Source organism: Cyanistes caeruleus, chromosome 1 (assembly GCF_971803275.1).
Source record: "Cyanistes caeruleus chromosome 1, bCyaCae1.hap1.1, whole genome shotgun sequence".
Lineage (NCBI taxonomy): Eukaryota > Metazoa > Chordata > Aves > Passeriformes > Paridae > Cyanistes > Cyanistes caeruleus.
In genome coordinates this window covers 9,516,799-9,741,002 of record NC_141701.1, presented here as the reverse complement: position 1 = coordinate 9,741,002, position 224,204 = coordinate 9,516,799, and the positions used below count along the sequence as shown (strand labels likewise).

General features: G+C 38.9%; 1 protein-coding gene and 3 long non-coding RNA genes across 6 annotated transcripts; 3 read left to right on the top strand and 1 right to left on the bottom strand.

Moving 5' to 3' along the window:
- Nucleotides 1-1,215: 1,215 nt before the first annotated feature.
- On the bottom strand, nucleotides 1,216-119,428 carry ADCY8 (adenylate cyclase 8). Of its 2 annotated transcripts, XM_086879067.1 has the most exons (18): nucleotides 118,175-119,428; nucleotides 87,507-87,656; nucleotides 69,879-70,009; nucleotides 67,264-67,375; nucleotides 56,455-56,582; nucleotides 47,601-47,759; nucleotides 43,257-43,527; nucleotides 37,412-37,609; nucleotides 30,798-30,898; nucleotides 26,557-26,758; nucleotides 24,018-24,107; nucleotides 22,522-22,694; nucleotides 19,639-19,720; nucleotides 15,083-15,241; nucleotides 11,263-11,409; nucleotides 5,589-5,681; nucleotides 3,340-3,454; nucleotides 1,216-1,791 (listed from the first exon to the last, which is right to left on the bottom strand). In XM_086879067.1, exons 1-18 carry the CDS (start codon nucleotides 119,099-119,101, stop codon nucleotides 1,304-1,306), a joined length of 3,726 nt encoding a protein of 1,241 aa, XP_086735193.1. In that variant the 5' UTR covers nucleotides 119,102-119,428; the 3' UTR covers nucleotides 1,216-1,303. The 2 variants fall into 2 exon arrangements, with proteins under 2 accessions (XP_086735193.1, XP_086735199.1); XM_086879073.1 differs by lacking the exon at nucleotides 37,412-37,609 and having other exon boundaries at nucleotides 118,175-119,370.
- LOC147655293 (uncharacterized) lies at nucleotides 115,771-125,917 on the top strand. 2 transcript variants are annotated; one of them, XR_015283810.1, is made up of 7 exons: nucleotides 115,817-116,940; nucleotides 117,383-117,443; nucleotides 118,053-118,265; nucleotides 122,980-123,107; nucleotides 124,326-124,347; nucleotides 124,459-124,599; nucleotides 125,570-125,917. It is a non-coding gene; the product is annotated as an uncharacterized LOC147655293 (long non-coding RNA). The 2 variants fall into 2 exon arrangements; XR_015283811.1 differs by lacking the exons at nucleotides 124,326-124,347; nucleotides 124,459-124,599; nucleotides 125,570-125,917 and having other exon boundaries at nucleotides 115,771-116,940; nucleotides 120,879-124,212.
- Nucleotides 125,918-129,389: 3,472 nt separating this feature from the next.
- Nucleotides 129,390-130,634, top strand: LOC111925226 (uncharacterized). The gene is made up of 3 exons (XR_002862125.1): nucleotides 129,390-129,566; nucleotides 130,163-130,215; nucleotides 130,365-130,634. It is a non-coding gene; the product is annotated as an uncharacterized LOC111925226 (long non-coding RNA).
- A 32,536-nt stretch (nucleotides 130,635-163,170) lies between these two features.
- Nucleotides 163,171-167,379, top strand: LOC147655292 (uncharacterized). Its single transcript, XR_015283808.1, has 4 exons — nucleotides 163,171-163,258; nucleotides 164,852-164,899; nucleotides 167,125-167,224; nucleotides 167,312-167,379. It is a non-coding gene; the product is annotated as an uncharacterized LOC147655292 (long non-coding RNA).
- Nucleotides 167,380-224,204: the final 56,825 nt, after the last annotated feature.

Below are 224,204 nucleotides of genomic sequence, written 5' to 3'. Positions count from 1 at the left end.
TAGCCAAATTGGCCATGTTCTAAAAGTGAGGCTAATCCACTTTAAAGATAGTACTTACTGAAACAAGTCCAGCTCCTTTGAGAACACTTGATGAGAGGTTCATTCATGCAATTTACAGACCAGTGTGAATCATGGCACGAGTGTGTATACAGGCCTGGGCTATATATTTACTCTTTCCAAGGTGAAGTTGATAAGCCAGTCCCCAAAAAGTTAACCTCCTTTGGATGCAGGGTTGTAGCACTGAGATGTGCTCCTGTAGCATCTCACTAGGACTGTCAGTATTTAGGATATTCTCAGTCTTGGCTTTCCCTCATCTTGGGGCAACTGAGTGGGAGCTTCTCAGTGAGTTTTGTCTCCTGCTGTACTTCAACATGCACTCATTTTACAGCCTCACAAAACCCTTGTTTTGGTGACAGCTCTGACTGGTGACAGGGTTAGAAGCTCTGGAAAACAACACCAGAGAATCTGAATAGTTTAACTGTACAATTGATTCAGCTGTAGGCTCCAGACATGTCATTCAAGGTGTAACTCTGTTTTCTGTTTGTCTGTGGACCAGTCAAGACATCACAGTGTGTTTAAGCCCTCCAAACAGGATTGATGGAAGTGACAGAGTGCCCACAGGAGAGCCTTGACGTCCTGCCGTGGGTGCAAGAGGTCAGCTGGACACCAACATACAATTTATCTACAGTGCAGTCACCCACCTGTGAGGAGGACACCTTAGTCTATTTTAAGAGTGAGCTCAGTGGAATCACTGAGTTTAGGACAAGATTAATCTCTTCTGTCTTCCAGACCCTCATACCTGGGTGGGTGACACACCTTTAAACTCTTCAGCTGTATTTTTCATGTATTGGAGAAAAGGGGATGAGACAACCACCTTAGATTGTATAAATCTACTTGAAAGCAATTAAAGGTGAGAAGAACCTACTCAACCTCCTTTTGTTTTGCTTTCATCTGAAAAATGTGGACAGTAATTCCTCCTTTTGCCATCATTAGCTGCCTACACAAACCATGTTCTAAATCCCTCCAGTCAGTGGTTTATTCTTGCCCCTTTCTTCAGGTAGATAACCCAGCAGAGTGGTGGCCTACACCGACTGTATCTGGACATTCAGGGGTTAACCACAGCTGGTAAAGGAGAGATGCTGACACCTTTTGTTAAAATATAGGAATTTGAATCTCACCAAAATACCACACCAGTAAAAAATAAAAATCACACGCTTTCTAAAAAAAATTAAACCCTTTTTATTTGTATATTTATTTTTATATATAAAAGAAATACAAAAAACAACCCCACAAACAATGCTGATTATGGTAATTCAGTTTTGTCAGCCCCCTCTGCTTGGGCTGCTGCCTCAGATCCACCGGGAGTGAGCAAAGTCCTCCGGTTGTAATGTCCTTTTATGATTCCAGAGTTATTGTTCTCATTAAGAATTTGTTTCTGTTTTTGCCTGTTAAGAGACTGTACAAGTCCTAATACAACAGCTGCTAATGAATACTGTCCAGTCAGTTTTCTTGGTTGTAAGATTAGAGGATTTGGTTGAACTCTTCCTAGAAGAAAATATGTTTTGATTTTTCCTTCCTGTTCACTGATACCTTTGACATAAATTTCTCCTCGGTAGTCGAAGGCAAATCCCCGGTCCTTCAGGATCAGATACGTTTCTTCAGGCACTTGGATTCTGTCACTAACACCTGTGCTGTCCATTCGACTTGCTAAATTCACTGTTTTGCCCCAGATATCGTACTGGGGTTTCTTAGCACCGATAACTCCTGCTACGACAGAGCCATGGCTAATCCCTAATTAAAAAAAAAATAAAAAATAGAAAATCAAAAAGAAAAAGAGAAAAAAAAGAGAGGACAAACTACAATACAATAATGACTAAAACTCATATTTTCACTTAAGAACCAGATGAAGCCTGGTTCGGATACACTTATCTCCAGACTTAAAAAAGAGGTGCACATATAAAGAAATTAAGCAAACAAACAAACAAAAAAAATCTGGAAAAGCTAGAAAACTTGAAAAAGGATACCAACAGGGTTATTTTATGGGACTCCCATGTCAGTGGAATCACAATACTTCTATTTCATTTGTATTCTGCACATTATTGCCAAAGCTGATGAAAAATTATTATCAGATAGTAGGAAAGATTTCTGGAATTATACTTGTTGAGGGAGACCTTGTTAGTGCTATACGGTCAAGAAATTGCATTCTTATATTCTATGAAGTGAAAATATTAAAGCATTCTGTGAAGTTATTGAAAGACTGCATTTTGTAAAATTGTTGCCTAAAAAGACAAGCAATAGCTTTTTTTCTTTTTTTTCTATAACAGTGATTTAAGAATAATTTTAGTAGATATCTTTTAGTAAATCTTTTAGTAAGATATCTTTTGGAAAATTATTATAGTTTTTTAGGATTTTTTTCTTTTTTTAAAGATTTTTATTTTTAAAATAATGATAGAAATATTATCAAATACTCTTGCATTCATGCTCTATGAAATCTTTGTGTGTGATCCACACTTACTAAGCCTGTTCCTTGAGAAATCTTGGGAACCGTGTGTTTTGCCTTCAAAACTCTTGGGAAGTGCAGCTCAGACAGTGATGCTGTGACCCTCCATATTGTGACTGATGAATATATTTCAGTTTTTCTATGACAGGATAAAAGACATGTCCCTTCCAGGTGTTTTTTGGTTTGTTTTTTATGTTTGTTTTGGCCAGTGATCCAGTCAGCAGGAGAAGTCACAAAATTTACTCCTGCTCTGTGCCATATATTCTGGCCATTTTTTATGTCCCATCCCACTAGCCATGCAGGATATTCCATCCAGAGCAATAGCTTACCCATCACAAAAATTCAGAGCTGCTGCCACTGGTCATGTTAGAGATGGAATTCAACTCTTGTGAAAAATAGAAATACTGTTCCCAGGGTTTAGGAGAAACTACTTTTGTCCCTTTACTGAAGAAGAATATTATATGGGGAGATTAATTAGAGACTGTGTGAGTGTCAGTGTTGGATCTAGGGTTGTCCTGTTCACTTTCTGTGTTATATCCATGGCTACTTAGTACCAGACTTACTAAAGGCAGTAAATTAATTATGTTTCTGCATTCACAATTCACTGAAACTTTGAACTCCTACAATCCCCAAATAAGGGCCTATATTCTGCAAATGGAGTATTTCATATTTCTGACTTTCAAATTGACTTTGTTGAAGTCAATTTGAAAACAGAGGATACAGTATTTGGACTCTCCTAATCTGAGCATGTCCTTGCCATGTTCCTGGAGTGCCCTCAGTGGAGTTGCATCCTTGCAGACAAACCCCCATTTTAACTCTGGTGTTTGAACCACGCTTACCAATCCGGAGCTCAAAGTTGTTGAAGGAATGCTTGTTGATCTCCTGGATGCTTTCATTCAGAGCTATGGAGAAGTCAGCCAGGGCACACAAATGTCCCCATTTGTCTTCACATTGCTGAGGAAAATATTACACAACAATATGTTAATAAAGTTTTGCATTTTCCCAGCTGTCACCCATCCCTACAAGTACCAAGTTTTGGAATCTAGCCTCTGTTGAGAGAAGTACTAGAGAGAAGTACGCTGCTAATAATGATAATGCTTACCATTATGTTCTACTTGTATAACTGGATAGAGAACAGCTTAAAGGGCCAGAGAAAGTAACTTTCTGTCAACAATCTGACAGGCAATCACGGGAATTAACAAGGCATGTGAAGAATGTCTATGGCTGAGAAAGTATAGAGAGGATTGAGATTGCTCAGATTCAAGGGTCAAAATCTAGTGAGAACAAGGGATGACCCACATAAGCCAGAATTAGAGTGAAAGAAGTGAGGAATGTGTAATTGTCCTTTGCTGAAACTGTCACCAGGAAAAGCATCAATTCAAGTGCTCTCAGAGATGTAATGATGACAGGAACAACAGGGCAAACCAGGCAATCTGGGTTGGTTAAGGAAGAGAGAAAAGGCTCTTCTGTAGCTCATTAACTGCCTTTGCCTAGGGCAGGCAAGTCACTCCCTTGATATACAGTTGATATACAGATGGGGACCAGCAGTAGGTTTCAGTTCTCCCAGAACACCAACAGAACAGATGAAGGGGCAGGGACCCTCAAGGGAGGCAGCGTAGTAAAGAACACCTGTGGGTTTGCCCCAATGATTGTATGATGTCTTGTCATCTGTTCTGAAGCAAGGTAATTATTTCTTCAAATTTCCATTTTTTAGTACAAAGGATTGTAAGTCTCTCCCTTGGTCATGCAGTCGAGCCCTTTGCAGTTTTCATCATGCTATGTGTTTTATACTGAACATGAGCATCTCCTTGGCATCATCCTGTTCTCTTCACACCATGCTTGGTCCTTATCCTCACTCTGTTCACAGCATGCCAGCCTCCCTCAGCAGCCTGCACCTCTTAGGTGCTGACAAGGTGACAGACATGTACGTATGACAAGTATATTTAAAACATCCATTAAAATTCCATTAAGCTATTATAGTTCAAGAAAAGAGATGAGTTAATCATTCTTGGAAAGGCAGTGGAAGCTTTTCTTCCTTTGAATTTTTACCTCCATCAAGAGTCAAAGGAAGTGATTAGGAGATGTGTAGCTATAACCAACTATCTCCCTGGTGCTCTATCCTTCTTTGCTTGTGTCTATACAGAAGCATTTTGACAATCAAAAATCCCATGCTTATCTAGTTTTATGGATTTCTAACTGTCAGCATCACTACTTACTCTGTAGGTGGGAGATGCTCAGCTAGTTACACTCCATGTGTTTTATAATGTATTCTTAACAAACAGTGGAAATTTTCTGGTTTATAAAGCTCACGATAATCTGCTTTTCAGAAGTTGTGATCAATGTGGGCAAATCTGATTCCCACCCCTTTTGTGCTGCTCTTCCTGGGGACAGGCACCAGTTGCCAAAAAAACAGATTTCAGCAACAGATGACTTCTTGTTGGATGTATTTTAAAGTCTTATTTAATTTGTTTCCAGGCAAATTCTTGGGTGGAATTATGAATGGATTTCTCTCATCAGACTTATGTGAGGTTTATGGCTGTGACTGTGTGTCTGTCCTCTGTGACTGTTTATCCCCTCAGCTTGGCTTGCTTGTTCTTCAGTTGAACCAATGATCTGCTTTCTGCTTTCTTTTTGATGTATAGTTATCATGATGTCTGTAGAAGTGCTGTACCAAAAAAGAGTATAAATGCAGCATTACACTTGCTTAAGTATGCTTTCAGTTAATAGATCCTCTCTCATCATCAATTATTGGAGGTTGTCAGTCATGTTTCTGAGTTACTGAGGTGGCTTTAGAGTATGTCTGAAGATAGAGACTGATCTGGATTCACATTGGTGTGACTGAAAGGAAATTTTTTTCCTTCTATAAACCTAAATTTGAGGAAAGAATCCATATGGTTCTTGTTCCAAGCACAAGATGGCATTTCAATTCATCAAGAAGTGCAACTGCTGTCTGCCAGGAACCCCAAATGTCTCTTTTATTTTAGCAAAACAAGTTTTATGAACAACATAAAGATAACACTTTTATTTTTGAATATGAATGGTCAGAATAATCAAAAGCTTAGCTTCTTAAATAAAACTCTCCTCTTACCTGTTTTTCAGGTGATAATCCTGACACGGCCATGTACGTGCTGCCAATTGTTTTAATTTTTTCAATATCTTGAAATCTCTCTTCACCTAGTAACTAATACATAGGTAAAAAGAAAAATACTGTTACTTCTGTAATTCCTAACACAAAATGCTTCTAAAGATGTGAGAATGTGTCTTTATGCCTGTGGTATCTTCCAGTCAGTCATGGCACACAATTTATTCTGGGTTCTGGAGAACACTGATCTGGAACCCTGGAGCATCATCTGCTCACTGAGTGCATGCAAGAAAAATTGTGCTATTTGGTAAATTCCACAATGGATAATATAAGAAATGCATCTAAATTCTGCATTTCCTGAGGTATGATGACTGAATATTAGTGAAGACAAAATCACTGTGTATGTATGTGTGAATAGAAGACTTGATCACTTTAAATTGTTTCTAAAACTCTACTGGAGGAACTCAGTTTGCAAATTAAGTGCTTCTACAGCAACAATTAAAGTGATGAGACCAGTATTCAAGACTGGTCTGGTTGGGGCTCTGAACAAACTGTTCCAGTGGGAAGTGTTCCTGACCATGGCAGGGGGGTTGGAATGAGATGATCTTCCAACCCAAACCATTTAAAAATTCTATGAACTTACACTGTCAATGGATGGAGGTAGATGCCTCCACAGAAATCTTGTAAGAGACCAAGTCCTCTTATATCCCCTACTTCCCTCTACTTAGTGTCAGACTGGACACCAGCATGTCCATTGGATCATTGAGTCTATATGTTTATTATTTATATCCCCTTCTAACAAAAATTCCAAGAACCAATGGGAAATGATAAATCCCTGTATCTATTTGGAATTTGCTATAGCTATGGGTGTTAAGTAGGTATGAAGAACTTGTGAGATTGAGAATCTGGGAGAGGAAGAATAAATTTAGTCGAGTGACTAAAGCACTGAATTAAGTGGGAGTGAAATTTTGATCCCTATTCCAAGTCCATATTTATGGTTTAACTTAAGACTTTCCATGAAATTGAAACCAGACAGTTACATTCCTTGAAAGACCTTAGCAGAGTTCAGGATGTGGATTCTGTCAGTGACAACAGAGTGTGGGATATGGGCAGTAGTCACCTCATCACAGGAAAATGTTTTCTGTTGGTGTTAATGCCAAACACCCTGTGAAACTTTGTGATAAGCTGTATGGTATCTAATAAATTTAGAAATCAATATGGTTACAAAGTCATGGGAGAAAAAAAAGCGCTTCACTAAGAAAAGAAATTTCAAACTTTCAATTCTAAAGGCTCAGTTTAGTTGGGGTTTAAATGGAAAAAAGTCTTTTTGTGGTCAGGCAAAAATGTAAAAAAAATATTTTCCCCTTTCTTTTTCTACCCTGTGGTGCATTCTTTTTTCCATCTTGTGGGTTGGAATTTCCTGTCCACTGAAGGGATTATTTCATTCAAAGGGAGAAACATACCAAAGGCATAATATGAAATATCCCCTGGCACTGCAGCAGCCCCAGCGCCCGTCAGCCGGAGCGCCGGGGCCGTGGAAGCTTTGCTGTTGGTGTGCAGATATGGCACCATCTGTCTCTGATGGGAGGCTGCACAGCCCTGCACGTAGGGAATACTGAGCCATATGGCTACTGGCTCCTGTCCAAGCCAGGAAAGTCCAAAGATTTGACCTGCTTCTCATTTTTCTTCAAACTGCCAGAAGAGCCCATTGTGTACCTTTACCTCTTGCAGGGGCAGCTCTTCCAACTGCTCTCTTAAGGAAAAAAAAGATTGTTTCTTGTAGCTCTGCCTCTGTGAGCAGTCTGAGAGCACCATGTGTGTGGGCAAGGGGAGAAAATGGTCTTGCTTCAAAACAGCCCATATTTTCATTTCCAGATGGCTGCTGGAAGCAACAGCAAACGGCACACTAATTTAAAATTTATAATAAATATCTAAAATTACTCTTTTTAGGAAAGAAAAAAAACCAACATTGGCTGTGATGCAATTTAGAAAAAATGCTCCCAAGTTATGGGTATTTTCCTCATTCATTATTCCTTCCAAACCTCCTGTTTGTTTATTTTTTTTCCCCTACTTTATATGGCCTGTTCAATAGCTTCTTTCCTTCTTCAGCTAATGTCTATTTACTAATTACTTTCTTCATGGTATGATAGGATGATGGATTTTGATACTGGGGAAAAATATTCCAACTTAGTCCTAAATCAGCTGCCATTTGTTAAAACATTTTAAATAGGCTGCAAATTTAACATGATAGTCCAGGGACACATTTTCAAACACTAGAATGTGGTTTGTAGCCAAAAAGAAACTAATGGCTTGATGCTGCAATTCATGTACAGCCAAGGTTGTGTGGAGGTCAGATCCTGGGATCATATGTACAAAACTGTACAAAAAAGAATATTGCAAGACATGGCACACAACTGTAATGTAATCAAAGACTCTGAAAGCAGGATCCAGTGTTGAAACCTCTGCCTGTGGCAACAGAACAGATCAATATCTGTTGGGATATACACTATGTAAATTACTGCAGGATAAATAAAATGAAAAAAAAATAAAAGAATCTGTGAAGAAGAAAGCTCTTCTGAAAACACAAATCCCAACTGTAACATTAACATACAAAAATGACAGATAAAAAAGCCTAGAAAGAATATTACATTTAAAAAAAATTCCTTCAAGACTCATAATATCTGCTGAATTGTTATAATGTTAATTTTTTGGTCTAACATCTCTAAGAAAGGGAGTTTAGCCCTGTAAGTGTCTTAGAATTACAGTCATATAAAAAGCAGGTAATTGTAAAAGTAGGTTTTCAATGTTCATATATGTTTCTTTTTGCCAGTCCAGAAACTAGCACCTCCTGTTCAGCCTCAGCTCGCAGGGAGACTGGACAATTTGGAAATGAAAACATTTATGAACCATGAGGGAAAAAGAACAACTGAGTGAAGGCTGTATTTTGACAATAGTGAACACCCTATTCTTCAAAACTGACTTTTGGACCACATTCTCCCACTCCCTAAGAAAGACCCAGTCACAATCTGACTCCTCTGTGGGCACCTACCCCATGCAGGTGTCAGTGACAGGTTCTAACATTGGCTATTTATTTAGTATACTTTCATAACTGGCTTCGTCCCTCTAACATAGATTTATTACATGGAAAACAAAGTAGCAGATCCAGACTGTAACCTTGCTGTGTTGAATTAACAAGGAAAACCCCCTAAAAGCCGAAATAACCCAGATTTCCTTCTTGTGTACCTATCACATTTTCCAAACCAGGTCAATTTGTATTTTTACCACGGCTTCCATTCGGAAGCATAATTTTGGCCCTGTAGACAGATCATCTCTAATATTATTATCTCTGTAAGGAAAAGAGACAATTCACAGTTTAGAATCTGATCTGAGCTTAGGAACTCAATTCAGTTGTCTAAACATACATGTCCAGTGTGATCTGGAGTACTCTTGCCTAGGAAACCTGCGGTGGTTTGGTCCAGAGCATGAGTTTCCTGACAATGCAGTATGGGAGCTGACAATCCCATGTGGGTGTCCCAGACCACCTAGGACGTATCAAATGGCATCAGGTCCCTTTATCTTACACTCCTGTGCTAAGATTTCTACACTGGGGCATCTTTCCAGAGGTGTTCACTTGATGCTGAGAAGCAGAGTTTCCCTGTGGATAACAGAGCTGTTCTGCTCTCAAGCTGCACATCTGCATTTTCCTCCCGGGGCTCTGTTGGAACAGCAGGCAATCTTGTCAAGGAACACAGGGGAAAAAAAAGAAGGAATAGTGACATTGTATAGTGTCAGTCAATAGTTACACAGAAACATTGCACCTGGAATGATTTCTGGTTCCTTTTCCATGGATAAAGTTACTCCCTTCAGTTGTTCTGTCTGGCATATCACCTTTCAGGTTGCTTAGAGTAAACTAATGACACGACCATGCTGCAGATGGGTTAGCAGTCATCAGGGGATCCCATCATTTCATTTGCCACCTATACCCAGAACATACCTATTCTTCAACTAAACATGTCTGGGACATAATACAGTCTTTAATTAGGTCTTTTATTAATTACAGAGAAGGTGTTAGGGCCTTGAGAGTAATATTGTGTTAGGGTTTTGATTAAAACCTTGTCTTCAGTAATTGCCACGGCAGCAAAGGAATTTTGTTGTGAAGATTACATGAATGTGCATGACAAAATATCTTAATGCAAAGATTATTGCTATGAATTAATTTGAGTGGTAATCATTTTAATCAGATCTGGAAATAAAAACAAAACTATTAATCAAGAAGCATGCTGATAGCTGTGCTATATCTTAGAGGAAAGAAGTAGGCATTTATACCCATGGGGAATGCAGAGCAGGAACTTAGCAGGTGACAAGAGTTCTTCTCGTGAGGGAAAAATTTGTTCTCTGTTAAAATGCACAGGGAAGCATTCCCTGTGAATTATTCTATTTCCAAAATGTAGTTTTAGTATCTCACTAATTTTATGGATAAACTTAATTTTAGTGTCAGTAATCTTAGCCTTGTTACAATCTTTATGAGCGACCACTCATTCCCCACACAGGTGCCTAGGATGGAAGTCACAGACCAATGATACCATATTTTTTACTTCCCTTTTCTATCTGGACCATTGCAGTCTGGTGCATAGGTCCAATCTAGTTGATAAGTAGAAGTTGTTCCTATTCTATTTTTACCTCAGGGAGCTCAGGAGGGCTACACACTCCTGAAAACTGCCTGCAGCATAGAGGTTAAAATTCTCTCTGCTAGGTAATTTTGGCAGTGCTTTTTCATCCTTCCTGGTTTTGAAATTTTTTAAAGCTCTTTGTTGGCCCATGCTTTGTCTCCTTTCTTCATTCCTCTTGGGCTCATTTCAGGACATGATACCACCTGTCTAAGCTTCCTTACAAATTTCTTTGCAGAGTGTGCAAATTTCTCCTGACTTCCTCTTCATTTACCATATTTTCTTTGCTTCCGCTTATCAATATCTACATTGGGGATATATCTCCTCTTTTTTATCTTGCCCACTCCTCAGCTCATTTTCTGAAATTAACTGGACAGAATACCTATATAAATTATTTTTCCTTTCTGTGTCTTTTCCATTAAAAAATCAAAACAAAAAAACTCTTCACCTCTGAATTGGTCAGTGAAACAAGCAGCTGAACCTCATTTATGTCTCTATAAAATTCCTAACCAGAAAAGTCTCCTCAGTTAGTATATCACCACCACCTTTCATTCTCTACCTAATATTTGCTTCTGAGCTGTGTGCTTTGCTTTTAACTGGACACTGTTTTACCCTTTGGTGTTCATTGAGTTCATTCAACCAACACCTTTAAAGCAACATCTTTACCTGTTTGTATTTAGACCACTGTTTTCCAGAACAGTTGTAGATATGTTCATACTTCTTTCTTCTACAGAACTATTTTCTACTTTTAGATACTCTGGTTCAGATTTGTGATTTTATAGATGTTTATACTTGAATATTGCTTTCCATCTCGATCACATTAGATCATTCAGATCAATATTTGGCAGGAAGAAGGGCAAAAAAGCAAACCAGATAATTGTAATACGAGAAAAAAAAATCAGAGAACTATTGGAAACAAAATAATCACCAAATTTGATAATTTAGGATGACATATTTGCCATTTGGAAACTCATAGTTTAAATACTATCAGGTTTTAATACTGCTGGTATTACCTCATCAAAGTCCGCAATGATTTCATTCAGTAAGCGCAGACATTCTACTCCTTGGTTATTCATTTCAGTCTGGGAATAAAAGTCAGCAAATCCAGGAATAGAAGCAAACATCACACCAACAGCATCATAGGACTGAGAGTATAATTCCTAAAAAAACAGTGAGGAAAAATGAAGTGGTAACATGTAATTGGCAGCAATTAAAATAATTTTCTTTATTTTTCCATGCACAATACCTTAACATTTGATGTTGGCATTAGTATATTAAGGCTTAGCCAGGTCCAACAGGAGGAGGCTGATAGCTCTTAATGTTTTTATTGAAGATTATATGCAGGGTTTTACCTTTCTTTGAATGCCTGCTTGTTCACTTCTCAGGTCAAGGAGCTACACCAGCAAAAGTGAAATAGAAATGTTGCTTTTGATTTATATGGGGAATGTCTTGGAGACATGAAAGATTCATTGCCAAGTACAAATACCACATATCACATTTTCTGGTGAATAATTTCTACTTCACACTACTGCAGCTCTTTATAAGTTTGTTTATTCTCAAGTTCTCAGGAAAGCCTTACTCTCCAGTAAACTCTGGTTCCCCTAAGGTGTCTGTGGAGCTCTTTGGTTACCTGGCTCTGGGAGATGTTCCTGCTCTTAGGATTTGAAAGGAGGGAGAAACAGAAGTGGGAGTGATAATAGAGTTACTGTGGAGGACAGAAAGAAGCTTATGAGGGATCAGTCAGACAAGGCTACTAGGATAAAGTATGCCCTGAAATAAGCTCCCACTTACATTATTCATATAATTCACTCTGGTGTTGAATTACAGGTTTATTTATGGAGGGGCTGGTGCAATTATACATGTGAAAATGTGGACAGTTCTTGTCTCATCAAAATCTAATTTTCAAGAAAAAAAAAATAATTTCAACTGTAAGAATTCCAAGGAGTGCCATCACAACTCTTGGTATGCTTTTCTTTTGGCTAATATACCACCATCATATGTATTCTCCTTTGATTTCTTTTTCCTTTTTCTTTTTCAACTTCTGTAGTTTGGTGGACACTTCCATATCTGTTTATGAGCCTTTCTTGTGTCATTATGACCCGAAGTACTTTTTTCTCAAAGTGGCTTTTCTCTTGTTAGTGGTTTGAAGAAATTTAATGTTTCGGTTTCACGATGAAAAGATTTATTGCTGGTTGTGAGCCACTTGACACGAACAATTCAGGCCCTTCTTTCTTCATCCTGCTTCTTCCTAGAAAAACATCCTGAACCTCTGCTCTGCTCTTTGCTATGCTGATAATGCTTCTGCTTATCCAGGCTCTTTTACAATGCGTCTTAGAGTAAAAGTGGGAAATTCTAGTTCTCAAAGTCACTTCAAAGCTCTGACTGAGAAAACATGGTTGATTCCCTTCCTGCCCTCACCCTTTCTTTCACTGAAAAGCATCTTCAGGGTCATGGAAGCCATACTCTAAGAACACTCTTATTTCCTTTTGTGGGTATAGAAAAATTATGCACACATTAATTCGTGGACACTTACGAAAGATTTGACAATGTGTGCTAGAAGCATGAATAAACTCAGCCATATTCTTGACTTGGATCATGAAGATAGAAAACAACTGCCTGAGCCTTCAGTTGCTCCAGTTTTCTATTTTTGGTAAGAAGCATAAGAACAGAAGTAATACATCCATAAGAAAATTCTACAGTACACATTTGGGAATTGATTTTTTTGAGAGCAGAGAAATTAACTTAATGGCTAGACATGAACTGCAGGATTGATTGCACTGAAATCTGGTAGATCTTACTGTCTGCCAGCTCATGCATAAATCATCCCCAAGTATAGTTACTCTGGAAATTGCCTTACAAAAAGCAGGGGTGGTGGAATTTAATTCAGTGGCAAATTATTGAAGCATCAGCAGTGATCCATGGGGCATCTGCTTGCTTCTGCAGATTATTATGCATGTGACTGTACGTGAATGAAAGTGTAAGATGGGAAACTCATTCCCTGAAAATCCATAGCACAGACATGCCAGAGCACACTCTTGGTTGGTATCAAGGTCTGCTGCACTTGCAATGAAACATTTTAACCTGGTTACTTTCAGTCTCACATTTTCTCATGTGCATAGCAGGGCTTCTGTGGCACTTTCATACCCGCAGAGTGTAAAATTTCTCAAGAGTGATTTCTAAAGTGCCTCTTCTTATGGCTTCTCATTGTGTCATCCTTCCCCAGGTGATACTTGAAATCAGGACACAATGATTCCTCATTGTGCAGTCTAATTCGTCTGGCTACATCCATTTCCAAAATGAACAACAGAAAATTGTAGCCTTAATTCCTTTTTGCTGCACAATCAATAGATATATCAGTGCTGGCAAAGTGAATCTTGCAACATTTCTTCCCATAATAAAAGATAATTCCAACATTATGTGAAAAAATTCTAATTTCATCATACAGTACCTTAATATATATATAATATTATAATATGCATTTACTTTACTTCAAATAAGTGACTTACTGCTGCTTTCAGAAACAAATTCTGGACTTTCCTTTATCCATCTTCAAACTTAATTTTAGGGATATTCAGACACTCCATTATCATGCTTTTCTTTGTTACTGCAAACACTTTTTAGGAACACAGCCACAAACTATGTCTCTGAAATGGGTGTTTTGTTATTTGCCACAAACAGGCAATTCAGGGCCAATATGAAATGACAGAAATTTTCTCTTGTGTCTGAAGATATGAGAGCCACAGGTCTGCTGCAGCTTGTTCCTTCCATAGTCACTGTCAGGGCTCTAATAATACTTCTGCAACACTGGGCTATCATAAACTTGCACAGACATTCTGTTAAATTCACATTTTTTTTATGAATTTCATAGGTTTTCATAGACTTGAATACTAGATTTTCATAGACTCGTAAACAGGAACTGACTTCTGAATCTCATTTAATGCAGTTTGCTTTCATAGCAGGACCAATTAGATCAAGTCTTTCACAGACCTTTTGATTTGAGGGTTGAGCCCTGCTCTGCCTTCACAGAATCACAAACCATGGAATTGTGGAAATGCTGGGGTTGGAAGGGATTTATGGAGGTCATCCAGGCCACACTCCCTGCCCAGGCAGGGTCACCTAGAGCAGGTTGCACAGGAATGCATCCAGATGGGTTTGGAATGTCTCCAGAGAGGGAGACTCCATGACCTCTGTGAGCAGCCTCTTCCAGGGCTCTGCCATCCCCTGTGTAAAGCAGTTCTTCCTCATATTGAGGAATGAGCAACATTTTGTGTTTTAATTTATGGCCATTGGTCCTTGTCCTGTCCCTGGGCACCACTGAAAAGAGCCTGGCACCATCCTCTTGGTACCTGCCTTGGAGACATTCAAATGCATTAATGAGACACCTTCTCAGACTCCTCTTCCCAAGCCTCTCCTTATAATTGAGATGTTCCAGACCCCTAATAATGTTTTCTTTATTAACACTCATTTGGTACTTGAAGACAACAATGAGATGCTCTTTCAGTCTTTTCTTCTTAAAGATGTATGATCTCAGGTCTCTCAGCCTCTCCTCATGTGTTACCCAATCCCATAACCATCTTGGTGAATTATTGCTAAAATTTCTCTCTGTGTGCCCCACATATTTCCTGCTGCTGAGTCTGACCATGGAAACATCACTCCAGATGTGGTCCTAGAACCTTTACTACAAAACATGATTATTTTTCAGTGTTGATGAGACACCAAATATTGGCAGTGTTTGTGCAGTGAATCCTATCAAGAAATAAGTTTCAACAATTTCCTGCCAGATCTACTTTTCTTTTACTAATTAGACAAAAATATCAGAAACCTGACACATACTTCATTATCCCGATCCTTCTCCAGGAAGTGACGGGCAACATGACTGGGCAAAATGTTCCGTAGCATATTTTCATTGTGCTCCCTCAGCTCCTTCATTTCATTGATTTCTTCTTTTGCTTGAACACGCCACAGAAAATCCAGCCTTGCTGTGTATTCAAGCTGTAGTTTCAGAAAGAAAAAAGGCAAAAATAAAACCTGACAAGATAAGAGTTGGGATTGTATTGCCATCCTGGCAGGCTTCTCCTGCCTCATAACCACCTTAAGTGCTGCTGAAGATTTCTGAAACAATTTGATTTTCTTTTCAGAAAAAGAGATTATTTCTTTGCCTTATGTACAGTGAGACTCTCAGAGTAAATGAGCAAAATAATATTTGTCATATTACTACTATGGTCAGTGGATATTATCTGTCACCAAATTACTTTCCCTTTAAACATATCTTTATTATTTAGATAATGCAGTCAGACAGGAGATAAGGTATTGGTAGGTATTGATATGAAAAAATATGTTCCCCTTTTCACAAGTGTTTTCATATTAAATGAGAAAATTAGCACAAGACTAACTCTAAACTCTTGGCAAGGATGTCCTGTTCAAGAATGAACATCTTTCAGCAAAACTCTGTAAACCAGCCCAAAGTATTCCCAAAGAGAACGTCCAAATCTGTGGCACAAAAATTATATACTGTTAGGACATCCAGTTATTTGAAACTTTAATCTTATAAAAACTAATGGAAACCATGCTATTTGTCATCCCCTCCAACTCTCTGTGCCTGTATTTTGGGATCAGAGTCTACAATTGCAGCTGATGCATGCAAAGTCTCACTGCCTGATACCTGCAGCTAAAAACTGAAGTGATTTCCAGTGTGCATGTGCAGAACAAAATCTGTGCACAACAGAGCTTATATATGTATACATATATATGAATTGTTGATATATATGTATATATAAGTTCATATTCATCTGAATGAATGGCAATTGTCTGCTAGCTGAAGCAAGGAACATGTTGTGTGTCACTTGCCTGAGAGGCACAAGTGTGTCAGCACATGGGCAAGCTCAATACTGCCAGAGATTTTGTGTGCATTGCACTGAAGCAGAGTTTGAAGCAGATTTCAAGGCAGCTGATATTGTAGCTTGTACAAGAGGTGACTTATTAAGGTACAGCATTACTGAAAATCATGGAAATATATATATATAGTCAGTAAACTGAAAGAGAAAATATATTTGTGAGGTCTGAGATGCTCCAACCAGAGATGATAACACCCAGCAAAGAAATGTATTATGCCAGCAAATAGATGAATTTTACAATTTTGAGAGACATCAAAAGGTGCTGTGATAGAGGAATTTTTTTGAAATAGAATTCATATACTAAATTAAAATAAAGGAGCAGCCTGGAGTGGGTGGGAATGACTAAGAGGGGGTTCAGGCATTGTTTAGTGACTCATCTTGGTCACAGTTTTAGTCAGCAGCAGTCATGAATGGCAAACTCCTCAGGAGAAAAAAAGCACAGCACTTTGCAAGGGAACTTCAGTGTTGGCTGTACTCTAGGGAGCTTTCCTTCCTAAAAGCTAAAAGTGACCGTGGCTTGATATAAACTTCCAAAGCCTGTATGAAATTTGGCAGTGATTTACTTGCCCTCTGGGTGCTGTAGCCAGCTTTAAAAACAAACTTTTTTCTACTGATATGATGATCTTCTATCTTGTGATTGAATTAAAAAAAGGCCTGTCAGGAAAGAGTATTTTAAACAATATTTTCAACATTTTTCAGCTTCCTTTGCCCTTCTTTTATGCTAGAAGACAAAGCCCATACCAGATAACTGACTTTTATCCCTACCAACTAACTGAGAAGAAAAAATTAACTATAAATTTGCAAGGAGTTCTAAAGGTATTTCAAAGATTGACGTCAAACAGGAGCTGCTGCTGGATTTTGAGTTCTTTGATGCCTCAAGGTATTTAATGCTACTACAATAAGAGCTTGGCAAAAAACTGTGGTAGTTTTTCAGAGCTGATTTTTTATTCTGCTCTGCAGGGAAATGTCACATCTCTAAGCCTAGCTCAGAATAGCAGCAGCTAATCTTTATATTTTATATAACGTCATTCTGGTTATTTATGATCACATTTTAACATGAAATACTTTTATTTCATCATCAGTGGGCTACCAAAATGACACTGCCAGCTCAGAAAGAAAGGAGTGATATATATGAGATTTGAAAATAGAAAATATTAAGAAGTTGCTTTGCTAAGTTCTTATATTTGCAAAAACTGAAAGAATTGTAGGGTTGAGTTTAAGGTTTGTTGTTTGATTGTCTAAAGAAATATTCCTGGATTTAAATCCCAAAGTGTCCATGTTTTCCTGCCCTGATATGTAGCTTTAAGAAACACCATTAATTACAAATTACAATAGTTAGTGAAGAAAATAGAGGTGTATTACACAGAAAACCTAGCATTGTGTCCTCTACATGCTGCACAACCCAACCACTCTGCAGATGATTGCCACATGCAGTTACATTAAATCTAATAAGATGGTACCACACACCTTTTTCACAAATTTAATTATAAATTTTGGGTGCTAAATATGGCATTAACTTTAAATCGCAATGGATAAAAACCAATAGTTAATTATTCAAAAATTGAAGGTTCATAAATATTAGCTTACAAAAATAATCCTGTTCAGTAAACCCACCTAGAATAAGACAAGCTTTAAGCTATTCTACTTTAGAATACTTTTGCAGCTTGTGAGATGGGAAGATGTGCTGGAGGACAACTTTATTGGACTGAATGTGTTCCTTAATTCACACTTTTGAAGAGGTTATTTTCTTTTTTATTTAATGTGGTTTGAATAGAACTTTTATATATATATATATTAATTTGGCAGCTCTACAGAGATATTTAGGTTAACTCCATAATAAGAAATTAAATAATTCCATGAAATGTTCCTTGACTCTGCTGTTGGATGCTGTTAAATTGATAGACTGGCCTTATGGATCATCTGGGAGAACATGCAGGACTTAGCACATCTTAGGGACCATTTCCAAGGGCAGTTTTAGTGCAGTCATCCTGTTTTATAGAACAAGGAAGGTTAATAAAATGGAAAATAACTTGTGCTCTGCTTACAGGCCCCTGGATTGGAAAATACTCTTAAACAGCCCACAGACATTTACACTCAGGATTGGAACCCTGAAGAGCATTTCCTGGTTTCTGCCTGATTCTTACTCCACTTAAACATCCCTAGTGTTATTTTTCTTAGTACCTTGGCTGATTGCCAAGCCAGAGATTTTTATCTTGACAAATAATAATAATAATTGGGAATACTATAAGGCTTATCACAAATTTGAGTTGTTCATTTCTAATTTGTTCTGTATTTTTCCTAAATTGACTTTATGTCTTGAAAAAGACACATCACAGCTCATTGCTTTCCATTAAGTTTAAATCTGTGTGTTGTGAAAAACAATTTCATCCCTTGCTTCCCCTACTCACTCACTCCTCATTCCCTCAAAAAGAAGATAAACAGTAGGAAAATTAATAGAATATTTAGGTGTTGGCTTCTTTTTGCTTTCCTGTTGAAAGAATGGAGGTTCTAACTTCTGGGGCGGCTTAGAAAGTTATTGTAGTAAAGTGTATAATATTGTCTTATTCATCACAGCATCATTCCTTTCTTACTGCCTCAGTAAAAAAGGGGGATTGAGAAATGCTGGAGTTTATCAGCCCAGTGATTGGCCATTTATGCCAAATGGTCTCGAGGGGAAAATCTTTAGGCAAGTCAACAATGTCTAAATGTCTAACTGTGCCTGGTACTTTCTTTAATACAGCCTTGATTTTTGTGATCAGAAACTGCCTCAACTCAGCATGTTTGACATCCAGAGCCTGAGAGCCAGAAACACTGTGGACAAAACACTCTGCTTTAGCTGGTTTTTATTCAACACATTTGTTATTTTAAATCTAAATTTGCCATAGTTCTCTCTCCCTGTGCAATGTGTATGTATTCCTGAAATACCCAGTTTCTCAATTCCTTCTTGAGGATATCAGCCCCAAAGATCTGAGGCCCTAAATTCTGTTTAAGATCTAGGTCCATGTGAAAGGATTCTTGTAAGTGGTCCATGACCCAGGTGAGTAAGTACTGGTGCTTAACCCATATTTTCCTCATTTCCTAGAGTTGTTTTTTCTTTATAAACGTAATAACTTATTTCACCGTGGTTTCATCATTTACTGGTTTTTATTTCCTTTCTGTATTTTGGTTTTATGCCTACTCAAGTGCACTGAAGCTGCCAGGCGCCTCCAGATCTGCATATGTGTCTAAAATAATGGTGACCTGTTTGTTCCTTCAAATAGAAAATGCAATATAATTTGAGTATTGCTGAATAGAATATTGCACATGTTCTTTAAGAATGTTAGGCAGTGTCAGATGTGGGCTTTCTTTAATCAGATTCTGCATATGGTTTATTAAATTGCTAAAGGTCATATGCTCAAGAGGGTAAAAAGGCAGATGGTATTTTAAAAGTAATTGTTGTCACATCTTGTAATTGCAAGGGACAAAGGGAAAGGTTGAAGAAAATGTTTGAATTACCTGTTGACCATGATAAAATACAGCTAAAAGGAACATTGCCATCAGTAGCAAAGATGCCTCCTTTGTACCCAGGAAGTCTGTGCTGGAAAAAAAAAGACAACAAACAGCAAAGTAAAATACAGTTATTGATTTATTAGTGTTGTAGTTGTTCATAAGTTTCATTTCATAAGTGGAAATTTTTGTTGTTCTTTAAAAAAAAATTCCTTCCATTTGAAAATTTAATTTAGCAGTAATTAGTTCAAGAGAACAGGAGTGTAATTGGAGAGCTCCCTGTTTGGAGACACATCTTAAGTAAATTGTAGCCTACAGGAGGTACACAGGAGGTGATGAGCTTACACTTTCAAATGTGATATGCAAGCTGTGTGTCAGTCAGTCTCTTCCTGGGAGCTTGGTAAGCAGCCCCTGTGGAGTGCAGGAGGTGGCATCTTGGGGGGGAAGGTTGAGGTGGAGCTGACAAAGGGAAACTTCCAGGCTGTGAAGGCCCAGTGAATAATGCTAAAGGATGAACTCCAAGGCAGGAGCTGAAATTAAACATCCCCCATATTGTGATAAGCTTTTAGAGATGAAAGGAATACAGTGTGGGTTAAAAGAGAGAGGACCAAAAAAAAATAAAAAAATGGCAAACTAGCAAGGACTGGTTTTAATGAGCTACAAAGAGGAGACCAGAGAAGCCTGTTACAAGGGGGGTAAAGGAAACCCTTGCAGACCACAGGGAAGCAGAGAAGATGAGCCAAGCAGGTACTGGCTGTATGAAAACACTGAAATGCTGTGTATGGAGCACAAAAAATTCAAAATAAAGGGGTTAAAAGCAGTAACAGGGGGTTTCAAATATTGTGAGAAATTACAGTTATGTGTAAATATGAATAAAAACTGAAGAAAGTATCTCTGTATGCCAGGGTGCTTTTTAGAAAGCAGGCTTCCCAGGGAACAGGCAAAAGAGGTTGGGGAACTGGCAGAGCCAAAGTTATAGTAAAGTAAGTGAGAGAAAAAAAATATTTGGAGGTGAATTGAACAGGGATATTTGTCAATTATTTTGTTGAAGGGAGATGAGAAAAGGAAGTTTTTATGTGGTGATAAAACCTTGAAATTTTGAAAAAAATAATAAGTGAGTAAATGAAGACCAGAAATTGGAAGAGATTTTGGGACAACCTTAAGTCTGCCTTGAGATCTAAGAACAAAAAAAAGTCCAGATACTGGATCTGTTTTCCACAGCAATTTTTAAAGAAGTATTGGATGATATTTGTCAGAGAAGGACTCTTATGACAGAGAAATTAGAGAAAGAAAGAGTAGAAGTTGAGACTAAACTAAAAGGAAACTTTCTAGTGAGAGAGATAACTGAGCTGACTTTGTGGTCCTAATGAATTTACTGGAAATGTGCTGCTATGGGATGAGTCATCAATATAGAGCAAGAGCAAGTCATCTGCAAATATGCTGGAATTCAAATGTGTCCTATTTTGAAGTTGCCCAAAATACAACCTCCGAGTGAACCCATTCCAAAAGGACCCCTTGTACACTGGCTAAAGGCAAGAGCCTTACAGGTCTTGGCTATAAACTCACCAGTTATTGCATATTGTGGTGCTGGAGCTACACCCACCATAGCTGGATGATCTCTGTAAGGAGTTGCAAACTCTTGTATTCTAATGATTTATATAGCTAAAAAACCCAAATAATTTTCAGGGCACACAATCTTGAACTTCATTCTCCCTAATATATATTAGTTTAAGTTCATATCCTTGTTGTGAGAGTGGAGCATCTCAACTGATTTCCCTATGTCTTGGGCTGTTGGCTACTCCAGGGAATATTCCTGCTTCTTTCTCACCCTTCTCTGATAGCACTCACTAGAGAGTTTCGTTGGCACAGGGAATAGAAGCTACTCTGAATTCTTCAAGATTTTCACACAAAAGAGATTCTTTGCCATGCCTGTTTAGTGTCAATTATCATAATTTTTATTTCTAGTAACTTAGCCAAAGTATTGCTTACTGCCATTTGTTAGATTTGCTGGGGCCTGCTCTGATATATATGATATATATATATATGTACAATGTTAGCTAGCATTAGAAAAAGGAATTGCACTCCAAATCTTTGGTATCTTGCTACTGTAGGAAGCAAGTAAGGAAAAGTCTACATGCAGAGCCTCGCTATGTGTAAGGACATGGCTCTTGTGAGAATTAATTGTACTGCAAACCCATGCTTTTCTCTCACTCTGAGCATCTTCATCTGCACTTACAAGCACAAGCAACTGCAATGCTACACTGGTCAAGTATCAAAGACTGAAGTGTTTTCCTGAATGATTTTAATTACTGCTGCTCTGGGTTCAGTTATTGCAACACTAATTGTACCTCTGACTCTGCAAATCATTGTGGTTCTTCTGTTCTTCTCTTCAGTTTCTCTCACTGGGAAAGAAACCTGGGAGGAGGAGGAGGAGGAATGTGTCCTTCAAGCTCTCTCCTACAAAACAGGATCATCCCTGTGTTCTATATCTTTCACAACTGCACTTTGTTTGTTCAGATTTTATTCTAAAAAATCAATTGTACACTCCTGTTTTTTTAAACTGAGGGGAATTTTTCTGTTTTTCTGGAGCTTTCAAGAATAGAAATGACCAAGGTATGTGCATTGCAATGCATAATTTTTGTCAGCATTGATAGACTGTAAGAGATATGAAAGACAAATCCTGCTCAATATTTAAATGCCCTCATGAAATGAACATTTTAATAAAAAGACCTGAGAAAGAAGCAGATTATAAATAATTTTGAATTAGTCATTGCCTGTTGTAACCATCACTCCATATTTAACTATGGTGCTATCCAATGCACTCATACTCTGGCAAGACTTGGCCACCACCTTAAGAAAAAGCAGCTCCTGAAGGGGGCTGTGAACACTTACTCTCCATTGTGGTTAAAGTTGTCATATTGCAGAAAAAGGGAAGCATAAATGGTCTCAGTCAGCAGAGAGTAGATGGCAATCATGATGAGAAGAACTGCCAGCTTCAGGACAGAGTTGAGACGAAGAAAGACTGCACAAGTCACCATTGCCAGCACACCAGTGAAGACAAAATACTGAACAGAAAACAGCACTGGTTAATTTTGGTGATCAGAGATAAATATCTATGTAAATAATCAAGTAACCAGAAGTATGGAAAGATTTTGAATTTCAGTGCTCAGCTAAGCCCTCTTAGGGCCCAGGGCACTTTGGAAATAAGTGTTTTGCTAAAATAGAATGTGAAATTACAAATTCTCTGTTTTTCATGGTACCTCCATGTCAGCAGAGATTGTTTTCTAGGCCTTAATGGCATTTTCATTGCATTATAAAGGAAATGGCATACTCTATAATTAAAAGAGGAAAGGGAGAGATGCTGCATGCAGTAGATTGCTACTGAATAGGCAACCGGGAGAAAACAATTTATATTCCTTTAGAGTCTAAATTTCCACAAGACCCACAAAATACTCAGGATGGGAGAATCATATTTCTACTTTAATTTTTCCCATGCTACTGAAGAGAGCATAAAGTCACAGGTTTGGAATTTTTTTTGGCTTTTATTTTTTTTAAAAAAATTAATATTTTAGATCTAGCTTGGTTACATTTCTCTCTTAAAATGTGATGCCTGGAAATTTTATTCATCCCTTATTTTCTAATCTTTTCATTGTCTCATTTTTCTCAATGATTAGTCATCTGCCAAATGCAATCCATGCAGCTGATACTGGATAGAGAGAGGCAATCATGGTCATGAGCTATTCAGACTTAAAATAGCAACATCAACACCCACGATTCAAATGTAGTTTAAATTAACTCAAATCACACAGCTTTAGGATTCATTTTTCTGGGTACAGTTTTTCTTTAGAACAGTTTCTCTGTAGGAAAGTCTGCATCCCTGCTGTTTAGAGAATACTGCTGGCAGTATCATGACACTGCCATATGACTTTCTAGGCAACATACTTCTCTTATCTACACATGACCAACACATTGATTTTGTTGCCTGCTTGCTCAACTTAGAGGGAATTTAATTTTTTTTTTTCTCCAAAAATAATCTTAAAATAACCACAGCAGTCTAACTACTGTCTTTGTCATGTAAGAAGTTTTGCTCTCCATTACATTCATGCAAATTAGGTGCTTTATTGCACTAGATTTATTGAATTATTGCTGGGTGTGTTCCCAGCATAAAGGTGTTGTATAAAGTTCAAACATTAAATCCTATTTGTAATGCTCCATTAGGTCATAAGGTTAATTCCTTCTATAACCAGTCTCTGCTTTTTCTATCAACATATGCTTAGAGGGAAATGTTCCCTTCACATTCTTGAGCCCCTGATTCCACCACAAGGTAGTGGTTTCCATATAACCTTTGTGGATCCACACCTCAGATTCAAAAGTACCCCTAGAAATACCTCAGGACAGGAACAGATGTCTGTAAAAGAAGCAGAGGAATTGAAGGTCTGGTTCTTCAGGGCTATTGGTTTGTCAAAATCACACCATAGCTGTGAAGAAATAAAACAAAATCAGGGCTATATTGTGCACTGGTGACTAATTGCTTGTCTGGCTGGCTGGGTTCAGGGGTGGGACTGGGTGACCTGCTGCTCTCCATGGCAGCTCCCCAGCTGGCACCAAGGATGAATAAATGGACAGTAGGAAGACATACTGTGGAGATGAAATGGAAAAAGGGGAGCTATTTGTGCTGCAGACATTCAGCATCTGAACAGCTTCCCTATCCTCTCTTTCCAGAGTGGAAAGATGAGCTCTGGGATTTCCAGAGGACTGATGTTCGAGTCTTAAAATTTACCTCTCAAAGTGTTCAGATTTTGCTATAAACTAGAGAGAAAATTATTTAATCAGAAGCATAAAATCAGACTGAATGTGTGCCCTTTCTGCAAACTGTTTTCATCTGCTATGGATAGTGTTATTCTTTTGGATATGGGACATCCATCCTTCATTTTCATGATATCACACAGACCTGGTTGTACCAAAACATGATGTGGTCCCAGAACAGCAACTGTGATGCTTAGAATGGAAGGGAATAAAAATTCACTCATGAAACAATGGTTCTGATGATGTAATATTGTTTTTTGCTGTTATGACCTACATTAATTTTAATGGTATTTCCAACCAAGAACATTAGATACAAAGAAACCAGCAGTGTTGAGTTGGAATACATTATGGTCTTTGAAGGAAGGCAAACATCATTAATTGCTTCATGTTTTGACACTTAAAGCACATGGAGTTTCCTGTAATATGTATTTATTTACTCTGGATGATTATAGTAGGTCATGTCATCCACCTGGTGTGTACAAGCTAGTTAGAGATCTTTTTTCCCAACTGTTAGAGAATTCATTTAATGAGGTCCAGTTTCTTATCATTAATTTCAAATTAATTTTGAATTTGGGACTCTTCTGTTTGTTCTTTTAGGCACTCAGCCATCTCTGCAGTGCAGGAATATTACATGGCTGGCTGAGCACTCTTCCATGACACCAGACAATTAATTGTACCTTCTGAAAATTTATCAATTATACAGCACCTCTCTGCAGAGCAGAATGTCACAAGAAGTACAGGTGTTTTTTAAAAAGACTTTCAGGATCAGAAACTTAATTTTATAACAATAGAGTGGACTCAAGACTCATAAGACTCATTTGCTCCCCTGGTGAAGCCAAAGCTTTGTGGCTCTTCTTAGAAAGCATCTGAGTCTTAGTGCCCTTCAGCTGGCTGCATTTGAGCTCAGTGAACACATAAAGCTGCAAGGCTTTCTGAGATGCATTATCTGTTCTTAAATGCATGCAGGGCCCTCCTGAACAAAATAATATTATGGAAGAGTTTTGACATATAAATATGAAATTATATTGATGTTGTCATTTCCTGTAGAGGTCAGGAATCAGTGACTCAAGTCATTGTCCAGATAAATATGTGACAATACATATGACTGTTTACTGCTTTACATAAAACCACTGGTGTGACAGTAAAAAATAATTTTCTTTTGTCTGTCTTTGGATTAGCCAACCCAGAAAATTGCAGAGGACACAATCTTAAAAAATAATGCACAAGAACTCAGGGGAAGGAATAAATTTGGCATGGATAACATAATAGAAATCTTGATTAAAGATTAAGACTAATTCTACCAAAATCTTTCCTGAAAGGTATTTTTTAGACATGATTTAAAAACCTTTAAATTCTAAACCACTGCTTAGAGATTTATATTGTAATGCACCACTGTCTTTTCCTTCAGAAAGTTTTCAGCCCAATAAAACTTCCTGACATTTACTCTATTTATATTTTTTCTGTAATGGTAGAAATGAGTGGCTGCATTTTTCTTTCTCTGACTTACTCTCCTATCAGTGATACTTTTAATCTATCAGTGAGATATTTACCACATTCTTGGCTCAGACTTCAGCACCTGTCAGGTTGTCTGACATTATAATCTGCCTAACTTATGCAAAGCTCTCTCATGTTGCTGAATACATCAGGATAATCAGGGCTCTATTGGATTTTTTAAACTATTATTTTAGAAATTGTTTTATTTTTCTTAGTAATCTAAATAATAGCAGAACTGTAAGATGAGCTGAGAATTTATGAGAGGAAGAATTTAATATCCATAAGCATTTTTTGGATTGACAGTCTTTAAGAAAGTATTTCAACGTGTCAGAAAATTACAAATGGTCCTCAAAGAGTGGATATGTTGAACAGAAAGTTGACAAAAGATTTTAAAAATAGATGATAGTAATGAAGGAGAAATCATTATATTTCTGAAATATTATTATATTTCAGAAATACATAGATTAAGCAATGGATTGAATTTCCTGAAGCTGTGATGCTTTGCCTTTTCTATGCTATCTAAATCACAGCTGGCCTATAGACACAGTTAGCAAGTCCTGTGGCAAGCTTAATAATTCATAAATCATCTTTTCCTGTATAATATCCCTTGGTTCCCTATAAGCTTACAATATTGATGATGGCTCCAAGAAAATTAATCAGAATGGATGCAAATATAATGACATTCCTTGCCAAGTAGGTCTCATTAATCCAGCAGCAAGTTTTCCGAAGCATTAAGGGTAAACATTTGTAATCCTCTGCCGTAGTTATCAGCACAAGAGCGGAGTGCAGCATAATCAGGATAGAAAACTGAATGACCATTGGGATCACTCTGGGGAAAAAAAAGAGAGAATTCAGTGTCAAACCTCAATATAATCAGTCAGTAAATCAAGGGAAATGTTGGACAACATGTCCACGTAGAACTAGTCAAGGGAGTCAGGAGGGCTCATCGCCTGTGTGGTTTTGGATACAATTCATCTCACTGCACAATAGTCTCAGATTAATGCAGATGGAGAGCACCTTGAGATTCAGACTGACTTGTTCTCCAGTGGATATACTTTGATCCTGGGTTATGGACACTGACAGAGGGTCATGCAAGATTAATTCCTTGAGTTTCCCACAGTACAGCAGTACCCTGCAACAGCCTTCTTGCTTTGCAAAGCCAAGTGCCTGCATTCGGATTTGGAATTGATAGTTTCTAACTGTATCACAGATATATATGGACAGTCTATATATGCTGGTGTAGCCTACCAGTTCTGCTAACCTAGCCTGATCCAGCTCTGGACAAAATCAAATTCAGGCCTTCAGAAAGATTAGGATCAAGACTCAAGAAGTCCAGCCTGAGGACACTAAACATTAATTCTTATTTCGGACTGCCAAACTCTACATGTAAGACCCATGTTATTGAATTAAGGTAATATAAGGGAGCATCTTCACACCTAAGTCTGGGATATAAACCCAAGATTGCAGAATAACCTGCTTATGTGCCTGAGAAAGTGACACCTTGTATTTGTTCACAATAAATTTATAGGCAACAATTTTTTTTTCCGCTGTAGCTCTTCAACTGAAGATGGATGTGCTTGTCTCTTGCCTAAGCCTGCTTGACTTAATAACAAAAGTGAAGGTGGCACAGTGTAACCTCTCATATGAACAATCCAGTATCTGTGCTAAGATTTTGATGGGACTATGCTGATAGGATCAAGTACAATAAAATGAATAGACAAGGTTAAAGGAACCCAAACATAAAAACATGGTAATTTTCTGTCCATGAACTTCTCCCAGAAGTAGGACACCTGGCTTGGATCAGCCCTTCATTCAAGAAGAGGTTCAGGACAAATTGATTTTCCTTTTAGGGATTCTCCTACTGTTAAGATCAAGTGAAGTTTAAAAAGAACTTTTTTCTTTCCTCTTCCTTGTGTACAATCCTAAATCAACTGATTTGAGCCAAAAGGAAAACTTACATAAAACAGAAGAGGCAAGTGTTTAAATTAATAACAATTTGAAAATTTGCTTTTCTCCTTCACAAGAATAACCCAGTGAAAAATGGGCAGAAATGAGAGTATTTCAGCAGTCTATTCTAGTAAGACCTACTGTCCATGTGAGCATATAAATAGTTCATTACAGGAAATTAATGAAACTCCCAGGCCTCTCAGATGGAGAATATGAATCACTGCAAGGTTGGCAATGCAATATAATGGTTTCATAAAGGACAATTATGGTAAAAAATATGGCATTAATTTATCTTACTTAAAGTAATTTCCCCAACTCTATATTTCAAAGAATGAAAACTATTGCAAAGATTTTTAAATTCATGTATGTCTGCCCTGTCAGGGAAAAATGCATGAATGGATCAAATATCTATCCTTAGGGAGATAACCTGAGATAACAATATTTAACCTTAGGGAGATAAACTGAGATTCTGAAACTTCCATACACATTAGATTTTATATAAATTCCCTTCTTTAACTCACAGACTAAGGTAAATTCTCTGGGAAACTCCCTGAAGAGCATAATGTATGTTCTATGACAATCTAAACAACATTTTCATCAAATTTTCAGAAACCAAAAATTCAGCTACAAAAATATTCACACATCTACTTAAGCAAATGCCAAATTTCATCCTTGTTCAACAGAAATCGGAAGCATCCACTGAAAAACTCTTATATGTGTTTTTAGGAAATGGGTTAATTAGCATGAGGACTGAATTATACTTTGCTAGTAGTTTCATGGAAATTATTTCCATGGTTTTCCTAGGATTTTACCTCTCTGATATTTAGCAGAGGCGTAACAAATGAATATGCAGTTATTTCAAGGATTCTCTGAATCCAAATCCTGTCTAACTTTGTGGTAGTTTATTCAATTGCTCACGCCTTGAACTTCTTTTAGAACTGGAACTTAGGAAATTTGAACTTCCAGATTATTTTCTCACACAATATGTTTAAGCATATTGAAACCTTCTCAGTCAAAACCCCTATCCTGTTATTTTAGGGTTGCTCATCTGTTGACAGGCATGCTTTTTAAAAAACCGGAACACATTTTTTGAAGCAGAGTATCAGAACTTGAAAAAACAAGACCAAAATTTGTCTCCTTAAGCCTGCCTTGACAGTGATGTTCAGCTCCTGACAGAACACAGGAACTGCCATAAAACACCCATGTGTACCCAAAACTCCTCTCACAAAAAGGGTAGTGGTAAATATCCTTTCCCTAAATATCTTCCCAGATTCCAGCAATCAACCTTTCAGGGCATTCTTGAAGACAAGGTCATATTTTAAAAAAAATCTCTGCTCATCTTTGTGATGATGTCTCTTGATTTCTTTCATCATTTTTCTTGATTTCTTGTAGGAATTTATCTAATCTTCATTTCGACCGATTTGTATGTGCCGCCTCTTTAACATTCCATGACAAAAAGGTCCTCGGGGAAAAACACAAGACTACTGGCAAGATGAGAAACTAGGAGGTGAGACAGCTGCAGGCAATGTGTTTGCACTCCTTCCCCCTCATTCCAATGGCACTAGACAACCTCACAAGAATTAACAGAGGCGAATCTGTGCAGACAGAAAAAAAATCTTTTCTTTTTTTCCTTTTTTTTTTTTCCTGCTGGTATGGCAGTGATTGATATAGCAGCAGAAATCTTTTTGGAAAACAGGTTCTGTTAATAAGAGCCATAAATCTTCTTGTACATACTGAGGAAAAAATAACAAACAAACAAACACACAAACAAACAAAAACATCTACCAGAAGTGAAGAACTTTAAATGTGTGTTGCGAGAAGAGCTTTTAAAAAGCAAGCAAACTTACTAGGGGCAATATAGAACATAAGGAACAACAGAAGGTCATGTACTACTCTGGGTGTTTTCTCATCTGAGAATTACAAAACATATGAGACACCACTGCTTCATGATGTAGTTGCCTGCCTGCACCTAAGCACCACTTTAGTGTTTTCAGACATCAAGCTGGTAAACTCACATCTTCCAGAGATGATCCAAGAAATCCTACTGTACTACTGAAACACAGCAAATATCTTATTTCTTTTACAAATAATGTATTTTCAAAGTTACTCTACTGCCAGCCATAAATTATGGTTAATCTGAGTGCTAGAAACTACTGAAAAATATGTTAATCTGGGCATTTCTCTTCTAACCCTTTATCAAAGACCAAATGGGAGCAGAGGGTTTTTGTAGTGGCAGTCCTGTTCTAGAACACTGATCCCAGTCCTTGCACTTACTCTTGTGATCTCATTATTAAATTGTAGACAGAAATGCCAAATGATAGGTTTGAGTCTGTGAAATGAGGTCTCATCTATGTCACATTTTCATTACTTTGGTAGGAATATATTGCTTGGTCAGCCCCAAAGAGCAGAAGTGAAAACAGATCTACCAGATCACCTCCGTGCTTATTAATGGCCTGAGACTGCTTTTCCGAGCTGGGCAAATCCCACTGTCAGCAGCAAAGCAAGCAGTACAGTTCTCTTACAAAGCATTTATGAAACAAAACCAAGAGAGTCACTGATACCCAAGGTGATTATCAGTCACTCAGCAAAGAGGCACAGCTATTGCTCTGGATCATGTTTCACCAGGACACACTGCGGCAAATTTTTGTAACACAAATTTTCCACTTAACTTGATGGTAGTTCTACTTGAAAACATAGCAACATAACATCAGGATATGCTGCTGTCTCACTTGAGAACATGCAGCTGCCGATAATGTGGTAAAAAAGTAGTTAGTATCACAAAAAAAGTGAACAAATATTTCCAAACACATCTGGGGAGCAAGCAGATTTTATTGGTTCATTGCACATCAATCCTAAAAATGTTATTCCACTGTGTCCCTAAGAGTGCCTTCAGATATATCGAGATATATTTCTGTATTTACCTGGAGGAAGGGAGCAAGCTTTGGATAGCGGTGATAAATACAAGAACAATAAATGCACACACCAAGTTTGATTTGAATACTTCATCCCGCATTTGAGAATACTAGAATAAAAAAAAAACACACACAGGAAAGTAAATCAACTATTAGCACATGCAGTAGTTTCATTAAGGGTGATGTACATAGGAGACATGGAGAAAATTAGCACAATGCACCAATATATCAATAAACCTGAGTTTTTGCTTTGAAATAAAACCCACCAAATAAATTGTTAATAATCTGGTTAATAAATCTGGTATTTTAGCCAAGAGAGCAACAAATGTGTAATTTGCAATACAAAATTGTTCTGCTTAGTTCAAAATTATTTGCTTTAAAAATCCTGAGGTGAATACCTGGAGTTTGTGCTTCTGAGTAGAGTGTTAAACATTTAATTACTTAATAAAATGCTTAATAACCAGAAAACCCACAAATTTCTTCACATGAAGACAAGCACTGGAGTCATCTGTGACTCTGCATGCATGATGGCACAGAGGTGTCTCCATGATGGCCAAATTGAGGCCACAATGCTATTTTATCTAATTTTCTTTTTTTAAGAAAATTACGTAGTTATAATATTCTGTCACTATTTGGGACGCTGGGATGCTGGAAATCTGTATCCTAACTTACTCAAAGGCTGTGTCCACATTGGCAATATGGGCATTCTCCAAATGTAAAAGACTATTTGAGGTGTCTTGTTATAAAGATTTGTTGAAAAATATTTTTCTTCAGCATAACAAACAACTGAGAATGTTAATCAGGTTCCTTTTTTATGGGAATTACCAAGAAATGGACTAACAGACACATCGATAGACCACAGTGGATCAGTTAAAGTGGAAATATTAACTAAGTCCTCAGCTGTTATTTATCATTGCTAATTCAATTAAACAGCAGCTGTTTACAGCAGATGAAGATTAGTCCATAGGAATATTTTTTGCAATTCTCTATACCCTTTATGGATACCCCCAAGGTTTCTTTGTTTTATAAGAAATCCTGCAAAGGGTTGCCCCAGTCATTTTTCTTCCTCTGAACAATAACTTCATTTTGTTTAAACCTCTGCAGTTTAAAGGGGCTGAAAAAATGGTTATAAGAGTCAAAGCAATATCAGATACCAGAATCTTTCTTCAGAAATTTGGAAATAAGGAAAACTGCTGTTATAAATGCCTAGAAAGCATTATTACATTAAATAAAAAATAAATTATATTTATATATAAAATTAAGAAATGTGTCAAGAACATACACTGAGAGAGTCCAGCTATGAACTAGATTTCATAACTAATTTGCTCTTGAAGGGAGATCCTAGCTCGACATAGAGGATTTTTCCTACATGGAAAGGCATCACCATTGGTCAGGACATCATCTCAGCTATAAACATCTGGTCAAAACAGTCTCAAGTTCCCAGATGGAAAGAAGTTTTCTCACTTCCCTGCTCCCATTTGTCACGAGTAAGAGAGGGGGCTCATTTGTTGGTGTCCCTCCTCTCCTGTGATTATACCTTGTGTCTGCTGTTGGCAGTATCACTTGGGCACGAGTTTTGATAGTGCTCACAGGTAATTCCACTTCATTTTGCTGCTGGAACCCCAGAGGCACTGACCCTGATTTCATGTGCAAGGAAACAGAACTGCATCTGCATAAATAATGGACTAGGGCTTTTTTGAAATAGGGAAAAAGAAAGGTATGTTCCTTAAAATATAACACGAAATCCCAACTGTTCCATAGGGAAATTAAGGCAAACTAGATGAATGAAACACAAACATAGAATGGCCTGCTGTGTTGAGCATTATGTCAAAAGGATGGATGCTGTGCTCTAATCAGTAAAAACATTTTGATGAGGAATTGTTGACATCCCTAGGCAGCACTGACATAAATGATAAACGTAGCAGTTCTGTAGCGGTCTGCCCCTTAATGACTTGGAGAAGTAATTGAAGGACTGACTAAGCCTCAAGGCCCTTCAAAAAGCCTGGGGAGGCATGTAGCCAACAGAGCTGTGTAGAATGGTGGGAAGAATCATGATGTGACCTTGTCTGCAGTGAAAATCTTCACTGCAGCATCCCACAGAGCCACCTGTGCTGGTGTGACTTGCTCATGGTGCAGTGAAGGCTCCCATGGGGCTTGGGCCATTTGTCTCACTGCTGGGAGGGAGATGTTTATCCATGTGCTTGCCCAGCCTGCTGGCTGAAACTAAGGCAGGCAGGTTTCTTCTGTTGAGTAATGCTGCTTATTCCTCACCTCTCTCTTCCAAAGCCTCTTTGAAAGGGAAGTGCCAGTAAAAAGACAGGCTTCACATCTTCCCCTAAAGAAATATTTGTGCACTGGGGAGGAATGTTTTTGGTGTTATCCTCACTGCTGCTCTTTGACTCAGATAGGACCTTATAGATGAAAAGGTTTTTTTCTTCATCAGAGTTATGCTGGAAAAGTTTCTGCAATACAGAAGAAGGATGGAAGAATATGTTTCAAGAAGTCTAAGACAGGAGAGGAAGCAAACTCCTGAGAAGACCAAAGAGTAGACAGAAATCCAGTTGCTGACCAATGTGGAAAAGTTGTTGAAGAGGCAAAGAGTTTTCCCAGTGTCTCTTGCAGACCTCCTTGCAACTGGAGTTGAGGGAAGGAGGTGATGCCTGTGTCTGATGAAATACAGCAAGCAGGAAGAGCAAAATTGTTTTCCTACTCATGTAATTTCTATTTATCTTACCAGCCAGAAATTCTGAAACAGAAACTCAGATATTTAGATCTAATATTTGAACTAAGAAAACATGTACTTTGAAATTCAAAGCTCTTTTGATATTTCCAGTGTGCTCACCTCACAGAAAATACGTAAATGTTTCATGTCTAAGCCCAGTCTGTTTTCTAATCCAAGTACAAATATGCAGGAAGACTTTGAATATCCTTATACAAACTTTACATTGGAAACTTTCTTTAATAACTCCTTACCAGTATGTACAATTCCCTGCCCTGTGCTTCTGCTTTACCCTGTATGAAAGTACATGGTATGGATATTTTCACGTTGCTGATATTTAGGGAGATCATGATGATGATGATATATTTTAATTATTGGAATAATCTGAAGTAGTATCAGATTTTCCTATGAGCTATTATATATTTGGAAAGTTTAGTATCTTTTCATGCTACCATCAGAAGTATTTTCCTGTGATGTGAGGCTCTATCTGCCTAGATGCTATTTGTGGGAAAAAAACTCAAGCAAAACTGAGGGTGAATTGTCTCTAAATGACATATCAAGTGGTAATGAGTGAAATAGAGGTTAATAATGACTAGTCCATTTTGGTAAAGGATCTATAAAATATAACCAGGTGGGGTCCTGCACAAATCCTGTGAAAAACGAAGTATTGCAGAATTCATATGGAAATACACACGATGCCTCAGAGACATAACCCATTCTCTAATGTAACTGCTACTGCTTGCTGTGGAATGCAATTCTATCACATAGAAGGATAAAGAGCAATGAGAAAAGAGAGGAGTGACAAGATGTTCCAGTGGCCTAAACTGCAGTGACATAGCAGTTATCTCAACCAGTGTAAACCAGGATCTGTGCTAGCCCCATGGTGGTTTTGTTCATGTTGATTCCAGAATTGTTTTGGTTTGTTTTCCTAACCTTTTGAAGTCTTAAAGGAAGAAAACCAGAAATTTCATGGCTAGTGTAAACCTGATATCTGGAATTGCTTTATAGTGAAAAAATTCAAATGAACCCAGACTGTTTAAACAGAAGTCCAGTTTAACATTTCAGATCCATTCATGTCACCCCATGATCCCACATCATGCTAGTCCTGTTACAGGAGGAAGAAATACAGTTTACTGTCCATGTGGTTACTCACTTTTCTGTCATTTGAGGTACAGAACATGAACACAGCTCTCACTGAACAAGGTAAATGAACACTTCTTGGCCAGGATCTCAGCTATGGGGGCTGCTTTTTCTGCCTCCTGTAAAGTCTGACGTGAGAGGCACTAACAGATTATAGAAATGAGTATTTAGCAGATGCCAGTGCTAGCTGAAAGTGTGGTGGCTAAATGAGAGGGCACAAGATTTTACATGGGGGTGTTTACCAGTGACTGAGCTGGGCAGAAGGTGGGTGTCAGCCAAGGGGACAGCAGTGGGAGAGGGGAGGCACAGAGACAAGGCTGACTCAGACACACCATGGGGAGCAGCTCAAGGTGCTGCTGTAGAAAGTCATGTAAGCAGTACCAGGATGTTAATGGCTAGAAAAAAACCCCATAACTCCAGACTGAAAGGTTAGGGGTGGGGGGGAGCAGAGGAAAAAGGCTGCTGAAAGATCTTTGTGATACTCTAATTTAAACATGAGTTTGGTGTGTTTCCTAAATGGACTGGAAGAAGGGAGAAGTGGTAGTCACAAGATAGCATGAAGGAAATAGCTACTTTCTGCAGGAAAATGATTCAAATATTGCTTTTTCCATGACTTCCTGTGACCTATGGTTGAACACTAAAGTTATAAGGACAAACCTGTAATTATTGTACAGGCATGCAGGTGGGAAGGGATATTTCCCATGTTGTCTCACAAGACAATTGATCCTGTCTACAACAAAGAGGACACTGTGATTCCTCTTCCCTCAATCCACATAATTCCTTTGTATCCTGGTACATTCCCCATCACCATCTGAGCACACTCATGATGTCCCAGCACCCTGAACAGAAGCAGGGATGCTGCTGACCAGAAGCTGTCCAGCTGTTGGAGGTGCACGTGCCAGAACAAATAAAGCAGTGGTGATATTTTTTGAAACTTTACTCCTTCCTAATATGAGAAACCAGATTAATTTATGGAACAGAAGGAAGACTCAGTCAACTTTGCTGGATGGATTTTATGTTTCTATTGTCTGTGCCTACGGGTTGGGACTAACACCCAAGGAAATATCGAATGAAAGGATAATTCTCCGAACACTGCAGCCCGATTCTCCATTGGAAATGTTGTACTGGGAAGAAAATGTATCAAACTTCCCAAAATGTTGACTTTTAATAGACTTTTTTTCATTCAGATGCAATTAAAAACTTTATTAATATTTTAAATCTAACCTATATAATGTGATGGATTAGAGCATGGATCTTCTTTAAGTTCCTTAAATTGCATTTAAATTGAGTTCCCTTATAGTTTCTTTGTGGCTGACAATTCTGAAATCTAAAATAATAAGAAATTTTATATTCTGGGTATGGGATCTGATTCTGGGCTGTGCCTCATTACACCAGCCATGCTCAGGCCTTGTGTGATTAAATAGCATAGTGAGGCAAGGTGAACCACTGAAAAATTTGTTCATTCAGCAAGTTGTTTGTCACCAGATTGTTTCCTTCTTTGAGCAAAATATTTCATGTTCATTCACTATATTTTTTTAATCTTGAAAAGATTAAAGATTATTCATGACTTTTGGGACTTTATGTAGTAATTCACATGATATCTGAGATTTTGAATTTTGCTTCCTCTGGATCCCTGTCAGCTTTGCATGATGGCTGCACTGAAATATTCTCATATCTTCCTTTTCAGCAGATAATTGTTTGTGGATAAATTGGTTTTGGGGGTTCTACCTTGTGTCTCAGTGTAAATAGCCTCATTGTATTTTTGTTTTAATAAACATTTATTGTTTCTCCTGTAAGATTACTAGTGCAACAAGGGCTTACATATACTTCAAGCAGAATTTTTCTTTCCCAGTTGTCTTGATGAAACTCTCACCAATCAGCCTTCCTGGGGACTAGTCTCTCATGAAGCAAGTAAAACTGTCTGTTTTCCAGTGGAAGTTAGAGTGATGCTGGAGAAGTGAGCCTCCATGCTTCCAACTATTCCTGCTATTTTTATTTCCTTTCAGTCAAGTGCACATAGTATTGCAGACCTGCTGTTGCTGCACTGTCATAGCATATGAAATTATCAATGAAAGTCAATGAAATTATTTGAGATCTGTGCAACCTCACCCTGTGCCATCAGCTTTCAAGGAGTGTTCTCCCATTACCTTATCTTTTAAAACTGATGACTTACATCTGGATGTAGACTGAAAGAGAAGTTAATGAGATCATATTGCTGTTGAGAAGCAGCAAAGACACGAACAATATTTAGCTCTTAGAAACAGATTTTTTAAGAAAGATGTTTACAACAGTTGAAAAATTACTGTTGACTTGAAATAAATATTGCAGCTGCATAGAGGACATCAGAGGGATTCTATGATTAAATAGAAGGATATATATTTTTGGAATATAAATGTCAGTTTATTAATATGCTCAATCATCGTTAGTGCCAAAGTAACCTGTCATCTGACAGAAAACTGCTTGTACTCGATACAGCTTCAACCCGGCCACTGGTTGTTGTTTTCAGAAGCTGAGTTTGCTCAGTGTTCATACTTTCCAACAATGAAATGCAATCATTTCAGCATTGTAACTCCTACATCATGTCACTGTGTATTATGAACTGTAGATCAGCCCTGCCTTCTGAAAACTTAAACAAAATGAAATAGAAAAACAAAGCAAGAAAAAAAAAAAAAACAACACAAGCCAGAACCTAAATCTTCTCTACTTCAGTGAACATTTTTTACAATTGGAGTTGTGAATAATGCAGCTACCAAGCCCCAGCTACCTTATGCTCCAGGCTGGAGTCTTTAAACATCAGTGAAAAAGGCTTGATATGCTCTCTTCTCAATTTATCGCCACTCCGTAAGTCGATGGTGTGCTCTATTCGCTTGTTAATTTCCTCAGGCCCAGACTGGACATGCAAAGCTTGTGCAAGATGGTTTGGAAGCAGATTTATTGAATTTCTTGTTAGGGCAGCCAGAGTCTAGGGGAAAGCACATGCAAACAGAATAAACCTGCTGGTCCCCTTGGGTTAAAAATGCAATGTTTTAGTTCATGTTGCATTGCAAACCATTACAGCATTCCATGCAATTCATTCAATGAAATCTACAAAAGTTTAAAATAATAAGTCTGTTCCACTAAACACATACAGTAAATTAAGGGGAGCATTTCAATGCCTTCTTTTTTACAGGTAGGAGGTTTGTTGCTGCACTGAGCATTAGGACTTTATTCTGCTTTCCAAATCTGATATTTAATTATTAAAACATGCATGGGGGGAGTACACACACCAAAATCACAGCAGGATATCTGACTCAATGGTGTGTTTTAATAAATAAGAATGGGAGCCATATGAAACAAAACCCACAAAACAGGAGAAATTAAGTTTTTCTTATCTCAAAGTTACTGGATGTGTGTAGTTAAGGAACAGATCACTTAGTCAGGAGTGAAGAAGGTGACATTTCTGATTACTTCAGCATGGGCTTTCAGATAATCTTCTTCACTACTGGTATATTTCAGCCAATCTAGATTACAGTTAGGCTATATGACTTAATTTAACTGTAATTCATATCATCATTTAAAATATCATCTCAAATGCATTATTCCTTTGCTATTTCAATGACTAATCAAAGGAAAAAATGACAATACTTTTGCTTCACAAAGGAATTCTAGCAGATATAGTATGAAGGGTGTTTCATCTTCAGCAAAGAGTTAGAGTTTGCTTTCATAAAGAGAATAACTCATTCCCATTTCATTGTGCCATTTCATGACACAAACCAAAGTGAAGCAGCTCTTTCCCACTTGAATGGGAAAATAAACTCTACTACTGTAATATTCCCAAGGATTAAGAAATGTTAATGAATGGAAAGGATGTGAAACTTCATACATCATAGCATAAGACATGTCAGTGTTATTATGGGTGGGAAATAAAACTCTGCCTGTGAAAAGTTATTCCATAGTTCCTTCCTGAAAAGACTTTCAGCTCTGTCTCCTACTGGGCACTGTTGAAGCAGGAGTTTAGGGTGTTTTATCACCAGATGCCCCTGGAAAGCCAATTCTTTTGTACCACAGGATTACATAGGGCAAATGTCAGAGGGAGACTTCCCATGTTGATATTCAAACTGTAGTCAGCAAACATATTCTGATGCATCTTGGACAGCAGATTAAAACACAGGAAGGGTCTCAGGTACCCAATGCCAAAGCCCAGGTGACAGCTATCCTTAAATCATAAAATCAAGTCCATGGACTCTGTAGTCACAGATAGTGTTTCATATTCCATCTTGTTATCAGCAATTTAAGATCCCAAAATACAGACAGAAGAGTATGTCAGGATTGAAATATTTGTGTTTAAGTGAAAAACAGTTTTCCTGTTTGTTTAGTGGAAAAAGGACTTCAGTAGAGGAGGTTTGGGAAGACACTCTACTGGAATCCTCCCTTATTGTCTAGCAAATCAGTATCATCAACATTAGGAGAAAAAAACAGTATCAAAGAAACTTTTCTCATGCTTAGGGTTCAGATATGTCTGAATTCATATCTTGGCCTTGGAGAAAACAATCAAGGCAAGTGCATAATTGCTATATTAGTACATGCTGTGACACTACTTTGGTTTAAGTACTCCTATCTCTTTTTAAACTGAGATAGGAATAAAAGCTTTTATCAATTTTTGGTGGCTGAAAGGCCATGAGTGTGTCTGAAGTCCCTGTTAAAGGATAAGATCACATCAGATGGTGGTGTGTAAATTGATTCCTCAGAATTACTTTGTATTTCTGCTTCTACACTGGAAATGAGGGTGGAGAATGTCCCTAATGTTTTTGATGAGCATTTTGTTTTATTTATACAAGAAAAGAATCTCAGTTCATCCTAGTAAGTGACTATATTTTGGTTAAAATTTTATTTTAAGCTGTGATTGATATGAAAATTTCTCTCCTTGCTGAATGTATGAAGTGTTTTACAACTTATGATAGATGAACATGACATAATATCACCACTATGGCCATGGTGTCTGTAGTATTTGCAAAAATAGACTCTGAATTTGCATTTATATTCACAATATAACAACGAAATTCACATTTGTGTTTCATTGTTTTCTCTCCCTTGCATACATGCACATACTTAAGAAAATGGATTCCCTGTATTTAGAAATAAAAACAATGAAAAAACATCATGCAAACTATTGTCTCAAGAATAAGTTCTAACCACATTTTGTCTCTTATCCCCCTCTTTGTTCTGCATCTTTTAAGACTTCTTTATGCAAACACAAAGAAATATTGATTTTTCCTATTACCTCTCCTACACTTTTGTGAGCAGCTCTATAAAAGACAGAGTTGTGAATTCTACAATGGACTTTTGAAGTTTTCTGATGCTGACAATAATCATTTATTATGCAGGAACACATAGTTCTGTTAAAAAAAAATAAAATAAAAAAAGCCCAGCTAAACTTGCATCTGAAACTGAAAGATGAATTAAAACAAACAAATAATAAAACTCCAACTTTACACACATTTTATAGAGTCTTTAAAATGTAGTTTAAATTAGATTTTACTTCCTTCCTGGGGAGTTTTCCTGCAAAAAGTCCAAGCATCCTGCTCTCAACAAGAAGGGAAATTTTAAATCTGTGCTATTTAGAAAACCTTAGGAAGGTTTAAAATTATTTTTTTTTCATACTGTGAGGTTTTAGAAGGAAACAGGAAAATAAAAGGTTACATCTTTAAAAAGCCAGGATGCAGATAGGATTTAGTTCATGAGGAAGACACCTAAATGAAGGTGTCTACAAATTTGGTGTCTACATGCTCAGTGCCTAAACTTCTGTTTCTTCCAATACATATTCCAGATACTTTCAGTTGCCCAATCATGAGTAGCTGTGGTCAGAAGAGATGCCTTAGGGAACTTAGGAATAGTCAGGAGCCAGGAGATGTGGCACAGGACACAAGTGCCTCTGGTGAGGACCAGCCGGGGTGTGCTGGGGTATCTCAGCACAGAAATCACAACAATAACAACAGGGTAGCTGAAACACCCAGGTACCTTGGTTTTGATCTGAATTCCACCCTTTTGTTTAGATTTGTCTGTCATCTTGGCAGACTTTTAGTATAATTCCTGGGCTCACTGTTAACCTTCACTACTGAGGCACCCCTATAGAAGACAGAGATTTTAATATGTTGTTTTTCCTAAATCACATCCTGTCAGGCCCATCAGGTGTCTCCACCAGCACATACCATGGCCATGTCATGCTTTCAGCTACTCCTTTTGTAAGGTTATGGAACAAAGCCAGCTTAAACAAACATTAATTCATTCTAGAGGAGGAGCCCTCTACTCTCTTGAAATAAAATAACTTCTGTCCAATTGTCTTTGCTTTAAGAAAAAAGCCCAGACACTGGTTTCAATAACAGAAACCTCTATTTATGTTGGGCATGTCTGAATTTCAGACAAGAGCTCACACCTTTGGCTTACCTCATGACAAGAGCACATAGTGATAATTGGGCTGTAGACAGTAGTAGTTTTTTGCTAATATCTGTGACTGCCTACATAAAAAGTGGTTATTCGTTTCTTACATAAACACATTTACAATTCACTGATTCAGGCTGCTCATTGAACACAAGCTTGAGGTAATAAGTATGGCTTGGGATAAATTTGAGTTTGGCTTAAAAACACCCCAGAGATTTCACATGCTTCCTAACATAACTAGAGTTAAAAGTAAGGTACATGTGATCAGTTGCTCAAATTTTGTTGTAATTTAGATTGGGTAAAGAAATAATTTAAATTCTATTGGAAAATATTCAAACTTACAGAGTGATTCATTGCTGGGTTGCTGCTACTACAATTCTCAAAGACTGCTGCTGACAGTGACCTTTAAGGTGCTTAATTAGTGTTATTAAATGCTTATCCTGTCCAAGACTGACACACCTCTGGAAAAAGCTAATGCATCCTAGTATAATTTAAATCTATCATCAGAATTTTTAAACTGAAATACATTATTTATGAGCAATACTGCCTATTGTCTCAACTGTAAATTAAAAATTACATAATAATTGAATCATACATGGGACAGCAGATTTTTAAAATCTTGTCTCCACCAAAAGGCTTATTGTAAAACTGTTTAATATAAAATTATAGCTTTTCCCAACACCAAATTATTTAAAAAACAGTGAGAAACTGTTCTAAAAGTAGATTGTTGCCATAAGTAAGAAAAAAGTTTTAAAGAAACTAATAAGCTATGCCTATTTCAATTATTTCCAAGACCTTTTTACTAGTACTAGGCAGGAGTTGATCAATAATTGAATAAAATCACTAATTCTTTATTTTGTTCTTTGTCTTTGCTAGCATCAAGGTCAGGTTTAGCTGAGAAAATGACCAAAAAAATGAGAGCCTACTCTGCATCGATTTTTTTGGACTACAGAAAGTGGAATATCTTAAAGGGAAAGAAATAGAGAGAGATCAGAAGATATCCACAGCAGCATGCACCCATACCTCTACTCTAATGAAATGACAGTATGCAGACAGGTCAACAAAATACAGAGAATACTATAAGGCAGTGTACATGCAGATACACAGATGTACAGAACATATATAAAACAGGTGTTTTATATAATGGCAAACTGCGCCATGCTCAAATTCACTTTGAAAAGGTGAAGACACTGCTGTGGGCTGATTGATTGTGAAATTTTATCACTTCTGACCACATTAGTAGGAAGCAGAAGGTGGTTGACAAAAGCAAGACCTCCACACAACAATGCTTAAGGTTCAACAGACAGTTCAGACAAGCAGGAATAAGGATGTGCAGCAGAAGAAAGTATATATATTGTCCTTGCAGATCCCTCAAAGAAAATGAAAGAAAACTTCAGCTGACCTTGCTTCATAAAGACTCATCAATCTTTCAAGTGCACTGAGAAAAGTGGAGTCTGAGGGCATTTTAACCTTTCCAACTTTAATTTTTCTAAACAGACAGACTTCACAAAATGATTTTTTTTACCATACAAGAATTGTTGGTTCCCAGGTTGCTGGCAATCAGCCATGCAGTGCTTTTGGAAAACATCTGATCAGGAGAAGTTGCTATTATCTCATATTTCTATTGAGCTACAGATGTCTTTAGAATCTATATCTCATCTGCTAGTGAACTTTAATTATATCTTAGAGTCTGAGTTTTTAATATTTTTGATGAAGAACCTGGTTTCACAAGGTGTTTTTTTGTTCTCTTCCCTCAGATATCAATAAACTACTTTACACTTTTTCCTCTTGCAAAATATCCATTCTTTCATCCCTTTAATTTGATGGCTTTACATGAATCTATGCAATGAGATATACACTCTGACTAGAATGTTCCAGCTAATTTAGTAACACTAAATTTATTTCTAATTACTTCTTTGTGAAGTGGTTCAATTAAAACTAAGCCATGCAGTATTTAATTTCAGTTGGGAAAAAGAAAAAAACAATGAACCCAGAATCTCTGCTTCATTGGCATTTTCCCAGTATAGATACAAGATTTTTTTCTGCCTTGAAACAATTTGTTCAATCCTTTGCTGTTGCAGTACATGTTAGAATAAAGGTTAAAGATGAATTTGTCTCCTCTGAGGCCTCCATTATTGAAGTGCACTCAATCATGCATTCATCTCAATGACATTAAAGGAAGTTTGACTTACGTTTTGTTTTCCCACTATGTTATCAAATGGAAGTTCAGGGCTCCAGGATCCTTCAGTAAACGTAGCTCCACTGTTTCTCCTGTCAGAGGAGCTGACAGCCTCTTTCACAATATCTTCAGGTAAAGTCAACAGACTCTCCTCAGGCTGTTTAATTAAATAAGTCTCAATGTTATGTTTCCTCAGGAATTCATTGCGCTCTTTGCCATGCCCTTCTTCAACTTTATAATCCCCATTCAGGCAGTCCAGAGTGGCTTTGGAGATGTGAATCCTCCTGCATAAGTAAAATAAGTAGTAGCAAATACTGATTGGTCTCTACTAAATATAGGTTAGAAGGAGGTTTTTGAATTCTCTGTATTGTTTAACATCATGGATAAATACAAGGTTTTCTATTGTAAACAATGAAGATTAAATAATCATGACCTTTAAATTTAAAATCATGAGCTTTATTTGTGGCCAAATAATCTCAAGACACGTTTACATCAATAAGATGTCATTAATGCACCAAGTCCCATCACAGGAAAAACACTTTGACACTCCCACCTGATACCTTTGCTCATAGTTAATAGTTTAATGGGAGACTATCCCAAGTAACATGCTATTCTGAATGAAAGAAAATTGTGCTTCAGGGAAGTATGTTGAGAGAAAAATAAATGCTAAGCATTAGAACAGTTTATGTGAAGATCATAAATTTCCATCTGTTTTCTGAGTTAGTTTAAACATTTGAAATTATTGCACTGATTACTGGTCTGATTGCACCTGAAGTAAATTAGGGAAATAAGGGAACTATACAAAGGCAAGCAACATAATAATTTCTATTAAGACTAATCAGCGGGTGTAATAAGCTTTGGCCAAAGTGAAGTTGAATTTAAGAGGTTACATGCAAAAGAGCTCAACTTTTGCAATGGTATGATTGGAATTTGAGTGTCTTCCAGCTAAACTATTTTTAAGGAATCTTCAAGTTCCTGTATGCAGGGAAATTGCAGATACCTCTAGAATACATCAGCATGGTCAGCCGTGCTCTACTGTACAATGCAGCATCATGAATGCAGTAAGAGCTGTTCATTAGGCATTTATCTAACCCAAGAAAATAGTTGGAGTGGCTCTTTAAACCAGCTCATTTTTTGAACTTTGGGTGTATGACACTTTCTGAAAGACAGACTTGCATAAGGATTCCTAATATTCAGAGTGAGATAAAATTCTTGATCCTTTATTGATGACACATGCTAAGTTGCTTTTCTCAGGCACCACAGTTTGGCTTCCTCCTGTGAAGGAAATGTCCCAACATCCTCCTTGGGAACTTCCTTCTGCAACTCAAAGGATGCCAATACAGAATTAAATTTCTTAATAATTTGATGGAATAAAAAACTATAAGGGCAAATGTGATGTATATGCATTGCAAGAAAATAAAGTGCTAGTTGTATTTCAGCAGTTTGAAGTACCCAGGAGTAACAGAACTTGGCACAAATTGTCCATGTAAAGCATTAAATATTAAAATTTAATTAAAAAGATCAAAGAATTGTATCCCAGACATTTTTTAAGCTCTCTCAACTTCCCTGCTTCTTCCCAGGTTTTATACAACTTTTTCTTTCTAAAGTCGTGCTGTTATAATGATCACATGGATTAGTAGTATTTTGTAGTGAAAAAATCAGTAAAACTCATGATAAAACCCAGCAAAAATGTTTCTTATATAAAAAAATATAAGCAACTTTTGGCCTGGACTTAAAGAGCAAAGCATGTAACCTCTCAGAAAGATGATACGTTTCCTAGCACTAAGAAGTCCAAATAGGCTAAATTGATTTAAATTAAATACTAACTTAAAACTAAAACAAAAAAAAAAGAAAGAGAAAGTGATACACTAGTTGCCAAGGTGACCATCTCTCTCTTTAGATTCAACTATTATAATTTAGGAATGTTGAGTAACAAAGCCCTGAAATATGGATTTTATGATGGATATGATAACAGCTTTAAAGCAGAGTATGGAGAAAGATATTAATGTAATAGATATTAATATAATATCCTTAAATGGGCCAAATGGTAATAAATAGTTGGTAGATTATAAGTATTTTCTGGCTTTATCTTCTGTACTGCTTGCTTAAAAAAAAAAAATTTAAATGTGGAGGGATATATTTTAAGTTCATACAAATACAGTAGATTGGGAACCTGAGTATTGAAGTCAAAAAGCTTGACCTACTCTTGAAAGCATATCAGGCCCACAGTGTTAGATGATACCTGTCATTGAGACATCACTGAAAATTAAATATTACCTAGGATTTATGTAATTCAGTACTGGAGATTAATACCTACATACACTAAGTAAAAACTATTTGAAAATGGGATCCTGGCAGAAGAATGTCACTGAAATAACATGGTAGGATCTTACAAGGTTTCCTTCTGAGGTGTCATGAACACGTTTTTTACTCTCAGAAAAACAGAAATTGCAATTTTTTCTCAGTGTTCCTGACTGCCTTCTCCCACAGCAGCTGGGCTGTTGGCTTGTGCTCCTTCTGTCAGGTGCAACCTCTCCCTGCATCACCCACGCCGTGGGGCTCAGGGGGACATGCAGGGGCAGAGCTGAGCCCTTTCCTTCCTGCTCTCAGGCTGGGTGAAAGGATGTTTCCCATCCTCAGCTGCCTCTCTCCACTATGCCCTCAGGAAAATGCTGCAGTTCATCTTTGCTCTTGTTTTACACTGTGAGGTGAGAGCAGGACCACTCATAACCCCAGGGCAGCTTTCCTGGTGAGGCTGCTCCAGGAATGGCAATGTCCTCACTATTATAACAAGTGGGGGGATTTGAATGCTGGTGGCAGGGAGAAGTAAGGCGAGGCTGAAATGAACTTAACAGCTCTATTAAATCTGCTCTGCACACTGGGAGACTCTGATGTAAGTCTCTATTCTGAGGGACTTGGTTCACTGCTGTCACATACAGGCTTTGTTCTGCTGGCACACTGATATCCAGGAAATCACTCTGCTCTGACAGACTGAAAACCTGCCAGGCATTTTATCTGCAGCAAGGCTGTGCATTTTCTGGGTTATTCATTAATAGCCATATGACTTGCACATATTAACAGCAATAGACTCTGCTTTTTGCAGGTGTGGATGGTGAAACTTAAATGATCAATTTGTTCATTTGAACAAAGCATCCCCTTAGTCATCTGGGGCTATCACGTGGGATAAGCAGCAGGCAATTAAATTTTTTCTGAAATTCTGTACACGGGTGACATATGCAGAGTACAGAAGCTGTTCTCAGAGCATGCAGAATTACATTTTCTGTTAATTCCAAGAATATATATTAGAATAAAGGTTTACTATGTAGAACTGTAGAAGGGGCCTGCATTTGCAATATATGAAGCAAATTTCCTTCCAATTTCCTGGGAACATGACAGCTCTGACAGATCCTGATGTGTGTGTAGGGAGGACAGCACATGACTCAGTTTTGATGACTTAAAATCTCTGTCATTCAAGGTGACAGCGCCACTTAGACTTTTTTCCACATGAAGATGTCTGATGCTATTGCTTCTAAATTCGATGGCTAAAATTGGAATTGTCTAGGTGATCTTTTCCACATTTTTCATCAATGGCAGTTTGAACTGAAAGTTAACAGAAGATTCCTGCAATCACTACTGTTAGCTCAAATTTAGGATTTGTAGCTTCCAAACTAGCAGGATATGTAGGCCATGTCATGCAGAAATAACATTCAGCTTTCAGGTGAATCAGCCACATCAGCCACTCAGACACAGAAAAAAATAGGCTTTTTTTTAGTGGAAAACCACACATTTTCACATATAGACAGGTTAAGATAAATATCTCAAAGCATCTACTAAAGCATCAAATTATTTAAATACTTCCTAGAGAGCCTGTTGTTTACAACAATTTGTTATTAACATATTGACCTATGAACATATAATTCTTCCTACATTTTGTGCATTATGAAATAAAACAAATTATAGCTTTGTGCCTCATAGTATCATTTGAATGAAAAAGGTGGGAGAATGAAGCCTGGAAAATCTCATGAATGGTCAACACCTCACTGGGAAATTTGAGCTACTTCTGAGGACTATGCAGGCTAAAAACAAAAATTGATCTTTTCCAGAAAACCAAGGCTGACAAAGAAAACTAAAGATTTTTGTCTTGTCTTTTCAAACGGCTCTACAAGCTGATCATTTCTACCTTTTTTGGCTACACCCTCACTAATCCTTACCAACTGCAAAATACATTAAAAAAAGAAAAAAAAAGGTCATAGTTGATGAAATGATGTAAGAGAGATAATCTCTTGGCAAGGTTAGCAGTGTAATGTGCTGGCAATGTTTTCTGACTGTGGGAAATACAAAATACACTTTGCCTTACCCAGGAATTCCACCTGACTCGAGTTTGTTTGCAATATCCACGTCCCATGACCAGACATCAAACTGCCACTTTCTCAGGCCCAGCACTCCACACAGAACTGATCCAGAATGAATCCCTATTCTCATGTCAATGTCGTGCTTTGTTCTTGATCTGACATATCTGTTAAACAAAACACACAAAGAAAGAAAAAAAATAGACTTATGAAAATATATGCCACAATTTTCCATATCATTTTGAAAAGGATATGATGTAAAATACAACGTCAATTAGCTGTAAAGTGCAGTCTAGCCTGTAAAATGAAGAGAGAACTTTCCAAATAGAAAAGGTAGAGGTAGTGATAAAATTATTCTAAAAGCCAGGTTATCATTAAGCACATAATTGCATGCATGGCTCAGTGGCACACTTACTATTCCAATCAGATAGAAATGGGAAAATAGAGAGAGAAAAAGGTGTCTGAGTGAAAGCATTTCTTTGGACTTATTGAGTGCTTTAGCTTGGCATTGTAAAAGGTTCAGGAACAGTATGGAGCAGTTAGAACAGTATGGAACAGTCAGGAACAATAGGGACAGTCCAAGAAGAGGAATTTTTTTTCATAAAACCTGTTTATTCTTTTATATTCTTGTATATTTTTTACTAATTTTCAATTTTTATTTTATTGTTATATTATTGATTGGGATTTTCCAGAGTTCTTTTTGTCAAATGATTTTTTATTTTCATTACATTTGGCCATTTGCTCTTTCACGACAACCATGTGAGTTTAAAATCAGTTTTGTCCATTCTGTGGGGTGGTGAGGACCATTTCACCTCTCAAAAATAAATACATATGAGCATATTTCTTAGAAGGCTGCTTTTCCATTCCTGTTTGTGTGACAATAATTGTTTGCACCAGAAATGCTATTAGAGTTTGTGTTCATTAATCTTAAAGTTCTGAGCTCAGGATAGGAAAAACACATTGCTACTGCTTGTCTACAAACCTGCTGTGTCTCTAAAGGGCCTCATCTCTACAGTCACTGCAGTCAATAGAAACACAGCAAGATCACACCACAGAGCAGGCAAAGAATAAACAGCTCTATTTCACTGCTCTGAAGTTAAGTGCCTCAGATGCCTCAGTAATGACCTTGACAGATCCTCTGTAGAGGAGGAAAGAGTAAATTGCTTACTGCATTCAATTCTTTGGCTTTCATTGTTGCAAGGGAGCATCAGCTCAGTTTGTAAGGGAAAAAAAATCCCAAAAAAGTTATAAAATGGAGAGGAACTAGTTGCACAAAAATGTGAAAAAATGGAAATAAGAAATTATTCTTTATTTCCCTTTCCTTCGTACTATAAAATCTGGAGAAAGGCAGGCATATGATAAGTCTCAGTGCAGTAGTTAGCCTACAAGACCTGCTTATCATATTGGGAAACCAACATATTTCAGATATCTAAAAGAAAAAGGTTTTAAATAGTTAATCATAAAATAATAAAGAAGAAGCTTTGAGAAGGTATTTATCTGTGTTCTTATATTTACAGCTTATATCTTCATTTACAAATTTCTTCATTGCAAGCAAGCAAGAGGACTTGAAATATCAAAATTAAACAATTACCTGTCCCTGGAAGATGGGATATACAGCAGCTCCTCCACACTGAGCAGCTAATGAAAATGAGACCACTGAGATTGTAATCTATTTTGAAGAATTTTTATATGCTACAAAAATATCTAAACTGACATTCATAACTGTCAGAGGAATTATCACACAACTCCTCACATGATTGTTTCTCGAGTCTGCCTTTTCCTTTTGTTCAGACTAAGATAATAAAATTTCTAATTTTACATCTGATTTCCTTATCTTGAAATAAAAGATAGTTGTATCTAGAGGAAAAAAAAGAGCAAAAAGCTTTTCACTGAAAAATGCAGTTAATAGGAAGGGCTTAAGTTTAATAAAATATTTTAATAGCCTATATTTATGTAATCTTTCTCTATACTTATGTAGACACACATGCTGTTTTACCAATTTCATTTTTATTTTACCAACTGTCATGTCCTGTGATGAGCAGCTGAAGGCTCTATGGTATGTCTAGTTTAGAGAAGAAGAGGCTGAGGTGTGACCTCGTTGCTCTCTAACAGCTTCCTGAGGAGGGGAAGGGGAGAGGGAGATGCTGAGCTCTCCTCCCTGGGATCCAGTGACTGGACGAACAGGAATAACACAAAGCTACACCAGTGAAGGTTCAGCTTAGATTTTAGGGAACATTTCTTTACCAGAAGTGTGGCCAAACAGTGAAACAGGCTCTCTTCTGAGGTGATTGATGCACCAAGCCCATGATCAAGAGGCATTTGGACAATGCCCTTACCATGCTTTATCTTGAATTGGCAGGGAATTGGACTAGATGATCACTGCAGGCCCTTTCCAACTAACATGTCTTATTCTTCTATTCTATTCTAGTCTAGTCTGGTATAGTCAATTGCATTAATTTTAAATATGGTGAGCTGTGATCTTGTATTTATATTTTATGTGAGAACCAACACACGCAGGTATCACTGGAGAGACCAGGTACAAACAATGGTGCAAATGGGCAATGAACCCCTCTATTTCCAGAGTGTTCACTAAGGATTGCTGGATTTAACTTTTCCTTTGTCATAAATATGTGGTGATGGCCTGGAGGCTTTGGCCTCCTCCATCACACACACAGGACTTTTGAATTTGTCCAAAACCTCACACAGATGTGCTGTCCTCACCAGCTCCTGCCTGCAGACACTAATCAAGGTCCCCTCCCCCTTGCCTTATCTGCCTTTCACAGTCTCCCAGCAACTCTTTATGTGCAGCTCAGGTGATATTTGATCTCAGCTCTTCATCAGCAGACAGTGGATTTGGCTTCTTGCCTGCATCCTTTGGCTGAGGAACACTCTGTTTCTCTGTCTGCTGCAGTGCTGGTGCACATGCAGGGCTCTGTCTGCATCCTCCTCTTGTCATGCACAGCAATGTGCTCCTGTGTTGATAGGTGGGAAAATAATTGCAGGAGGGGACCTGACTGCATGAAGTCACAGGCAACCTGGAATATATTTAGACAGCCCTGTTCAGCACATGAATCAAAGCAGAAGAGTGATCTAGTCTCACTCAAATTATTACTTGCAATGCAGGACTGAAGCAGAACTGTTGAGAACCTGCTGTGGAAACAATGATCTTCATAAAAGTGTTTGTTGTAAGATAAATTCTTGAACAAAGAATAAATGGTTTACTTTATTTAAAAATTTCTCTGCAAAACTAAAAAGTTTAAAAATGAGGTCATTTGTTAGTATGTAAAAAGTAATGGAATTATAATTATTTCTTTTATTTAAAATTGGGAATGATGTGGATTGAAAAATATTTCTGTTATGTAAAGAAGGGGACTTAATCATGGTCAAATCCAAGTCCCTAGCAGTCAGGCTACCACATACTTTAGGAGGTCTTGTTTACATACAGATATAGGAAAAACAAACCCTGAAATAACAAAACCTGGATCACCTTCATCAGTAGTGGTAGTTCTAACTTATTCAGAAAAAATCTCAGAAATAATAGCATGTACTAGATAAAAAATGTAGAGATAAAGATTTAGAGTCCATTTTGCAAAAGTTCAGGTATTCCACATCTAGTTCTCTCAAATTTATTCAGCTGTCAATGAAGCTTCTAATTAAAAAAAATGTATTTTCTTCAACTACTTAACAGGCTCTCTGAGATATGTTGACGAAGTGCCTGCACAAAGATGCATTATTGATGATCTATAAAGAAGCCCTCTTTGCCTCACAAGTGCTTTGATATCTTATCCAGGATGAGGTAACTGTGGCTGTTGTTATTCTTGGCATTTATCTCATTTCAGTCTAGCCAGAGCTAAAAAAAAATCAATGATTTTAATTGGATCTTGGCATTTCCTTCTGGTCAGCATTCTTTGATGGGTATTTGATTTTTGAGTGTTAATTGAAACCTTTCTTATCTGCATGAACAAGGTGACCCAAAATTCAGAAATTTGTTTTTTCTGTAGCTGTCAAAAATCCGAATGCCCTGGAATTCAGGCCCTGCTGATAGAGAGTGACACACTGGCTGCTTCTGTGCCAACCAGTTCAACTGTGCAGGGTTATGTCTATGCTTTTAGATACTTAAAACAACCCCAGAATGCTTCCTCATTCTCAACATGGTCATTATCATCCTCTTGCAGGGGAAATAAGAAAGTCTGTGTATTCTGGTTGAAGTAAGTAAGGGTCTTAGCTGACTGCTGTGAGCAGAAGGATGGACAAGTGATCTCCTGTGTCTCCTGTTAACTGAACTCTTCTTTGATCATAAGGTTCAGTTATACAGGGAACATTTTGGTTGGACTTAACAGAATTATGGAATTTTCTTAAAGGAATGCAAATGCTTTTTGGTGCTGACACGACAGGATAGTAGATGAAGTAAGTGTTCTTTTCAGTGTGACTCTGGGAGGTGTGTCATGCCTGTGAAGGAGATATCTCTTATTTTAAAAAGGCTAGGTTAGAGGATACACTAAACTACTGAACACTTTGAATGTGACTTATGCGATATAGCACTTCGTAGATGAATTTTACACAAGTTTAATTCACAATTTAATGTAGGTATTTTCCCAAGGACCCAGTTTAAAATATCACCAGAATGAGTTTGCCTTGGATATAAAACTGGAATCTAATGAAGGCAGAAACAATTACCTGGAGAAGTTTCATATTGTTAGACCTGTCAGTAATATAACAGACTTGTTCTGAGTTCAGACAGAAACTGTAGCTACATGGGCAGAGTTAATACTGCTGCATTTCTCTTTCTTACATCAATCTGCTCTGAGAAGCAGGAAAAAAATACAGTACAAGGGACCACACACAATATTATTAGAAATTTGCTTTCTCATTTGGAAATTATGTTATAAAAATCTATATAATCTTATAAATGTATATATAAATATATATATGTATATATACACTTCTATACCATTTTTCCAATATGGCCTTGACTGTGTTTCATGGTGCATTCAGAGGAAAGAGGTTACAGAAGTACATGAACCTATTCATGTCTACTTGGTTTAGTTCATATCATCACCCAACAGCAAAAACAGGGGAAGAAAAACTATTCTGATATTCTCTCCATTCAGAGTCAGTGGCTGAAATGGACATGTGGAGGTGACAATATGTTCAAGTCTCAGTGAAAAACCTGTATTCAATCTTAGAACTGTCTAAAAGGTGCTGGCTGAACTTGTGAATATATCACAATATATATCCTTTTCCACCACCACACAGAAATGAAGTTAAGCTTTAGTTTTTGGGTTTGTGAATACATCCTCTCTTCTGTGACTCAGAGCTCATTGCATCATAGGCAGAGCCTTGTAGGTCATAGGAAAAATAATCTGTGGAAGGAATCCAGAACTGGATTAATTATAATGATATATAATCATGTAATTAAATAATTTATTAATAATGGAATATGAAAGCAATTCCTCTCTCCTTTACTGCCTGAATAACTTCTTAAACAAGAATTGATCACTTCATGGTTTTTGTTAGTACTCAACAGATTATAAAAGCAGTTTTTTCATGATAAAAGCAGGAAGCTTGTCAGGGCAGTCAGTCACCTGAAATAATTGAGGCATTTTTGGTTCTGGGCTTTGTTTGGGTTTTTTTAGTTTTCCTCTTTCTCCCTCTCTCATAAATTAGTCTTATTATTAGTACCTAATTACAGACTTTTAATGAAGACAAGCTGTTATCTAATTTCTGGAGTTTGGCCTATATTGCATGCTGGGACCATTTATTCTGTCATAATAATTACTCTTTCAGATGGTTTTTAGTGGGAAATAGTCCAACAAATGAAACAACTCAGGACTCCTTGATTTACCAAACAAATATACCAGCACAAATGTTTGTTTGAATTTCCACTGATATTCCACTGATATTCCACTGATACTGTGCCATTTCCATCATTACACTATGAAAGGGAGTCCCTGAGGAGCTGAGTCTCACATAATCTCCCTTCCCCTCTGCTCCCAGTCACAGAGATTTTAGGAATAAGGATATTTGAGAATGGGTGTTATCCCTGACAACCACTTAGCTAGGGTGATAATTGTTAAAATGAAACATTATCATCTGGTGACTAAAAATTCCACTGGAATCTCATTTCCATCAACAGTCAGTAGAGACAGGCATTGATACAATAAAATTAAACACAATGAGACTTATTGCTAGAGGTGAAAAGATGTGAAAACCAGCTGAGTAAAATAACTCCTTGTGAAGAGCTTGTCCTTTTCACTTTAATTCTCGTTTCCAGCTGCAGATAAACAGAATTTACAGATCCTTGGGTTTTTCAGCACATTTGGAATTTTTCTCCTGCCCAAAAGTGGTGGAGCAAAACTGCCTTACTTTAGAGTAAATATCAGCTTCCATGGAATCTTCCTGTGGTTAGAAGTTGCCCATCAATTGTTCTCAACAGTTAAAGGAGCAAAGAACAAGAACACAGATTAGAATAACACCGATAGTGCTTCTTTTATGAGATTTTTAACAAAGATTTTAACAAATTAAATGGTCATGCAAAAAAAAAAAATTACAGAGAAAATCATGGTCTTGAATTATTTTGTTGAGTGCTGAACAGTTCCTTTCATCTGCAAAAAGAGCAGTGGAGCTGCGAGACTCAAGATTAAAATCAAGTTGTAAAGTCTCAATTAACAATAAATTAACAATTTAGCTGTATGGATATGAGCAGTATGAAAACACTCCAAAGTCCCTTGTGAAACAACCTGCCCAGGTAGATTTATTTTACATGTTGTGCAGTGAATGGATCTGACATTCTTGCTCTATTCCTTTCGACCATGGAGCCATCAAGGACAACAGAAGGAGTGTTCAGCAAAGGTATCCTGAGATCACAGGGTTTTTGGTGCTGCCTCACCAGAAGGGTTGTACTGATCAGTACAACATTACCAACCTTCTGCTGTCAATGGAGAGAAATGTCTGTGTAACTTCAATGCTCTCAAATCTGAACGATTGCTTCTCATATCTTGGATCATCTCCCTATTATTTTAGACTTCAAGAATATTTATTTTCTGGAATCTTCTGATGAAGATGGAAAATTTTCTAATAATCAAAATTTAACTTCTGTTGCGTTTTAAATATGGCAAAATTCTGTGGGGACCAGTGTGATAAAGAAGCTCACATTTTAAAGAGGGTGTTTTTTCATCTTAATTCTGAGAGATATGTACTTCTTTAATTCTAATAGACTGTAGATAACTCCAGATTCTCTCAGAAATGTGGGCAGAAGTATTTATAATATTCAATAGCAGGATTGGCCCTCCCTGTGAACTGCATAAACACACATGAAGATAAGCAACATAAGGCTCCAACACTTTGAACAGAAAAGCCTGGGGGAAGAACCATCCTCATTGCATAAACAGAAAATCATATACTGAGGTTATCAAATAAATTGGAGATAATCTGAACTGAATTAGTCTGAGATGGATGAGCCAAGTCCTGATGGACTTTGGTGTCACAGCTCTGACCAACTGTTGCTGTCATTTCAGATACAAAAATAGAGCACCATTTCTACTGGATTACTGCCTTCAAGACCCTGTTCATTGAAGGGCATGGGGTGTCACAGACTTCCATGTGTGAAAGGAGATGGAGAGAAATTTACTGACTTAGAAGAAAAAGGGCTTACAATGTGTTGTCTGCGGTGGTGTTACCAAGGAAATGTAAAAGATTGGATGTTTGTATCAAAAAAAAATTAACAATGATGGTACATTTTTTTTCATCTCTGTGTTCTCTAATTCATGTTTCCCTTTCACTGTGGGGATTCCAGAAGCAAAGTATTGATTACTTTGCTCATCATTTAGCCCGTGATAATTGAATCCAGCCTTCTTAGATTTCACTGTTAAACAATCATTATTCAGTTACATTTTCCATTTATTAATTTTAGTCAAATTCTTTCTCTATTAAGAGCTCAGTAACGTGGCTGCAGTGTGCATTAACTGTCTGATGTATGTCATGAGACAGACCCAGATAAAAGGGGTAAAGAGATCTGGACAAGAAGCAGACAAAGAGATTGGACAGAAAAATATCCAGGGAAAGGGGAGAATGCTTTTGTTAGAAAACACTATTTTAAGGAAGATAGCAACAGAAAAAGTATTTGAATATGAGAAATTCAGTATTTTTTTATGGATATGTTATATCAGAATAAACCCTTAAGTTTCAAAAAGATGGACAAAACCTGTCTTGGAGTATTATATGTCAGCCAATGTCATGGCAACTCATTGGACAAGCTCTACCCACAGGCTGCTGAAACATGATTATTATTAATTCTAATTGCATCAAAATACAATAATGCAAGAGCAACATAATTATATTTACATGATGGGAACACATTCCTTCATTAAAACACTTCCAGTACTTGTGAATTTAAGCAAGAACCTAATTTAGCAGGTAAAATTTGTTCATCTGGAAAATCTCAGAATTTATGAGTTTGTCTATGAGCTAGTTTCCAAGCTAAAGGATAGCCAAAGCTGTCTATTTTGTGTTTATATTGTTATTTAATTTTATTAAAGGGACTGTAGGAAGAAATTCAGACTCCTCCTCTTCAGTCTCCTCTTAAAATTGACAACAGTACAAAGTGAGAACTGCCAAGAACTGTGAAACCTCTCAGTTGCACACACAGCTATTGTGTTACATCTCTGAAGTAACACAGGTTAATAAAATCATTTTAGTAACTGTTCTCATGCATTTCATGGATCAAAAAATCCTGCATTTTCACAGTGATAATTCTGAGGTTTTTGAACCAACAGAATAATTACTGGTGTAGCAATAGCATTCTCAGCTAAGAAGTGCAGAACTCTGCCAGAAACAAAGAATCAGGGGAGAAAAGGGCATTACCTGATAGTTTTGATCATGCTGAGCCCCATTTCAACACAGCAGTGTGCATGGTCCTGGCGAGGTTCTGGGAGCCCCGACACACAGTAGTAACAATCCCCCAGGATCTTTATTCTGAGACAATGATGTTCCTATGCACAAATGTATCAAAGAGAAAGAAAATATTTGCATATATATTCATCATTTTAAGGTGAAAGTAAAACTGGTTGAAGAATACTATTAAAAAACTAACCAACCCCCTGCCTTATTTCTGGATGTTTCCTGCTTGTCATTAATATAATTGTGATTTATATTACTAGTGAAATAAAGTACCTTTACATTTCCAGCAAAAAGGGGTATAGTGATTTTTCTTTTATGCTAATCAGAGACATCCTTGCTGATGGGGAAAAGGTTTTATCAGAGCTAGGTGGAACATAGGCCAAGGATTCAGAAATGCCAGCTGAGATAATGAGTAACCCAATTTAGGTTATGTTCCTCCAGGTCATGTTTTCCTGCCCACTTTTTACATTGGAAATAAATGAAAAACCTCTTTCCTCCCACTGAAATCCCTTCCCACCTAAAGTTTCCGTGGTCACACTCAAGTATTCCCAGCAGCTAAAGGAACTGATTAAGTATCTGCATGTCAAGGATCTCAAAGAAGCTGTCTTGAACCAGGCTCATGCTGTAGGGAAAAGATGATTCTTTGGCATCCAGCTAGAGACATCTTTTATCCTATGAGCAAATAGTGAATTTAATTTCTAAAATACATATTAACAGTATCATTGCATACTGAAACACAATATTTTGTGTGATTTGATCATTATTCTAGATCCTTTTCTAGTGAGCAGAAATACGTGAGTTGGTGAAATTTTGCAGTTCCCAGACCAGCACATGTGACCAAGATTACCTGTAAATTTGCCCAGTGTATTCTGCTGGTTGGGCCCTCACAGAAGGCAGTGCACAGGAACAGAGAACATGACAAGTTGTTTCAAAGAAGAGTTTTTATGATGGAGAGTCATTGAAATATTGAGTGTAGTATTAATAATCAATCAGTAAAGGCTGCAGTAAAAGGCCTTTAAAAATAAAAATTTAAGTAGGATCTAGGAGCAAATGTGAATGCTGGTTCTCTCAGGAATCAAGTACAGGCTCCATTCAAAGTTTGCTTATGAAGAACAAAGCTTTGAAGTCAAACTCAGTCAAGCTTTGAACCACCCTGGAGTGGAACAAGAAATCTACACACTTTTACCCAAAGATTTTTGTGAAGTCAGCTGAAGCCTTAAGCATGCCAGCAAGATCTTCTCTGGGCACATGGCCAAAGTAAGCTGATTCACCCTAAAATCTCCTTAAACCATCAGTAGAAACTGTGTTTGAAGTTTTGGTTAAGTCTCCAGCTAAAACCAGTGCTGCCTTTCAGAGTGCAGTGCTTTGCTATCCAAGTTTCACACAAAATTCCAGACTGAACTCAGGCTTCTAAAAGGTCAAAATTCATATGTGACTCTCCTTTTTCCTCAACTCCTTCTTTTCAGCTCCTCTGCAGAGCCACACAAGAACACTGGAATTTTTCATATGGTTTCAAATGAAATTGTGCATCCTAAACCCCTCCAAAACTATTTTTTTTTTTAAAACACTTCCCCCTCAATGGAAAGAATTAGGGATCTGATTTTACCACATTTTCTACCTACTTTTTTAAACTAAAGAGTGAAACTATGAAATAGAAAAGTTAATTGATGAGTAGGTAGGACTGAATGGCATAAATCAGTGCACGTCAAACAGTAAGCTCCTTAAGCTTCTCTCCGTGCTCCTCATTTAGACAAAATGCAAAGAGATGAAAATATAAACCACAGATTCTAGAGTTCTTTGGCTTTTCTAAAGGTCTCATTCAATTGATTTTTCCTATAAGTGATGTTTTCTTTTACATCTACAAAGTAAAAGGATTGTGTAAAATGTCATATTGGTTTGACTGAGGTGGAATAAATCAAAAGGCAGCACATTAACTCTATTCAGAGCCACTACAAAGACTTTACAAATAATAACCTCACAGTAGAATAGATAGGAAAAAAGGGAAAAATGGTCAGTTTTTAGAAAAGAAAGAAAGACTGGAAGAAAGAAGAAAGGTATATCTCAAGTATTATTTTATTTTAATTTTTTAATTACATTTTTAAACTTTTACATTATACCTATCTGATGCTATGGGAAACCCCTATTAAGTGAGAATTTATTTCAGCACAGTTAAAGACTGTAGTCTTCAATAGGATAAGACTGTTGTTTGATTCTTAATGCCTCACTTAAACTGGCTAAAGTACGGATTCCAGTAAATTCAGATGATGCTTATATCACCTTCCTGCATGTCTGAAATTCAGAATAAAGCAGACAACTTCAGAGGGATGTGCTTTCTGTAAGAATAAGACCTTAATTAGCAAGATCTGCTAATGAGGGTCTGATATAAGCAAGTGTGAGTGCATGTGTGTGACACAGGAAATGCATTCAGCTACTCACAAATGTTTTCTTTTTCTTGTCATGTGGTGGCACCTGACTCCTTTGCCAGAGCTCAGGAAGTGCTCCAGGAGTGCCATAGCCAAGAGGAGGTGACGGTGTTGGGTGTCCCCATGCCAGCTAGCAGTGGAGCTTGCCATTGCAGCCCAGGGAGAGCCAGGCAAGGCAGGCAGGGAAGCCTGGGGACAAATTCAGCTCACAGCTAAAGCAGTTGGCTGGGCTGCAGTTCAGCTGTCTGTACCTAAACTCACCATGTATCTGTAAGACCCTGGGTATGTGAAACACCCACACAGGATTAGCAAATATCACATAAGATTTATGTCCTGTGGAACATTGCAGGGGTCAGGCAAGGTGTCTCTACTGGCACACAAAACCACAGGGAGCTTTTAAATGACTCCTCGTCTTCCTATTTTTTTTTTCCCCTGTTAATCAAATTATTACGGCTGCTAAAGGTGATCTGTGTTTCAGCTTGACTACATAGCTTTTGCATTCTTTATTCTTCCCTAATTATTCCCATCATACTCATTTCAAAAGTAAATTATGGGCTTTTTATCACTGGAAATATTTCATCTAGAGGAAGATAATTCAACGACTCTCAGGAAGGATGGGGGCTAATGGTATCTGCTCTTGGCAAAGGTGAACTGCCTGGTCCTGAGAATCCCTCAGTTAACTCAGCAGCTTAATCACATCTACAGTTTAGACTCAAAGCCTTGTCAGAATGGTTGTGTGAGAACATTAAGGTTAGATTCATGGACAATGTGGGCAGCCATGCTCTAGTTTTAAATCAGAGACTGAGTTTTGCCATTTTATACCGCTTTATTTTATATAACTTTTCAGTGGTATAAAAGGATATTAGCAGCAATCAAGATTTTCCTCACACTGTAGAGCTCAAGCCCACTTCCCAAAATCACCTCACTGCAATGGATCTAAGAGTGAAAAGCTGATATTCAATGAAAATGAATGAAAAATTTAAATATGTATGAAACTGTACAATGAGTTAATTATTTAAATAAGAGAAAATTATCACACAGGAACTTTGATACAGGAAATATTTTTCACAACAGTTTTAAATCCTTACACTGTTGTGAAGCTATTAATTTATTCTATTCCTCTTCCCTTTTTCACAAGCAATTCTAGAAGTTGTCCTCGGGCATGTATTGTTGATATTATACAGCTATTCACATCAGAATCCATCAACCTCCTCCCTTCTAATACTCACTCATTAATAGCATTAATTGAAGGGATTAATTAAAATCTCAGCATGTCACAAATAGGGGCTCTTTTCTCCCCTTATTTGAAGCTTTTCATTTGCTACAAGTGGAAGATTAAGGGGCCTGATTCTGCCAAGACAATTTAAATCAGAGTTTTTGCCTGGGGAATTTGAACAGACTCAAACACCCAACTATTTTTAATAATAATTCTAGATTAATTCAGTGGCAACTGATAAGAAACCTTTTTCCAATTCCTAAATCCAGAGAAAAAGAAACTATACAGATTTTTCATAAATAATTACCTCGTATGTGGTGAATGATTTATGTTTCAGCTTATTAAATATACCCCTAGTGACTGGAAAGGAAACAAAGCAAATTGGCATAAGGTGGAGCTGCTGAAATGAGTTACTCAAATATCAAGTTACTGAAAGAGTCAGAGACTTCATCAATATTTCTTGTTTCCTTGGGCTAAATTTCTGACAAGGGAAAAGAAGTGATTTTGTTTTATAAGCTAAGCCATTTTTCAGTTCTGCCAGTGCTGAATTAATCATTTCACCTAATTTTGAAGGGAAACCCATAGGATAGCAAATAGACAACAGAAAGTCAAAATTTTTTGTGATATTTACAATTTCAAGCTAAAAGCTTAGAACATTGGGGAAGAAAAATTACTGCAACTGAACTACAGAACAAAGAGAAATCATTCACGTAAGTCTTCTTTTAAAAGGCAACCACAGGGGGAGGAGGCAGGGACTTGGCCTTTGTGTACAATAGCTCAGTTCCTGAAACATGTGCCAAAGGCAGAGGAAATCTGGATAAACCTCATTTGTCAGCAAGAATGGGGGCTAGGCCAAAGCTCTTAACCAGCAGTCTGTTTTAGGGTGGGTTGGTGAGACAGATCCATCCAAATTCCTTCTATTGCAGCTCTGTCATTCTGGAAAACAGAACTGGGACCTTGAGAGGTGGAGGGGGGCTCTCAAGCCAGGTCATGCAGGCAAAAAGGAGAATATGGTACATAGTTACAAAGATTGTTTTTGGTTTTTATACACATAAAGAGAAAAAGATGGCAGTCTTTCTTTTGCCTGAAGTAGGGAATACATAAGTATGGCACCTATATTAAAAACTTTTTACATATTTTAACATAGCTTATAAGGAAAGTGGTTTTTTTTCCTTTGGAATAACTTATAATGGGGTGGTTAAAATTTCTCTGTGTTGCCACAAAAAAGTAGGTTTGAGGTCTCTCATGCTGCAGAAGGAATTGAGGTACGTTGGTGAAAAAGTTTTTTAATATATTATATCAACAGCTTTGTTCTTTGACATACTGTAGAAGAAAACTGCTATGCCTGTTGTGTCTGGTGAGGAATTTGCCTCACCAGCTTGTGTTAATTATAAAACTGTGCTTTAAGTGATTTGAGGGACAGAAATCCCCATGAGAAAGATTCAGGCAGGAACAATACTGCATGGAAATTCTGACCCTTAGGAGTTTCTAGAACTTAATTGTTTCAGGTACATGGGACACTAGTCAACATTAGAACATGAGGCAGGGTGTGCCCAGGTGGCCAAGGAAGAGATTGTGGCCAGGTGAGGGTCAGCATCTTCTCCTAAGCAACAAGAGACAGGACAAGAGGAAACGGCCTCAAGCTGCAGCAGCAGAGATTTAGGTTGGATATTAGGTAAAATTTCTTCAGCTAAAGGGTTGCCAAGCATTGGAAAGGCTGCTCAGGAAAGCAATTGAATTGTCAGCCCTGAAGTTATTTAAAAGACACATGGATGTGCTGCTTAGGGACATGGTTTAGTAGCGGCCCTGGAAGTGTTAGGTAAATGGCTAATCTTAGAGCCCTTTCCCAACCTTAATTATTCTATGAGTCCATTAAGGGTGAATTGGAGAATTCCCAAGAATATACTTGGGAAGCCTAATTTAATTCAAATCCTAATTTAGTCACAAAGTGGAGCCTCTTTTCGGGGAAGGTTGAATAATTTGAGTAATTCTTAGTTTATAAATCACTGGGAAAATTTAAAACAAATTGTATTTAACCTGTTATTTTCATCAGACTTATTTATTTTTATTTTTTTTTCATAAAAAACCTATATACTATCACTTCTAAAAGGGTGTTGTGGGCTGGGGTTTATTTGACTGTTTCGGTCTTTTGATGGGCTTTTTACCACCTGGAAAACTGTAAATGTAGGTAGAACATTGTGAACAAGGTTGTTTATTCATTAGTATTACACAATTATTTATTGACACTGTTTGGGAGGAAAAAGCACTGCAGAATTAAGCACTGCAAAAAGAGCATTCACTCCACCCCTTTACTATAAGATCATACAATGTATTTATGATGAGCTAAATATTATATATGCACACTTGTAATCCAGAAACTCTGCTTCTTCCAGAACTCTGGTGTTTCTTTCTACAGCACCCCAAACATATACACATGAAAAAAATTCACACCTGGCATATATGTTTAAGCAGGGATTTTAGGAAGTCTCTGTAACCCTGTGGGATAAATGCTTGCAGATAATTTCACCACAGAGCAAAGCACTGCCAGCTCAGCGCTGAAATGTGGCCTGGGATAGTAAAGCACTACAATGGGAGTGTCTTTATCAAGGAAAGAGAAAAGCCTTCAAAACCCTCCAGTCTTTGCTTCCTGAGAACAGCAGGTGCAGGTATTTTACTGGGGCTATGGGGTGGTGTTTTCTTGTGGAGCCTGGTAGCCAGGTTGGTTTTCACCCCTGGAAACTGGTCATACACTGCTGAAGGAATTTTTGACGCCTTGTCTGCAACATCACAGGGGACAATTTAACCAAGGTTACAGAAAAAGATTTCCTCCTTAGAAAAAAATAAACAAAACTTCATCAGTCCTTTAATAAGCTCCTTTATTTTAGGATTTTACTCTTTCCTCTTTGTTGTGTCTGAAACTGAATCTACAAAGAATGTAAATGAATTTAAAAATATGATAATTTAAGTCATGGTATTGGCTGACATCTAGCAATGCAGAGAAGGCAGAGGGAAAACAAACCTCAAAAATAACTATTATTTCACCTAGATAGGACTTTTTTTTAGGTATCTTGCTGAATGTCATCTTATTTCCCTTCTCTTTCTCAAAATTTCTGCCTAAGGAAAGTATTAATATTAATTAAGCTTCTGTTTAGGCCTTTCAGTAGATGAAGTAGATACAAGGAAATGTTTTCTTCAGTTCTGTTTTATACCAACTTATTTTTCTTCTTTTTAAATGTCACTTTTCTCTTTAATAACTATAAATCTTTTACAAATATCACAGAGTATTAGAAATGGGAAGTAGATGTACATAACATATTGTTACATTTTTTCTTGGAAGAATATTGAACTGAGTTCTAATTTTTGTTCAGACTGTTCTGTGGTAATGATACAGATATTACAGATTTTTTTGTTGTTATTAATTATATGCATCAGTGTATGCCATAAAACTTGATGTAACTTAGGGAAGATTAAAAAAATCAGTTCTCATTACTTCTGTAATGCTTAATAAAGCTTAATAAGTGAAAGAAAAAAAAGCTTAGTCAAATTATATTTTTCAGTATGCTGTGAAAATGAATATTATATGATTTTTACAGGATGTTTGAGCAGATCCAACAATCCTTTATATGAGATTATAATTTAATACTTTTATTTAGAAGTGAATAAGGATTTATACATTTTTTCCTTAAAATATAAAGAAACTGCCTCAAGCTTTCTGCAATTGACCTCTTTGCTTTGATGGTAATTCTTAGCAAATCCCAGGAGTCTGAGTAACAGTGACTATTTTAAAGAGATATGATAACTCTAGTTAAGCTGATTAGGAACCAGTTAACTGATAGATCTGAAATCTAGATGTGATTGTATAATCCTCCTTAGTGGAAGATCCTTTTAGGGAGGCCATTAAAAGACCACATTCCAAAAGTCCTGTTGATGATTTACAGGTGAGTAGGAAGCTATTGCTAATAACATTTACAAAAAGAGTAAGTCTAGTAAAATAAACAATTACCATGCAGACATGGAAGTCACAACGTGACAGCAAGACCAGAAAACCCCAAAATGATATTTCTCAGTGCAATAGTGTTATCACTGAATGTTCAGAAACATGGACTTGGACAGCAATAGAGGAAAGAGAAATTAGGAGGAATGGTGATGATCTGCCTCCACCACACTCAGGGAGATTAGTCCAGGAACATTCCTTTCCATGCTTTAAAAGGGATTCTCAAAACCAGGAGGTGTTCCAGAGAAGTAGTCCCCAGAACTATTTGAAGGAATAAACTTTACAGAGTAAAAACCTAGCCATGAATTTGGTCTGTTTCTTTTATCAAAAGGGAACCTGACAAGCACCTTGATCAAATCATCCAGATGCATTCCCAGAGAAAGTCAGTGGCTGCAAGATGGTTCTTCTGTCTGGGAATAATAGCCCATAGCAAGAATCAATGGATTCAAATCAGTCAGAAAAAATCAAATGAGAAAAATCCATATGTGAATAAACAGTGAGAGTTAAGGCACTCTACCAAGTACATTCTAATACTACCAAGATGGACAGAGATTAATTAAGACAAGACCATCTTTTGGTGCATTCAGATGAAGGCAGGAATTTTTTCAAAAGATATGCCTTTACCAGGTGTGAAAGCTTTATGCAATATCAGATGGGTAGGTTGATAGGGCCCTGTAAATCACAAGTCCTTAAAATTCAGGACCACTCAGTATCCATTCCCAAATTTTTCCAAAGGAAAAGGTGAAGTTCAATGTAAGATTTAGAGCCTTTTATTTTATGCAGCTGTTCCATCCATAAGAGTCCAGTGAGGAGTCTTGGTTTCCTGCAAAGTGCAGAGGGAGAATTTGTCTCCTTGAGTTGGACAAAAACAGCAAACCCTTTCTAAGGAAGCAAGAGAGGTTCCTCTCTGTTAGGCATCTCTTTTGTCAGGTATCATCACATCCAGGTCACAGAACCCACAGATAAGGAACACACTCAAAATGTATTTCTTTTTACTAAATTTTAATTATTCATGATCATATCAGTCTAATCTTTGTAGGCAAATCTGTTCAATTTCTGCAGTGATTCTTCCCTGTCTTCCACCTTCAGAAGGTTGTTCTAGACCTGTGGATTAGTTTAATCAATGATGTGTTAAAAAGAGAAGTAAATTCCCAGACTAGGAAAGAAAACGCATGAAGGAGCCTAGGGTCTTGAATTCAGTGACTGGAACATTCACTTGAGAAGTGATTGTCCTGATAATGAAGTTTTGCAGACACAGATGTTTTTTCATCCCTAACCACAGATTTCTGGATAAGAAATTCTTGGCTATGTAAAACAGATTGATATATTTATTACTGTTTCTTTAAAATAAACTCACCTACATTTTTGGGATCCCTACTACTGCGTGGGACATTCAATGTTCTCCAGGAAGATTTATGAATTTAGAACTCCAACAGAAAGATTTATAGAAGGTTTAAGTAGGAGATGTGTGACAAGCCACAGAGAAGGGGAAAATGTCTAGGCATTTAAAGAAGCAAAATTTTCAGTTCTCATAAAATAAAAAAAACAAGCAAGACATTGACTCCAGCGTTAAGTAGTGAGTGAGGGAAGTTTCACTGGATTAGACTTTTAAATGTAAATGCCTTCCTTATTTCTAACTCCTTTATTGAATGTAGTCATTCTATACAAATTCACTATTGGTTAAATTTAGCTTATGGAATGATTATAAAATATGGTTAATGATCATGAATGCTAGCCAAAATTGAAATGTAAAGTAAGGCAATAAAGCATTTTATATACATAATCTTCCTAAAATATTTCTGTGACATACATAAATTCAATTTGGTGTAAAATATGTTTCTTCAGTTAAAGTAGCTATTTTTGTTAAGCCATCCAAAAGCAGACATTACTCCTATAAACTCTCTAAAAGACAGGACTGAGGTAGTTCTTTCACCTGTCTTGTTTTACTGTGTAGATCAGAGCTGATGAGGGCTTTTTGTTTGCAAAGCAAATACTGTAGGTTGCATTTACTAATTTACCACTGCCCAGGCCAAGGGTTATGGCATCACTCTGTACAAGAGAGAACACATTGCTATTTGAGATAAAAATAGCTGAATCAAAAAAAAAAAAAAAAAAATTATAGTTATGGAAATCTTGCCTTTCTTGACTTTAATGTGTAAGCTGAGAGAAAATCAAAAGGATCTTACTGATACTGTGTAATATGTGTACAAATACCCCATAACCTGATTCAGAAATGTATAAAAGCCAATAAGGGATGTAAATTTGTGCATCAGACCAAGATGCTTTATGTTCTCTTTATAGTAAATAGACAGCATGGTCTATGATCTTCAGAGTGAAATTAGCATTTTCCCATATTATATACCTGCACTTGACTGGATAAATGATAAGATAAACTCCATTAAATGTAATTCATTGCCTCCATTTATAAGCCTTATTACTCAGCTCAGATATTGACACCTAAAGATAGCCATATTAAATTAAATTTTGACCAAAGAAACATGAAAAAAAAAGAAATATACAAGCCAAGAAAAACCGAGCATGTGTTCTACTTGTATTTTTGTGCTTCATGTTTTTTTCTGATCAGCGTTAATTAAGTAGCAACTAATTTTCTTGGTGTAATAATTTCCTCTGCTGTGTTTAATTAATATCATTGTTGAGTTAGATAGAATCCAGTCTAAAGACTGTAAACCCTGCTTGTAACTAACCACTGCAAAGACTGTGGGAACTCATTAGATGACCTTAAATGAATACATCTTTTAATCTTCTTCAAGAAGATTAAAATTTGCAGAAGACAAAATAAAGTTATTGTCTTAAAAAAAAAAAATTGAAAAAAAAATCAGCAAAGATACAAAATATGAAGCTTCCTTAGAAGCTGTGGTAGATGGTCTGCTTTCACACCATTCTTTGTGTAATCCAGCACTGCAGAAGCCCAAAGTTCTGATGACAACCTCAGCTTTCACTTGCTATCAGAACTCATCCTCTTTCAGAGAACTTTGTCAGCATCTTCCAAACTCAACTACTGTATAAAATCCCAGTGGGGAGAATCTGGATATATATTGTACAGAGGGATCAGAGGGTATTTCCAAAAGCTCCCAAGCATGGAATTGATTTTGTCTTTTTGGAAATTGTGTTTAACTCACATGTGCTAGCCGATCAAATCTGGCAAAGAGTTCATTCAGCATTCGGACCAGCTCCTGGGCTGACAGAGTTGTGGAAAGGTTGGTGAATCCTTTAACATCTGCAAAAAGAATGCTAAAAAAAAAATAGAAAACACATAAATATTTCCATCTATTTCCTTTAATTACTGAATGTTTTAAGTTACCTTCTAGCATTTTACTAGTGGAAGGGTCATTTTACTACCTTTGAAGTCACACTACCTTTGCTCTAGACTTCTCTGCATTCTGGAATACTGAATATAAATATTGAAAGGACTAATAAAACACTGCTAAAAGTGAGAAAAAGTTCTGTCAAAAATAGGAGTCACGAAATTGTGGATTTTCAAATCACACAAGACTCAAATCCTAAGACTACAGACAGATTTGTGACAGTCTTGATATACACCAAGCTAAGGCCAGTTTTATTGCATCTAATTTTAGGCATTTAGTAGAAGTACCCAAGTTAGGACTGTAGTGCTCTTTGTAAAGTATGAATCTTAATTGGATAATTCCATTTTCATTCTATTGACTTTACAAGGATCATACTTTGAATTTAGGTGTATCAACTTGTATGCCTGAAGTTATGATAGGAACCCCATTAGCAAATTATTTGCAAACAGACTTCTAACCTGTGCTTCAACATCCAGTTATTTTTCTTGTCTTTTGGCTACTCACTGTGCCTAGAATGACCACATTATATATAGATTATATACAGAGAAACATTAGCACACACAAAGTCTGTGGTGTGCAGGACACCACCCAGAACAAAGCATTCAATAGCTCAGGACTTATTAGGCAAAGCAAGTATTGGCTACTTTATAAAGTAGTGATGTTCCAAAAGACACATATCATTGTGGCACAAACCTTGTTAGCACTTGAAAGTCAACTAATAACTGGTATTATGATCTGAGTAGCAGAAGATTTTGTTCCACTTTAGCTGATGATTGTGGTGAATAAGATCATAATTTGACAGCATCTGAGAATTACTAATGTAACCAATAAGAAATAAAGTAATGATAAGGTTGGCTACTGATAATATAGCACATCTTTAAATGTATGCACTTCTGAAGGTTTGGGTGAGGTTTAGACAAGATGCTTACAAACTTGGTAAGACTTTTACCAGTGTGAAGCAATAAAATTAAAAGGTAAAGTGCCAAGCTTCTTGAAAAGAAATTAATAGTAATAATAGACTACATTTATAAAAATAGGATTTTTGAACTACTAGTTTCTACACTTTTAATTTCCAAACCAACACAAATTTCTAACTGCATACTACTTTTACATCTAACATTGGTTTAGGTAGTGTTCAGTACTGAATATTTAGGGAAAAAATAAGGTGAATGAAATTTAGTTTTGAAAATTATCTTGTTTCTGACAGCATGCATAGAAGCCAACCAGTATCTATATTTTAAAGCATGCAGAATTTTAATTTCAAATCTCTTTCAAGCATAAAACATGTTTTGACTTCTCAACCTGTCTACAACCCTTTTCCATTAAAATAAAAGGGCCATCTTCTCCATATTTTGATTCTTCTACAGGAACACTTACTCTGAGTATGAAAAAGGTTAATGGAAGACATTTTCATTTAGTGCAACTCAAACCTTTATGAGGGTCCTTGATACTTTCAATCAGATTTAATAAAATAACATATCTGAGCTACTGAATGGCCACAGAAGCAGCAGATAATCAATTTATTCTTTTGAAGAAGTGCAAATTATTTTTATTGAACTTGTCCAGACAAAGTTATGTTTTGGTTTCATTGAAAGGCAAAGTACATGCTTCCCAAGCAAACTATCTGCCATCATATCTATGCTTATTTTTCACTTCCTTCAATGATAATTTTAAAGATGGTCACTCAATAGTTTACCCTTGTGATTTGGGAAAGGCTTATGGAAAATGCTGTTGTCTTAACAAAATATTCTGATTTTTGGGAAATAAAATAAAAACAGGATTATGTCATGTCATGGAGTGGAAGTTGATCATTCCAGTGTAAATTTACAATTAGGACAATTAGGACTCAACTACCTTGAGTAGCAGCTCATAGGATAATTATCACCCCTCTGATAACTAATTTTGGGAAAGAAAAAAATTAGAGAGAGGAATAAAGAAAGGAAATGGGATTAAGAAAATAACAATAATTAATAATAATTAAAATAATGAATAATAATAAATAAATGAAAATGTCTATAAATTAGAGGAACCATATACCAGGTCGCCATCTTTGAGAACATCTTACAAGTCTCCATCTCATTCTTCAGAGTATGGGGTGAACCATCAGCTCGTGGCAGAATATGCAGGCAGGGCTCCCCTTCCTGTGCAATCCTGACCACTTAAGTGGACTAAGTGTGAAAAAGTGAAAAAAAGGCACAAATGGTGCAGCCTCAGTGCTTAGTTCAAGTGAGTCTTGGCATTGCCTTGACATCCAGCCATCCTGATGAGTAAAGGAAGGCATCAAAATGCTTCTCTGCTCAAATATTAAACAAGGGTACACGAATTTTCTAATTTACAAATGAATAAAGCAACAGAAGGGAAACCCTCAGAAAAGAGTAATTTAACAACATCTGAAACCTTAAACGTTACAGAAAGGCTACTCCACCCACCTGACATTCTCATAACGATGAATGTAAATCTTATGGAACTGGTGCTGCAAATGTTCATCTTCGACGTTGGTCATGTCATTTATCATTTCCAGGACTACAAACCGTGGTAACACGGAGAGCACCAGCCGTTCCTAAAACAAAGAGGAAACCAAAGTGTCAGTATCAGTCTGAACTGGTATTTCACAATGCCCTCTTTAAAGATCTGGATAACTGGTTATTTAATACGTGACTTTCCTCTCTAAAAATTCTAGCTCAGGCCATTTGTGATAATTCACTTTATCAATCTGAGTCCAGAGTCCAGGACACCTCTGGATAACGTAAGGAAGAATAAAAGAAGCTGACATGCAGCCATTCAAACTGGTCCTCTCGACTAGGAAGACTAGAGAACGTATTCAACATTTCTAATTAGTCTTGTCTGTGTTTCAAGAACACTCAGGAAAAGAGTAAACATTTGAGACATATGGTTATATACATGCACATATTTATTTATAATGTATATCTTTAACATTTATTAGTAGAGTATCCATGTATATTAGTTTACTATTAGTGTACAAACTCAGTGTATCAGTGGCATATTGTATTACATAATACATATATTAATGAACATATACTTCTAGCATATGTACAAGTGTATAAGGAGATACATACATATACACAAAAGTGCTTTTTCCAGGTCTGTCATAATATAATTAATCCCAGAATTTTCACAGAATTTCACCAAATACTCTGAGTTGGAAGGGACCCACAAGGATCTGAAGTGACTGGCCCCTGTGGGGCTTGGACCTGCAACCATGATCATTAGCACTCTGCTCTAACTAACCACATCTTAGTACAGCCAGGCAAGCCCTCAAAAAGTAATAAAATTCTTTCATGAAAGCCCTAAATCATCCCCTGTGAGATTTTAGAATGTCCCTGCTTCAATGGCTCATCAGTTTAAAAGCTTTGACAGATTTTGCAAGTATCCAACCCAAATCTGTTTCTCTGCAAATTAAACTTCTTTTTTATCCTTTCAAATTGGGCATGGATAATTATTGATTGCTGCTTTCTCTGTAATAATCTTTCTGTACTAAAATACTGTTATTGTGCCCTCTTGCCCCCAGTCCCCTTTAAATTAGAAAGCTTTGTCCACTATTGGAATATATCACTCCTAATCACTCTGAAGCACAGCTACAGTTTTTCACTTTTCTTTTGCTTTACAGGATTGTAAACACTGAAATCTTATTGAACTAAAGAAGATAATGTTAGTTATGTAATCTGCTTATCATCAAATTTCAGACATTTTGGGGAATAGGATATATCTAGGGAAAACCAGATGTGAACTTACAAATAAGGCACCCTCTCCTCTCCTCTCCTCTCCTCTCCTCTCCTCTCCTCTCCTCTCCTCTCCTCTCCTCTCCTCTCCTCTCCTCTCCTCTCCTCTCCTCTCCTCTCCTCTCCTCTCCTCTCCTCTCCTCTCCTCTCCTCTCCTCTCCTCTCCTCTCCTCTCCTCTCCTCTCCTCTCCTCTCCTCTCCTCTCCTCTCCTCTCCTCTCCTCTCCTCTCCTCTCCTCTCCTCTCCTCTCCTCTCCTCTCCTCTCCTCTCCTCTCCTCTCCTCTCCTCTCCTCTCCTCTCCTCTCCTCTCCTCTCCTCTCCTCTCCTCTCCTCTCCTCTCCTCTCCTCTCCTCTCCTCTCCTCTCCTCTCCTCTCCTCTCCTCTCCTCTCCTCTCCTCTCCTCTCCTCTCCTCTCCTCTCCTCTCCTCTCCCTCTCCTCTCCTCTCCTCTCCCTCTCCTCTCCTCTCCTCTCCCTCTCCTCTCCTCTCCTCTCCCTCTCCTCTCCTCTCCTCTCCTCTCCTCTCCTCTCCTCTCCTCTCCTCTCCTCTCCTCTCCTCTCCTCTTTCCAAGAAGGCACTCCTTCCTACATAACATGCTGCCAGACTATGAGAGAACTGAGAATCTCCTAATATTTAATCCACTTACTGTACAAACTTTTGCAAAATCAAGAGCTGCCTTTGTGAGGAAGAAAGAAAAAATTATGAGAGTGATGGCTGATATAGAGCAGGCTGTGAACTATAATGCAGTGAGATCATCCTTTTTTCTGGGAAATAGCCAAGCTCAGACTTTTTGTTTCCCCATACAAGGTGGTTCTAATTTTAGCACATCTGTTTTGTCTTGGCTTTCTTTCACCTTTTCCACCTGGGATTTCTGATATCCTTCATTCTTCTGATGTGTAAACACTGGATGTGGTGGTTCTCATAGCAAGAAGCAATTCAGTCCCTCAGGAGGTCCTTCCTACTCCTGCAAACCCAGGTTTTACAGGAACATCTAGTCCTCAGGTAGCTTCAATCACATGCAAATGTCCTATGGTTTCTTAACATGGCTTGCAAAGAGCTGCTCATTGGTAGTCTAGGAACCAAAAATATTTTTAACATTTTGTGTCTTTAAGCCTCCTCAGAGGCACTAAGAAGGCACTTAGACTTTCTTATTCCTTCACTCTTAAGACACCTAGATCAATATGACCAAAAAATAAATCTACCTCCTGAACAAATCAGATCAGTATTTCAGGGAGTTGAATGAATAAAGTGTCCAGTGACTTCTTCTGAAGATACAGTCAGAATAATACTAATTTTTTTTCACTGTAAAAAGAAATATGTTATTTCCTAGCTTACCCATGTAAGATGACAAATTGGAATACAAATTAAAAAAAAAAAAAAAATTAAAAAAAACCAAACAGATATCCTGGTTGTTATTGAACTTTTTATGAAATCTATGATAAGAGAACATTAATAAAAAAGTCATTTCCTTCGTACACATATGGCTTAAATAGAGAATGTACTTTTTTTTCCCCTAAGGAAAATCTTACATTCCTTATTTGCATTCACTTAAGAGGGTATTGAGCAATGCTTCTAGAAAGTTTATTTAAAAGAAAATATAATTGGCCTGGCACACATTTACTAAGCCAAGAAAAATGTACCTAGCACATTGGATATCTTAACCTTCATGCTACTCATTAAGGTAAGTTAAATGTTCTTATCTGCACATAAGATCTGGTAATGACCCATAAAATTGAGGTTAATTAGTTTGCCTCTGTCACAGCCCTCCTCCATTAACACTGAAGCATCTGATGAGCCTTTGTTGGAATCACACCTGAAGGTTCATATACCACCTGTGTCACTACTCTGCATTATGTATGTTGTGCTAAGGAGGAGCACTGCAAGAAACACAGCATTTAAGTGTGTGTGTGTGTGTATCCACAGACATTTTTGAGGCACTTCAGTTGCCATCAATTGAAACATTCAAACGAGAGAAAAGTTTTCCCTCTATGGGCATCAGCTGTCCCTTGCTATGCCAAGCTGCTCTCACATCACACCACACTGACAAGATGGGAGGAATGCTGAACCAGGCCTCTTCTCCAAACTGGGAGCTGAGGTGGCCTCTAGTGTGGATCATTTCCATTCTTTCTTCTCCTATAGCTGATTCTAGTGTTCTCTGGACCAAGTTACATCCTTTTCCAGAGGTCTTTCACATCATTTTTCTTCAATCCCACAGTTAAGAAAGATTTTTAGATATTTAAGAATAAGTGCCAGGTCACTCTTCCTTTGATATAAAGATCTTTGCCACATAACTCCCCATCAAGCTACTTAAATACTATTGCTCCTATTTCACAGATTAAGAGACTGTGGCACAGAAGAGCAGCACAAACGAGTGGAGGTCAAGTACAAAAAAAGAGTAGTTAATCCCAGGGAAAAAAAGGTTGTTTTTTTTTTTATTGTCCTCTGTGCTTTGCTATTAACATGATGAAAGAATCCTCACATTTCTAGTCAGTCTCTCTTGGAAGGCATTTTCAGAGCTGGAGGGAAACACATGAGAAAAAATTCTTTCTCATCAGAGAAAGGCCAAAGAAAAAGTGTTATGAACTCTAGGGTGAAGGAAACTCCATTACCCAGCTCTTTTGAAAGATTACTAGTTGAGCAGTGGGTTAAGAGGAGACAATTCAAAGGAGTGGTAAGTGGTTTGAAAAGGAACTTAAATATATTTTTCAAAATAAAAGGCATAGAAAAAAGAAAACAACGGCAAAGGAATGCTAGAAAAGAACTGGTAAACTGTTCTTCTAATAACCATCCATGACAAGAATGAATCCTGGTCTTTAAGATGGAGCAGAGTTTAGAGTAAATAAGTAAAAGAAGTACATTTAACCCAAAAACTAACCATGGTAAAGGGCAAAAGACCAGTAGAAATCACTAAATGTAACAAATTGATGGTAGAATTAAGGTCTGCATTCAGGCACCTGAGCTTTGTGACTCCAAAGTATTTGTGCCCAAACTTCCATTTCATCCAATGAATCTGGAGAGATTCTCAACTGAGTAAATCACTCCTTCAGTGTCACTATGGGTGTCTTTGGGCTTTGTTGCCTGTTTTTACTAGATCCCAGTCGATGGTAGTAGGAGCTCATAGATGTAAAATGTGTGTAGTCACCTAGTTTAGGAGGCGTCAAATATGGAGCTGACTCCTACCCAGTCTACTCCTTCAGGAAAAGTTAGCTACAGTGGAACAAATCCTGCAATGATAAGTAAATTAATTTCATGAGTCACCCACATCTACTTAAAGTCCCAAGACTGTAGTTTAACACTTATGCTGCCTCTAAGGCCCATTTACTGTTTTTTGCATCTGCAGTAGTCATTCTTTGTTGGACAGCTTTGCTGTGCTCTGTATACACTGATCCCTTGGGCCACTTGTACTGAAATCAGGGGTACCAGTGCTTACAACTGCACAAACTTCATGTGTAGGCACATCCACAGAGAAGTGGGGCACATCCCTGATGAATAAATAATGAACTTTGCAGCAGTTTTTGAGAAGAGTCAATTAACCAGTGCACAAGGCCTCAGTCTTGTGAATAAAAACAGGAGACCTTTCCACTCGGGCTGATCAAAGACACCAAAACACCAACAAGCAAAAAACATTGACAAGCAATTTGGGACCTGGAGGAGAGTTCTTAGAGGAAGGTCAATCTCCCCAAGGTTTCTCTGCAGGTCATGTGAGGACATTACCCCTTCGAGGTCTGCTGTCTGCATAAGCTCTGCCTACCACCTCCACTCAGATTTTACAGATTTTTCTTTGTTTCACATAATTCTTATTTGGGATCTATTTGCCAAGGCAGAAAAAGCCCCTCTTGACTGACAGGTTAGTTCAGGTTTTTCTCTTCCTCCTCTACATGTACCATCAAAAGGGGGAACCTACAGAGATGCTGTGGGAGTAAGTCTGGGTTTGAAATCATGCTGCTTTATGGCTGTTCCCAAGACACTCGTGTAAAACTGCAGTGGGCGTACTCCAGAAGTGTTTAACGATAGATGCTTTAGAGAAAATGTTTCACATTTTTCATCTTGACTTTTAAGAATCATTTTTCCAGAACCATCAAGCTTGTCTTTAACAGCATTTACAATTAATATCAGAGACGTTTTATTGTATTAAATACTGAACTTAATAGCTGTGAAAAGGCCCATTCAGATCAAGAGTAGTTTTAGTCTTTCTGGAGCACGTGAACTTTTATTACATTTAAGCGAAATTGATACAAATTTTCTACTGAAAATCTGACAATGTTCAGAAAAGATGTAATAATTGTAGATGCCACTCTAGAAAAAGGAAATTAGCACCTCTCATTATGATGAACTGCTCTGAAGAGAAATTCCTTTGTGTTTACTTAATGTACAATGGACGGTCTATCTGCAGCTGTTCTTTCTTGTGGCTCATCACAACAATGGGAGTTAATTAAAAAATACTGAAGGAACTACAGTACCTAATTCATTCAGATGTCTGGGGTTGTGAGGCTGCCTTTTAGCTTTTACTACTTACTGCTGCAATCTGTGATATGAGCTATAGCAACTTTGTTTTATTTTAATTCCAGCAATTACTGTCCCAAATTATCCCATCCTTGGCTGCATGTTCCATTTAAGCATCTGCTGTCTTAAAAGAGAAGCAAGACCAGATCACACAGGAGGTCTTGGAATCTCCTTTTGTTTAGCTTTTGTCTATGAAACATAGCTAGAATCTCAACCAAACTGATAACCCAGTATTTCTGAGAGTCATGACCCTTTATAAAAGTGTCTAATCTCAATTAACTTGTTCCAAAGATTGTGGCAATGAAAGAAGGAAAAAGCTTTTCCCACACAATTTTTGTAGGAAGGACATGTTATTCAATTGTTTCCTCTGTTGTTGTCCAGAACAGCATAAAACAATACATGTAGCACAAGCTGAAGGGAGGAACTGCAAGGCACTGCTGTTCCTTTGTTTTGGCTGGATAGCAAATAGTTTGATGATTCAATACCTGAAGACACATTACAAAACCTTGGCAGGGCTTGATGACTAACAGTCTACTGCCAGGTGTAAAAGGAGATGCCTTTTCTATTATCCAGTTGTATCTGTGTAAGGAGATCTCAATCTTAGTCCCTGCTTATCCTGCAGTTCCTGAGATGTAGAAAGATGATTCCAGGGCTACCAGTTTGGGGTTTTATGCCTTCCCAGTATAATTTTGACTTCATAAATATTTAGCTCATCCTGTAGAATGCTGGGAATTGGTAGACAACCACTCCTTGTCTTTTTTTGGGGGGGGCATACTTGCTACTGCTGATGAATATATATTTTATAAAAAATAATTCCTCTTTAAAATATCTACAAAAATATTTACAAAATTAATTTTAAAAGTAACACAGTTGATCATGAAGCTGACTGCAGGCAGTGATTACACTGTGGCACAGGTACAATGAATCAGCTTGTCATAAGGCCACATGAGCACCACTAACTTGCATGGGAGTGGGTGGGAGCACATCATGAAACAATCTCCTAAGAGTGCTTTGTTTCTTGAGTTTTCTTTTAGCTTAGGCAGTAGGAACCACAGGTCTCAGATTAAGTGCTCTCAAATTAAATGTCTGTATTAATGCACACAATTTTTAATAATTCCAGATCCTTTGAATCCTTACATATGACTTTTTATCTCCTGAATGAAGAGCATGTTAGATTTACCTTTCATTGTGAAACCCAACCATGTTAGACAAATGGCTGGTGAAAAGCAGGAGTTACAAAACAATTTGTATTACCACCCTGACTTGTAGCCATGAACATTTACCACAGAATCATGCAATGGTTTGGGTTGGAAGGGATGTTCAAGATCAGTCAATACCCCCTCTTGGCCATGGGCAGGAAAACTTTCCACTAAACCAGGTTGCTCACAGTCCCATCCAATTTCCAGGCAAGAGGCAGTCATAATTTCTCTGGGTGACCTGTTCCTGTGTCTCACCACCCTCACAGTCAATAATTTCTTTCTAATATGTAATCTCAACCTACTCTCTTTCAGTTTGAAGCCATTCCCCCCTGTTCTACCGCTATATGTCCTCGTCAAAAGTCCCTCTCCATCTCTCTTGCAGCCCTTTTAAGTACTGGAAGGTTCTATGCTGTTTCCCCAGGGGCTTCTCTTCCCCAGACTGAACAATTCCAAATTTCTCAGACTTCACAGGAGAGGTGCTCCAGCTCTCTGATCATGTTTATGACTCTCCTCAAGACTTTCTCAAACAGGTCAATGTCCTATTTATGCTGAGGATCCCTTGAGCTGAACAAGTGATATTCTCCAGCCCCAGAGTATCCCATTTGACTCATTTAATAATGGAAAGGAATATTTTATAGTTTTGTAATTTTGTTTCTTCCAAATATCATGAAGATTTTTTTGTTACTTATTGTTTATTAGACAATAGTGGAGAAGACAAATATTCAGAAGAAAAATATTTATATGGAAATAAGACTCATATTATGACAAAAATCTTTGTACTGTCTTCTGGTGTATTGGCTTCCATAAATTTCAGTTAGTTTGCAAGCAAGGCCAGAGCCAGAGCCAAAGAACAGAAGGAAGATAGACACAACACTGGGGACTGATTTCATAATGGCATAATCTTGAGCTTTTTCCTTGTTTTACTGGAATAGAAAATGAGCACAAAACAGCTCCTACAATTCAAATTTGCTCTAAAATATCAGAATGGCACCATATGACTTTAATACTTATTGTGATATGTTTCTCTGGAAGATCTTTGACTTATCTGCTGTTAAATCTTCATTTAATTCTTCTGGACTATTTCTATTTTCTATTGATTTAGATGTCTCTTTTTCAATTCTGTTACTTTTTTTGGGCTGTTTTGAAAATTGCTAGACAACTTCAGTAAAATACACATTTCTCAGGAGTACTCATGACAGCTAATGGCATGGAAAATATCAGAAAGAGGGCTTTTATGCCTTTTATTATTTAGCTTTATTTGACAAAATTGCTGCAGAACACCAAGATGAATAAGAGCAACAAGGTCATATTTTCTGGTCAAAACAAGCGATGCACCTTGTCAGAGAATTAAGAGACTCTAGTACTAAACAGCACAAGCAGGATAAAACTTCTTTTCAGTAGTGGGGAGAAGTAGTCATCTCCTGAAACTGAAACCCCTTTGAATAGGCTTGTAGATGGGCAGTTGAATACTGATGCTATGGAAGACTCATTAGCCTATTTATAAATGTTAATCCAAGTATTCTATCCTACCTTAAATTATCTCAGTAACGGCATCAGTAACTTGACTCTGTCTCTTTTGTAATTGGTACTGGTCATGGTTATATGATTTAAAACCATTACCTGGACTACAGAGTCCTTCTATTAATTAAGGACATTAATTTTAGAGTCCTCCTACAGTCCTTTTAAGGCACTAAGGAAAGTTTCTTAGTGCACTAACAGTTCTGATCCTGAATGAGAAATTCAGAGCACAAATTTGATGAATTTGGAGCTTTGAGCTCTTTACTGAGAAGAGAGGAGTGTATGACAGCCCAGATGGTAGAACTCTCATCACTGTAGGGGGCAGAAACTATTTCATTTAAGGAAACTATTTCATTTACTCATTCCATCTCTGTCCACTTCCCTGACACGTCAGCAAGAGTCATTAGTCAGTGGCAGCTCTGAAAAGGGTTTGTTTTGTTTTTTTTAAGACACTTCTCTCTTTAACAAAGAGAAAGAACACAGGAGACATAGGCCACCAAAATCCAGTCAGTCTCATTTACTACTGACCAGCACAACATTTGAACTACCTGGTTTAGAGATCAAAGTACCACACAGGGGTTTTATCCTTAGTGAATCCAAAACCCATCTACAAGGAAAGAGATATCTTTCTCACTAATTTCCTCCAGGGAAAGCCCCAATGCCTGAAGATCTGACACTCTGAAATATTTCCCCTATATGAATTGAAGTCAGGGTCTGGCTCTTATCTCTCTGGCACTGGCTATAAATCTCATTATTCTGTTTGAGTCCATGTGATCACTCTGGATTTGCAAGGAATGAAAGAGAAGGCAGCAGATAATTTTTATCTTGATTTTTCCTTAGATTTCTACTTGAAATCAAAATGTGGAGGTTATGCTTTGATGACAAGAAACAAGCACCAGCAGTGAATGTGAAGGCACAACATCTAAAACCTGACTTTATAATATTTGGATTTCTACTGCAAATGGGCAGTAATGAGGTGTTTTGAGAGAAGGTGTAATAAATATACATACCACTATCTAAAAAATCCTAAGAGAATGTAGATATTTCTTCCCCCCAACAATGAGAAAGAGAAGTTTGTTATTTTATTTAGAAAACAGGTCACCTACTAAATCAGAGTATGGAAATGGATTGTGAAGAATATAAACTTTTCACATTCCTTTATTTGTTGGATTAACCAGTATGTTATACTTATATATATACATATATATATATATATACATATATATATATGTTATATATATGTTTGATCTTCTAAGTGCTGATGGAGCAACATGAAGAAAAAAGTTCTGTGGGGACCATGGTTTTTTAGAGAAAAAGTACCAAGATGAAAGAAAGTCTGGTTAAATGTGAAGCTTTACTTAGAATCTCATAGTCAAAAAATCAGCTTCTATCAAGAGGAAAAATTTAATATCTGGACAGAAGTTTAAATAGGTTTTCTATAAATTGTGAATTTATGGTTTGCCCTTTAAAAAAACCAAACCTTACTGTTGCTGTTGGACATGAAATGATTCACATAGATGCAGCTTGAGGTGTAGTGAAAAAGAAGAAATGTTTATTTGCTAAATATTTCAGTATTTATATGTTTTTAGACAATGACCAGGGTTTGGATAGTCAGGTTAACACTGTCCCAACCACACTGGCTGTGAGAGATGTCCATCAAAAGGGATATCTTTAATGGAATGTATAAACACCTATGTTTATAGTTACTTTCCTGGGAAAGTGGCTAGAAATTTGAAAATATCAAAAGGCCTGATTCTCAGGGTGACACCTTAATGTGATAATTTTTAAATATGAAGCACTTTAATCTGTTATAAAGACCATGTGCTCTCTAAAATTAAGATTATTCTTTTATTTTTAAACTAAATCTGAACTTTATCCTCATACCACTTTAGAGGTAGTTAAATATTTTTACCACCAGTGTACATATATATATGCATATTTGTACATACATGCATATGTGTATATATATATGTACACATACACAAGATTTCATGATGCTTAACCCTCTTAAGGAGTCCTTTCCAATCCCAGTCCAATCTGCTTTTATTTTAGAGGTTGCAAAGTAGTGACAGTTGATTAAATTCTAAATTTGTAAGAGCTTGATAAAACCTACATAACATGTAAGCTGCTTTAAAAAATATAAAAAACAAAATTAAAAAAACAAACCAGAGTTCAGAGTTTTTCATCAATCTGCAGAGAGCTTCTTAAAGCCATGGGAAATAGAGATTGTTGCAGGGTAAAGTGTGAAAAAAAATCCTCTGGAAGCAGAGGTAGAAGGAAACAAGTGGTAAAATGGAACAGGTTTTTTTAATGGAAAAAGAGATTAAGGCAGGATTACAGTTTTTCTAAAGATAACAGGCAGAAGAGACTAAACATGCCAACAGCAGATTGTTCTGAAGACTAAGGGCTGTCTCCTCATTTTTCAGCCGTGATATCCATGCTAGAAAGATAGAATGTGTGATTATACCTAGAAAACAAAGCTATCTTCTTCCCACCTGGACAAATGGTCCTTTCGAGTGGTGAGCTCTAATCATTTATGCAAATCAAATGAAATATCATCCAAACTGTTTTGACTTTCAAAATGAGCTTTAATTGGATTTGTGGAATCCCTGATGTGAAGGAGATTACGTGGAATGTAGGTGCTCAGTAGTGGCAGGACGTGCAGGGAGGAAATGTCTGTACAATTGTCTTCCCTTAGGGAAGTTTTCTCACTGCACCATTTAATGTAAAATCCTTTTTCTTCTTTCTCCCCAGTGATCTGACTCAACCCATAATTAAAACTTGCAGATGCCCATCTTTGTCCCACCTTGATGGGAAGCATTCCTGTGGGGGATCTGGTGGGTCAGGTTTGGTACCAGCCTGGACCTTCTGGCCTGGGGAGTCCTTGCAAGACTGGAAGGAGACAGTGCTTGCTCCCCACCTGCTCTCCTGCCTCCAGCCTTCAGCTCCATTTCCTCTGCCAGGGTGTGAGATGCCCAAGAACATTTTCATAAGGATTAAGGAAGATATTAAGAAGGGCCTTTATTTCCACATAAGAGGACGTTCTCTTTGTGGAATTTGAGATTATTTCTGCAGAGAAAGGGGCCTGCTTGCTGAGGAATGTATTGGAGAGGGATTTAAACAATACAGCTAAAAAGACTTACATGTTGTGGCTTTAGTAACTTCTAGAACTAGGTATCTGCACTGAAACTGCACAAATGTGGTGCTAAAATTAGAATTATTTTCTCCATATGGCTTGTAAAGACTTAAAACCTGGAGGATTTGTTTCTGATTTGAATTCACTCCATCCCAATAGTTTATCACAGCAGGGGCAGAGCAGCCTTTGCTGGTGAGCTCTGCACAAGAGGTTAAGAGTTTTCTCTTCATGAATGATGTATAACCTGCTACACTGAGAACAAAAATGAACGCCTCTCCAGAGGATGAATGTAAAAGTCAAACAGATATGGATTGTTTTCTCCTCTGATTTCAAATAACTTCTTTATAAATTGTTATTAGGTGCTAAAAATCAACTAGAAATAATGTAAACAAAATGTTTCAGAGAGGATATATATTGGGTTTTCTGAACATTAGTCCAGACGCCAAGTTATTAATGTTAGTAAGATACAGTTTAACAACTTAGTGTGCATGCAGCCTCCCATCCATATTTTCCTATTACTTTGTCCAAGATTAATTAGTCTCATTGGTCTAAGAGCAGTCTTGAATAGAGAGTTGAAGTACGGCCATGACATCAGAGAAGTTTCTAATCATGACTAAATACCTTTTCTATGAATAGCTGTCCTGTAATGTTGTGATCTTATCACAAGAAAAAGGGGTAAGGGCTGGACTGATTTTAACAGTCTTCTAGCTATAATAACTTTAGCTATTTAATTTTTGTGATTTTTCCCTGCCTAGTCCTTTTTAGGCTTCATTTGCAGCTTCAGTTAATCAAATATTCCTGCACAATTTTTATTGCACAACAATATTCTTGACTTCACTACACAATAATTGTTTTCAGATACATATAACTTGACATATTTATGTGTGGTGCAGGAAAAGGCAGCATGGCAAAGTTATCTGAGAGATTCTTTATAATTAAATTGTAGTCTTTCAGGATTTAAAATGTTAATCAAATTTCAAGCAAAGATTGGAGAAAGAGCAGGTTAGGACATCTGATATGTATTGAATGCAATTCTTCATAAAGACAAAATTTCAATATGAGTCTGGATTTAATATGTCATTCATTTAAAACTTAGGGATTTTACATCCTGAGAAATAGAAATGAAATAGAAATTTAGTGCAAGTTTCTGCAATTCATTAAGGAGATTTCACAGCATTTTCACAATGAGGGAAATTACAAACTCATTGCTTTTGAAGGGTTTTCAGTAGCTAATTAAGAAAGTAAGTTAGACTATCTATTTTCATTGCCCAGATATGATGAAAGCACAATTACCTGCTGTGTCCTTACAACAAAATCAAGCTAAAAACAAAGATAGTGTCTTTGAAGTGTTCATTAACAAAGTATAGCACAGGTTGTCAACGTTTTTGATACACGTAGATATCAAATGAAAGTATTAAACAAAAATTTCTAACAGAAAGTTATGTTGTTCTTGGAATAAAATGGATTTATGAAAGCTGAGAACCTCACATTCGTTTTTTATTCAAAATTGCAATGTTTTAAAAACAAAATCGGAGGACATTTTTTGGCAGCCATATTCATTTGCTTGATATAAATACATCTTTTAAGAACTGGCCTCTAACTACAATTCATTAGAAAATATATAAATTCATTATTTTATCAATAACTGTCAATCAGAGGCTATTTTTACAACACATTTTTCTGTTTGCTTTTCAGCTTGCTTGTCTGATATTTTCATCTTTTGATAAAGTCTTTCTGATACTCATCAGCTCCTTTAACTATGTCAAGCTCTGAAATGTTTTAGATTTTCACAAACATTCTAATTTTTAAATGAAAATTAAGAAATAAATAGACACAGATGTTCCCTCAGTTTCACAGTGTGCTGGGACTTCTAAATGCTATCACACAGATAATACCACACAGGTAAATGCATAAACATCATTAGCAATGACTGCTGGAGTAATTCTCCTTTGTAGCCACAACGTTGCTCATTTCCATAATCGAGTAATTAGAATTAGGAAATTCATTGCAATTTAAAATGCTAATATGTACTTTAAACTACCCCAGGTGCTTAAAAACAAAAGGATAACAATAGAAAATTAGATCCTTGATGATCTGAAAATACAACTGAAAGTCCTGACTTTCTGAAACTCTCCTGAAAATTTTGTCAACAAGTCTTGCTGAGAGTAAATGGGGATGGGGGAGGAAGAAAGAAAAAAGATGTAGGAGCTTTATTGTATATAGACTTTTGGAAAGATACACTGGAAACTGAGTCACTTCCAAACTGGAGTCAGGTTGCCCTGGATGAGCCAGGCTCCCTAAAGTCTTCTGCATCATCCAGGTCCACATTGCAGTCTCTTCCTTCCTGTGCAGTTACTGAATGAATTGCAATTGGTGTAAAAGCTGAATTTGCACCTGAAGATATTTTCAGTGGAAAATGAGCCTATGGAGCTAATTCAGATTTACAGAGACTACAGGCCCAGACATTTCTGAATAACAAAACGCCTTTGACTGTCAAACTGGAAAACTTCACAGAGAAAAAAAAAAAAAATTGTGCAAGGAATTCTGGAACCCTGAAAACCCCCAAAGGGAGACACTGTGGGAAAATAACGACATCTGGAAAACACATGACATTCAAATTTCAGGTCAGAGTAACATGAAGAACAACAAAAAAGCTTTTTCATCCCTAGTGGGGTCTTGGTGATTTCACCTCCTATTTTGATTGCTCTTTATGCAATTGTTGCAAGTGAATGAATGAAACTGCTTTCACTGAAGAAAAAAATCAGCTCAGATATATAAAATATATCTGGAAATGTAGAAAAATATCCTGTCTTTCGCCAGCAGCAGAAGCTGACACAGTAGAAAGTTTATGTTTGTATTCCAGAAAATCCACAAATACTCATTAGAGGGTCCTTAACAGCCTCTAACGATGTGAGATCCTTCCTTGTCAGTATTATTACTGTTTCCTTGTACTGCTCCACGTTTCTAATGCTACCTCTTGCTTTTCTCTAAAACACAGATTATAAAATGTTTGGCTCACAATTGGATGACTTTCCATGACTGGCTCCTTTATGCATTGCACAGTACTGCAAAATGACAGCAGTAGCATTCATTGTTATTAGAATGACAGAAGATTAGAGATTATGAATCCAAGGGATATTGAGAAATTGGAAGGGTCATTTTGGGAGAGCTGAAACTTAATTTCTTGGTTTTAACAATACACAGTAATGAATAGAAGTATATTTGAAGCATTTATATAATTTCCATGGTTATATAAAATTGGAGCCTGTAATTATTTATGGACAAGCATACCACCCCTTGTTGTAGTTTAAAAACTCATGTTGTTTTGTTCTTACTTTTACTGGTCTTCTGATTTAAACAAAGTAAAGAAAAAAAACAGACTTTAGAGGATCTTTCTGGCAAGCTGTCACACTTCATATGACGTGCCATACATATGACATGTCAATACATTTAAATTTTCTGTTACTTTCAGTTTAAGAAGCAGAAGATGTGTGGGGATGAAAGAAGCCTCGAGAGATTTAAATTAAGTCATCCACTACTCTAAAAAGTGACAGTACCACCACTGAAAGCAACAAAAAACCTGCCTTTGCTATAAGTACCCTTTAGTTTAAACAGTTTGTGGGAAGTGAAGTGGAAATAAATTGAAGTGGAATAAATTTGGAATTCCTGGAATTATTGTCTGGAAGAATTACACAAGTAATTATTCCTCTGTTTTCTATTGTTGAAGAGAAAAGTTTTGTTCCTCAACAATATTTCTAGAAATTTTCAGAAGTCACATCAAAAACTATCATCCTGCATGCTTTTTCCACCTTTTTCCACCCCCTTCATAGGAAATTAAAGTAATGGAATTAATTTAGTAAACTTGAATCCTTACTTTTAAAATGTGATATGCATTAACAGCAAATAAGTTTTTTTACATTCATCTGAACCACAGATTCATCTGAACCACAGATTCCATGTATATTTGTCCTCAAGGTAGAAAAATGCTGGCAGTTACTGAATTACTGCCTGTGTACTCATTAAGTGAGCATGAACAAGCTGCTAAAAAAATTGGTCACCTAAAATGTGACCTTGTCAGTCATATTAAAGCAGAGAGGTTTAAAAGTTGCTTAAATGAGATGCTACCTCAGAAACAAATGGAAAAAATAGAATGCTTAGGGAAGCAGGCTCTCCATTCCTCAAGATGTTCCAGTATTGGAATATTTTTTTGATGTTGCTGTGCCAAATACAAATGAAAAGCTGAAAAGTTTATAAAACATTTTTATATATAGTAGTGTGCATAATGATAAAACTACAAAGTTCGAAGAAAATGAATCAGAAACATTTCAAAATGTTTTGTTTTAAAATTTTGAGCTAATTTGTTATTAAATGAAGTTTTAGAAGAGATCTTTCATTTGGTGTCCTCTTGTCTGTATTTTTCTCCTGTGGGTATTTTCCTTGGCCCAAGGACGTTTCCCTTTATGCATTTCCAGTCATATGATGCCTGTGACACACTACTTTGTTTGGTTATAGGTGAATCTCAGCTGCAGTGAGGTAACACTCCAGGAAGTTCTGCCCTCAGGGAACAACACAGCCCTGAAACCTTGTAAAGCACAGGGCCAAGACAAAATTCACAGTTCAACTTGACTTAATAAAAACAAATATTTCAGATCCAACTACTACTTCTCCCCTCTCCAAAAAAAAAATTAAAAAAAATAAAATCTGCCCACCCAAATGGAAACAATCTGTTTTCATTTTCCTAATAGACAATACAAGTTCAGCAAAATTGGATTTCTCTAAATATTTGTCTTTGTACTAACTTCATTTTACATGAGAGGATAAAATAATTCTAATAGGAAAACATCAGAATAATATGGAACAAGGGAACAAGGGAATCTTTTGTTAGTGCTAGAAAGTTTTTTACAATGAGCTCTAGAAAACTTTGGTCAAAGTAAAGCTTATAAAATCATGGTTTATGAAAAATTAAGCTAGAAGAAAAAGGAAAAAAATTCCAAACACCCCAAAATCCCCAAAAGGCATGAAAATATGATCCTGCAGTGCTAGTTTCTAGAACTCTGTATAAGAGCATGACTTTCAGGGGGAAAATGAAATAAATTTGAGAAGTCACATACATATTTATACAGCAGGGTAAAATGAAAGGCTAAATTAATCTTAGAATGATACAGCAAAGTAACATATATAGTATGGATGCTGCTCCCTTGGTGCAAACTTCTTTTTATTCAGTACTTTTTTGGGATAAAAAAAGATGATTACCTAAGGTCAACCATAGCTGTTCAGATCAAAAGTGCACCTAACTCAGTATACACAGTGGCCAAAAGTTGATTTTTCAAAAAGAGTTTAAGAACAGAGAAACAGAATAGTGATACTTTGCTTCTGTGGTGTCACCAGCCACAATAATCTGTCTATGAGCTTGAAGGGATGCTTTAGTATTTTCTCTGCCTAGATAGAGTTCTAGATGAGCTTGCTCAGTTTTGACAGGCTCACAGGAGCAGTCAGGTTGGAAGGATCCACAGTGGATCATCTGTTCCAGCCTCCCTGCTCAGGCAGAGACATCCCAGAGCACGTGGCCCAGGATTGCAGCCAGATGGTTCTGGAATATCCTTCACTTGACTAATGCAAGTTTTAACATCTACAACACTCTGAAACATGAAGTTCCCCTGCTTAACCCCTCTTGCATAAAGAGGCATTTTTAAATCTCTGTCAGTTGCTGTTTCATTTGATGGCCTCGTCCATGGGAAATGATGATGAACAGCCACTCTATCCCATCCTGTTTCCCAGGGGAAATATTTTAGATGTCATATCAGCTCGATACACACCAGCACAGTAACTGCATAAAACTCACTTTACCTGCAGAAATCAGGTGGTATCACACTGGAACCAGCAAGACTAAAAAAGCCTGGTCTTATCCAAGTATCAATACCAGCTAACACAAAAATAGGAATGTTTTTCCTGGTGACCATACCTGTCGCTGGTTTTCTGTCTCTAGTCTCAGCCTGGCTTCCACACATCTTCTGGTCTCCAGGAAGGCTTGACGCTGTGCTCTGTCTGATAGGTAGCTAATGAAGATTCCTGCAGTGTTCATACACATAAATAACACTGCTTGAGCTGCAATCTGCAATGAACAACAAATAGGATTTGATTAGATAGCAGAACCAAAAATATCTTTTTAAAAAAATGAAAGAGAGACGAAGACGGCTTTGTAGGCTGCAAAAATAGCAGTTAGGAAAGTTTGCATAAAATAATATCTCAGATCTTAAGTAGAAACATCAACTTTGTAAATTGTCTGTGCCTTGAGGATGAGATCTGCGGTATTTGGGGGCATTAAACTCTGGTTGAACCACAAATTATATTTCCAAAAATTGCCTCACAGAGCTCTAGCCAGGAACAATTACAAATGTAATTAACAATTTTTTTTTTACACTGCTTCTTCTACAAGAGCAACTTTATGATTTGTTCCATGGCTTTAGTTTGGGAAGCAAGGCATTTTAAGGAAAACAAAGAATATCAGTTAGCTAAGAATATCAGTGATAATAGTTATTGTATTATTATTGACCAAATTAAATAAATTCTTTTCAGCTGATGGCAAAGAACAAATTTTCATAATCTGAATTCTGAACCACTCAACAGGGGAAGCTGAAAGGATAACCAAGTTCTTGCACAGCCAGTGCCTGTGTACACAGACTTTTGCTTTGCTGAAGTCTGTGTAAGAGCTGAACTGGTTTTCCTTGTAGAAGCTGCGTCATAGCTTCTTTGTTTTCCGTAAGAACACAAGAGAGCCAAATGGGAGTGTAAATTTCAGTGGATTATTTGTCTGTCATTGACCTGTCTTTGTGCTCTTCATGTTTGTAAGGAAGGGCACATCAACACCATTGAAGCGAGGATTGGCTGGGAAAGTGAGTAAGAAACTGGCAATATTTGACTGGCACTAGAGACAGGACTAAGTTCTGCAGCCTCAGTACCTTCATCCACTATCTCATCCTTGTAAATGGTTGGGGTTTCAAAGGCTCTGATACCTACAGGATGATAACAACACCAGAACAGCCTCAACAAGGCAGATCAAGTGTTCATGATTCAGGATACTCTCTCTGGTAGTGGAAAACAGAGAGTGTTGAGGCAGGAGCAGAAGGATAAAACAGTAAGAAATATGTACAAAAGTACAACAAACATTCAGTGATGCCTTGTCAAAATACTCTTGAACACTCCAGCAATCTGTGGTTGCAGAACATTTTGGAATAGACATTGTATTTTTTTACTATCATCTAAGAATCAGTTTTCCTAAAATCCAAGTGTTCTTTGTCCTAATAGAAGACTCCTTAATCTCATTGTGATGCTTTGACTCAGATCTGCAGGTCTCAATCCCCACAGTCATGGGGGTTTGCAAGTGAGATCTGATATCAGACCAAAAGTATCTGGCAGAAAATTCAGCTTTATATATTCTGGTATTTCTGAATCTGGAGTATTGTTCCACTATCGTACAGGGAATTAATTTGCAATTTATATGTCATGATTAAATAATAATAATGCATATCCTGGCTCCAGATGAAGTTTTGTTTAACCTTTTCCAGAAGCAGATGTCTAGACAAGGCTTGTGAGAAATAGGTCATGATTAGCATGATCCTTGCATCTCCCTGTCTTCCAGGATCCTCTAAGCTGGAAGTGGTATACTCAGTGCACCTGCACAACTTTTCCTGATGCCTTTCTCAAGTTAATAGTACTTTTAGCTCCTATGTCACTCAGTAATAAAGATTTTTACAATTTAATTAGGTCCTTTGTGATAAAAATGTTTTCTTTTGTTTCCTTTAATTCACAGTTTCATTATTTCTTTGAGTGCTGCATCATGTTTATAAACAGCGAGTAATCATTTCCAATTAATTTTCTCATCACTATTCTTGATTTTACTGACTTAAACCATAACCCCTTACTTTTACTTTTTAAAAGGGAAGAATTCAAGACCCTTCAGCTGCTCTGTATGTATCACTATTCTCCCTTTGTGCTCACTGTTTTTTTCCTGTTATCTACCATACCCTGTTTTACTGAAGGCATGTTGCCCTGGACCAGCCAGCTTCCCCCAGACACTCTCTGCCTTTGCTCCAAGATAAATCAGGGAAGGCAGTAATTTATCTATGAGATAACTCCTTTCTGATGCAAACTACTAAGAGGTGTATGATGAGCTGACATGAGACTGAGACTAGTTCAGAACTGAATTGTTCAGCAGGACAACTGAAACTGGCTGTGGGAGGTTGGAGTAATCCACTTTTCAAATCTTTTTGACTGACTTTTAACTTTCACCTGGGCTATATTTTCAAACATACTAAGAAAGTAAGATTAGAGAGTGAAAAAGAGAAAAATCCCTCCAAAACATTTAAAAAGTGCATTTCAGCAGTGAAAGCAGTGACAAGGTGGTCTCCTTTGCTTGCAAATTAATTTGCAATTTCCTCACAAGCCCAGTTCAGTCACCCATCTCGTCTAATGCTCAGGACTTGTTCCACTCACTTCAGCAGATCTTAGAGCAACTGCACTAGAATTTGGCTTTCAATTATATTTCATGAGTACATAATTTGATTTGGAGAAAGGGAATAATGGAAAACATGTTACAGGTAAAGCAGCTTATGCAGGGGCAGAATTGGCTTTTCTGACACATGGTAGTCTGATTGAAACCATTCCAAAGAGTAAAGCACTATGACTTGCAAGGCATACTGATCTGGGGCTCTTGTTAAAAAAAGAATAAAAAAGACTTATAAAACTTGCTGCTCCTTTTTTCTAGAGCTTACTGGGGCCAATTCCAGAAGTCTTGGAGGATTTTCTTAAACCTATCAAGGCTACAAGCTGGGACAGACTGTTTTCAAGGATGTACAAAGTTTCTTTCTTTCTGACTGACCTGAAAATGATCAATGCTCACACAGTAGGAAGCTGAAGAATAATGTGAAAAAAGAAAATACTTTCACAATATTTATAAGTCTATTTGTACCTTGCACAGCACTTAAATGATGAACAGTAGTAGCACAGCAAGTGATCTTGGAAAGCCATGAGTGATGTATTTTGATTTTAAATAGGGCTCTGAGGAGGTCTGCTTCTTGAATATTTAAAAAATGCAAAGAAGGCACCCTTCACCACACTTCTTGGGAATATCTCTGTAACAGGATCGTCACTGTCCCTGCTGAACCTGCAGTTACACATAATCACATAATAGGATGAACAGAGCTAAAGGAAGTTACTTGATAAGATCACTGAGGCAGTAGAATCACAGTATGACAGAGCCATCAAGGTTGGAAGAGACCTTCAAGGTAATCCATTCCAAGCATCAACCCAGCAGCACCATAATCACCCTTAAATAATATCCCCAAGTTCCACATCAACATGCTTCTTAAAAAATTCCAGACTCCACTACGTTCCTGGTCAATTTATTCCAATGCCTGACTACTCTCTCAGAGAGATTTTTTATTTTTCTTTCTAATATCTAATCCTGGCACAATTTAAGACCATTTCCTTTTGTCCTTTCACTTGAGACATGGCAGAGGAGGCTGACACCCACCTCACTCAGACCTTGTCTCAGGTACTTGTGGAAATCAATGAGGTCCCCCTGAGTGTGCTCTTCTCCAGATGAAACAACTTCTGTTCTCTCAGCCACTCCTCATAGGATGTGCTTTCCAGACCCTTCACCAGTTTCACTGCTCTCCTTTGGACATGCTCCAGCACCCCAATGCCCTTTGGAAAGTGAGGGGCCCAAGAAGAAGCAGTCATTAAAATTCTTATTCCAAAACTCTGCTCTTCATTTCTTTTAGAAGGTGATTAAAAACTTAGTTTACAAAGAAATCACTTGTCAAATAAATTGTCATTTATAAAGTGTCCTCCATACAGGCACCTCAGAACCCTTTGCAAAATCATTATGAAAACTAGCAAAAAAACCAAAGGATATGAGAGGATGCAAGTCAGACAAGTAAGCTTTGTTTAAATTTGGCAGAACACACTGATTGAAATAACATCCTTTTTATCTACCACTCATATAAAAAAGGCTTTGTCAAGACAGGTGAAACCAAGAAAATATTTTGAGTTGGTTTGGGAACCACCAGGTTTCAAAGAAATAATTAAAAGGCACGAGACATGGCTCATCAAGAAGAAATGGTAATCAGAGCAGGTACAATATGGTAATGCAAGACAACAGGAAAAATCATTGAAAAGATGGTAAAGGAACTCCCAAGTCTGTTGTGAAGTGTAAGGTAATAATCTACAGACAGTTTTCAAGGCAGAGTTGAATCTAGCTCCGGAAGCAGGAAGTTCAGAAGGGTACAGGTGAGATACTGGGTTAAGCATAACAACAATTTTTAGGCATTTCTTCTATTAAGAGCACCTAATTGAGTTGGTCTTCCTTAGGAATTTACATAGAATCAATCCTGTGAGCTGATGAATGACTGGAAGCAAGTTAAAGAAGGTTTAGCAAATCTCAGAAGTTTCAAGACCTCAAAAATCATAACTGAACTGTGTTTTAGTTTTACCAGATTACCCTTTTTGAAATACACAGTTGTCCATCAGGGAATTTAGAGCCAAAAGGCCATTAACAGACGTTTATGGAGTGTGTAGTGATTGACTGAGTTCAGCACTTCCAAAGAGCACATAACCTGAGGAAAAGTGAATATTTATGAACATTAAACAAACCAAATGGATTGGAAATATGTTGGTAGATAGATGGCCCTAAAAGATCGTAACTGACACAAGCAATCTGCATCATGAAGTTGAGACAACAACAGCTTATATCCACATGGAAAGCACAGTGGAGGCAGAGGAGAGAAAGCCGACTAAGTTTAGAAATTATTCTGAAATCCAGATGGACAGTGAACTTGTGTGTTACTACCTCAAGTGCAGAAATACACTCTAGAATGTTTAGCAGAAATAAACCTATTATTAACCTCTTCAGCAGGCAATTTTGTTCTGCTGCCTAGAAACAGAGCAGTGTCGGGGCTGATGTCACCCAAACACATGAGAAGTAAAAAAAATTATTTCAATATAATCTCCAGCTCGACATTCTTGGGTCTTTATCAACAGATTAGAGTATTTCTTGTCTGTTTTGGAAAAATTGGGAGGGTAAACTTGTGCTTCATAAAGAGTGTTTTCAGCATGTGCCACATAAGGAACTGGTTGCTATGGTAATTATTATTGAATAATTAAGTTTGGAGAAGCATTTTGATTCTTCATTACTTGTTTTACTAAAAATAGAAGTTTACCACAAGGTTGTTGTCTGTAATTAAAATGTCTCAGAAAATGCTCTCTCCCTTCTCAATCAATGTCTTGCTTGGGTTACTTGAGGGAAAATAAGATGTTTGTATAAGAACTTATCACCAGGAATGGACTGAGAGTTGCATAAGAAGACCAAAATGCTCTACTTTCTCTGAAATAGGAACATCTGGCAGCACAGACTCTATCACTCTCTCACTGCTGGGCTGCAGCAAGCCTCTATCTCCCACTGAGGGTATGATTTTATGAATCAAAGCTCTTGCCAGAGGAGCTAGTAAGTACCTGTTTCTCTGTACTGCCTCATGCCCACCTTGATCCCTCAGTACAGCTTCCCCTTTGTCATGCCAGGTCAATTATCTGTGGGACCATACTGTGAACTATATCAGGGAACTTAGCCAACTTAAACAACAAACATTTGGTGTTGGCAGTGATTTTTGTATCTAGAGCATTCATCTGATTAAGTTCACAGCACAGCCTCCACAGGAAGAGGAAGCATGTGAACATTCATAGCTGGCACGGCTGCCAACTCATTAAACAGAAAGCATTGCTGCTTTATTGTTAAATCACCTTGTAAAGAGTGTTTCTATTCCCCAGGTTCACTCATTCTGACTTCTCCTGGGTCTAACTGCTGAATTCCCCTGGCCATGATAAGAGGGAGTTTTGTTTGTTTTAGTTTGTGGGTGCTTCTTCACTTTTATTGGAAACCATTCTGGCCCACAAAGGTGCCCAAACTGCTGCCACGACTTTCCAGAAAACTCACCTGTGCCTGATTCTCTCTATTTTCCAATGCATAAGTACAACAGGTGTTTAACTCCTACTCACAGCTGGAGTGAGTGCTACTCTTTTATCTGATCTACATACATGTACTTTACTGAAAGACAGAAATACCATGCCCTTGAGAAGACAGGGATGGAGAATATCATGATGTTTATTTAAGGTAAAGTTAGACAAGCACAGACTATGATGTCTGAGAACAGCTTTATCCCACCTACCCTCGATTTGCTACATAAGCAAGAAGCCATTTGTACCATTGTCACCATCTGATTTCATGTTTAGAACTGAATTTTGTGGTTCAGCTGTGCACAGCTCCCATGGGAACACTGGCTGATTTTTCAAAAACTGATCTTATTTGTGCCTTTAGGAGAGCTGAGACCTTTTAAAAAGCCTGATTTTGCTGCTTCCAGAGCCATCATTGGAGAACTTCACTGTGTACTTAGGAACAGTCTGGCCTTTAAGGTGTATGAAATGTGCAGCCTGCAAGCAGCTTGGCCCTATCAAAAGATAGTGTGTAACACGAGAAATTATTAGATTACCTTCAATGAAAACAATTGGTTTCAGACAGTTTTCTCCATCCTGTTGCAGAATATCCTAACATAAATTTTTTGTCCTGCTAGTGATTTAGAAAACAAAAACTGTTTTCCTTCTGAACAATGACAAGTTTGCTTAAGATCAATTGTTCCAGTTCCAGATAGTATTTGAAAACATGTATCTTTAATATTCAGAACAGGAGTGTAATTTGCTATTAGAAAAAATACCTGTATCCTATTTGGTTCTTCCTCCCATTGAATCCATTAGAAATGTAGAAAATTGATTGTCTGATTAAGTTGCTTATAAATAGCTAAAGATATACAAATTTGGTAAGTCAGCTACCAACTATGGTAAAACCTTTGCAACATGGTGTGGTACAAGAGATCTTCCAAGAAAATAATATCAATCACATAATATCATAATTATACGACATATTATATGAGACACAAAAGGACTGACATAACTGAGGGATGCAGAGGAAGTCAAGCCAATACATAATCCTGCTTGTGCTGTCGAGCAGCACAAAGTTTCAACACATGTCCTCCTGCTCCTCTTGAATTTGTCTAAAATTTAGAGGTCAAGAATAATTTTAATAATAATAAAAAAATCTATTCTGGGACTTTGGATAATCTCTTTTGGTACCTTTCTTTTTATAGATGTTAAAGTGACTGGCTGTGACTGGAACAGTGCCAGTGGCAGGATCATAGCCCATGCATACATGGAATGAACAGCGATGGGGAAAGGACTTTCACTGTTTAGAAACTGTTCTCCATGGCTATAAGGTGATTAGCTGAACTCTCTGCCATGTACCAGGAACTGATCCTGAACCATGCAGTGAAATCTGGTGATCACATCTCCAGTTCACTGAGCAGCAAAGCGCCCTTTTGTCATCATTTTGTATACAGGATGCTGTCACCTCCAGATATCTGAAATGTTCCCATTTAGAAAAAACAATCTTATCATTTTGACATGAATAACTTTCTCCATTCAGTGTTTTCTGTGTGTTATTTAGGTGTCTTTTCCCTCTACTCTGAGACAGCTGTATTGCAGGGTAATTACAAGGAGAAATCTAAAGTCAAATCTTCCAGACATAATTATTTCATTGCCTAAAACATCACCTCATTTGGTGTGTTTATAAGTTAACATAAAGGGCTCAGACAGAAATCTCTTCTCCAAGTATATGTGACCTTGAAACTACAGAACATGTACTACAGAAACTACTTTCAATTACCTGTGCTGTCTAACCAAGAGTAGATCCTGCAAAAACAAACAAAAAACATCACAAAACAAGGCACAGTACAACATCCTGTGCAACAGAGGACACTGGAAGCAGCCTATGGCAGTCAGGGAAAATTAGGAAACAAAGAGATAGTATTTCCCAGTTCATGGCTCAGAAGGGAGTGCAAAGCAGCTGTTTCTCTTCCTGCACTTCTATATTTCAGGCTCATGAAACTCTGTCTAACTCCAAAATTTTCCTTATACGTTTCTATTGCCAGTGACAATAAATGGGGAGGAGCTGTTGATCCCTCGAAGGCAGAGAGACCTGGAGGTCGACCTGGACATATTTAAGAGCTGGGCAATCAACTGTATGAGGTTAACAAAAACTAGTGCTGGATTCTGCACCTGGGACAGGGCCATGGAAAGGGACCTGGGGGTCCTGGCTGATGGCAAGCTGAACATGAGTCAGAGGTGTCCTGGCAGCCAGGAGGGCAAAAAGTGTCCTGGGGGCATCAGCACAGCATGACCAGCTGGGCAAGGGAGGGGAGTGTCCTGCTCTGCTCTGGGCTGGGACAGCCTCACCTCAAGTCCTGTGTGCTGTTTTGGGCACCAGAGATATTAAAAAGATATAAAGCTATTAGAAAATGTTCAAAGGAAGCCTATGAAGATGGTGAAGGACCTAGAGAGAAGGACAAATGAGGAGCAGCTGAAGTTGCTTGAGACTGAGGGGAGATGGCATCACAGCCTGCAGTTTCTTCAGGAGGGGAAGGGGAGTGTCAGGCACTGATCTCATCACTCTCCTGACCAGTGACAGCACCTGAGGGAATGGCCTGAGGTTGTGTCAGGGGAGGTTCAGGCTTGATACTAGGACAATGCTCTTCACCCAGAGGCTGTTTGGGCCCTGGAACTGGCTCTCCAGAGAAGTGGTCACAGCCTCAAACCTGAGAGAGCTCAATGATCATTTGGACAATGTTCTCAGGCACGTGGTGTGATTGTTGGAGTTGTCCTGTGCAGGGCAAGGATCTGCACTTCAATGGTCCTTGAGAGTCCCTTCCAACTCAGGAGATTCTATGATTTTATGCAGAAGTTGTCTTCCCTTACAAGCTGCATATTTACTGTTCAAAACAGATTTCTAAGTAATTATGTCCAAAAGGAGCCACTTTCTATTTAAAGCTGTTTGAGAAATAAATTACTCCAACTGAAAATTACAACATCTAAACAAAGATTTGCAAGGAATTAAACTGAAATGGGGAAGTACACCCATGACTTCCTGGATACTGAGAATTGAAAATAATGCCTTTGTGTTTTTTTGAAGCAACTCTTCCAAAATATTAAATTTTCCCCTTGCATTACATGAATGGATATCTGATTTGTAAATAAATATCTCCCAGTAGAAATGTACCAGTATTTGAGGACCAAGCATTAAAAATCATCTCACTGACAAAATATTCCAGCTGACACCTCATCTGGAAATGTCTGAGAGCATCACTGAGTTTAGGATGAGCCTGGACAGCCTAAAACTAGGATGCCTAAAGTAAAAGTCACTTCTGGAAATTTTCTTCAAATTATTACAATAGTTTTACCTAAGTCAGTGTCAGATAGACAAAGCAGAAGAAATCCTAGTAGATCCCTTATTAGATTATGCAACCAATTAGGAGTAATGGAAGAAAAAGAAAAAAATACATGAGCTCTTCACAGCGTTGGAAAGAGTTTCTCTACATTTTAAGGAGAAGTGAATTATGTAATGTGAATTTCTGCTAAGTGTTTTGGGGTGTTGTTCTGCACAGCTGTTTTTATTGCTCTGGATAATGACTCTTATCCAAAGTAAGATGTCAAAACAGGGTGACCAATAATTATGTTTGTAGGGCTGCCAGCTGTTCATCTTTTCTGGCACACCTCAGTGCTCTTTTCACCTGATGAATTGTATTTATGTCCCAGAAATTACCTGCAGGACAAGCTCCATATCTCTTCCCACTGGAACTGGCAATTGTCATAATTTGTGTGCAGGTGACCCTGCCTTCATGCATTCTAGAGATCTCTAACAACAGACTGCACAAAAGAAGCTTTCCATTATTCTTCCTAGTCATGTTAGTTCAGGTCACGTGTATTTTCCTCTGAATTACCAAGCTGTGGCCATAGGACAAAGAAAGAAGCAAGATTCTGTAAACTATTTTTCCCTTTTACTATTGCAATGGAAAAAAAAAAAAAAAATAGCAAAATGTAATGATCTTCAATTACTCTTGAACTCTTTATCAAGAAATAGACAACCTTATGAAATACACTCTAGTCTGTGTCAGAGTGAGACTAATACCTCTTAAAAAGTGAATTGGTTTAACTGAAATAGTACTGAGAATACTGGTAATGAAAAATACATGAGGGATATCACAGTGTTGAGTATCCTTTTCCAAACAAGCCTTGCCCTTCAAAACCTGCTTGTATTCTGATGGGAAGCTCTACTAATTACCTGTGTGTGGTAATCAGTGATATGTGCTGGCAAACAAACCATCCCTTATAGCTGCTTACTTTTTTTTAACTCTTCACCCAAAAAAATAAAAAGCCAAACAAACAAACAAACAAAAAATGTCAAAACAGTGATGGAAACAAATGTTCTTTACACTTTATTATTACCAGTTTTTAGAGCAGGCCAGTCTCAAGACTACCTTTTCCCCACAGTTTCATCACCTGTAAGTGGCTGGCATTTTGCATGAGTGTCATTGGTGATGGAATTTGCTCATTGAATTTACAGCTTATTGATGTGTGAGACAACAAGAATCAACTTAGAGTCCCCAGATCAGATTTTAGCTTTGATAAGCTAGAATTAATATGGAAAATACCTTCTCTCTCCAAATTTTGCATCATGGCTGCTCTGCTTCCATTTAAAAATATTTTTTGAAAAGTGACCAGAAAACTCCAATAAAAACAATTTATATTCCTGTCTTTATTTTTTTTCCCCTCAGTATCTCCTTTTGTTGCCAGCTGTGAAGATCTGAAAACCAGGAAAAGACAGAGCTCACCAATTCCATTTCAAGAGTTCTTTTCTAACAAAACCCTGAAAAAACCCAAACCAAAAAACCCCCAAACACCTTCTTTCTGTCCCTGTAAACATGAGACCTACAATTATTTCAGAGAAATCTTGGGGATAATAAAAGAAGCAGTAGTCCAACTTTACTGTACACAGAATTTCATGCACCCTTAACCCCACTGAGAACCAATGCTAAGACCTTGGAAGACTTCAGGAAATGGAGAGCCCATGAAGATATGGATGAACTTGCAAGACAAACTTTAGGATGGCTGGGGATTTGTAATAGGGCCCAGGATACCTTGTCCTCCAGGGCTGAACTGAACACATCTTAGGCACAGCAAAAGACATGAGTCACTCAAGGTTAAACAGGAATTTTATTCATATCTAATGTTATTTCATAATTTTTTTTAAAGTCTGCTTTATCTCGAATTTTTTGAACTGCCATTTAAGGGATATCCTGAACAGAAAATAGGGAAAGGACATGGCAGCAAATGGAAATCTACCAGACAAAAGCCATGAGAGGTTACAACATTCCAGACCAGCTGGATTAAAACTTTATCTCAGAGAGTTAGGCGAGGACAAACATTTTTCTTTGTGAAACCTGTGGGTGTTGTTCTGCTATTAGTCACAGTGAACGCTTCAGTGTGGTGATCTAGAAGAAGTCAAACTGACATCAAAAGTACAGAGAGTGCTGTGGGAAAGAGCTGATTCAGTCCTTGGCTGACAGAATATACCAGAGACAAATAATGAAGGATTAGGCTTCTCCTGACACTTTGCTAGCAGAGGAGACATATAGTGCAGGATTCATTTTGTACTGACAGTGGTGTGATTTAGGACTCATTCCTTTGAAGGCAGTGGCTTATTCTGGTTTAAAACAAGGATGGGATTAACATCAAACCCTGATATTTACCATGAGCCAAATTCTCCTTGCCTGGCAATACAAGCCATGCCTTTGTTTCCCCTGCTTGTATAAGCACGAGAAACAGAAACATGTTCATGGAATATTAAATAAATGACGCAAAACAAAACAGCCTCTGATGTTGAATAATGAATCCTGCTGATACAGGGAATGCTGCTGGAGACTGTTAAAACTTGATGGACATAAAATAACAAGAGAAGCCCCTCAGATGATTTACATCAGGAGGGCTGTGTACACGGTTTGATACAATGCACAGTCATGAATGATGTGGACATTTTTCAATTTGAGTTGAATAAAGGCACCCACTCAGGAGCAAGGTCAGTCTTTACCTCCTCACACAGAAGCCTATTGTCTTCAAAAGGAAATTTTCTTGGGCAAAGTAGTGTTTGGTCTTAGTGAGTATTTAGCTCACAGATTTAATATTTAAGTCAACATTGGTCCAGTCAGGACACTTAAATATTATGGTCTTAGGAGCACTCAGAAGACCAGTGCTTGAAAAGAAATTGGGTGTGATTTTGGCCATGCTGGGATATGAATACCAAGGGTGATGACACTTTGTGTTTTGTGGCACAAAAACCATCAGATAATTTCTGCCAAGAATTAGCTGATAAAGTTGATTTCTTACTGAAATTTCAGGCAAGGGAGAGAACATTGCTTCTGAGCTTTAAAATGGAAAATCAAAGACAATCAGTTTTGTAAAGTAATCTTACAACTGGTCAATATTTTTTAGAAAGCCAGATAGTTCTAGTAGTTAAATTATGAAAGGGTCAAAGGAGAAAGGTCACAGGTAATGACAGGATGAGGCACTTCATTGAGTTTAATGCTTGATCCAGATCTCCATCTGTTTGATGGAGTTATTCATCCTGGCCCTGATGGTTTTTTAAGCAGTCTCTTCCAACAATCTTGATCTGTTAGATATCATGACAAGAGTGAAGCAAAGCATTTCAGATATCCTAAGGAATCGCTTATGGCTCCTTCTTAATATCAATTTGAATATTTTGGTTTCCCTACAAGGATGAAAACTGTTCTTGCTGCACAAGTTCTGCTACTCAGCCAGTTTGCATTGATCAGACTGTTCCAAATTAAAAAAGAAAAAAGAGGTTTTCTGTTCTTAAAGTAAAATAGGCCCCCAGCCAAGCTCCATTGTTCAAGATATTTTCTTCTTGTATAGATAGTGCAGTGCTGAAAGAAATTAAAGCCATGTCTGTAGACAGCATTATGAACTCACTAGTTGTTGATATAAAGCTGATATCTCACAGCTGACACTGTACAGTAACTATGTGTGTAACCTATATTAAATTCTAGGTAAAAAAAAGAACAAATTCAAATAACTTCTCCATATTGTCATCCTCATGAATATTCATGTCCATTTGTTAAAGTCAGCATGATTAATCATTATATGAGTACAAGCCTAACATATTTTTCTAATAAATACACTATGTAGTAGCATCATAAATTACTTTTTCTAGGCATTTTGCTCTTCTTTCTTACCTTCTGACATGTTCCTATATAGTATTTTGCACCAAGAATTTATAAAAAAAGACAATGAGTCCAAATCCTGCCAGTTATTACTTTTAAGGATAAAAATATTAATTATGAAAGTAGAACACTGTGACAAAATACCTCACAAGATGATATTAAAAATACAAATATTGGGGAACAATGTCTGGAGACAAGCATCACAGTATGGAGAGTCAGAACAGTTTTATGAAGGTCTAATTTTTTTAAAAAGTATGTGTGTTTCTATGTTAAAATTTTCAGTTCTTGGCAGAATTTGAAAAAAAACAAAACTCCACCCACACATCTGTTCTATTTCCCTAGTAGGTAGTAAAGCAGTGCAACTGCTGCATTTCTGAAAAACTCAGACTTTTAGGTGTAGAAATCCCTTTCTTAGGTTGATATTTGTCTGGTGGTCCCCAGAAGGGAAAATGTGGCTACACGGAGATATTTAAGATTCAGAACACACCTGCAGCATGTGGGAAGCATGTGGTAGTCCTCAGCTTCCAGTTCAACTGGAAAACTGGAAATAGAAGAGTCATTGCCACTCAGAGCTGCAAAATCCCTGCTCTGGGAGGTGCCAGCTCCTGCTGACCTCAGAATTCAATAAAAACTCTGCTGGGTGACAAGACATCACAGGACCAGTCCAGTCAGGAACACAGAGATACCGCTGCATTTGGATGGGATGATCCAGACATTTCTGTAAAAATGCATCCAAATCCATACACAAGTCAATGTGCACGACTTCAAAATTATTATGATGATGAAAAACACAGGATGTCCTATATTTAACTACCACCTGACTTCCACTAAGAACAAGAGTAACTGTATTTTGCCTGAGTGTTTAATACCATCCTCTCCCTTGAACAAAAAATCCAGCATAATTTGCAAAGTATTCATTTTTCAAAGAGATTCCTGTGTTTGGCAGGAGTAGAAATGGTTGTCTGAAAATATTTCATTGAAGTTGTCTGTATAATTACCCTGAACGGCTGCTACTGATTTTGTAGTCTGTAAATGAAAGCATTTTGCTGAAAGACTGAATCGCCCTTCACAACATGAAAAAAATAATTAAAATATCCTGCCAAGGTCAGAGTTTATTGCCCTTGAAGAGAACATTGGTCACCAGGTTCCCTGAGTTAAAATTGTCTGCTACTAAGGCCTTTCTCATTATTGGAGAAGGAAGGAAATATTTTGTTTCTGCTCCAAAGTAAAACCCCCCCCTGTTTATATCAGAGTAGGATGCTCAGCCCTAGGGAAGGAGCTCTGTTACTGCAGTGACAGAAGACAGAAAGCATCCTCAGGTCTCATGAACCTATTGTGGGTGTCACACATGGAGAAACCTGGCAAGAGACAAGATGTTCCATGAGCATTCCCAGATTTTAGGATGGATTTAGATGCAAAAGTTAGAGACAGGACTCTTCCACTTCTTAATGATGTTCTAGCTACTAAGCAAGCATTAATTGGTCTCTATATTTACTTATGTATTCCTATATTGTTTCCATTATTTTCATGTACACCACACATCTAGGAATAGTCCTAAAGTCAGCTGTAGTCCCAAAGATTTCTGAGACATATCTTTTAATGTACACAGTTACTAAAATATTTGCTTAGAGCAGGAACAACCAGGAAAACTCTTATTCTTTGTAATTAAGTGGTATATGCACATTTATACAATAGACAGAATCTAAAATAACACTGCTCCTCTGAATATATTTATGTTTATATAGGCATGAAAATAAATAAATCAGACCAGGTTTATGACATAAGATGAGGAAGATTAAAGGTGAAGTAAAAAGAGCTGATGATGACCTAAAAAAAACTTTTCACTGGGCAAAAATTGCCCCTATTCAATCAACAGATTCACTCTTTGTTTTCTTTTCTTCAACATGACTTTATTGGCAACAGTCTCTCCACCAGTTGTTGCTCTCTTGGAAAAGACAATCAGATTCTCTCATTTTCTTGCACCATCAACAATATTATTGGCTAATATTTGATCCAACATGCCTGTAGAAAACCACAAATATAAATACCTGAAGCTGAGGCATTTTAGGCTACATAAATGAAAATAATTCAGACTAATCCATCAGCCTCAGGGAAGCAATCATTATATATATGAAATGGTTTACTTCTTTTGAAACTGGAGGTGAGAACACTGCATCACAGTCAAAATTAGGAGCAAGTATCATTTAATTATAGAAAGTAGGGCATGAGAAGACCTTGATAAGTCACTTAACCCATGCTCCGGGGTCCTGGATATTACCTTAATCACTCCTAAAATTGCCACTCTAAACTGTTTAATTATACCTCATGGCAAAGCTTTCCAAGCAAAATGAGGTTATTTTAAGATATTGTTATTAGGTTGTTTTTTCAATGTTTCTCCTACTATCTAATGTAATTGTTCCTTAGAATAACTTGACCCATCATCTCATGATCGCTCATAGATGAAACAAAGAACAATTTATTTCTTCCTCTCTGTAGCAATCTATGATGGATTGGCACACAAGCCCTTCCATATTTGAAGGTTCTCACCACTGTCTCTTCATTTTCCTTTACTCTAGAGTAATCCTCTAGAATAATCGTGCAGAAGTAGAGAAAATAAGCAGGATCCACTGTGACTAAAACAGTATATTTAAAGATCATCAGTGTTTTATTGGGAGAAGGTTAGTCTCTGCTTTTATTTTTTATGAAGGATAGTGTCTGTTGCTCAAAACGTTGTTCTAACTTTGATAGACCGACTGCCTGAGGGTAAACCTGCCTCCAGCTTTCCTTGGCACTTAAGACTGCTGAGAAAGCCCCAGGGAGACCATGGTACACACACACACTTATATCACATAACTGAACACTAATGTAGCAATCTGAACACGTGAAACTCAATGCTTGGTACTGGTAGAGGAATTTTTTTTTGCTGGTAGAAGGAAAGACATGTATTATTAATATTGTTCAAACTCTTCCACTGGTAATATTGCACAGACCACAGAGATCTAGGAAGTGGAGACAGAATTTTTCCCCAAAAGAAGCATGGAGTGAGCCTGTGCCTGATGTTTGCTGTAAACCTGTGCGCTGGCAGTGATTGATGTCCCTAGGTGGGAATGGGGAAGGCAAGGTTGCTGCTTTGACTTTGAAACATATTATGATGATAAGCCCATAGAACAACTCTCACGAAGAAATGAGAGCTGATGACATGTGCCTGCAGTTTTAGGTTTATGGTTAAACCTGATGATCCAAAATGTCTTTGTCAACCTAAATGATTGCATGATACAGGCCTGCAGGCAAGTCCCTCCCATGACTTGAGACTAGAAGGGACTGAAGTGTGTGCAGAAGGCACAGAATGTAACCCAGGTCTCACCCTGGCATCACAGGAGATGTGCTTTGCACATGACCAGGTAACCATGTTCAGTCTTGATTCCCATGTTAGTTCTGCCCTCCAGATCCTCAGTAGATCTTTGTATCTGTATTCTTGAAACAATACCTATACTGCTATCTCAGAATCAACGAGTTTGGAAAGGCCTTCTGGAGATCATATTGTCAGATCTTCCTCAAAGCAGGGTCACCTGCAAGTTGCTTAGGGTCTTGTCCAGTCAGATTTTGAATATTCCCAAGAATGAAGATTTTATATCTCTAGGCAAGCTGTCATAGTGCTAATTCACATTTAGAGTAAAAAAAAAAGGTATTTTTTTATGTTTAAGTGGAAATTACTGCAATTCAGTTCATGCACACTATCATCCTCTCTGGGCACTGCTGAGGAAAGTTTGTCTCCTTACTTTAGAGTAATCTATTTATACATAATTATCAAATTACCATTCCCCCCCATCCCTGTTCCTTCTCATCTCCAGCCTGAACAGACCAAGCTCTCTCAGCCTTTCCTCATTTGGCAGCTCCTCACAGTCCTTCTCTGGAGTAACTCCAGAGTTCACGTGCCTCCTGCGTTGGGCCTGGAACTCCAGATGTGTTTCAGGAGGACCAAACCAAAAGTCTGCCTTCCTCAAACCAATGAGAATGTTCTGCCTAAGGCAGAAGGTTCATGGTCAGTTTGGGGTCTACCAGGTTCTCCAGGGCCTTCTCTGCAAGAGCTGCTTTCCAGCTGGGCAGCTGCCCATCTCTTGTGGTGCATGGGGATTTTCCTTCCTAGGAGCAGAATTGCATTGAATTGAAGGTTGCATTTCCCTTCTGCTGAATAAAGCTGGGGAAGGGTCTGGAGCATGAGTCTGAGGAGCAGCTGAGGGAGCTGGGGGGCTCAACCTGGAGGAAAGCTCATGGGGAACCTTATTGCTCTTTACAACTGCCTGACAGGAGGATGTAGACAGGTGTGGATTAGTCTCTTCTCTAGGTAGTAAGTGGCAGAACAACAGGAAATAGCCTCAAGTTCTTCCAGAGAGATCTAGATTGGATGTCAGTCAAAATTTCATTACTGAAAGGGTGGTCAGGCTTTGGAACAGGCTGCACAGGGAAGTGGTGGAGTCACCATCACTGGGACTGTTGAGAAGGCAAGTGGATGTGGCACGTGGGGTCATGGTTTAGTGGTGAAAACAGTGGGGCTGGAGTAAGAGCTGGACTCGATGATCTTGGAGATCTTCTCCAACCTTAAGGATACTGTGATTCTGTGACTCCATGATGGTCCTGCCAGTCCATTTCTCCAGCCCACTGAGGTCCCTCTGAGTGGCAGCAGAGTCATTTGGTTTATCAGTCACTCTGCCCAGTTCTGTGTTGTCTGCACATAAAACTATTAAACTCTATTGAGTTTGGTGGGAGTTAGTGGGTCCCACAAGACACCCTTAAAACCACTTAAGTGAATTAAAGAGCTTGTGGAGTGTTGAAATTCCCCCTCACTACCTTGCTATATTTTTAAGTTCCTAGATCACTTTGAAAGATAGGCTTTAGGCCAGATGAATATCCTGAGAATAATTTCTGTGACTGCTATACTTTCATGTTTTGAAAACCACAAGTTTCATACAAGGCCTGTAGAAAAATCTGGGGGTTTTCTGTGTATGTATGTGTTTATGATTTGGATTTTTAATTATTTCCTTATTTGTAGGATGCTGTAGCATTTTTTTTCTTCCTTGTCTGAGATTTCTTGAATTGTCATTCTGTAGTAGAGGGAACTAAGTTTTGACTAAATAAAACTAACTTTCAAGTTCTCTTGAAATCTGTAGCTGCTGAATCCATGTTGCTCTTAGCCAGAATATGACAGTTTGATTTCCAGATTATAGTTTAATTATAGTAATTAGAAAAAACATCTCTTAATTAATGGTGTGCATATTTTCCATTTTTAAATTGCACCTATAAACCGTCTTCAGATATACACAAAGTTTAGGGACATAGTAAATATTATTTTGACTTGCAAATGTAATTACTGAGCCCAAAAGCAAGTTACAAAAAAAGGAATAAAGCATGAAATTTCACAGTATTGATTTTGCTGAGTATTTGCATCATATAACACAAATATATATAAATATATGAAGTGGTCTGAACCTTTAGAAATTTAAATATGAAATCTAACTAGATATATATATTGCTTTTAGATTAAAAAAATATAAATCAATTCAGTCAAGTCAAATTACAGCAGGTTTGCATTGCAGAAGAAAACCAGAAGTGATCTCAAATCCTCTTCCTTCTTGTACACCATCAGAAGTGTTCTTTAATAAATTCTCTTGGATAGACCATTTGCAAACTCAGTGTGGAAGCTGGCATATTCTGTTATCATGGAAAGAAATCAGGACAGCAAAGTTCTGTTAACTGCTTGAAGAGGAGAGGAGCAACTACCTTAACAATCTTTTCACAAAACTCTAAGGGACATTGGACAACTTAAACTTACACCAATCTTTATGTATATAAGAGTTTTTCTTGAGTTTGAAATAATTGACATGTTAAGGTGCATTCTTTTACACTCATCCTCCAAAGTCACATTGCCTTGGAGAGTTCTGTACTTAAAGCTTTTAGATTTTATTTTTTTGATTGTTGATGAGATTTGAAGTAACTGAATGCTTGTGTTAGATAATCTACCATGCAATGTTAGCAAAGAAGAGTGGCTGTCATCAGAAAATGTACCTTAAGAATAACCAGACACAAGTACATTTTTATAGGGAAGAAAGTAATGTCATTGAAAAAATAATTTCTAAGCATGAAGAGCTATTGAAATTATAAGAAGATTAATGGGGGCCTGAAATCCTGTACCATCACATAGAAAATGGGAAAACTTCATGTCTACTTCTGGCATTTCTTACAGCCTCTCAGGTGACTAATGGAACACAGAAGACAAAAGCAATTCCATTAGCACAAATTAAATACATGAAATAAATTTTTCTTTTCCTATTGTCAGAAAACTTCCATTACTCTCAGGATTTCAGAGAACATGTAAATTGTCAGAGCACCAGTCAGAATGGCATTTGGCTACATTTTGGAATGTCAAAAAGTTTTACAGAAACTTGTAAAACTTGTACAGCCCTTACACAAGTTTCACATGGCTCAAGTTCTGCTTAAGTCTAAAAAAGAATATTCACTGGCTTCTCTCGGGACCTTCAGATCCTGGAGGAATCTGCTGTAAATCCCTCCGACCATTTTCAGGACTACATCCTTAATGTTTCAAGAACAAGTTACTATAAAGAATCATAGAATCAGTAAGGTCAGAAAAGACCTCTAAGACTATCAGTTCAGCTATTAATCTAGCACTGCTAAGTCCATCACTAAACCATGTACCCAAGTGTCACATCTACATGAATTTTAAATCCCTCCAGTGGTGGTGACACCACTACTCCTGTGCACAACCTGTTCCAGTGCTTGACAATCCTTCTGATGAAGAAATTTTTCCCATTATCTAGTTGAAACTTCTGGAGAAATTTGAGGTCACGTCCTCTCGTCCTGTCTCTTGTTACTTGGGAGAAGATATCAACCCCCAGGTGGCTACAGCCTCCTTTCAGGCAGCTGTAGACAGTGATAAGGTCCCCCTGGATCTCAGCTCCAGGCTGAGCACCCCCAGCTCCTTCAGCTGCTCTCCATCAGGCCTGTGCTCCAGACCCTTCCCCAAATCCATTGCCCTTCTCTGGACACACTTCAGACCCTCAGTGACGGGCCCAAAACTGGGCACAGGTTTTGAGGTGTGGCCTCCCCAGTGCCCAGCACAGAGGGACAATCCCTGCCCTGGCCCTGCTGGCCACACCAGTGCTGGCACAGGCCAGGTGCCACTGGCCTCCTTGGCCACCTGGGCACACTCTGGCTCATGTTCAGCTGCTGTTGGCCAGCAGCCCCAGGTCTTTTTCCACTTATATTTCCACCTACTTTTACATCTTCTCAGTACAGGTGGATGTTAGAGTTACTGATGATCAGGCTAGAATAGAATAGAATAGAATAGAATAGAATAGAAATAGAATAGAATAGAATAGAATAGAATAGAATAGAATAGAATAGAATAGAATAGAATAGAATAGAATAGAATAGAATAGAATAGAATAGAATAGAATAGAATAGAATAGAATAGAATATTTCAGCTCCATGGGACCTACAACAGTCTTCTAGTCCAACTGCTTGACCACTTCAGGGGCCATCAAAAGTTAAAGCACATTATTAAGGATGTTTCCCAGTTGCCTCCTAGATACTGACAAATTTGGGGCATTGATCACCCCTCTAGGGAGCCTGTTCCAATGTTTGCACACTCTGGGTAGAGAAATCCATTCTAATGTCTATTCTCTGACTTCCCTAGTCCAGCTTTGAACCATTCCCATGTGTCCTGTCAATGGATCCCAGGGAGAAGAGCTCAGCACTTCTCTCTCCCCTTCCCTTCCTCAGGAAGCTGTTAAGAGAGCAATAAGGTCACACCTTAGCCTCCTCTTCTCCAAACTAGACAAAACCAGAGTTCTTAACTTCTCCTTAAAGGACATACCTTCCAACTCTGAAGAGAATGATATCATTACAGAAAGAATAAAGTTAAATGCATGCATTCCCACTATATTCAATGGATTAATATTTCAATAAAAATGCACATGACTGAAAGAAGCCAATGTAATATTCCTCTTTTGATGCATCATAGAAGATGTTGGGATGTTTTGCACAAAATTCTCAAAGCAATTGAACATATTAATCACTTATTATAGCAGCTGAGAAAGGCAAATTTTCAAATCAAATGAAGCTCTGAAATGTAGAAAAATGTGTGTGGGTCACCAGAGACAAATGATTAATTTAGTGATGGAATGGGTTTGATCCTCATTCCCAATCCCTAGCTGAAATCTATGGTGAATATTACTCCTTCCTCTAAATGAACATTCATATCTGCACGTTAAATTGTACTGAGCACATGTGGGATGATTTCTATGTCAATTATAACCCTGTCTAGTATGCTTATGAGGCTTATTAATATTAATAAGCATTGAAGGGATTTTCCCATATGACAAGAGGATCATAGGATAAAAGAATGTGTATATCTAGATCTTATGCCATTATTTGAATAACTTCCCTGAGATCAAAGTAATTCCTTTTCCTAAGATCCTAGCTCCAGAATTATATAACCTCTGCTACACCATGTAATATCATTTAGTTTTTCTGTGCTGATTCATTTTCCTGATTTTTTTATTATTTCTTCTTTGCACTGTGGTGGTAGTCATGGATTTATGAATGAGTCTTCTACTGTGGCAGACCTAATGCAAGGAACACAGAATAGAGAGCTCCATCCCTGAGTAGTTCTACGGTAAATGAAGTAGCAGAGTTTGAACCAAAAAGAAATAGTAAAGTGCCTGAAGATTGGATCCACCCAAAGACGTAAACTGATTTTCAAAATTAGGATTCTGACACTACTGAATGCTTCCATTAATTTCATTAAAGAAGGATTTCTTCATTTTATTTTTAAGGGAAATGAAAGTGAAAATAGAGGAAAATACAAAAGTGCAAAGTGATGATTAAATCAAAATTGAAATATAAAATTTAGGCAAAAATTTTATTATTAAACTCAGAAATTATTTCATTTATACTGGGGGGATACTGTTATCTAGGTTAAAACTAATGGAACATATAAAATTATAACACCAACATCAGACTAATTGGAAGAAGTACAATTATTTGTTTTGATTGTGGACAAAATTTGGCTTGTGTTGGTTTTGATTTTTTTTTTTTTTTTTACACTGATATACTTCAGCTGCTTCTCAGACTGCAGCAATGGTTAATTAATGAACTCCACAGCCTTCCTCTCTCCTCTAGGGCTAACTGCATGAAAACTTGCAGCAGAAGAAGCTGGCAAATAAAATGGCAGCACTTCTTAAAATAGTTGCTAATAAATACAACTCATATGATGAGACATTCATTCTTCTTGCAGCCAATGGCTGCCTGGCTTTGCACTTCATCCTGTGTACAGTCCCTGGTGTTTTTGTTCTAGGTTAAGCAGCACCACACGGATATCTCTGTCAGCACACCTGGCTGCTTGGAGAGATAAGCGTGACAGAGTTCTTTCAGAGACATTCCCGGAGGAGCTGGATGTCCACATTTGTGGTCTCTTTCAGAAGGACTGTGGATTCAGAGCAAAAGTTTCCCTAAAGAGAGTCCTGAAAAGTCATCTTCATGGTTCACCTAAAAATCCTAATATGGATTGGGATATCTATGGGACTCTTTATATTACATTCTGTGGGCTTTAAAACAAGGTTCTAAATGAAGCTGATGGAAGTGTGAAAGTCAGGTCTTAATCATATCCCTTAGAAAAAATCTTTAGTTTCAATAAATGTTGGATCCTCAGGGGTTTGATCACTTTTGATGAGCCAGGTCTCTTCCATCCCTGGTTTGAATGACTGAGGCTGCTAACAAAATGCTCAAGATTCACTGCAGCACTAACCCAGTAATTTTCATTTATCTCCCTTCTTGGGTAAGACTGAAGACTGACTCTACAGTCCTTTCTGCACTCATGATAGGTACAGACTGCACTGCACCAAGAACAGAGCAAGTGACAGAACTTGTCTTTCTAAGAAAGGCAAGATGAAGAAAAAAAGACTCATAAGCCACAAAGCAAGGTCCTTAAGCAACTCATTTGCAAACACACAACTACTACAATTAATTCAGAAGCCTATGTTGAATGCCAGCATACTCTTACAGATCCTTACACAGTATCCAAAAATACTCTGGAACTTTGAAAGGCAGGGAGTATGTCTAAAACCTCAGTTGTACCTAGGATTTAGAGAATCACTGTGATATTTTCTCCTATATACTTGGGCTTTTCAGAACTTTGAAAAAGACATTTAAAGGCTCATTATGTCAGGGTGGAGATCAGACTGTACAGTCTGCTGGCTGGGACCCGTGCTCAAGGGAATAATTTAACAACATAATATAAAACACTAAAATGTTGAGCAAGGACACCTCCAGTGATGAATTCCATAATCAGTTGCTTACAGAGTCAGGATTATTATTTTTTTTCTTTTTTCTTTTTTCACGCTGAATCTTGAACTTTTATCTTCACAGAAGAGCAGTTGTGCTAGGAATGGGGGAAAGTTTGATTTGGAAACTCTCTGGTGAGGTAAGAGTCAGACTTCAATCCCCTCTGGGGAAAAAGGGATTCAAACCTTAGTTTACAACGTCCCAAGAATATTTTCATTACCACATCTGTTACACAGAGGAAGAGCACAATAAATAACCTTCTCTACTGACTTTGACACTGGACAGGTGCTGTGTGTGAAGTATGGCTGCAAAATGTGCTCCAAGTAGAGCAATGTTTGGATGTTGGGTAGGGTAGGGTGCCTGGTAACTTAAACATAGAGTTATTGAGGCTCTTCATGGGATGCAAGGAAACAGAAACACAGTTAAGGGCAAGAAGGCTACACTTAGAGAAATGTGATCATATAATCACAGATGCATTAAATGCAAGATTGGAAGGGACCTCAAGGAACATCTGGTCCAACTTTTCTTGGCAAAAGCACAATCTAGACAAGGTGGCCCAGCACTCTGTCCAGACAAATCCTAAAAGTGTCCAATGTCAGTTAATCTCCCACTTCCTTGGAGAGATTATTCCCATTGCAAATTTTTTTTTATCTTGTGTCCGATCATAATCTCCCCAAAAGTTGCTTTTACACATTGCCCCTCACCTTTTTCATAAAATTCTTTGTAAAAAAAGGAGTCTAATATTTGTTGCCATCCTTTAAATTCTAAAGGGTGGAAATGTTTCCCCTAAGCCTACTTTATTCACAGCTGAGCAAGCCCAGTTCTCTCAGCCTTTCCCCATATGTCAGGCTTCCCCCTTCTTTGCTCATCTTTGTGGCCTCTCTTTGGACTCTGTCCAGCCAGTTCACATCTTTTTTGTATAGAAGGGACCAAATCTGAACACAGTATTCCAGGCCAGGCAAGTGCTGAATAAAGTGAGAGAATGACTTCTTGATCTCTGCTGGGGTTGTCCTGGTCAATGCAGCCCAGCTTCTTGCTGGCTTTCTCTGCCCCAGCTGCACACTGGTCACTCATTCTGAATTTGTTGTCTACCAGGACCCCCAGATCCCTTTCCATAAAGCTGCTTTCCAGCCAGGCAGATTCCAGCCTGTGCTTCAATCCTGGATTATGTTCTTTTTCAGATGCAACACCTTACACTTGTCCTTGTTGAACTTCACAGGGTTCTTGCTAGCCCACTCTTCCAGAAAAGCCAGATCTTTCTACACAGTGGCTTCTCCTTTCCTTACTCAGTTTGGGACCATGGACAAACTTTGTAAGGTACTTGATCCCATCTTCCTGATCACTTATACAGATATGAAGCAATATCCCTTGCTTGTGACAGGCTGTCACTTTGAAAAGGATCCATTTGCCATCACCCATTGGTGCTGCCTTTCAACCCATTCCCCCCTCCCAGATTGCCCAGACCATTATAGGCTGTGTTAACACAATGTTTACAAAGTGCCTACAGGAGTGGAGTCCCAGGCAAGAGCTAAGTAAGCATTTTCATGTTTGGAGTTTCCATCAACCCAATCATTAATTTAAAAGCATTTTTTTTTTTTTTCTGTTTACTAAATTTCACCTTTTATGTGAAACACTCCAGTTTATCTCATATAGGTCATATATAGCCAGATATTCTGGAAATAAGGAAAAGGTAAGGGGAAGTTGTTCTACCCTCCACCTTCCCTGCTTTCTGGAAAAAGACAAACCATTTGAACAGTTCCACTTTTGCCTTCTTCTCTTTCCTGTTCCCATGACATCACTGAAGTGTTGAGAAGTGCAGTAAGAAGCTGAACTGGAGATGTTTATCCCCTTCAGACTGCTGTACAGGCTAATAAGGATCATTCAAACATGATCTAATGTTAACTGTGAGCTTTAAGTGCACTGCTCTGGTATGTGATTATTTTACATTAGATGTTGCTGTTTTGGAGCACATGTCTCTTTCTAGGCCATGAAAATCAACAAATAAGCAATAAAAAAACCCTTGAAAGCAACCCAGAAGTGTTCTGACAGCAGAAAAAAGTGTCACATCAAATCTAGTGAGGTAAATTTTAGTGTTAACAAGCACACTGACTGTTGTAAGCTGAAATTCACTGATGAAAGCAGGTTTCATTCATGGTTTTGCCTGAGTTCCTACATATTTGAGGCAATTAATCATCAAATTATAAATATACTTTGTGCATTTGCCCTATTTAGCGCAACAATGATGCAGCTGCTTCAGAGAAAAGAGTATCCAATTCTAATCTAATTAAGCTGTGACCCACTGATACTGGTCAGGTGATATTAAAGGATATAAAAGGAAAGCAGTTCGTAATCCAGTCTAAAAATCACACACTCAGTTTATAAGTCACCCACAAAAGACTGTGGCAGAAAAAAAGCATAGCAAATAATGCTACAAAAGCAAACATGAGGAGAAAGGTTGAGTGCTTTGATTCTGCTTCTCAAATAGCAGCTAACTTTGAAATGTCCTTATATTTTACAGATTTAATAGATTTTCCACAAGCAGAAATTTTGAAGAGATGAGTGTGTATTGCATATACTCATAAACTGATATCTGTGATCAGATTTGGGAAAACATGTAGCTGAAATACACATACAAAAGCTGTCAGTTTCCATTGTACAAGTACACAGATTTGTCTCTGTAGGGCTCCTTGGAACTTCATAAATTCTGCCTTTCCCTCTATTAATAACCCTGAGAGAAGATCTGGGGAAAAAATAAGCTGGGAAAAAATTAATTCACAGAACTGCCTAGGCTTGGAAAGATAGAGGGAAAAGAATGAGCTTACTAGTCTTAGTATTACCCACTTCAAGATTATTTCTAAATGTATTTTTAAAGTTTTATCAAATAGGCATAATTTAGGACTTGGTTCTTCAAGATATCCCTTATATACGTGATTTAGTAATGAGAGTAGTTTTACTGACTCTAGTGAAATTTGCTCATGTGAATGAAGAGTGCAAAGGCAGAAGATTAAAATCTAGAAAATGTGTGTAACTTACATAATTTCAAGCCTGTCAAAATTCAGGTCTCTATTATCATCTGCTTATGTTACATAACACAAAGGAGCTCCGAGTTGTTTGTTCTTCCCCATATGCCTGCAATACATTTGTGATCTTTGAAATTTTGGACTGCATACATTGTTACCCAGGAAAAAGTAAAAATGAATGCAATATAAATAAAGCTTTCATTTTGGGGAATGTCAGAGACAAACACTACCCCCATCATAGTATCTGGCCAGGCACTTGTTTACTAGTAAGATCTTTCTCATTTGCTTCCTGACTCAGTGTTTGATCAGTTTCAGCAAAGCCTTTACAGAAGTCATGGTATCAGTTCCTTTTTCATGGTTCCCCTCAAGCTGAGCAGCAGCACATTCCTCAGCATTTCAGGCTGGAGTAAGTTGGGTTTGAGTGATCATATCCCCCCAGAAACACTCACCACTTAGCAGGATTGAAATTAGTGAGTCTATGTTTGGGGTTTTGTTCTTGTTATTTTAAAAAACATCTGATTTCAAGCCTTTCTCCTTCACCTTTTTCTAGGCTGCTAAGGAAGAAAAATCAGGTGACACCTTAAGTGTTACTGCAAGAAAAAAAGGTAAAGAGAATTATTTGTAATCATGACTATGCATGAAAACCAGAATAGTGGATCAGGCACCACTACTGCGTGCTTGTATGCAACATTACTAATGGTTTGACCTGCTTGTGAACAAACTTACCAGAGAAAACTAAACTTAATTAAGAGATAAGGGGAAAACACATCAAAACACTTGATTTTCCTTTTGTGTAAACTGTTGCAACTTTATGAGTTTGGATAGATATATGGCTGACATACATATGTGACTGAGAAGAGGATCACAACTATTTTGCCCATGGATGCTACTGAGTACAGTACTAAATTGGCTCCAGACATTTTTTTCTGTTCAGAACTGAATTCAGTATTTTCCCTGTATGAGATCCTGATTTAAAAGAAAAAAAAAGTAGAAAACCCCTTATTTGTACCATGATCAAAGTTTTACCATCTGTTTTGTCTTTCATTGCATACTCTAATTCCTGGCTTTTGTCCGGTGTAAGCATCTGTCTGCATCCTGAGGCAGAGCAAGATACTCACAGATATTGCTACATAATCAAATAGTTCATTTAATCTTGTAAGGCTTCTTTGAAGGCAAGATGTTGTATTTTAACTAAGAAAATAATCCTTGTGATAAAAGAGAATGTTTTGCCTGCATAAGGAAGAAGTCTTTGTTGGCCCAAAGATTTCCTACATAACCTTCATGAATAGTCATTTAAACTCTCTGCCTTCACCTGTGCAGCAATATGTCCTTTATCAACCGCAAAAGCCCTCATCCACTAACGCTCGGGAGAGCTCAGCAATCCTCTGCCAAAAGTAAGAAAATGGTGCAACACTAGAAAGTGCCAAAGTAGGGCTGTGCCTCGCCCGGGCACCGGGTCCGGCTCACACCCCGGGGCCGATCCCAGACGAGGAGTGCCCCGGGCTGGTGAGGCCGTGTGGCGGGGCCGCGGCGGGCTCGGGGTCTCGGGCGGGTTCGGGGTCTCGGGCGGGCTCGGGGTCTCGGGCGGGCTCGGGTTCTCGGGAGGGTTCGGGGTCTCGGGCGGGTTCGGGATTTCGGGAGGGCTCGGGGTCTCGGGCGGGCTCGGGGTCTCGGGCGGGCTCGGGTTCTCGGGAGGGTTCGGGGTCTCGGGCGGGCTCGGGGTCTCGGGCGGGCTCGGTCCCGGCGGGGCCGCTGGAGGGAGCCCCCGGGCCGCCTTCAGCACCGCGCGGGCGGACAGCGCTCGGGGCCCCGCGCCGCGCTCCGAGCTGCTGTCCTCACTGCTCTCCTCACTGCTCTCCTCACTGCTCTCCTCACTGCTCCTCACTGCTCTCCTCACTGCTCCTCACTGCTCTCCTCACTGCTCTCCTCACTGCTCCCCTCACTGCTCCTCACTGCTCTCCTCACTGCTCTCCTCACTGCTCTCCTCACTGCTCTCCTCACTGCTCTCCTCACTGCTCTCCTCACTGCCTTCCTCACTGCTCTCCTCACTGCCTTCCTCACTGCCTTCCTCACTGCTGTCCTCACTGCTCCTCACTGCTCTCCTCACTGCTCCTCACTGCTCTCCTCACTGCTCTCCTCATTGCTGTCCTCACTGCCTTCCTCACTCTCCTCCGCGCTGCCTTTCTCACTGTCCTCCTCCCTCCCTCCCTCCCTCCCTCCGCGCAGCCCTCCCTCCCGACCCCTCCGAGCTCCTCTGGCAGGGGGGTGGGAGCCAGCCCGGGGCGGGGAAGGGCCCGGCCTCTCCCGCAGCGGCTGGGGCAGAGGGCCGAAGCGGCGGGCTGTGTTCAGCTGTCCCTGGGCAGGCGGGAGCCGGTGTAGATCAGCACCGACGTGTGACAAGCTGCGCGTATCCTGTTAAGGAGATTTATATATGTAGTTCATGAAGGCAATCATCTGGCTGGTAATCTCTCATTGTGCACCGCTCCAAGGCAGTTCGTTCACACAACTGGCTGCAAAACGAAGATATTAGTATCTCTCCCGGGAAATGTCTGTGGCAAATGTGTGTGTTGTGTGTGCGTTGCAGCTAAACAGCTGTGATACTGGTGCGTAATGAGATAGCAGCACATTACTCATAGCTCCAGGAGAGGACGTGGAAGAAAATTAAGAAATCAGCATAACTCACACAGCTTTTGACCCATCACTAACAGCACCAGCAGTGCATGGGAGTAGGACATGGCGCGGCTGCAGTTCATCCATCAGCATATCAAGGGCTGCACAACAACTCTGCCACAACCTAATTGTCTCACGTCCACAGGGCTCAGGAAGCTTTTCCCAAAACAGGGTGAGCCCAATCACTGGGACATGAGGTTAGGCAGCCCATAGCTAAGAAGTAGTAAGGGCATACTACCCCTATGGAGAGGGGTGGGCAGGGGTATCAGTAGGACCAGGGTCTAAGGAAGGGAAGGTAGACATGCCCCAAGAATCATGGATATCAAACTTCGACATGCAAGATCAGTCACTTCCCAGGCACACATCCCAACACTCACGTAAATCACATGCCGCCCGCAGCGAATTCCTCTGTACCCTCCCTCCTTTTGGGATTATCTGACAATATCTCCACCCTTTTCTCTCTGATTCCGTGGAGCAAGCCAAATGGAGATGATAATCTGCTATGAAATATTGACAGCACTGAGCTGTGACAGTCTGGAAAGGGAGGGAAAAGGAAGCATCAAGAATCTCCAGGATTAAGTTGTCCTAGTATCCATTGTTTTCTTGCCTTGCAGGGATATGGGGACTTTGGTGCATTCTCACTTTTCTGTGGAAGAAGTCAGAGTGTGAAGTCAGGTGAGACCCGGTTTTAACCCTCAGACCCATCCTGACCAGTGCCTTTCAGCATTCTGCACCACACAACACTCCAGCACACTGTAACCAGCACTCTGTCCTAGACATCACTTGTAAGGATTCAGCACAACAGTGTTTGCCCTTTGACCACCAGCAGAAAAGGCTTCCTAGTGAGACAGCCTAGGATCCCACACCAAATCTCCCGAGGGAGCTTTGCTCTGGCTTCTCTGAGGTTTCACTGGTTCCTCCTTGCAAAAGAGCAGCATGCTTTGCTCCTGTTTTCCCATAACTCAGATCAAGTTACCCTTCACATATAAAAGTAACAATTGCCCCAGCAGATTCAGAGTTATGAACAGTAAAATGGGATCATTGGGAGAGTTTGGTCAAGACAGAGTCATCTAAAACCCCAAACCACAGCTGGAAGTTGGGGAGGGTACTAATAAATGACCCATCTACCCCACTTGCCCCAGGAGCTTCTCTCCCCAATGCTATTTCAAGGAACAGCAAGGTAATGAATATACAAGCAGAGGAGACAGGGTGGCTAGAAAGTGTCTCAACTCCCAGACTGAGGTGAAACACAAGGTTGATTTTTGCCTATGATCTCCCCTCCAGGTAACAAACTTTTTAGCATCTGATTAAAAGGGAAAGGATTTTTTGGGACATCCCCCCACGCCTCCTCTCACTCAGGGTGATGGAGAAAGAGGACTGTTCCCACCCTCTGCTCACCACAGTACCTGGTTGAGGGAAGTCACGGCAAACCTGGGGATAACCAGCTGCATGACGAGCTGCAGGACAGAGGTGACCAGTCCAGCCAGGATGGCCCAGGTGAGTGGCAACGGGAGCATGCTGTAGGTGGCAAAAAGCGTGAAAAGCACATAGCCAATGCCATCCCCAAGGAGGCCACAGCCCAGTCCTGCCGCCAGAATTTGCATGGCCATGGCCACCCAAGTGACAACACCGCTGTACTGCAGGTAGGTGTATGAGGTCGTGTCCTTCCTGACCACCACTAAGGCACAGATCACCACCTCAATACCAGTGAAGAAGCCCAAGAGGATGCCCTTAATGGGGTCCATGGGAGCAGAGGCCAGGGTCAAGTGGAGGAACAGTAGGGTCAGCTTGGTCAGCACGTCCAGGATGTTCATGACCACCTCAGATTTGCGCCGTTGACCCAAGAAGTAGCGCTGGTAAAGGCGCTCTAAGTCCCGAGACTTAAAGGAGTTGCGGAGAGTGGGGAAGATCACCCCGCGATATGTATAGCCCCAGTTGAGGAAGAAGTCGGAGTTGCTGGGGGCACAGTCCAGGGGCAGAAAGCCCAAGTCTCCGCTGCTGCTTGTGCCCTCCGGGAAGACTTTGGTGCCGCCGTTGTTGTGGCGCTCGCTGCCCAAACTCCGTCCGGCCGACTGCCGCCGGAGGTGGTGGTGGTGCGGCGGGTGCGGGTGGTGGTTGGGGCAGCAGGTCTCGTCCGAGCTGAAGCCCTTGCCCCCGCCGCTGCTGCTGCCGCCGCTGCTGCTGCTGTGCTCCTGGATGAAGCGCTGCTCGGTGATGTGGCGCACGGCCGTCTGCCACAGCAGGCGCTGGGGTCTGCCGCTGCCGGGGGGAGTCCTGTTGATGGTGTAAAGTTCATCGCTGTCGCTCAGGCACCGCACCTCCGAGAGCTCCATGGCGGTGACTGGAGGGGGGCAGAGCACCGGTGCGCGGGGGGGGGCACAGGGGCGGGGGGGCACACACCGTCTTTGGGGAGGGGAGCAGGGGGAGGGATGGAACCGCAGGAGAGGAGGGAGGGGATGCCGAAGGGCGGGTGGCGGCGGCGGAGGGGTGGCGGTGCGGGGATCACATTTATAGGCAGGTCCCTGGGTCTGGCGGAGCGGCTGGCGGCGGGGCTGGTTGGCCGCCGGGGTCCGGGGGGCGGCTGCGACGGTTTAGCGCAGGCGGCCCGAGCCCCGTACCCGCTCCCGCGGCGCCCCGCGGAGCCGCATCCCGCGGAGCCCGGCTGCGGAGCTGCCCCGGAGCCCCGGCGGGCTCGGTGCGCGCCCTCCTCGGGGCGGTGCGCGGGGGGGAAGCCGAGCCGCGGGTCCGGAGAGGAGGAGGAGGGAGGAGCGGAGCATTTACGGGCGCAGTCCCGCTGCCCGGTGGGCGATCCTCGGCCCCATCCGGAGGCCGGAGGCGCGGAGGGGTGGGGGCAGCCTCCTTGCAGAGCCGGTCACAGCGGGCAGCTCCTCTCACCGGGGATGCCGGGGCTCCGCTCCGAGGTCTGGTGCCCGGGAGTTGCTGTAATTCCCGCGGCTGCGGTCAGCGGCAGCGCTGCGAGCTCGGGCAGGAGCGGAGAGGCGGCCAGGTCTCGGGCGTCCTCGGTCACGGCGCCAGAGCCGCCGGCCGGGGGCTGCCCGCCCGCTTTCCCCCGGCGGCGGGGCATGCCCCTGGCTCACGGGCCGCCTCTGCCCGGAGGGGCCTCGGGGCTCCCATCCATCGCAGACAGTCGGCTTGCTTGGCAACGGGAAAAAAAAAAGGAAGGAAAAAAAGAAAGAAAGGAGGAGAATAAAAAAAATCACATCAAAGCCCAAATCTAAAAAAAAAAAAAAAAATAAAAAAAAAAAAATTCGAAAGAGCGGGGAATGAAAATCCCGCCCTAAACTCAGAGCTCTGGGAAGCCAGATGGGAGTATCCCAACTTCTCCGCGGGCCGGGACAGGGAGTGCTCCGGATCAGGGGCTTCCCCGGCGGCAGGGAGAAGGAGGAGGAGGAGGAGGAGGAAGGGGCAAGGGCAAAGCCCGGTGCCTGCGGGGCTGCGGGCAGCTGGCGGCGGATGCTGTCCCGGAGCCGCGGGACGAGCACGGCGGAGCCGCCGCCGCCGGAGTGGAGCTGCGGGCGGGCGGCCCGGGAGGAGGCAGAGCCCGGCGCGGTCAGCTGATGCCCGCCACGTCGGCGGGGCTGCCAGCACCCCCCCGGCCCGGTTAAAGCAGCCGCAGCCGCCGCTCTGGGAGGGGGACAGCGCGCGGGGGTTGCCGCAGAGCAGGTCCTCTGGTCCCAGGAGGCTCCTTCAAGGGTCACTTAGGTTTCTTTGAGCTGATCTTCTCTAGGTGCCCCGGACTGTCTCGCCTTGCCTGACAGGTGCATCCTACCCCAGCGCTCAGTGAGAGCTGGTGCTGCAGCCGGGCATCCCTCTGCCCCGCCACGGGGAAGAGCCTCAGGCCTTGCTTGGAGACAACACACTTGCCCAGGGTGGGGGATCCCTACAAACCCCTCCACCTCTGCCTGAGCAAGTTCAGACCCTCTCAGAAAAGTAATGTCACTGCCAGGACTGGGATTCTGGACACCCTGTGTTGAGTGCTTGATGATGCTATCTTGACAACATTTACATTAAAGATGCTAGAGAAATGGCAGAAACTGTCCCATGCACAGACCCTGGACATAAAGCCACTCCTCACTCCCCATGCTGCAGATGAAATTGTTCCTGCTCTTCTGCTTGTGGAATCACTCTATGCCCGCAATCCTGGATGCGTTGTGTATGGTGGCAAAGCCTGGAGAGGAAGAAGTATCTTTGTCTTTCCCATTCCTCTGCCCAAGGTAAACCTTGTTAAAGTGTCTGAAGTCTGTCCTGGAGGAAAGGCTGAAACCTCCAGTTTTGGAGCCGAAGCAGATATAGTCTGCATATTAGACTATGGCAAATTAAGGGAGAAGTGTTTTCTTTGTGTTTCAAAAGAAAGAGTGATTCCTGCTGAACTCTTTGAGGTAAATATGCAGCTGCCTTCTTACAGCAGCAGTGTGGACAGAGGCCCTGGAGCTGTGCTACCCCACAAGGAGCTCTGGCTTGTTGAGAGTTGGGGTGCTTAAAAATGGCATGTGATGCTTGACTTCCAGTGGGTCTGAACCTCCATGAACACCCCTCCAGTTGTCATTGTTTAATTCACCTTTTATTATTATTAGTAGTAGCAGTAGCATTAGCATTAGCATTAGCATTAGCATTAGTATTAGTATTAGTATTAATATTAGTATTATTAGTATTATGAGGAAGACATGGAGATTTTGGAAGAATTTCACTGATTGTTTCTGCATTTACACTAAAATAGATTTGGAAACTCCAACCAAGTCTGTGTCCCATGTATGAGGCAGATTCTGTACATATATAAGCAGTGGAAATTCTTGTTCTCCAGAGCCCAGATAAGGAAAGAGTGGCATTTTTGTGAACAGAGATGGGCCTTTCCTGTGGTTCAGCATGACCCTGCTAACCTGGAAAGGGTTAATACTGGTTTCCCAATAGTAATAGAGACACATATCCTTGCTCCTAGATAAAGCCCATGAAAATTGTAGCAATTCTTTAAGATGAAAATGATGCTATAATAGGAGAAATCTCTTGCAAAACATATGTTTCTTTAATGAAAGAAATTATAATCGTTAGTACTATTACTCCAGAGTGCAGAATGAACACATCTTTCTCATTCAGATTGCTCAACACAAATCATGATAAATAAAAGGAAAAGGAAACAAATATATAATGCAGTTTAAGGAGACACCCATTCAAAAGAGGTAAGATGAAACCAAGATAGGGACATCCCAGTTCTCTAATGTTACTGTATGCACTGAATCACAGTGCTGGCAGTTTCCTCTGCCTCATGGCAGAGTGAGCTCTACTCTCATCATTTTTCCTGTGATAGAGGCTCTGTACTTCCCCAGGCAGTCTATTTTTATGCTTCTCCATCCTTATCATTTTCATATCTAACCTGAACATTCCTTGCAGCATTCACTAAGCACATCACTTCTTGTCCTGTCCACCATGAACAGGGAGAACAGATTATCTTGTCAGTAGTCTATACATATTTAATGAATGTCTCTTCTATCCACTCCCTCTTCCCCTTCTCATTGCTTAGGCTAAATAACACAATTTCTATCTTTCCCCCCTCACCCCCCATAGGTCACATTTTCTAGATCTCTGGTCTTTTTTATTTGCTCTTGATTATATACTCTTGTTTCATGATTTTATTATCTTTCCTTCTCGCTCTGTGAAATTCATACAGCTCAACTTGGTTCTACAGTGGAAAGTTGTCTTATATCTAGGACTACGTTTTATGACCTGCACTCCTATTTATACATCCTGGGACGTATTTACCATCCTCCCTTCACAGGCTTATCCAGAATTGATGACCTACTGAAACTTTGCTGTCCTCAAGGCCTGGGCAGGTGTCACTTGCTCCATATGTGCATAACAGCCTACATGAAGTATCTTGCATTTGCCCTCACTGGAATGCATTGTTTTTTCCACCCTGCATGCCAAATTTGAAATAGAACATGTTGAAAACTAAACCTGTCCTCCTCCATGCCAGCAGCCCTCCCCAGCTCTGTGCCATCTGTGTGTTTGGTGAGCCTACTCTCTGTTCAGTGGTGGTGGCAAAGCAGCGCAGAGCGTGTAGGTAACAGTCAGTGTGCTCATTTCTTGCGTTTCTGAGTCAGCCACAGAAGTACTGGGCACCTTTGTGGAGGGTTACCATGAAGGGGACAAGATCTGAGCATTGGCACCCACTGCAGCAACACTCTTGGCTCTGCAGAGCAAGGAAGAGGCCTGACCATCCTGGGGAGCAGGAGAGGGGACATCCTGCCAAAGCCCTGGTTGCCAATGAAGGCTGGATGAGCTGGGGGTTCAACAAGATGATTTCACACACGTGCACAAAGTCCTGTAAGTCCCAAACTCAGCTGGCACTAGATGAATACTGTGCATTATTCAGTTTTTGCTGCTATTGGATTTTTTTTTTTTTTTTAATAGAGCTAAATGACTTGGCAGTGTCACAAAATCACTAAAAGCCATTTAAAAATAATACTGTCACTAGAAGGCTTTTGAAGGATGAAAAATCAGGCAGAATTCATTCCTCTTCTGTCACCTGAAAGTTTATGTCACACTCCTCTCCTCCTTCCCCCTCTCTACCCACAGCAGTAGCATTTATGTACAGTTTAATGTTATGATATTTAATCATGCAAATAATGATCTCACTCACTTTAGTGGGACTATTTATGTCCTCAGGATTGCAAACCTGGCACCATGCTCTGCAAAGCTCTCTAGGGTTCTCCAATAAAGATGGCTTCATATCCAACACATTAGGAAGGAATGCTTGCATATACATAATTTTATTTAAATAAATATTTGACAAAATAATTTAAGAAAAGCAAACAATTGACAGAAAGCCACTATATCTGAAATGTGAAACTTGAGTACTGATAGAAATGAAAGAATGTGAGCAAGTTAGCTTGAAATTGTCTCCTTATTTTTGTTCCTGTATCTCCTCATCCTTTTTTTTTTTTTTTTTTCCTCCTTGGCAACAATTCAACAACTTAGATGTTCTACTACTACCAAAAAAAAAAAAAAAAGGGAACTGAGTCTTCTTTTAAAAAACCCTGTCTATCACTTTCCTCACATGAATGCATATCCCAATATGACGTGTGTACAAAAGCCAACACAGGACATAACAGAGTGGATTGAAAATTGTAACACTGGTTAGTAAAATCATTCAGACCAATTAATGAAAGCCATGGGAAAAGAAATGCAAGGTTTCATGGACTGAAACATCAGAGGGAAAGAGGACGAGGACACATAGTTCAGCAGAAGATGGAAACAATCAGCATTTTCTGTGCTTTGCGGATAACCTCTTTCAGTATGGTAAAAATATCAATGAAATATTTTAAAGTTTGTTAGCAATTCAACTGAAGTATTGCATACCTCAGCGATACCAAAAAGCAATGGGAAATAAATAAAAGGATCAAAAAAAAAAACCAAAAAAGAAAAAAAATGTCAGAGTATAAAGAGGCAGCAAGATATACCAATATTTTTTGCTTCCCCATGTTGTGAAGCAGCAGTTCTCTCACATGCAAATAAATTTCTTATCTCTCTCTCCATTCACAGATACGCATATCCACATAAAAAGGTAAGAAGATGGTCTAAGCATGGGAATTTTATGAAGAGAAATAAGGGATTTGAGGTGACTAATGTACCTTTTAACCAATGGTTGGAGCTGTGTTTTTCTCCTTTTTTCCAGGTCCACTTCTTCCTCACCCACCCAGCTATTATTCCAGTTTTGAAAATGGATTAGCAGCTGTGACCACTGCAAATCTTTTATTCAAGACTTTTTGGGCACTGCTGCTGACCAGGAATAACGGTTTTTTACTAAATAAAAGAGGTCTGTATATACAGGAAATTGAAAAAGCAATGGAAATTTTTGGGTCTTAGAAGAAATCCACATTTTTAAGACTGTGAATTTAAGCTTTTCATTTCAAAAGATTCTTTCAATAAGATTATTTAATTTTTTTTTTTCTGTGGATAGTAGTATTGTTGGTGTTTCTGTTTTTTGGTTGGTTAGGTTTTGGTTTGGATTTTTTTTTTTTTTTTTTTTCAGAACCAGAAGAAAACATGATGGAGTAAAGTAAAAAAATAAAGACTAGAATGTACTGTTCTTCCTTGTTAGGAAGTGAAGGCCTTTATCCCAAGTCAGAATCAAGTGCAGTTTCAAGAATTTGAAAAAAAAAACCCTTTCCAAAACAGAACTGCTGTCCTTCACATTGTCCTCTGGACCACCCAGAACTTTCCCTCAGTTCTTTCACCTTTTCCCAACCAGGTTTTAGAGAACAGCTGTTTCTTGGCTTATCTCTCTCTTCTGTGCACACTATCACTCTCCTGTAACACTGTTAAATCCCTGAAACACCTGCACTGCTGAATGAATCATACTTTTTACAAAGCAGTAGATGGTTCTTGATACTTTATTGGCTTCCTTTGAAGGAGGGATTTTTTTTTTTTCTTTTAATACAAAAGAACTCTGACTTAATTGCAACAGAAGTCAAAAGGAAATGAATATTAAATTCACTTCTAAAGTGAAATCTTTATAATCCACAGAAGACAATCCATTTACAAACATTTTTTATTCTTAATTTTCTTGTAGCAGCAAGTGCTAAGAGTGAGAGCCTGACTGGTGAAACTACAAAAGAAATTAATACTAGAAACGAGACTTGAATTTGAGACACTTGAAAGAAATTAAAACCATAAAAAATCACACATAAGGGTATTCTGTATAACTTTTTAAATTGAAAAAAATAATTCTTAGCTTGTTTTAGAGGGTTTAACATTTAGATCTCAAAGTGTTTTTCTTGTTACAGGATGGAGATGTTTCCTGTGGATGTATACAACAATACTAATTAGGCTTCAAATAGGGAAATGTTATATTGTATGAGATTTTAAATCCATCCAGATCAGTATCCTGCAGTTACTGCAGTATAAGACATATCCTAAGAGGAAATCCCCCTGTCAGCCACTTCAAAGAAGGGAAGGTCTGTTAGGGTTGTGTATGCATGTGCTGGTGTGCGTGTATTAAACCTTGGAACAGGAACAAAACCTAGAAACCTTCATATTTCCAAGGGAAAGGAAATTCCTTTTGTTTCTTCTCCTCCTTCTTCTGTCTGGAGGAAAAGAATTCTGTTCAGTTTTTAAATAAAATATGAATCCAATTATTAGGCTCTTGAGAATTCCTTTCTTTGCATCCCTGTTTCACAAACCAGGGAAGCTGGGGGCCCTGGGACTGTCACTTGGGTTTCTAGGCATTTTGGGGTTCAAGGATGGTAAAAAAATGCTGGGAGTCTGGGCTAAAAAAGACTATCTCTGTGTTGTCTTAGAAGCAGACCTCTGAGATGAGCTCTCAAGCAGCTCTTTAATGAATTGACAGGGTGCCAGGCAGGTTTTTGAAAGACAATGATTTTGAATCACTGCTTCATCAGATACTTTGCATATGTGAATGTGTAGGACTCCAGTTTGCTGGCCTGTAGATAAACACAGGGTCTAATTTGACTGGATTCCTAGGCAGTTATTTTCCCTACACAACCCTTGCCCCTCACTCTCTTATCTTCTTTATGAAGGTTTCTTGCATTGGGAAATGGAGAGTATGCAAAATCACACTTTAAGTGACTGGTTGTATGGCAGAGAGAGCACTGATGCCTGGTGTGCTGCTGTTAATAGTGATTTATTTCAAACTGAGCTGCCATCATAACTGAAGCATGCTAATCTGCTCCTTGCCAGTCAAGCTGGGATGGTAGGTGTGCTTAGACAAAATGTTTAGGAGGAATCGTTGACTCATGGTAATCTTTAGTCATTCTCTGAAATGATACAATTATTGTGTATGGGCTCAGCAGAGTACTTGTTTCTCCCATTCCATTATCTTGTTTTTACATTCACTAACATCTTCCTTGGTGTAGGGGGAGGATAATAGATTCATGATTGAGCTATCTATTTGATATTGAATTTCTCTAAATCACCAAAACCTGTCATTTTCTAGTGTTGAAGGATTTGCTGTAGAAGATTAAATCTGATTTTCTTTTGATAGCAATGGCAGGTTTTTGGTGAAGATGAAAATTTAGGAATGGTCTGTAGGTGGTCTACCCTACATGTGAGATTAATTTCAACTTCTCTTACATGACAAGAAAAGGCAATGGGAATCTTAAAGCCTGCATCAACTCTGCTTTCAACATTGTGAGCTTAGAGCCAAGGAGAACATAATCTCATTGCCAGGTAATACAGGGATCTAAAACACATCCAAATATCTTTCCAAGGAAACAAACATAGAGAATGCCTATGACACCTATAGGGCTCTAAATCCAAGTTAAACAGTTCCATATGAGAATCAAGCTATAGGTAATCTTATTGTGACTAATATTATTTACAATGGCACTATCAATAACTTACACAGGGCTGCTCTCAGTTATATGAGGAAGTACACAAAATTATTTCTTCTGGAATCATAATGGGAGGCAAAATATCTTAAATTCCAGAGCTTTGTAAGGAGGAAATTCCACACTGCACTACACTCTGCTCTAGGTTTTTTTGACATCTCTTTAATCAAGACATTACCAGTGGATGTTTCCAGCATACAGCAGCTCAGACATTTTGTTTTAGCAGTAAAGGAACACTGAGGTACTGCTGCCTGTTGATCCCATGTGTTACTCCAATACGGTTCACATCATAAAGTGACAGATGCCTCTGAAATGAAAGCGTAGTGTGTTTGATTGCTCTAAGCTTTTGCAGGATTTTTTCTTGGAATTCAGCTTGTGAACACAACCTCGTTGTATAAATCTCCTGATAAATATATATTAACAAAAAATTTCCAATTCCAATGGTTTTGCAGCCCAGGATGGGACACATCACTTAGGCATAGTGAGGAACCAGTGACCACTGTGTTAAGTAGTGGTGTTTATATAGCACTTGATCTCTTCTGAGATCTCTTCAGGAATTATGGTGAGGAAATATTCAAGTATTTAGGGGGAAAGACAGTATCTTTTATCATTGTGGCTTTAGTGCCACAAATTCAAGACAGAAAACAAAGACCTTTTCCCAGTTTTGGACTGAGAGTTGTCTAATACCATTTCAACAGCAAATGTACTCCTGGTCATTCAGCTTCCGTATTTTAGCCAGCTATATTCAGAAACTCTTAACAAACATCCTCATGGACCATTTTGTTTGTGTTCATAGATCTTTGACTCTTTTTAACTTCAGTGGCACTGCATTATTTACACTTTAAAATGTCTACCAGAGTTAAAAGGCTGTGTGATGGAATACTTGCTGTACTTACTAAGTACCAGGACAAACAGTAGCACCTGTAGTTGAAGGGCATAACCAGATTTAAAAATAATATTGGCTAATTCAAGATAAGGGCAGGAAAAACAAGGAAAAGAACAGAAGATGCAATTCACTAGGGCAAGTGGAAGGCACTGTGTATAAGCAGAAATAATCAGTTACACTGGCACATGATGGGGAACAGCTGCTTAAATAGCAGTTCTGCAAGAAATTATCTGGGGGCTACTGAAATTGAGCCAACAATGTCATGTTGTTGTAGGGAAAACAAACATTGCAGTGCATAAGCAGAAAGGTATTCTTGCAGAATAATCTTTTCCACTCTGTTCAATACCAGTAAGGTCGTAGCCGAGTGCTGTGAGGGACAGAGGCTCTCTGGGGGATGGGTCCAGGGGACACTCCCCTGGTGGGGCTGTGCAGCCCCATCCCAGGTCATCAGGCACTTCTGTGGGGACAGAAGGCAGAGGCTGGGACATCAGCTTGTGAGCCTGAGGACTGGCATCTTATGACCTTATTGGGGAAGGGACTGATGTCCCTGAGATGGGCTGGGATAGGATCCTGAATCATGGACAGAGGTTAGAGAGGCCCTGGGAGAAGTGCATCAAAGCCAAAAAAGAGCTGATGATGGCTTTGGTGGATGGGCATCAGATTTGGGATGCACATATCAAGAAATACTCGATCTTCCAGAAACAATTATGAGAGACATTGATCTGAGATGTAGGGAATGTAACCAGCAGGAGAGTTTGAAAGAAACACTTGCTGGGCTGTTTTAAGGTGCTGCCTTTAAATGTCATCTCCTAAAAAAAAATATCAAAAGAACAGTATTATAAGAATAGTAAAGAAGCAAAGCAACACAAAGCAAGTATTAATGTTTTATAACTGTAGAGGATATTGCTATTTACGTGTTTGTATCTGACTGATGCATATTTCAGTAAAGAAAGAAGGCATTCAAACTGCATTAGTGATTTTCTGAAGAGTGTGGTGGATGTTACTTAGATGTGATGACACTTGTCATCACCATATGTAAACTTTATTTATAATGTATTCTTGACTCATTTTCACATTTGCATTTCAAAACTTCATTTATTCTGTGTTAATTTAAATTGTACATATAGTGCGTGGGGGGGGACAAGTTAATTTCCTTTTAAAGAAACATCAGCTTCTACCAGCTCAATTTCAACTATTTCTGCAGAACAGGGAGGAATTATATTTTATATCCTTGATGGGCTTTCAACAATTGAAAGGTAGCTATTCACCTTTCTTTATTTCAATAGCTCAGAGTCATAGGTGGTGTACATTTGATCTCATAATGGGTTGTATTTTTGCAGACCTCAGTATTTTGTATGAAGTGAGCACACAAAGCCATGTTCTCATCTCATTGAGACTCTCTTGACTCAGCAAAGAGAGAAGCTGGCAGAAGTTCAACCACTTCTCTCCAGTTCTGCTTGGCATAAGGCCAGACCCAACATAGTCACCCATCCCTGCGTGGAAGGAATTTAATACCCAGTAGGCAGAATTCAGCCTTCAGGATGCAGTGTGAGTTGCTGTATCTTAGAGCAGAAAAAATGACCATTGAGCTGGACCTCTTTTCACTGCCTCTCATTTGCTGCAGTGGCTTCTCAGGAATGGCAGAACAAAGGCTGCTGAATGCCAATGTTGAATGCTTTTGTTCTTGTGAACTCACCTGTTCCCAAGTGAACTTCACCTGTTCTGGTTTTCTCAGTAAAGAAAAGCTTGCAAGCATCTTACTTTGCTGTACTCTCCTGGGAAGCACTATTTTCACCCAATGAGTCAATATATTCCACCTTATCAGCTTGTTCCCCAATTTATTTTTATATAGCCATGGGGTATCATTGATATGCTGAACTCCAGGTGCCTGAAACTATAAAGCCCTGACATTGATATCCTTGAATGATTAACACCATTACTGTCACTCTATGCTCTGAAACTCAGTTGCTTGGACACTGTGGAATAGGTCTCTCATGCAGGCAGTGCCCATAACCAATGAAAAGGATGCTTCAAAGATATGAATTTTACTACCTCTTTGCAAAGTAAGAAGCAAAGTGAATTTTCCCTCATATTCTAAAGTCTGACATCAGGGAATGCCTGTGACTTTTACATCTGTGTTTCAGCCTGGCTCCTCACTGTACACTGGTTGAGAACACTCAGGGAATGACCCACTGAGGTAAGTCTTAACCTTCTATTTTGCCTCCTGCTTTTAATTTGGAATGGCATTTCCCACAGAAGTGTACTGAGGAGGCGCACTCACTGCTAACTTCTAATTCACCCCAGGATCGTGTAGTAGGTGTTACCTTCTTTTCATGTCTTTTTCAGGAGCTGATGATGTGGTGGGACCAAGCACACAGGGAAATTCTCACTCCAAGGGGATCCTGAGTCATGCATTGTTTCTTGTTTGAGTCCAGAAAAGGAGAGGAAGAGAATAGCAGTGATAGCCCCTGGGAAGATGGAGGCACTGTCAGATTGGGAGCATCTTTGTCCATTGGGAGAAGCCAGTGTTAAGAGCTTCCCAAGAGAAGGAAGCCAGCCATATGTCCAGTATGTTCTTGTAGTGTATTTCACACTACAAGAAGTGAAGAAAAAAGTCCAAAGGAAAAACTCCAGACTCAAATGTCCTTTTTCTAGGGGAGGAATTTGGGGAAGGTATGGTTCAAACCACTAAAAGAGGTAGATCACAAGTGAGGAAGTATCAGAAAAGTATGACAAGTATTGCCCAAGACAGGAACTGGAGATAACACAAAGGAACAGTGCCAGTCATGTTTGACAAAAGAATGTTTTTCTCATAAACTCTACCAAGAAAAGGTTTATTGACATTTCTTCTCAAAGTGAGAAATCATTACAAAAATATTTCTAGCAGGGGTCTAGTGGTTCAGTTACTCTTCTGAAATAAGGGAAAATAATCTCCTAGTCTGTGTTTTATGTAATGCAGAGTGGGATTTGAAGCTACATTTTCAGAAGTTCTGTGGGACCCTCATCACAAAGGTGCTGGAAAAATCTTTGTCTGACCCACTAAGTGGGGAACTATTTACACAAACCATTTATAGAAATATCTGCTGTAAGAAGAACATGGAACGGACCCAAGCAGAGCAATCCACTCTTTCCCAAGTAGTGGTGACTGTGTCACACTGGAGAAGTGAGTACCAGGAGCTGCAGGTGAATATGTGTCATTCACTCTGCCCTTAGAATGCAGGTTTCATTCACCTACACTCTTGATTCACCTCATACAGATAGTAAGGACTACCAAGGTGATTTTGATAATGTCTTACTGGAAACCACTTCTCTCTCTGAGTCCTTTGGATGTAAGAAAACCTGCTGTGCACCCTCACAATTTTCCCATTTATATTAGAGAAGCTGCCTCAGAAAAACAGAATGACCTTTATGTTTTTTTTCTCCTAAAAGTACAGTGCAGCCAGAGGAATGCAGGGTGGACTGGAGATAGAAGAATTGATATGGTTCATGCCATTAAGCTTGGGAAAAACAACAGGGATTATCTATGCCTGAAGTGTCTTTCCTAAAATATAGCTTTGACAGCAGAGGTGTTTGCTGTCCCTACAACAATTGGAAAGGCTGGGCTGTATTGTATTAGGCCCTTGATTTCACTACAAGGACAAGGGTTAAATGTAAATGCATAATTCTAATGTAGAATAATAATAACTTTAGTTGGATGACCAATAAATGTGTAGAATGATCTAGTAGGCGGATTCATCAGAGCTGTGGAATCCTAAAAACACCAGAGGCAGATTTTCAAGTCAGCAGATTAGAAAAGAGAAAATGTCATTATCTATGTCATGGTTATATTCTCTCATTTATTTGAGGAGGGCTGGTTCTTAGAATCTGAACTGCCAAGACAGAGGAAACACTCAAGAGACCCTCTGGCTAAATTATACCTGAACCTACATAGTTCCTCCCTAGCTTGATGGGTTGTAGCAAAAAGCTACACTTAAGTACTGGGAAGTGAGCTGTGAGGATTAACTGAGTGTCCAGGGAGAAAGGAGTAAATTTCTTGCATTTCTACCTCATACTTTTGAGGAAGAAAAGAGTGATGTTCCTCTATTCAAAGAAATGAGACAGCCAACAGAGAAAGCGACCCCCTTGCATTAAGAGAGCAATTGTAGAAGGAAGGTTGTTGGCTCTCATAAAAGCCTGGGAGCACAGAAGAAGGGAGCAAGGTTTTGGGTGAAGTGCTACACAATGAAGACAGGAGCAAGGATATTCTTGGTTGAATATTTTATGACATATATCTAGGATAAATTTGTTCTCAGGAATGATTTCTGGTTTTCTCCCTCCTGAGTTCTGTCAGAGCTGCTTGGAGCTGTGTTGGGGAATGGGCTGTTTGGTCAGAAATATCCTTTACTTGACTCTGTCTTTCCAGGTGTCTTGCATGGCAGCTTATGTGTGGTGACAGGCTGGCATGTCACCCACCATGCTGGAAACATCATCAGGGACTCCCTATGCACAGCTTCCAACTTGCATTGCAGGGCTGGGGCAAATGAAGGAATTAGACTCTATGATTCTCATAGGTTCCTTCCAAATCAAGATATTCTATGATTCTCTGATCTCTGCCATGTATCCCAAGCAGGCTGTCTAGTGGGCAGAGGAGCTCAGACAAAACAAGGGCCAGTTTATCTACCAAAAAGTTCACTACTGCATAGACTTAAGGATACCATGATGAAGCATACAATGAATTTTAAATGGAAGAAACCCTAGCTTAGCCCAAACTATCCAAATATTTCTCTGCAGCTGCTTACTGATTTATTTTTTTTTTTCTGTATTCCATAATAATGTGTAGCCTGCACTCACAGGGATAAGCCCTGCTATCAGTCTCCTTGCCTGAACTGGGAAATACAGTCCTACAGGAACATCTATGGCTGAACCTCAGACTGGCAGAGAGATGGGAAGAAAATGTCTCCAAGCTTATACCACTGGCATCAGCTCTTGCAGTGCCTTTGACTGAAATCTACAAACTTTTCTGACTCAGCCACAATCAAAAAATCATCCATGCTGTTTATTTCCTCTCTTTGAATGAAAGAGTTTCAGTTTCCAGTTGCCAAATACAAACCAAATCCAATAGGCATTCTCCTGAAGACAATGATACTTAGCAGATTTTGTTCTACATGTCAGGTTTTCAAGTCAGAGATAAGACTGAAGGGAAAGTTTTGTTATTGAGTAGCCTTCTCTTCTCTCTGCCTATATATAATAGACATCTTGCTCCATTTGGCCCTGTTTTTAATGACTAAAATGAAGCTCTACCTACATGGGCATGTTTCTCTCTGGCTGACAGACATTATCATGAGTCTATTTCTTAGAGGCCAATCTACAGGTATTTTTGCTGTGTGTCAGTCTACACCTTCTGTTTCTCTTCCCCCATATAAAATAACTCTATCTTCATAACTAAATAACATATATTCCAATATGTGTGTGCCAAGAACTGCTTAACTTTCCATTTTCACCCTTCCAGGTAGTCTTCTAAAACCTTTAGTTTTTTTCCATACTGGAATATTTAAGTTAACCTTGACATGCTGTTGTGTTATGGAAAAAGTTTTTCTCCTCTGTCATGCATGCAAACAGCAGAACTGGATGTCAGCACTGAGTAGTTGTAAAGATATGCTGGCTCACAGGATAAATCATTTTTTTCCTTCAGTTACGTTATTCCTAGGTTTCTGTGGTCTCAGACAGATTATTTTCTGTTGAAGGACTTGGGTGTCATCCTTATGCAGACAGTGCCCCCTCTAATAGTGCAGAACCCCACAGGATCTTGACAAGATAGACAGATTTGGGCACTGGTAACAGGGTCTGCTTGCAGTACAAGACATGGCAAATGGTGAGCCATGGCCTGGGTCCCTGGAGGGGTTTTAGTTGTGGGGAGGAAATGATGGAGCAAGGAATGGGACTGGAGATTGGGCTACAAAAACATTGGGCCAAAACAAGATTGGGCCCTGAAATTCATCCAATAGAGAGCCCTAAAGCCAGAGGCAGGGACAATTTCAGAATACAGCTGAGGAGTTGGATCCATCCAGGATAGGAGTTACCTACAGTGTGAGTTAAAGGTCCATCCAGGAGTCAGAGCCAGAGACTGGTGCTCCTATGACAGAGCACGAGCAGGGACTGAAGCTCCAGGACTGAGGTGAAAAACTTGGGTCAATGGGCAAAGAACACAGGTGGAGTCCCCAGCAGATTATTATACCTAATAATGCTCCCAGGGCTCTGACACTCAGCCACTGAGGGTGAAAAATGGTTGAAGGTTACAGCATCTAAACCTTCTTATCTACGTTCACAAGCGATAGTTGAGCTCCATTAAAGCTGTTAAGGACCCAGGCCATGGGTTATTAACCACACACAGACATATCTGAGACATCCAGTTGAAGCTGGCTGGAGACCTGATGCACATCCCTGAAGCACTGGAGGCTAGTTGAGAGTCCCTAGGACCACTAAGCTGCCCCAGGCACCCCTGTCAGACTGTTGGCTGTTGCAGACATAGAGAGATGCACAGTTCATAGCATAGTTCAGGGGCATATTGCCACTATCTAGGTTCATTTTAGATACCATGGAGAACCTGGTGGAGATGAGAACTTTTCAGGATGGTATGATATTTCATTTATTTATTTATTTATTTTTGTTTGTTTGTCATGCTTAGCTCTGGAAAACTTTATCTCATAATGATTTTTTCAGATAATTCATGTTATTTCTTTTACCTCTTTCACTGCATGGAACAATCAACCTCTGAACTCAGGGAAGGACAGTGATTTTGTAGGAATGTGAAACGAAGGTGGGAAAGAAAACAATGTTTATCTTGAAAAACCTTTGATCCACCCTTCTTCATTCCTTGTCAGTTATGTATTTTGGCGTCATGTTTGTTTTGGTGCTATAGTCCTAATCCCTCTTTTCAGAAAGAGCTGTGTTACGCTGGCAATTCCTTCTTGACTTATGGAAACCAGGATGCTGACAGATAAACTTGTCCAGAAAGGAGAGCAGTGCACTTAACCTATAATCATCATGAGTCACTACAGCAGCTCTTTAGAATCAAGGGAAGTGTTTTGTCCTCCATTGTCTGTAAAAAGCCAGAATGTTCTCCAGAAATCAGACAATATAAAAAAATAATCACCTCAGTAGCCCAAATTTGCTTCCACTAAGTTGTTTAGATGTAAGTTTCTCATCTAACACTTGGAATGATCTTGTTTAAGACAGGATTCTTTGAAAATGTTAACATCAGGAAAGGTAAAATGGAATTAATAATCCAGTCTAATCCATTGTAGCACAATTGTGCCAAAGTTAAACACCTAAAAAAAAAAAAAAAAAAGGCAAAGCTCTCAATTTGGCTTCCCTTGATGAAAGCTTTTGTAGACTATAACATGAGTCCATCCCACAGGCAAGAGTCCCCCTCAAACTCCTGCAACATGGGTCACTCTTGCATGGGGTGCAGTCCTTCAAGGACAGGCTGCTCCAGCCTGGGCTCCTCTCTCCATGAGCCTCCCATGGGAACAGAGCTTCCTCTCAGGCATCCACCTGCTCTGGTGTAGGTCTCCTCTATGGACAGCAGGTGGATTTCTGCATTCTTGTGGATCTCTGCATCCCCATGGATCCCCATGAGCTGCAGGGGCACAGCTGCCTCACCATGGGCTGCACCAGGGGCTACAGAGGAATCCCAGCTCTGGCATCTGGAGCACCTCCACCCCCTCCTTCCTCACTGACTTTGGTGTCTGAAGAGTTGTTCCTCTCACTTGTTCTCATCCCACTCTTCTCTGGCCACAATTACAACTGTGCAATAACTTTTTGTTTATCTTTCTTCTTCAACATGTTATTGCAAAGGCATTACCCACCCTTTCTAATTGTCCCAGCCTTGACCAACAGCCCATCCATCTTTGGAGCCACCAGAGATTGGCTCTGCTGGACATGGCTGGACATGGATGGCTTCTGGCAGCTTCTCACAGAAGCCACCCCAGTGACCCCCCACTACCAAAGCTTGGCCATGCAAACTCCATACGCTTGTAAGCTGTACACTGACAAAGTCAACAAGGTTTCACCCAAAAAGTCAGGGAAAACCTTTTGTAACTTCTGAACTGAGCACTTAATAAGATATAGAAGCAGCTGTAGTACATCTTTTAGATCATTAGTTTTAATGGTCTGTTCAGATTCTGAAAGATAAAAATAAGTCTAGAAGAACCTCAGATACTCACCTAGGAAATGCAAGGCACAGCAGACTAATTGGACTGAAACAGGTGCATGGCAGGACAGAGCTGCTTTGATGTGAGATAACCCCTTCCTATCATGGACCATCTCCTAACATTCACAGTTGTCCCTCCAAACTCCTTGCACCAGACCTGGCTGCTCAGATCCTCCTGCACAGCCAACATCTGCAGCAAAGCATGAAACATGGGAACTATTAGCATGGAAACGAGCTAGTCTGGGTGTGGGGAGCTTGTGCTTTTTCATTATTTCTCTTTCCTTCACTCTTACCTATTTGTGGCAGAATTGGTGGATTTTTCCTCCCATTCTTAGAAAAGAACAGTAAAACTTATTAGGTTTGCACTTGTCAGTTTCTCTTTTTTCAAGATTTCTATTCTTAAGCTCTTCAATTGTAGAATGACAAAATTGTCAGGCTCCTACTCACCTTTTACCAGTCAGAAGCATATGTCAGGTTGTTTTGTATCATTAGTTTCTTAAAGCAGTCTGGAAGTTGGGAATGTCAAAATAAAAGTTGTGACTTTTCTCTCAGAGGAGCATAAAGAGAGTGTTAATGTGTTTGAACCAGATTTATTTCCTCCCAGTTGCACTGCTGCCTGAAGCTGTAAAAGCCAGAGGACAGATAAATCACAGAATCATACACTATCCTGAATTGGAAGGATCCACAAAGATCATTTGAATCCAGTTCCTGGCCCTGCACAGAATCATCCCAAGTATCACACCATGTATGTTCCTGAGAACATTGTCCAAATGCCTAGACTTGTCAGGCTTGGGGTTGTGACTGCTTCCTTGGAGAGCCTGTTGCAGTTCCCAAACACCCTCTGGCTAAAAACCTTTTTCTAGTATCCAACCTAAGCCTTCTCTGACCCAGCTTCAGACCACTCCCTTGGGTCCTGTCACCACAGAGAAGAGATCAGTGCCTGCCCATCCTCCTCCCCTCATGAGGAAGTTGTAGCTGCAATGAGGTCTCCCCTCAGTCTCTTCTCCAGGCTGAACAATCTAAGTGACCTCAACTAAGTGACCTGCAACTCCTGTCTTCCCCTCCAGACCCTTCACCATCTTTGCAGTCCTTCTTTGAATGCTCTCTAATAACTTTACATATTTCTTATTCTGTGAGTTAAGCTTGTCTCTGAGAAAATTTCCTCCTGCCTCCATAGGGGGAATAAGCCTGCCTCTTTGCAATCCTTCAGCTGTCTTCTAGCTGTTTTGAAGACAAAAACTCTTCCATATGGCACTCTAATTGCACAATAAAAGTGTTTTAATTGGAAATAATTACTTTGTTTTCAAAGTACCATAATTATTTCAGCCCAGAGCCAGCTTTCGGAATAGTGTTTTGTAAAAGAGCTCACAGATGATGGAGCTGTCTGGTTAATTTTTAACTATTGTCTATATCCTTCAATTTACCTACTTGGTATTGTTTATATAGCTGCAAGGAACAAAGACAAAGGGTTGTTGGTAAAAGCAGTCAGAAATGAAACGAGGGGAGATAAAAAATATCTTCAAAGAAAATATCAGAAGGCCTTGAAAGAACAAAGGCTTAGGGGAAGTGCCTATTTATCTGTCTGCAGCCAAGTACACAGACATGTTGGGTTTTTCTACAATTTGTGGGTCTAAGATCAAAAACTAAAAAAAAACACTTTACAAACCATTTCTATGGACAATTTTGGGGAAAGCCAGACCTGGCATAGAGGAGGCAGGAAAAGAGCTATTTAAGGGAGATATTTCAGGAGTAAACCCAAGAGATGCAAAGGAGGATGAGGGAAGCTTCAGGCAATGAACCTGCCTCTTTGAGTCAACAAGGAGCATCTAAACTTGTGAGGAGATTGTGAACTTTAGTTAGACTTGATGATGCTTCATTCTTGAGCTAACTCCCTCCTCTAGCAGCTGGCTGAGTAAATAAGAAGTCCTTCATTTTGATGAAGCTCCTTTTTCTTAAGAAGCTGGTCAAAAGCTTCCCAGAGGAGTCTCTTGGAGGTGGAAATGTGGCTGAGAGAGTGAGACCAAGCTACAAAGCAGCTGGACCTTGACAGAAACACAAAAAAGAGTGCTGATTGCCTGACAGAGGTGTTTAAAAAGGATTTCAGGGGTGTCATACATAGTATGGTTTACTTTATGGTGGAGATTTTTATTTTGGGATAGCTTTGGCGTAAGAGCTATTCCAAAAATACTCTTCTTAGAGCCAGTCATAAGATAGTCTAAAGTAAGCAATTCTGCTGCTGAAATGCACACTCACACAGCCTTTGGGATTACTTTAATGACCGAGATGTGACTCCACATTAGCATCTGTACTGATGCCACTTTCACCTGTAGATCAGTTTGTGGTGATGTCTCTACATTTCTGCTGTCACTCACTACATCTGAGCTATGCTTTAATACCCCTTCAGAGGCATGATCTCATGGAATCAATTATCCTGGTGTGATGTGAATTACTAAGGTCATTCTGTTGTTAATTAATTGGTCATACCACATTAGAATAATCTCCCTAAAATTCTCTGCATTACAGATAAATGTGAGCTTCTCCACAGACCCAGCAGTTTGAAGTGTTTCACCAGTAATCTAAATGACACTGATGTGCTGGGTTGACAGTTATTCTCTCTACTCCAGGAGGGAAAGATCTCAATAATGTTTCAGCTGTGTTTGGATGTCTGTTGGAAATGCTCTCCCTGAAATACCAAATGAAATCCATGTGCCATAAAGTAGAAAAGTGAAGATAATTTGGCTATGTTTGAAGAGCTCATGTGAGCCCACAGGATTAGACAGATGATGAGAAACAATGAAATGTTTGTTTCTTAAAAACATGGATGATGAGATTCTGGGAAGACACCTGTAGGGAACCTGTAACTGCTTGACCCCACTAAGCAACTGACCATGTTGTTTTTAATAATCTTCAAATGTAAATGTGGGGAAATTTATTCTCAAACTTCATTGCAATTTCCATGGGCAACTAATCATTGCTATTATAATCATGCCCAGCTGCAGCTGCCTGCAGCTAAAAATGGAATGCTGAATATTTTTTCCCCTGTAGTTTGTTTTGGTAATTAAGATTCTGATAATTGGAACATTATTGTGAGAGTGAGAAGTATGAAAGCTTTACAAAGCTCACCTTGTGATCAAGCTTTTCATCTGAAAAAATTGGCTCAGAGGCTATTGAGAGGCAGTATTATTCCCTGAATCCTCTCATTCTTGCTCTCATTCTTGTTTTGACATTTCTCTTAGGATCCCTGAGTGCTGATACAAATGGCTGTTTCCATTATCAAGGAGTGCTTCAAGCCTTTTCTCTGCATTCCATTTATCTAATTTCTCTAATCAGCCCCTTCTCATAAACACCACTTGTCTTCCTAATCATTGGAAACTCCTTGTCCTTCAGTTAGGATATAAGGAGCATATGAACATAAAAAAACTCAAAAATCACTATGAGCATGGTTAAACACTGGAAGAAAGGTTCACAGAGATGATGGAAGCTCCAGCCTAGGGGATGTTCAGACCTTGACTGAACCCTAAATAAGGCCCTGAGCTGCCTCACCCAAATTGGAAGCTCACTTTGACTTGAGCAGGGGAATGGCACTTCCAGGAATCCTTTCTGTCTGAAGGTTTTCCATGATTGTGTTCCTATTGCAGAGCACTTTTACCATTTAGTACTAAAATGAAGAAAGGGTCATTCAATAGTTTAATCTGAGTTTTGGATATGGAAGTTAGGAAGTCCTGAACTGAGTTCAAGAAGTTCAGGCCTCAAACAGCTTTTTGTACATTTGTACATTTAGATGTTTTCTTTTGAAACCTACGTCCCTACATCCCAAATTTTTCTAAAGTGGAATATATTGCCAAACCAGATGGGGATGCATCTTAAACCCATATTGCCAAGACGAGTAGGCAGGTCCTGAGAATGGACTGAGCTGGTGCTGCCTCAGCACAGCAAAACCTCAACTGAATGTCTCTGGGAAAGGGAAAGAATTTCCCTTTCCTCGGGAGACACCAAAGGCCAGTGCTGTGTGAGGTTTTGCACACTTGCAGCAACAGTGAGGCACTCAGCTGAATCAGACAAAAGTGACAGATAAATAAAAGGATGTTTCTGTCTAAACGTGCATGGTCCCAGGCACGGAAGCTGTTATAGTCCCCAGCATCTTTGGAAATGCCTAAGCGTGTTTTACAAGACCGTAAAATAGTGATGGAATTTAAGGTTATGAAGTTCCTAAACCCATGGAACAAAGCCTGCAGATTCCTGAACTCTACAGACACCTTTTCAAGCAGCCTAGCTGTGACTCTCAGAAGGGGAGGTTTCTTCAGTTTTGTTTCCTAGTGAACTGACCCTGATGCTCATCACAGTCCACTTTGTCCCCCTTCATGTACCAGTTGAATGATTAGAGAGGTTAGCTCTAACCAGCGAGGTTCAGATTACATTTTCTCCTCCACACTAAATATTATGAAGTTATTTGCCAGTCAACCTTGCATTCTCTCCATCCTTCTAAAGAGGGACCTCTGGTCCTAGAAAAAACAAAAAGGAGAAGACATAGTTGTGGTGTTGTGGTTACAGCACAGAACTGGGGGGAGGGGGTAAAAGACTTTGTTCTGCTCCTAATTCTCAAAAACTACTTCTACATTATATAAGTTTTCTGTTGTAGCAATTGTTAGGCAAAATACAGGAAAATCTTACTACAGTAGTAAGAATACTATGTAATTCAGAATGCAAATCAAACATGTCATTATATTTTGCTTGGTTTGTAGGCTGCTTGAAAGACATAAATTAAAAGCCATGTGAAGCCTAAAGATGAGACATTCAGTTTCAGTTCTTTCCAAGACTTTTATTAAAAAATTACTTGGGATAAATGAAGATCAGACAAATTAATTTGCATATGAAATGAGCTCTGCTTGGAATGCCTGATATTTGGGCTGCTGCTGAGATAGTTCTTTACAAAACCAACAAAAAAGAAAGATTTACAGAAAAAAACCCAGTAGAATCTTTTTATTATTTCAACTGATACTCTTGAAAAAAATAAAAAGGTTCTAAAGAAAACAAAGCCTTCTGAAGAACTGGAGACAGTTATGGCTACATTATTCAAAATAAAACAATAATAATGAAATTTTAATTGTAATTGCCTGAAAAGGTCAACTTAATTTTGGGGAAAATAAATGAAAGAACTACAGATCTGGCTGAATTTGTCAATATCAAAAAAAGAATTTCAATTATATTTTTCTTTTGAATGTCAGAGAAACTTTTGTTGTTTCAGAAATTAGAGGAGATTGTCTATGTTTATATTTAAGTGATGATGTTAGTGATGAACATTGAAGAATAATCTTGAGATAAATCACAAAAAAATCCAGCAAAATCCAAAATCCAGTATGAGATAGAACTACTGAAGGCAATGTGGGGAAAGAGATGGGATCTACATATCAGAGTAACAAAGCAGGAAGCTACTAACTTTCATCCTTATTTTACATGGAATAACTGGGCAAGGTAAAGCCATTATTTTCAAAATCAACCTATAATTTTGGATGCATATGTTTCAAGTTATTCTTAATTAAGATACAATTTTCAGAGATATAGATGTACCTGATGTGAGGGTTTGAGCAGTCTTGGAATTTGATCTTCCATTTCTAAACTGCAGACCACTCACATCAGATGTGATTTAAAAAAACCCCGCAGATTTTAATGTTTGACCCATGATCATTCTTAGAGTTCTCAAACATCCTGAATGTTCATAGCTATATTTCCACCGAGCTCATTAGCAGTAGTCATATTGACTTACATTAATTGATTGACTTTCATATGGCATGGAGACATGGTAGAATTACATTGGTATTTTTATAGTAATTCAGAAAAAAAGTTTTCTTCCTCTAAATATGTTCAGTGGTGACAAATTGGTAATCCTATTCCCTGAAGACTAGTCTGTGGCATTCTTTATTATTTTCCTTTCTAATTTAGATGTTATATTAAGCATTAAGGTCTGTTTCCTAGTGCAGACTTCCATTTGATTAATGGAAACAGGTTTGTCTGTTTGGGAGCTATTTCCTATGGCCATGCAAGCGGGTCTGTCAAACTCTGACCCTTCCTCTTCCCTGGCATGTTTACTTTGGCAAGGTCACAAAGAGAGACGTAAATTGTTTGGTTTAAATAAAAACAATCAGAACATTTAAATCACAAGCAGATCATAACCCGGTGACATGGCAATGGAAATCTCTCAAAGTGCTGCCCACATTTTTTAAATGAGATGCTGTTATTGCACTGATTTATCTGCAGCTAGATCTTAACAAAAGAGAAGCTTTGAAATATCTGCATCTGGCATTGGTTAGGGGATGTCTGGAGACAGCTGGGGCTAATCCAAGCCCCAGTTACATCAGTTCTAGTAACATACCTGTGTCTGAAATTGTGCTTTAGTGCTCTGGCTGACTGGCACAGAACAACCCCTGTCCATACTGTTAAAGGATGCTCTCTAAAGGATGACTATACACAGACTTCTTACTGAGAGTTTCTGCCCTAGGGTCCTAGGGGAAGTTCTAGGTGTCCCAGACCAAAATTATGCTTCTCTGAAGAATACAGCGGTCCACACAGTCTGGGTCTTGTGGCCATTGATGTTCTCTCATCTTTGTTAGGAAATTAGCTATAGCCTATGGTTGTTTCTTTTTGTGTCCATCAAACTCCACTTTCCTTGGCCCAATTCCATATTGTGGGAACTTACCTGAATGATTTAATGCAAGGCAGGAGCTGAGAGGACTCCATTTTCCCTCAAGGAGTCAGGTGGAATACATGGTGTATAAGGTGCATAGACAACACTGCTCTCATGGAGATAACTGTTTCTTCCCAGAATACATGGGAGATTTGGAGTGACAGCTCCCTGAAGTGGACACCACTTGCTTGTGCCTGCAGTCAGCCAGGATGAATCTGGGGCTTTTTGCTTCCATTCTTTCTCAAGGGAGTTGGGAAATGTATGAACTTAGTGAAGTTTGAAGCTCAGGAAATTTTGATCCAGTATATTTTAAGTGCTCAAAAATAGTTAAAGTTTTTCTGTCAGATTCAATTTTAAGCTATACGTTTTTAGTCTAATAATAAGACACAAACCCTGAAACCATCCAGGCTGGAGATGGTCTCATACAGACTAATGAAATTGAGTGTTCATAAAAGCTGATGATTAATAACTGATGTTTACCATCAACACTGCATGAAATACATAAAAAGACAAGATTTAGATTTACATGACTGTGTATGACACACACTTTCTAGCAAGTCTCCAGATTTGTATTATTATCCCATAATAGTATATATCCCAATATCCCATATCCCAATAATTGTATTATTAATACAATTATAATTGTATTATTATTATATAAATTATATATAAGTTGGATAATGCAGTGTTTTAATGCAATTAAAAATGCTTAGCTATTTCTCTTTGTGCCGTCAGCAACAGACAAGGGTTGAATACATTAATTTGCCCAAAAAGTTCAGGAATACCTTAATGCCACAGGACACATTTGGGAAATTAAGTTTTCTCCTATATTGCTAGTGAACAAAAACTGTAATATCACAACGCTGAGTCAAAGCCAGCAAGAGCCCCTTGATTTTTTATTTACTTTCCCTTGTTTTTGTAATCATTTCGGTTCTTCTAATTTGAGTGGCCTATGTGTTTCAGGACCAAAAAATAATGGGAGAAGAGACATCTGCCTGATAGTCTAAGAGTAAAATATTATTAATAGCAGCACCAATACAATCACTACTCACACTGAAGTCCACTGATTTATCTTCTAGATGAGTAAAAGTCACAGTGCAAGGCTGAGTGCCTTTTCCAGCAAGGATACTGTCTGGACTGTCAGAGCTCACAGTTAGCTGCAGGGAGGGAAGAAGATAAAATCTCTTCAACCCTCTACACTGAGAGTGCCTTTGGTTTAGAGAAGAAGGTTTGTGGGAGCAGAAATAAGTGATCCCTGACACTTTGCCTGGGAGGAAAGAAATGCAAAGTAGGAGTGGGGCAAGCACTGGACTAAGCTACTCCTGATTTAGTGCTCTGTAGCTTTCCTGCACAATGGATCCTGTTTTTCCTATCCTTCTGCCTGGTCTGCAGGAGTCAGGAGACTGAAAGTGGGAAAATATAAGACTGATTTAAGCAGCAAGGTATTTTAAAACTGAAGGAAAAATAATGGCACTGAAATATTGATTCTTCTTTTGATCTTAGAGATATATAGCACTCTTCTATGTTCAGAAGGTCCCTTTTATTAAAAAAAGAAAATAAAATCATATTAGGGATTCAAAAAAATACAAGATACTTTGAGATTTGGAGTCAAAGACTGTGGTTGCTAATCTTGCACCCACATTGCATACCCTGTATGAGGAGAAAGACAAAGCCTATGCACTTGTATCTCTCTCTGGTTTGTGGAGGTTAAGACCCTGTTGCTTCTGCAGTGAAATCTGGGGATGGAGTCTCTGTACCCATTAATCCTACTATTGAATTTAAAGTTTTCCTGGATTTCATGCCTCAGTTTTCTGCAGTGAGCAATCAAACAAAATATCCCTCTGTAAAGCCCTGCTGACATGGCTCTGGATCTTTTGAACCCTCCAAACTGAGATTCTCCACTTACAGTATCCTTTTCCAATTTTCTGTGAGGCTTTTGGCAAATCTCATTCTCTAATAATACAACAAGATGAAACCTCCTAGCAGCGACTCTGATTATTGTGAAATTATTGGTACAAAGACAAGTTTTTACTCTTATACCACTGGCTACAACAGAAATTGCTGCTAGAGGGAATCCAGCACTACCTGTACTTTCCAAACACATTGTGAGTAGAAATCATTTCTGTTTCATATCAATAACAAATCCAGATTTTCCCTTGTTTTATCTATTTAGAGAGTTCAGAAAATAATAATTTCATAGTCTCAAAGACTTCCTTCTCTCTTCCACTTGGGATCTTCATTGTGAAAGAACTTTTCTCATGCTTGAAAAAATTCTTCATTTTTCTGCCTGACACATTGCCTAAACCTCCCTGACAGTTGCTTTGCATCTTGGTTTTTTATGTTATTTGCTTTCAGTGCACGATTTGCTGCCAGAAGAACCAGGGTTCTCAGCCATCCACCACAATAACAAAACAATACAGAAGAAAACAAAGCAAAAAGAAACTCACAATTTACAAATAGCTGAACTTTCTTTCCGGTTTCATTCTGTGTCCCCATCTGTTAATTTAAGAGGAGAGACCTCTGAGACAACAAAGAACCCTGTAGGGACAGCTGCTCCCAAGCTGTGACAGTCTCAGGAGGTCACTAAAGGACACATCCCAAAACATGAAGTGTCACAAAAAACTGATGAAACATCTCATTTATAGGGTCCTCACTCCTCGTGGGCCTGATCCTGCTGACTGTAGTGAAATCAGGGTTAGATTGTGTGGCATTTACCCAGATGACAATTTGCCTCACTCAAAGCACACAAAGGACTGAGGCAGCTGGGAGATTTAAACCAAGCGTGTTTCATTCCCTGGAGTTGCACATTAGGATAAAAAACTGAGCAACCAACCAACCAAAAGACACTAGAGAGGGAAAGAATGAAAACTATAACAGTATGCAAGAGATTCCATCCTTGATTCACTCATCAAGTCAACATAGTAATAATAATCATCATTAAAAAAATTGCCTGGATTTTTTTTTTATTTTCCCCCAGATAAAGGTAGGTCTGTTGTGTGTTGAAATGCCACTGTCAACTGCAAAGTATCAAATGCTATGAAAAATACACAGACCCAGAAAGAACAACAGCTTAATTTTTGTTTTCATTGATTTTCCCAGTTAATATTTGTTGGCAGAATTTAGGTTAAATTTACAAATAATTAGATTTGCACTCAGGCCTGCTGTTTGTGGGCTTTTTGTTTGTTTGTGGTTTTGGTTTTTTGGGGTTCCTTTTCAAATAAGATACCCATCTAAGCCCTTTTGCCTGTCTCTGAGAAGAATATGATTTTCACTTCCATCACACAGCCAAGCTGTTGATGGATGGGTTGATCTGACACAGCCAAGGAAAACTGAAAACTTGGACCTCATATCTTCACAAATGTGCCATATGCAGCTTATTTAGATAGAGGCCCCAGGTCACTTTTCAAACAGAAGTGGGGACTGGACAGACACGACAGTTTTAACTCAGTTTTTCAGCTGTGCCAGGTTAAGCTGGCTCCTCTCTTGCTGTTGCTAGGGGGCTGAGAATCTTCTATTTTTTAAAACCTTGTCTGCTCCATGAACAACTTTACTCTTTCAGTAAATTACTGACATTCCTGGAAAGAGCCTCTGGGCAGAGATGACACCTTTCTATATGCCAGCAAAGGCCATCTTCATCTGCCTTGCACTGTTCTACTTGAGAACAAATTCTGGTTTCAGAACATTTTATCGTTTGATTTCACTCTTGATTGCAAAACATACTTACATGAGGCCAGATCTTAGTGTTTGGAGTGTTTATCCACTCTCTTGGAGGCCTAATTGCTTGTTAGTCACCTCCTAATTGATTGCTGTGGAATAGTGATTAGGAAGGCTCAGACAGAGGATAATGACTTCAGGTGGGATGAACGCTGGGAAGCCTGAGTAATATCAGGCATTCATGTAAATCACTCTCTTAAGGAGCAGGAGTCAGGTCAGGGCCAGCCTGGGGAAGATGTGGTGTGGTGAAGGACTTTTCACTCATCATTCAGCCATCTGAGCTAAATGGCACCTCCAGCAGCAATTGGACCCTCACTGACATCTGTTTTTGCAGACAACTGCTTTCAGCCTCTCTTTCTAACTCTTTTTTGTTTTGTTTTGTTTTGTTTTTAACACTGTCTGTACCACTGGCTACATTTGCTTGTGACCCTTGTCCAAGGCTCAAAGTCAAAGGAATATATCTTGCTCCCCAGGGAATTCTGTCTTGAATTACCAAGCCAAGAGGGGCAGAAAACTGCTGCTGACACCAGTACAGGAAGAGATGTCATTTCAGGCATGAGAAAGCTCTAACTGTTTATCTTCTGCAAACAGGAGCTCTAGGCAGGGGTGAAGGACCATGTGGGTATGGCAGGCATTGATGCCCAAAGGGAGCTCTGCCCTGGTGAGCTGTTCACCTTTCCTGCTGAATCTCCATGGATGGGCTGGGGACAGCAGGCAGGTGTCCTGTCTCCACAAAACTGTCAGCATCCTGTACCCTTTGGGGTAGAAGGGGGAAAGTAGGCCTAAGAACAAGGGTTGGGGGATTTATTTTTGCTATTTTTTTTCCCCCTCACTAGTTAAATCTATTGAAAGTAACAATAAATTAAAAAACTTCTCCAAGTCAAGTCTGTTATGCCCATGATGGTAATTGAAAATCTCCCTCAATAAATCTCAAACCATGAGCCTTTCCAGTTTATTTTGTCACCTGTCCTGCTGAGGAAGGATGATGGAGCAGCTGGGTGGGTATCCAAGATCAACCCATCACAGTCACAGCCCGTCTGGCAACCTGAAGCTCACTGGAATTTGACACAAGAGACCTGTTCTATATAAGCTCTTGTTTAGCTCTTAGCCAGCTATTATAAATGTGTAGTCCAGGTGCTATGGTGTATAAACATAACCATGAGACAAATAATGTCCTATTAAAATAACTGCTAAAGTGGGAAAAACAAACCAAAAAAAGAACCTTGACAAGTGTGGCCTTTCTTCAGCTAGAGTGTCTCTGTGTCAATACTCTTGGTCTCTTTTTATAAAGGAATCTAATGCCTGAATAAAAGACAACCAAGATCTAGAAAGCCTGACTTACTGTCTGAGATCATTATCTTAAGTCCCCCTTACTCACTGGAGACAAGTGACCCAGGTGGGTGACCCAGGCCACCTAAAGAGTGAAGTACAGGGAAAAATTGCTTTTCTGAATTATATTTTTTTCTATCACTTCAGAGGAAAGTTAGAAAAACTTTAAAAAGTTATTCAGCTTCAAGTAGGCTGAAGTTAGGTGTGATGTATCCTATCCTTAGCTCCTGCCCTAACCAAGAAGGATAACAAGGTGGACATTTTGGCTGGGATAGAGGGCAGTACTCACACCATCTGGCTGGTTTAGATACAATGCAGTACAAGATGCTGCATGTGTCACTGGTACCTACAAGGAGCACTTTAAAAGCCCCAAGTTACCTACCAGCTGCATACAGGGGTCCACAGAAGTATGCCCATGGGTGTCAGCACTCCTGAAAGAAATGTCCTGCTGCAGTGTACAGGCCTGGGCACTGCAGCTGGTTTTAAAATGGGACTTTCCTGCAGGACTCATTGTACATGAGAATGTACAAATTCTGTGATTCTGTGACTCTAGAGTCTTAAAGATGTCTGGAAGATTTACAAAAATTATCCATTCAGGTAAAGCACTAAATCTTACAGAAGGTAAAGGGGAAACTCATTTGAATGCTTTAATAGCTCTCCCTTGACATCTCTTTATCTTTAGAGGTCTAGATAGCACTGTAAATCTTGTCTGATAGGCTAACAGCCACACAGGGAGTTAGGTGTGATAGTGCTTCATCAGCAGCTAAAATTAGTGTGCATCTTTGTTTTCTTAGCCATCTCTGAATTGCTTCTTGTCTATCCATTTGAATTTGAAGAGAAAACTGCTGTTTGCCTTGTCCTTGCATTGGTTTAGCAGTGCTAAAAGTTGATACCTCCACGGCAAATGGCAGACTGAGTGCTGGTGGCCAGCGAGTCCAAGCAGACTGAAAGTGTGTCCATTTCCTGAACTGGAAGAGAGAACAGTGATATCAGTCTCCCAGGCTGATTGAGCAGATGCCCATTTACAGATGAGAAAATTCAGGATAAATGAGCAAATATGCTGTGGCCAATAGCCACTGCTTTATTCCCAGCCTGTGAATGTGCCAAGCTTATCAACAATAACATCGAGAAGTTAATTCACAGCTACAGGCAGCAGATGCTGAGCCATCCTCCACTCCCTGAAGCCTGTTTATTTCTCACCAAAGGTAAAGCCTGTGCTGTGCAAAACCCGAGATTCCTGAGACAGAAGGTCTCAGCAGGTATGGCTTAAGCAAAAGCTCCTGGTTCAGAAAGCACTTGGCTCCTGAGAATGCAGCATAGCTTTTCTAATATTATTTTTGACACCTGACTGCTCAGAATCAGGAGGTATTTTGGTAGAATAATGACTGAATCTTGATAATCCAACCAAGATAAGCAGCATTTCCTTCTTCAGAGGCAGAAGTAGAGATTTGGAGAGAGAGCACAAGGAAAGATAGTCACCTCCAGGATGAGCACATGCAGTCCATACAGCCACCATGGGAGGCACAGGAGGAAGACATACACCCTAGCAGTGACCAGTTTGACTTGGTCTCTGTTTCTGAATCTAAGGGGTAAGATGAGAATCATTTCTCATCTGGGAAAGGTCATTCTAGGTTCCCTGTGGCAGAGCAAAACTGAAACCTACACATCTTCCCTAACCCACAGAGATTTGTATTTTCCTGTAGGCTCCTGCCTCTAGGTTCCTGCTCTCTGAGAATGCTGCTGTGCTTGAGATGCAGGTCAGTGCAGCACAAAGGATCCCTGAGAGGAGCCTGTCCTCTGCCCACGCTCCCAAAAGCACATCCTGGCTGCCCTGGCTGAAGGCGTGTGCATGAGTGTGCTGCAACCTCACCCCTGACAGCTTGTAGACACTTTCTATTTTTGGCCATGTGTTCCAGCTGTTCCCCTTCCAGCTCCTTTGCACCTTTAACCCAGCACTGAGCTAAAGTATAGTAAAGGATTATCAAGATCTGCCTGTCATAAAGGCTGCACTCTGATACCTGCAGTTGCTTTTAAAAAGGAATATGTAAGTGCTCAGTGACACTGCCTGTGTGTCTTTATTTAACAGCATTTTTTTTAGTCCTTGTTTCTCCTCAGTTTAAATAGCTTGGATTTGATATTTTTTTCTCTTTGGTCTTTCCCTTCTGTGTGCTGGCACTGAGTTTACAGCTTCTGTTTGTGTCACCATGGTCTGTTACAGTAAGAAACTGGGACGTGGAGGTTGGCCTTTGCTCACATATAAATGTATCTGACCATTGTTTTATGAAATTCACCTACAGTTGTTCTTAAAAAATGTCAATCAATACCAATATTAACTCATTTTTGAATCATAGAATGGCTTGGGTTGGAAGGGACCTTGAAGATCATCTAGTCTGAGCCACCTCTGCCCACCTTCTGCTGTGGGCAGGGACATCTTTCACCAGACCTGGCTGCTCAGAGCTCCTTCCAACCTGACCTTGGACATTGCCAGGGATGGGGCATCTAAAACTTCTCTGGGAAACCTGTTCCAGTGCCTTACAATGAAGAATTGGTTCCCAATGTCCAATCTAAACTTTCAGTTTAAACCCATTCCCCTTTATCCTGTCTCCACACCCTCCTGTAAATGATCTCTGTCTATCTTTCTTGTGGGATCCCTCCAGGTACTGAAAGGTTGCAATTAGGTCACCCTGAAGCCTTCTCTTCCCCAGGTTGAACAACCCCAATTCTCTCAGACTGTCCTCATAGTAGGGGTGCTCCATCTCTAATCATCTCGTGACCACTGCTGAATTCACTCCTCATCCTCAGGTGGTATCTTCCTGGTGTCTGGTTACAATTCCTGTGTGAATTTTCTCAGATCCAGAGTCATGGGTTTAATTTGTTATACAGTTATTCCTTTATTTATGAATCAAAGAAGAGCAGATGAGGACCATGTCCTACCCCCAGCTGGCAGAAGGCAGCTGAGTACAGCTGAAATCAACTCAGTTAATTGATAAAATAACAGCTGAGGACCAAGCTGGATAAACCTCTATGAGTTCTTACTGGAAAAATGTTCTTTTGTCTCAAATCTATATTTCTACTTCAGTTTTATATTAAAGCAGCCAAACTTTTCTGAAGCAGTGGAGATGAAGTGGGAGGTTGAGATATTAACCATTACAGTGTTTTCCACAGCCACTGTGCTTCTGCACTTCATCTGGGCATCTTCCTGACCTGAATTTAGAATTAATTGAGAAGTAGTCAGAAACAGATATTGTGGCTGGCTTTATTTTAAGTCCTTGCATCCTCAGGGCAAAAGAGCTCTGCTACAATCTGGAGAAGTGGGGAGCCAGATAAGGGGAGAACTATTATCTGAAAATCAGGTAAAGCTGTAGTCTCTGATGTTTGACCTATGATTCAGGGAGAGGCTGGCTGCTCATTTTCCCTTTGGTAGAAAAGGAAAGTAGGACTTTTAATGTCAAGGCTGATTAGGCAGCTGTGAGTAATCAAAGGAAACTCTATTGTGTTTAAGATCCTGGGAATGTAAATATGAAAAAAGGGTGGAGAAAACCATCCTCAGCTGTAAGGAAGACAGGTTATTCATGCTGGAGCTTGGCAATGTGCTAAGATGAGTGCCAGGGAGGGTTTAGCTGCTCTTCTTGTTACATCCTGGCAGGAAGTCTGGGAAGGGATGGGGTGGTCAGTGGGGCTTTGTACAACAGGGTCTCTCCTGGCCATGACACAGGAGGAGCCTGCAGAGATGGATTCACACAAACACACATATACACACACCTACACTCTTTAACCCATGTATGGTATCAGCTCCAGATCTCTCTGCAAAGGTATGCTAAGGTTCCTTTCCTGCTCTTTTTTTAATCCTTGGTTTTGGAATAACAGCCTCATAAAAGCTTTCCTACAGGGATTCTTTCTACTCACAAATTCAGGAGCCTCCTTCATTTGTAGCTCATAGCCCAGAAAATCAATTAATTGAAGGAACCTCAACATTTGACTGCTTTTTTAGGAGCCATGGTGAACTGAATATTTTGTCAAACTCTTTTGCAAAAATCACCACCCTTGAGCTCTGGTCTGTGGGGAGGAAGAGCAGATAGTGAAATGCAATCATATGTGAGCAACAACTCTTTGGTACATTAGCAATGCAGGGATATGCAGTAAGGGATTTTAGAAACTGCAAAACTTTCTCATGAGACTTCTTTCACGTTAGCTGTTGGAGTGATATAATAGAGTTCTTAGGAGAGGACATACTTTTCATTTTTAGCAAGGTAAAAGCAGTATGGCCTCACTCATTTCTGGAGAGATCAACTCAACTTTTATATTTGAAGGAGAAAGGTGAATAAAACCCAGGAAGAAGCAGCAAAGATAAAGATCAAAATTATATAAGTTTATTGTCTGACAACTCCCATAGAGTCAGAGAGGATGAAAATGAATAAGTGATTGCTGGGCTTTTAATGGTTATTTCATAATTAACCAGTCAGATGAGACAGTTAAATTCCAAACTGAACATGCATTATTATGAAAATCAGAAAGTGGGTTAAAAGAAAGATAAAATATAGCATTACCCTTTATTTTTATAAATAAAGCCAACAAGGCTTTAAACAGAATCCTATCAGAGAGATAATTTTTCAGCAGAAATATAAGATTTTATTGCTTCCAGGCATTTATTCTAACCCTGAATTCTCTCTTGCTCACACTGTTTTAAATCTACCCACAGTAGAGACCAGTGCAGTAGAGTAGTTCTCAACTCTAGAGTTAAGTACCTCTCTGCAGCATTAAACTCCTCTGTCTGGAGGCTACACCACTTCAGGAGCTCAGATGATCTCAGAGCAATGTGGGAACCCTCATGAAGATTTATTTCCTAGTCCTGGTGCAAAAGTATCTGCCTGCATATCTGTAAACCAGCTTGGCCTTGGTCTGCTATCAAGTGGTCGCTCATATGGGCAGAGGCAAAGGGTAGAACTCAATTGTTACAATAGAGAAGAAAGCTGTGGGAAGAGGAGGGACCCACACAAGAATTCTTGCTGCCCTGTTGAGGCTCTTCTGCAGATCAGATGTTGTCTCAGATTCCCGGATCCCAGACATCTCTGCTGTGCTGTGGTCAGGTGTTTATGGTTCAAAGGGACTGGCATTGCAAGCACCCAGCCCCAGTGTGGATGTTGCAGATACTCCTGACTCATCTGCCTTCTGACTATCAGTCCAAGGGAGACATTTCATGCCTTCCTCATCTGAGATTTTAGATTATTTTACTCATTTCTCTGTTAAATTGATTTTAGTAGCAGCTGTGAGCACTTAGCATTTGAGTAAATTAGACCCTGGGGTCTGCTGTTTGACTCCTTCCCAGTAAAGAGGAGCTCGGAGAACAATGTCTGAAGTGGTTTTGTCCAGGATAACATAAAATCTATAGCACAGGGAAGTGGAAAATCCAGTTCTTCTGTTCTACATGCCATCCTACTGAAACTGCCTTTCTGCTGAAGGAAGCAAAGGAGGTTCTTGCAATAAGCCAAACAAATTTTTCTCCTGTATGAGTTTGTCTCAATTCAAGGACACAGAAGCAAAATAATTGATGATCAGGTATTTAAATATGGTGTTGCAATGCTTATACACAAATCATCATTCCCAGGGCCATACTGACTGTCATGTTTCCTTATTTCTAAATGCTTTACTTTGTACCCTCAAGCATTCATCAATCTGCATTAAAGTTATTTCTGTACAGACAAGGAAGGGAGAAAGTTATTCTAGTTTAATTGCTTCTACCGTAAGGACTGATAGGTATAAACCATATCAAGGGAAAATTTATGTCTACCAGAAGTCTATAGGTGGTTAAAAGCATAGACTTTTTGGGCTAAGGGCTCCACATCATATATAGACATTAATGCTCAAGGAAAATAAGCATCAGCTGTGCATAAGATTATATTGATATATAAAAATTATTATGTTTTCATTCTTTTTTAGAAACATAAATTGCTAAGGGCCTTTGGGCCTGGTTTCCAGTTTTACTTTTTGTCTGCTTGTCCCACCATGTTAATACACAGCATTATCTACTTTTGAGAGGATTCTACTGTATAAAAATAGGTCTATAAAAATGTGCATCGGGATGCAATTCAGTATAGGAAAGAGTAAAAATAGCACAGTTTCACCCTTCTGTGAGGCAAAATTTCAGGATGTTTAAGAGAGATGATTTGGCTGCACTACTTTCTATAGAAAATGCCAATAAATATTGCAACAGTTCTGTGAAAGCAACTCTTCATCCTGGCTTAAAGATAGAAATAATTAAGTAATGTCTTCCTGATCTCATGTGTGTGACGCCAAAGAAGACACTGAATAGCTTTTAGAGCCAGCAACGTGCTATGTGTCAGTACTTTTGGTTAGGCTGGCTCAGGTGTAAACTCAGTGCACGTTGCAGATTCTCAGGTCATCATGAGCTGAATGCCTCTGCCCAAGTTTCTGAATATCCTGAAAGAGGGAGAGGTGGAACACTCACAGCTTTGCTGTACTCATGGCCAGTAATAGGAATGAGAAGTTACCAGGCCATGGCAGGTATACTTATCATGCTGAACTATAGAATATACCTTATACTAAGAATATACCTCCTTTGTGAGAATGACCTCCTTACAGGGCTGCTCCACTTGCCTCCTTTTTTTTTTTTTTTTTTTCTTTCTCTTTTTATTTTTCTTTTTTTTTTTCTTTTTCTTTTTTCTTTTTCTTTTTTTCGGGGGGGGAGGAGAGAAATTATGAATGTAAACCTTTCTCAGGCAGTTATTTACAGCAACATAAAAGAGAAATACCATTTGCTGGTTACGTAAGGACTATATCCCATCCCCACGTCTCCAGCCTCCTGACTATCTTGATGGCCTTCAGCTCAACTTGCTGGTCAGTGTCTGGGGAACCCAAACACTGGGAGGGTTTCTTCTATATATAGAAGAATATATTTATATATAAAAATATATTTATAGTGCCTTCTACTAGCTTGCAATGAATACATTCCCTCTCCCCAGTTGAGTACTTTTACAAGAGGTGAAACCACATCAGCCTCAGCATCACACTCTGGAAACATTATTTGTGACCAGAGGTTTGCATAAACCTGACCCTTTTTACTCAGCTGATCATCCCCTAAGTGACTTTCCAGTGTTGATGCCCTATCTGGCATCACTGATCATCCAAATTCCTTTTCCAGGGAAACAAATTACACTTCCCAAAGTGAAATTTCCAAAGTCACAATCACCCCCTGGAGTGAGTCACAGCTCACTCCAGTGAGCTGATCATCTGAATCCTTCATATTTTCATTACTGCATACTCCTTAATGAAAACTTTAATAAAATCTGTGAAATCTAATAGCAGGGCACAAAAAGGATGAAATTTCCAATTTGGGAGAAAGCAGCCTCACTTTAATCCTGGCAGCAAATATTAAAAATGGAATTAAATGTAAAAGAAAGAAAAACTAAGAAAATGTGATTATATGTAACCAACAGAACTAGAATCCATATGATGTTTCTCAATACTTTTTGTTATACTTCTCTGGTGAAAGGCACACTAGGTTGGCAGTATACTTTGCAAACAGTTTGGCCAAAGGGCATCTGTTATTTATTTCTACTAAAATGTTACTTGCAGAGTAAGAATTTAAGTAATGACAAACACAGCAATAAAAAAAAATTGTAAATCAATGTATATAGTGACTTATTGCAGATATAAACTCTCTCTTTGGAGAGAAAAAATGTATTCAGTAGACCACTGACCTGTGTCAGAGCCTTTAGAAAATAAAACTGTCCAGAGATTATTTATTTTGCTTTATTCAAAACTTGTTACTCGATATCAAATGAGATCTCGGATTTAAGCCATACTCATTCATTCCCTCAACATTCTCACATATATACCTGCTGCTTACACCTTTACTGCAGAGGGGAACTCTCCACTTCAACGTTTTAAATGAATTTTTCCAGCACAGGCAATACCACATAACATTCAGATTTGTGTTCCAATGATTTAACAAGGACGTGAACAATGGCCAGTGGCGGTGTGCGACCTAAGCAGATGAGATTGTCAGAACCAAATAAATGAGATTTGTGGTGGTTTGTTTGGGTTTTTATTTTTTCTAAATTACTATTTTGCTACTGCAGGTAAGAAAATTGTAAAACAGGAGATGTACTTTGGAAAACAATTGCTGCTGCAGGCAAGAAACTTATCAGTGCAATGCGCATGTACTGCAGATTTCTTTCCCAAAGTCCTGTTCTGTTTCCAGTGCTAGTTTCACAGACCTTCAAATTACACATTAGAAAAGAGAGAGAAAAAGAAAAAGTTTTAAAAAATGGTTAACCACAGACATAACACCACTTAAATAAAACTCCATTCATTTATTATTGTAAGTTCTACTTTACTATTTCATAATACCTAAACTCAAATAGGTTGAAATACTTACAAAATATCTGGATCAAATATCCCAGGAAAACTTCATCTAGTAATTAAAAAATAAAAACAAGTGACACCTGTGTGGGTAAAAATAAGGGAGAAATGATCCTTGTTTTTAAATTTCTACCACTGGAAGTCCCACCATTTGACTGTAGGCATCTGTACCTGGTTGCCTAAGGTAGAACATCTTTTCCTGGAGGTGAAAAGGTCTATGAAGATGATTGGACTCTTGGTAAGGGACAATACATACATTCTGGGCTCTGTCTGTGGGAATAGATGACTCTGGTCTTTGGCACAGGCAGTGAGAGAAACACAGTACCACACACCTCACACAAAAGGGAGGAGTCTGAAAGTGAACACATAATTCTGCTTCAAAAATACTATGTCTCTCCACTGACTGAATCAGGAATTTTAGTTATTTTTAAATCATATATATATATATATATATATATATATATTATGGTCTGCATAAATTTAACATAAGCTAAAGTTAAGTGGTGTACACAGCTGAAGTCCTTCCTACATATCCAGAATTAAACTGCCCACCTAATCCTACTGAATTTTTATTAGCTGGTTTTCAGGCAGGTTCCAATGTTATCAGAAACATAATTTTACAGTGTTATTTATTAAATGTTATCTTTTCACTGTTGAAAAGAAATCTTTACTATACAACATAAGTTAACCTCTCCTACTTCCATTGTAAGAAAAAGACTTGGAAATTGTAAGTCTGTTAGGACTGTGAAAAACAAATATTAGTATTATTTTAAATAATAATATATAAGATCCAAAAATATTCCAGGTTAATTTTGAAAATAACTCAGTGAGAACTCTTTTGATCTGCCCAAACAGAAACTGAATAATGACTGATATAATCCACAGATTTTGTTAAAGTAAATTTTCAAATTTGGGTACCCAAAGGGAGGTTTAACATCCACATTCTGGTAAATAAATGATTTATTGATGTACTTAACAAATTCAGTTTATAAAACAGGATCCCTCTGCCTAAACACACTTCTATTTGAGACGTCCTCTCAAGGTCTCAGAGTGACCCTAATTCCTATACTACAAGGTTTATGAGGAACCCTGCTGATATATGAACACTGGAAATTAAACACCACTGTCCCAGGTTGGGGAAGTGACCCTGGTCTATAAAGGCAGCACAGAACAGAGCAGGGTTTTCTCCTAGGACCTGGAAATCATGTCCCTCTCGGCTGATGCCACTCTGTAAGCAAACAAATCAGAGAAGTTAAACCTCAGCTGTTGGAGTGGTGCCCTTAATGGAGTAATGCCTTAATGTAAGGCACTTTGGAGCTCTGTGTGGTCTCTTGTACTAATGGAGATTGCTGGTCACATTTAATGTCTTTAGTAAAACATCCAGTCTCTGTGGGATTGCAATTATGCATAAAGAGGCCAGAGAATGAACAAATAGATCTCTCTGCAGGCAAGTGAGATCAACTCAAGTTTGTTAGAGGTAATGGGTAAAGAGGCTACAGCACAGGTACAGCAGTGTGCTGCAATTTGCTATCAGGAATATCTCATTCATCTGTATTATCTCCCACCACACAGGGTACCCAGACCCCACAGGTCCCAACATCTGTCAGTCAGAGCAGTGTCTTTGCTGGTTCCCAACGATATTTTGATTTTTGAAGGAAAATGCTGAATAAGCCGAGAGAGTGCAATGTGTTCTGGAGACAGCTGGCAATGTCCCTGCAGCAGTCCTAGTGCAGGTGTGACATTCATGTGTACAAAGCATGTGCAGGCTCACCTGCCCTCAGTGTGTCAGGCTCAGTAGTCACAAACTGCAGCAGATTTCACCAAGAGAAAGGAGGGAACCCTAAGGCTCACCCCCATATTAGTCAGTCAAAGCTGTGGCACTGAGTAGCACTCAGCCCTGCTCTTGCCCTAAAGATTCTGCTTGTTCCTGCTCTCAAAATATTTATCAAAGACTTTTCAAAATGCTAAGTTATAGTCTTAATATAAATGTTCTTAGTGGTATTTCCTTTATCCATTACGCTAATGACATACAAAAAAAATCTCCAAGGGAGTTGGGTGATGTAATTTTCTTCTACAAGGCTCAGGCTGGGTGATCCCTCTCTTGAGATACCCTCCAGACATTTGTTATTCTGGTTGCAGTTGTTTACATATGACATTTACTACCTTCTGTTTTGGAAGAATGGGTATTTTGAAGACAAAGTGCATATTTTTGTAGATTATTTTTTCGTGCTCTTACTCTCCCTTGGAATTTTGAGGTGTATCTGATTTGTGTCTGATGAATTTTATCACTCTGTAAGTTATTCTTTTCATGACATTTCAATATCTAAAGATGTTTCATTCTCCATGCCAGGAAATAACAAGTTCAAAGTAAATATTTATCCAGAAGTCTCTTTCATGAAACTTCTACAAAAAACCTGCTAAGCCTCTCATCCATATGCTTATATTCCTTCATAGAAATCTTCAGCCCCTAAAGATTCAGTACAATTATTGATCTCTTTAAGACACCCTGATTTTCATTGTTTTCACACCATTAGCTATTTATTCTATGAAATCCATCTTGGCTTTCCTAATTTTCTTTTTACTTAACAGCTGTTTACTTATCTTTCTTTTTATTGGCTTCGTTATGGTCATATAATAGAGGATTTTTGCTTGACTCATTTTGCTATATGGAAGTTACCATTTAATCATGTCAGATAACTTCTGGCCTCCCTTCTGTTCCTGCTTTCCCCTTTTGTTTGTGCCTCCTAATTCCACTCCAAACTTGATTTGTAGAATGGGGTTTATTTTTCATAATTGACTTTGCCAGTTGCTTTATTTTTAACTGTGGAATAATTTGACTCATTTAACAGGTTTTTCTTAATCTTCCTTATAAAGTTTTGGATCCGTGTTGCTCCTTTTGTGATTCCTCCCACGTCCTTGAATGGAAAGGAACTAAGATGTGTTACAGTTATTTTAGAGGCTCAGGACTCTGATTTGTGCTGTCTAAGAAGGGGGTCTCCATAAGAAACTCCCCTCAGTCCCAGAGCCTGCCCTTCTGAGGAAGGAAACCATCCAACTCCAAAATCAGGGCAGTTGAGGGAATGCCTAAGTCCCAGCCACTGCAGTTCACTCTCTGAGATCTCTGTAAAAATTTACCTTTGGTGTTTTAAGCTGCATCTTTTGACTATTGGACTATGAACAGAAACGATTTAGTAAACATTATCCTTCTATAAAGGTGAGAAAGGAAGGTGAGATAGAACAAATAAATTTCTGGACATCAGTTCTCAAAGTCCTTTTTTACTGGCACTTGAATTATTTTCAATATACTGCCTCAGATGAAGACAAAAAACAGGAAAAATGAGACCTGCCACTAGCAGGTCTGCATATTCCACATCCCACATCCCCTCCTGTGACCCACATTTTAAAGAGACAATCTACCTGCTGCCTCACTCAACAGTTTGTGATGTGGAATGATACACATGAAGTGCTTAGATGTAGTCAGTGCATTTCACTGAACAAGTCTGTCTCTCCATTTCTGCCCACAATCAAGTTTGGTGGAAACTAGAAGGTGTTATTTCAAGTGAAAAATTAAAAAATAAGCTCTGACCTCATGGGTCAGTAATGCAATACACTGCTTACTGCTCACATAGTATAGATTTCACAATATTGCTGTTTTCATCCACTGAATTTTTAAAACTGCATTTCTCCTTTTTTGTGCTTGAAAAAGTTTATGGTCTTTTTCTTTTGTGTTTTGAAATGTGAAAATATGTGATTATAGAGTCTACTAATGTTCATTCAGAATGACATGTTTGCTTACAGTAATTTGTTCAAATTGGAGATCCACTTTTCTCAGGAAATGAAATCATTCCCAGTGTTGACATGTGTTCTCGGACAGCTGAAATAAATGCTCAGTTCACATTTCTCGGAACCATGCTGCAAACTGTTATTACTTACAGGTAGTCAAGCAGTTGTGAGCCAGTGGCACACAAGGTGAGTGAAGGCTTTGGAGTGGCTGTGTACCTGCTGGTGCCCTTGGAAAGCTGCTGTGAGTCACTGCAGAGAAGGCTGAGTGTGGGGCAGTGGAGTAAACCCCTTCCACTCAGGCAGAGAGGGAGCACTTGTCTAGGCTCACCTCCATCACTGTGTATTGCTTTATGTAGCAATTTTGCCTGATGTATGCAGAACATTGGTTCATATCACCATTACAAATTTCCTGACTCATCTGCTCCTTCCTTTCAGTTTAATTTTATTTTTCAGTCTCACAGAATTTATCTCCAAAGGTAAGTTTCATTACCATAACTGGAAAATATTAGTTGATTATGTCATATGTAAAACAGAAGACAAAACCTAGTCATGCATGGAATCTTATTATTACAAACTCACCACGTGTCTGGAAAGTTGTTCCTTTTCAGTCCTAGATTTCTTATTATTTTTGCAGAGACTATGTAGAGAATTTAAAAATGCAAGTGGTTAATGTAATTTGCCAGGTAATGCAAACAGCGCATTAAATTTTTTTAGAAAATTTTTTTAGAAAAACATTAATTCTATTTCATACAGATTTATCTACATATAGCCAATGCATCATGAATTTATTTCTTAATATACTTTAAAATCACTTTTTTTTTCCCTGAACAGGAATAATGAAATGAAGAAGCTGCAGAATCTGTAAATTTTACATATTTTCAGTGACATGTACATAATAATTTTATGTTGTATATTATTAACCTATTAGTCTTGAATGACAATCTCCCTGAATGTCAAAAAAAACCCAACTCAGAAAGAATCTTGTTGCATGCTATTTCTATTAATGAAATATGAGCATGATTATAATTTTATGCTTTCCATGAGGGAGTAACAATAGTTCTGACTGAATATCTTCAGTATATTAGAAAAGCTATTATAAATTATGCATAGTATAAATATAATTAAACATTACCCAAAGGCTTGTTATTACTTTCAGACTCATCTCTCTCCTCACATTCCCTTCCCTCCCCATATAATTTCATATCTCCACACACAACAGGTTATTTAATATAGGTATACTTGGACTTTGCTTGGATTTCAGCAGGCATTGAGCACTGCCTCCATCCTCAAGACTTTTAACCAAATACTAAGGGTGACTTGGGTGTGTAGACAGCTAAAATAAAGATATCTTGTTTTGTTTTGTGTTTTTAAATAAGGTAGCAAAGACAGCATGCTTTGAAGGTTAAGTGGTAGCTCAGGCCTTCTGAACAGGGAATCCCAGGCCACAAAGATGTGAAATTTCCACCCATGGAAGTGTAAGCACAGCACAATGGGCTCCTCCTGTGGCCCACAAAAACCAGTGAGTATTTTGGAAGCAGTAGGGAAATGTGGATATGTTTGATTCCCCCTGCTTTGCTCATACAGAAGCAGAAGGCTCAATGCAGGAGCCTCTGGGTGAAACTCCATGGCCTGTGCTATGCAGATGTTTAGTGTAGCTCATTAAAAAGGTCTTTTAAATGAGCAAAGAGATCAGCAACATTTCTATTCCTCAATACACAGAAAGATAAAAGGCATTTCACAGAATCACAGAATTACTGGGTTGGAAGAGACCTTCAAGATCAAGTCCAACCTATGCCCTAACACCTCAACTAAACCATGGCACCAAGTGCCACATCCAGTCTTTTTTAAACATCTCGAGGGATGGTGACTCCACCACCTCCCTGGGCAGACCATTCTAATACTTTATATATCTTCCCATAAAAAAACTTTTTCCTAATATCCAACCTATATTTCCCTTGATGCAGCTTAAGACCCTGTCCTCTCATTCTGTCAGTTGCTACCTGGTGAAAGAGACCAACCCTCACCTGCCTACAGCCACCTCTCAGGGGGTTAAAGAGAGTGATGAGGTCACCTCTGAGCCTCTTTTTCTCCAGGCTAAACAACTTCAGCTCCCTCAGCTGTTCCTCATAGGGTTTGTGTTCCCAGCCCCTCACCAGCCTCGTTGCCTCCTCTGGATGAGCTCCAGCGTCTCAATGTCCTTCCTGAACTGAGGGGCCAGATCTGGACACAGCATTCAGGTGTGGCCTCACCAGTGCCGAGTACAGGGGAAGAACAACCTCCCTGCTCCTGCTGGCCACACCATTCCTGATCCAGGCCAGAGGCCTTTGGCCTTCCTGGCCACCGGGGCACTCTGCTGGCTCGTGTTCAGCTTCTGTCACCAGCACCCCCAGGTCCCTTTCTGCCTGGGCACTGTCCAGCCACACCATCCCCAGCCTGTAGTGCTGCAGGGGGTTATTGTGGCCAAAATGCTGGACTCAGCACTTGGACTTGTTAAACTTCAACCCATTGGACTCTGCACATCCATCCAACCATTCCAGGTCTCTCTGCAGAGCCCTCCTACCTTCCAACAGATCAACACATGCTCCCAGCTTAGTGCTGTCTGCAAATTTACTAATGAAGGACTCAATTCCCTCATTCATGTCATCAATAAAAATAATGAACAGAACTGGCCCCAGCACAGCCCCCTAAGGGACACCACTGGTCACAGGCCCCTAGCTGCACCATTCACCACCACTCTCTGGGCCTGGCCTCCAGCCAGTTCCTAACCCAGCACAGAGTGCTCCTGTTCGAGCCTGGGCTGCAGTTTTTCCTGGGAATGCTGTGGGAGACAGTGTCAAAGGCCTTGCTGAAGTCCAAACAGACACATCCACAGTCCTTCCTGCATCCACCAGGCGGGTCACCTGGTCACAAAAGGAGACCAGGTTGGTCACACATGACCTGTCCCTCCTGAACCCACACTGGCTGGGTCTGATACCCTGGCCATCCTGTAAGTGCTGCATGATGACACTCAGCATAAAGTGCTCTATGACCTCACCAGGTACTGGGGTCAGGCTCACTGGCCTATAATTACCAGGGTCCTCCTTCCCACCCTTTTTGTGAATGGGTGTCACACTGGCCATTCCAGCCATCTGGAACCTCACCAGTGAGCCAGGACTGTTGGTAAATGATGGAGAGTGGCTTTGCAAGCTCATCTGGCAACTCCCCCATCACCCTGGGATGGATCCCATCTGCTCCCATAGATTTTTGAACATCCAAGCAGCTCAGCAGTTCTCTGGCTGCCTCCTCCTGGATAACAGGGGGATCATTCTGCTCCCTGACACCATCTACCAACCCAGGAGGACAGCTGTCCTGAGAACAAGCCATCTTCCCACTAAAGAGTGAGGCAAAGAAGGTGTTAAGAACTTCTGCCTTCTCCTCCTCTGCAGTTACTGAGTTACCTCCCACATCCAGTGGATTGGATTGGTTGGTCCTACCCTTCCTTTTACTGTTAATATATTTGTAAAAACTTTTTTTTATCATCCTTTAAAAAAGTTTCCAAATTAAGATTGAATTGAGCTTTGGCCTCTTTAATTTTTTTCCTGCATGCCCCAGCAACTCCCTTAAATACTTCCTGAGAAACCTGATCCTCCTTCCAAAGATGATACATCCTCTTTTCATTCCTAAGTTCCTTTGAAACTGGTTTAGTGGAAGGTGTTCCATCCCACATTAGGTGGGATGGAATTATAAAGTCCCTTCCAACTGAATGAATTCTATGAGTATGAAAGATATTTACTTTTCCCAGTATTTTCCTATAACTGCAAATGCCTCCACAGAATGCCTTTTTCATAGAAAATTTCCAGCATTTAAACCAAGAAATGGAGGAGAGGGATCTAAAGCCAAATGTAGTAAATACGAATCAGCCTGTTGTTCACCTAGCCAAAGCAGCACGTTCTCTCCTTGTGCCCCTCACATGAGCAGTCATCCATGCCCTCAGCTCTCACTGGTGCTCTTTTGTAAACATCAGATTTAGTCTCTGTGTGCTCAAATTTAAATGCAAGCACCTGTGGAACTCCAGAAATGCTCCAGATGTGGAAGTGATCACTACTGTCATGTAATTTCAGCCACTGGAATTCACAGCTGTGCTTTGATATAATGTGTCAGAAGGACTGTAAAACAGAGAGGATAACTCCTGGATAATACAGGAGTTATCCCCTTACTCTGCCAGCCTGCAAAGAGCCACACACATAAGGCACCTGAGCCTGTACCTAGTGCTGCTGGAATAAAAGAAAATTTACACATCAATTTCAGGTGTTTTGCAGAAATAAGCATGACAAGCTGTATGTTACTGCAAGTACTTTTTAGTTAACTAGCTTTCCATCTGCATACCTGCTTCTTTTCTTTCCTCCCTTCCCTGTTTCCTTCCCTTCCTCCCTTTCTCCCTCTCTCCCTTTTTTCTATCGAGAATCAATCCATCACCGTGAATTCTTAAAGAACACTCAGTACCACAATATTTATGTGGAGGTTGCTGATATATCAATAATAAGAACATCTTGTAGTAGAAGAATAAAGCAGAGATAACTTTGAAGATGAAATTGTAACAGGGCTGCAGAGAAACTCAGCTGCTTGTAAATCATGTCTCTAAGCACATTACACCATAGAAATGAAAGGTGAATTAGGACTACAGCCACACTAACCCTTTTCCATTCCCACTCCTGGGAATATTTTAAACACCAAAACTTTCTGTGTTTAATTCAGAGATTTATTATTTTCCAGGTTGTTCTGTGATGAAAATTCAGCTGACCTGAACTTGGATTAAAAGAGGTATGTGGTTTTGATTTGAAGTCTGGAGAATAATATTTAAATTCAACTGAGTTTTGTTTTAATTCTTCAAAAGCCCTTCCAACCCTGAACTGAACATGACTGCTAAGAGTAACTAATAGAGTTTAAGAACATGTACTGAATTTTAAGTGTACTTTCCTGTCCTTTCATTTTACTTTGGAAATGTCACAGGTCTATGCAATTCATTGGGAAACAGCAAGTAGGAAGGGGAATCCAAAGCACAGCAAGTAACCCAACTAGCCCAAGACCACATGAGACTTGGTGAAAAAAAAAGCAAACAAATCAAATAAAAATTCCAGATTTTATCTCCCCATTTCCTGCTCTAGCTACCAGAAATGATACTGGACCTTAAACATTCTCTTGAGTGTCTGCACTTTACAGCAAAGTACATCTAAAGTTTAATTCTGGTAGAATCATAGGATAGTTTGGGTTTGAAGGAAACTTTAAAGGTTATGAACTCTAACCCTCCTGTAATGAGCAGGGACATCTTCAACTTAATCAAGTTGCTCAAAGCTCCATCCAACCTGACTTTGAATGTTTCCAGGGATGGGGCATCTACCATCTCTCTGGGTAGGCTGTGACAGGCATTTTTTGGTAAAAAAGTTTCTTCCTTATAACTAATCCAAACTGACCCTCCTGATTTTTAAAATCATTATCTTTGTCGTATTGCAACAGGGCCTGAAGAAAATCTTGTCCCCATCTTTATCACAGGCCCTGTTCAAGGGCTGGAAAGCTGCTCTAAGTGCTTCTTTCTTTGAGCCTTCTCCAAGCTGAACCAATTCTCTCAGTCTCTCTTGACAGGAGAGGTTCTGCAGCCCTCTGAGCATCTTCATGGACTTCCTCTGGACTCACTCTGGCAGGTCCATGTCCTTTTTCTGCTGGGGATGCCAGAGCTGGATGCCATACTCCAGATGTAGTCTCCTCCAGCTATTTTTCCAACATTTCTTTTTACTATATCTTTTAAAATGTTTATTAGCCCGTCTGTGTGTTTGAAATTATTCTGTACCCTCCAAAAAGTCTTATTTGCATAGGGAGATCTGGTAGCAGGAGGGAATGTTCTGCAGAGCAGAGGCAGAGCTGACAGGCTGGCGTGTCCTTTGCTGCGATTGGAGCGGCGCTGCTGACTAGAAGAGTATTTGTGATGAAACCTTTCCTATTAGCAACTGACCTTTCTTCCTGATCAGTCCCTGTGCTTTTTGGCTTTTCCATGAAGTGTTGAAAAGAAAAGAAGAATCCTCAAGTGTCTTTTCTAGCAGAGAATCAGCAACTAGCAAAGGACTCTGCGACAGTGAGAAAAATCGAAGAATTTTTAACAGCAAAGAAAACTGGCATAATATAAAGTAGATTTAAGGAGAAAATACAGTGTGTGAAGAATAGAAAAATGATAAAGAAACTGTCACACACACACATACACACACACACAGACACACACAAAGACATTTTAAGTAGAAAAATTAAAAGGAACAAAATAAGGAGGAGGGAAAGCCCCTGCTGTGAAAAAATGGTACATATAAAGTATATAAATGAATTAAATTATGATTTATAATAAAATATTTTTTCCCTGTCCAGAAAACAGCTCACAGTTATTGCAAAGTTACTTAGTGCAGGTGCTATTCTTTATCATGCATCTCACATGTGTCTTTGGAAATCTGCCCCAGCAGCAAAAGGATGCTGAGATTAAAGATTTGAATGAAATATTCCTCAGTGTTTTCAGTCAAGAAATCTGCCTTACAAACCAGAACATGACCACACTCAATTTAATCAAGATTCATTGGAGTTCAGGATTCTGTCCTTTGAGGAAAAAAACAGTTCAAGAAGCTCGGCATAAGAGTAGAGGTGTGATGTAGCAATATTTTACAGTACAGCCTCTTTGCAGTGATTTGTGTGTAGAAAGTCTAATCCAGCAGGCTGTCTCAAAACCTGCCAGCTGCCCTGGCTGTGGAACATAAGATTTACCACAATGTCAGAAATAACATTTGTCATCTCATTTATCCACTTGTGGACTAGGGCCAGAGTCAAATACTTCAGAACAAGATGAAATAGCTCTCACAGGAGACATCTATATGATAATCTGCCTGAGTAATGCTCTTATCCTAGATCTTAACAGTTCCTGTTTGTCTTGAGCTTTGTATCATGAGGATTCATCTGTCTTTCCTCATCTTATCTGTTTTCTTTACCTTAGTGATTGTGTGTTATATTATTTATAGGTACACACACTTCCTCCTTTCCTCTCTCTACGTTCCTGGTCCTGAACACTTGCAGTGGAAATGTCTTGCATGTTGAAATGGTGTTCTGTAGAGGGAAAAGGTAAACAATTATATTGGCTTTTATCCCTTCAAAAGGAGACATTTGGGAATCTTCTGTTGATGTCCAGAATGTCACCTTTTCTCTCAGTCTGAAAGATATTGCTCTGGTTTGCTGTTATGGAGAATGTCCTGTGGCCCTGGCTGGCCCCTGTAAAGGTGAGTGGGAGCATGGCTCCATGCTGTATTTATCCCAAGTAGCTATTTTTCATAAAGACTACTCAAATTTAATGCACCAGCTAAACTTTGTAGCTTAGCAACTCCACTCGTGTAAAGACCTGCATCTGTGGCTCCAAGCCAAATCGAGATTTCTATGCAAACAGAAGAGAGACTGTTTTACAGGGGGTTCATTATCTGACTGGTCAAGATGGAAGCAGAGCTGATAATGCAACAGGTAAGCATTGTGATCTGAGACAAGTTTGGCAAAACACTGTGTTTGCATCACAGATGACCTTTTATTTCATCATTTGACTGCCTTTTTTTAACATTTTAGGGCAAAGTTGTGCTGGAGCAGCAGTAAGCAGACAAAAACATAAAAATGTGAAAGTGGATAAAAGCTGAGTGAAAGGAAAAAGTGTGAGGTAAGCATCTGACCATTAGTGTTAGGTGGGATGAAAGTCAGATGACAGACAAAAAGAGGTGCTTGCTCCCAGCTGAGGTGTTCCAGCTGAGACCCTGAGTCCTTCACTCTTGTGTTGCCCCTGCCCTATCTCATTGATCTCTACATTCCCCAGCCTACCCAGCTGGGCAATAAGAGATCAATCTCTTCCTTGCAAAATCTTGTGGTTTTCATCCTGGGAACAGGTGAGGGTACATACAAGGAGAAAGAGGAAGATGTAATAAGGCTGGATTGTGATTCCTTTCCTATGGACTATTTTTTTCTTAGCTAGCTCTGCTGTGTTTGTGATGCTACAAGAGCTACTTTCATCAATGTAAACTTTACACCTATTCCCCAAGGAGCATAATGACCTGCTAATTTTAATATTAATCTCTCTCCAGTGGTGTGAAGAAAACATGTCATGATGGAGGTTTTATTTAACCTTCTCACTATGGCTCCCTGCCACAAACTCCTCTGACATTCTCCACAACGACAGCTGATCTCTGCTTCTCCCTTCCAAATAACTGCAGGCTTATAGAAGAAATCAGAGTTTATTATTCTCCCCAAGTAAAATGCAAAGGTTTATCCATGTGTTTAAAGGTACAGTGTTGCCAATTATAAATTTTGGGGTTTTTTTTAATGGTAAAATTAGGTTTCATTTTTTTCTGTAACACCTTAGCACAATTCCTTAATTTCAAATGTTTCATGAAACTATTGAGCAGAGATGAAAATAAGAGCCAGTAGCTTTATCTTGGTGTAGCTGCACACATGGGAATTGTTTAAGCATAGACTGATGATATGACTAATGTTCCATCCTGACAGCCTGGCTAGTGCCTCTCTCTTACTTTGCTTCTAGTCTTAGAGCTTGTGATGCACAACAGTATTCTAAGCAATGAAGAATTCTTGAAAATAAACTCAATCTCTGGGCCACATTCTTCCATCTTTTTGTATCTCTGTTTTTTTTCTGTCCCTTTTCCTGTTACAACATCAGCAGTTAATTTTGTGGGTTTTTTTCAGTTGTTTGGTTATTTGAATATTTTTGTTTTGTGTGGTCTAGTTTGATTTTTAACTATAAGAATTAACATAATTATAGAGAACAGAAATATCTCATTTTGGAAATATTTCCAGGGTATTTAAGTGTTAGAAATTTCACAGCATTGATACATGCATATCTCCTTGCTGTACATTAGCAAGCTGTTTTATGTCTTGACTGATGGATCACTGATGGATCATATGGTTTTTATCTGGATCTTCCCAGCGTCAGTGAATCCTGGGAGATTCAGTTTTTCAGAGAAAAGTGGAACGATGCAATTGGATCACAGTTACTGAAAGGTATTCTGACAAAATTCTGAAATGCAGAACTTTCAGTTATGACATCTTTGGGAAAATTTTGTACTCAAATGTTGAAGCTGCATTGAAAAATAAACATAACTTTCCCTCTACAAAACCTTTTGAACTGTTTAAAAATTTCCCATCAGCCCTCACAACCAAAAAACTTAAATGCAACATTTTCAGCTGCCACTGCCTGCTCTGGCTTTTCACAGTGATCACTAGTCTCAGCCCTGCTCTATAAATAACCACACAGCCCTAACAAGAAAGACAGGCCCACAGAATTGCACAGCAAAATCTGGAGGCAGCCAGGCTTATCAGTGATTCTCTGTGGATAGGGGGATCCAGCTGCCCAGCCTGCACACAACCCTGGCCAGGAGACTGAAGTCACAAATTCAGCTGTGCTTAACTCTAGTTGTGCACGTTTTACAGAAAAGGCTGGAACTTTAAAGCACATTTCCACATAGTCAGGCATTTATGTAAAACCTTTGGAATGCTTGTTTTGCATATTGAAACATTTTAGATATGAAAAGAGCCTGTCCATCTGGGTGCTCCATATTCTCTAGAATAAGCAGCAAATGACATACACAGGTCTGACCAGGACCCCTCTGATCACATCTGCTTCTCAGAGCTTCTCAGGTAAAGGCACAACTCACATGTCCACTTAGTCTCCACCACATTTTCCTCCCACCTCCCTTTTGTGTTTGTGTTCCATTGCCATTTCTCAGCACTTTTAGCCCTTTCTACAAGTCATGCTAATATACCAAAATAATAAAATGAAATCTTCAGGCAATGTGCAGGAAGCCTTCCCTTCTCACACAGAGACTACCACTGCTATTCACAGGAATAGGAGACTTTAATAAGTGTATCTCTAAGATCATTACTCATATTAATCCTCAATAACAGAAAAATAAAAGTAAAATATATTCTTTCATCAGTCATCTAAATGTCATGATCTAGTGCTTTAATAAAGAAAAGAAGAACTGAAAAGGCTTTATATTTAGAGCAGTGTCAAAACAAGAACTTTCTTCTCCTCATTGAAATTAAGCATTTTTTTATTCTTTGAATGAGCAGCCACTGCGTTTCTGTGTCATGCTGTCATTTGCATGAATGACTCTGAACCTAGGAAACTGAAATGTCTGTGAGTTAAGGATCAGCTGCTATGACAAGACTAATGATTTCATTAACAGTACAAGTTCTGCAAGGTCGTGCCTGTGGCTCTGAAACCATGGAAAGATTTCAAAGAAAGATGGACATTACTGGCTGAATCCACAGGCAGCCAGTGCACATATTGAAATAAGTGGATAATCTCCTTGGATGAGTCCTATAGATAATTCCAAAGTTCATTATCTGCCCTGAAATGAGGTTTATTGTGTAGATGAGGGGACAGGCACCTCTCCCAGGAAAGTCTGTATGGTAGTATTGGTCAAAAGGTGAGGTGCCAGTAGGAGGAATTTAAGTATATGTAATGTTGATCCACAATTTTGTATTTCCAATAAAACTTCTTATTACTGATTCCTTGGCTTTCTTTGTTCAGATTTCTAATTGACAAATGGAATAAGGTGGATTATTAAAAAGATCTCACTGGGGTCTTTTTTTTTTCACCAAACAGGAATTCTGTTTTCTCTGCACCATTATCTTCTCATTTTTCAGCTCTGTCAGGGTGTAATCCTGGGCAGAGCTGTTTTGCCAGGCCATTCACTAAAAAAACCCCACAACAAACAATCCAAAACATAAACTGAATATGAGTTTGTCTTAAAAATTCTCATATTTGGGATACACAACAACACTGAGGCGTTTGTGGTTTTGGGTGTAATCAAATCATGGTTTTATTATTTTTTCTTTGCAATTTTAGAGGCACACATCAAATATCATACAGTTTACAATGAAAACCAAAGGTGCACTCAGTATTAGGTTAAAAGGCATGAGTAGGGTAATCAGTTTTCCTTCCATCATAATGTTCCATTTAGCTATCTCTGCACTGAACCTGGTGCACCCAGAAAAAAAATATTTCAAAAAATCATCCAAATTTGATTTGAAGATACCAAACATGATATAATTACTGGATCTGTACTACAAATGAAGAAGGTCTGATGGTGAAGAAAGAGAAAAGCAACATTTGTGGACATCTGTTCTGGCTTCCCTGTTGTGCAATTCATTTTTATGACCAACATGAAAGTACAGCTGAGAACGGGAAGAAGATTGCTTTTATTAGCTGGTATCTGGTAGTCTTTAATGCTCTCTGCTGTGCCAGTTAAGGGCTCTGAGAGGATAACTCTGCAGAATTTCACAGATATTAGTCTTAGCTTAGACTTTCTCTGGATGGCAAACTCTCAAAAGGTCAAAACAGGCTTTGTTGCATGTGGCTCCCCACCATGCAGCTGGCAGGGTTCTCTGCCCATCCTTCCAAGCTGAGCTCCTGCTCAACTGGAAGGTTTCACTCCATTGCCCTGCGAGGATCATAGGACACCAGTCCAGCACACCAGCAGCAGCTGTGCTGGCTGTGCTGATGGAGCAGTGCCTTCCACAGCTGCTTCTCAGCTCACGCCGTGCCAGGAGCCTGAGCGCGCCGAGCAGCGGAGCCGCCGTGCCACCCTGGAACCTGGCAGCTCCTCCTGCCACAGCCTGCTGGCCTGCCTCATGCTGCTGTGGCTTGTTCAGAGGCCACCTCATGCCTCATTAGACCCTCTTAAGATCTTGACTCAGCAGGTGTGGCTTGGAGGCAGGGATGGAGTCATTACTGCCAGAGTCCAATCTGACCCCAGCTTTACTGAACTCCCATTTGAATGCTGCCGTTTGCACAATAATTGCAAAATGAAAGGGGAGCAGATGACAACAGGATGGCACCAGGAAAACCCCCTGGAAATGCCTGCACTTTCCCACTGGCTGCAGTTCATTAACTTACCCACAGGAACTCTGTGAGTACTAGTGAAGTAATCCCTGGATATTATGTTCTTTCTGGGAAATCTTCAGAGCTCTGCTCTGTAACTTGAAATGGTACATGTGCAGGATTCAAGAAATAAAGTTTATTTTTATTTTACATAATTCAGTGTTTTCTTCTGGCCTGGATCTGAAGGTCCTGGCATCTCAGCTCTATGAAATCCCTTCTGAAGAAATCATGACACTTTTAGGGATGCCTTTATCATTTCATAGGTGAGTCTACTTGTTGCTGACTTCACAATGCTGTCAACCATTTTCTATCCCAGATTTTTATTTATTTATTTATTTATTTATTTATTTAATCAAGAGAAACTTAGTAAATATGCACTGTCATAGTTACAGGAAATCCATGCATTTATAAGAAATGCTGAATTCTTGGACATAAAAGCATCTGAAGGATTATGAACATAAAATCTTAGCATTTTCACAGAATTACAGAGTAATTCATGCTGGAAGGGACCACAGTGGGTTATCTGGTCCAACCTCCATGCTCAGGCAGGATCATCCTAGAGCACATGGCACAGGATTGTATCCAGATGCTTCTTGAATATCTCCAGAAAGGGACACCTCACAGCCTTTCTGAGAAATGTGTTTAGGTACCTGACTGGCAATACAGCATCACTATTTGATGCCTTATTCAATTTATTATCCCTGCCATACCAGTCAAGGATGACAAAGCACAGAGAATCTGTGTGAATTCCTAGAAATGTGTAAGAGAACAAAAAGGGCTGAAAAAAACCCCACCAAAACTTAAAAAAACCTCAGGTATCATTCATCCTAATTATGTCACTCTGGTCCTCACTGTTGATAAATCATGTAATTTTTTGGTAGCCATCTTTTATATGAAGATCTAGGTGATATTGATTTCTTGTAAAAAATAAATGGCCTCAGAAAAAGTACTGGGATGCTCAGCTTCAAAATCCCTTTTTCCAATTGTGATGTAATGACAGTCTGCCGTGGATTAACACCAGACAGAAACCAAGTGCTGCAAACTGCTTGCTCGCTCCTCACCCATGCTGCTGGTGGGATGGTTGGATGGGGACAAGATTCAGAATATGGTAAAAGCCCTGAATTAAGATAAGTTTAATAATTTAAATTAAGTAATATAAAAATAATAATTATTATTATAGTTGGTTTTGGTATGGTAACTGACAACATTATTATTATTATTATTATTATTATTATTATTATTATTATTATTGTTGTTGTTGTTGTTGTTGTTGTTGTTGTTGTTGTTGTTGTATTAACAAGAAAAGGACAGAGAGGAATCAAACCCTAGAGAATCAAGTGATGCACAATAAAACTGCTGACTACCCACTGTCTAACACCCAGCCCATCCCTGAGCAGTGATCAGCAGCTGACTTCCTCCAATGCCACTGGCCATGACATTCCGTGGTGTGGAATATTCCTTTGGCCAGTTCAGGTCTCCTGTCCTGGCCATCCTCCCCTCTGGCTGAATCCTGTGCACCTGCTCATTGGCAGAACATGAGACACTGAAAGTCCTTGACTCAGGGTAAGAACTGCTCAGCACCAACCAAGACATCACAATTTTGTCAACATTATTTTCTTACTCAATTTGAAATACAGCACTGCACCAACTGTTAGGAAGAAGATGAACTCTATCCCAGCTGAAGGCAGAACACAAACTCTGTCACTAACAAACTTGCCTTTCTTGCAGACTCTCTATTCAGCAGCAGCTGTAGATATGATCTCTTTCTAGTCCTTTTGGTCTTCACAACATCAGGGATGGTTTTGCATATGCTGTTTTAAATATGTCCAGTATGTGGGATAATACTTGACCACCAGATCAAGAACTGCAGACAGGGCAGTCACAACTCACAGCTGGGGGCTGCCTCTCTACAAGGAAATTGCTCTATCTTCATCCCCTAACTCTTGGAATAATCTCATAGGCTCCCATGCTTCTAAGACACTATTTTCAGCTTTTTGTCCTGGAGTGTGGCATGAGAACATATAATGATGCCAGAGGATGAAAAATCTGCTGGGACAGTGTTAGAGGGCCATATGTTCAGTACTGCATGTCCCAGTCTCATCCTTAGGAGAGGTTTCTTTGGAACCATATGGACCACACAAGTGTGTTTTGTTTCAGAGGGATTTTGTTGGTTCACTCTAACAACGAGCCTACCAGCAGCTGATGCTCAAGAAAACAGGACTTGGCATTGAAACTGGTTATGTGACAGTGAAATTCAAAATCCCTGGCATAGCAGAGCCCATCACTGATCACATCACCAGTGGAGACCTTGTACAGCAATTTCCCACTGTTGCCCAAGGCCAACTATTTCTCCTTGTCTTTTTTGGATGTCAGTGGGTATAAAAATAATTGAGGTAACAAAGGAAGTGTACAAGGCACTGGCCTGCAGGTTGATGGGGTGATAATCCTAAAACATGGCCTCGCTGTCACATCGAGCCCAAAGTTTGGAACAAAGGTTTAATGCAAATGAAAAATCCCAAAACACAGGTTCTTATGTCACATAAACTGCAAGGTGAAGAAAGACCAAAGTTCAAAAAATCTTGACTAAAGGCCTTTCCTTTTTAATCTTGACTATGGACTTCCAGATCTGTATTTTAAACAGTTTTAATGTCATCCAAGGACAGGGACTCTTGGGGGAAATGAGCAGATTGAGAAAGCAGCAGTGTGGATGGACAAAGCATTGAGTGGTGTAGATGGGCACTTCCATAGACAGGAAAAAGCAGAATTGTGTCCTGGCTCAGAGTGTGCACACTGTGTGTCACAGGTGTTGATTCCATGATTCAGTGACCTGCAGCTTGTAGCCCTACAGAGATTTTTAACTTATCTTCCAACATTAACCAGTGTGCAGCTTCTCCTTTAGGAGTTCTCAACTACTGGCTAATCAACTTCATTTTTTCAAAATATGTGCCAAATATCCCATTTCAATTTGTGTGGCTGAAGCTTGTAGGCATTAATTCTTGTTAGGCTTTTCTCCACTAGATGAAAGAGTTCTATTTTCTCCTCATTAATGCAAATGTTTTGTAATCAGTTCATCTCTCAGTCATCTTTTAAAAAACAGAGCAGATTCAGTTCTTCAGGTCTCTTACAGGAAAGCATGTATTACAGTCCTCTAATTATTCTTGTAACAACTTTTTGTATCTGTTCCAGTTTTCCCCAGTCTAGCAACCACATTGGGATACGGTGCTCCTCTCTTGCTGTCCCCTGTGATGTGTACAGAAGTAAAAAATAAATTAAGTTTGTAATTTAATTTTAAAAGGCTCTCCTCTTCCATCACTAGCCAGTACAAATTCCCATTAATGTGTATTATCTATGGTACCCAATTTGAAATTTCCACTGGCTGACTTCTGCATGAAAATGTCAGAATCAGTGACTTTTCAGGACATAATTCTACCTTCCTGCTCTCTGGCTTTCACTCCTCTTCCTAGACTGGCATTTGGATGCAGTGAGGTTCTTTTGTCTGTTTGGATGTGTGTAGATAAGCCAGAGATATAAATTGTTCCATGTGACAGCTTCAGCCTCACAGTTCTGTATCATTCAGGCAAGCTTTAGGGCACCTGGAAACTATACTGTCATTTTAAAGAAGCACCTAACTGCAAGTGGAATTATGCTGGAATGTGTGGGAAGGGCTAGGAAATATCTTTCCCTCTTTCTGCTTCATTAGAGTGTGAATATCTACGCATGACTGAGAGCTAAGAAGGACTGAAACATGGTCAATCTCAGAAAATCTCATAGCTGCCCTCATTTACTACTGATCTCCCTTCAGGAGTATTCTGCCTTTCTCCCCCTTTCCAAACTTTCACCATGTCTTGCAAATATCCAATTATTAGCAAGGAAATAAGGCACTGTGTAGGTCACAGACAATAAATCCTTACGTTTCACGGGAAAAGGAAAAAAAAAAAAATCTGTCCATGAAAACAGGATTTTTTAAATATAGAATAGGAATAAAAAAATACCTGACAGATTCAGGTCTTGTAGTGACATCAGAAGGGGTTCATTAGAAAGGCTGTAAGGTACCACTGGGATGCATCTTTATGAGAATAAGTGAATTAAAACAGTGGTTTTCTTTGATTCTATGCAAAATACAATAACCAAATAAATAAGTAAAATGCAAAGGTCATTTGTTTAATTTTCATGTCTTTATTTTTTCATGGAAAAATCCTGTAGTATGATGTTTTCTTCTGCTGTCACACATATATTCTAATGGCATTTTAAGTTTTACTGCAGTGCAGCATGAATTCTTCTGCCTACGTTTGTTCAGCAACAAATACAAAACAGGTCAGATCCGCAATAAAAACATTCTCCCAACCACATTTGACTCTTGTATTTACAGCAGAATTTCATTCAAAGCAAGCAGGCTCACAAGACTGAATCTAATTTTCTCATATCACTTGGAGGGTATAATGCTCCAGTGCCCACATTTTGAGGAAAACAAATTTCAAAGATTTTCTAGCACATATCAACCCACATATTTAAATGGTACAATTGAATAATGGAATAGTTAACAGTTCAGCTATAAACGAGTTTGAAATAAGCTTTGCAGAGGGTAGGCTTACACAAGTACATTCACAAATACAAATTATTTTCTGTGTTGACCAAATTTTACTTTCGTGGATTTATGGTGAATCTTGAATGTTTCTCTAGGGCTCTTGGATTTCAAGAGAAAGGAAATAAATAGAAAAATAAAATCTCTTTAACACTCCTGTTTCCTCTCAGAAAGCAGCTCCAAATATTTTCTTTGTTTGCTTTATGCTAGTAGTTACTTGTGTCACTGACATAAACTGCAGCTGGACATAGAGCACCAGGAGATGAATAATTCTGCCTGTAAGACCTCCTAGCCTCACCAGTCTGAAGCAGGCAGTATGGTGCCAGTAATTAACCCTGGTTATGTAATATCCTAAAGAAGTTGGGCTATAACAACATTGCCACGATGATGTGGAAGTTTAATAAGAGCATAACATGAAGAGCTGACATGAAAAAGGGCTGACAGATTAATAACTTAGCCTTTTTTCCACCTGTAGTGGCTGGCATAATAAAAGTCATAACATCTTTCTGCCAGCCTTGTCTAACTTATATGCACCTCTAGATGAAAGAACAGCACAATCAATAAATACTTTCCAGTCAATTTGCTCCATTATTTGAAAATCTCTTATTGTTGCCAGGTTTCCATCCTTGTTTCAGATTGGAGAACTGCTCTTTCTTTCACTCATTCCACAAAAGCTACAGGGTGCTTTTATGAGGTTTAACTGACTGAAGGTAAGAGCAATAATGGTTCAAAAGTTGCTTACAATTGTGGATGGGACAACTTGTCCAGAATTTCATACCCCAGCTAACAATCTCTTGGAAGGACATCTGGTAATGTTTAATGATGTTTGTTAGGATTGTCTCTCATTTCCTCCAAAGTCTCTACTCACAGCATATGTTTTGTTGTTGTTATAAAGCAGTAGTTGGGTTTTTTTTCATTTAGAAGACAAAGAAAAGAAAAAAAAAATGGAAGCAGTAGAAATGTTAATCTTCATTTCCAATTCCCATTTCCAATTGTATTTGCTGTATATGTGAATGAACTCAAGTTGTTGACTTACACTTTTAAAATAGGTCAAGAGGAGAAATGTTTGTTTTCTGGTTTGGAGCTTGAAACAGAGCTAAAAATCAGTTTTTCATTAAATCCTGGGTTTTACTCCATGCTTCCTGTGTGACCCTGGAAAGCTGCTGTAGGGTGCAGGAGGTGAATGAGTAATGACAGACTTGACTCATATCAATGTCAGAGAGGCTGACCTCCGTCTTTGTGGAGATCCTGCCACCACGTCTTTGACCTTTGCAGAGCTCAGTGGGTCATGATCTTGAAAAGGAGCTGTAAAGAAAAATAATCTGTACCTAAAGAAAGGTGCTCATTTCCCAGATCAGGACAACTAAGTTAGGAATTTCTTCTTAGCTCTACCAGGAAATATTGCTCACTTTCTCTGTGAGTGAAACACAGGATGCTTTTTAGTGCTAAATCAATCAGACCATGGTCAAGGCACAAGTTTTGCAGAAATAATATCACACTCCAGCAGGGAACAACTAGCACTGCAGAATAAATATCACAGATAAATTTGTACTACACTGTTGAGGTGCTGCAAGGTACTTGAAAGACTCAGAAGTGGCTAATTACTGATGGTAGTACCAGTGCTCCCACTTCCAGATTGAGCTCTTCTCATGGTGGGCACTGCTTTTATCATCGGTGGTAACTAAGAAATCTCTTTGCCAATTCCAGCTTGCTCATCTGTCAACCTCTTTCCTAAGCACTGTATCATAATGTTTGAGCATTATGTCAGCAGAAGACTGGAGGGCTGATTCAAATCATTCATATTTTACTTGAGCCACAATGATCATACCAACATAAGTATCCTTCAAATTCAAGATGTGTTTATTTTGGACAGTATCAAAAAATGCAAGAAAAATAATCATATCTTTTATAGAGAAACGTTTGTGTCTAAAAGAATGTAAAGGCTTGTGGATAGACTCTGACATTTCAAAAATAAATTGTTTTCTGTTTTTGAGAGAATACATTCTTCTGCACAGAAGATATCATGCACTTCCTTTCCATCATACTGACAGTCTATTTAAGTTAAATACACCCATTCAAAAATTCTAGTGAGGTTTGAAAGCAATTATTTTGGGACATTTATTCATAGTCCATTTTTCCTTATAAACTTTGTGGAATTTGTTCCAAATAAAAGAATGTCTGCAGTAAGCACTTATTCACAGGGAGCCTGAAAGAAGGATTAACAGGTGAGAAAAAGTTCAGTGGAAATCATCCAACATTCTCATCTGAAAAGATTGTGTGCTTGATTATTTCTTGCTTAGCACCTACCTTCATGGCCAATCTTCTCTTTTTAGAAAAGAATGGAGAAGAATTTCCTAGAAAGGAAAAAGCATAGAAGATAATTCCCTCAAGAAAATGAATATGTGTGGCCTTCTTGAATTTTTGACCTTCATAGTGAGAGATTTATTATAAAACAGCAATAGCTTTACTGAAAAGTTGGAAAGGAAACAAAAAAGTCATTAAAAAGCATAGGTAGAGTCTATTTTTATTAGATTAGATATTTTTCTCTATTTATGAATAATGAATCAAAAAGGAAAGAATGAAGTAGGAAAGCTGGTCAGGCCCCTTAGTGACAACAGCAGCAGCTGCTCACAACACTGTATCCAAGTCATGGAACACAGCCTTCTCTGATGGACTATGTTTGTAAAAGGAAAGCTTCTCCTGAGCTAAGCAAAACAAAAGATGTTTTTGAAATTAACTGGAGAAAGCTTTAAAAACTGAGGGTGATAATTTAAAACACAAGGGAATGAATAAAAAAAAAAAAAAAAAAAAAAAAAAAAAAAAAAAAAGCATCATCAGGGCAATCCTTTTATCTGGAGTGAAATTGTCCTCCCAGTCTCCCCCAGACCATTGGTACCTGGACTGATGGGGTCCCTCACTGCTGCTCACAGCCTGGGCTGGTGCAGGATCCCTGGACACCCACGCCAGTGAGTCTCACCCACAGCAGTCACAGGCAAATATGAAACAGATGCTTTGCATGGAACAGCCTGAATGATTTAATGTGTTCACTCATGCAGCCTACGAGCCACACAACACTACTCATCCCTTTAAAGCAAATAGAAGACTGGAAGGAGGAAATTCTTAGAACTTTTAAAATGTACCAGAGTGAAGAAAAGAGCTGTCAGAGGCCATGACTGCACATTCACAGGTGTGACTTTGCTAAAAGAGTCTTCTTCATTTTACTGTATCACTACTTAATTGCTTTTACCTCCTAATGTTATCTCCCTCTTTCAGAACATAAAAGCATAAGAACAGAACTATTAGTTAAGAGTCTTGCAGCCTGAAACTATTTTCATCTGAGACAATCTTATGAGTCTGACATGGTTTTCCATTTTCCATTTTCCATACCTTAGATACATCTCTATCAGCATTTGGAAAATTATCTCTTTTTATTTTCTACCCAAACCCTTTTAATTTAATTTGAAATTAAATAAGATGTAAAGATTTTTTTTTTTTTCTCTTGGCTGAGCCATTCAAAAGATACTCTCCATTCTGCTACACTTATTTTCTAATGCAAACGTCACAGTTCAACCTTCAGAAGTTTTTGGTTGACTTCAGAACCTGAAACAACTAGTTTTGCTCGAATTAAACAGCTCCTTAGATGTGCACTGGAAGTGGGACTGCAAACAGTCTTTCCCAACATTACTTCTCTCTCTAAACATGCTGCTCTTGTCATCTGTCTGCTTAGTCTACAGCCAGATTCTGTATGTATTTTGATGTGGGGGAGGGTCATATTTAGAAAGATTTTTCTTTTTGGTACTGAAAAACAAGCAAAAATTTTAGTTAATAGGTTGAACTATTGTGGGGTAACATGACGGAAAATGCTTATGGAAATCCAGGATGAAAAGTTTCTGTCACAGCCAGTGAGAAAGCCAACAGTACAATGGGACAGTCATTTCTCACAACTTCATAGTTATTTGTTCTGATACAGAGCGGCTTGAAGAAAAATGACTTTATATGATGCACAGCTGCTTGAAGATTTCTTTATCTAAACTTTATTTAAATTGCTTGTTCCCCAAACCCACGAAAACAGACCTGTCCAAGTTGGAAAGGAGAGTAAAATGTTTGCCTAGCATATCCAGATTCCTTAAAGTCTTCAAAGAATTGCTTAATTTAGCCTGTTGCTATCTTTTTACAGTGTGAAACTCTGGATGGATGGTTACAGAATGTTAAAAATGAAAAACTGCTAAGAAGAAAGTCAGCAGAACACAACTCCTGCAAGAACTCCTGTTCCTGCATCCCTGGGACTTCATAGCAAAACCTGTCTGCTCCAGTGATGAAAGCTGCCTAGTTTTTCTACCAACATCACTGTTTTCTCATTAAATTTCCAGGGAAAGGTTTATTTTTGGGAATCTTCTAAAAAGTCCTGTAACATTTCAAGATTAGGAGTGGATGACAGCTGACAAAAAATGATCATTAAGATAAGTCAAAGTCCATGAGGAATCAAAAGTGGAAATAAAGAAATTCCAAAGTGACAGGGCTTCCTCAATGTCAGAGAAACCACTGCTGGCAGCACTGGTCTCCTAATCCTTCTTAATAGTTTCTCCACTTTGATTGAATCAACTTTGTATTTGCTTCCCATTCTTGCCTACTGGATGTATTATTAATTTATTAACATGTATCTATTATTTATATATATTAATTATTGATAATAACTAATTTATTAATTGTGTTTTCTCTGTGAAAAATTGCACTAGATCAACATTCAACTTAAACACAATATGAAAAACATTTGTGAATGGAATAGTAAGCCCAAATAAATTAATATTAGGAAGCAACTATTAAAAGGTATTTAGTGTTTAATAGTAAACTGCATAAATTGTTTATTTGCAATAGAATTCACTCACATAGCAATTCCTCTGATTAAATTTTTACTTTGGTTGGCTCCACACAGCACTCCCAATGTTTTTCCTGTAGTAATCTAACCCAGCTCAAAGTTCCAATACTGCACTGAGCTGCTCAAAACAATTTATTGATCGCTTACTTTGAAAGATCATACACACACTGAGAAAAAATATATGTTTCTTATTTTATTAGTTATAAATTATTCTCCCACTTGTATTTCAGGTACTTTACATCGCAAGGCATACCGATAATTACATTTTTTTTCAGAATTTCTTTTTTAGTTATATACAACCTTCAGATTCATTCCTTAAATTCTTGAGTCCTGCCACTATTACCCCTGTACCAGCCCCAGGCACCTACATAGTGGTTTAATGTTAATTTAGTGCTCCCTGACAGGTTTTTCCCTAAAAAAACAAAAACCAGAAAACAGCCTGAAAAAAAAAAATTCTCTTTTATTCATGTGGCTAAGTGTGGTACAAATGGAATGCTAAAATCTTCCTGAAAATCTTTCTGAACAGTCCAGCAAGAGATGAGAGGATAAATCCTTCATTTCCAGTGTCTTTTCCTAAATATTTTTGATGACACTTCCAGTCCAATATCTGATGTGAATGTGGTTTGTGTTGTGGTCACTGAGAGGAGAGTCAACGTTAGCAGTTGTTTCAGTCCTAAATGTTTTTCATTCTCCACCAGTGTGGACTGAATTGGAACAATGGACCTCATTTTGGTTCTTGCACTGAGGGTAAATGTTGTAGATAAAGTAGATAAGGTGGGATACTCTCAGAGTTTGCTTCTGTGAGAGGTGAACCAAATTAGACCATTTTGACAATTTATTTAAACACCAGAATAATTTGAATGCTTGTGTATTTAGAAGCTGGCAGAACTGAAGTCCACATACCAATAACATTCTCATTTATTCCCTTCTGTAAGCAACATTTTAAACAAGATAAAAGGTTCAATTCAGTCTGAGACCATGTGTGCAAATATCCTCTCTCCCCTTCCCTCTTCCTCTGCAGTGACTTAATTTACTTTTCAAACCAGAACAAACTGCAAACCAGCGAGGGCTTTCAGTACTTTGAAAAGGAGGTAACAAAGCAAGGACACTCCTCCAGGCAGCCTCAAGCAACCTGTGATGGGAGCTCTGAACAGAAAGGACATGGCTAGATGGGATTCAGCCTTTGAAACTGTGACCCCATGACACTCCTATGCCTCTGAACCTCGTGCATTTCCTCTTAAATCTGGTATGTATTCCTTGTACACCTCTTACACTTTTCCCTAAAACAAGCCCTACAACTGATTTTTTATTACTACACTGAGAGCAATCAACACTGCCTGAAATTTAACACAGCATTTTGTTAAGTTTGCAAATGGAATAGTTGTTATGTGGAGCCAAATGCTGTGGCCAAGGCTGGTAGCCCCTTTCAGACATGAATAGAGAATGTTTCCCTCACATGCTAATGTGCTGTGTTGAAACTTCAGGCCTGATCTTGATTAGTATTTTAAGGCATATTACTGGAGAGTATTAGCAGAGTCATTTCAACCCTACAGACAAGTGGGGGAATTTAAACATGTTATTGCTAGATAGATTCCACTATAAATGCACCAGCTGATACCTGTAAAAGCACAACCTTCCAGGTCTCTGTGCTTCTTTAGTATGCATTCCCTGATAAGTCTAACTTGCATTTAATTCTAGAAAAGGAATACCTTGCTGCCTCTTCCCACCCCAACCAGACACCAACTGTCCCTGAGGCTGCATACAGAGGCCCTGTAGAGAGACCTGGAAAAATTGGAGTGATGGGAAACCACCATCCATACAAAACTGAACAAAAACAACTGCTGGATTCTGCACCTGGGGCAGGGCAGCCCTGGATGTACAGCCAGACTGGGGAATGAGAGGCTGGAAAGCAGAGCCATGAAAAGGGAGCAGGGCTCCTGGTCTGGGGGCAGTTGAACAGAGCCAGCAGTGCCCTGGCAGCCAGGAGGGCCAGCCCTGTCCTGGGGGCATCAGCCCAGCATTGCCAGCCAGGCAAGGGAGGGGATTGTCCTGCTCTGCTGCAATGAGGTGACTTCACCTTGAGTCCTGGGGGCAGTTTAGGGCACCACAGTATAAAAAAGATATAAAGCTACTATAGAACATCCAAAGAATGGCAACAAAGTGCCATGAGGAGAAGCCATATGAGGAGTGGCTGAGGGCACTTGGTCTGTTCAGTCTGGAGGAGACTGAGGGGAGACCTCAGTGAAGTTACAGCTTCCTCATGAGGGAAAGAGGAGGGGCAGGCACTCATCTCTCTGATGACAAGTGACAGGACCCTAGGGAGTGGCCTGAAGTTGAATCAGGGGAAGTTTAGGTTGCATATTAGGGGAAGGTTCTTTACCCAGAGGGTGGTTGGGCACTGGAACCTGTGGCATTCCCCAGGGAAGTGGTCACAGCACCAAGACTGAGAAAGTTCAAGAAGCATTTGGGCAGTGCTCTCAGGCACATGGTGGGATTGTTGGAGTGTCATGTGCAGGACCAGGAGCATTTTATTTCCTGTATTCTATGATTCTGTAATTCTTGCTCTTGAGAAGCCCTGCTGAAAAGGCAGCAGAGCTGAAAAGGCTTAGCTTTGCTAAGCACAGTCTCTGCAAGGTGCTGCAGGGCCAGCCACAGTGCTGTGAATCCTGACACGGGAAGAGGTGGGCTGACAGGTAGCTGGAGGAGAGAGGTGCTGGCAAGCCTGAGGATGGTGCAGAGCTTGAAGCAGAAACTGAATCAGAAAAGTCAAAGTGGCAGATCTTAATTGAACTTGCTCATGATTTACACTGAAGTTTTCCCATGGTGAAACATCCAGCCCCTCTCCACGCGCACGCTGCACTCCTTCCTTGCATGCTCTGTTTAGCAATGAAGTTACTGACCTTTTCATTGTCCTCACCATGCTTCCAAGTATTGAATGTAGGCTGTTTTCATCTCCCAAACGCTGGCAGTCCTCTTCTTGTTATTAACTATTTTGGGTTCATAGAAATTTTATGAGTTCTCTTCTTGAGGCAAGGAAGCAGTGAAAGAGGATGAAAGGTATCAGAATACACTATTAGGAGATTACTGTGAAAAAAAAAAAAAGTGGGAACGTGGATTTTGGTACAGGAAAGATTCACATGGGAAATACACTTCTTCAGGGTGGGTGCAGGCTCATCCATGCTACTGGATAATGATTTCTTGACATATAATGGATTTATTCTCCAAGATTTACACCATCTTTGGATTCCTTGTGGTCTCATGTTCTATCTCCTGAAGACATTGCACCCAAGAACAGCTTCAGAAGTTCCCAGATGTTACTGGGATTTTACTGATTTCTAGCTTTGGATTTATCTATCAGGAGGTATAAAAATCAGAGTGTATTTTTCATCTATTTTAAAGGCGACATGAAGGAGAAAAATCAAGAGAGTATAATATCCTTGTGATGTGAGAGAAAAAAATAGAGAATACATATAAAAAAAGAAAAAAGCTCTATACATGCTCTAGAGCAGTCATGCAAAATAAAAAACAAAAGCATTTCCATTATGTAAGCTAGATCAGAAAACATTGCCAGTAAAATGTTTGTTTTCTCATCGCTTTTTCACCAGGAGGTGGGGCTGTTAAGCACTGGATTTATTCGGTGATGCACTGAAAAGCTGTGGATAAAATGAAAAAGTCTTTCTCTTCCTTTACCCTCTGAAACTCATTGTGTAATTGTGAATGAAAAGCATTAACTTTCTAGATATTTTAAGCATTGATTTCATATTCTGATTCAAAAACTGAAATAACTTTAAAAATGATTTTGCAATGATTTAAATGAACTGCCTCTAGGAGTGAATTAACTACCAATAGCTAATTAAAACATTAACTTGGGAGACTGGAAAACTCAGGAGGTTTGTAATTATTACTATTCCCAAGTCCCTATTGTGTCTATTTCTAGGATAGCTCTGCAATTCAGCTACGAGGATTAAGTCACAAAAAGAAATCACGGGACATTGCAATGTGGCTAATTGCATAATAAAAAGATAAACACATTTAAAGTCACTTGATTCTAATTCTGACAAATTGCCACAAGGGATGAAACAGCTTTTCTAAAGTAAAGAGCCTGAGCTTATTTTGGTCCTTCCATGGCTCCTGCTTTCTCATGTCTGAGGGAGAAGTTGCAGAACCCCCTGGGATGGGAAGATGCAGACAGGAAGAAAATGTGAAACAGCAGGGAAGCAGGTGCAGGCCTGAGCCACTGGGCCAAGATGCCTTAATGACAGTTCCTCTTGCCCCTCTTCATTAGCAGAAGTGTAAATGTTGAAGATGCATTTCATAAGAGATGTGTGAAGGACATGCTGTCCCTGGACAGACCTACAGCTGGGATAATTTAAAGGGATTCTTTACCCCATCATGCCGTGTTGCAAGCTCTCACCTAATGTATCAGGAAATTCTGTTATCACACTGTGCAGATCTGCTTCTGCACCTGCAAAGAAAACACTTCTGATAAACATCTCCATAGACTGTCTGTCCTTTCCCTGTCCTCCACCTTCTAGTGGAAGGCATCCCTGCACATGGAACCGAGGTTGGATTAGATGATCCTTGAACTCCCATCCAACCTAAATAATTATATCATTCTAGGATTCAAAAAATACCCCGGGTACACCCTGAAACAGAGCAAAAATCCTGAAGTCTCCACAGTGAATCTTCATAGACATCCACCTTAAGCATTCCAAGCATCCTTACGTGGTCACAAGACTTTAGCTGCCTCCCCAAACACCTGCCACATCAGAGGTGGCCCTGACCTGTTCACAAGCCAAAGTCACAGTCAGGAGCTGACTGGCTCAGAGAAGACCATCAAGACACATTTAGCAGGGAGATGTGACGCAGTCACCAGGCAAGTGAAGTCAGGATTATATCCAGCCACTGGAGCAGTGGAGTTCAGGGGCAGTGACTGATCTTTGCATCCTGTGGCAGGCACAGCTTCTGCCAGCTCATCCAAATGCTTCCTCCCACTCACAGCACAGTACTTCCCTCTTCCCCAAGATGACTCATGCCCTGTTCACTTCCATCCCCAGTCCAGTGCCTGCCAGGAATAAAGCACAGGAATGTGGCCTAGGGTGTCCTGGTGAGATCTACCTGCAGTTTATGGAGGGCAGTGAAGTCCCAGGGATTTGTTCTCCTCCATGACTTCATCTAGGTACCAAGCAAGATGGAAACTCATGAACAAAAAGGCTTTTCTTATAGTCAGCTTTCTTGTGTTGTGCCATACCTGAAAACTTCAAAGTTTCAGCCCCAAAATATTTTAAAGCCATTCAGCACATATTTGTGACCAGTAGTTTCAAAGGTTAATAATAATAAAGTCTAATAAGGGTGGATGCCTATTCCCATCCATAAGTAGAGAGCATGACGTAGGCAGTGAGAGTTTGATTTTCATATCCATATAAAAATATCAGGATCTGGTCTATTAAAACCTGCAGAAGGGATATAATAAACAGGGAAAACAGATTGCTCTGTTCAGTGATTTTAATGTCTCTTGGTATTCGGAAAGAAGGGACTGTGCTGCATGTAAATTTCAATTCTTGGACTCACAAATCACAAATTTCTCACTTTAGTGGGCAAAAATTTCATTTGTTATCTCAGATGAGTCACCTCACACTATTTCTAAATGGGCCATTGACATACAGATGCTGTAAATACCCACTACCATAATGTGCTGGTGGTGTAGAGTCACAGACACTGAATCACAGAATTGTTAAGGTTGGAAGGGACCTTTGGAGATCACCTGGTGGAACACCCCTGCCAAGGCAAGGTCTCCACCATCCAGGTGGGTTTTGAATGTCTGCAAAGACTGAGATTCCATGACCTCTGTGAGCAGCCTGTCCCAGTGCTCTGCCATCTTCAGTCAATGTAAGGAATCTTTTCCTCATGTTGAGGCGAAACTTGTGTTTTAGTTTAAGACCATTGGTCTTTTTCCTGTCCTTGGGCACAGCTGAAAATAGTCAGGCACCATCCTCTGGGCACCTGCCTTGGAGATAATGAAATGCGTTGATGAGATCCCCTCTCATTCTTCTCCAGACTAAACAGACCCAGATCCCACAGTCACTCCTCATAAAAGATGCTCCAATCCCCTCATCACCTTTGTGGACCCTTTTCTGTGGCTCCTTGTCTCTCTTGTACTGAGGATCCCTGTCTCACCCACTGGGGCAGTGTAGAGGGGCAGGATCACCTCTGTTGGCCTGCTGGCATTGCTCTTCCTGGTGCAGACACCTGAAAATATTGAATAGTAAATATGGGAAGCACTATAAAATCCTGTTAGACTTCTGTGAGTGTCCACTCCTTGATGCCAAAGCACAGAGCACAGTCTGTATAGCTCAACAACAGAACAAGGTCAGGACATTCTGACATACAAGAACATCTTGAAGACTTTGACCAGAAAAAAAAGTAGAGTTACCTGCCCAGATATTAAATTCCTATTATAAAACACACTGGACTGGTGGGAGGACAAAGTCATAAGCTATTCTGAAGGAGGAGAGATATTATTGCAGTGTGACATAAAAGCTGCAGATGGGAGTTTTATTGTGGCTTCAATGAAGCCAAAATGTCATCCTACAGCATAGAACTCTTAAGTTAGAAATTTTGGATATACAACACACTCAATTGACCATTGTGCATTTCCTTGGTCCTTACCTGAAACAGGGCAAAATAACTGTCTTATTATTTTATGATTTAACTATTACGAGTTATTAATTCCTTGGTTATCATTAGAAATTTTATTTTTTTGGTTTCTTCTTATGTTGAAAATACAGTAAACCCAGTAAAATCAGAACCTATTTTAGTTTCCATGAACCCTTTTTTCCCCCCTCAGCCAGCAGCAACTTTCTAGTCCTGAAACTTTGCTTTACCTCTGGCTAATATTTCACACTCATTTAATAAGAAAATTTGACAAACTGGAAATATTAAAGTGGAATTATCAAGTAGTTTGAGGCTACAGTTTAATCTACTATAAAGCTGACTCAATATGGTAGGGGATGTCTTGTGATAGATTTACTCTCTGTGCTTAATAAACTTTTTTGTTACTTCCAGCTTAAATAATTAACCACAGTTTACGCTTGGCATTGCAATATTCCTCTTTGCATACAAACAGGGCTGAACTAATTTGATTGTGGCATCTTATGGGCAAAACTGCTGTTTTCTCTGCCTTGCACACAACTGAGAAAATTAACAGGTAAAAGCAATGCTATAATGAATCTCAGTCAGGCAAGAGAAGGGGTGTAAGTTATAAGCAAATATTTGCATCCTGACTTTGATTTGAATCTATTACTTTTTGTGGTGGAAATAAGAGAAGAACACACATGAGCTGTCACATCTGGAATCTTCATATGCAAATATTCACAACCTTTGCTCAACACAGACTTTGGTCCCTCCAATGAGATATTGGAATTTCTAGCACCTTTGTCTCACAATGAAATAGGGCAGTAGATGTCCACAAATTCCCAACTCTGCTGGTCATGTTGAATTTCCTTCAAGAGTCTTTTGAGCAGTGACATTTACAAATATAGATTGAAATTAATCTATGAATTGGGGGGGGTTCAAGGTTTGGTCATGTTGCTGTTGTCTTCCTTGTGCCAAAAAAGCACAAATCTGTTTCAACCAAATCCTCTCCCCAGCCTGAGGTTGAGTGTAATGTCATGGCCCATGAAAAAGCACACAAAAAGCCCAGCTACGATGAGTTTTGCTTTATGCAGAACATGAATTGAAAGGTGGCAACCTCAGCCAAAAGGAAATTAAAAACACAAAACATGTAGCAGATTTATTTTAAACATTTTTACAGGTAATGAAGAATAACTCATGTACACTATAAAGGTAGTAGAAAATATGTGTGTGAGCACAAGTCAAAGTTCAGTTTGATTTTCCTTTGCCAGACTGCTCTGGCTGTACTATGATGATGATTTATTATTTCAAAAGTTTTCTAAGTGTTCCCAGTGTAGGAAACTGCAAAGTGTGATAAAAATGGCACAAGGGCATACCCAGATCCTGATCCCAGTTTCTCAAATTTGAAATGGGCTCAGAGATTTCATTTGAAGCTGCTTTCTGAAGACAGCACATCTCCGCTCATACCATCAATCTATTTTTAGTTCTTCCTATAGCATGGGATCTTTGCAGTGATGGTTTGCTTTAACATCTTAATTTATGCTGCAACACAGTGCAAAGGTGTTTCTGTTCTGTTGGGATACATAACAACTACTGAACTCATAATGGTGAAATAAATCCCAGTAAACTGACTATAAACACTTCCTTTAGCTTGAAGGATTTCATCAATTAATTTGAGAATCAGCTAAACATGGATAACACCTTTTTAATTGTTAACTTTTCCACATTTTATTTAACTGGACTTTATTTTCTTTTGTTTCTTGTGAAACATAGCTGAGAATATCTTCTAGAGGGAGGAAAACATTTGACTTGTGTAACCATGAAAAGCCCATCTCAGAATCTTTACTGAGCTGAAACATTCATGGAAGCAGAGATTGCTTTTAATGTGAAGAAATGGAAAACAGCTTTTATTTTTACTGCTTCTGAATGGCTGGTACATATTTCTGTATCGATGTCAGCAGATGTTACAGGGTGGTTCTGACTGGCAGGGCTCAATAAATGCTTTGCAGATGATGGGCATGAAGCTCTTGTGTTTGAAATGCTACTGGAACATGACCCAAAAAGAGCATTATAGATGGTAGTATGCCGTATGCATATGTCTGCCCTTTGCTTCTCCAAGGCATAATTTAGCAAGATATCCCTTCACTATTAACCCCTTCCAAATGTATTTCAAGCCATAAAAATAAACCCATTTTTGTTCACCTTTATGCCTATTTCACTTACTCCATTTCATTGATGCTGCTGTAACCCAGGAGACATGTCATTCACTGCTTCAAAGTTTATTAGATTTACAGGGGTAAACCCTTGAACCTGAACTTGGCTTGAGAAAGGATTAGATTCAGAGCAGGCTTGTTATTGAATAAATAAATCTTCAGTTTAGTTTTTTCTCAGTTAGGCAGGTACAAAGAAATCTTACACTCCATTATGTACAAGATTTAGTGTATTTTTCTATTACCTTAAGAACCTCTTTTCTTCTTTACTGTCCAAAAATGACAGAAGCTTTCTAATTTTTTTGAAAGAGCTAGAGACCACTAAACACCATTGAAATCCAACAGAAAAACTCCAGACCTGGGGATGTGATGGCCTTTTCCCACCTTATGCAATATGGACCTGGTGTCTTATACATAAAAGAGTAAAAAAATAGCATTTTAAAAAGGCAAGCATGAGTGGGGGGAAGCCACAAAAATCCCACTTGGCCAGCCTGTATAGCAGAACAGAACTTTGTGGGTGTTCATACCTTCCTGCACCAAAAACGTAACCCACAAAACAGGCACCAGTCCCTGCTCTCACTGCAACCCTCACTCCTATTTCATCCACTCCTGCTCAAGAAGAGCAAACACCAACTGTTTTAGAATAGTAGCACATTTCAGTGTGATAGAAGACAGGAGATACAAAGTAGAGGAGAAGATTGGACTTTGTGGAAAAAAAAAACCAAGGGACCAGCAAACCTGCTTTTCTGGGATGACTTTCAGTTTTTCTAATTTGTAGAAGGAACAACAACTACATCTGGAGATGTTTGGCTGGTGCCTTTCTGCTGGCAAACTACCTCATCTTCTGAAATTCTTCCCCCCACAATTTCTTATGTAATTTGGTTTTATGTAATTTAATTTGCCAGCCTTCACGTAGTCCTCAAACCTGACCTTTTTTTACAGTAGAGGCCCTTTGCATTTCCTTGGCTTCATAAAGGGGATTTATATTTTTTATTTGCATTGATTTGAAGGAATTCTGTCCCATCAGAATGCTGAGAAAAATAGTTTAATGACTCTGAAAATGTGTCTCCATCCACTGTGTCTGGTTTAATTTAGTCTCAAGATCTCTGGCAGAGGTGTGTTCCTGTTCTCCAAATCATTCTTAGCTGTAATGACCTCAGTGAAAGAGCTCTGAATTCCTGGGACAGCCTGAAACCACCTGTCAGTCCAGAAGGTTGCTGAGGCACTTTCACACCTATTTAATTGCAGTGTGGTTAGGTTTGGATCACATTCCTGAATCACATGGAGACCACATGTGAGCACCTGAGACTGAATGACTTGGCTTTCAATGATTTAGAAAGAGATAATGTGGGATCACCATTCTGTAATTTTGGAACTAATAAAATATTTTACTCACTTGACAGGCCAGAGAAGAACTTGAGAAGCAGAAGTTGTGAACTTTGTCATAAGCACTGTCTGGATAAAGAGCTTCTCTATTTCTACAAAGCCATTGCTTGCATCCAGCTTGCAGGTGTCTTCCCCTCACTCAGAGGGACTGGTTCCTTGCTGAGTTCATCATCTGGATGCCTGGTTATCATCTCCAGCTGGGGAACAGGGGAGTGAAGGATGTTGCACTCAGAGACAGCATGAGATCATAGGAGCTCCCTGCTCATTACAACTTCCCAGACCACAAGACTGTGCTACTCTTGTGCTGCACTCTAACAAGCCAGGCTTTTTCTTTCAGCCTTCTTTTGTTTCTGGTTTCCTTTTACCTTGTTTGTTTGTTTGTTTCCTCCACATTCTTATGCTGAATTTTAGTAACCTCTGAAACTGTGTGAGATGTGCCTTGTACCTTCTCAGCAATGTTCCCCTGCTTGTTCTGTCCTTAATATGGATTTTTCAGTTATTTGTTTTTTTCCTCAGAGGAATATGCTGAGCTGTATTTTTCTCAACAAGAAGCAAAGAATGACTTCTATTTTTCTATGTTTGTTTGGTTTCTTCCTTTAATAAAGTCAAGGTGTATAAGGAATTAAAACAGGTCTGTAAAGTGTATGCTTTCCACACTAGGGAGATACCAACAGTAGAAGCACTTTAACTGGTAAGAAAATGGTGAAAAACCCATTGTGGGGATGCAGCTGTACTGTAAATATAGTCTTTGTTACCAGTAAAGGAAAGTAATCCACAAGATCCACAAGGAAGGCTCAAAGCCATTGATTTTTTTTTTTATTTGCTTTTTTTTTCTTTCTATATTATTCTGTTCACATCAGTTGACCTCCTGATATTACTTGGGAAGACACACAAGTTAGAAAAAAACACATGGAAATTGGATTTCTGTGAAAACAAATGAGAATAGTTTTATTTAGCAAAATAATGAAATTTCAGTAAATAGAAATCATGCCATGCAGATATGACATCACAAATGCTATGTCATGTGCTGCTATTACTTGTAAGAATTGTGTGTAAAGGAATGGGAATATAAAATAAAAAGAACAATTCCTGAGAAAGAAATAATTTTAGTGCAGAAATCTTATGTAATTTATCTAAGTTCGAGAATCTGGATTTCAAGTATATTTTAATATCTCAGACAGGAAGTTTGAGTCCTATTCTTCAAGGACAAAAGAAAATATTCAGAGTGCCAGGACCATCTCTTTTTTTTACTTCAATCAATATTCTGAAACTTTTTAATCTATAAAAGTGTAATGAGATATGATTACACTGTTTTCTTGCAGTCTAAATAAGGCAAAGATTATGTTTATGTCTGCTTAGCAATTAGGTGATTTCTTCTAAATTTTTGCCCATTTGAGCTTTGACTCAGTTGTTTCTCATGCTTATGATATTATCTGGTTCTAGAAATTCCTTAGTCTAAGTAACTGACCTGTATTGCTTTAAGTGTTACTCCATGTATGGTGATCTCATACTCTTACTCATTCTGTCTGCAATGGTTGTGATATGCAGTTTTCTACTTTATTATTCAAGATGAAGAATTAGGATTAAATTATGGATACACATAGGATCTTCCATTGGCACTGCTGTTCTAGTGAGTAATCATGCTCAGACACAGACCAGAACATCTATTTCAGCCTAAACTTTTCAGAGGAGTCCCAAAATCTTCTGACTTACCCTATTTAGGGCTAATTTGGCCAACTTAGCCTAACCAGGATTTAGCAAAAATCAAGCACTTCATAAATTTACTAAATTTAACACATCACCTGTTCTGAGTTTCAGAAATGAAGTGGAAAATTGCCATGACAAAGTGCCAGAGTTTCCATTAAGACAGCAGGTGTTGTGGGATCACAACCACCCAACCTTGCGTGTGTGGCTGATCAGAGGGTGGGTTTGCTTGAACTGGTTGAATTGAAGAGAGTTGATATAGATAGGCTGAGAAAGAGACAAGAAATAAAAGAGTTCTAATTTCTACAGTTAAATTAGGTAAACACTGGAGCACTTTATAGTTTTGATATTACATTTCTTCCACCTAAGTCTACATCAACCTTAGGAATGTCCATCACCTGAGATCTGTGAAAGTCAGGGCCAGGAATGTGTGTCACCCCTGCAGTAGAAAGGGCAGTCACTGGGATCCCTTGCCTTGCTGATGGAAATGTTTGTACTCCTGAGCCAAATGGCAGCACTGCTTTCAGGGCTCTGTACCAACCAGGAGAACTTTGCTGCTTTAACATACAGTTCTGATTGGGCCACTGAAGCACTTGGAAGTTTGATAAATGCATAGGTTCTTTCTGCTGTTTGTGGATGTGTTTTTATCTTGATTGCACTTCAAAAAACACAAATATTTCATTTGTTTTAATTTATAACAATGTGGTCAAAACTCATTATTATTCTAACCATATGGCATGGCTTTAAGAAACAGGATTTTTTCCCTCTGGTTACATCATTTCAAAGCCTTTCAATTTTTAAAGGGGCAGGTCCTACAGGACATAAAATCTTTGATACTGCAAAGTTGGGTTTTAGTGGGCCTCAGAAGATATTGCATCAGCTGCAGTGAAAGGATTTGATAATTTCCAGCAACTTCATGGTTCTCCACCAGTTGTTAATAGTCTTTTGGCCATTATGAAGGAGATCTGCGATTAGAACTGAATAAACTAATATTTCTACTGAAGAAAGATTACAAAAAGTGAGAGAACCTGAGTGGAGATACCACTTAAAAGTCACAAAGTTCTAGATGTTATTAATTTACAATGCATTAATGATGAAGAATCTTTCACTGATTTCCAGTTTTCTTTAGTGGGAGAATAAGAACATGTCTTTTCAACAAAGCTCAGAGGAAATGCAAATAAAAAGTTCTATTTCCTCACTAAAGCCTAGGAAAGCACTGTGGTTTCCAGGATATCTACCACTGTCCCTTGGCAAATGTTGGTGCTGCTCTAACAGATGCAGTTAAGAGTATTGGAATACAAAAATCCATTGAGTAAATATTCACCAGAGATCTCTGTCCCTACTAATTCCTCTTTCCTTTGGAGGGAGTTGGTGTTCCTAGAGAGCAGGGGATCTCCATGGTCCCTGAGTTCAGGGACAGCAATTGTTTCTGGCTGGTGATAGAACTGTAGCTCATGTAGAAGCCTCCTCTGAGCCACACTCACGCACTGTGAATCCAAAAGCAGACCAACAAGACCACAGATCTCACCTAGAACATTTGGCATATTCAGAGAAAGTGCTTGAAAGAGAATGAAATAGAGCTTTTTGCTGACACACTGATTTATGAGATACTGATTTGCACAGAAATAACTTTCAAGCTGATAAGATAAATAACAAGATACTTATTACACACTTTGTGTGTGTAACATAGATAGATAGATAGATAGATAGATAGATAGATAGATAGATAGATAGAATGCAGTAATAATAGATGCTGAAGGGAGCAAAATCTATTTTCCATGGGATCCATAATCACCAGGGAAATCTTTGAACCAGTCACATGAAAACAGCACTTTGTAGAGCAAGCCTTTGGCATAAGGGTGAATGGAAGCAAGGAAAGTTTCATTATCAGCTTTTTAAAAATTAAACCCATCTTTGTCATTATCTTAATACAGTAAGAAGGATATTAAATGGTACAAATATTTTCCTAATGATATTCAATGAACTAAAATATTCTCAAGAACGATAGAAAGGGATTCCAAGAGAGGCAGACTTCCTTAGTCAAAAACCATGGTTAATTTTGTAGTTTGGCTATTATTGGATATTCCTGAATTAGAATTCTAGTATTTCTCCTGAGTTTTAGGAATGAAGTTGTTTTCCCTGAGTGCAACCTATTTTCCAAGGAATAATGGAAATTAACTGCCTCAGCCATAAGACATTCCAGATTTGCTGTCATGGACTCCTTTAAACAAGATATCCTTGAGAGTTCTAACATCAGTATTTAACAGAAGGGCTGTCAGCCTGGTGAAAAAATCAACTCTAAACATTTTAGATGCATTTATAAGTATTATTTTTTCTATGAGTAGAACTACATTTTGCCTGTTAATTAATTGACCACCCTGTAATGGTTCTGTGTAACTTACAGGTAAAGTAAGAGAGGCATCTCTGCAGCAGAGCAAGAAATTAGTCTTAATCTTTATTTCTTTGCCTAACCACTACACCATGAGCCTACCTATTAGTAGGTAATGTTTATGTGGAAAAGTGATAGGGACTGATATTGCAGCTTCATTTTCCTCTTCCTTGCCCTGAGTAGATCCAGGTATGCTCAATTTTGTCTTTCCATAATTTTATTCCTCCCACTTAGTGCAAGTGGGATTTGAGCTCTCTAGAAGACAGCTTGTTGAACCATACCCATACACCAAACTTTGGTGTCTTGTGAAAGTGAAAATTGCCTGTTAAAAACAGGCATCCAGTCCTTTTCATTCACCATGACTGGAACTGTTACCTGAGAGAAAGATTTTGGATACCGTGTTCAGCAGTAAATCCCAGCCTGCAATAAAGATGATGCTATATTGCAAAATTCAGAAAAGCATGTGAGGATGATTAGAGGTCTGAGAATTTTTCTTTTTTCTTTTAGTGAAGGATTTAGAAAGCTGAATGTATTCTGTTTAAAGGGAAGAAGTCAGTAGCAGATTTAACCAAAGCCCAGAATTACCAGTAGGGGTGGATATTTCTGATTCCACCATCCTCCTTAATCTAGCAGAGAGAAATTGATAAGAATCAGTGTTTAGAAGATAATACCAGACAGTACAATTTTAGACACAAGCCTTAACTGCTAGCACTAAGCAGGAAATGATGAAAAAAACCTCTCATTTTTTTTGTTGAGTCTCTTGACTCATTCTTTGTTTGAAAAATAATGGTCCAGATATAGGAATTCCACAGTGAAAAGCTATTGCTTGTGTTGGCCAGGAGCTCACTTCACATCAGCCCTTAAATTCACAGCTCTCTGAAACCAATCATGGGTCCTTTGAATAGACCCCAAGGAAAAGAGCACAATGACACTGGACAAAAGTGGAGCTGGAAATGGAGAGCAGAGTGAAGTGATGTACCCTATGTCATACTGTGGGTGGGAAAAATCAAAAATAAAACATGGTCTTCCTGTTTGTCAGTGTATTTCTATATTTGTTTGGCCACAGAAACTATTATAGTAACTAGGACTTATCAGGAAACTGGTTTTCTTTTTTTAAAAACTATTGATTTTTTTAGAAATAGCAAACAACTGTAGACTATTTCAAAAGCTTTGGCTAAAACTCAAAATTTCCGATATCACAAGATTTGCAGTTTGCAGTCACTGTGCCCTCAGCAATTTTTTATTTTTTATTTTTTTTTCCTGATGAGGATTCCCACTTCACATACTGTGCTTTTCTTCTCCTGTTCTTATTGAGCTACTTGAGTACGTCAGGAGAGTCCCACAGTCAGAGGTACCATATGAAAGATGGGTACAGGTCAGTGAGCTTGAAAATAGAAGGAGAATAAAGGAAGGGAAGCAAATTACCACAACAGAAAGCAAGATTGGCAAGGTTAACAAAAAAAATTCTTTCCTTCAGTTTCAACAAAAAAAGTCAGCTAGCTATTCTAATGACTGCCACTGATAAAAAAATAATGAATCATAACTTCAGTGTTTTATCATCCAAAAGCCCAGATGTTTATCTGATATGTCTCTGAGTATTTGATGGGCATATTTTTAATACATAAGGTCCCATAAAAATCATATTTTCATCTCTGAACATTATTAGGAATCTACTTGTTTATTTTTACAGGTCACTATCTAGCCAAGATCAAGATGAAGAGAAATAAGTAAGCAAAAAAACTTTTGTTAAAATTATAAGTACAGTTAAAAGAATGGAGGTTCCTTCTTGCTTTATGAAAATTGACATACTTGAAAAAAAAGGTATCACTGTGAGAAAACTTTTAAAGTTTTCTAGTCTTTATATTATTATATAAAATTATAGTGTTAAAGAACACAAAAAAGCAAATATAATTATATATTATTACAAATATATAGATATATCTCATGACACAATTCTAGATGTTATTAAAGATATAAAATATATAATTCTTATTATATTTACTGGTTTAGATATTAATTTGATAGTAGTTTTAAATGTTATTTTTATTAAATGTGACTCAGATTAAACATTGGCATACCATTAATGAAACAGTTCCTTATAAATTTTGTTGATATTACTGTCAGATGGGAAACTTGTAGCTTGATTTAATCTGGAAAAATACAGCACTTAAGTTCCCGTGTGAAGAAAGTTATTAATGACTGGATAGATTCAAGTTTCCATGGCAACATATTGCTGTGCTGGATCAAGTGGGATTTTACAACCGTAAATTGTTTTAACAATTGAGTTCAGCGTGAAATAGGACCAATGTACCATTAGGAATTGACTTGAATCTGCATAGGAATTAATAGAATCATAGGATCATTTAGACTGGAAAAGATGTTTAAAGTGACTGTGTCCAACCTTTGACCAAACAACAACACCTCAACTAAAGCACGGCACCGAGTGCCACATCCAGGCAATTCCTGAACTCTCCCAGGGGTGGTGATTCTACACTTTCCTGGGCAGCACATTCCAACGTTTGACAACCCTTTCAGTGATGAAATTCCTCCTGATGTTCAACCTGAATGTTCTTCAGTGCAGACAGTTCCTCTTGTTCTGCCCTTAGCTGTCTGGGAGAAGACACCAGCCCTCACCTGCTTACAGCCCCTTTTCAGGTGCTTGTAGAGGTCTCCTCTGAGCATCCTTTTCTTCAGGCTGAGCATCCCCAGCTCCCTCAGGTGCTTCTCACATGATTTACTCTCCAGATCCCTCACCAGTTCCACTGCCCATCTCTAGACATGCTCCAATAATAAAGGTGGAACCCTTCTGCTTCCTGAGGCTCTTCGTTTACAGGGCACAGACACTCTGAATCCATTTGCTTTTCTACTTGAGACAACTCTGAGACTGGGACCCAACATCATCTTGCTTTGGGACGTTCTGTAATAAAATATATTTGAGTATGGGGGGTTGTTCCATTACAGTGTAAAATCCTGGCACCATTTCACACTAAGTCCTTTCCACCTCTCACTTTAATATTGTATCTCTGGCATTTCAATTTTCGATGCTAAACTGCAGAAAAATGCAATCATCTTTGGAAGTGGTGAAATTATTTTTAGATCCTTACATCTCTTTTGTTATCTGAATAGTTTATTAGCTTAGTTCCCTGTGTTTAGTCTTGGTTTTCTCTCTTAAATACCTTGGTCTCCTCAAAAACCTTTCTTCCATAGAATATTGTCTCAGTCTGAGAGAAATTAGAAGGAAACGTCCCGAAAGGGGCATCTCCTCTGGGCATAAAGCAGAGGATAGGGGATGCAGTATCATAAAATCACCCCAAGACATATATTTATCAGGATGTAGGTATTGAGGGAATTAATGGAGGTAGGACTAATGAGGATGGAACCAGTAATTGTGATACTTTTTGTATGATACTGCTTGTATGACAGCAAATTCAATGGTCCAGATTTCATGGTCCAAAATTACAATTTGCAATCCACTTTACATGAAATTCACTTAAGGCACGTTGTTACTTCTATGCTGCCTCCCCTCTGTCAGGTTTTCTGTATCTTTGATGTCTCTTTATTTTGTCTACTTTGATGTGTCTGTTTTGGGGGTAAGTCTGTCAAGGGCTGGCACAGCCACATTGAAAATGGGAAATGAGAGGTCACCACAGCATGGAGGCTGAGATCAGTTGATGGGACTCAAAACATGAACATCCTAACACAGTGTTAGAGAATTATGGAGACCACAGTGCAGACAGTCTTACTTCAGTGGGTCTCCATCTGACGTAGATCGTGTTCCTGTACCGCATCCATCACAAGCAATCTCCTGTCTCAACTAAAGACTGGAAAAAGATATCTTTGTAATATGGAAGTGCAATAATGGTGTTCTTCTGAATTACTTCATGGTTGTATTACTCTCTAAGTAATAGAGTAATGGTTGTATTATTTCTCTAAGTAATTTTTAAATCTTATTTAAACTATTATCCAAAGACTTAAGATTTCTCCAGTGTTAAAATTAAGCCAGCAGTTGCCTTAAAAAAAAGAAAGTTTACTCTTAGGAAACCAAACCAAACCAAAACCATTCCCCTGAAAAATTAGTTTCTTAGCCATGAGTAAGGTAAAATTGAGGGTATTATTCTCTAAATACCCATTTATGTAAGGAAGATAGTTTTATTGAACCACTCTTCCTTTGAGAATTAAACAGCTTTTTACGTATTATTCACTCTGACAGCTCAGGCCTGTGGGATTCTTCCTTACCTGACATGGACCTTGAGCAGACATGAGGCCATGATGAGACAGTTCATTGGTCTGGAAGAGAGCACAAGGCAGGGAATCCTGCTTGCAGCAGCATATCACTACAGGAAGACCTTTTGGCACCAGTCTGATTTTACATATTATTAAAACCAGCGGTTTGGGAAATTGGAGAGTGAAGGAAAATTTTCACAGACTGTGAATCCTTTCTGCTTCTCTGGGTAGGACTCCTTGTGCCTAAATTTTATTATCAAACAGTTCAGTGTCCAGCCCACTTTTAGAGTCTGTGAAGGAGGGGAACAGGAGATAACAATTTACCTCTTCTCTCTCAAACCCATTTTAGGATGAGATTAGTCATTTTTTACAATGTGCCTGTTGATCTACATGTATTAGAAGAAACAAAAGCAATAGTTTAGATTAAATGTCGAGAATTTTTTCAGCTACAAATAATAACTGAAAAAATGACCCTTACACACCATGCTTTTCACATATCTTTTGGACATCATTCTTTTGACTTCTCTGATGAGAGAGGCACTGTGATACAAAAACCAGCAAGTGTTGCCAAAGGCAGCAGCTAATTTGATTTCTAAAATAATATTTAGTGGATTTGAGGCATGAGTTTTCTCAAATTTCCATAGTGATCAAAGGCCATTCTTTTGATATTAACTCTGTATTTGAAAGCGCACCAAACTGAATTAAAAGTAAATATCAGGTCATTGAGTGGAAAACTATTATGATGGAAAAGTACCAATCTTCAAAAGCCAAACGTATTTCACCTGTGAAAAAAATGTTATTTATCTTAATTTGAATAATGTTATTGTTTTCACATTTTTGGGTGCTGTTTCCTAATGAAAGTAAAATGGTAGGTGAGATTCAATTAAGGCCTGATTTCACAGCTTTAAATAGAACAGGTCTTATCTAGCTGTGAAATTATCATTTATTTGCTAAGTAGGCTGTGTGCTGCACTGGGTGAAGTTAAAACATATTTGAATGTCTTTTTTGTATTAGGTTTTTATACTTATGTAGTAAATCCTATTCACAGAATCCTTTTTCATTTTTTTTCTCTCTGATTAAGAGAAAATGCTAAACACTGAGCAATGAATGACAAAAGAAAGTACTGTTTTATGCTAATGGATATCTAAAGCAGCCCATGAGATATAAACAATTGAGATCTACTGAAAATGAAGTCTCACAGAGATTATGTTAATGGATATTTTCATTTTAAAAAGATGAATTTTGAATTTTTCCTACTGAAATGTTGTAATTACTGTAAATGTGAAGCAATAAACAGAATCTAATGACTGTTCCTATCTTGTATAACTTAATAGTCTTTATATAACAAAAATATTACACAAATTTTCATCTAAAAGACCAATGTGATCATTATAAATTGAATTGAATAGGATAGATATGATCAATATACTTGTGCAAAAGCTCCAGAGAACTGGAAATTGCTTAATGTGAAGCCAATAGATCTTTGAAGGGAGACTCCAGGAACTGCAGAGCAATGGTGTGAGACCCAGCAGTGACTTTAATGAGAAGTAGAATTGATGGACACATGGATAAATAGTGGGTGTGTGCCAAGGTATCCTTTGTAAAGGAATTCAACCCTTACATGATTGCAGGGAGTACTTTGAAGAACCAAAAAATATGTGGACTTAATAATAATACATTCATTTGGACTTGTTAATATATTTATCTCAACTTCCAAAACCTATTCAATAAAAAGCCAAAGAAAGGCATAAAGTAATCTTCCCAAAATAAAGCTGCTGCAGTATAAAATGGAAGTCCCTTTTCTGGTTGAATTATTTGTTAATTGTTAGGAAAACGGGGATAGCAGGAAGCAATCAGATTTCCAGCACAGGTAGGTCAGTGGCAGAGGTTCCCAGTGTTTGTCCTGGGAAAGGGATGTGAATAATGAGACAAAAAATTGCTAATGACACTAAGTAATTTGTGGTAAGGAAGACAGGGAAGCTGATGGCTTCTGGGAGATATTACAACATTGAATAATGAAGCAATAAAAAGACAGGTGACACTCAATGCAGGTAAATTTTAAGTGAGGCTGAAGCAGTAACAGTCCAAATTTTACATAGGAAATGATTGGTTTTGATTGCACTGTTATCACTCAGGAACAACACCTGGAGTTTCAGGACATAATTCTGTCAAAATATTAACTTACTGTTAAGCAGTGTCAATAAAGCAAGTGGAATATCCAGGCTCATAGGGAAAAAATAGAGAACACATCTGTACAGGTCCACAGGATGTCCACATCTTCTGTAGGGGATGATATTCTCATCCCCTTACCTTTTAACTTTAAAAAAAAAGAAAGAAAATAAAAAAGGTCTGGAACAGGTTCTGCATCCTATGTAGGGCAGGCCTTTTCAAGCTGCAAACAGACACTTCAGGAGGGTATTATGGAGACCTATAAATCATAGGTGTCCTAAAGAAGACGGACGGGGATCAACTTTTTTGGTCTTTTCTGGTACAAAACCAAATTGCCTAACAGAAATGAACCTAAAGGAAACTAGCAAGTGGCAAATTGAAAAAAAATTGAAGAGAGCAGCTTTCATGCTGGATAGAGAATCTTCCCAGGCTGCTATTTACAAGGACAGCTGTCTGTTTCTGGAAGTCACTGAGTCATCTAAATGGATCTATGATTCTATAAACTGCTGGAGGCAAGGAGAGTATTTTTGGGAAGTATTAGTATCTGCAGCATAATGCCACCTCCTAGATAGTCACTGCTGGCCACTGTCAGAGATAAAATAGTGGAATAACTCCAGCACAGTTCTGACACAATATACCTATTTTTATATGGTTATTATCAGGTCCAACCTCCTGCATGCTGTGGTTAAGTGTAGATCACAAAGAGGTCATTTCTTTCCTTTGGAGACAAAGCGTTAGAGTGATTTAAAAATAGATGAAGTATCCAAGGAGCATACTTGAAAAGACCAAAGTCTTTTGTAAAAGCTTCAGAAATTATCAACCTGTATGTACTTTCTGAGGGAGCTAAATCATTTTGCTTTCTTTGCAGTATTTTCTTTTAATTCAGAAAAAACCCAAAATCTGTTGCTTAACAAAGCAGAAGTACTGAAAATAATGGGACTTTCATATAAATTAAAGAGGTTTCTTAAATTTCTGCAAATTTAGTAAGATTTGGTGTATTAAATTACTGTGTGCCACTTGTGCTTTTGCAGCTGTTGGTAAGGACTCAATTCAGTCAGCTGTGTTTAAGTACTCAGCACTACTTGAAAGTGGCTCATGGTATCTGAGACATCCTCAAGGGTCTGGCAGATACAAGACAAAGGTTAAGCCATTTCTGTAATAGGAACTTGAAATCAGACAAGATAATGATTGTAGCACAGCAAATGGTGCCAATGATTAACTGCAATATAACTGTCTTTTCTGCACCTATCATCCCTTCTGATGTGACTTAGGCTAAAATATCAGTGAAAAAAACATAATCTCCCTTTTTATTTGAAGAATGTGTAAATGGACAGTCATTTACATTCTCCATTTCTGTCAGGGTGCCACATTGGTCATATGTCCAAATACTAAATCAAAAATATTCAGGCCTAATGTCCATTGCTAACCAACTTTGTAACTACTTTTTTGTTCTTTTTCTCAATAACATCTTTTTCTCTTTCTGTAATGTGATAGAATGTGCAGAATCCATTTGTTGGAAATAGTTACAGTTCTGTTTCAGTTTTTTAATGGAACATACTGGCATGAAAGTTAATTTTGTATTTATTAGTAGAGATATATTCCAGTAGAACAACTTCAAAGAATAAGACAATAATGAGAATTTGTCTTTAATTAAACATTTCACTGAATGTAATTCTAGGAAGAAGAAGTTTAGGGAGCTGTAGTTTAATGAGATTGAGCATCTGAACTCTACTTCACACAGGTGGCAGCATCAAGATGTGCCACTGACAACAATGAAAGTGTAAACATAGAAGACAGTAATTCTTTTTCTGATGTGAACCAAATTTTATTGTGTTCCCCCCTCCATTTCCTCCATCTTTTTTGCCTACCTCCACCAATAAGGCATCTGTTGGGTTGCTTGTTAACATGATAACAGTGTAAGATTATTACAGGCCCAGTCATTTTCCCATACAAGGATGAACTTTGTGAAAACAGTGTTTTAGAAAGAAAATTTTAGAGGAACCAAAAAGTCAGGTTTCTTACCTACTGCCTCTCACACACTGCGTGCTTTAACTGATCCAGTGGTGATAGGATGGACATCTGTCATCACTGCAATACCAATCCAAGGGAAATTCACTTCCTTTTCCCAAAAGTTGTGACTTTTGCTCCTGGAATAGGACTGCTAGCCATTCCAAAAGGCACACCAGCACAGCATCTGCAGGTGCAGGGCATCAGTATCTTACCAATGAAAAGTAACATGAACATAGCACCAGATTTACACTGCAAAAGTAACTTTTTCTAACCCTGTTCTCATACCAACCCCACTGAGATGACTCACTTAAGGACTGGACTGGAGGAGCTGTGTGGGTAGGAATGGGAAAAAATCCCTGGTTCTTATGTCTTAGCTCTCCTCCTTGTAACAGTTGGATGTCAAAATTCACAAACCATTTCCCTTTGCTGTCAAGGACTGTGCAAGGACAAAATAATAGCATCCATAGTGGGGCATTTAAATGTGACTTGGTGAGTGTACTTTGGAGCAGGCTGAGGTTAGATAAAGTACTGTATTATCCTCCAATAACTTCCATATGCATTAGAGTACAATGATAGTAATGCACTCACTGTCCTATTTTCTTAATCCTCTTGCTTGGGGAGCTGTGGCGTGGGTGGAAATCAAGATTAAAAGATAGGAGTCTAGATAACTGTGCATAGCTAAGCCCTGAAAATATTAATTTTTGTCTTTGAACTGCACTAGTCATGGTGGGGAGTAAATTAATGCAGGATTAGAAACACTATTTTTTACAAGATGTGATACAGGACCAAATTGAAGAGCCTTATTCCCAGTTAATTAAACCACACAGTTCATATTGTTCAAAAAATACTGATTTAAGGAGGAGAGCTGCAAATTAGAAAATGTTTTGGTCTGGTTATGTTTAATTTTAATTAAGTGGAAACAAAAATAATTAGACAAGTGTTTCACAACATAGAACTTTTAAAAGGAGAGTTGAAGGTTATGCATCATCTGTGCCTTATATTTTAGGTACAATTGAATGGAAAAAAAAAAAACAACTAAATAAATACTCTAGCCTTTAAAAAAAGACATTGAAAAAGTTTTACCGTAAGCTTTTTATAAAAAAAATGTTTTTACCAAGCATAAAATTAATAGTTAAATATTTCTTAACTCCCCACTAAATATTTCAACAAACATAATTGACCATTTAATTTTGTTTCAGTTTGAATTCTACAAAAAACACCCATGTAGTGAAATACAGCTCACTTATCATCAGCATTCTAGACATCCTGTGTTAAGGTGTGTCTGTAACACACCAGCCTTCAGCAGTAAAAATCTCACTTCACTGATAAAAGGAGAAGCCCAAGTGGTTGAGTATCAGCAAAAACTTAAAAAAAAAAATAAAAAAATCACGTGAATCCTGCCTTTTAGATTATTGATACCAGCTTTGTTCAGTTAAATTACTTTCTACATTATATTTGCTTGTTAAAGAACCAAAGTAGGAGTGATTCATGTCATGTAAGATTACCTGCAGAATTCAGTGGATTTGGGTCTCCTTGGGATTGACAATGTAGATGTTTCTGTTGTGAAAATCTAAGCTCCTGCTTCTACATCATACTGGAATATCAGCAACTCCCAAGTGTTAAATATATACTATGAAAAATAGAAAACATAAAATTTGAGGTAAGGAATTAGACAAATAGTAGAGAATAATGCCTTAGTATCTTCAATATCTAGGTGAGAAAAGATGAAGATAAACATTTTATTCTAATTTGTATCTTACATTTATTTACAGCCAATTTCCCTCTAATCTGATTCATTTCTACTAAGTGTATCTGTTACTCTACTTTCCTTCTACAATGGTAGCTAAAATCATTAATTATTCCCCATTTCTTGTGCCTCTCAAGCTGATTTTTCTGCTGTGGAAAAAAAGGAATTTTCCTGTACTAATATTTTGTTTCCTTAAGATTTCAAAAAGGTCTGTAGAAAGAGAATGGCCCACTTGGCTCTGGAAGGATCAACCTCTATGGATTGCAAACCCATGAGTAAGAACTCTAGGAGGAAAAAGGTGCTTCAGATATGTCTGAGAGAGAGGGATAGCAGAAGAAAGGCAGTGTGTTAGTCTGGTCAGTCTCCCACAGAGACAGGAAAGGTTGTGACTTCATGAGGCACCCAGCTGGTAGCTCAGTGGGATGAAGTGAAGAGGGGACTATGAAGTGCTGAGTTACCTGAGAGTGCTTCCAGACAAACTGCTTATGAATTTTGGATTTTTTTTTCTAGGCTGACATTTCTGTTTGTAAATTGAACATTTTTAGGTTCGAGTAGTGGGAAGCAATGATATTTTTGACTCTTGGAAGTCACCACATTATGATTGCTTCATGAAGTGCTTGCCCTTTGCAATGCCATAAACTGTGGTTATTATGACAGTTTTCAGATACTCATAACTGTTCCCTGAGCACAGAGACCCCTGAATCTTTCTCTAAGAAAGTTAATGTTTTCATTAGAATTCTTTGAGCAGCCATGTGATTGAGATTAGGAAACAGATCCTATAAAATATATAGCAAAGTCTTCATCTGAAGACAAAGCTTGCTTACCACAGAACTTTCCACAAAATTTTGTTTTTTAATGAATCACTTTAATTAAACACAACAATGCACACAGTTATGTTAAAAATGAGCACTAAATTATTTTTTTTTTCTTTTAATATATAGAATCAGTTACACAGACAATTATTAAATTTTACTAAGTCATGTCAAGGTTTTTTTAAAAAAAAACACATCTTAGACAGAAAGTTCGAGGTATGACTAAAGATTTCATCAAGCCCTGATAGTAACCTCAGGAGGTGAAGACTTCAAACCTTTCTTACAGTCTTTTGAAGCAGAATCTCTTGATCAATTCAGTCAGTGCAGCCAGGCAGCTGCAAAAGCTGTGTCTTTTGACAACAGACCAGAAGAGGGAAGGTGAAAATAGAGTAGGAGGTTTGGAAGATGAGAAGACCTTCAGGAACACTGCAATAGGAAAAGAAGCAGGTTTAGCCCCATCTCAGTCCAAGCTGTGACTATTCCTCTGCTAATAGGAAGAACAGAGTTGTGTTGAGGAACATCAGGAATGTATGACTAACTGGCATTTCCTTCTGCTTCTGAATTTCTGTTTCCCAGAGGTTTTCAGATAATCTTTTAATGTTTCCATGATGTCCCCCAGAAAATGTTCCTTGTTTTTCATATCTTGAATCAGTGGAAAGTGTCATAGTGAGAGTATTTAGAATTGGAGGCAGATGAGGTGTATAAGGTTTGTCTATATTTGTGTTTATTAGGGAAGGTGAAGAGCCCATTATTTACTGAAATATTGTAGAGCAGTCTTATAAATTCATGCACATATGTGTGCTCTGATTTCAATACAATGATTTTTTTTTTATTTGATCATGGTGATAATTAAATATTGAAAATGGTCAATACTCAGACAAAATAAAAGATTAGCAGAAAGTAGGATAAATTTGTCATTATAAGTGAATGTTAGTCTTGCAAAAAAAATTGAATTTTCTGTGTAAACAAGCTGTGAGTTTTTCAAGGGAGTTCTGTTTGGATACTTCAGCAGCAGCCCCAGGTATGTTAGGATTACCTCTAGAGTAGCAAGATATTTCTGTGGTCATGCCTTGCCCATAATTCCAGACCAGTTTATTTTCAAGATGAGTGGTTCCATACAATCTGGCTGAAGCCTGTGATAACTCCTTCATGCCTGGGAATTGTTGAAAGGGAAATGGTTGTTGATGATCAAAATGGCACCAGGGACCCCCCAAGTAACTTATCAGTGTAGATGGCACTGCCACTGCCCTGGCACTCCTTAATACACTGGTATAGGCACCACTTGAGAGAACTGGGGTCCTAATACCATCTACTCAATGGTTTCTCAGATGTCCTGTTCTTCTCAGAGCTCTGAACTGGACAGTGATTATGGGTAGCTCCTTAGAGTTACCAGGACCTGAGTGAAATATGCTCCTGTGTGAAATATTCACAGGGTACATTTATTTTAATGTATATGTTTAATTGGCTTCCCAAGTTAGGACTAAGCTCACAAGACTCCCTGTATCATCCACACAGAAGAAAGCACCTCACCAGGTTGATTTTTGGGCATGCAAACAAAGTCATATTCTGCATTGCCATCTAGAGGAGCCATTTTTTTAAGGGAGGAAAAAAAAAAGTGTCCTGACCAGGGATTCTTCTTTCTCACCAAATTGTGTGAAAGTGACTGGATTCTGCAATCATGACATCACAACTGAGTCTGTCACCCTCACTCAAAGGAAAAAGATATTTTGGTGTTTAAATGGGTCTCTGAGTCACTCAGAATCAGATTCTTATCTTCCTCAGAACTAATCTGTAAGAGAATCTGTCTTACCAGGATGGTGACAGCTACTCTGGAGTCTCTGAAGTGCACAGACACAGAAGGTCTCCATTGTGGCACTGCTATCATTTGGGGCATCTGCCTGCAGACAGCTTATGAACTGCAATTCATGTCAATGAACCATCTGTACCCCTGTTTGCTCCTATGCCTTGAACTCTTCATGTGGAAAAGCAGAAGAAAAGTCTTTCCATCACTGTCTTAAAGTTCTCTCTTTTAAAAGGCTGTTATTCAATGAAGGTGGGGTCTAGTCTAGGAAAAGTCACATTTCTTGTTAACCTGTAGTCTTTCCATAGGTAATAAATAAAAAACAAAATAATAAAGAAAATAGATATTAAAATTGAGACTCATACTTGGATTCTCCGTTGTTCAATGTAGTTTGCTCTTACCTGCTGTAAGCAAAAATATTTTTTCAAAAAGTGTCAGACAACATATGGGATCTAAAGTTAGATTTCATATCAAACTTTGGCATATAATGTGATTGTCCATATAGCAGGGAAGTATATATGAATGATGCAGGTGAATGCCACTGTTGGGTAAGAGAATGCCACTGTTGGTTGTGAGTAGTGACTGTTAAATATTATGTTTGTCTTATAGACCCATGGTCATGGATATGCAGCCCAGATTGATAAAATAATTCAACACTACTAACAATTCCCTCAGCCTCAACTTCCTCATGCTTTCCAGCAACATTTGACAACGTAAAAGAGATTATAATCCCATTGGTCAGCCCTCCTTTTGAACTGTCAAACATATTCAAGACATTTATTCACCTGCCTTTGAGAGAGTTGCTGGATAATTAAGTTGCCTTTCTTCCTCCAAATCTTCAGAGAATTTCCTGAAGAAATCCAGGTGGGAGGCTGACTGTAACCTGGAGCCTTTGGAAAATCACCAGAAAGCAGTGACACTAAAATGTTGCTTCCATTGACTTCCACCAGGAGCAGGGGGAATCACAGGTGAGGAGATGACAGCACAGAGTCAGTAAAATAAAAGGTGTTACTGTTGAAGTTCACGGAACTTGGATTCAGAAGGGACCCGTGTGAGACCTGGAGAAGCTGAGCAGCATCAGAAACAGGAGCACAAAACCAGAATCAAGAAGAAAAGACAACTTAAAAAAAGGCTGTGAAGGAGGATCTTGAGGAGGTGTTCCTTCATTGTGAATCTCCCTCATAAGAACTGGCAGGCAAAGATTTGTCAATGATAGCAATTTTGATTGCAAAATCAAAATGATTTTGACAGCAACATCAGAATTATATCAAATGCAACACGTAAACTGCTCTTTCAATTTAGCTACCAAAGTAGACAGAAGATTACATCAAATAACTAATACCTCATGGCAACAGTCAAAAGCACAATAACTCTGAAATGACAAATGGATAATGCAAGGGACCAGGCCAAAGCAGAGAGGGATTTGCCAATAAAAAAGTTGCCAATCATTGTTTATATGAATGCTTGGCACAAGGAGCAAAGAAGATGAAAGAAACAAGTAAATAACATGCAGAGTGAGAACTGTTTTCTTGACCTGTTAGTGTAGTTGTGTAGTACATTTCAAATAAAATATGTGCTGAAAGCAATCTAAATTACAGAATAGTTTAAAAGAGAAAAGATTATCAGAAACAGTGAATTCTTGTATTGTTCAAAGAACAAAACCAGCTTCAAAAGGAAGGCAGTAAGCCTTCAAAAAGATGAAAACTACAGACAGTGATATAAAAAATGCACAAGAATGAGAAGGAAGGAAACAGTGATCTTTATGACTTGAAGTTTCTTCCAGATCCAGACATAATTCTTGAAAAGAGGAAAGAAGCTTCTGACAAAAATGTAGGTCCATGTATGAAATATAACAAGTTGAAGCTGAAAGGAAATTCAATGCCAAATTTAAATCCCTTGGGGAAAAAAAGAAGAGAAGAAAGGAGAGAAAGGTACTTTATTTGCTATAATGGATAAGATTATGCACATAAAATTTTTCAAGAGTTCAAAAATTTAGGCAGCTGCAATGAAAAACTTTTATCTGAGAATGAAAGCACATCTGGAATCATATATCTTTGAATCTCTGATGTGCTGGTTTTGGCTGGGGTGAAATTAATCTTCTTCATAGTAGTGAGTAGGGGGCTGTTCTGGAAAGAGCATTGATAAAACAGAGAAGTTTCAGGTATTGCTGAGCAGGGCTTACACCCAAGGGCTTTTCTGCTCCTCACCCCACCCCACCAGCGAGGAGGCTGGGGCTGTGCAGGAGTTGGGAGGGGACACAGCCAGGACAGCTGACCCCAGCTGACCCCAGGGATATTCCATACTGGCATCATGCTCAGCAGTAATCGGTGGGGGAAGTTTGGGGCCACTGCTGAGGGACTGGCTGGACATTGGTTGGTCAGTCATGACCAAATGCTTTTATTTGCATCACTTGTCTTTCATGTGATTTATGTATTTGTATTGTCACTTTCCTTTTCATTCCAATTTATTATTAAAAATATTGTATTTAGGAAAAAATATTTAAATTATTAAACTGCTCTTCTCTTAACCCCTGAAGTTTTCTCACTTTTAGTCTTCCATTTCTCTTCCCCTCATCTTGCTGCAGGGGAGGAGTGAGTGAGAGACTTTGTGGTGCTTAGTTGCCAACTGAGGTTAAACCTTGACATCTGACCAGAATAAAACTTGAGATTTTCCATTGCCAACCCTCTGCATAACAGGCTTTCAAACCTTTCCCATTATCCAGTCCTGCTCCTTTACCATTTTTGTTCTTCCTTCACTGAGAGGGTAACTAACTGAGTGTTTGAGAAGTTTAAGTTCTCCATTCCCATAGAAGACATGTCAGTTAGAACAAGGATTTTAGGAAAACAGGGCAACACTTGCAAAGGGTTTTTTTAAATATAAGTCTCTTGTTGTAGTTGAATTTTATCCAGGAGTCCCTATTGTGTTCTGTCATTAAACTTTGAGACCAAATTGCTTCCTGCTTCTAGGTCTTGGGTTTCAATTTAAAGCTTCTGAAAATAGCCTAACTATTGCATGTATTTTCCCTGCCTTATAAATATTTAAAACCACCCTGAGCGGATACTGGGTAGGATACTACATTATCCAGCAGCTCTCTGAAAGGCAGGTGGATATGAAAAAATGTCTCAAGGGTGTCTATGTAGGTAAAAAAAAATAGCATTACTAATTCCCTGACCAGAAAGGATTGTGATGCCATTATTGCCCTGTTTCACCACCTTTCATTGAAAAGAATTAGGAAAGAAATAAAAATCAAGGTCTTAAGCAGCAAAAGAATTTAATTCTCCTCTGGAACATTTACATGAGCCAGGGCTGGATTAAAGCATAGATTTTGGCCCAAAACTATAAACTTGAGGCATAAATACCTTGGCCTTGTGACAATATAGTATTTACAGCTCCCATTAAAGGAAAAGGAAACTTCTCATACTCTCTGTTTTAGAGGAAAGCTCAAGAACAGAGACTGGGTGTAAACCAATCAGTGAATCTGTTCAATTCTACAGTCCATTTCTCAAGGACAGGAAAAAACGCTTCAAAGGGAGGAACACCTTTTCCCCAGAGGCATTTCCATGGTCAGTTAGACCACCACCATTCAGAGAACAGTGGTTTGGGATGGGACAAACCAGACAAACTGGAATGGGAACCTTGGGGAAGCCAAGGAGCAGTGAGATTTCCAGCAATCAGCCCTGTTGTGAGCAGCCATGCCTGTAGATGCTAAATGCAAAAAGCAAGCAGGGAACACAGCCTGTGTGAAACTAAGTCACACAAGCTGCTCACGCTGGCCTGAGAAAGCATAAGGAAAAATCCAAACAATCCTTGGAGAAAGACAACAATCTTTGCAGGTGTTGTTTAGGATCGTTGTTGTTTATTTGCAAGAAACAGTCAAGGGGTGGTGTTCCACTTAACTAATGATGGTGATGTTTGTTTTAATGACCAATGAGAGTTTTACCTCTTGGATCTTCTCAGACCTGTCTATAAAAGAAGAGCTGGAATAATAAACTTTGCTCACTTGGATAAAACAGCTAAGAGAGTCATTGTCATACTTCTCACCATTCCTAATGTCGTGTGACACATGCCTGCTTTGTCCCTTCCTCTACATCTTCCAGGAGGAAAAACCCAAGCCTCATTTGTGGGCACAGGCAGCTTTGTTTCACCAGAATCCTGATGCTGAAACTGCTCCAATCAAGGGCTGCCCATTCTTCCCCTGGCATGTGAGACAGCTTCTCCTCCCTCTGAGCAGTGCTGAGAGCTGGTTGTGTGTCCCAGGCAGGGGAGGACATGTCTCTGGGGAGCCACCAGGACCTCAGGAGGTCACTGGGCTCTGCAGTGCATCCTTACACATGTGAGAAGTCAAATTCCAAACATTAATGCACATCAACCACAGTGTTTATGGACAGTGATTGCAACTATATCCTTAGGGAACAGTTCTCTAGAAATGCCATATAAGAGACACAGAACCATGTAAGGAAGAAGGAATGGAAAGACTATCAGATCTGGTTTTGTTTCACCTTTGTTAAATCCTAAATATGATGCTAGCATAGAAAAAAATCAAAATCCAGAAGTTAAAAAATTATAGTTCTCTCAAAAAAGAACAAATAAGAAGACAATTTCCTCCAACACAATGAAAATATTAATGGTGGCAGCCTATAAATTTTTTATATTTAACTACACAGAATCAAACTCTTTAAAAATCATATCTTCTATTGATTGTAATGATAAAATTACAAGAATGTTACCAGGCTACACAGAGGTATAATAAGAACCAGAAACATTGCAATAGAGTAAGTATGTGATATACTTACATTCAGGTAGTTAAGAAATTTCCAAAAGCATTTGCCAGTCCACAAGGTATCACATGAATATAAAATATTGAATCTGTGAGAATGGAAGAAGATACAAATATATCAACAGATTTCAGAGAGTTTAATAGAACAAAGAAAAAGTTTTAGTACAAATGTTTGGGGAGCCAAAACCATCTTTTCTAAGCTCATGAGGGCATACAAGAGTAGGAACAGAGCTCATATTTCAAATGACTAGTGAAAATGGACAGACATTTACCTGGCCTCAAAGTGGAAACCTGAAATGAGGCTAATACATAACAGCAGCAGAAACCCATAAAAGCACCAGAATGTAAAAAAGTATTTGGAAATAGTGCAGGAAATACCCTGAATTCTCTTGCAAACATTACTTTGCTATTTTTTAAATATTAAAGCCTAACTAAAAAATATGTTATAAGAAGAAAATAAACATTAATTTTAATAAAATAATTTACCATAATATTAATTACATTTATGCATATAAAAATAAAAAAAACAGCTGTCCTTCTTTGTGCAGCTGACACCAGGAGGAGAACCAAACCCAAGCATCAGAAACAGCTCAGTGTTAGAGCCATCAGTTATGAATCCAGTCCAAAGAATAACTCACCTCTGATCAGAGAAAAGATCCATATGGCAATCAAGAAAATTTACATTAATATATAGCATGACCAATTATAAAATTACTTTGGTAATGCAAAATCAGAGGAGAATGCCAAAAAAAAGATGAAGGGTAAAATTTCTGCTGATTCTGTTAAGTAAAACTCATGGGTGCATCAGCTTATCAGCACTAAATCTGAGACATGCTATTCAGGAAGAAATAGAAAATGACAGAAAATGGGAAAATGCTGAGCTCAAATAGTGAATTGTGAAATTTTTCAAAAGAGTTGTTAACTTGGTAGCACAAAAGTTTTACCTGCCTTACAGGGTTCCTGTATGCTCTTCACTTAATGCAATATCTGTTTGCAATAATGGTCTAATGTAAATTAATGGAAGCAAAAAATCCCTTTTAACACTTTAATGACTTCACAAGCTGGATAAATGGAATTGTATCTACTGCAGGGTAAGGAAGCTGTAAAATTGTCCAGACAGAATTAAATGAGACCAGCACCAAAGCCTCAGACTGAAGAAGTGTCACTCAAGGCAAAACTGGGATGTTTGGAACCAGAGACAGAAACTGGCAAGAACTGGTCATTGGAAGTTGTTTCATAAGGAGAGCAATTGTCCCACCATATCTTGGACAGCACTGGTGTGTGTATATATATGTATGTATATGAGCAGATCACATGGAATCGTATTTTGGTAAAGAACATTTGTGTTTCCTGCACAGAGTTGAAGATGACAACACTGGTGCCTGGAATTGGAAATAGTAGAGGCAGCACGAGGCACATGCCCTTCACTGTCTTGTCCACTCTACTAGAATTAACTTGGTAAAAAAGTTAAAATTTCATTGGACCAACCAGATTGTTTTGTCAGCTGCTGTAGAATGATATTTGGGATTCACCCACAGCCACCCAAGAGCTGAATCCTTACTCTGGACAAGGACTAGGCAGTGAAGCAGGTAAAAGAAAGGATAAAAATATTCACACTTTCCAATCATTTTATTTTCAGGCAGCATACACTCTGTGAGTGGTTGAGGTGATGCCTGAGCAAGGAGGAAATGTGGATATTGTTACTTTCACACAATCTACTGTGTAGCACAGACCTGGAAATCAGCAACGCCAGCTATAACTGCTTCTGTGTACATGGGCAAGTGACCCTGCACAGTGACTGAGTGGGGCTTGGAGATATGCAAAAGGTGTCCTCAGAGCCATGAGGAGGACAAAGACAGATTTTTACTTCCATACAAATTCTGGTTACTCCTGTAGTGTTCATGATTTTCTCCAGGTTTCGTAAAAGCTGTAAAAACCAGAGAAATCAGAAGGAAGATGTTATACCCAGGCATTGTGCACCCACAGATCACCGAATAAAGCAGAAGCAAATATTGTGACTAATTACTCCTTTCATTGCTTCAGTGTTGCAAACTCTTACTCTGGTTGTTGCAAGGGAAGGAATTTGTCAGAACAGCCAGCACAGGCAGAGCAGAGGGGATTTCCCCCAGGGCCTGCAACCCCAGCCCTCCTTTTCAGAGAGAAAACTGCACTTTACTGGCAGTCAGACTGTACAATTGACTCAGCAATGAGAATTCACTCACAGCCCATCACACCTCCCCCAGCCAGACAAACATCAACACCAAATTAGCAGCTGAAATAAATAAGGCTCTGTAAAAGAAAACCCTAAGCATCAGAGAATATCCGTGGCAGGCTATACCTGCCTGCACAAACACTACCACAAAAGATATTATTGAACAGCTTTGTGCAATTTCTGATGTCAAGATGCTGTCATACCTTGCTGCACATAATTCCATCAGTAGCAGACATGACAATGGAAAAAGTGCAGGACTAAGAAATGTTACATAGAGAAAAGTTGAAGAATTTTTAGATGTACACTCTGGAGGATCTCAAGAACTGTTATTTCAGAAGAAAATGCAGCTCTCTAGAGAATTTTGTAGCAAGGCTGTGAATGGGCATTTAATTCACTTGAGTCCTCAGCATTGTAAACACCACTAGAAGATAGATGTGAAAATGATTAAATGCACATCTCAACCAAATTCAGATACAAGACGTGCAAGCCATGAGGGGCTGACGATAGATACGAAAAGGCACTTAAAATGTTAAATTTTCAAGAGGACAAAAGCAAGTTTCCTCAGAATCAGAAAGGCTCTCCTTGACACCTACATCAAACAGCCCCACTGCAGAGGAAAGATCTTGGGCAGTGCTCAGATGTGAAAAGACAGCCTCTGTGGGAACATCCTTGGGGTCCAAGAAAGCTAAAAATGTGGTAATAAAAATAAGAGGTGGAACTAATAGTTGTTAAAGTACACAAACCCCACAAACTTTCTTATCTGAAGTGCACATGAGGAGCAATGCAATGGGATACAAGGTTTCAGCAACTGGAAGACAAATTTTGTTTGTAAAGAAGGATGTAGAGGAGTATTCAGTGTATTACAACTATTTTGAGAGCAAAGGTGGAATGCTGCACTGCCTTGGCAGTAGTTTCCCCTCTCTCTGAGGCTGAATACCAAGTAGATGGAATATAAAATATTTCAATTAGTGGCAGCTCCAGTAATATTGCTAAATGTTTGGGGAAAAAACACCAGTGTTTTCACAATGATTGTGCTCTAAAAACTGATGGACTCCTGCATTATTTGAGGTACATAAGCTCTTTTCACATTTATGTCTTTTAATCTGAGATTATGTAGAATATGTGCCACAAGGTGATTGGCATTCCAGGTTGCTAGTGAAGCCATTGATATTTTTGTTACCAGGCTTCCTTGACTGGGGCCATGTCAAACAACTCTGGGACTGATAGAGAGGCAATTAGAAGTGACAGGGCAAGTGACAGCTCTGACAAGTGATTGTGGAATAATAAATAACATTGTACTTGGCTGTGGGAAAATTGCCTAAACCTCACTGTTAATTCTGAATACCCCTTAGCAGCAGATGCTTCTGCACAATATATTGATATATTGTCAAAATAGTTAGCAGAAAGTGGAGTTTTTTTCAATGCATGACTGAATTGCTCTATGTTTCTACCATGCCCAAAGAACAGAGCTGAGAGACAATGGTCACTGTGCAGAGCACAAACACCAGCCTGCTCTCTCTCTTCTCTTCATGTAATGCTTAACTCTCTTTCTCAATACGTCGCTGACTTTTCCTCTGAAGTCAGGATCAAAAAAATCCTTCTTTTATGTTCTCTGTGAATGATCTTAGGCAGAAAAATGGCACATAAACAAGCAATAGAAAGGAAACTTCTCAGGAATAAGCACAGACATGAAGAAAGATAACTATTCTAACAAAAGCCAAAAGAATCTTCTCTTTTTCCCTGTTTTTAGACCAAACCCAAGCTTATGTAAGACTGTGGGTGTGTTTGTTTATGTGTGGAGGTGTATTTAACTTCATGCGAAGCTGTTTTTAAAGAAATCACCTAAATTTGATATCTGGGACCTTTGATTTGATGGCCTTCATATCTACTTGCCTTTTCTCCTGCAGTCTTTCTGCAGGGATGTTTGCACTGGTATCACTGAACTTTGATTTAGGCTATTAAATCATATTTTGCTCTCCAACCTATCTGCTGAGGTTTTATTCTTTCTAATGAGATAAAACCTCTATTATTGTCAAGTGCATCTGAAAGCATTTTCTGCCTGAAGGTGTTTGACTGTTACACAAGACAAGGAAGGGGAAGAAATGAAGATGCTCTTCTGGACATAAGCATTTGATCTGTTACAAAAATGTAACTAAAAGCAAGTGCCAAGAACTTGCTTTAGTATATTTTCCAGAGCTCTAGTTAAACTTCCAGCCAACACAGGGCTTCAGTGTTTCATACCTATGGGCAATAGAGGTCTGGATTGAGGTTACTTTAAGTATGAAGCTGAAAATCTGAGATAATGTTGTAGAAACAGAGTTCAAAAGGAGACACAGTGATGGGAGCTAGCTGGACAGAGAATGAGTGGCAGGAAGATGGGGTAGATTTGATCTGGGGATGTATCAGCAGTGAAGTGATTCAAATGTTTCCCTTTCAAGACCAGCAAGAAGGTCTGCATCGGTATGTTCTGGTCAGGAGCTGTCACAAACCACCAAACCATATGTAACAGTAAAGAAAAAATACTAATCCACTAATTCTTTGAGGTCTGTAATAGGGTTTTTACTAATATGCTGATGTTGACAACAAAATCCCATCTTTAGCTAACACAGGTACTTGTGGGCTGACCCACTGCAGACTTTCTAGTCAAACTAAAATGTTCTAATGAAGATTTCCTGAAGAAATCTATGAGATCTTACATTCAAATCCAAGCAGAAAACCTTCTTTTTAGATTGGCAGTATCATTTAAAAAAAAACAACAACAAACAAACAGGTCCCTAATCACCTGCCTAGGCTTTCCTGGCCTCTCTTTACCACAGAAATCTAAACCTTGAAACCACTGGTTTAGATTTTCTTCTATTTTGATAAACATCAGAATACTCTTCTGATTGTCAATACTCACTGGAACAAACTCTCCAAGGACACCAAATTTCCATTTCCAAAATACCTTGTGCAGTTTCAATGTGTATCTCTGGACAGACACAGGAGCTGGATAACTCACAGACCCTAAGCACCACAGCTGGAGGTGTCAAGTACCACCTTGTAGCCAATTACAGTCACCCCAAAAATCATACTTAATTCCAGCCAGAGGAAAATGAAATAGGATATATTTACAAAACCAAACCAGCACATCTGAAAAGCTGTAGAAAAGTTAGAAGAAAAAATACATCCACCACCTGCCTTAAGACAAGCTCTAACCCTTTCTCTCACCCCACATATACCACAGCTGATGCACTGAGAGAATCTCTTCCTCCTTGCTGCTGAAAATTTCAGCTCTCACCAACAACTGAACTTTTAAGGTCATCTGCATGAAAGTCCAAACATTTATGGCACACCTGTTTTATAGCTGGGATCCATCTACTGGGATCATTTTTACTCTCTATGTCCACTGTCTCTGATCCAAAAAGAAAGAGAACTCATTCTTCTTACAGACCTGCTTGAAGATGCTGATATCTGTGTGTCTGGCACAGTTTTACTGGTCTTGTTAGAGGTTTTGAACACTTGTTCTTGTCTAAACTTCTAATGAGTCTGTAATATGCAGTAAAACATGGTGCCCTTTGTGGTGGGTGGGCAAACTTCACATCTCAGACTGATGTCTTTTCAGAGTCAGCTTTAGGATTTCCCACACAGCATCCAGACTGATGGATTTTATGGAGACAGACACATGAGCTGCAGATCATTACTGGTATTTGCCCCAGACCAGATATTAAAGGTCATCAAGGACCTTGGGTGTCTAAGGTTTTAGCCCTCTTGCAATATAACATGACAGCCTGCCAGAGCAAATGAAGGATGGCAAGAGAGTGCACTGACGACTGTTGCAGGGCATCAGAAGTCTTTGCTGATCTGGTGCTCCTCACAAAGCTGCACTTGGGGCTGTAATACACTGATGCTGCAGATGGGAAGTACTAAATGATTTCTAAGAGCAGCTGGGACTGAACAGGTTTTGCTACAGGACGCTGGTTAGAGCCCAGCCTGTTGCCTTATCACCCTGATCACATTTTCCTTCTCTGCAGCATCTGCTCAGAATGACGTTTTCCCAGGCTGTATGTACTAATAATATATTATTTAACAAACACTTGGAGGGGTGTGATGGTGTCAGAACATTTTGGATAACAACTCTTATCCTCCCACTCTTCTGTCACTTCATTTGTTTCCTGCAAGGGTATTTCTCAGCTCCGAATTTGATCCCTGATATCTATGAAATTAAAGAAAAAGTATAAAACAGGATACACTTTTTTTTCTGTATTTTAAAATTATATTTAGGGTTAACAAAATGGTTCAAATTAGGAAAATAAATCTTCTTCAAACCCAGACAGCTTTGTTTTCCCTTTGAAGTCACAGTGATTTTACTGAAATCTCAAACCAATTATGTTAATTTATTTTTAATAGCTTCATAGGAAATCAGCACAAAGAATTATTGGTTTTAGTCCTGTGAGCTTTTGCACTATACAACACCAGCAGAATCAACCTTGCTCAATAACACACCTTTACCTGCCTCTTCTTTTGGTATGAGGTCAACTGTCCTCAGAAATAACCTAGGTCTCTTTCTTGACTAGTGAAGAAGATGAAGCTTGATGCTTAACATGTGTAAAAAAACTAAAACTGGAAAATTATTCTCCAAAATGTGGAGCTGTAGATTTTGAAATTTTGAAAGTAATTACATCCTCAGCACCTGTAAATATTTTTAATATTCCTATTTCTTATCCACCTATGGTATCACCCTCCATCCATCCTTTTGCCAGGCAGCATTCCTGAATGGAGACATCATTCTCACTGAGAGCTTAAATATCTAATGCAGATTTCTAGTGAAGATCAGGAAACAAAAACAAGTCTCTTGTTGGGAAGTTACAAATGAGGCTTTTTAGAAAGGGATGACTTGAAACCTCCAGAAAACACCGGATGGACAGGTAGATAAGTATAAGAAAGGTGGAAAATTAGGAGGAATGATGGCTATACTATAGGTTTTTAGAAGCAGAGAGGATTGCTTAATGCCCCAGAAAGATGTGGTTAAAAGCCATCAGAATAAAACAAAGAACTCCAGGGAAAGGTGGGGATCAAAGGTCATAAAATCCTACTGCTTCTGCACTGGAAAACAGGGTTTATTTGAGGAGAAAAGTAGTGTTCCATAGGTAAGTCACCTTTTTCACACTACTTTTCATTCTGATCCTGGATAAAATGCAGCTATGATAGCTTATTTACTGCTGCTCTTGAGACCTTGAAGTTCTTTCAAGTCTTCAGAGACCTTACAGTATTGGAAGAGTGATACAAATAGGATATAGGTGCAAAAATTTTAAAATTTCCCTATCTTTTATCTGCTGTTAAGAGTGGTTGAAAATAACACTAAAATCCTTTACTTTTGCTTTAAACTCAGTTATGCCCTTCTCTTTCCATTAGTTTCTTGGATCCTGCGTTACAGTATATTTTTTTAATTTTTTTTTTCTGTTGTGGCTAACATCTTAGTACTATTATTGTCTTTTACTTTGCCACTTTTTTGAGCTTCCCTTGCCTTCCCTCATTTCGGAATTGCACCAGACCTGGCATCTGTCTCATTTGGACAAGATCTGTCTTATACTGTGTTATTTACACAAGATTCCCATATGTTTTTTAAGAAGGCTTCTTTATCCTTAGAAAAGATGCTCATTTTTCTGCCTAATGATGTGATCTTGCATCCTGGATTCATCTGGGACTGACTTTATTTTCTCCCAGATAGCTGGTGCAGTGCTGTGTTTTGGATTCAGTATGAGAATAATGTTGATAACGCGCTGATGTTTTGGTTAGTGCTAAGCAGTGCTTTCCCTGAGCCAAGGACTTCTCAGTGTCCTGGGCTCTGCCAGGGAGCAGGTGCACCAGAATCCAGGAGGGAACATGGCCAGGGGTGACCTGGACTGGCCAAGGGGATATTCCACCTCTAGAATGTCATGCTCAGAGTATAAACTGGAGGGGGCTGGCTGAAAGAGGACTGATCACTGCTCAGGGATGGGCTGGGCATTGGTCAGTGGGTGGTGAGCATTGTACTGTGCATCACTTGTCTTTCTTGGGTTTTATTCCTCTCTTTCCCCATTTCATTCTTTGTCTTAGTTCTGTTTTATTATATTTCAGCTATTTCTTACCTTTCATAACTTTTCTGTGTCTCCTCCCCACCCCACAAGTGGTGGAGGGTGGTGGAGAAATGAGAGAGCAGCTGTGCTGTACTCGCTGCCTAGATTAAACCCCAACCCAAGCCTTTTTTCTCTTGGCATTCATTGTCTCTGGAATTGCTCCTGACATACTTTCTATGTCAAATTTGTGGAGTATAGGGTGTTCTTTTTGTATTACATTCTCCAGCATACAGTTAACCTTTTCTGTCAGCATTTAGAGTTTGCCCTTTCACAGTTCATTGTCACAATATTTTCCTTCTGGAAGTTACTGTTAGCCATAATATCAAATCTAATTTTGTCCTGATGCCCAATGGAAATGTGTGTAACCTTTGTAGATCAGTATAATAAATATGATTTTACCAGGACTCAGAGCAGGAGATTAAACTCTATTTTACAGCCACTGCCATTACTAACAAATGCTCCTTCCAGTCTGACTCCTTCATGATTGAGGTGATGACTTGGAGGGCTTTGGTTCTACCTAGGAGATGATTTTTAAATTCATGCAATACCATGGCTGCTAATACTGCTCAATTTTGCTATTTTGAACAAAGCAGCTCAAGTCAGAACACTTGAATGCACGTCCCTTGTAGACAGAAATGCAGAGACCATGCACAATACAGATAAACACAGACTCAGAGATTTATTTATCAAATAATTCATGTAAAAGTAGGAAATAGACACAGTTTCTCTGCATGCCTGCATTTACACCTGAAAGAAGGTAGAGAGGTAAAAGACACTAGTATATAGATGGAGTGACATGGACGTATAATTAACATACCTATTTTAGCCTGACATACAGGCTATGGAATAAGGAATAAACAGGTTTTTAGGGTGTATTTTTTTCTTTTCCTGAGTCACAAAGCAGCCTTTTGTATATTTGGTTAGTTTGGGTTTTTTTTGCCTTTGAAAGCATTGATGCTGAAAATGTTGGGAAATTAAGTCATTAAATCCAGCTTTGTCTCCAGTGGTGGGGGCAGGGTGAGTTGACAGGAAAATATGAACACTGAGCCATTTACAGGAATTAAAATTTGAAGCTCATATGAGAAATATGTGCAGGAGTTAAGAGCGGTAAAGAGGAGGGATTTTTAACTCTGAATGGGTTCAGTGGAAAAACTAAAAACAAACCTGGAGAAATTACATGAATATTCATCACCTGCTACTGCTTCACCTTTTTAAATTATACAGCTTTTGAGAAGAGGAAAGGTTTCATGTATGAACTGGCAGTGGTGTCATGAAAAGAGAAATATACTGTGTTTTTTTCAATGGGCTTTATATTCAAATAAAATGAGAGATGACAGTAGACAAACTACGATGTTGGAAACTAATTAAGGACAATAAATATAGGAACTTAGTACAGATACTGTATTCAGAACTGGCTGCTGTCTTCACTTTTCCTTCCTCTTCACTTCTTAAATCTTCTGTGAAACTTTTTAGACTGGAATTTTTTACTTAGTTGACCATGCAACTTATATTGAAACAGTAAAAACTGAGTTTATAGTTGCTATTACCTGCGTTACAGCTCATGAATTCCTTCTAGTTATTAATTAAATCCCTCCCAGTTACTCTTTTGTTATTCTGAAAAGAACTGTGATACTTCACCAGCTTGTACAATGATGCTCCCCTTGCTGGGGAAATGTAAATTCAGACACACCAGTTTATGTCCTGTACATGAAAGTGGTGGTATAAAAGCTGTGACAATTACCTGTCTTCTGCCTTGTCTCTGAGAACCTTTGGTCACTTGAATGGACATTTGTGTTAGGCTGATGGTCACCAGTGCCTCCTAGGCACAATCAACCCATCACTGAACCTGTCTTACCTTCTATTTTAAACTTGTTCCCTCTGGAAACCCTGAAATCCATCAACCAGGTGCATCCTCTCACAGAAACTCAGTGACCTCCTGGAGAGTGAAACTCAGCAGAAGTCTTGGAAAAACTGGATATGCTTGGATTGTGTTACAGCAGCCACAGCTACTGAGCTCTGAATGTCTGCTGAATTACGCAGACTGCCTGAAATATCTGTGTCACAGGAGGCAGAAGAGACTGTCACTTTTCTGCATTCTGCATCCACTTACGAGCATTTTACTTCACTGTAATACCAAGAACAGGAAAGGTTATTAAGAGATGCCAGGAGATGCGAATTCAATTACAGTTTATTGCAAAATCCTCAGATATAAAGTAGATTTACAAGGTGAAGGTACATATTTTGTCCAAGTTATAATGACAAATATAATTGCCCTTTTACAATGTGAATGACATGAGAAAGAAAGGGGTAAATTGTTTTCTGTGGCTTTCATGTTCAGAATCAGAAACTGAGGAGCATGAACGATAAACAAAGCACACTGGAGCTCATACAGAACAACTTTTTTATGATAAAAGATACTTTAACTCCTACACATTTATAGAAATTTTTTTAACATTTTAAAAAGTCAGTGAATAAAAGAGTAGTCATTTAGGGAAAAAAAAGTGTTATGTTCAGAAGTATTATTTAACTTGCAACAGTAA

What these genes read in the sequence shown, in the direction of transcription:
- ADCY8 (XM_086879067.1), bottom strand. Translation starts at nt 119,101, where the DNA reads ATGGAGCTCTCGGAGGTGCGGTGCCTGAGCGACAGCGATGAACTTTAC. An exon ending in GAGTCAGGTGGAATTCCTGG is followed by an intron (nt 43,528 to 47,600) that starts GTAAGGCAAAGT and finishes TTACTTATGCAG; the next exon opens with GAGGATTCACATCTCCAAAG. An exon ending in GATTATCACCTGAAAAACAG is followed by an intron (nt 3,455 to 5,588) that starts GTAAGAGGAGAG and finishes TATTTTCCTCAG; the next exon opens with CAATGTGAAGACAAATGGGG.